Raw genomic sequence first — 225,085 nt, forward strand, 5'->3', positions numbered from 1 at the left:
TCCTACTTCTACAGTCATAAGGTTCTTAGCTATGAACATTATCTATTGTAGTACATATGATTTCTAGTCTACATTTAATTTTTCAGTCATTTTATTATGTTCATTATACAGTAGTATTTGGTATCTTTGAAAATATGTTTAAACAAAAAAACACGGATATGTTGTGTCCAAATAAATGAAATCTGAGCTAAGGGCTTGTGCATCAGTTAAAAAACATAACACATACACATCATGGTTATTCCACGTTGTTACATTTTCTATTCCAAGTCTTAAAGTTACAGTTGTTATGGCTATAGAACACACAAATTCAACAATTCTTGTATTAATGAGTTCATCCTGGATACACTGTAGGCAGCATATTCCCCCATTCTTCCCTCCAAGTATAACAATCAACAGAATAGCCTTCTGAATATGCAGGTCACTGGTCACTTCAGCATGATCTCCCAGCTGACAAGAGTTGCTGGATCACCAGAAAATTAGTAGAAATAGGAAATGGCCAGCATCTCCAATTACTTTGGTGAATTTCTGAGGTCAGCAGCAATAGGTACCAGGAACTGCTGTCCAGTGAAACTGATTGTAGACCGGGCCGGATTAACCTTTTGTGGGCCCGGTGCCAAACATATTTGTGGGCCTCCATGGTGGCAATGGAGCATGGTGCAGGGTGGGGGGGTTGGTCCCCGGAGTGAGGGGACCGGCCAGGAGGCAGAGAGAAGCCGTCGGGTGGGGCCGGGGGGGAGAGGAACCCTCGGCCGGCCAGCAGGCAGGCCAAGAGGAGTAAGTGGTGAGCATGGGGGAGCCAGCGGGCTGGCGCGGTCTCAGGGAACAGTGCAAGCAGAGCAGGATGGGGCCCCTTCTGAGCATGGGCCTGGCTCCATGGCGCCATTGTAAACCCAGCACTGAGCCACCAAATGATATGCAAATACAGCTATAGCATGTTAGACTCTGTAGTTTAGTTTTGGTGCAGACTGGGACCAACACAGAAAATAATTTTAACTGGAGGAAGTTTCAGTTAGCCAAACACAAAGCTTTTGCAATATACACCTCTACCCCGATATAATGCTGTCCTCGGGAGCCAAAAAATCTTACCACGTTGTAGGTGAAACTGCGTTATATCGAACTTGCTTTGATCCGCCGGAGTGCGCAGCCCCGCCCCCCCGGAGCACTGCTTTACCGCGTTATATCCGAATTTGTGTTATATTGGGTCGCGTTATATCGGGGTAGAGGTGTATATCTTTATTGCAACAGGCAAGGCTACTATGCTACCATTGTTGCTACATTCAATACACCTCTATCCCGATATAACGCGACCCGATATAACACGAATTCGTATATAACATGGTAAAGCAGTGCTCCGGGGGGGAGGGGCTGCGCACTCCGGCGGATCAAAGCAAGTTCGATATAACGCAGTTTCACCTATAAAGCGGTAGGATTTTTTGGCTCCCGAGGACAGCATTATATCGGGGTAGAGGTGTATATCTGTATATGCAAATTTCTGTAGAAAATGGGGATGCGGTTGTAGCAGATCTTAACCCGTTTTTTCTTAACTCGTGTATGTTTCTGATTTGTTTCTTCTAATATTATATCCTCTTGGATTAAAATGAAACTCTCAAATTTGAGGGAGAATTTTTATGAATGGATACTAAGAGAATTTAATCATCTCCAATTTTGCAGTGCTCTGTTAACATATAAAGCTGGAATACTGTATAACAGGCTTAGGCAGTTCCTGACCCCTTTAACAGAATGTCACTGCACCAGGCTGTTCTAGCATGGAATCAAAACTTGGCTACTGCATCTTCGGGCTGGTCTACACTGGGGGGGGGGGAATCGATCTAAGATATGCAACTTCAGCTACGCGAATAGCATAGCTGAAGTCGAAGTATCTAATATCGAATTACCTGGGGTCCACACGGCGCGGGATCGACGGCCGCGGCTCCCCCGTCGACTGCGCTACCGCCGCTCGCTCTGGTGGAGTTCCGGAGTCGACGGTGAGCGCGTTCGGGGATTGATATATCGTGTCTTATCGATTCCGGATAAATCGATTTCTACCCGCCTCAGGACCACAAGGATCTGCTAGATCCAATTAATGAAAGAGGAAAAGCTCTTTCTGGGAGAATTTATATTCTGAAACTCTAATATAATTAAACATGCATGGATTGGACTACCGCATTCAGTGCACTGCAGAAAAGGGTGCAGAATTGCTGCAACTAGATTGCAAGAAATGGTACAGAGGTTTTGATATTAATTCATAAGAACAGCCATTCTGGGTCAGACCAATAGTCCATCTAGCCCAGTATGCTGTCTTCCAGTAGTGGCCAATGCCAGGTGCTTCAGAGGGAATGAATAGAACAGGCAATCATTGAGTGATCCATCTCCTGTCATCCACTCACAGTTTCTGGCAATCAGAGACTAGGGATACCCCGTGGCAAATAGCCACTGATGGACCAATGGTCCATTAACTTATCTAATTGTTTCTTTAACCCCGTTATAGTTTTGGCCTTCATAGATTGACTGTGTTGTGTGAAGTACTTCTGTTTGTTTTAAACCTGATACCTATTACTTTAATTGGGTGCTCCTGGTTCTTGTGTTATGTGAAGGGGTAAATAACACTTCCTTATTCACTTTTTCCACACCATTCACAATTTTATAGACCTCTCTCATATCTCCTCTTAGTCATCTCTTTTCCAAGTTGAAAATTGATAGAAAATACCATATTGTGTATATACTATGTGTCACTTAGGTACACGCCCATTATATTTATCCAGTGAGAAACTCACTTGGGAGCATACAGCTACCTGGTTATCCAGACACCATTATTTCTCCATTCCATTCTTTTCCCCTCACCCAAGGCATGCGTTTCTTACTGAGGAGTGCATGCACATGCCATGTGTGAAATCTTAGTCACATTTAAATTATTCCAGAGCAAAAAAAAAAAAAAAAAAGCACCCACCCACCCTTCTTTTGAAAGCCTGCAAAACAATAATTCCGCATCAGCGAAATGTTGTAGAAAAGATGGAGACCAAGGAGAAATTTCAGGCACAAGATGCTTTTCTTCAGAAAGTTAGAAGGGCCGACGAAGAAGGGCTGAGACTGCGGGAGCTGCCTCCTCCACTGTAACTACAGCTCTGCTGCACAACCGCCACCTGCCCGTCCACTCTCTTTTCCCCTTCTGCGTCGTGTGCTGCAATTGAGCCCGCTGTCTGTTTAATCGCCTTGCTTTCTGGGGGCGTGACCTCGGCGTTGGGCGTCGCCGTGTCCCGTTCCCTAAGCGCTCTGCTTTTTGACATTTTGATTCTTGCATTTCCCGTCAGGGGCAGAAACCCCCCCGCGCATTGTCCCCTCTTGGCTTTGCTGCCTGTTCCACCCAGACTCGTCCCCCTTCGCCCCCACCCTCTGTCCTCAGGCCCTGTCAGGGTGTCCCTCTTCTCCCCCCGTCCTATTCGATCTCGTCCCTCTCCATCCCCAGGCTCTCCTTTCCCGCCCACGGCAGCCCACTCCTCCCCGCCCTCTGTGATTCGCTGCTCCAGCGCGTGCACTCTGGTTCCCGTCGCCGCCCGCGCCGGGCTTGAGAGCCGGCCTAGCCTGGTTGCTCGCTGCCTCGGCACTCGATTTTCTCGCTGCTTGTGGTGTCGCCATTTTCTAAGGGAAGTTCGGGCCGGTGGCGAGGCGCATGGCGGGGAGGTACCGGTAAGTTACGTTACCCAGCAACTCCTCGCCCCCGCGGGAGCGCGCTAGCTCCAAAGCAGCGGCGCCGGCGGGGCTGTGGGTCCCGTCTGCGGCGAGGCAGGCGGCGGGGAGCTGCGCAGCGCCGGGGGTTCCTTGTTGGGGGACGGGCGGGTGAGTGTCTGCAGTGCGGGGTCCCCCGGGCGGGGCCTGCATCCACCTTGCCGTGCAGAGCGGTATGGACGAGACCCTGCGCCGGTTGGCCCCGGAGAGGCGGGATGGCTGAGCGTGCTCAAACCCCTCCTGTGTCCCCGGGGAGAATGTAGGGCTGGGCTGAGGCCTTGTCCACACTAGCCGGGGTTTGCCCCATGGCTACACAGCAAGCGAGCGCTTCTGCCAGACTGGTTTCACTCCCTGGCCAGAGTAGCTTTTCGGCAGGTGGCTTCTTTGCCATTGTCACGCCACTAGGGCTTTTGCCGGTATAGAAATGTCGCAAAAAGAAAATCCCACCCCATAAGTGGTGTTATCTAGACAGGCGAGTTACTAGTGTAGATCAAGCCCGAGCTTCTAAGGGTACGTCTATACTTACCTCCGGGTTTGGCGGTAAGCAATCGATCTTCTGGGATTGATTTATCGTGTCTTGTCTAGGCGCGATAAATCGATCCCAGAAGTGCTCGCCGTCGACACCGGTACTCCTGCTCCGCGAGAGGAGTACGTGGAGTCGACGGGGGAGCCTGCCTGACGCGTGTGGACCCGCGGTAAGTACCTTGTAGTTCGAACTAAGATACTTCGACTTCAGCTACGTTATTCACGTAGCTGAAGTTGCGTATCTTAGTTCGAACTGGGGGGTTAGTGTGGACCAGCCCTAACTGCGCTGCCCCACCATTTCTGTGTCCAGAACCGTGTCTCCACGGCAAACTTCTTCTGTTGGCATAGCTAGGCCAGGGGTGTGATCCTTGATTGACATAGGTATGCTGGTATAAGCTCCACGGTAGGTTTATTTTGGAGCGTGTGGGGTCTGGGATGGTTGGCAAAAGCTCAGTTTTGCAAGTTTAAGTTGTGTCTGTGATAGAAGCACTTTGTCATTATAGTTTAGGACCCTTCCAAATTCACTGTCCATTTTGGTCAATTTCACTGCCAGGGATTTTTAAAATTAGTCCATTTCATGTTTTCAGATATTTACATCTGAAATTTCAGTGTTGTAACTATAGGAGTCCTGACCTAAAAGGCTTCAGGATGGGATGGTTGCAAAGCTATTGTGTGTGTGATGTCATGGGATTGGGCGGGTGTCATGGGATTGCTCCCCTTACTTCTGCCCTGCTGCTGACAAGTGTGCTGCCTTCAGTGCTGGGTAGCCAGAGAGGAAGGCTGCTGGCCAGGCGCCCAGCTCTAAAGCTAGTGACTCCACCAGCAGCAGTGCAGAAGTGAGGGTCGCAGGGTCCGGGGTGTATGTATGGGTTTTCCTGGAAGTCTGCTGCCTAAGAGGGAGGCTGACAGCTGGAGGTGTGGCCTCTCCACAGGGTGGGGTGTGTGTGTGTGTCAGGCAGCTGGAGCGGCAGGTGGAAGATGCACTTTGAGTGGGGAGCCCAGCCCTTAGAGGAGAATGGAGAGCTGAGGAAACTGAACTACAGGTCCCATGAGGCACCACAGCAGGAGATCCAAATCAAAATATTTGGATTTTTTTGTATATATGTTTTTTTGACAAAAAAGCGAAAGTTTCTACAGAAAGCAGACACTTCCTGAAAAATGTCATTGGCTTGAAAATCCAACTTTTGACTGAAAAACAATTGTGACCTTAAAATGTTGACCAGTCCTATATGCCATTATTAACTACTGAAAATATCAATGCACTCCTTGGATAATATTGTAATGCTGTTCTAAAGGAATCTTACAGTTTACATTCTAGCTCACCAGAAGAGTGTCATGTTATGTCTCTAATAAAATCCTGTATCACTCTGATCATCAATATTATTGTGAAATGTCTGTACAGAAACTATGTAAGGAGTTATGTGTATATATACTGAAGTTCTTAATGTCTCTATCTATGAACTGGTCACTAGCAAAGGTGAAAAATGGGTTTTCTGTCAGATAAACATTTCTTGTCTATCTGGCTGCTTAAATGTACATTAAGTATTGTACAGTTCACAAGGAGTTGCCACTTACCAGTCAGAACCAAATGCAAATGAAATATTATGGGAACTTCAAAGAAAGAAACCAACAGGATGGAAAAAAAAGTGAGGGTGGGAGGAGGACGGAGATCCCTATCTTGAAGTGCACATCATGGTTTGCTCTATTTGGGGGACAAAGAAGACAGCCTATCACCCTTCATTGAGGAAGAAAATGGACAGCGAGTTTGCTTCATGACAAAGTGTTCTCAACCAGTCTTGATTGAAAATGCTGGATGAGTGAGAGAAACTTTCAGTAAGAGAAACTTCTTTAGACCGGAGGTTACACTTTCTAGAAACCAAACTTAACCAACAGATTATTATGATTTTGTTTTATATTTAACCATTTGTTTCTAATATTTTTATTCACTATCAATTGAATCTCTATTCTTTGATAAGAAATGTATCTTTGTTTTCACTATAAATATACCTAAGTGCTGTGGTGGCAGGCAAAGTGGTGATCCTGAGCTGAATCTTACAAGCTGTTGTATACTGTTCCTTTTGGAACAACAGGTCTGGTATTTCTGGGAGTGTTCAGTGAATAAGGAACTGGCTGCTACAGGGAATGCTTATTGGGCTCGGGTTGGTTTGTATTTATCACTAACCAGTACGGTGGGGACTGGGGCCTAGAAAGTAGTGTTTGTGTTGTTAGAGGCTGGTGGCTTCATGGAGCTGATCCACAGTAGGCCCAGACAAAACTGCTGTACGTAGGTTGTGGTGTGATGTCTCACAACCCTTGGTGCTCCTCAAGAGGATCACAGAGATAAACTGAATATATAATCAGACTACCTTAAGCACCTTGCCAGAGATCAGTCTGGGTGGCGCTCGATTTGCAAGGAATCTGTGTTCCTTTTGGAATTTGCCATCCTGATGATGATGATTTTCCATAGACACTGGACTGGACAACTGTGTTAAAGTTAAACCTGGGTGATGTCTCATTTCCAATTAAGTTATTTTTTTAGTTATAAATATAATATTCACAAAATTGTCTCAATTTGACCAACAGTGTATCTGTGCTACTGTACAACAAACTATTTTGTAGCCCAGAAATATACTTTTACTTATGCAGCACTCAAAGTATACTAGGTGCTTTACAAATGCGTAAGAAACAGTTCTTTCTCCAGGAAACTTGCAATCTGAGCCCTGTGTCCTGCAAAGGAATCTAGTTGATGTCACTTGGACTTCAGGGCGGTGAGGTGGTGGGTAAGGGCCTGGTCAATCAGATGTATATGCAGGATTGGAGCTAAGCACAGCACAAGTTGGAAGGCAAGAAATAGTGGGGTGGGGAAGGTCAGGGAAGGTAGGATGAGGTTAACCATAACTTACTGTATTATTTTGTTGGCCTGCACGTGAATCTCAAAGATTGTGAGATACTTTTTATTTAAATTTTTTACACACATTAAGAGCTAAAATTAGTAAATGATTTCAAAGGATTATGTGGGCTATCTAGGAAGGCTGAAGGGGGCTGGCGAGAGAGTATAAAAAGGTGATGGGAAGAAAATGAGATAAAAGAAGGTGGAAACATGAGATAGAGATGGAAGGGGAGAATATTAGGATGAAGGTGACAAATGAGATGAAAAGTGTGAGATTCATGGTAGGCACCTCGACCAACGTTCCCTCTAATTTTTTATATCCATATGTGGAATGAATTTTGTTATGTGCACCAATATGGAGGTGGGGTGTCGGGGTGGGGCTGAGGGGTTCAGAGTGTGTAGGGGGCTCAGAGCTAGGGCAGAGGGTTGGGGTGTGTGTGGAGGGGATGAGGGCTCTGGTTGGGGGGTACAGGCTCTGGGTTGGGGCTGGGGATGAGGGGTTTGGGGTGTAGATGAGGGGTTTGGAGTGCGGGAGGAGGCTCAGGGCTAGGGCAGAGGGTTAGGGTTTGGGGGGGGGTGAGGGCTCCGGCTGGGCGTGCAGGCTCTGGGGTGGGGCTGGGGATGAGAGGGTTGGGGTGCAGGCTTCCCCGGGGCTGCGGCGGGCAGAGAGGACTCCCCACAGCCCTCTCTTGCCACAGCAGCCCAGGGCCAGTGGAGAGTGCCTCTCCCTGCCCTGGCAGCTCCGGGGCTGGGACTGGGGGAGAGGCGCCTCTCCCTGTCTGCGTGGCCCTTGATAGCCTGCTGCATGGCTGCACAGCTTAGAGGGAACTTAGACCTCGACGTGCGTGGGGTCAGGCTTTGGAAGGGATAAGTAAAGAAGATGGCAGGATGGCTGAAACAAGAAGTGATACTACACTCAAGGTGAAACTTTCAACAGTGAAAGTCTAGATGATGTCTAGATGAGCATAAACATTTTAAATATTGTTTAGAGAAAGGGAAGATGCTGTCATTGTGTGAGGGTCCCAAAGGCCTTGAGATGTGCTCTATGAGCCAAAACAACTGTTAATTAACTACTAGGTACTTATCAGTGTTGATTCAGTCTCTTGCCTTGAAAACACATTTCACTGATTGTAATGTTTCATGGTAAAAATAAACCATGATGATTATTATTAACCATGTTTATTATAGTGGAGCCTAAGGGCCAACCAAGAGTGGGGTCCCGTTGTATTATACAAAGTCTCCACTCTGAAGAGCATACAATCTAAATAGACAAGACAAACCCTAAATAGACAAAGATGGGAGAAGAGGTATAATAAACAAACGGCATGAACTCTGTGTGTGTGTGTGTGTGTGTGTGTGTGTGTATATACATTTAGTATTTACATATACATGTGTGTATATACACACACACATCTTTTGAGTGGATTTACTTAGGAGGGGATAAGCTAAATGGAAAGAAAAGGGAAGTGGTAGACAGGACAGGGGTCAAGAGGGTCAGAAGTCCAGGTGTTGAGTGAAACTGAGGTGACGAAACTAGGAAGGAAGGTGACAGAGAGGGTTGGAGCAAACAGTCAATCAGCACAGGGCAGAGAAAGTCCAGTCAAAACTGCAGAAAATTCTCTGAATGTCTAAAAGTCCATGCTTTGGCTTGACTTCTCCTACTGGCTGGAATCTTGGGCTGGCTGCTCTCTGTATTTTTTGTCCAAGGCCACATGGTGGGGGAAGGCACATGTGGGCCCTAACACCCCCGGAGTTGGGGTCAGGGGTCTCCCCTCCACATTTCTGTGTACTTGGAGGGGTGACCCTGGCTGGACCCTATTTTACCCCTTGCTTCCCTGCTGCAGTGCAGCAGTCCCTGCTTTGGCTACCAGCTGGAGTCTCTGACTAGCTCTTCTCTGCAGCTTTTCCCCCAGGCCACATTAAAATACCTTTTAATAATTGTAATTATTTTCTTCACAGAATATTGAAGCATGTTTGTTCCAAGGTCTCTTAAAGTCAAGAGGAATGCTGATGATGACCTAAGCTGTACAGCAAAAATAAAAAAGTTGTCTTCTGGAGAACCCTCATTAGTGGAGGCCACAGACTTAAGAGATGTTAAGCCAACTATAAAAGATGCGTCTGCTTCAGGATGTAATTTATATAAAGCAGTACAAGAATGCACAGAGCTACAAACTTTTCCAGATTCAGACTTCCCCTTTGCTGATGAATCTTTGGGAAGTGACAACCAAAATGTTGATGAAGACAGCTCCTCTGTAGAACCCATTAAATCTTTCAGCAAATCCCAGCGCTGGGCAGAACCTGGAGAACCTATATGTGTTGTTTGTGGTCGTTATGGTGAATATATTTGTGATAAAACAGATGAAGATGTTTGTAGTTTGGAATGTAAAGCCAAACATCTTTTACAAGCTCAAGAAAAAGAAGGGTTAAACTCTGACAGTCTTGTGAAAGTAGAATCAAAACCAGAAACTCTTTTGCCTGTCACCCTTTATACCTATAAAGAACATTCCTTTATTTTAAGCCTGCAAGATGACCAGATCAAGAACCTTAAATTGCAGTTAGGTATTGTTGTCCAGGGCAAAGGAGTTACAAGACCTATTATAGAGTTTGAACACTGTGGTTTTCCTGAAACTTTAAACTATAATTTAAAGAATTCAGGCTATGAAGTTCCAACCCCTATCCAGATGCAGATGATTCCTGTTGGACTTTTGGGAAGGGATATCGTGGCCAGTGCAGACACAGGCTCAGGAAAAACTGCAGCCTTCCTGCTTCCAGTTATTATTAAAGCTTTGGAAGAGGTAATTAAAGTTTATGTATATATTCAGAAAGAGGTGAGATGCTTAATGAGTCCAGAGTTCTCAATGTAATTAAAAATGGCAGTTATTGTATTGAAGCTCAGTAGTTTATTTTTTTTTAAAGAGTTTTCCCCCCTAATATTGTAAATATTTTTCTAGTTGGGTGGGCAGGAAATATAGTCTGTTCATTGACATTAATGTACTTGCAGTTTACTTTTGTTCACAAAAAGTAACCTATTGAAAGGACACTTTTTTGGTGTTTTTTTCTCCCAATAATTATGTAGTACTCCCAGTAACTTAGGAGTTAGTTGCTAATATCCCAGCATGCATCATTCTGTGACATCACAAATACTATGAGGGCTGTAAAGACATTCCTGGTATTCATGTGATTTCACAGATGAATTCAGGCTGCAGTGTCTTCAGCCAACCAGCAAATATCCAGAGGAGAGGGTAAAATAATTTTTAAAGGTTAGGTAAAACTTATTTCTGTGCTGACTGCTCCCCTCAACCTCATCAAAAGGGGCTCATCAGTGCATACTTGAATACTTAACTCAGTTTTCATTTTTGCTTTGTAGTTTATCTTAATCTTTGACAATACCATCTGAAGTAAGTGCTTACATTTCATATGGCAAGTTTTCAAGCTATGGGTGATCTTGCATACTACACCTCTACCTCGATATAACATGACCCGATATAACACGAATTCGGATATTACGAGGTAAAGCAGTGCTCCGGGGGGATGGGGCTGCGCACTCCGGTGGATCAAAGCAAGTTCAATATAACGCGGTTTCACCTATAATGCGGTAAGATTTTTTGGCTCCCGAGGACAGTGTTGTATCGAGGTAGAGGTGTATTCTGTGCTTCAGTTTCAGGATACAGTGTGGTGACTTTTCAGTCCAGATTGTCATTTGAACGTTGAATTTTTTTTTTGGTGGGTTTAAATCAAAGTGTCTCTATAACTTAGGAGGTTTTCTTTTTTTCCCCCTTTAATACACAATGGCTTATTTATATCCTTTTGATTTTGCTTGTGACATCTGAAAAACTTTAGTTTGTCTCTCTAACTCGTTAATTTTTAGGATAACAATTATTGTCTATTATGGGTGGGAGGGAAATGGCTTTACTTTTTCAAGTAATTGGTGGCAGGTTAGGGTTGGATGATCCAAAGTGCAGCAGAATCACTATAGTTCTTCGAGTAGTATCCCTATGGGTGCTCCACTTCAGCAGCATGTGCCTCTCAAGCAGAGATTTTCAGTTAGTAATGTGCTTTCAGCCTGCACATGTGCCTTATGCCTCCTTATGCTGGACACCAAGTCCATACAGGTGAGTACGAGCAAACTGCCTTCAGTTCCTTCTCAACCGCCTTGGCCTTAGTGTGTCTGCCTCGAGCATGCTTCGTCTTTTCTCTTTTTCTATAGTTGATTGATTAATTAGTATAGTTATAGTTAGCTAGATAAGAAGTGAGAGGATTGTTTTCTCCTCTCCCCCCTTCTGACAGTCACAGGGAAGATTCTTCTCATTATCAAGGGTGATGGAACCAACCCTGCATGCCACTCCAACTTCCATATGGGCCCCCCTAGCAGCCACACTGGGACCCCTGGGATGCTTATTGGCAGCAATTTGTCGGACCACATATACTGTCTCATAGGGAGGCTAGAGTTGCACAGCTCTCCTCCCCAATGAGGCGCCCCCCCTTTCCCCCCCCCACACACAAAGAGACGTTTGAAGACCAGGAATCCAGGGCAGATAAAGAGAACACTCCTCAAACACTTATTTCATCCTCTTCTCTGGATGAGATGGTTATACCTCCACCACCATCCATTGCCAGAGATTTTCAGCAATTTCAAGAAGTCATAAATTTCTAGTTAGCAAATTTCTCTTGAAGTCAAGGATTCACGCACAAATTGTTGGATATCCTTTCGTCCACACAACCTCCAGGGTGGTGTTACCCATTAACGAGATACTCCTAGATCCATCTAAGACTGTATGGCAGACACCTGCCACTGTTCTGACCACATGTAAATAGGTAGATAAGAAGTATTATGTTCACCTTAAGGATTCTGACCTTTTGTTCTCCGATACTCCACCTAACTCCCCGGTGGTGATGTGCAGGGAGTAAATGAGCATGATAGACAGTACTTCTCTAAATCTACCCTGTAAGACAAAGACCTTAGACAAAGGCACTGGATCTCTTTGGACAAAAGAGCAGTGGCAGCAGTGGCGACTTACCCCTGACAAGAAGCGATTATAGTTTTCCCATACCTTGATGACTGATTACTCAAGGGCAGCTCCTACGAAGCAGTGCTGTCTTCCACTCAGACAGCCCTTGCTCTGTCCCATGTTAACCCCTGCAGTTTAGCCTGAAACGGAATGTAAAAAAATCCACTTTAACCCCTGTACAGAAGATCCAGTTTATAGAGGTGTATTTGGACTTGTTGGCAGCCAGGGACTACCTTCCCTTAGACAGATTCGTAACTTTGGCAGTTCTGGTATGGGCAATTCAGTGCAGCCCTTAGACTACAATAAGGATCTGTCTTCAGCTCCTGGGGCACATGACAACTTGTACCTTTGACCAATCATGCAGGGCTACACCTCCACTGCTTCCAGGGTTGGCTCAGAATGATCCATTTTCCAGTCAGACACGTTGGACAGACAGGGGAGGAAGTCCCTACACTGGTGGAAGGATCAACTCAGTGTCTTTTCAGGGATTCCTTTCTGTTGCTCAGCTCCATTGTGACTTTAATAACAGATGGATCACTGTTGGGATGGGGAGCCCACCTCAATATCCTCACAGCCCAGGGAAGATGGGCAACTCAAGAAACCAGTCTCCACATCAATCTGTTGGTGCTTAGGGCTGTCAGGAACGCTTGTCTTCATTTCCTACCCCTCATTGGGGTTGTCAGGGTTCCCTCCCTACTCTGAACTCTGAGGTACAGATGTGGGGACCTGCATGAAAGCCCCTCATAGCTTATATTCCACCAGCTTAGGTTAAAAACTTCCCCAAGGCACAAATTCCTTTCCTTGTCCTTGGACAGTATTGCTGCCACCACCAAGTGATTTAAACAAACATTCAGGGAGGGGCCGCTTGGAGCCCTATCTGCCCCAAAATATCCCCCCAAGCCCCTTCACCCTCTTTCCGGGGGGGGGGGGGGGGGGGGCTAAAGAATAATATACCAACCGATAGGTTAACAAAGTGAGCACAGACCAAATCCCTGGTTTTTAGGACACTGAAAATCAAACAGGTTCTTAAAAGAAGAATTTTATTTAAAAAAAAAAAAAAAAAGTAAAAGAATCACACCTGCAAAATCAGGATGAAAGATAACTTTACAGGGTAAATAAAAAGATTTAAAACACAGAGGATTCCCCTCTAGGCTCAACTTCAAAGTTACAAAAACAGGAATAAACCTCCCTCTAAGCATAGGGACAATTCACAAGCTAAAACAAAAGATAATCTAACGCATTTCCTTGCTATTACTTACAATTTCTGTAATTTTTAGATGTATCAGTTCAGGATCTTTTTAGGAGCTGAGTTACCTGCTTGGTCTCTCTCTTTGTCCCGAGAGGGCACACACAAAGAGAGCACAAACAAAACCTTCCCTGCCCCAGATTTGAAAGTATCTTCTTTCCCCCATTGGTCCTTCTGGTCAGGTGCCAACTAGGTTAATTGAACTAATTAACCCCTTACAGGTAAGTGATTCTATACCTCTGGCCAGGAGGGATTTATGTTACTGCATACATAAAGGTTGTTACCCTTCCCTTTATATTTATGACAGGGGTAAATCAATCAGGGTCATGACGGACAACGTATCCTGCATGTTCTGTTTCAATGAGCAGGAAGGAACAGGATCCTCCTTCTGTGTGCCAAGGCCATGAAACTATGGAACTGGTGCATAGCTCATCAGACCCAAATTTCAGCAGTCTATTTCCCAGGTATTCAGAACAACACAGCTGATGATGTTGGTACTGCTCTCAAGACTATGAATGGGAGCAAAATGCACAAGTTCTCCAAAACATATTCAAAAAATGGGGACTGCTGGGGATCTCTTCGCCACCTCCAGAAACAGGAAGGGTGCCTTCTTCTGTGCTCAAGAGGAGGTCTGGGCCATCAATCCTTGGGGGACACCTCTTTTCTGTCTTGTAAGAAGGGTCTGTTCTATGCCTTTCCCACAACACTGCTGATACTAAGGGTGATGAGCAAAATCAGACAGGAGAGGGCCAAAGTTATCCATATAGTGCTGACATGGCTGAGACAGGCTTGGTACTCTTACCTGCTTCATCTGTGTCCAAATGCAGCTCAAGCTCCTGTCCACTCCTCATCTCCTTTCATTGAGTGTGGGCCATGTGCTTCATCCTAACCTAGCAATTCTCTGACTCAGGGTGTGGTTCCTCAATGGTTCACAGAGTTAGAATCCTTCTGGTCTATGGAAATACAACAGGTACAAGAGGTATAACAGATGTTACGGAACAGTAGAAAGAGGTCAACTTGTACTACTTACCTGCAGAAATGGAAGAGTTTCTTCCATTGGTGGTGATGTTGCTGCTTCCTACCAGAATCTGTGCCATCCTGCATTACCTGTTGCATCTGAAGAAATAGGGGTTATCAGTTAGTTTGATTAAGGTTCATCAGCCTTTCATCCTTTGTTAAAAGTATTCTTCATTTTTGCTCCCTTGATATTGACTAGGTTTATTAAGGTTTTGGGGAATCTCTACCCTCAAATTAGAGACCCCACCCCAACCTGGAACCTCAACTTGGTACTTGGTTACCTTATGAGACCTCTATCTGAATCTATGGCAACCGGCTCTCTGCTCCATTTATCTATGAAGACAGTCTTTTTTTACTAGCCATCATGGTCAGTCCATAGGGTTGGGGAGATTGGCATCTTGATGGCAGATCCCCCTCCCTCCCCCATATATCTTTAAGGACAAAGTGTCTTTAAGTCCACACACTAAATTCTTACCTAAGATTCCATCTGAATTCCACCTTCACCAATCCAGTCATCTAACTGTGTTTTTTCCAGTCTCATAGCGCTCTGTTTTTATACCTTGGATGTTCAAAGGGCATTGGCTTTCTATTTAGATAGGACTAAGCAATTTTGAAAGTCACCTAGACACTTCATCTCCTCCATGGATAGATCCCAGGGGTCCACAATCTCTGCTTAGAGTTTATTGAGATGGATATTTGGATTTAATCATCACTTACTATGCTGCTGCAGGCGTTCATCTCCCCCCCCCCCCCCTCCCAAGAGTGATAGCACATTCGACCAGTTCACAAGCAACATCTACAGCATTACTTAAGAATGTGCCAGTATCTGAGATATGTAGGGTCACTATATGGGCCCCAGTACAAACGTTTTTGAAACATTATGCTTTAATCGATGCCAGCAGATCTGATGAAGCACTTGATACTGCAGTACTATCTTCAGTTCTAGACTCAATTCCAAAGCTTCTTCCTCCCTCTAGGAATACTGCTCAGAAGTCATCTGAAGTGGAGTACCCATAGGGACATCACTTGAAGAAGAAGAGGTTATTCACTTTGTGCCTTAACTGCGGTTCTTCGACTTGTGTCCCCCTATGGTTGCTCCACTACCCACCCTCTTTTTCCCTCTGCTTCAGGCTGTTCTCTATGGGACATCTGGGTGGAAAAGGAACTGAGGATGGTTCACCCGCACACTCCTATGTTGCTTTGGTGTCTGACCTGAGTAGGCATAGTGCATGCATTGTGCAAAAGGACACTGCAAACTGAAAATTTCAGATGGAGGGTTTGAGAGGTGCATGTACACCTGAAGTGGAGAACCCATAGGGATTCACATCTTGAAGAACTGCAGTTACTGCACAAAGTGAGTAACCTTTTCTGCTGCTGTTCAGAAGGGACAAGATGCTGAGAATCTGCACAGTAGGTTTGCACAGCTGTGGAAATTCTTTTTGTGGCTGCCAAGGGGCAGAATTGAGCCTGATAATTCAGTGACTGTGCCAGTTAAGTGTTTTTTTTCCCAGTTACTCCACAGAGAGGGGTAGCCCAGCACACACAATAACTACTGTAGCCCAGAGACTAGTCCAGGCCATAGAATGGCTCCACTTCTGATCTGTCTGTCTTGCGGGGAAGGCAGGGAAGGGATGGATGATCCCTGTACCCTATGTGTAGATAAAACCAGAAATGTTAACTAATTACATCTGAGCCCTGCTGCTCACTTGTAATTCTGGGCTTTAGGGCTTGTCTACATGGCGCGTTAGTCCACACCAATGAGGGTGTAAATTTAGTGTTGTGCACTGACTGGCCTGTGTGGACCCTGCTGGTGCTACAAGTTCCCTCGTGCACGTTAATGTAAAAATGGGAGTGTTTTTGAATACATTAGTACACACTAGGGAACTTTTAGTGCGTGCCAGCATGGTCCCGTTAATGCGTTATTCATTAGTGGGGACTTATGCACCATGTAGACAAAGCCCTATGATTGTAGTAGTGTTAACAGAGTATTTTTTTAACTTATTTATTGAATGTGTCAATATATACAGGCTTTTGGATTCTAGAATTAAGTAGGGCAATATAGTCTTCCAAGGATTTGTAAATCCACTCTTCTTCTTCATCTTTTTTTAAATGAGTAACAACCGTTTGAATAAACAATAGTCTACAAAAAGAGAAATCTATTTTCTTGGTAAACAAGTCCTTGTTATTGTAATGTTGGGGAAAACAAGCTAGATAAATATTATTTTCAGGCCTAGACAGTTGTGATCTTTCTAGTTTCACAGCTGTATAGATGTATTATTTATACAGTAGACTAAATTAAATTACAGTTTCAGCATATTATAATGGATATACAAATTATGATCAAGTTAATTCTACTTCTTGGTTAATTCCCGGTTCAGTTATCTCTTAATGCTGGCAGGGGAATAATGACACATCTAAGAGAATTTTCTATTTTCCTGTTTTAAGGCTTAGCCTGCATCCTGTCTTTAGTATCCAGTTCAGTATTGAGAAAAGTAGTTAAAGGATTCTTTGATTCAGAAAACAGCTAGAAGTGATGCATTTGTTACCTGACAAAAATAAATAAAAGGCATTATAAATCACATAGGTGTCTGCCTGTTTTAGTATTTTCTTTATAAAAAGAAAATGCACTGAATTGCTTTGAAAATTCTGGGCCTGATTCTCATTGACACTAAAGGTCTACTCAGCAAAGAAAAACCCATGGCTGGCCCATGCCAGCCGACTCAGGCTTGTGGGGCTGTTTCATTGCTGTGTAGGCTTCCAGGCTGGAGCCCGAGCTCTGGGACCTCCCCTTCCACACACACACTTTGCTCCAGCCCAAACCCAGAAGTCTACACAGCCATGAAACAACCCTGAAGCCTGAACCCCTCAAGCCTGACATGGACCAGCCGGAGATTATTCTTTGCTGAGTAGACATACCCTAAAGGCCCTTTACACTGCTCTGGCACGTAAAGGAGCTTTGAAGTTGGTATACATTACATTGCACTCACTGCCAGAGCAGTGTAAAGGGACCTAAATGTCAATTAGAATTATTTATCTTTCAGTTGAATATTAGAGTTGGCTTCATGAATGATTTTAGTAGGCTGTTTACTAGCTAATTAGATCAAAATGACTGCACTACATAACTATGTCACTATAGAAAGATTTATGTTAGGTTTTCACCTAAGAATGAAAATTCTATGGTGGATAGAAGTATTTTTTTTTCCTTTTTAGACTAAAACTCCATCTGCACTTATTCTGACACCAACGAGAGAGTTAGCAATTCAGATAGAGAGACAAGCTAAAGAGCTGATGATTGGTCTGCCAAACATGAGAACAGTTCTTCTTGTAGGAGGTTTACCACTGCCACCCCAACTTCATCGTCTGAAACAAACTGTTAAGGTAAGAACTATTGTGTGAAAGAGAGTCCCTTGAAGAAAGATGTTTTTATGGTATGTGTAGAAAATAAAAAATGATGACTTACGCACACATTCAAGTCAAAGGTTTTTACATCATTACACAGGAGGGCCATATAAATCTAAGCCACAACCTTGTGTGGGCCAAACAGATTCTACATATTTTAATCAGATTTATAGTCGCCTGTATTGATTTATATTTTAAGTTCAGCTGGTTTTGTATATATTTAGATGGGTTGTTTCTATGTACAGTATTGTCTATTTAAAAACAAAGAAATCAGTGTATAAAAATGTATCAGAATTACAGAAAATGGTAAAAAAAAAAAAACAGTAAAGAATACAAAACACTAATGAATCGGCTGTTAGTATATTGTGTTGAAGCAGGCTGTTGGCCTTATGAAATGCTCTGGTGGGCTGTAGGTTGGGCACCCTATCTCTACACAGTGAATCTAGACCCTTAGCAGTAAAGATTAGCTCCTGAATTTTTATAGTAACTAGGGCTGTCAATTAATCGCAGTTAACTCACGCTATTAACTCAAAAAAATTAACCACGATTAAAAAAATTGCGATTAATCACACTGTTAAACAATAGAATACCAATTGAAATGTATTAAATATTTTTGGAAGTTTTTCTACATTTTCAAATATATTGATTTCTATTACAACACAGAATACAAATCGTAAAGTGCTCACTTTATATTATTATTTTGATTACAAATATTTGCATTGTAAAATGATAAACAAAATCAGTAGTATTTTTCAATTCACCTCATACAAGTACTGTAGCGCAGTCTTTATCGTGAAAGTGTAATTTACAAATTTAGATTTTTTTTGTTAAATAACTGCACTCAAAAACAAAACAATGTAAAACTTTACACCCTACAAGTACACTCAGTCCTACTTCTTGTTCAGCCAATTGCTAAGACAAACAAGTTTGTTTACATTTACAGGAGATACTGCTGACTGCTTCTTATTTACAATGTCACCTGAAAGTGAGAGCAGGCATTTGCATGGCACTTTTGTAGCTGGCATTGCAAGGTATTTACATGCCAGAAATGCTAAACAGTCATATGTCCCTTCATGCTTCAGCCACCATTCCAGAGGACATGCTTCCATGCTGATGATGCTCATTAAAAAAATAATGCATTAATTAAATTTGTGACTGAACTTCTTGGGGGAGAAGAGTATGTCTCCTTTTCTGTTTTACCCACATTCTGCCATATATTACATGAGTCTCGGATGATGACCCAGCACGTTCGTTTTAAGAACACATTCGCAGCAGAGTTGACAAAACGCAAAGAAGGTACCAATGTGAGATTTATAAGGATAGATATAGCACTCGACACAAAGTTTAAGAATCTGAAGTGCCTTCCAAAATCTGAGAGGGACGAGGTGTGGAGAATGCTTTTAGATGTCTTAAAAGAGCAACACTCAGATGCAGAAACTACAGAACCCGAACTACCAGAAAAAGAAAATCAACCTTCTGTTGGTGGTATCTGACTCAGATGATGAAAATGAACATACGTCGGTCTGCTCTGCTTTGGATCGTTATCAAGCAGACCCCGTGATCAGCATGGATGCATGTCTTCTGGAATGGTGGTTGAAGCATGAAGGGACATATGAATTTTTAGCACACCTGGCACGTAAATATCTTGCGATACCAGATACAACAGTGCTATGCGAACGCCTGTTCTCACTTTCAGGTGACGTAAACAAGATGTGGGCAGCATTATCTCCTGAAAATTGTAACCAAACTTGTTTGTCTGAGTGTTTGTCTGAAGTAGGACTGAGTGGACTTGTAGGTTCTAAAGTTTTACATTAACTGCATTCAAAAATAAAACATTTTTTGTACATAATTCTACATTCGTAAGTTCAACTTTCATTATAAAGAGATTGCACTACAGTACTTGTATTAGGTGAATTGAAATATATTTTTTATTTTTACAGTGCAAATATTTGTAATAAAAATAAATATAAAGTGAGCACTGTATACTTAGTATTTTGTGTTGTAATTGAAATTAATATATTTGAAAATGTAGAAAACATCCAAAATATTTAAATAAATGGTATTCTGTTATTGTAACAGTGCGAGTAATTACGATTAATTTTTTTAATCGCTTGACAGCCCTAGTAGTAATATAAATTTCTTTACAGATATGAAACATTTATATGTATCCTTCTGAATTTTACATATAAAGAATAAGATTTCAAAATGATTTCTCGTCTTTATATTTTTGCTGCTTTCAAAGGGTACAATTTGCCACTTACTTAGGTGAGGAATTATAATTTACAACAGGAAACACATTAGTTCCTTGACTTTAGGATTTAGATTTTTCTGGCACGGAACACACTGCAGACATTCATAAATTCCAGGTATCTTCAGAGGGCTAATTTGTTCCATTTGTTTTCAGATACACACAACTTTGGAGAATCATGTACAGGAATTTCAAGTCTCTTTGCATCTGAGCTTGAATAATTTACACAAATATAGATAATTAGTACAAATGTGCTGTAACTGTAACTTACCCGTGATAGTCACCCACTGTTTTCTGTCTCTACTAAAAACAAAAAACGAAAGCTTGTCCTCCAATGCTTGCAAGTGCTAATGTCAAACATATTATTTTTCAAGGACTGAATACAGTTTTCATATAGCTTTAACTCATATTAGCTTGCTTTTCTAATGTTTTGATTTTTTCTGATAGGTTATAATAGCAACACCCGGAAGACTCTTAGATATTTTAAAACAAAGCGCTGTTCAGCTCCATGATATTAAAATTGTAGTCGTGGATGAAGTAAGTTCATATAAAGTTAAATACTGCAATTAGAAATGAGTGTTATCTAAATATAATGATAATAGCCACTGTTAGAGCTCTCATATTTCTGACTGTTAAATAACAAGTGGCTGCCTAATATAGGTCCTGATCTAGCAAAGCACTTATGCAAGTGCTTAACTTTAAGCTTGTGTGTAGTCCCACTGACTTCCTCGGAATTTTGCATATGCTTTAAAGTTAAGCACGTGATTGAGTGCTTTACTTGATTAGGGCCATAGTGTCTAATAAATGGTTTAATTGGAGTCCCAGGCGAGGTGGTGGATCGTCAACTAAACACACAATGTTCATTAAAATATAGTTTATACTTCTGAGGGTTAAAAAGTGAATGTAGTGTTATGTAAAAGATGCTTGAGTGGCTGTAGTCATCTGTCAGTTTACATGACTGATAGGAGCGCAAGCTCTGCCACAACGACCCACGAGTGTTAACAGAATAACAGTGTCTATTCCTCTTCATAGCTTTTCTTCTGACTACCCAAATCAGAACTGATTTTAATGTGGTGACAATGTCGCTACACTAGTGTTGATTGTCAATTAAAGAATAGTGCATGATCGTCAGAGCTTTCCTGTGTCTTTTTGTATGCTATACTTAAAATTATTAGGAAAAAATCATACTGTCTTAAATTAATATTTTCATTTAGGCTGATACCATGTTAAAGATGGGCTTCCAGCAACAAGTGCTGGATATTTTGGAAAACACCTCCAGTGATCGTCAGACCATATTGGTTTCAGCCACAATACCAGCTGGCATTGAGCAGCTGGCAAATCAACTTCTGCAGAATCCTGTGAGAATAACCATTGGAGAAAAGAATCTGCCATGTTCCAATGTTCGCCAGATTATCTTGTGGGTAGAAGAACCATCTAAAAAGAAAAAACTATTTGAAATATTACATGTTAGTATAGTGTTTTATTTAGCAAATTATGTCTATGCTTGTAGTGAATAAAGTTTAATTAATTGAGTTTAATTTAGCTCTTGCCTATCTAGTTCAAATATGTGTGAGGAAAGCAAGAGCAGTAATGGAAAGTAAGTTTATCTACCCCACCATGTTCAAGAATGTCTACCTGGGGGTTCCCTAATAAAACAAAAAGACATGAGGGTACTTTGTCATTTAAAATGCCATTAAAAAGATTGATGAGGGGGCTAGATTATTCCTTTTGAACTAACTCTACTGAAACTTCCCCAGAAAATAATAAATAAAACACCCCCCTTCATCCCCCCCCCCAAAAAAACCCCCCAAAAACAGTGGGTCTTAATCCTCACAGTAATTCTAGGTTTATTTTATGAGCATTCTGAAGTAATCTTAGCTGCAGTTGTGTAAGAGATTGATATATGCATTTAAGTGAACCTCAGATCTATTTCACATTTTAAAAAGTCACCATTTTTGTATTTAAAACACAACTTCAAAAAGATTATTTTTGAAGTTGTGTCAAGGCAAACTAGGGACCTGATTTTACAAACCCATATGCATGTGTTTAATTTGACTCATGAGTAAAATTACACACGTGTGCAAGTATTTGCAGAATTAGGGCTTAAATCTTGTCCTATTTTATTAGGAGTTTGGGAGGATTTTTTTTTTTTTTAATAAATATGCTTGTTTCAATCTAATGTATAAAATCTACTGAAGAGAAAATGAGCAACTGTAAATAAACAGCTGTGATTGACCAGCAATAAACTATGCTGATACAGTAGGTTTTACACAACTATTTTAATTTTACAGGATAAGAAACTCTTCAAACCTCCAGTGTTGGTATTTGTGGACTGCAAGCTAGGAGCAGATCTTCTGAGTGATGCTGTTCATAAAATCACAGGATTACAATGCATATCCATGCATTCTGATAAATCACAATCTGAAAGAACAAATATATTGCAGGTTTGTACTTACTAAAATAGAGATCTCCATGTCACTATGAAACATTCCATCTTATTTTTAAAAAGATAATTTAGTTTTAATGAGTTAGTAAAGTAGGCATCTTGTCGTGGTCTGTCACTTATATAAAAGCTTCTGACTAATGCAATTCCAGATGCCACTGGATTTAATGTTTGTTTTTTATTAAACTCCAGGCAGAATATTGTTCTTTGGGGTGAAGGAAATGCATAATGATAGTACTTACATCTGTCTTGTATTACTGAGTTTTCACAATGAATGCTAGAGTTTATGGAAAACTGAAATGAAAGCACAGATTGTATTTCTACTAATACTTCAAGAAAGCGGCTATTTTAAATACTCTAGATTACTTTATAGATTATTGTTATTTATTTTAAATGGGAATTGACTTGAACATTAGTCTGTGACTGTTTTTGTGCCTTGCTGAATTGCTGTTTTGTATCATTTTAAGCAGGACTTAGTGAATCACAAAATTTTATTTCTGTGTGTGCTACATAAATCAAGAGTACAGTAGGGCAATGGTTCTCAAACTTGGGCTGCCGCTTGTTCAGGGAAAGCCCCTGGCGGGCCGAGCTGGTTTGTTTACCTGTCAATGGGGGCTGCAGGAAGGGCGGCCAGCACATCCCTCGGCCCGCGCCGCTTCCTGCAGCCCCCATTGGCCTGGAGCAGCGAACCACGGCCAGTGGGAGCTGCGATCTGCCGAACCTGCGGACGTGGCAGGTAAACAAACTGGCTCGGACCGCCAGGGGCTTTCCCTGAACGAGCGGCGGCCCAAGTTTGAGAACCACTGCAGTAGGGCACTATTTATTTTTCTTCTTTTTTCAGCAGCAGAATAGACTGTTGTGCAAATTATGACACTGCCCTTTATTTGAACCAACTGTATCTTGCCCTTCTACAGCAGGTCTCAAAAAGGGAATTGCAAGGAAAAAAAGCATACATAGAAAGTAATTATAATTTATTTTGTTTCCGACCCCTCAGGGATTATTTCAGGAAAAATATGAAGTTGTAGTAAGCACTGGAGTCCTTGGGCGAGGGCTTGATCTTGTCAATGTCAAACTGGTAGTAAATTTTGATATGCCCTCAAGCATGGATGAATACGTACATCAGGTAAAGAGATATGTGTATCTTAAACACTACATGAGTTATTTGCTAAAACATTGTTGGAAAAATAAAACAAGACCATGCATGATCTGAATTGAAAGATGCACGCATAGGGATGGACGTACCTCCGGAAAAGTTCCCTTTAGGAGGGGAGGAAGAAGGGAATCCTGAAGAATCTCTCCTCCATCCTATGCAAGAAACACCAAACCTTCAGTCTGAATTAATGGAGAAACGCTAAAAAATAATGCCTCTTTGCCAATGGTGTTTGTATAGCTCTCCCTCTCCACCTCAGTGTGAAGGAGTATGTCTATTCCTATACCTTTTTGAAGCATATGTGTATATTAAACATCTCCTTTCATTTTTTGTTGGAAAAAAATGAAATGTCAATGAAATAATGAATGGGAACTCTGCTTATCGGTATAGCAATATTTGATGTTTTGCTTAGTTCCAACCTATTAGACTTCACTACTCTAAAGGAACAACTGAGAGCTAGTAGAGCATTCAGAGTACTGACTTGCCTATGACAATACTATGTATTAGGGCTGTCAATTAATTGCAGTTAACTTGTGATTAACTCAAAAAAATTAATTGCGATTAATCACACTGTTAAACAATAAAATACCAACTTCAATATTTTTGATGTTTTTCTACATTTTCAAATATATCTATTTCAGTTACAACACAGAATACAAAGTGTACAGTGCTCACTTTATATTATCTTTATTACAAATATTTGCATTGCAAAAATGATAAACAAAATAAATAGTATTTTTCAATTCACCTCATACAAGGACTGTAGTGCAATCTCTTTATCATGAAAGTGCAAATTACAAATGTAGGTGTTTTTGTTACATAACTACTCAAAAACAAAACAATGTAAAACTTTAGAGTCTATAAGTCCACTCAGTCCTACTTCTTGTTCAACCAATCGCTAAGAGAAATAAGTTTGTTTACATTTACGGGAAATAATGCTGCCCACTTCTTAATTACAATGTCACCTGAAAGTGAGACCAGGCATTCACATGGCACTGTTGTAGCTAGTGTCGCAAGATATTTATGTGCCAGATGCGTTAAAGATTCATATCCCTCTTCATGCTTCGACCATCTTTCCAGAGGACATGCTTCCACGCTGATGATGCTCGTTAAAAAAATAATGCATTAATTAAATTTGTGACTGAACTCCTTGTGGCAGAATTGTATGTTTCCTGCTGTTTTACCCGCATTCTGCCATATATTTCATGTTATAGCAGTCTCGGATGATGACCCAGTACATGTTGTTTGTTTTAAGAACGTTTTCCCTGCAAACTTGACAAAATACAAAGATATCAATGTGAAATTTCTAAAGATAGCTACAGCACTCGACCCAAGATTTAAGAATCTGAAATGCCTTCCAAAATCTGAGAGGGATGAGGTGTGGAGCATGCTTTCAGAAGTCTTAAAAGAGCAACACTCTGATGCGGAAACTACAGAACCCAAACCACCAACAAAATCAACCTTCTGCTGGTGGCATCTGACTCGCGATGATGAAAATGAGCACGCGTTGGTCTACACTGCTATGGATGGTTATCAAGCAGAACCTGTCATCAGCATGGAGGCATGTCCCATGGAATGGTGGTTGAAGCATGAAAGGACATACAAATCTTTAGTGCCTCTGGCATGTAAATACCTTGCGACACTAGTTAGAACAGTGCCATGCAAATGCCTGTTCTCACTTTCAGGTGACATTGTTTACATTTGCAGAAGATAATGCTCCCAGCTTCTTGATTACAAACGTGTTTGTCTGAGCAATTGGCTGAACAAGAAGTAGGACTGATTGGACTTGTAGGCTCTAAAGTTTTACATGGTTTTATTTTTGAATGCAGGTTTTTTTGTACATAATTCTACATTTGTAAGTTCAACTTTCATCATAGAGATTGCACAACAGTACTTGTATTAAATGAATTTAAAAATACTATTTCTTTTGTTTTTTACAGTGCAAATATTTGTAATCAAAAATAAAGTAAGCACTCTGCACTTTGTATTCTGTGTTGTAATTGAAATCAATATATTTGAAAATGTAGAAAATGTCCAAAAATATTTAAAGAAATGGTATTCTGTTTAACAGTGCAATTAATTGTGCGATTAATCGTAATTAAATTTTTTAATCACTTGACAGCCCTACTATATATCCAGTTTCATGTAAGAACACCCAATATACAGTATTGCTGCAGCAAAAAATAATTTTTAAACTATCGCACAATGGAGTTTAAGCAGGCTTCTTTTATTTTGAAGGCTTCTTTTATTTTGAAGGGGGAGAGATTACTAATGCTAATTTAAAATAAACTTTGTTTTCATTTGCAGGTTGGAAGAGCAGGGAGGCTGGGTCATAGTGGAACTGCAATTACTTTTATCAATAACAACAGCAAGAAGCTTTTTTGGGATGTTGTAAAGAGAGTAAAACCAACAGGCACGATTCTTCCTCCACAGTTGCTAAACTCCCCTTATCTTCATGACCAAAAGAGAAAAGAACAACAGAAAGTTAAACAATCACAGAATAGTCTTGTAACAGGTGATAATCTTATGGACATTATTAGAAAACATGACAAAAGTAATTCTCAGAAGTGATTAATGGTATTATTTATAAATGTGTAAATATAATGAAAGCACTGTATTTCAGTAATAATTAAACATGAATTTATATCACTGGTATAAGATCTGTCAAAGTTAGTTTTGAAAACGTGTAAGCTTTTTTCTGGAGAAATCCTGAGTCTGATTTTCATCTCCATCCCCAAATAGTGCTGATCTAAAAGGACATTCTAAATATAAAAATTGCACTTCACTCTAAAAATACAGTAACATCTAAAAGCATTTTTTCAGTTTGTTTACTTTGTGTGGGTGACATCTTCTATATAGTTATTTTCACTGTTCCCATTAAATATGTAGTCTTCTTTCCTTGTTGTTTCTGTGGGGCTTTTGCATCGCAGTGGAAAAGAGAGGAATATTTTTAAAACAGGAAAAGTTGATTATAAAACTAAAAAAATTGGCATGGACATGTTTACTATCTGCAAATATTTTTAACTCTTGTTAAATGAACCATGTTTTAAGTTAAGAATCTCCCTTTAAACCTCAAATCAATATAATTGTCCTCAATACTGGGCACCCACTCAGTTTTCATTTGTGTCACAATGAATTATTAAAAATTATTGCTTTCTTCTTGCCATCTCATGTCTGAAACAGTAATAAAATCCTGCTCCAGTACTCTACAACATCAACAAGATTTATTCCCTGCTGTCATTTGGGCTAGCAAGGACTGTGGTTTCTTCAACTTCATAGTAGAGAAATGAGGAAAATTAGATCTAGTAATTAAAGCATGAAATTGTGATCTCATTCTGTTAATGGGAACATGATTGGGCTGCTAGGGTGGAATGTTATACTATTAAAAAAAATAGGGCTGTCGATTTACCGCAGTTAACTGACATGATTAACTCAAAAAAACTAATCGCGATTAATCGCAGTTTTAATTGCACTGTTAAACAATAAAATACCAATTGACATTTATTTAATATTTTGGATGTTTTTCTACATTTTCATATATATAGTATTCTGTGTTGTAATTGAAATCAAAGTGTATATTTTTTTATTACAAATATTTGCACTGTAAAAATGATAAACAAAAGAAATGGTAGTTTTCAGTTCACCTCATACAAGTACTATAGTGCAATCTCTGTCGTGAAAGTGCAATTTAAACAAATGTAGATTTTTTGTTTGTTTGTTTTGTTTTTGAGTACAGATATGTAACAATGTAAAACTTCAGAGCCTACAAGTCTACTCAGTCCTACTTCTTGTTCAACCAATTGCTAAGACAAATAAGTTTGTTTACATTTACAGGAGATAATGCTGCCCTCTTATTAACAATGTTATTAACAATGTCACCAGAAAGTAAGAACAGGCATTTGCATGGCACTTTTGTAGCTGGCATTGCAATGTATTTACATGCCAGATATGGTAAACATTCGTATGCCTCTTCATGCTTCGGCCACCATTCCAGAGGACATGCTTCCATGCTGATGACACTTGTTAAAAAAATGCGTTAATTAAATCTGTGACTGAACTCCCTGGGGGAGAATTGTATGTACCCTGCTGTTTTACCCACATTCTGCCATATATTTCATGTTATAGTAGTCTCTGATAATGACCCAGCACATGTTAATTTTAAGAACACTTTCACTGCTGATCTGACAAAACGCAAAGAAAGTACAAATATGAGATTTCTAAAGATAGCTATGGCACTGGACCCAAGTTTTAAGAATCTGAAGTGCCTTCCGAAATCTGAGAGGGACGGGGTGTGGAGCATGCTTTCAGTTGTCTTAAAAGAGCAATACTCAGATGCGGAAACTACAGAACTTGAACCACCAAAAAAGAAAATCAACCTTCTGCTGGTGGCATCTGACTCAGAGGATGAAAATGAAGATGCGTTGGTCCACACTGCTTTGGATTGTTATCGAGCAGAACCTGTCATCAGCATGGACATATGTCCCCTGAAATGGTGGTTGAAGCATGTAGGGACATATGAATCTTTAGCGCATCTGGCATGTAAATATCTTGCAATGCCAGCTACAACAGTGCCATGAGAATGCCTGTTCTCACTTTCAGGTGACATTGTAAACAAGAAGTGGGCAGCATTATCTCCTGCAAATGTAAACAAACTTGTTTGTCTGCGCGATTGGCTGAACAAGAACTAGGACTGAGTGGACTTGTAGGTTCTAAAGTTTTACATTTTTATTTTTGAATGCATTTTTTTGTACATAATTCTACACCTGTAAGTTCAACGTTCCTGATAGAGATTGCACTACAGTACTTAGGTGAATTGAAAAATACTATTCTTTTTTACAGTGCAAATATTTGTAATCAAAAATAAATATAAAGTGAGCAGTGTACACTTTGTATTCTGTTTTGTACTTGAAGTCAATATATTTGGAAATGAAGAAAACATTGAAAATATTTAAATAAATGGTATTCTGTTATTGTTTAACAGTGTGATTAATCGTGATTAATTTTTTTAAATGCTTGACAGCCATAAAAAAAAAAACACACACACACCAGAATCAGATAGATCATGCAAGGAAGCAGTTTTCAAATGCTCTTGATCTCAACAGGATTGAATCTTGTGCTCTAGGCTCTGATCCTGCATACTCTTAAAGAAATGCTTACATTTAAGCACAGTATTCTCATTGGCCAAATCCTTAATTTGTGTAAATTTTTGTAGGTGTATTAAAGCAATGGAGTTTGACAGTTTACACCAGCTGGGGATGTTGACTTCAAGAGCACTACATATGTACTTAAAATTTAGCATGTGCATAACTGTTTGACGGCTTGGTGTCCCATATGCTAAAACTATTTCTAGACATTCTATCAACAAAGCCTTTTAATTCCCTTCAATAAAAACCCTATCAATTTAACATTTTAAATTTATGTTCTGTATATTGCCGAAGCCCTGCAGTGTCTTTTAAAAACTAAGCTCATTACAGAATAAAGTACCATCTTCCCATCATTAATGAAATTTCAGGAGAGAAGAGTCCATTTTTATCCATCCTATTTTATAAAAACACAACTCTTATCCAACTCAGGCATTTTTTCTGAGTGAGTCAGACTACAGAATGAATGTTGAATTAGGAAAATTGAAGTCTTATGTAAACTTGTATTGGCATGTGGATGGGTGTGGAATTATACAGTACATGAAAACAGAGGTTTATGGAAATATGCCTTTTTCCTCTGGAAAGACAACACATTTGCTACGTAGGCAGATCTTTATTTAGTAGCTGCATTCCTACTAAAGTAACCCACTGGTGGTAGAAGATAAGTAAAATGTAAGTTGTTTTGTGTTTTTATATATAATAATATATATATTATTTGGTTTGCAAGTGTTATGCAGACAAAACTACACATGATCGTTTCAGGGGGCAAGACAAAGATGCCACATTTATTATGATAACACAGTTTGATTTATGACTAATACCTACACACACACATCCATCAGATGTTCTGCAGCTGCTGTATAGTTACCAGTCCTGAACATAGCTTGAGTCCATGGCTTGATGTTGCAGCTTGGGTTCGTAGCTTGTGGTGGCTAACTGGCCAGGAAAGCCGGGCACAAGGAAGGGCTGGGTCTGCCCTTCCATTGTTGGCAGCCAAACATTACCCTCCCAAAGTCTTCCATCTCACCCATCCTTTTTGTAGGCTTTAGTTTGAATCCACAGTCTATAGGTCTTGCTGTGTCACGCTGCCTCTGGGTTCGGTGTGACTGATCACCCGTCAATTGCAGACGGGACTTTCAGCCTCCGACCTGGCTTTGATCTTCCTTCTATTGTACCTTTGTTCTTTTCTCTTTAGGGTGGGCTCTTCTTACTTTGTTAGGGCTGTTGTCCGCATCTTCAGCTGTTGGTGTTTGAACTCTATTTCATCAGGACAGGCTGGGGCTGGAGGTTGATTCCATCATCCATACATACCTCATTCACACATCTAAACTAATAAGATTTATCAGGGTTTTGCAAAAATGAAGGTTACAGCAAGCTTTTACAAAATGGAGTAAGCATTTTAAAATGGAGTTTGAATTACAATATGGCGAACAGTGTAGTGTAGTGAATGGCAAACAGTGAACAGAAGTTACAATACTGAAACAGTGCAAGTCTGAGTGATTTAAGCAGGAATTGGATTGACAGTGAAACTTACAAGGGCAACTGGCTGAACAGCTATGGCTCTTAACAAGCATCTTAATTGTCAATTAGCCAGTTAGTTGGGTAACCGGTTTTTATGAATGAATGTTGTTTCATTCATAAAACTTTACTTATGAAGTTACATTAATAAAGTGAACAATTAAAAACAATTTCATTCATCAGTTCTACACAAGCCTCTGGACACATGTAAAACACAATTAAAAATAAAGTTGATAAAAGCAAAAAACAAACCTACATAAAACCTGTTTCACACTGACCACAGCTCACTCCATGTCATCCCATCAGCCCACGACCGGAATAAATAGAGCATTGTACTATACCCTGAATCTCAAAAGATTGGCTTTTTCAGACCTATCCTGGAAACAAATTTAGATACAGCCTTCCCTCCAGGCCACTGCAATTCAAATCTAAGATCTGTTAGCAGAAAGTGCTCCCACTGATCTTAATTGAGATGATAAAGAGGGAGAGTGATCTCAGAAATTACCAGCAGCTACATTATATAGTGCTTTATTGAGAACATAGCACCTTAAATTGCGACTGGAGACTAACTGGAAGCCATTGCAGCCTCTGGTGATAAGGTGACCCATGTTCCATGTCCATCCTAACACAGCTATCTAAAACTTCTGGATGGTCTTCAAGGAAATCCCAGACAATAATCCAATATGGAATTCAGAAAGGCATGGGTTCCTTTTTATGTGGTATGCAAAAAAACAGAGGAACATGTCTTCCTCACTCCTGTATCCCCTGAAATACTGTAAAGAACCTTTTCTTAGTGGACCTCTAAAACAGGAGTTACAGAGCAGCATAATGGAGGTAAGGGGTTATTGTCCACATGTTTCACCAGCTGGCCATCTTGACCTGCTATAGATGTTGCTCCTAGGCACTGCTTCTGTGTTATTTATTCCTATTCATATATCAGTAGTTCTCTAATTTATAGTATGAATCGCTTCTTAACATAAGTTGTCTTGCGGACAATCTCCCATTCATAACATAACATCCCTGTGGCAACAAGAGCATCATTAGGAAATAATCATTTATCTCTCTTTAGTGCATTAAATGTTTTGTCCTTTTTGAAGAAAGTTGTCATTCTCTGTTTCTGCTCTATTTCATCTCCCCCACTAATCTATTCCATTCGTCTCATCTCAAAACAAAAACAGCTGTTATATGATCACCAGTGGTCCACGGACCACAGTTTAGGAAATTCAGAAGCGGTGCCCTCTTCAGGTTAACAGCCAGAATACCAATACATTATCAGTACTGCTTTTGTCTTGTATGAGGTTGTTTATATGAGGACATTAATTAATCCAGGAAAATTAATCCAAATTAACTAAAGGTGTGAATTTGAAGTGGATTAGTGAAACCACATTAACCCAGTGTGAACATCCTCATTCAGAATTAAAGTGACCTTAATTCAATTCCAGAGTCAATTAAACTAAACCAAATTAAGGCCACTAATTCTGAACAACAGGGATTTAATGTAGTTTAATTAACCCATTTCAAATTCACATCTTTAGTTAATTCAAATTAACTTTCCTGGATGTTCTCATGTAGACAAGATCTTTGTGAATGTGCATATGCACGTACTGGAAATGACACAGCACTCTCTGCACTTAGCAGAATTTAACCCTTCCAAGTTTGAATGCTATATTTACATTTTAAATTATTTTCCATTTAATCAGTGCCAAATGCTAATATTTATGCTAAAATAATGTATTTAATATTTCATCCTGATTTGTACTATGTTCCAGATACTGCTGGCATTCCTTTGTTAACATAGTTTGATTAAGATGAGGAAAACAGTCATGTCTTGTTTTACTTTGCTGCTGCTTCTGAACTTTATCTTTCCTTTTGTCTCCCTCTGCTGGAATATTTTTACCTTTCCTCATATTTTAGTTTGGCTGATGTACAATATTTCTGAATACCAGCTGTTTTGTTTTACCTGCCCTGTAACAGAGCTGAATGCTTTAAGACCTGCTGGAAAACTACTGAGAACATATAAGATTATGAGACTGATGGATATTCTGATAACCTAAACAGCTAACAGTATTTTTCCAGTAAAGAACGTGGGGTGGGGTGGGGTATTGTACTTGCATGTAGCATGTGTAGAACACAGCTTTACTATCCTGTTTTTAGGGTTATTTTCTGTGGAAAATTTTTGTGAAAATAATTGATAATTTTGCTCAATATATAAAGCAATAACTAAATTTAAAAAAAACCCTGGATTATAACGTTTTCTTAATGTAGAGAAAGAGCAGAGTAGTTGAAGGGTTATTAATCTTAACTGAGATAAATGATATGATTTGTTTTGTCCCCCAATTGTTGGCCAGACATCAGATCAGACAAACGCCATACCCCATCTGGTGGCTTATCCTAAAGCCAAATATTAAACGAAGATCCTTGTGGTCTGAAGGAAGCAGCTCTATTTATCTGAGCCAAAAGAAATCTTTGGACGATTGATTCAGTTTGAGCTGAACTAGGTTTGCCTCAGCTGGAAGTTGCCTCTTCATCTCTTATGGGAAGTAACTGATATATGACAATGACTTTATATTGTCAAAATGATTTCACTGGAGCTCTCTGAAGAAAATGTTATGTAGTCCATCAAGCCTGGCAAAGACTCAGTTTGAATTGTATGGCATTTAAGAAAAGGGAATTTGCAACCAGTAATAGGATTATTGATTAATTGATCAATAGGATTATTTCCCAGATATGGGAAAAAGCAAAAACACACCACTGAGTTCACTTGGAAGGGAAGGATAGAATCTTTCAACAGAGAAGGTATCAGTTAAATTGGTACAGTATATACTATATTAAATGTTAAGGCTATGACATTAACTCAGAAAGTCCTTCCTTTTGTGGATGAATATCTTATCCATAATTTCAATGTATATATTTAATTATTTTGGTTTTTTTTAAAGTATAAGATTCAAATCTGACTACTTTTTATCTTATAGGTAGTGCAAAATCTTAGTAACGTTTATGATATTTTTCTTAAAATCAGCTGGAAGGTAGCAGAAGTAATCTTTGACCACTCAGAAATTATCTATTGCCTAAAAAAACAACAAGGAGTACAGTGGCACCTGAAAGACTAACAGATTTATTTGGGCATAAGCTTTTGTGGGTAAAAAAACCTCACTTCTTCTGACGTATTGCCTAACCATTTGTACATGCTCTGAATGCTCTTGGCCACTGGTTTTAAGGTCTCAGCCATTTGCAATTTTTTTACACACATGGCTTTATGAATCACAGTGGTGCAACAGCACAGGCATTCAGTGGCTAGTTATAAATGAAGTATCAACTATCTTAATCAGCAACTCAACCTAGCAACTAATAATTGATTTCTTATAGGCTTTGTAGCACAGTGAGGGCCTAAGGACAGATCTGAAAGAGAAGGCTCTGGCTTTAGGGGGCCAGCTCAGAGAGGGTATTTAATGTGTACAGGGCAGCATGGAAGAAGGTGCCAACATTTTGTGAGTAGCTGAAAATGGTGCTGAGCAGGGTAGATGGGAGAGGTGATAAGAGCCAAGTAAGGCAAGGACACGTTCAGGAGGGGAACCTTCTCCCAGCTTCCAAAGGGCTCGTTGGAAAAAAAAGTGAGAACAAATATTCAAAGCAAATTCTTAGTTGCTTGAGGGTGCCCTGCCTCTCTTGCGTAAACCTTGCAGGATGCGGAGGAGGGTTTCACCTGCATTCCCTCGGGAGGCCAGTTGCTTCCGCGCGCGAGATCATTTTGTCACGATGCCAGGGTCTCCCCTTGGGAAGAGCAGGAAATTCGGGCAGGAGGATTCCCTGGGGACAGGCATTGGCGCGCTTGGGAGCCTCCCTCATTGGGGCCGGCAATGATCTTCCCGCTCCTCAGACCAGAGCATAAGCGACCAGGCCGCTGCTGCAGGGAAGACTGTTCCCCAGACAACTCCTAGGGCCCGCCCCGGCCGTGCTGCGTATGACGCGACCAGCGCTGTAGCCAATCGTGGGCGGCGCGGCGCATTCGAACAGGGCGCTGGAGGGCGGCGGCCGCTGGTGCGTTTGCCTGGGGGCAGGTAAGTGAGGCCGCTTTGGGGAGCCCGGGGGCGGGCTAGTTCCCCAGTAGAAATGCCCTGCTCGCGTTCTCCCCTCCCCCCCGCATTAGCCCCCGGAAATGGGGTAGCCCGGGGGCTGTTCGCCCTGCTTCCACCCTCCCAAGCCGGGGCCCTTCTCCAGTGATGAGGGGGCTACGAGGTGTTAGTGGAATAGATTCCCCCTGTTGATCAGGGAAAGTACGGTCATTCGTGCCTGCTTTGAATGCCTCGGGGCCCTGCTAACTGTCCCCTGACACACCCGGCCAGGTGCAGGGCAACGGCCTCGAGGTCCTGGTGGGGCCCTGCTTTGCCGAGCCCGCGCTCAGTGCATAGGACACCCCGTTAGCCCCCTGCAGCCGCAGCATCTACAAGTGCCCGGGGTCAGCCCTGGGCTGCTGCCTTGGGACTGCCCTTCCAGAGAGCTCTGCCTTCTAAAAGAGGGCTCCAAACGGACCCACCTGAGATCTCGCCGTGCCTCTCAATACAGCTGGATAATGGGTTACCCTACCCGGAAAAACAGGAATGCAAGAAAGTTGTTTTAATATGGGTGAGAAGCTGTTGACTCCATTGAGACAGCTGTGAAGGGAGAAAGGGGTTGTTGCCTTGCCTTCCCAAGCCAAGTGCACTCAGCCAACAGAGTATTACATCTGTTGCCAGTATTGGGATCTTTATTTTGTTAAAATTACATTTGGGGAAGTATGGTAGTTTTGACATGTCCTGGCCAAACGTATCTTGACAAAATGAGTTCTAATACTGGGGATAGTTCATAGACTTGCACCACTGCATTTGTGCAGGGTTGGGGATGCAGTTGCATTTAGGGCATAAAAGTAAAAGTTTGTGACTTTAAAAAAAATTGTAACAAATTATCTGACAGGCTTTTTCTGAAGAGAATGGATTTGGTGGGTATAGTAATAGCTCATTGATCTCTTTAAGCTTTAACCTAATTTTGAACACTTGGATTTTATATCTAAACAAATAGTTCAGTTATAAATGTATATTTTCTTTATTACTTAACTTTCAAAAATTCATAAAATGAAGGCAGCTATAAACTGAGAGATTAATCTTGCTGCAGAAGTAATATTCCTTAAGTAGTTACATTATCTTTCTTGTTCCTATATAGTTGTAATTTGTATCTTCAATCTTAAGCATTTTTAAAGCCAAATCAAAATGAGATGAGGATAATTTAGAGACCATAGTAGTAAATGACCCAAAAGCATGTAACATAAGTCATTGCTCAAAGGGGACACTCCCGAATCTCTTTGTTGTGCAAACTCCAAATAATGTAGAAGTAGTTTCTTACATCAAGCTGATGGCTGGCTAATAGGTTTTGTTTTGGCATTTTACTCTCTTTCCAGCATTTGAGCTATATAAACTCTGCCCTGTAATTATGAAAAGTGCAGAACTGGAGAGAGAAATTAACTATAGGAAGAAAATTAAGATTTTTCTCACTATCAAATCCAAAACCAAAAAACATAGTTAAAAATGGATAGACTTTAAACTTCTTTTAGTCTCAACTAACACATGGCTCCCTGCTGTCATGTCAACCTTCTGCACTCTCTGTATGCAGCCTATCCATCTCAAAGATATATTAGCAATATATTTAGATGATAAAATACCCTTTGGCCTGTGTTGCTATGTAAAATGTCTGCAATTTTCAAAGGGACCTAAGGGAGTTAGGCATCCAGCTCATATTGACTTTTAATGGCAGTTGGGCACCTAAGATTGTTGGGCCTTTTTGAAATTCCAGGTGATGCATCTGGATGATCGAAGGCACTGTATACTCATATTACACCTAAAATGTTGCATAGTCGGGAGTGATACACATCTGAGTGTGTCTGATCTGTCAAATCTATGTGGGAACTTCTATCATGGATCCCAACACTATAGTGCTTGAGTGCCTCCTGAGTCTTAAAAAATAGAAAGCACAAGAAATGTCTCCCTTTGGCATCCTAGGAGAAATAGCTTGATTAGTTGAAGGTGTTTTTTTTTCTTCTCTGTTGTGTATGTGTGTGGGACATAGGGAGGGGGAAATAAACTATATAGATGAGTTCTGCATTTGATTCTGAACATAGTGTAGTTACTAGTGATTCTTAATTTTCCTGGTTGTCAATTTCAGTCTAGGTATAGTTCCTGTAAAAGATCTGCTTCCTACATTCACAGGCTTCCTCCTTTTGATTGATACTTTCATGGTTCCAGTGGAATTTAGATGTGGGAAATCATCATGATAGCTGGAGAGGCAGTTTCTTAGGTAGCTAGAGATAATTCCATGGAGGACTTTGAATATCAGGACAAGAGCCCTTGAATTGGATTTTCTTCAACTGGGAACTGGTGTAGAGAGTAGAGCAATGGGGTGACATGCCCATGGTGACCAATGTTACTAAGTTGGACTACTGCATTTTGTACCATCTGGAGCTTCTTTGGGATCTGTGCTTAATTTTTAGAATACATCTACACTACTGTTAGAGGTGTGATTGTAGCTCATGTAGTCGTACCCACAGTAGCTTTAATCTAGCTAACATGGCTAAGAACAGCTGTGAAGAAGTATGCCATGGGCTTCATAAGAAGTGGTGCCCTGGGTACCTACTCGTGTTCCTAGCCTGCACTGAAGCCTGCATCACTGCATCTTCCCTGCTATTTTTAGTGAACTAGCTAGTAGCTCTCAACCTTTCCAGACAACTGTGCCACTTTCAGGCATCTGATTTGTTACACCTCACTTAAAACCTACTTGCTTACAAAATCAGACATAAAAATACAAAGTGTAATAGCACACGATTACTGAAAAATTGCTTACTTTCTCCTTTTTACCATATAATTATAAAATAAATAATTTGGAATATAAATATTGTACTTACATTTCAGTGTATAGTATATAGAGCAGTAGAAACAAGTCATTGTATGAAAGTTTAGTTTGTACTGACTTTGCTAGTGGTTTTTATGTAGCCTGTTGTAAAACTAGGCAAATATCTAGATGAGTTGATGTACCCCTTGGAAGACCTCTGCATACCCCCAGGTGTACATGTACCCCTGGCTGAGAACCACTGAGCTAGATTAAAGCTGATGCAGGAATGCCTACATGAGCTTCAAATCATAACTCCGACTGCAGTGTAGACATTCTCTTAGACATGAATTGCAAAAATCACAATTGGTCACGAATGTGTGATTCACTGTGGCCAAACCTGCATCCAATAGGGTGAGGTTCAATATTGTGGCCAGTAGCATTTTAATCAAATGTGTGTGTTGTGTGTGAGGTAGAAGGGGGATATCATTTACTTTAAACATCAGACTGAATATATATTACCCAAGACAGGACTTGAATACATTGTAGTAAAAATAACTTGCATTCTTCAGGATAAAAATAAATGTTTGCTTTACTTTTACAGATTCCATGTAAAAGCTGGATGGTGGCTCACTCGATTGTAGAGAAGATAAAATTAAAAAATCAAGTTAATCTCTCAGGAGAAGCTTGGGTTGTATATTTTAAATCCTAAAATTAGAACGTGCTTGAAGCCAAAATGCCCATATACACAGTTCCTACTAGAAACCACACTGGTGTGCTTGGTGTTTCTTCTTTCCAAAAAAATCCTCCACAAAATATCTTTCCTAAAAGCAACAGGTTTGGACAGCAGCTTAAATCACAGGTACCAGAAAATGAAAAAGATAATTCACTGTCTCTTTCTCTGACTAAGACCAAAGAAATAAATAGGACCTATGTGATTTCTGCCTGTAAAAATGCAGGTGATACTTCAGTTACATTTAAACCCGAAGGTAGGTTAACTCTCCAGAGAAGAACTGGAGCAAGCAAAAATACCCCTTCTATTGATAAACAGTTGGAGGAGAACACAGCACAGGACATTGAAAATACCCAAACAGATGGAAGACTTACCCTGAAGCAACGTTTGGGGACTGGATCAATAGAGAAACATAAAACAAACAAGAACAGTGAACCTGGGATAGAAAATAGTGATTCTGTTGTTGCACAGACAAACAACAAAAATGTATTTCCACCAGGCATTAGTACTAATAACACCCATTACATTAAATCTAGTACTCAGTTAGTTGAAGGTCAGATGAATGAAAAGAGATGCTCTGATCTGAAAAATAAAGATTCCCTTGCTAATCTTAATGGTTCAAGTGGAAATGGGAATAGTAAATGTTTGAAATATAGGACAACTATTGCTGATGCCAAAATTCAAAATGACGTTCCTAGATCAGCACATTTAATAGCAACAAAACTTGTTAACAGGACCCCAGGGGTAAAGCTGAATGAAAAAGATAATTTTAATGAACTGACTGGAAAGGAAAGGATACAAAATTCAGTTGCTAAATATGGCAGTTTGGAAAGACAAAGAACACCTAGGAAAGGTGGTACAACAGAAGGAATAAAGGCTACACCAATGCGTGGCACTCTTCAGGATGCCAAAAGTCCAGCTACGTCTACTCTTAAGAACAGGACACCTTGTCTTCAAGTTATACAGAAAAAGAACACCAATGCATCCAACTCTTTGTCCATAAGTAGAAGTGCCAGGGCAGAAGGGAGTCAGATATTTATGCGACCTGCTGCACTTAAACTAGAAACTGTAGCTCAGAACACTTGCACAGAGGAAAATCCTCTCAAAGTAGAAAACAGTAAAGTGACTGTGGCTGTGCGAGTAAGGCCCTTCAGTGACAGGTTAGTAATCAACTGTTTTCAGAGATTGATTTAAACAGTTTAAAATAGTTTCTACAGTATATGTTCAATAGAATCGTTATTATCTTGGTAGAAGCAATGTAATATAATTTTTAATTTGTTAGTAATGTTTAATTGTTAATGTTTCCTGAATCATTTCAGTTGGTCGTCTAGGCAAAGAGTTACAGTGCATGGTTAGAAAGGATGTAGCAAGTATTTTATTTGACCATATTAAAAATCTTCAGCTTTATTTTAAAGTCAACCTTTCATTTTGGTGTAGGTCTATTTTATACACTGAGCTGAATTATATGTATGGTATCATAAACATTTTTATACATATCAAGTAGGCAGCATGGTCCTTCTATTAAAGATGTTCATTCTCTTGACATATAATGTATGTGAAAAGATCTGATTTCTTTCTAAATAAAGAAAAAAGCTTTAAGAAGCACGTTGATGTAGTTAAGGCTAGGATGGGAAACCACTGGTAGAAAATGTTATAGGTCACTGCTCCATGTAAAAGCCTTAGGTTTATTTTTTTTTCTGCAAAATTAAGCTGTTCTTTATTAGATGATAATGTTCTACATAAATGTAAAACACCTTTGCTCTTAAGAAAATAATTGATCACAAAATGTGATTGAGTTGACCACCATAACATAACTTTGCTTTTAATGTTACATTTATCTGTAAAGTTTGTTTCTGTGTCTTATTCAGAGAGAGAAAAGAAAAAGCATTACAGGTGGTCTCCATGAGTGGCCTGGAGACAGTTGTGCGACATCCAGAAACAAAACAAGTGTACGACTTCATTTATGACTTTTCATTCTGGTCTTTTGACCACTGTCATCCTAACTTTGCTAGCCAGGAGACGGTATATAAGGCATTGGCAGTACCGCTCCTAGAAAGAGCCTTTGAGGGATACAACACCTGTCTTTTTGCTTATGGACAGACTGGTTCTGGAAAATCATATACGTAAGTTACATTGTAAATGTTATAATTTGGAAACGTTTCTGTTGGAGCTGAATTTATAAGTCACCTGGATTTGCTAAAAGAGACGTAATTTAAATTGGCTTGTAAATGATTGACTTGTTAAGCTTTTGAAAATCTGCTTTAAATGTAACACTTTTAATAGAAATTAAGATAATCAGAGCTGGACAAATACTATTAATTGAATACATTATTATGCTATTATATCAAGAGCTATGCTACTTCCATTGTTTGATCTAATGAATTCAAGTCTGAGGCACTGGCTTCAGCTAAAGTATTATTAACATTGTTTGGCTGGGCAATATTGAGAAAACCGTACTGAAAAAAATGTCATCTTAAAAGCAGTAACAAATGTTTGCCAGACGCTGGGAATGAGCGATGGGATGGATCACTTGATGATTACCTGTTCTGTTCATTCCCTCTGGGGCACCTGGCACTGGCTACTGTCGGAAGACAGGATACTGGGCTAGATGAACCTTTGGTCTCACACAGTAGGGCCATACTTATGTTCTTAAATGTATGTCTTCTAAGGATCTTTGATTTGAATTCCAGTGTTGTATATGTGTAATAAAATCAAATACGTATCAATGTGCCTAGAGGATATTAATAGCACTTGGCAGGCAGCTTTATCAAACCCACATAGGCTTTTGTCCAGAAATGCCTCGAACCCCAAAAGATTCTTCTTTACATAGTAACTTGGCTCCTAGTGAAGTTAATGGGAACTTTTAGATTAAGGTTAAGGCTGAGTGCTTCTGAAAATCCCACCCTTTTTGTTTATCGTAGTTTGTCAATTTTTGGTGAAATTGACATCATAGTGAGTATGGTGCTTATTAAAAAAGCCTTATAAGCAGAAATAGTTATGGCTATAGTTTCTCAGGAATGAAAGGAAGGAATGTTTTAAGGTGATCTTAGTCTTTTTAAAAAACAATCCCCCCCCCCCCCCCAATATTTAATCTAAAGAAAGTCAATGGGAATTTTATTTTAAAAAGACATCTTCAACTTGAAATCTAGTCAATTTAAAAAAAAAAAGTTTCACAAATGTATCTCCCACTGACTTCCTCAGCCCATTTTTGTGGTTTTACAGTCAAACGTTAGGCTGTCTTCACTAGAAATGCTGCAACTGCACCCCTATAGTACTTCAGTGTGGACACTTGCTACAGTGACGGGAGGGGTTTTCCTGTCACTGCAGTTAATCGACCTCCCCAAGAGATGATAGCTTGGTGAACAGAAGAATTCTTCTGTTGACCTAGCACTGTCTATAATGGGGGTTAGGTCACCTTAACTTTTAGTGTAGTCCTGGTCTTAGTCTATGCAAAGTTTTGGCAACATAGTTATATTGGCTAGGGACTGTTTTTTGTTTTTCTACACTCTCTTAGCAAAACCCCTGGTGTAGATGCAACTCAGTGTAGATGCAAAAAAATTACTACTGTTGGCGCATGCTGCATCTACAGTAGAGGCTCTGCTGAGATTGCTGATCTGGCTATACTGGCATAGCTAGATCAGCAAAGCATTTGTAGTGTAAACAAGCCTCAAGTTTGCCTAACTATTTTTCTTTTTTTGGAAAGTATTTTTACTGTCTTTAACAACCAATTCTTCTCCCAACACCCACACATCAAGCAAGGGAAATGGACTACAAGGAAAGAGTAAAAGTGACTATATGCAAAGTACACCTCTACCCCGATAGAATACGACCCGATATAACACGAATTTGGATATAACGCGGTAAAGCAGCGGGGAGCCCCGAGCCCTTTAAATCCCCGCCTGAGCCCCGCTGCCAGAGCTCCGGCGGTGATTTAAAGGGCCTGGGGCTCCGAGCAGCAGCTGGAACACCGGGCCCTTTAAATCCCCGCCGGGGCTCTGGCAGCCGGGCTCAGGCGCTGATTTAAAGGGCCAGAGGCTCCAGCCGCTGTGGGGAGCCCCGGGCCCTTTAAATCCCTGCCTGAGCCCCGCTGCTGGAGCTCTGGCAGTGATTTAAAGGGCCCGGGGCTCCCAGCAGCCCTTTAAATCACTGCCGGGGAAGCCGGTCCAGTCCGGCACGGCGTACCGGCCTGAACCCGATATAACACGGTCTCACCTATAAGGAGGTGAGATTTTTTGGCTCCCGAGGACCGCGTTATATCAGGGTAGAGGTGTACTGCCAAATGCACAAAGTAAACAAATGGGGGGGAAAGATAATTTTTCCTCTAAACTTTTCCTGTTATAATTATCTTGAGCTGTTATTTGCAAAAGTTGTAACTGAATATATTTAGAGAGAAGTGTATTTTTTAAATTTTTGTCATTCTTTTGAAATCCTAATTTTGACATGCAGTATTTAGTAAAGGTGGACTAAAACACACATTCAATACTTTCTATAGTATAAAATGGTCATATTTGTAGCATCCTTCTTAAAAGCTTAAAAATGACTTGTTCTCTCCCAACTTTGTCATTTTTCTCTCTGGCAAACATTGATTTGTACCTCTCTGTAATCGGCTTCACAGTTCTCAGACGTTGGCACAACACTTGTGCAGGGTTTTGATTAATTTGATTCCTCTATTGCATAGCTCTTTACTAGAAGTACACAAGACGCTGTACTTTCTACTTGAACAATGGCTATTCTATGTGATTTTTTTTTTTTTAAACAAGTTTTTCAGTAGCTGTGTAGGGGAGGAGAATGAAGAGGATAGTACTCATTTTCATGTTAAACTAGGTCACATTTTACAGCATTTTAATGTTTGACATAAACTAGTACTGTGCTGGGATTATAGTTTCAGCACAGATTTCTTTATACTACTGCAGCTATTAATGTAAACATTTACCAGCTGAGTTAATGTCTATTTTTTTCAAATTGAAACTGAAATTAAATTGAACTAAAGATGCAAAACTCAAATCAAGAGGGGTACGAACTGGAGATAATGACGTGATTAGTATAGGAACAACTATGCCAGATTTATTTTTGAACAAACTGGTGATTTTCAAGTGAATTGGCCTCTATGCATTGCGCTTTTTTTTTTTTTTTTTAAATAAATTTTGGTATGCTTTGAAATGTGTTAAGTATGACTTGTTCATAAAATTAGTAGTATTGAGTTCAAGAAGTTGGACTGGTAGACAGGACTTGAAAGGGAGGCCCATAAACATCAATTTGGAATCTGGGGATAAATTGGTTTGTATACACCAGATCAGGTGAAAGGTCAGGTATTGATAACTTTTTTTTTTTCTGATCCTTAAATGTCTCTGATTTATTTCTATAATTAAGTATTTGTATAATTTAGAAATGCATCTGGGATTTGAACTGTAATATGGTCTTAACTACAACATGATTAATATTTACATTAGGCAGATAAATGTAAACATCTTCTAAAAAACAAGTGTGTGTGTACACATTCTTTTGTAATTACAGGATGATGGGATTTGGTGAAGAACTAGGAATAATTCCAAGATTTTGTGAAGATCTTTTTACTCAGATAGCACAAATGGACACACAGCAGGTATTGTGTCAGAAAGCTTATTTCTATTGTGGCTGTATTGAATTAGAGTATATTGTTATCAAGGATTTTGATATTTATTCCTGTCATTCTACTCTTTAGTGCTATTTTACTTCCTCCTAGTTTCTGTACTCTGCTGCTGCTTTAAATTTTATTTTTGCTAGAACTGACAACCAATGTTCTCTAGACAATCCAAATCATATATTGTGCTATAGTCCCATATCAGGAATAATACAAATAGCAATATGTACATACTGTTGGTGCTGTACCAAAAGGCTATGTGGTTTTTTATATATACTTTTTATATTTAAAAGATAAAAATTTACAGAAAGAAGGGTAAATAAAAATCCTAGCACATCTGGTGGTGATGTATACAAATGAAACTCAAAAATTAAATAAAACCTGCCTAATGGTAGCTATTTTTACTCTATTTAAAAACAAACACTCCTCCTCTCAACTTTTCTGATTCTAAAATTTTGAGAGATTTAAGAGATCCCCAGTGTAAATGGCAGTGGTTATTCTGGGTTTCCCTCTCACTAGTCTTGGCAATGTCTTACTATTGGACAAGTCTGCACTGTATAGCGGCCTTTTTGTTTACTCAGAGCACAGCTTATTTAATGTCAAGACCTCAGTTTTCTTGTTATGGTATGTGCAATCCTTTCCTAACTTAATGAATGTAAGCCCTTCTTCATTAAAATTATTACAACAATTACTTTTGGGATAAACATGGGTGAGTATAATATGAAAAAAGGAAACCATGAAAAAGAACCAAAGTCTGAACAATTAGATGAACTGTCTCTGGTTATATTAAAATTATTGTGAAGTCATCTTTTAGTTCACATAAAGCTCCAGGATTACTTAAGAACAATCTTTTAGACCTGATCGCTACACGATTTTTGTATCAGTGTATGTGACTCTTTTACAAAAATAGTTATACTGACACAACCCCTAGAGTGGATGCAGTTATATCAGTGTAAAGGTGTCTCATACTGGAATATAGCTTATTCCCCTTCCCATATGGGAGTAGCTGTACGATATAATTGCATCCTCACTAATGGGGTTGTACCACTTTAGCTATTTGTATTATCATAGTGCCTAGGGGCCCTAGTTATGGAGCATTGTGCTAGGGCCTGTGCAAATGCAAAACATAAAGACCGAGAGCTTGCAACCTAAATATAAGACATCCGATGGATATAGACATACTAGCAGAGGAGTACAAGGAAACAGTGAGACAAGACTGGTCAGAATGATAGGCTGTGGTCTTGGTACACCAGCATCTTAACTATTGTCAAAATTTGTGTAGGTATCAAGACAAAAGAGCATTTAAAGGGGGTATTTCAAGGAGGATAAGTAAGTAGCTTTGTGGATGGGGGTGGGTTGGTTGTGAAGGGTCTTCAAAGTGAAAACAAGTAGCTTGTGTTTGATGTGATAGACGAGAGGGGAAGACAGTGGAGGGGTGTAAAAAGAGAGGTGACAGCATCAGAGTGCTGAGCTAGGATAGTGATGTTTGCAGCAGAATTCTAAATGGATATCAGTGGGGCAAGACTGCATTTCTCATATCCAGAGAAAAGGATGTTGTACTAATTGAGATGTGAGATGACAGCCTGGATGAGAGTTTTAGCATTGTGGATAGATGAGAGGCTATACTTAGAGATGTTATGCAGAAAGAATTGGCAAGATTGAGACATAGCCTGGTTGTGAAGACCTGAGAGAGGTCCAAGTCGAAGATGACACCCGGGGCATGGGCCTGATTGATAGGACAGGCAGGATGTTGGTGGTGTCTACAGTGATTGAGAATAAGAGCTTTGTTTAGCCATGTTGAACTTGATCTGACAGCTGGATATCCATGAGGAGAGATATCAGAGACAGGCCAAGATTTTAGTTTGGACAGAAGGAGACAGGCCTGTGGTTGAGAGACCTGAGGGTCATCAGCACAAAGATGCTGGTAGAACTTGTATTTACAGATGAGATTATCCAAAGAAAAGGTGTAGAGGGAGCAAAGGGGATGAAGTACAGAGTCCTGTGGGAACACAGAAAGTTGGAAGGGGGGGATGAGGGGCATCCTTCAAAGAACACACAGAAGGAGCAAATAGAGAGGTAGGAGAATAACAGGGAGAGTAAAGTTTCATAGAAGCCAACGCAGGACAAGACTTCAAGAAGAGCCTGGTTGGCTATGTCAAAGTCAGCTGACAGGTCAAGGAGAATGAGGATGGTGTACTGGTTCTGAGATTTGGCTAAGAAGAGGTAACGGGAGACTTTAGCGAGAGCAAGGTCAGCAGAGTATAGAAGGGAGAAGCCGGACTGAAGGTGGTATAGGATGGAATTGGAGAAGAGGAACTCCAGGCAGTGATTGTAGACAGTGTGTTAAATGAATTTACAGATGAAAGGAATGGTAGTTGGAAAGACAAGTGGGATTAAAGGTGTTTGGTTTTTTTAAGAAGGGAAAGACTAAAGCATGCTTGTATTGTGTAACTTTTGTGTTTAGACAAGCACTTACTTTTAGTTGATCTACTGAATCCACAGTTGGAAGAACATTCCATAAAGTCTCTAGGCCCTCAAGCCTGGATTCATTATCCAAAGGAAAAGTGGCAAAAAGTAGGGTCCCAAAGCACAGATAGAAACTTGGAGGACAAAGATAAAATGCAAGTTTTGTCCCAAAGTTTCTTTCAATACTCAAGTACATCAAATATGTTTTGGTACAGTAACTTGCATGGTCAAATGGAGACAGCCTTTCAGTTGTTTGAACTTCAGCGCCTCAAATCTGTCTTATACAGTTTATGGGTGATATCATCCTTCAGTATAATAACCTTCTCGATTTCTCAGGACAACAAATGGTTGTTTGTTTTTTGTTCCTCTGTGATACCTTGTTTGATTCTTTCAGGAAAGGATCACTAAATTATAATTGGAAAGTTCTTTAAATACTCCATATTGGAGCCTATGTTATAAACCCTAGAAGGCAACATTGTTACATTCGTTGCACTGGTGCTATGTAGAGTAACATATCAGGGGGGAGCTGTGTTAGTCTTTAAGGTGCCACCGGACTCCTCCCTGTTTTTGTGGATACAGACTAACAGATTTATTTGGGTATAAGCTTTCATGGGCAAAAACCCCACTTCTTCAGATGCATGGAGTGAAAATTACAGATGCACGTATTATTATACATTTGTAAGGTAACTCCCTTCTCTTCATGTATAATAATGCCTGCATCTGTAATTTTCACTCCATGCATCTGAAGAAGTGGGTTTTTTACCCACGAAAGCTTATGCCCAAATAAATCTGTTAGTCTTTAAGGTGCTACCAGACTCCTCGTTGTTTTTCTAGAGTAACCGTAGGTCATGCCAGCTGAAGAAAGCAGTTGCATATGCTGGAGTTTGTGGAAGAGCAAGACAGTCCCATTACTCCAAGTTAGCATGTTGGAAAGGATGCTGAAACTGAATTGTTTAGTGAGCCAAAAAGCATTTCAAGGAGAAAAATTGTGGTGTTCATGTGGAGAGGAACATTTATCAGATGGAGAGATCAACAAACAAGCTATGATCCAAACTGAAGAATCTGCAATTAGTTGGAAACAAGTATTACGGCTTCTATAATTTTGCTTTGGAATCTTTGTGAGGAAGTCTAGCAGAAGGGTCACCAGGGCTGTTGAGCAGGTTAAGACGCATTCAGACAATGGCTAATCTGTGTGTGGTGCTGAATGGTAATTTGGTATTGTGTATACCTATGCTATCTAGAGAGAAGGATGGATTGGGGTTTTGTTGGGTGATTATTATCACTAGAAGTTCTTCCAGAGATGTGCTTTTCTTGTTTCTATGGTTACTGGGATTCAGGTTTTGCTAAGAGTGAATTCCTAATAATTTGGTAGAGAGCGCTGTTTTTTGGTATTGTACTTCTTTTTTTACCAAGACCAGAGAGCTTGAGAGAGGACTGAGACAGCTAAATCTCACCTTGCTACAAATACAAGATGCAGTCCTTGGTAAGAATGGTATGGATGCTCCCTAGAAAGAACGTTTTGAATCTTTTCTTTAATTTATAAATCTGATTTTTGAGAAGATTATTGAAGGAGATATTAAATGTAAAACAGATGGACATCTGCCTTATTTTTACATCTTATTTGATGCTATTGTCCACATATGTAAAGATAAACTAGAGATCGAGAACATATAATTGTTTTCTTATAGGAAAGAAAAGGCTGCATACAAGTGTTTGATGACTAAATGTTGCTGACTATAAAATAGTGAAGGTAATTTTGAGTGAAGTTTATACAGAAAGGTTTTTGTTTAACTTGCTTAGAATTTCTTTATCTATTGCCAAAGTATTATTCAGCACATCAGCATACATAAATATATTGGTATTCACAGCTACGAAGCTTATAAATCATTTTGCTTTACTGTGAGGCACAGAAATTATAAAAGGTTTGTTAGGCATTGAGGAATCTAAGTAGTATATTACTCTTTATTGCTAAAGTCAGCAAGGGGTGAGTACTTTCATGGAGAAACCTCATTCAATAAATTAAGATAATTGTGGATACTAGTTATAACAATGCATGTCCCTTTTCTGAGACATGGTATAAAATCACCAAAGTGTGCCAGCTCCATCAGTCAGAATCTTTATTTCATGTATTGTATGTATCATACTGTGGAAACTTAGTCCATAAAAGAATATGGGACTCCTGCAGGAGTGAATAAAACATTTTTTTTATGTATTAAAAGCACAATGTTGACATTTCTGAGGGTGTGTTTTTTTTTTTTTTTTTTAAACATGACATTTCACAGCTGCGGAAATCAGTGGATAGACTTGTAATAAGTTTGTATACTTAAGATTTCTTGTCTAGGATCTTGCTGTTGGAAGATGACTTCAAAATGAAAGCTTGCAACGGTGGTGTAGAATACCTGCAGCTTCCATTAAATTTGTTGACTGGAAATGACAAAAAAAAGTCTGGTAGAATATTTGATTCATATAATTTTTTTTAAATTAGATTTTGTACCATCTTGAAATGAGCTATTTTGAAGTCTACAATGAGAAAATTCATGATTTGCTCATCTTTAAAGCTGAAAATGGACAAAAGAAACAACCTGTAAGTTACTACTCATAATATACACTCTTAATATACACCGCTACCTCGATATAACGCGACCCGATATAACATGAATTCAGATATAACGCGGTAAAGCAGTGCTCTGGGGTGGGTGGGGCTGCGCACTCCGGTGGATCAAAGCAAGTTCAATATAACGCGTTTTCACCTATAACGCGGTAAGATTTTTTTGGCTCCCGAGGACAGCGTTATATCGAAGTAGAGGTGTATCTGTCAATATACAAGATGTAGTGGCACCTGCCTTCTAACTGGAAGGATATGGTAAGCTTCCTGTCAGACAAGCTCGGAAGTAGTTGTATAGGTAGATCACGTAGCAACGTTGTTTTGTGATGTGCTCATTGCTTTCTTCTTGCTTGCTCATCTCCTAATATTTTACCTTATTATAAATGTTCCTACTAAATGAGTTACAGAGAAGATGGTACACACGTTGGACTGCTGTGAAGCATCTTTAGCTATGTACTCAGTGCCTAGAACTTATACTGGTATGAATTTTAAAAATACATTGATTTGCCAGTTTCAATAAAATACTGTCAAATTTTAAGATAGTTTTTAGATTCAAGGTTGTTAAATATTAACTGAGTAATATTTTGCAGACTAGATTTTATTTTTCTCCACTACTGCATGACCAAAACGTTTTCAGCGATAAAATGAACAAATATACACTGATTTTGGGGGTCTCTGTTCACCCAAATGCTGTTACTAATCTGTCTACCTTTCTGCTACTGATATTGATGCCACTGCATAGAAGAAGTTAAAAACAGAACCAAGGTTATTTCTAATTAAAGTAACATTGTGAGAAAGCTGGAATCTGCAGCTAGGGCTTTAATTTAATTTTGCCCATCAGTCTTCCAAGTGGAGGAATTTACTTTTTTGAGGATTGCTCTCTGAATATCTTCTTTGTAGGGAGGGTTGCCATCCCCCTAGGATGAGAGAGAAATCCTAGTGGAGAAAAGATACAGGTAATTTTCACCTTCATGTAGCTGGTCAAGATCAATCTTATTTTTCCCTTACCTAGAATTGACTTTGACTAGCTACACTGACGTAAAAACTACAGTGCCTTGCTTCCACTAGAATTTTACATCAAGATAGTTACCTTGATGTAAAAACACACCTCTTTGCAGTGAAGATGTAGCACTATGGAGTGGGGTTGGGGAAATCAGAACAGTGAAAGAACGTTTAGAAGGAAGCATTGGACAAACTGAGATCAAAGGGGAAAAACAAACAAGAGGACAATGCAAGATCTTGTGCTGCCTGTAAAAGCAGAAGATCGTAAACAGATATAAGAGAGAGAGTAAATTAAATGACAGGAGTGGGGAAAAAAACAAAATGAAGAGGAGAGGGAGATTACTAAACCAAGAAATGCTGAAGAGAAGAAAACACCCCCCCCCCCGCTCTCCACAATACACAGCATTTATTAGTGAAATGCATTCATTTATATTTAGCACTTCTTTTTTTTTATTCTAGTTCTCTGCAGAGCACCCTACAGCTCTATTAAATTGGGAGGGTTAGGTTGGACAGTGATTTTGGGAGAATATGTTTGCTGATGGACTCTGGCTAAATTTCTGTTGAGTCTTGGGCATGTAACTGAGTGTGTTGCAGGTATTTTTAAAACTTCAGTGTCAAAGCAGTAAAGAGCATTTATAGCAAATCCCAGTTATGAATTTTCCTCAATTTTGTTTTGTTTATACATTGTTACATCTTCGGTTCTATTTGGTAAGCAACAGTATATTCCAGTTTGTGACCTGTTTTGGCCTGGTTATTGTTGTAATTGAGAATTCTTTATTTTACCAGGATAACTGAAAATGGTTTTATTATTATTCTTGTAATGATGTTATTCTGGAGCATGCATTGAATTTTTTCGTAAGACCTTCCCCTACCCCCCCCAAAAAACCCTTCATACCATGACATGTAGAATAATAATTTTTCACTTCTATTTTCATTAGGTTTTTTTACTTCTAAGAGGTTGTTGCATAATTGTTATGACAAATTCATATATTTGAATAGCTTTTTCTTTTACAATTATTCTCAACAGCTCCGTGTAAGAGAACATCCAGTATTGGGGCCATATGTGGAAGACTTGACAGCGTAAGCCTTAACTATTGTCATTCTAGTAAATACATTGGCCTGATACGGCAATATGCTAGTTATTGTTCTTATGCCCTTGTGCAGTCCCATTGACTTAATAAAGGCTCTGCAGATGTAAAGGTCAACCCTAGCAGGATTGGGCAGGACCCTTTATTCTGCAAAGACTTGCACACGTGCTTAACTTTCTGAACTGTAAATAATCTCAATGAGGCCAGTGGAACTGCTCACAGTGAGTAAAGTTAAGCACATGTGCAAATCTTTGCAGAATCAAGGCCTGAGATCCTGCCCAATCTTGCTGGGGTAGACACTTAGGCTTGCATGGTGCCTTGATGAAGTTAGGCTTTAGTGTATGTATTTGTCTATAACTCAGTAAATTTTTTCAAAAATTAAACCACTAATGACTTTTGTAGAAACAAAATGAACTGGTTTGAACTAGAACTATTTATTTGTTTTATAGGAACATGGTCAGTTCTTATTCTGATATCCAGGTAAGATGATGATGATGAAGTTTTTAACTAATAAAAATCAGTCTTCTAATAGCTGTAAGTAAAAATCTTTCTTTTGCCTCATGACTGCTCCTTTCTTTACTCCTGAATGCTTGTTTTCAGTGATGATAAACATGAGCTTACAAAGCCTAGTCCGTTAGCCTATTACATCTTATCTGATCTTGCAGCTGACTACGTGTGGGCAGACCCTTGTGCCCATGTGAAGTTACTTGCAGGATCGGGGCCTAAACTCATTTTAATTTCTCATTTAAGCTTAGACAAAAGTAGTAGTGGTTCCATTTTTCCTTTTGCTAGCACCAGCGTCTCAAAAAGTTTGCCCCATTTTGGCCCCTGTGATTAGAGGTGGGGAAAAAATGTATCAATAATGCTCAAAACATTGATTAATGTTGGCATCCTACATAACTTACATCCCAAAAGTATTTTGTAGGCTACCAAAATTTTCTTTTTAGTGGCCCACACTACTGCCAATACCAGCATGTAGATACAGTATATTCATTTTGCAGAGCTCTTTAAACTTTTGTTAGCTGCTCACAGAATCCTTTCCTTAATATCCTGTCTCTTATCTCTATTATCAGAGTTGGCTTGAGCTAGGAAATAAACAGAGAGCAACTGCTGCCACAGGCATGAATGACAAGAGCTCTAGATCTCATTCTGTCTTCACCCTCGTGATGACACAGACAAAGGTATAGTGTGACTTTTTTTCTTTTTAATTATTGCAATAATGTAGTGGTGGAAAATTAAATTATCATGTGCTGCCTAGAAAAGAATGAAGTAGGGGAGGGTTGTGTTAAATATACTGGGCTGAATAAAGAAGTAGTAGTCTTGCTTTTTAAGTAGCCAGGTCTGGTTTATTTTCTATACTCGCAGTACTACTGTTTTTTTTTAAAAAGCACATTGTAAACATGTCTGAGTCATACTGTAAACTTTTCAGGACACTGCTTTTCTAATGTTTCTGCACTATATATACTTATTGTACTATACAAATATGTTCATGGTTCAGTTATAGCAAGGGGAGAAAATCCTATAATACACAGTTTTTAATGTTTATGTCCCAGTGATGTCTCCCACTTACCTGACCTGGGTCAGAGATAGGATAATGCAAAGTGTTCCAGGCACTGTTAAACGAGAAGCTACTGAAACACACCTGTGCACTCAGGTCAGTGGCACCTATCCCCAGCAGACATGAGCTCTGCTCTCCCCCCTATAATTTTGTACGTAGGAGACAGGCACCCTCCACAGAGAGACGAGGGTGGAGAAGGAGGCGAAGTAGATAGAGCTCTTCCCAAGTCTATGGGCCTCCAATTTTTTCCTCCCACAGATTTTTTTCCTGATTTTCCTCAGTTGCTGCCATCACCATACTTTGCTCTGTCTTCCCCATCAGGGCATGTATGTCAGTGTCCTTTTCACTCACCAGTGATTTAGTCTTGCACCAATGGAAGTCAAAGACAACTTCTAGTGATTTCAATGGGTGCTGGATTGAAGCCAAGTGAGTAGTAGTCCTGATATGCTCCCGAGCTAAGGTAGCAAAATGTACTGCTAGGCTGTGTTTCACTTTTTACAAATTCTACTTATGCTTATGCAGGTGTGCTACCGGAAATCCTCAGGTGTTTGTCTCTGGATACTATTTACTATCCTCGCCTTACTCTTTTTCTTGTTGAAAGTTATACTATGTCTTAAATGACTATCATTAAAAAAGTAAAATGAGAAAATGTTTAACGTATTGTTTAAAAGTGAATAGCATGGTAGATCTGACTCTTCATGGGGTTTTTATTTTGGTGATGAGTCATAGTCTGCAAAATTAAATATTTTTTCTAAGTGCAGTAATCTCTTTGCTCTAGACAGAGTTTGTGGAAGAAGAAGGGCATGATCATAGGATTACCAGTCGCATAAATCTAATAGATCTAGCAGGCAGCGAACGCTGCTCTCCAACTCAGACCAGTGAAGAGAGGCTGAAGGTAAACTGCATTTACAGTTTTGTGACATATAGTTTGTCTCAAAGAGTACAGTATTGTGAGGCCATGAAATGAAAATGCTTTAGGTCTGCACTTGTAAGAGAAGACCTATTGGTCTCCATGTTGAATGAATCTTGATGTAACGGTGTCTTTTGTATTGCTGCTCTGGTCTTGTCACAAGACGGGAAAAAAGTAATGCATGTAGTGTCTGCTGAATATTCTGTACTATTCATAGAGTTAAATTTAACTTGCTTTAATTGTTTAACAGTTTCACTGGTTTAAAATGTATATGTATGTAAATTATTATTGATCTGAGTCTCACATCACAGGTTCAGTATAAATACTGAATCAATGTGGAAAACATCACATCTGCTTTAACTTGACTTGATTATACCTAAATATAAATAAGCATTAAAAAAAAAAAGACAGGAAAAAATGGTTTTCTTCGGTGGTTTTTGTATAGGAGGCTTGGACATCTGTGGTTTGTATTCTAGTTCTCTTCCAAAAGGCTAGATATTAAATGCTTGCTTTAGCTTTTATCCTGTATGTCACACATTTGTTGTAACTGTACAAAGCTGAATATTCTTTTATGTCTAAAACGGGAGAAAGCACTTGCTTAACTCTGTTTTCATAATGCAAAGAAGCTAAAAAGAATGGGGGGAGGGGGAGTGCTCTATATGTGCAAGTACCTTTCCTAATCTGCTCTAAAACAGTCTATACACTGTGCAGAGTCAGAACTCACCCCTTCCTGGGGTTTGGCTTTATTAACAAAAAATAGTTTACAATAAGATAAAATGTATCCCCAGTCTTCTCCAATGTTGCTCCTTGGAACTGCTTAGTCCAAAACGTAGGTCTTCATTACATCAGATTGAAGATCCTTCTGGGCTGCTCTCGTCTCCATTATATCAGTGGTGGGTTTAATACACTACATCTGCATCAGAGAGTCAGCATGATTCACTTAGCATCTCCCGATAGGACCAACAACACATGTTAACAGGATGGGTTCACAGGAGAATTCTGCTAGCCTGTTAGGCTCTGTTTTAGCAATTTGCCCATTAAAAAAAAAATCGAAGTAGTAATGTTTTATATTCAGAATGAGGCTGTGCATTTATTTTTATTTCTGCTTTATATAGGAGGGCGTGAGTATTAATAAATCACTGCTGACTCTGGGGAAAGTTATTTCTGCGCTTTCTGAGCAATCTCAGAACAGAAAGAGAGCTTTCATTCCTTATCGGGAATCTGTCCTTACGTGGTATGTATATTTCATGAAGAGCTACTATAAAGTAATCTCGGTTCTGTGGAAAACAAAAAGATTAGACTCTTATCAGACGATGGATCTGTAAACTCTCACTTCTACAAATTGAATGAAATAACTATTAGATGAAGTAAAGTAAACTTGAAAAATATGTTTATTTTCATGTTCTGCTAATTGTGGGTACATTTGAGGACCGGTATATTCTTCCTCAGTGTTCTGTACTGTAGATGAAGAAATGTGCTTCTGATGCCTTTTCTTCTCTTAACAGTGCCCTCATCTCTCTGCTGTTCCCTTTCTCCTGGCACAGAAGAGACTGCTTTCACATTTTTAGCATCTGTTGAACACTAAAATTCCCTCCCACAAGAGAGGAAACAATCTCCCTATTCCCTGCCTATGTTCTATTATTTGCTGGCCTTGCCTTTTTGGCTCCATGATGGTTCTTTCTCTCCTAAAGACAGATTTGTCAGCAGGTTGCTGGCCTGATCGAACAAGTTCCAGGGGTGGGCATGTCACATTAGGCACACAGGCATGGGTGGGACTTTATGCTCTTGATCCCATCCCTGCCTCCCAGCAGCCAGAATCCTTCCTCTCTCCTTGGCACAACACTCTCTTAACCTTCATCACTGGCACTGAACTAGTTCCACAGTGTCATGCACCTGGGAATCGGCTAATTTTTTAAAGATTAAGGACAAACCCTAAAACTATGAATTGCTGGTCAGCTGAGTAGTTCTTATAATACCATTCATCTGTCTCCTATAGATCAGCTGGTAGAGGCAAGTGGCCTGGGGCTTATGCATGCCTGACACCTTAGTTTATTTTAGTCAGAATAGGGCTTTCTGTAAATAAAGGACTTTAGTTTCCATTTCTTCATTCTGGCAACTGTCATAAATACTAAATCTGGAGTGGGAAAAATGTAAAAATGCACAGGTAGAGAAGCTTCTTTTAATTCAGGAATGGAAAAGAACTTGGGCAAAGTAAAAACTATTTGTCCTTCCGCATTCCTCTCTCATTGTCCACTCTGTAGCAAGGTGTACTGTCTTGCAAATTGCTCGAAGAGCTAGAAATCGTTGCCAAATTTAGATGAGAAGGCAACAAGGATTGTGTAATTTGGTATGAGATAGAAAGTTATTGCTATTAGAACTTGCTGGGGAATGTCATCTGAATTATAGACTATTTTAATCTATTTTAATGCAGTTTTGTCACTAAGAAATGAAAGCAGTTGTCATGTTGATTGCACCAAAAATTGATTTATGACCTATTCCCTTAAGACATTTTCATCTGAAATCTTCCATGGTGTTGGTGCACCAGTGAAAATATAAACAAAGGCAGGCATGTTTTTTCTGCTATATTTAGGCATTTGGGATCAACGTTTTCCAAAAAGAGGAGAGCATAAGTGGAAAACAAAGAAATGCTTGTGTGTAATAGTTTCTATGGTTTGTAAGAGTCTTAAAGTATAATAGGGTGAAATTATTTAGGTGTATAAGTTGTTGATTGAATTTTCTCTAAGCATAAAAAAACTTGCTGTGTATCTGTAAGCAGGAACAGGCTCATGTTCTGGATTTGGCTATCTGGTTGAAAATCATCTTGAAATATATAGTAAATCACACAGGCTTTTTTGTATTTAATTCCTTATGAACTCTGAGAAGTTAATTTGGTTTCAATGGTGGGAATAATTGTTGTTTCATTTTCTTGTCAATGAAGGTTATTAAAGGAAAGTCTTGGTGGAAATTCAAAAACGACCATGATTGCCACAATAAGCCCTGCTGCCAGCAATGTAGAGGAAACCCTTAGCACTCTTCGATATGCTAAACAAGCTCGATTGATAATCAATATTGCCAAAGTAAATGAAGATGTGAATGCTAAATTAATTAGAGGTAAGGTGGGATTTTTTTATTTGCAAGCATTTTTAAATTAATTGTCCATGATAGATGTTGATATTAATACTCTTGTAATGATTGACAGCATATTTGAGGTTTATTCATTTTAACATTAAGATTTTTCTAAATAACTGGCTTTAAACAGTTTACAGGCCTACTAATACTTCAAAACTGGAGGTACTCTTTTCTTTGATACAGTTTCACAAACTTAGATCTCAGTATTTTTTATAGGTTACATTTTGTTTTTGAGCTTGAACCTATACCCTGTTTGCACTAATTAGGTACTGTATATATGTTTGAATGTACACACTTGTATAGATATCACAGCATCCAGTTAAATGTGTTCATTTCAGTTGTGCATTCAAGCAAACCTAAGTTTTCCTTCCATTTATTTTTGTTTATGAAACAAGGAAATTAACCTCAGTTTTTTTACATGTAATTCAACATTATGGTTGAGATTTTAAATAAGAGTCAGGAAATTCAGTACGATTCCCACAGTGATACACAAAATACTACATGAGTGAAAGGTGGTAAAATTAAAGTTGGATTTCCTAAAGTCTGTACACTTAAAAATCTCAGCTATAATGTTGCTTTTATGTAAAGTCAGATTGTGATATACTCACACATGATAAAGAGCACTGTCCTGCACTAGTAGTCATTGAAATCAGTGGTACTACTAAATTGCTATGCAGTGTGAACAAGGAGATCAAATTCTGGCCCTTAATTCTCCACACAAAATAGTTTTATTGTTCCCTCTGAGTGGGGTCAGTAGCAACCTGCTTAGACACATGCTATTGTACTCTTATTTAGGACATTGTTGTATTTTGTAGACTGTAAGTGTTCATTCCACCCGAAGTTTCCCTTTTGAAGAGAAAATAACTTCTCTGGCATTTAGTCATATAATGCTTACTGAAAATGGAGGAGGAAAGTCTTTTATTGCAGAAAAGTGGAGTCAGACAGACTTACTATTATGATCTTCTCCAGTCAGTCTGAATTATGAAATAATTTACAGCTGCATATATAATCATTGTATTACCTGTGGGGAACATTAGTATTGCAGCCAACAGGCAAGTGCAGACTAACTTGCAGTGGTACTAGAGATGAGTAATATTGTGGTAACTGGGGTGTAAAAACTGGCATTACCCTCATATTGCTACTCTGTCCCCTTCTTGTTAGGTTTACTGAGGGGATTGGGTTACTACCACCTCCAGTGGTGCTTGGTATTCATGCTGATGTGGTTTTATTTAGAGATACAATGGGATTGATTCACAAAGTAGGATTTTATTTTACTTATTAAATTTTAGTACTTGTTTATTTTGTTTACATTTAAAAATAAAAACAAAAATAGGTGAGAGAACTCAGCAGGTGTTGCACAGAGGAAATAAAATAAATGAAAAAGTGCTTAGGTGGAATGGCAAACAAAGAACCAGGATGTAATATGAGAGAGAAAACCAGTTGTTGTGTTTTCTAAATTAGCAGTTTCTTGAAGAACACTGTATGCAGATTGAAAACCTGGCAGTAATTAACTGGAATCTGTCTATGTGCTCTCTAATCAAATGAAATCAGATGTATAGTGTAATAAGCTATCGTCAGCACTCTAGTTGATCAGTTAATTTAGTTAATGCTTCCTTGGGGGACATATCTTCAATTGGTATGACCTGTGTGTTTCAGAGAATAGCATGATATAAAAGTGACCTCTAGACCTTAAACAAAAACAATCGGCTTGCCATATATAAAGGCACTATTCAGTGTGCAGTTTAGCAGATTATTTAATGTCTCACATTTCAGGAGTAGTGACATAAAATTATTTTCTCTCTATTCTTAAAAGTAACAAACAGACTTTTGTAGCTAAATGGGCACGTAACAAACAGACTTTTGTAGCTAAATGGGCATGTTAAAGCTTAGATGGGATACTTTCTATTTAACATAAATTCCACTGGATATTGCCAAAGTGAGGATAAAATCCTCAGACTTACTGTTCAAAAAGAATGAGGTTTTTTTATGTATTAAACACCTGCTTAATGTAGGATCCTATGTTTACTGTAAAAGCTGAGTTATGTTTTTATTTTTCAAATGTAGAACTGAAAGCAGAAATTGAGAAACTGAAAGCAGCTCGCAAAAATACTCTAAATAGAGATCCTGAGAAATTTAGACCGTATCTGCAAGAAATAACATCCCTAAGGGTAAAACTACACCAACAGGAGAGGGATATGGCAGAGATGCAAAGGTGGGGTAGTCATTAATGTCTTCTGAATAGTAAGTAGTAGTCTCATAAATATTGGAATAAAATATCCCTAAAGTAATTATTTTGATTTATTTTTCCTTATATGCTAAGGGCCTGGAAAGAAAAATTTGAACAAGCAGAACAGAGGAAATTTGAAGAAACAAAGGAGTTACAGGTACCCTTTATTCACAAGAATTAAAGAAGTATAGAAAATGCTTAATACCAATAAATCCATTAATGCACAGAATTGGGGTTGTCCTAAGAATCCTCTTTCCTAGTCTACATTCCTCTTTTGCAAGAAGCAGTTAATATTGTTCATTCTCTTCAGGTCAGTGCTTTCAAATAAATTATATATGGCAGTGGTTCTCAAACTTTTTAGCAACCCATGGACTCCCATTTTTATTTTAAATTTTTTGTGGACCCTCAAATTCCCCACTCCACCCCGTCCCTCCTCTTCCCCACCTCTTTCTGCCCCCTCCCCTAAGTGCGCCCCATCCCCGCTCCTCTCCCAGCGGCTCATGCACGCCGGAGAACAGCTGTTCCGCAGCAACTGCAGGGCTGGCCTTAGGGAAAATGGCACCCTTGGCACACTTTCATTTTGGTGCTCCTGGCCCCGTAAGTGTGGTGCATCCCCGCCCCATTAACCCTGTCCAGCATAGGCTCCCCACCCTCACTTCAGCCTTAACCCCTATACTGTGCCCCCTTCACGCCTACCCCTGCACCTCCCTCCTGCACTCCAACCCCTGCACTGTGCCCCCTTCACCCCAAACCCTGCCCCACTCCTGTGCCTCTAACCTCTGCATTCCCCTCCTGCACCCACATGGGAAAACTGACCTGGATGCAGTGACAGAGCAGCTGGCATTGCTGCTTGCTCCCCCACTGGACTGATGCTCCTCTGACCCACGCACCCGCTAGGGGGCTGTGAGGGGCGAGCAAGGAGCAACGTCAGGGCTCCCTACATCCAGGTCACCTTCCCCACCTGGGCTGCGTAAGGAGAGGGCAGGAGAGCAGAAGCTCCTGGTGCTCACCTCACAGCACAGCTCAGGTGTGTGTTGGGGGGACTGTGTGAGGGAGACGTGTGTGTGTGTGTGTGTGTGTGTGTGCTCGCCTGAGAGAGTGTTGAGTGCACTCTCTTTAGTAAAGCATTCAGGGTAAGGGGCCTGAAGGCTTGTTCAGACACAAGTAGCTGCCAGCAGCTTCTGACCCAGAGAGGCAGATTTCGCCCTGTCCTGTCACCCCAGCTCAGTGGAGACTGGGTACATGGGTGGGGACACCCGACATCAGCCGTGCCGCCACCCCCCTGCACAGCAGACAGGAGGGCACTCCCAGTCCAGAGTGGGCGGGGGGGCTAGAAGCAGAGGTGGCTGAACACGGCAATGGAGCAGGGGGCAGGATGGGCACCCCTGCTCCAGAGAAGAGACCTGGCTCAGCTTTTTGTTCATTTGCCCCCCTGCAGCTCGGGTCCCTCTCCCCTCCCCTCCAAATGCTGCTGCTCCGCTTGCCTGCCGCCTCCGCCAGCCCAGCTGGCTCTTGTCAGGTCAGGTGGGAATCAGGCAAACCTTATGCACGGTGCTCCCTTTGGCGAGCCACCCTGGGCCGCCGCCCGTACCACCCACCCGGTGGCATGGGGGAGGAATTGTAGGAGGGAGGGAGAGGAATTGATAAGTGGGGCCCGGGGACCTCCTGAAGTACACTTGTGGAACCCCAGTGGTCCACGGACCCCAATTTGAGAAACTCTGACTTATGGTACAGTCGGCAGACTTTGATGTATTTTTGATATATACATACAAATAAATCACTAATGTTTTCTTTCTGAATCAATCACCTAGAAAGCAGGAATTACATTCAAGATGGACAATCGTTTGCCAAACCTTGTCAATCTCAATGAAGATCCCCAGCTCTCTGAGATGCTTCTGTATATGATAAAAGGAGGACAAACTACAGTTGGAAAGTACAAACCAAATTCTCATCATGATATCCAGCTCTCTGGAGTGCTAATTGCTGATGATCACTGGTATGTGATACCCTAAAATGAAAGATCCTTCATGTGGCTATGTGAGAATGGGCTACCACCCCTCTCTCTCTCCCTCCCCCCCCCCCACTCCCCCCAGAGCAAGTGTCTCTTCTAGGTATGTCTTCACTGTAGAGTTAACCTGGGTTAGCTTAGCAGAGCTGGAGTGTCTTAGCTCTTTGCAGTGGGGACACTCCAGCTATGCTATCTGTGCCAGACCCATGTAACAAACAGAAATTTCCTGTTATGAAATAGGAAGTTCAAAATTAAAATACAGTAATAACTCAAATGAAAGATACTAAATTAGTTTTACACAGAAAAAAATCTGCTAAATTCTTAAAAGCAGAATGAAATATACGCTGTCATGTCAGTTTCAGAATTCCATTCACTGGTGTGCTGTTTGCATGTAATATCAATCTAATTTCTGTTTCAAAACATTTGTTTTTTTTGTCTGTGTACATCAGATAAGCAGTACTTCAGAGAATCTGAACAATGAAAGATTGTAGATGAGTAGCTGCCTCATGATGCCCGCTGGTGGCCTTGGGCAGACCTGCATGTAGCCCCCCACCTCAGTTTCCCTTTTTGGATCCCCAAATAAACTCCACACATGGTTTTTCCAGTCATAAGATCATAGAATCATAAGGTTAGAAGCGACTGCAAGGGTCAGCTAGTCTAATCCCGTGCCAAGATGCAGGATTTTTTGCATCTAAACTATCCAAGACTAATGGCTATCCAGCCTCCTTTTGAAAACCTCCAGTGAAGGACCTTCCATAACCTCCCTAGGCAGTCTGTTCCATTGTCCTACTGTTCTTGCAGTTAAGACGTTTTTCCTGAGATTTCATCTAAATCTGCTCTGCTGTATCTTGAACCCATTGTCTCTTGTCCTGCCCTCTGTGGCAAGAGAGAACAGCTTTTCTCCATCTTTTTAATGACAGCCTTCAAGTATTTGAAAACAGCTATCATGTTCCCATTAATCTCCTCTTTTCTAAACTAAACATGCCCAGTTCTTCTTTGAGTGCTTGCTCATGTCAATTCCATTCTAGGTGTGCGCGTGCCCCCGTTCACAGTTGTCGGAGACATTTGCTTTAGCGATATCTGTAGGGTTGGCTGTGGCGCCCTCTGCAGTGCTGCACCCATGCATCGGAATATCAGGTGCTGCTGGTCATACAACCTCTCAGTTCCTTCTTACTGCCTGTGGTGGCTGGTTCCCGGAGCACCTCTCTTCCTTGCCTCACAAGTGGTCAGTGGTTTCTTTCCCTTTCGACTTCGTATTCCAGCTGTAAATAGTTTTGTTTATTGTAGATTAGTAAGTAGCTATTATGTACTATAGTCAGTCAGTTAGGGTCCCGGTGGGGACTTTGCCCCAGGCGGGGCATGCCCTGGTCACTAGGTTTTAAGCCCTGTGCTGACTGTAATACGCCTATGCCTGTTAGTGACCCACACGGCAGCTGTCTGAAGTGCTTGGGGGAATCCCACGTCAAAATAAGTGTCACATCTGTAAGAACTTTTGTCCCATGACACAGGACGCGACATTCGTTTGAGGGCCTTCCTCATGGAGGCTGCTCTCCACCCAACTTTGGAGCTGGCCTGGCCAGACGCAACACCCAGCACTTTGGCCTCGGTGCATAGCACACCCCAGGCACTGGGCTCTACCCAGGACTGATCTCCTTCGCCGGTGCCCAAGAAGAAGTCTAAGAAGTGGGACCCCGTAGTGAGCAAGACAGACCAAGGGGCATTGGGTCCCTGTTCGGGTCACTGCCCACGCTGGAGCTGCAAGGAGACTTCCTACCCCCCAAAGGATCTGCCACCGACTCTGAGTCGTAGGGGACTCAGACTGATGGTGGAGTCAACGCCTTCCCGGCGCCCAAAGTGCAAAGGACTCTCCCACCGCAGGGACACTCTCCAACATGGTGCTGCTCCCCCTACTCGTGGCACCGGTCTGACTACTCGAGGCACCCACAGTGATGGTTAGCCGCTGGACTCAGACGTCGACGGCCCAACCTGGTCACCAGAGGAGGATTCCTCCTGCACGGAGAGGAAGTTCAGCCCCTCGCCGAGACAGCACCGTCGTGACTGGGCTCCTGAGGTTGTGTCCACCTCAGCGATGCCGTCCTGGCAGCAGGGCCAGTGGCCAGTGCAATGGCCTTACTGGAATGCCTGGGGCGTGCCGGTTATGCCGATGCCCCCATCTCACCAATCATCGGTCACCGCGTCGGACAAGCATCAAATGGCACCAGACTCGTTGTGCGAAGCACAAGCAGATGCTGAGATGGAGGGCCAGATGCCCACCCCGAGACCTCCTTCCTCCACGGGGGATGATGCTCCAGGCCCTGCCCCGGTGGTTCAGTCATCCTCATCCTCTCCAGATGAGGCTATGGTGGGGTCCTCTCGTGCTAGCTCATTGGACGACTTTAAGGAGCACCAAGCCCTGCTTCGAGGGGTGGCCAGTAACCTAGGCCAAGAAGTAGAAGAGATGGCAGAGCAATCAGACGCTTTATTTAATGTGCTCTCCACATCCACCCCCGCATGTGTCGCACTCTCGGTGCACAAAGGGGTCCTAAAGATTGCCAAAACCCTCTGGCAAACCCCATCCTCAATCCTGCCCACTTCCAAGAGGGCTGAGAAAAAGTATTTTGTTCCAGCCAAGGGATTCGAATACTTATATACTCACCCGCCCCCAGGGTCGTTGGTTGTTTTGGCGGCCAACGAAAAGGACAAGCAAGGGCACTCTAGTTCCACACCCAAAAATAAGGTTGGCCGAGACTGGACCTTTTTGGGAGGAAAATGTATTCCACAGCCAGTCTCCAGTTCCTAGTCACGAACCACCAGGCTCTTTTGGGGCAATGTAAGTTTAAGCTGTGTGACTCCCTCCATAAGTTTAAGGACTCCATGCCCCAGGAGAGTTCGGGGCCCTGGTTGAGGAGCGTACAGCAGTGGCTAGGTGTTCCCTCTAGATGGCCTGGGATGCGGCCGATTCGGCGGCCAGGGTAGTCACCTCGGCGGTGGTCATGAGGTGCAGTTCCTGGCTTCAGACCACAGACCTGTTCCAGGAGATGCAGGCCTCGATACAAGATCTCCCATTTGATGGAGTTGGGTTCTTTGCAGAACAAACAGACGTGAGGCTGCACAGTCTGAAGGACACTCGAGCCACCCTCCGCTCCCTGGGGTTCCATGCGCCTCAGTTGGCGAGGAAGCAATTCCGGCCGCCCCTGCCACCAAGGCCTTGGCAACCTCGGCAGGGATCAACAAGGGACACTAGTTTTAGTCTCCGTCGCCCTTCCTCCTCCCGTTCACCTATGCAGCCTGGCCCAGCGAAGCACCACAGGGGCCAGAAGCTTGCATTTCGAGGGTGCGCTAGAGAGCAACACCCCAGTCAACTCCCTGGTTCCGTCCCATCTTTTCCTCAACTGTCTCCGTCCTTACCATTTGGCCTGGTTGCAGGTTACCTCAGTCCACTGGGTGCTAGAGATTGTCACTGGGCTACATTCTCCAGCTTTTGGCCACCTTCCCACCCTACCTACCTTCTTCCCCTCCCTCTTCAGGGACCCTTCTCACTAGCAACTTCTCATTCAGGAGGTAGACAACCTCCTACAACTGGGGGCAGTGGAGGAGGTCCCTCAGGAAATGAGGGGGAAAGGTTTCTACTCCCGCTATTTCCTGATCGCAAAAGCAAAAGGGGGCCTACAACCCATTCTGGACCTGCAACGACTCCGCAGATACCTTAAGAAGTTGAAGTTTCGCATGGCTTCACTGGCCTCCATCATCCCCTACCTGGATCCGGGAGACTGGTACGCCACTCTTGACTTGAAAGATGCTTATTTCCATATCTCTGTCTTCCAAGGACACCACTGTTCCTCCGTTTTATGGTGGGCCAGCGCCCTTTCCAGTTCACAGCACTTCCCTTTGGCCTCTCCTCAGCCCTGTGGTTATTTACAAAATGTATGGCCTCAGTAGCCACTTACTAAAGGCATCGGGGGGGGCGGGGGGATCCAGGTTTATCCTTACCTCGACAATTGGCTCACCAAGGGCAGGTCATAGGATCAAGTGCAGAACAGTCTCGATCTGGTGTGGTCCACCTGTCACGACCTGGGCCTGTTAGTGAACGAAAAGAAATCGACCTTCATACCAGTGCAACGAATAGTTTATTGGAGCAGTTCTCAACTCCATGCGTGCGAGAGCCTTCCTTCCGGAGGCCTGTTTCCAAGCCATGTTAGGGGGCTCCTATGTAAGGGGCCACCTGCTCACCACTGCCCAGGCTTGCCTAAGGTTGCTAGGCCACATGGCTGCCTGTACTTACATGGTCCATCATGCCCAGCTCCACCTTCAGCTGCTGCAGGCGTGGTTGGTGTCGGTCTACATCCCCAACAGATATGGCCTGGACCCAGTAGTCAAGGTGCCGGACCACATCTGGTCATCACTGGCTTAGTGGTTGGACCACTCATTAGTGTTGCAGGGAGTTCCCTTCGTGGCCCCGGCCCCATCACTAACTCTGGTTTCTGATGCCTCAGACCTGGGCTGGGGAGCCCACCTGGGTGAGCTCCGTACACAAGGCCACTGGTCAGGGGTTGACCGCTCTCTCCACATAAATGTCAGAGAGCTCAGGATGGTTCACTTGGCCTGTCAGGTTTTTTGGCCCCACTTACAAGGTCATGTGGTTCAAGTCCTGATGGACAACACCGCCATGATGTTTTATATCAACAAGCAAGGCGGCTCTGGACTTCTGTGTGCAGCATGCCATTCATCTCATGGCAGCGCACTTCCCCAGTACCAGGAATATGTTAGCCGATCACCTCAGCTGAGCCTTCTTGTCTCACCACGAATGGTCACTCCACCCTGAGGTGGTCAACAGGATCTTCCGAAAATGGGGATCTCCCCAGGTGAACTAGTTTGCAACTTGCCAGAACAAGAAATGTCACCTTTTCTGCTCATTTTGGGGGATCAACTGGGGCTACTTGTCAGACACCTTCCTACTCCTGTGGTTGGGGGCTCTGATGTACACTTTCCCACCAGTGCCATTGCTGCACAGAGTCCTCACGAAGGTCAAGCAGGACAAGGTTATCCTGATAGCCCCAGCTTGGCCTCGCCAACATTGGTTCGACACGCTGATGGACCTGTTGGTAACAACCCCGATGCAGCTGCCTCTCTGGCCAAATTTCCCCTCCAAGAATCATGGCAGGCTCCTGCACCCGAATCTAGCAGCGCTGCACCTAACAGCTTGGTTGCTGCATGGTTAACTGCTGAAGAGCAGGAGTGCTCGGCCCACGTCCAGCAGGTCCTACTGGATAGTAGAAAGCCCTCCACTAGAGCAACCTACCTGGCCAAATGGAAACGATTCAGGTGCTGGGTCTTGGCCCAAAGGGTTAGGCCTGAGCAGGCCTCGCTGTAGTCAATCCTGGACTACCTTATGCATCTCAAGCTCTAAGGCTTGCCCCTTTCATCAGTTAAGGTCCACTTGGCTGCCATATCAGCCTTTCACCCTCCGTTCCAGGTCAGGTCAGTCATTGCTCATAACATGACGGTCCGGTTCTTAAAAGGTCTGGAGTGGCTCTACCTCCAAGTCTGGGACCCAGTTCCTCCCTGGCACCTGAATCTGGTGCTTGCGCGGCTCATGAATGCCCCATTCGAGCCCTTGGCGTCCTGTTCCCTTCTTCTGCTCTCCTGGAAAGTGTAATTCCTGGTGGTGGTGACTTCTGTCCGAAGGGTCTCTGAGATTAAGGCACTTACATCGGAGCCGCCCTATATGATGATCTTCAAGGACAAGGTCCAGCTGTGGCCGCATCTGGCTTTCCTGCCCAAGGTGGCTTTGCAATTTCACATGACCCAGGACATGTTCTTGCTAGTCTTCTTCCAAAGCCTCATAAGTCTGAGGAGGAACGTAGGTTGTACTCCTTGGATGTCAGGAGAGCACTAGCCTTCTACATCGAGAGGACCAAGCCATTTCGCAAGTCAACGTAGTTCGTCGCTGTAGCAGATAGGATCAAAGGTCGTACAGTGTCCACCCAGAGGATCTCATCTTGGATCACCTCCTGCATCCGATTTTGCTATGATCAGGTGAAGGTACCTCCACCGGCAATTGTAACTGCCCACTCAACTAGAGCATAAGCCTTGGCAACGGCCTTCCTGGCCCATGTGCCAATTCCAGATATCTGCAGGGCCACTACCTGGTCATCCATTCACATGTTCACGTCTCACTATGCGCTTACCCAGCAAGCCTGAGACAACGCTGACTTCGGTATAGCAGTATTACAAGCCGCACGTCTGTGAAGTGAGCCCACCTCCAAGCATACTGCTTGTGAGTCATTTAGAATGGCATTGACATGAGCAAGCATTCAAAGAAGTAAAAACAGTTACCTACCTTTTGTAACTGTTGTTCTTAGAGATGTGTTGCTCATGTCCATTCCATTAGCCGACCTCCTGCCCCTCTGTTGGAGTGGCTGGCAAGAAGGAACTGAGAGGGCGTAGGGCTAGTGGTGCCTGATATACTGAGGGTGCCTGATATACTCCAGAGGGTGCCACAGCCAACCCTACGGATACTGCTAAGGCAAAAGTCTTCGACAACTGTGCAAGTGGGCGCGCACACACCTAGAATGGAATGGACATGAGCAACACATCTTGAAGAACAACAGTTACGAAAGGTAGGTAATTGTTTTTTCCTTCAGCCTTTGCTCATGTGGTTTGCATTCCATCACTTTGATCATCTTTGTGCACCTCTGGATCCTTTCTAACTGGACACAGTATGCCAGTTGAGGCCTAATCAGCGCTGAGTAGAGCGGTAGTTTCACCTCCCCTGACTTGCATGTGATGCCTCTGTTAATGCAATCTAAAATTGCGTGGTTTTTTTTTTTTTTTAACCCCTGCAACAGCATTGCTTTTCTGATTCATCTTGAGGTTGTGATCTACCACTACTTCCAGATCCTTCTCAGCAGTGCTGTTGCCAACCCACTTATCCCCTATTCTGTATTTGTGCATTTGGGTTTTCTTCCCTAAGTGTAGCATCTTACATTTGTCTTTGTTGAATTTCATTTTGTTGTCTATAGCCCAGTTCTCCAATTAATCAATTCCTAAATCGAAGTAATTAATAACGAACCCAGAACAGATCCCTATGGAACACCACCTTTGAGACCTTCCTCCACTCTGACATCATTCCATTAATAGTTACTCTTTTGTTTGTATTGTTTAACCAATTATGTATCCAGTTAATGGTAGTTCCACCGAGCCTGCATTTCTCCAGTTTAATTATCAGAATGTCATGTGGGACTGTGTCAAAAACCTTGCTGAAGTCCAGGTATATTAAGTTCACTGAATTCCCCCTATCCACCAAACCAGTTATCCTGTCAAAGAAGGAAATCAAGTTGGTTTGGCATGATTTGTTCTTAGTAAATTCATGCTGGCTGCTAGTGATTACCCTTTCATCCTCCAGGTATTCGCAAATTGTATGTTTTATACATTGCTCTAGTAGCTTTCCAGGTATCGAAGACTGGTCTATAGTTCCTCAGCTCATCCTTTTCCCGCTTTTTAAAGATGGGCACTACATTAGCCCTTCTCCAATCTTCTGGGACCTCTCCTGTCATCTATGATTTTGCAACTATTATTACCAGTGGCTCTGAGATTTCTTTGGCTAATTCCTTCAGCATCCTGGGGTGAATAGCATCAGGCCCCGTTGACTTGAATTAATTCAAATTTGTCAGAAGTGTTCTTTACTTATCCCAAGCTGGTTCCCTTCCCCTTTATTGTCTATGGTAGCTTCGCTAATTGTCTGGTCACATTATATATATATAATATAATTTTTTTTTTTTTTAGAAGACTGAAGCAAAGTATGCATTGAGCAGCTCTGCCTTCCTATCCTCTTCTGTTACCAGCTCGCCTTCTCCATTGAGCAGCAGACCCACACCATCCCTGATCTTTCTTTTTTGTCTGACATATTTGAAGAACCCCTTCTTGTTGTCTCTAGTATTCCTTGCCCACTGTAACTCGTTCTATGCCTTGGCTTTCCTGATTTTGTCCCTACACACTCACGCTATTCCCACATATACTTTCTTCGTGACATTCCCTGTATGTATCCCTTTAGCTTTTTAGCTACCTAAAAAGCTCCTTGTACAACCACATTGGCCTCCTGTGACTGTTCCTCTCTTACCTTTGCTCATCAATCCAATCACAACAGCCCTTCTTATGGTCTGATTTATTAACTTAAAGTTCAGAGCTAAACATAAAGCCTTCCCTTCAGCCAGGTGCAGCCCAAACGCTCCTGGTCTGGTCAGAGTCCTTCCTGCCTTAGCAGGCTACTCCCTGCCCTTCTTAGCTGCAGCAATTCCCCTTTACCTGAGGGTCTTCCCTGCAGGAGCCTCTCTCAATCTCTGTAGTCTCACTGCAGCCACCTTCTGCTCTTAATAGATTCCAAGGCCAAAAGAGACCACAGTGATAATCTAGTCCGACCTTCTGTGTGACACGGGCCACAGAACTTCCTCAAACTAATTCCTAGACCATATCTTTAAAAATAAAAAAAAAAAAAAAAAATCCAATCTTGATTTAATCATCGTCAGTGATGGAGACTCCACCATGACCCTTGGTAAATTGTTCCAATGGTTAATTACTCTCACCATTAAAAATTTACACCTTATTTCCAGCCTGAATTTGTCTAATTCAACTTCCAGCCATTGGATCATGTTATATCTTTCTTTGCTAGACTGAAGAGCCTATTTATTAAATATGTGTTCCCCATGTAGATACTGATACTGTAATCAAGTTACCCCTAACCTTCTCTTTGTTCAGCTAAATAGATTGAGGTCCTTGAGTCTATCACTATAAGGCAGGTTTTCTAATCCTTTAATCTTTCTTGTGGCTCTTTCCTGAACCCTCTTCAATTTATCAACATCCTTCTTCAATAGGAAATTGCCTGATTACCCTCAGGTGGGGCTCATTCTGCAATCAGGATTGGCTTGGCCCTGGCTCTCCAGCCCTAGGACAAGCTGCCCTGTTACAAAGATAAAGGAGATACTGAGTGGCAAGTCTTCATGATCTACCACTTCCTCAGTCATTAGTCATCATAAAGCAAAGTGGTGATTTAGCTGAGATGAAAAAGATGACATTGCTATATATACTTAACTATTAAATCTAGCTTGCCTTACCAAACCAAAAGCATCTTATTGGATTTGTTCTGTTGAAGAGAAAATATAAAGCAGAATTCACTGTATAGTAAAATATATACACTCATTAGTAAATCTTTCATGAAACTTTCCATGCCTGAAGAAATTTGCATGAACTGAGAAACACACTGGTAGCCCTTATTAAAATTTTTATTTTTATTTTTTATTTTTTTTTGGTGGTGGTGATTTTGTGTAAACTTTAATATTACCTTCCGTTTATGAATAATCTGACACCTGACAAATGTATTTTGTTTGTTTGAGGAGGAGAGGGTTGACAGAGGAGACTAACACCTGGTGTCGAGCTTTAACTATTAAAAAAAAAATATTCAGTTTTGACTAGACATATATATTGTCTAGACCTATATTCAAAAAATATTCAATTTTGACTAGACATATATATGTCTAGTCAAAATTGAATATTTTTTGAATATATATATATTTGAATATATTGAATATATATATATATATATCTATCTTCCAATATACAAGTAGAAAAATTTGCCTTTTAATATAAGAATATCAGGAGATATATTTGCAGTTTATTTTTAGCTAACAGGTTTCAGTCTCTCCTCTCCTGAGTTATGAATTATATTGGTTGAAACTCCCTAGATGAAATAAATTTTATCTCAGAGATGGAGTTGTACCTTGACCAAATTATAGAAATGTTGTATAATGTGCAGCTCTCATTCTGTCTAGAACCACTTACGTAATACAAGAAATTTAAACAACATTACTACTTAAAAAAAATAAAAATTGAAGAAATGTGGGATAAGGTGAAGTTTTCTTTAATAAAGTTTTCTATAACCTCAAGTACTTGATTCAGCATTTCAGATAGCAGTAAATTACACTAAGTATTTTAGCAGCAGGTGTGTTTAGAACCAAACTTATCTTGTTCCAAAATGAGGATTGACTCTTAAAAAGCAATATAGTTGAGGTGTATGGTGTAATAACAGAATAGTATGAACTATACAGTCAATATTTGGGGGAGCGGGGGAAGAGATTCAAAGTCACATTATCTAAATCATGAATTTCATGGATAGCCAGAGTTAAGTTACATAACTTGTTTTTTTGTTCATGATTAGCTATTGCTGTCACATCTGATGTTTCTCACTTTCAGTGTTATCAAAAATGTTGATGGTAGAGTGAGTATTACGCCACTGGGAGAAGCAAAGACGTATGTTAATGGGAAACACATTTCAGAGCCAACAGTTATGCATCACGTAAGTTATCCATCACTGGTACAGAAATAAATATATTTATGCATGGCTTTGAAAACACCTGGCATGAATGGTAAATTATCTGTTGACTGCAGTTTTTGAGAAGGCTCTTGAATTGTTCATCATGACAGATTACTGGATATTTTTATTTTTCTAATTTTGATGTATTATATATATTTGATTGTAAGATTATAATCGAATGTGTAAGATTATAATAAGTGTGTCTGTATTTTGCAGGGTGATCGTGTGATTCTCGGTGGAGACCATTATTTCAGGTTTAATCATCCAGTAGAGGTTCAGAAAGTAAAAAGGCCATCTTGTGGGACTACTCTTTCATGTGATGGGCCAAAAGATTTTGAATTTGCAAAAAATGAACTGTTGGTTGCACAGAGGTCACAGTAAGTATTGTGGAACCTTCCAGGTTAAAAATAAACTGCTCATCTGCTAATGCAGCATGCTCTCTTCTGGAAATATATAGGCATATAAACTGCATAAGAATAAGTGAAAGTTTAAAAAAACAAACAAACAAAAAAAGTTACTCTACTTCTCGTAAAATCCAAAATTTGAATAAAGTTGAATACACACACAATGCTATTGCAGTGTTTTTATAACCATGAAACATTTATTTTTGTAATCTCTAGCTGTCCACGCTTTTGATTAACTGTTTGGAATTCTAATATGTAATTCTTATGACAAATTTCCATGATAAGCCTGAATTCTACTAAAATTGTCTTCTCACATAGAATCTTCTTGCTTGCCAAAAGATTAAATTGAGAATTTATTCCACTACAAAAATCAGACTTTCATAGAGGGTTATTCCAAATATAGATTGATATGTTTAATGCAGTGCAAAATGGGTGAGTGTGAAGCTGAGAGTCTAGGTCCCTCTGTATCCTATCCCTACCCTCCAGCGTATCTACCACTCCTCCCAGTTTAGTGTCATCTGCAAACTTCAGCCCCTGCCCTAATCGGTCATCGCCCAATAGCCCTTATGAGCCCGTCTGACCCCCCCCAGCAGCCCCACACTGTCTATCTCCCCATGTCTCATGACATGGCCCGACAGGCGCTGTGAAGAAGGCAGGCTCTTTCTCTTCCCTATCCTAGCTGGGGCTGGCCAGGAGCAGCTGCTGTGTTCTAGTGCCACAGCACCCTCTGGTGGGCAAAAGGCAGCACTGCAGCAACTTTTCAGCAGAAGCTATTTTCTGGGGGGGAAAAAATTAAAAATATATGTGGCACATGAAATATGCATGCAGAGTGGTGCAGAATTCCCACAAGAGTAATACTTTTCTGTGCCTGGGCTCTGTCACGGGAAGCTCACAGATGAGGAACGGTGGTGGCTCTTCCAGAATCTGCAGCTAGACAGGAAGGATGCAGGGTAGCTATTCTAAAGGCTCCCTCTACCTAACCGCCAATATAGTTCTGGCTGCAGGCTTTCTCTTCCCACTCTGATTAGATCAGTGTAAGAGCACAGAGTACCTTACCTTTTATAGAGCAGCAACAACACAAAGAGGATGGTGAACAACATTTGTATCCAGCTGTAAGTGGTAGTATGAGGTGCTAAGGTGGGACTAGTGTGTGTGTGTGTGTGTGTGTCATGTGGCACCCTGTTGGTCCACAGAAAGCATGCTATCAGCCCACTAGCTCCACCCATGGCACTTGGAAATCTGCATTCCTCAATGATTTAAAGTTTGGCTCTTCTAATCCATGTGACTGTAGATTTGTGAGTTTCTACAGCAGATACTATTTGTGAAAGATTCTCAATAAAACAGTTCTTGAAACCAAATGCAGTAAAATAGGCATAAAGAACGTAACATAAGAACGGCCATACTGGATCAGACCAAAGGTCCATCAAGCCCAGTATCCTGTCCTCTGACAGTGGCCAATGGCAGGTGCCCCAAAGGGAATGAACAGACAGGTTTTCATCAAGTGATCCATGCCCTGTCACCCAATCCCAGCTTCTGGCAAACAGAGGCTAGGGACACCATTCCTGGCTAATAGGTCCATCAATGGCTATCTTCCATGAATCTATCTAGCTCCCTTTTTGAACCCCGTTATAGTATTGGCCTTTGCAACACCCTCTGGAAAGGGTAGCCCCTTGCTCTTGTATTATGAGAAGGAGTATATAACACTCCCTTATTTACTTTCTCTATACCACTCATGATTTTATAGACCTCTATCATATCCCACCCAGGCGCCTCTTTTGCAAGCTGAAAAGTCAGTCTTATTAATCTCGCCTCATTCGGAAGCCGTTCTATACCCCTAATCATTTTTGTTACCCTTTTCTGAACCTTTTCCAATTCCAATATATCTTTTTTTTGAGATGGGGCGACCACATCTGCACGCAGTATTCAAGGTGTGTGCGTACCATGGATTTATATAGAGGCAATATGATATTTTCTGTCTTATCTATCCCTTTCTTGATGATTCCCAACATTCTGTTCGGTTTTTTGACTGCCGCTGCACATTGAGTCGATGATTTCAGAGAACTATCCACAATGACTCCAAGACCTCTTTCTTGAGTGGTAACAGCTAATTTAGACCCATCATTGTATATGTATAGTTAGGATTATGTTTTCCAATGTGCATTACTTTGCATTTATCAAGATTAAATTTCATCTGCCATTTTGTTGCCCAATCACCCAGTTTTGTGAGATTCTTTTGTAGCTCTTCGCAGCCTGCCTGGGACTTAACTCTCTTGAGTAGTTTTGTATCATCCGCAAATTTTGCCACCTCACCGTTTACCCCTTTTTCCAGATTGTTTATGAATATATTAAATACGACTGGGCCCAGTACAGATCCCTGGGGGACCCCACTCTTTACCTTTCTCCATTCTGAAAACTGACCATTTATTCCTACCCTTTGTTTTCTATCTTTTAACCAGTTACAATCCATGAGAGAACCTTCCCTCTTATCCCATGACTGCTTATTTTGCTTAAGAGCCTTTGGTGAGGGACCTTGTCAAAAGCTTTCTGAAAAACTAAATACACTATATCCACTGGATCTCCTTTGTCTGCATGCTTGTTGACCCCCTTAAAGAATTCTAGTAGATTGGTGAGGCATGATTTCCCTTTACAAAAACCATGTTTACTATTTCCCAACAAATTATGTTCATCTATGTGTCTGACAATTTTGTTCTTTATGATAATTTCAACCGTTTTGCCCGATACCGAAGTGAGGCTTACTGGCCTGTAGTTGCCAGGGTCACCTCTGGAGCCCTTTTTAAAAATTGGCATCACATTAGCTATCCTCCAGTCATTTGGTACAGAAGCTGGTTTAAATGATAGGTTACAGATGACAGTTAGTAGTCCTGCAATTTCACATTTGAGTGCTGGAGACTTATTACTGTTTAGTTTATCAATTTGTTCCAAAACCTCCTCTAATGATCCCTCAATTTGGGACAGTTCCTCAGATCTGTCACCCCCCAAAAAATGGCTCAGGTTTGGGAATCTCCCTCACATCCTCAACAGTGAAGACCGATGCAAAGAATTCATTTAGTTTGTCCGCAATGGCCTTATCATCTTTGAGTGGTCCTTTAGCATCTCGATCGTCCAGTGGCCCCACTAGTTGTTTAGCAGGCTTTCTGCTTCTGATGTATTTAAAAAATTTTTTTACTGTTCCTTTTTGAGTCTTTGGCTAGCTGTTCTTCAAATTTTTTTTTGGTCTTTCTAATTATATTTTTACACTTCATTTGTGTGAGTTTATGCTCTTTTCTATTTTCCTCATTAGGATTTTGTGATGGGTTAGATCACAGAACCCTCCTTGGGAGCTGACACCCCATGTGCCAAGCCTACTTCTACCCCTGCCTTTCCTGCCAGTTCGGGGCCCCAGCACCCTGTCTTGCTGAGCCAGACACTCCCGTCTGCTCCAACACAGGCACACGGTCTGAATTACTTGCCCCAAAGCTGCAGGTTTACCTGAAAGCAGCTAACAGAAGTGTTCCTGTTTTTAGCACTCAGATGCCCAACTCCCAATGGAGTCTAAACCCAAATAAATCCGTTTTACCCTGTATAAAGTGTATACAGGGTAAACTCATAAATGGTTCGCCCTTTATAACACTGATAGAGAGAGATGCACAGTTGTTTGCTCCCCCAGGTATTAATACATACTCTGAGTTAATTAATAAGTAAAAAGTGATTTTATTAAATACAGAAAGTAGGATTTAAGTGGTTTCAAGTAGTAACAGACAGAACAAAGTAAGTTACCAAGCAAAATAAAATAAAACGTGCAAATCTATGTCTAATCAAACTGAATACAGATAATCTTACCCTCAGAGATGCTTCAGTAAGTTTTTTCCTCACACTGGACACCTTCCAGGCCTGGGCACAACTCTTTCCCCTGGTACAGCTCTTGTTCCAGCTCAGGTGGTAGCTAGGGGATTCTTCATGATGGCCGCTCTCCTCCCTTTGTTCTGTTCCACCCCTTTATATATCTTTTGCATAAGGCGGGAACCCTTTGTCCCTCTCTGGGTTCCCACCCCCTCCTTCTCAATGGAAAGACACCAGGTTAAAGATGGATTTCAGTTCAGGTGACATGATCACATGTCACTGCAAGACTTCATTGCCCACTTGCCAGCACACAGGTATACAGGAAGACTTACAGGTAAAGCACACCCATCTGCAGACAATTGTCCTGGTTAATGGGAGTCCTCAAGATTCCAAACCACCATTAATGGCCCACACTTTGCATAATTACAATAGGCCCTCAGAGTTATATTTCATATTTCTAGTTTTAAATACAAAAGTGGTACATTTATACAAATAGGATGATCACACTCAGTAGATTATAAGCTTTGTAATACCTTACAAGAGACCTTTTGCATAAAGCATATTCCAGTTACATTATATTCACTTATTAGCATATTTTTATAAAATTATATAGACTGCAACGTCACAGATTTATCTTCCACTTTTTAAAGGATGCCTTTTTGCCTCTCACTGCTTCTTTTACTTTGTTGTTTAACCACGGTGGCTCTTCTTTGGTTCTCTTATTATGTTTTTTAAATTGGGGTATACATTTAAGTTGAGCCTTTATTATGGTGTCTTTAAAAAGTTTCCACGCAGCTTGCAGGGATTTTACTTTTGGTACTGTACCTTTTTAATTTCTGTTTCACTTACCTCCTCATTTTTGTGTAGTTCCCCTTTCTGAAATTAAATGCTATAGTGTTGGGCCTCTGTGGAGTTTTCCCTGTCACAGGGATGTTAAATTTAATTATATTATGGTCACTATTACCAAGCGGTCCAGCTATATTCACCTCTTGGACCTGATCCTGTGCTCCACTTAGGACTAAATCAAGAATTGCCTCTCCTCTTGTGGGTTCCAGGACTAGCTGCTCCAAGAAGCAGTCATTTAAGGTGTCAAGAAACTTAATCTCAGCATCCCTTCCTGAGGTGATATGTACCCAGTCAATATGGGGATAGTTGAAATTCCCCATTATTATTATTGAGGTTTTTTATTTTAATAGCCTCTCTAATCTCCCTGAGCATTTCAGAGTCACTAATACCATTCTGGTCAGGTGGTCTGTAATATAGCCCTACTGCTATAATTCTTATTTTTCAAGCATGGAATTATTATCCATAGAGATTCTATAGTACAATTTAGTTCATTTAAGATTTTTACTTCATTTGATTCTACGCTTTCTTTCACATATAGTGCCACTCCCCCACCAGCACGGCCTTTTCTGTCCTTCTGATCTATTTTGTACCCTGATATTACTGTGTCCCATTGATTATCCTCATTCCACCAGGTTTCTGTGATGTCTATTATATCAATATCCTCATTTAATATTAGGCACTTTAGTTCACCCATCTTACTATTTAGACTTCTAGCATTGGTATATAAGCATTTTAAAAACTTTTCATTTTTTGGCTGTTCCCTATTGCATGATGTAATTGAATGGGACGTTTTTTCATTTGACTGTTTCTCATCAGATCCTCCCTCTGTTTCATCATTTTCCATCCTCTCCTCCTTATTAGGACATAGGGAAACTCCATTTATAGATCCTCCCCTAAGACATGTCCACACCACATGCTCCTCCGCACCTGTCGGCTTTCCCCCAGCCCCTAGTTTAAAAACTGTTCTACGACTTTTTTTAATTTTAAGCTTCAGCAATCTGGTTCCGTTTTGGTTTAAGTGGAGCCCATCTTTCCTGTATAGGCTCCCCCTCTCCCAAAAGCTTCCCCAGTTCCTAATAAATCTAAACTCCTTCTCCCTACGCCATTGTCTCATCCACGCATTGAGACCCTGCAGTTCTCCCTATCTAACTGGCCCTGCGCGTGGAACTGGAAGCATTTCTGAGAATGCTACCATGGAGGTCCTGGACTTCAATCTCTTACCTAGAAGCCTAAATTTGGCCTCCAGGACCTCTCTCCTATCCTTCCCCATGTTGTTGGTACCTACATGTACCACGACCACTGGCTCCTCCCCAGCTCTACACATAAGCCTATCTAGATGTCTGGAGAGATCCGCAACCTTCGCACCAGGCAGGCAAGTCACCATGCGGTTCTCCTGATCATCGCAAACCCAGCTATCTATGTTTCTAATGATCGAATTGCCCAAAATGTAGCAGCTGTGGCTAAAAAGTCTTTTTCCTTCTTGTGTGATTTTTCTCCCCGGGGGAGGTGAGAACAGATAATCAATAAACTACAAAAACTTAGCACACCCACCACAATTAAAATGAGAGGTTTTTAGATCTAAATTTCACGTTTGACCGAAGTAATAAAGTAATGAATATAGCATTTGTTCTTTTTAACTCATATGCAACATACTAAAAAAGGTTAAAAGCTAACATTTTAATTTAAGTTGCTCACTACTTCCAGACTTGAATCAGAAATTGAAGAGGCACGACTGAAAGCCAAGGAAGAAATGATGCAAGGTATCCAGGTTGCAAAAGAGATGGCTCAACAAGAACTTATTTCTCAACAAAAAGTTTACGAAAGCAAGATAAAATCACTAGAAGCAGAACTGGTAAATTGCTTTGCATAATTAAACAAAAAGGTGGATTGTGTAGCCTTTCATGCTGTCTCGCATGCCTGAACAGCTGAATCCCTGGCTCGCTCTCTCCTCTCCTTTGAAACACTTATAAAAGGCCACCTATTGCACAAAGTATTCCAGCTATAATGCACTCTTTTTGCACGGGGTTTTCATTCTTTCTTGTATTTGCTGTTCTGCTAGTTTGCACGTGCCTTGGGGCAAGGACTATTACAAGCAGGATACAATTTTCAGGGTATGCTGGCTTGATATAATTAATAGAGAATAATATATGGTGGCAAAGTGATACATTTATGATACTTTACTTCTCAGCAAATGTACTATAGCAGGGGTGGGCAAACTTTTTGGCCTGAGGGCCACATTGGGATTCTGAAACTGTATGGAGCGCCGGGTGGGGAAGGCTGTGCCTCCCCAAACAGCCTAGCCCCTGCCCCTTCCCACTTCCTGCCCCCCTCAGAAGCCCCAACCCATCCAACCCCCCCTGCTCCTTGTCCCCTGACTGCCCCCTCCCGGGACCCCCTGCCCCTAACCGCCCCCCCAGTACCCCACCCACTATCCAACCCCCCTGCTCACTGTCCCCTGACTGCCCCCACCCCTATCCACACCCCTGTCCCCTGACTGCCCCCCGGGACTCCCTGCCCCTTATCGAATCCCCCCGCCCCCTTACCATGCTGCTCAGAGCACCAGACTGGCAGCCGCACCGCCTAGCCAGAGCCAGCCACACTGCCGCACAGTCTAGAGCACCGGGGCAGGCCAGCGGCGCTCGCAGCCATGCTGCCCGGCAGGAGCTTGCAGTCCCACCGCCCAGAGTGCTGGCAGCACAGCGAGCTGAGGCTGCGGGGGAAGGGGGACAGCAGGGGAGGCCTGGGGGCTAGCCTCCCCGGCCGGGAGCTTAAGGTCCGGGCAGGACGGTCCCGCGGGCTGTAGTTTGCCCACCTCTGTACTATATGTAAGCGGGGGAATGGTCCCGCTATTGTGGGGAACTTTCCTAGCTTCTGCACTACCCCGGTGAAGTGGGCTAGCGAAAGGATCTGAGTCCTCGCTCCCACTCCCTTTACCCAGAGGCCTCCCTGCCCTTGAGGCCTCCCTCCCCTTCCACTCTCCTGTCTGGCAGAGTCCTCGTAACCCCAACAAGGCTGGGCCCAGGATTCCTGGGGGGCTCAACCCCCAACCCTGCTGTGGTCACCTAGGACAGGGGCTAGGGTGTCCCCACTCCGGGGTACTCTCTCTGCACTGGGCACCTCCCTGACCCACTGATTATTCCATACAATTTAAAACAAATACAAGTTGTTTAATTAACAATCTAAAGAAAAGAATAAGGAAAAATGGGAAAGGTTAAAGGAAAACACATCACCCTGCTTTGTGGCAGGGAACATCACAAACAGTGTCTCTGGACATCAGGGCACTTCACAGTCTGTTCCTTGTAGGTCCCAGATTTCCGTCTCAGGCCCTGGCTGTGCTGCAGGTATGCTGCGGATTGGACACTTGCAATGGTGGTGGCCACACACCTCCGGGCTTTGAGTGGTGGGACCCTTCTTCCCAGCGTCAGCCCCCCGTCAGGTTAAGGTCCCCCTCCCGGTCTGGCCTGCAAGGGCCCTTGTCTGGGGGTGTCTTTCTGTGCTGGGCCCTTTGCTCAAGGTCCCCCCTTGGCTGGCCCCACTTGCTCACCACACCTGGCTCTGTGGCTGCAGCTCTGCTCCCAGCACAGGATCTGCTCTCCCTGGGCTGCGTCTCTGGCTCTGTGGCTGCGGCTCTGCTCCCAGCACAGGATCTGCTCTCCCTGGGCTGCGTCTCTGGCTCTGTGGCTGCAGCTCTGCTCCTAGCACAGGATCTGCTCTCCCTGGGCTGTGTCTCTGGCTCTGTGGCTGCGCCTCTGGCCCCTCTGGATCTGGCACGGTTCTGCTCTCCAGCTCAGCTTGGGCCCCTGCTTTCTCCTTAGCTCGGCCCCACTCAGTCTGACCCAGGCAATTCCAGCTCACACGGAGGACGGGACCTCCCTGGCCTCCTGACCCTCTGATTAGCCTGTCAATCAGGCTGATCTGGAGCATTGGCCTCTCCCCATTGTTCCTGGGGACTGTCAGTCTCAGGCTCCTGATTTGCCATCTACCCTTCCCCTTTTAGTGCTGGGAGCTAGCCAACCAAAACACCCCCGCTGAATGTTAGTAAGGGGGCAACAGTCCCCTTACATATAGGGTATAACAGTTGATGTTCATTGACTGGGATATAACCTTCCATTGCTGAGAAAGTGACTTTATCTCTGTAATGTATAGTGGCCATAAATCTTTCATGGACTGAAAGAAGAACAAACTCTAATATCCATCTTTAGCGAATGGGTTGGATGAGCTGAAGCATGTGATTTTTCCATACCCCATTCATTCTGTCCTTTTGGTTTTTTTTTTTTTTAGAGAGAAGAATCTCATAAGAAACAAATTCAGGAAATGAATAACCAGCAGACTGCTAACAAAATACAAGAACTGGAAAAAGCAAAGCAACATCTTGAGTTGGAAGTACATTTCGGCAAGAAGCGTCTGGAAATGGAGACATTAGCCACCAGACAGGTAATTTTAAAACATGCATTTTGTCTGATCAATCATATATTTAAACAAACCTTTATAGTATTATTTAACTTCATTGGCTCTCTTAAAAATAGTCCTTTCCAAAATGATTTTAAGACAGACGTGTCTCATTTACTGCCCTCTTATTAAATCAGCTGCTATTTGGGGAATCAGAAATAACAAGGTCAGCTATAATTTTATGTAATGGGGGCTGGGTTGCTGATATTCCAAACTTAGGGGAATGTTGAGCTCACCAAAAATGATGGACTCAGGCATAAGTGCAAGCAATGTCTAGAATGTTAAGTATTTGGGGAAATATCTGAGGAAACCAGAATACTTTCAAAACTTGTTTCCTCAGATAAAAACATGAAAGGAGACTTGACAGCACCCCTGAAAATGAGGAATTATTCCTAAATCGTATTAATAGATGTAATACCTTACATTTTGACCCAGGTTAGGTTTCTACATTTGCTGACTGCAGTAGACACCAAAACGTTGTCATTTTCCATGACTGCTAGTGCACGTTTTCTTTCACCTTTAAACTTCTATGATAGATTTTTTCTTTTTAAAATAATTGATAGAAAATTCTGTTCCCTTTTTCTTGAATTCAGTAGTCCCATTTAAATAATAAATGCTCCAACATATACATGTCAGAATTTAAGCAAGCCATGAAAATTGGTAGAATTTGTGTCGTCTTAACTGATGTAGTAGAGGGATCGGATCAAAGAGAAGTTTATTGTAAAGCATGCAGCCTCAAAAGATAAAATAACCTCTCACCCCATTTTATCCTTTGCTTCTTGTAAAAACATTGTCATGGATGGATCTATATGTCTTTTCTTTAGGCTTTAGAAGATCATACTATTCGTCATGCAAAGATTCTTGAAGCTCTGGAGGCTGAGAAGCAGAAAATTGCTAAAGAAATAGAAACTCTCCAGCAGAATCGTGGAAATGGGAATAAAACTATAACTAGTATGTGTGTGTTGGGGGGGGAAGGGGGAGAGAGAGAGATTGTGTATAGCAGGGGTGGCCAACCTGTGGCTCCAAAGCCACATGCGGCTCTTCAGGGGTTAATATGCAGCTCCTTACCACTGATTCCGGGGCTGGAGCTATAGATGCTAACTTTCCAATGTGCTTGGGGGTGCACACTGCTCAACCCCTGCTTTGCCCCAAGGCCCCTTCACCTGAGCCTTGCATGCCCTCGCTCCCCCCTCCCTCCCCCCATAGCCTCCTGCACAGGTGAAACAGCTGATTGTGGTGGGAGGGGGGAGTAGGCGCTGATTTGGTGGGGGCTGCCAGCAGGCAGGAGGCACTGGGTGCTGGGGAGCAGGTGGGGGGGCTGCTGACATATTACTGTGGCTCTTTGGCAATGTATATTGGTAAATTCTGACCCCTTCTCAGGCTCAGGTTGGCCACCCCTGGTGTACAGTGTAACTTTCAATTCTTCATTATTTCCTCTGCTGTCTGGCAATGGAGAGAGAGGCTTTCTCCTCTTCTCTTCCCGCTTGCTGGGAGGTTTACTTTCTGGCAGAGAGACCTCTTTAGTCTCTGTTTTCACTATCCTTCTTGTGAGAAAATTGCTGCATTTCTGGTTGAGATGGGATCCTAGTAGCTTAATCTCTTACCCCAACACGTTATCTCAGTGGTATTGAAGTTATAAGATCTTCATCTTTATTGTTGGGATGCGATCCTTGCCATTATTGAGACATGCACATCAGGCAGCGCTAGAGTGATACTTTGTTCATATTTAGTTGGGCTGGGTGAACAAACAGAAACATGTAGATTAGCGTACTTCCTCAGCAGACCAAAGGTTCTCCCATCATCAGACGGTCTAGGCTTTGTGGGAAAGAGCAGGAAACACAGTTGTGGAGGCTGGAGGACCAGAGCAGAAAGGTAAAATGTATTTGTTTCTGAAACCATGCAAATATGATACCCACAATGATTTAAATGGCATTCCAGTTTTGAAATATCCTTTGAAAGTGTGAGCTGTCTTTTAGTGTTTTCAGTAAATTGGAAGTCCGTGAGACTGCCTTGTCCACCGAACTCCTTTAAAGGTCTCCTTTTTTGGTCTGGAATCATTTCATTATGTTTGATCCAGTCGACCATAATCTTATGTGTTTTTTATTTAGTTAAGCCTAACTGGAATTCTATGAAATTCTCTCTGATGATCCAGGAGGCCAATACCATTAGTAGCAAATTAGGAAAGCACACAGTCTTCGGCAGGTGAGTTACCTAATTCACACACAAGGCACGTGTAAAAAAATAACTAAATTTTTGGTGTTGGATGTGGAATGAGCGTATCTTTTTCTTAGAAGACTTTTGCTTAATACTCTTAACTCAAACCTGTTGGTTTGCAAGCTAATTTGAGTAAACTGATTTATAATAAATACACGACAGAGAAACTTCTATTTAAGGCTTCTCAAGAGCCATGATCTTGTATACTATTTTGGAATTTCTCCCTTGAATCTGACTGTATTACAAGAAAATTTTACAGAACCAACCTGATTACTCCTGTATTAGGAGTGTTGTAAGCAAGACATGAGAAGTAATCCTTCCACTATACTCCGCGCTGATTAGGCCTCAATTGGAGTATTGTGTCTAGTTCTGGGTCCACATTTCAGGAAGGATGTGGACAAATTGGAGAGAGTCCAGAGAGTGACATAAATGATTAAAGGTCTAGAAAACGTGACCTATGAGGGAAGATGGAAAAAATTGGGTTTGTTTAGTCTGGAAAAGAGAAGACTGAGAGGGGACATAACCTTTTACATATTTGAAAACTGTTGTTACAAAGAGGAGGAAGAAAAATTGTTTTTCTTAACCTCTTGAGGATCGGACAAGAAGCAATGGGCTTAAATTGCAGCAAGGGAGGTTTAGGTTGGACATTAGGAAGAACTTCCTAACTGTTAGGGTGGTTAAGCACTAGAATAAATTGCCTAGGGAGGTTGTGGAATCTCTATCATTTGAGATTTTTAAGAGCAGGTTAGACAAACACCTCTCAGGAATGGTCTAGATAATACTTAGTCCTGCCATCTAGTGCAGGGGACTGGACTAGATGACCTCTAGAGGTTCCTTCCAGTTCTATGATTCTATTTTAATTAGCCCCTTGATATTATTTGTTACTTAAGCAAGCCAAATTTTTCAAAAGTAATCTTTGCCTATTGGCAAACTATTAGCCTCATAGTGTTCCACTAGTCCACTCTTTTGTTAATTTTGGTGATCATGGCTTTTGTATTTTTTTTTTTTTTTTTTTTTTAATTAGACATGATATATCAGAACAAGGAGATGGCACTGGACCTTCTGTTAAAGTGCTGGTTCGTAACCTCAAGCTGGGAATTGCAACTTTCTGGAGCCCGGAGAAGTTTGAATATAAGCTAGCAGCAATGAAAGAACTCTATGAGGTCTGTAAGAACTGAAGAAAAACTTCACTAATTGTAAACATTTAATTTAAGATATTGATGAAATCAATTAAAGTTAGATTCAGAATTTGTCAGATTTTAATGAACTAAACATCTGTGCTTTTTATGTAGAGTAGGGGAAATCCTAGTTTTTACTCAGTTTTACGCGTTTTAGTTTTTACTCCATCCTTCCTTAGCTAAAGCTCTCATTTACTTAGTAAAAACTGAGTAATGACTTCTGGACTTGGACCCATGTTTGTAACTGTTGTATGTGCGTGCGTGCTCATACATTCTGAGAAAATATCAATTGTAAAAGGTCTTATGGATTTTTTTTTCAAATTTTCACTAGTTTTTTGATCTTGCTAGTCAAACACATAATTTGACATTCAGGCAGATCCTTGTTTTCATGTGCAATCTTAGATTTTCAAGGGCGGGGGAAGACATTTTTTCAATGTAAAACATCTGTCTCCTAAAAAACTGTTCTTTAAACTATATTAGTTAAATGCAGCAAAAATCTCCATCACTCTAATTACATCTCCTTTAGATAGACTATAGAATTTATACCTTGTTCCCTTTGTATGTGCAGTATTTTGTATTGGGATAGATGATGTTAATGTTAATGCTTTGTACATAAGAGGAGCATGTGCAAAGGAAGAGGAGGGGCAGGAAAAAAGAAGAAAGGTATCTGTATTTGACTCCACGGTTGTACGTATTTAAAAAAACTTTTAGAATTTGAAATTTCATGAAGGCAGACAACACCTTCACAATTATATTGCCCTTTTTATTTAGTCTTGTCTATATGCAACTTCTTTTCCCATTGCATATCAAAGTTAAAATGGTTGGCCTTGGTCTGTGGGGGAGGAAAATGTGTCAGAGTAAATAAACCCATCTTTGTACAATTGTTTATAAACATACAAGCGCAGTGCAAATTGCCCATGTTCTAGGACAATATGTCCTAAAGAGCACCATGGATTTATACATTGTGTAAAGTTTTAGAATGAGTAGCTTAGGAAGTCTAGTAAAAAAAATCCACCCAACCTGCTGGGCCTCTTCAGGTTCCTTCCATTTTTAGGAGGGCAACAAAAGGGGCACAGAGTGTGGTCTTTCTGCTGCATTCCAGTTCATTTCAGGAGCTTTGCAGAGTGCAGTATCTTTCCTTCAGTGTGTGCACTATGTGAGGGTGTAATCTAATTGCATACTGAAACAAACCTAGTAGGTGGTATTCAGAGGTGAGAGCGGGCTGCAGTGCAGGAAGGGTCCAAAGCTATCAAGTGGGACCATAAAACAGTTAGTCTTAGTTTATACGTGGTTCAGTGTGTGATGCTCTGGATATATGCACACTTGTTCTTTTTTCCTTTCAACATTTATTTTCATAGAATAGAATCATAGAATATCAGGGTTGGAAGGGACCTCAGGAGGTCATCTAGTCCAACCCCCTGCTCAAAGCAGGACCAATCCCCAACTAAATCATCCCAGCCAGGGCTTTGTCAAGCCTGACCTTAAAAACCTCTAAGGAAGGAGATTCCACCACCTCCCAAGGTAACCCATTCCAGTGCTTCACCACCCTCCTAGTGACAAAGTTTTTCCTAATATCCAACCTAAACCTCCCCAACTGCAACTTGAGACCATTACTCCTTGTTCTGTCATCAGGTACCACTGAGAACAGTCTAGATCCCTCCTCTTTGGAACCCCCTTTCAGGTAGTTGAAAGCAGCTATCAAATCCCCCCTCATTCTTCTCTTCTGCAGACTAAACAATCCCAGTTCCCTCAGCCTCTCCTCATAAGTCATGTGCTCCAGCCCCCTAATCATTTTTGTTGCCCTCCGCTGGACTCTTTCCAATTTTTCCACATCCTTCTTGTAGTGTGGGGCCCAAAACTGGACACAGTACTCCAGATGAGGCCTCACCAATGTCGAATAGAGGGGAATGATCACGTCCCTCGATCTGCTGGCAATGCCCCTACTTGTGCACAGCCTCATGCATTGTTGACAAATTAGTAGAAAACAATGTGCTATGTCAAGTTTATAATCACATTTTTTTTATTTTTGCTGTTTCTAAATGAAATTTCTTCAAACATTTCAAAAACACTAATTCTGATGGAGCATTCAGGCCATGTCTACACTACAAAGCTTTGCTGACTCAGCATACAGCCACTACGGTTAGTATATCTCCTGTGTATGTGCATACTTGGCTCCTTGTGTCAGTACTGTGTGTACTCACCAGGAGTGCTTGTGTCAATGTGCAGTGCACCATAGGGAGGTATCCCAAAGTGCAACACTCAGTGTGCTCTCTTTTGGGTAGTTTTGGCAAAGCAAGGTGGGGCAGAAACAGCTAGTGCAAAAGTGACTGAGAGCAAAAGGTCAACTTCCCATAATGCAGTGTACTCATCCCATAATATTTGTATCCCATAATTTTTATTGCCCATTTTCAATTTCCATGAACGTGTGTGAGACTTGTCGCTGTCTGTCATCTCTGAGCGAGTATGGGGCTTGCACAGCTCTGCACTGTTGTCCTGGGTGTTGAAAGCACAGGATGCACGATTCTCCAGTATTTGCAGAGCTGCAAAGAAGAACCGTGGGGATGATTTCCTGGCAGTCACTTTGCTGTGGGACATAGCACGAACCAATTCAAGGTTGTTGGTGGCATTCACAGAACCGCTGCAAATGGTGGAGTGCCACTACTGGGACCAAGAAATGAGCACTGAGTGGTGGCATTGCATCATAATGCAGATTTGGGATGATGAGCAGTGGCTGCAGAACTTTTGGATGTATAAGGCCACATTCCTGGATCTGTGTGCTGAGCTCGCCCAAGCCATCCAGTGCAGGGGCACCAAACTGAGAGCTGCACTGACAGTGGAGAAGCAAGTGGTGATCGCACTGTGGAAATTTGCAATGCTGGATTGCTACCAGTCAGTAGGAAAATCCACTGTGGGGGGCCATTGTCATGCAAAAGTGCAGGGCCATTAATCATCTCCTGCTATGTAGGACTGTGATTCTCTGCTATGTGCAGGATATAGTGGATGGCTTTTCAGTTAAGGGGTTCCCAAACTGCGGTGGAGCAATAGACAGCATGCACGTTCCTGTTTTGGCCCTAGTTCACCTTACTACAGAGTACATCAACATAAAGGGCAACTACTTCTTTTAGTGCTTGCTCATGTCCATTCCATATTAGGTGTGTGTGCTTGCCATATGCCAGAAGTTTTTCTCTTAGCAGTATCCGCGGCAGACCGGCTCTGGCGCCCTCTGGAGTGGCGCCCGCATGGCACAGTATAAGGGGCGCCACCGGCTCCCCCCACCACCTATTATGGAATGGATATAAGCAACACATCTCAAAGAACATCAGTTATGGAAAAGGTAACTGTCTTTTTTCCACGCTTATGCAAGTGCTGGTGGATCACTGGGGATGCATCAATGTTGGTTGGTCAGGGAAGGTGCATGACACTTTAAGAACACAGGACTGTTCAGAAAGCTACAAGTATGGACCGTCCTTCCCAACTGGCAGATTACCATTGACAATATTGAAATGCCAGAAGCTGTACACCAGTAACCTTGACAGCACCAAGGAAAGATTCAACTACAGCAGTGCAGAATGACAGTTGAATGTGCTTTTGGTAGATTGAAAAGGCGCTGGGATTGTCAACTCACCAGATTGGATGTCAGTGCAAAAAATATCCCAATGGTTATAGCTGCCTGTTGTCCTGCATAATAATTGTGAAGCTAAGTGGGGAAACTTGCTGCAGGGGCAGGGGTGAAGTGGCTGTAGTCTGAGTTTGAACAGCCAGACTCAAGGGCTTTCAGGTGAGCTCAACGAGGAGCTATATGGCTTAGGGAGCTTTGAAAGAGGAGTTTAACAGCAAGCCACAGCAATGTGCTGTCGTGTACTGTACTCAACTTGGCACTGCAGTTTGGAGGCCTGTTAAGAATTGTGTGGTGCTTGCTGTTTCACCAGCCCCAATCTATTTCTCTTGATTGGAGCAGGCTGAGCAGGGGTAATTAGGTGCTTTTGCACCAGCACCCTGCTACAATCACCTGTTGGTGTGCTTGATGTACACTTATTACGACTACTCTGTTTGAGTCTGATCCTATAGGTTGCGAGTGTATGAGACCACTATTTTCACTGCCAGCAGGCATTACACAACATGTGTTGTTAACTAATAAAGATGAACAACTTTCAAAACAAAGGAGTTTTATTCACTTACAAAAACAGCCCCGTGTACATAAACAAACTGCTCCACATGGCCCCCCTAACTCTACAGGTGAATGAATAGCAGATAGCATCTCTACCTCTTTGTCATCCCGCTACCTCTTGTAGTACAAGTAAATTAATGCAATATGGATAGCTGTGTCCTGCTGTTAGGGATGCCCTCACAGTAATGAGAAATTTATTTACATTCTTACCTGAGGTTCCTTCCCCTACGTCAGGTTTGCCTATGCTCAACTGCAGAGACTGGCTGAACTGCAGTGGAGTCAAAAACAGGTCCCGGCTCGCAACACAGCTGGACCCTCCTGGTCACCTGTCCCCATATGCCACCACCCCTTCCTTGTCGTTGTCGTCGTCGTCCTCACTGTTCATGGCAGGGGCCTGTGACTCAGGCTCCTCAGAGGTATCTAAGGTGGTGTGCTGGGTGGTGGTGGGGTTTAAGCAGGAGGTCTATGACTCGGCACCAGATGGATTGTTACCCTCCCTGGCCTTCTGATTGGCCTGCCACAATTCCTTGGCTTTCATATGACACTGCTGCTGGTCCTTGTCATACCCTCTTCTCTTGCATCCCCTTAACAGTCTGTTCATAGATGTTGACACTTCTACAGCTGGTTCAGAGCTGTGCCTGCACAGCCCTTCTCCCCGCAGCCCCAGGAGATCAAATAGCTCCTCTCTACTCCAGGCAGGAGTGCATCTGGAGTGTGTAGCTGACCTAGTCAGCTGGGAAGTTGCATACAACAAGGGAGAGCAGATAGAGGTGTGCTCACCCAGCTGAACAACTAGGAAAAGGCATTTCAAAATACATGAGGGGTTTTAAAGGTGGGGGGGGGGGGCTTCTGGCATGCATGACCCCTGGAGTTAACAATTGTGACCGGAGCAGTCAGTGTTGGGCATTGTGGGGCAGCTGCTGGAGGACTTTTTGGGTCGACATGGGTAACTCCATGTCTATACTTGAGCTGTGTCGATTTCTGCACGTTGACCATAGCACAATGCTGCTCAGGGAGCTGGTGTTTCTATGTTAGTGTAATGGGGCACATACATCAGTGGCAGAGACATTTAAGTGTACAACCAGGTTGACACGTCGACCTAACTTTGTAGTGTAGAGCAGGCCTAACTCAGTGGCAAGCTTGGAATTTGAAAAAAACGATTTGTGCTACTGGAGCCCCAAAAATACCATCAGAAAATTTTCTCAGAAAAAATACTGGCTTTTCATGTTTGGAAAATGTTGTTCTGTAACTTTTATCAAACCTTTCAAACAAAATTGCCCCTCAAATGGTGAAACCTGAAACCCTTTCATTTGAAAGGGTAATTTCTTCAGACACATGTAGGTATCTGAAATCAGAAATTTAAAAAGAAAGCTCCAGAATTCTTCCTTCAGTATTATCTAGTTCAAATATTGTAAATGGAGGTGTGGGGACGGAGTTGGGGGAAATTCTGTTTCTATGTATTTGTATCAAATAACAAAACTCTGTTTAGGTATATTTATTGTTAGGACCTGCTTTGGTCTTGGCAATACTAGAGAACAGGTGCTATTACATATGGAAAAATATGGCTAGAATGGTTAAGTATTTCTAAATGTTAGAATAATGCAAGAAACTTTAGTGAAATCTAAATGCATTGAGTCTTTATGCTTCTGGCTTAGGGAGTGAACTGTAAAGTAGTTTTGTCCTTGGCTCTCCCAAATCCAGGATGCTGGATAACATTGTCTTTCCTAAACTTTTATCTTGTTTGTAAAGGCTAGTGTGGACACTCCATAAAAGTTTGTAGCCTGGAACAAATCTGTGGAGACCTTTCTGCATTAGCATTTACAAATATGTTAAGTACTTCAAGTTAATTGCAATCAGTTTACATTAAACCTTTGTGTCTCAAGTTGACATAAATGTTTGTTTGCTTGCTTAAGGTTATTTCAAAAGGCAAATGCTAATATTAAAGACCATCCTACTTTTTTACAAACAAATTGTAAATTTTTATTATACCATTCCTCTCTTTAACATAGCTAAAGGAACTGGATTTTCTTCTCCTTTCAGAGTAACGGTAGTAACAAAGCTGATGATGTATTTTATGATCCTGCTGATGAGTGGGAACCTGACCTTACAACTACATCCGTTTCTTCCTTTTCCAAAAGGAGGTAAATAATTTATTATTCTAATTTTTTATATTTAAAAATTACATTTTCAGAAACTTGTTGATTGGTATAATTAAATGTCTGACTAAATCTGCATTATTGATTTTGTTTGCCTTATTATGGTGCTGACACTTACACGTTAAAAATTATTTCCCATTCAACTTGTGTATTTGCGAGGAGGGTGGAATTGCACTGATATAATCTTAGCAATCTCTGAGGCTCTTTTGCACACATTATGCCAATAGTGATAAAATAAATATAATTTCATGTATTTTTGGAATGGCGGAAGTATGCTTTTCATGCACATTAATGACTTTCCTATTGTGAATGTGATGCACTTAGCAGTGACTTTTTTGTATCTTTTTAAAAAAGTAACCTTAAAAAAAAAAAAATATGGATGACTCCCCATCTTGTTACTTTATGATCAGGGCTGGCACCAGCTGAGCAAACTGGTGCTTGGGGCAGCAGATTGTTGGAGGCGGCATTCTGCCCAATCCTAGGGCGGCTCGGCCGCTTTTTTTTTTTTTTTTTTTTTTGTTCCGCTCCGGTTGCCCAGTCCTCTTCCTTCCCTCCCCGCCGACCGGAGCGGAGCCCTTGCGGCAGGCGGCAGGAGGCGGCGCAGCAGGAGGGGCCGCGTGGCAGCACCCCTGCTGTAGCCCTGGCCGCACCCTTCTCTCTCTCTTCCCCCCAGCCAGCCAGTCCCCCTGCACCCGCGCTCCGGCTGCGCTGCAGGTTTTTTTTTTTTTTTTTTTTTTTTGCTTTGCCTTGCCATTCTGGCTGCCCCGTTTTTTGTTTGTTTGTTTTTTTGCTTGGGGCGGCCAAAAAGCCAGAGCCGGCCCTGTTTATGATGTACCTAGGAGGCCTGAAAGGTGTGGGTTTTTCTAATGCTTTTTTTCCTTATGTTTTCCCTTGGAGATATCAAGAATGTTGACTCTTGCACTACTTTTGCTGGAGGTCTATTTTAAGGCTTGTCTGCACTAAAGTTTTTACCTAATTGGTTGACAATTAACTTAAGATAGGTTGGGGAGTGTCCAGACTTACCTTTACAAAGTAGCAATCAATTTAATTCCTGAGATTGAATGTTTGTCTAGAGGTGTGGTGGGGTGTGTGGTTTTTTTTTTTTTTTTTTTTTTTAAGAGGAACCAGTCACATGGACTTGACCATGTCTATACTAGGAGTGGTTTGCCATTATATCTATTAAATGTGCAAAAAAACCTCCACCCCCAAACTTTAATGCAGAGTTAAGGTTGCCTGGTGATAACACCCTACCAGAATATTGAGTTCAGCAAAGCTCAAACTTGTGAAAACCAGGAAATACAGAGTTACAGTAAATGCCTGTGCAGTCTTAAATCTGCCCCAATAAGTCCATAACAGATATTCTTACTTGCCTTTGCTATGTATTGCACAGGAACTCCCTATACTTTCATACTTAGCTTATTCCACAGAAAGAACTCCACATATACTAAATTTTACACCCGTTCAACCCCTTTCACAACCCCTCACCTTAGGCACACTATACCACCAAACATTATCCTTTCACTTACCCTTCCTTAAAATCACAGACCACGCTCATTTCCCACCTAACTGCTGACAATCCCCATGGCAAGAAGATCCCAGGCCCTGCTAGTGACACAGCCTACACAGCGCAGCGATGAAATGAGGCATACTGGGTCTGTCAAGGGACACAGGCTCCCCTTTTTTTTTTCCCTTTCTTGCACCTCTTTCCTGTGATTACACACACGGGCCAGGGAGAGGGGCTCACACCACCCCCAGAGAGCCGCAGTCTCCCAGGACACCTCGTATCACAATCACAGCTCTTCCAAGCTATTACAGCTTCCTCCGCCATTCAGTACAGTTATACCTAATACAGTGAATAAAGCTGGAGTACATGCAGATAATTCCCAGTGGCTATTGCCAGCTCTGAGGGGCAGAGTTAAGGTTGTGGGGGCATGAATTCGTACCTGAACTTAAAAAAAAAAAAAAAAAAAAAAAAAAATTCCCCCCCCCACCACAAGCTCAGGCCACATTCATGCATCATGGAAAAAATAAAAAAGGGTACCTTTAAAGGCAGACTTAGTGTATATAGGTACAATATATTTTTTATGACTTTTTGAGTGGGCATTGTAAAGCTATAATACCTTCAACATTGTGGACTATCAAGTAAGCAGTAAATCTAACTAAAGAGAATAGTTATCTTTCATGCACAGCAGTTACTTTATAATCCTAAATTAGGGCTGTCGATTAATCGCAGTTAACTCACGCAATTCACTCAAAAAATAAATCACTATTAAAAAAATTAATCGCACTGTTAAGCAATAGAATACCAATTGAAATTTATTCAATATTTTTGGATGTTTTTCTTCATTTTAAATGTATCTATTTCAGTTACAACACGGAATACAAAGTGTACAGTGATCACTTTATTATTTTTATTAAATATTTGCACTGTAAAAATGATAAACGAAACAGTATTTTTTCAGTGTACCTCATACAGGTACTGTAGTGCAATCTCTTTATCATGAAAGTGGAACTTACAGATGTAGGGGTTTTTTGTTACATAACTGCACTCAAACATAACAATGTAAAACTTTAGAGCCTATAAGTCCATTCAGTCCTACTTCTTGTTCAGCCAATCACTAAGAGAAACAAGTTTGTTTACGTTTGCGGGAGATAATGCTGCCCACTTCTTAATTACAATGTCACCTGAAACTGAGAACAGGCATTCGGAGCTACTCTTGTAGCTGGCGTCGCAAGATATTTATGTGCCACATGCGCTAAAGATTCATATGCCTCTTCATGCTTCGGCCATCGTTCCAGAGAACATGCTTCCATGCTGATGATGCTCATTTAAAAAAAAATGCATTAATTAAATTAGTGACTGAACTCCTTGGGGAAGAATTGTATGTCTCCTGCTCTGTTTTACCAGCATTCTGCCATATATTTCTTGCTATAGCAGTCTTGAATGATGACCCAGCACATGTTGTTTGTTTTAAGACCACTTTCACTGCAAGATAGTTACAGCAGTTGGCCCAAGGTTTAAGAATCTGAAGTGTCTTCCAAAGTTTGAGGGATGAGGCATGGAGCATGCTTTCAGAAGTCTTAGAAGAGCAACACTTTGATGCGGAAACTACAGAATCCAAACCACCATAAAAGAAAAGCAACCTTCTGCTGGTGGCATCTGACTCAGATGATGAAAATGAACATGCATCGGTCCACACTGCTTTGGATTGTTATTGAGCAGAACCCGTCATCAGCATGGATGCTTGTCCTCTGGAATGGTGGTTAAAGCATCAATGGACATATGAATCTTTAGCGCATCTGGCATGTAAATATCTTGCGATGCCGGCTACGAGAGTGCCATGCAAATACCTGTTCTCACTTTCAAGTGACATTGTAATTAAGAAGTGGGCAGCATTATCTCCTGTAAATGTAAACAAACTTGTTTTTCTTAGTGTTTTGCTGAACAAGAAGTAGGACTGAGTGAACTTGTAGGCTCTAAAGTTTTACATTGTTTTATTTTTTGAATGCAGGTTTCTATTGTACTTCTACATTTGTGAGTTCTCTTTTCATGATAAAGCGATTGCACTACAGTACTTGTAGTAGGTGAATTGAAAAATATTATTTTGTTTTTTACAGTGCAAATATTTGTAATCAAAAATAAATATGAGCACTTTAGACTTTGCATTCTGTGTTGTAATTGAAATCAATATATTTGAAAATATAGAAAACATCAAAAAATATTTAAATTATATTCTATTATTGTTTAATAACGCAATTAATCATGATTCATTTTTTTAATTGATTGACAGCCCTATCCTAAATCTTGAAGCTGTGTGGGGGGTTTTTTTGGGGAAAGGTGAAAAATACCAAAAATATGTTATGTTCTAAAACAATTTTTTTCCCCAAATGTTTTTAGCTATCAGCAGTACAAAATAGCGTCTGGTTCGGAAGGTTTTATTTACACTTCTATAATTTAAAAGCATTATATTTAAAAAAGTAAATTGCAGCTGAGCCAAGACCTTGTACATGAAGTTTTAGCCTTGTAACAGTGTTTACGACTGAATTGCAAACTCCTGCAAATAGTAGCTTATAATGGAAATGCTGACAGATTCTTAATTATGGCTTTGCTACTGGGCACAGATATGATACTGTTATTCTGCAGTAAAGCAGTTTAGTTCAGCTGATTGTAAATCTTTATATGCGTTGTTGACAGCCCAAAGTAAATTCTACCCTGGGGTTAAATAAAAGTTCTTTAAAAGGAAACTGACAGGCAGTTTCTTTATTTCTAGTCTAAATATTGGTTTAACAATAGAATAAAGTTGGAACAGCAACAGCTTTCCTGGTCTGTTGCTTGCTGGGCAGTAATGGAATGCTATTCCTGTGCACTGTCAGAGTCTCAGTTGTGTATTTAATCTGCCTATTTTAAACAATATCCTGTATAAAAGTGAATTGAAAGAAAAAGATTTTGAGCTGTCAACGCCTGAGTTCAAGGTTCTGTGTTTTTTCTTTAACACTTGGTGACATCACTAATGGTGAAGGAAATTGAATTCAATATGCTATGTAGGAGTTTGTGATGTTGCTGATTATAGCAGGGGGAAAAGAAAATACTGAACCTCATGGCATGGAGAGCGAGTAAGAATTCATTTTAAAATGTGTGGATTTGGGTAATTAGCAGTTTCAGTTTTTGAAAAAGCATTCTGTGTCCTTTGATGCCACCCCTGACATGTGGTGTTAAGTTTGTTAAACCAGCAAATAGACACAGAGAAAAGCAAAGCTATTGTCACTTATTCCCTTAAAAAGAAAGGTGGGTGGCTCACTGTATGAAGTTATTTTCTCCTGACAGGGTCGAAAAATCAGCCTTTTCTCTAAAGGGGCAGGTCCAGGTTTCATGTTGCTAAGCCCTATGAACCAGGGAGGAAGCAGTCCTTTGTTTTCTCCAAGCTTTAGAAAGGAAGGATAGTCCAAGGATTAGGACACTAGCCTAGTACTGGGGAGACCTGGGTTGAAGTCCCTGCTCTGCCACAGACCTCTTGTGTGACCTTGGGCAGGTCACAGTCTCTGTGCCTCAGTTCCCCATCTGTAAAATATGGATAATAGTACTACCCTACCTCACAGAAGTGTTGAGAGGATAAATACATTAAAGACTGTTAGATGCTCAGATAGTAAAGTAATGGGGGCCTTATAAGTTATTAAAATTGAGCCTCACTTAGTCTAGTTTCTGCTCAAAAAAGAGAGATCAGACAAGCTCAGTCAGCAGCTTCTACAGAGGAAGAGCTCGGAGTCTGACGACTATTCATCCAGGTATGGCTACTGGGCTTCGTTCTGTTGCAAATCCCCTTAACTTGAGATTTTCAGGTACTGTCTATATCTCAAGTTGACTTAATTGAATTTGCCCCAATCGAAGGTCAGCTAAACTGACCGCCTCCAAGGTATGCAGGTGTTTCCTCATAAACTCTGATAACACTATGGTGTTAGTATATTTGATCTGTCTGGATAGCACCAGGAACCTCACATAGCTAAGGGGGGGCATACTGCTGTTTATATGAATGTAAGGACACCTGCTATCAATAAGTCTGATGCATCTGGAGCCACCAACATTGCTAAGCAGAATGTTTATGATGGGGGGAGTTTTTACTTAGTCAGCAGGGACTCTGACCAAATGAGCATGGTGCTTAGAGTTGCCCTCCCTTAGGGAGCCATGTGGTAGAGGGATAAGTAGAAGAATATGGCATTCCATTTGTGTCCATGCCCCTATGGTCCTAAATCTTTTCAGGGTATGCCCACTGTAGGTAAAAAGGTTGGAGGTTTTTTACTGCGTGTTAGCTAGGAGGTAGTCTAAGGTTTATCTTGCCCAGCAAATGGATGTGAAAATTGGCACTAGGATTTTGCCACATGGTAGATACCATGTGTTAGCTAATATATGGTTTTTAAGGGAAAAAATTTTTTTTTTTTTTTTAGAGAAGACAAGATCTCCGTGGTTAGTCTAGCCTCTTCCCTGGATGCCTGCTGAAGTACTATGTTCAGAACACAGGGTCTGTGCTGTGCAGGCACATAAAGAGAAGTTCTATTCCCATTTTCTGTGGCCGAGTCAAGATAGCCACCCTCTCCTAGAATTCTAGGATTGAGGGTGAGACTTGTAGATAGGGTGGTGTGTAGGCTAATGCAGGGGTTCTCAACCTTTTTCTTTCTGAGGCCCCCCCCAACATGTGATTTTAAAAACTCCATGGCCCACCTGTGCCACAACAACTTATTTTCTGCATATAAAAGCCAGGGCCAGCATTAAGGAGTAGCAAGCAGGGCAATTATCCGGGGGTCCACACGACAGGGAGCCTTGTGAAGCTAAGTTGCTCCGGCTTCTGCTTCAGCCCCGTGTGGTGGGGCCCATGGCCCTGGGATTCAGCCCTGCACGGCAGGGCTTAGGCTTTCTGCCCTGGGCCCCAGTGAGTCCAACACTGGTCCTGCTTGACAGACACCCTGAAACCTGGTGGAGAACCACTGGGCTAATGCATTGTTCATTCATAGTGGAAGGAACTGAACTTGGAGGAAGCAGACTCTTGAGGAGGGTAAATTCTGTTATTTTAATTGATCATCATTCCTGCTTATATAATCAAATTGAAGAGGGTCCAGTGTAATAAGAGTGAGTCACACAGGAGTTCTAGTTGGAGAGTAGGGGCAGATAGTCAGCTCAGGTAAATTGTCATAATTCCATTGACTCAAATGGAAGTATGACACTTTACATTAACTGAGGATCAGCCCTGATCTTTATTTCCTGGCTCATATGTAAGGGGACAGTGATGACTGGTACACCTATAGTCTGTGCTGTTTTGATCCGGTCACTGAAAGATAAGTGGGATTCTCACTAATCTTTCTGAGGGCAAATGTCTGCAATTTTCCACTGACCTTCTGGAATAAATCTAACTAAAGACCTGTCTCTCTTGTGTTTCCCCTCCATGCCCTCATATTCTAGGAGCAGAAGTTTCATGAGGAACAGGAGAATTTCTGGATGTTTGTCTGATATAAAATTGCAGCCAATCCAGACTCTACACACATCGCACTTATCAGGTGCTTTTTTTTTTTTTGTATTGCAGATTACCTTTTATTTCATACTGAGAAGCTGGAAACTTATAGCTTATTATTATTAATAGTAATTTATGCCTGTGTAATAATTTGAGAATTTATTGTAAAGAAAATGAGAAGCCTGACATTTTACAAGTAAAATATTCATATTTGTAGTGGGTGTTCCTGTGCCTGCCTGTAGACCTTACAACATTTCTTTGCCTAAATCTTTGTGTCATCCTTCTTGAGGGTAAAACCCTCATGAGCAAGGCTCCTGCCTATCATGCTGAGAGTTTTGGCTGGAAACTCGCTACCCTTAGCCATTGAAGGTTAACTAGGATGATGCTGTCACCTAGCGCCTAGTGTTGGCTGTACCAGAGACTATTAATTCCAGTACAGTCACTGAGTGATTCTTTGCTTGAGATGTTGCTAGTTACTCAACTTCTCTGACATTGTCTCTGGTTGTGGTTACAAATTTCAGAAATTAAAATTGTAAAACATATGTTTTTCAGATATAAGTTACCTGAGTCTCCCAAATATTTATACTTGTATGTATTCACTCATTTTATATCAGTTGTGCTTTTATTTTATCATAGCTACTGATAAGTGCAATTGGAAAGAATAGTTTTGTGATAGCGTATATTACTATCTATTTCACTTTATTTTCTTTCCATGCTTTTTTCGTTTAACTAATAGAAACTTTTATGGGATTAAATTTTCTCAACAGAAGTATGTCTAATTTATTTTTCATAATTATTTTCATCCTTCAGGTTAGATAGTAGAGAGAAGGAACCAACATGAAACTATCATAAGAGGATACATTTGTCTAACAGACCCGCTACTTTTGTAAGGAACTTTTAATTCATGTTGCTCTTCTATTAATACAGGTTCAGTCAATAAATCCAGCAGCATATGTTCAAGTTCTTCTGAATCATTTCTACCTGGAATTTGCAAAGAATTAATTGGTTCAGCTTTGGATTTACTAGGACAGAATCATGAAGAAGAAATGAGTATAGCAGATAGTCTCCTAACTAATTTGCTTACTATTTATACTGGAGTAACTGGCATTTCAAATGCCTATGAACAACAAGATGAAGAAAGTCAAGATAATTGTAAGCTTAATTCTTACTAACATAAACAAAATATTCTACACTGATATTCTGTCATGGCTTACACATAAGTATAAATGTTCTTGCTTTCATTTGCAGACCTGAGATTCTGATTAATCTTCCTTTTTTTTTTTTTTTGTAGTTTTCTTTCTTGATCGTGCTACTCAGTCCTGCAGCATCAGAATTACCTCTGCTTTTGAACAACTTGTGGTTCTAACCGAGCATTGGCTTAATAGTTTCCAAAAGTGCACTGATTCCCTAAAAATTGATGAATTGAGACAGGGTGTAAAAAACTTGGGAGGTTATTTACAATTACTGTTGCAGGTAAATTATATCCACTATATTTTCATATAAATAATTGAAAGAAAAATAATTAAAACTATACCTAGAGCTGTGTAATGTATATACTCTTATTATATTATTGGCCATAGACTTTGTAACAACAGTCTGGCACACAATGCATATAATCACAAGCTGACTTGGTAAAAGATATGATAAAGATGCCTACAGCCAGTTTTAAATTAATCGTCTTCTCCATGAATGCTTTGCTGGATGAATAAGTATACAGCACTTTCCACAAGTATGCTCGGTTATTATTCTTTTAAATGATTGTCTCTTTAGATATTTTTTAATTTGATAGACTTGTCATTGTCTGTTCAGTGCCATTCTATATAAAGTTATTGATTATGGGTTTTCTAAACCCATTTATTATTTCTTCTATTCTATTCTAACATGTATTTGCAGTCATGATTTTTAATCCTGCTGTGTAATTGTAATAATTTTTCTGTATGTGGTCGCGAGGTTCATTCCATTTTTATTTGAGACAATGACTGAGCCACTTAGTAGTAATATAAGGATATGATATTGGTAATGCTTCAGGATAGTTTAAACACTGTTTTCAATTGCACATATAAAACATTTACACTTTTATTGCAGAAGTTTTCTAACTAAATTATTATTTTCATTTCTCAGGGTTGTTGTTCAGATATATCCTCAATGGTAACGGAAGCACACAACAAAATAATCCAAATAGTGAAACAAGCAGGAAAACATGTAGGACACTTGACAGCACTTATAGGATCTGACCTACACCTTTCTGAAGAGATCAAAGAAGATGCAACTATCTCACAGGTAAAAAACAAAATTTTGTTGGATACAACACCTTTCAAGATTAATATCAGAACATTTTATGGACTGTGACTACTCCACTGGATCAAAATAAAGGTATCTTCTGAATACTATAGAAAGTATATTCTTCACAGTAGTAGTGTGAAGGCAAGATTTAAAATAATTTAAATGTCTACACTCAGATTTTCATAGTTGCACATTTAATACACTAACACAGTGTATCTTTGTCACATAAATGTAATATCCATAGCATAAAATTTGGTTTTACATAGCACCTTTGGAATGCAACAGAGCATTTTTTAAAGTTAATGACTTAAACCCTGTTTATAACCCTAAGTCATTTAAGTGTACTGATATAGTTAAAATGGAACAACCTCCCTAGTGTGGCTGAAATTATACTGATATAAGGCATCTTTATATTTGTATAACTTATTGCCATATGGGACGAGGAATAAACTGTCCCAGTATAAGGCACCTTTATACTGATACAACCCTAGTATGGATAATTATAACTAATGTGGTAAAAATCTTACCTCTAACTAAAATAGATGTACTAATACAAAATGTGTGCATAGACCAGGCTTCAATGCAGTGATATAGCAGCTTTTATGTGTTCACACTGAGTCCTGGATATTAAAAATTGTTTTACCATGGGAAGGATAAAACAGGTCAATAGAGCTAAGTTTATTAAAAAAAAAAAAAGAATCAGGTTGAATCCTGTGCTTGACAGCCTGTATGCAGAGTTTGAAATTAAAATAATTTGTTTTGTGTATGTTTTTTGCCACTAATATTCTCATTGTAAAAGTCGGTTCAAAAAAGAATTCTCAGAAATCTGAATAATAGTTGAAGATGCAGATTTCTCAAAGGGAAAGCATTATCAGAACCCTATTGACAACATTAGGTCTAAGTTGGGCATAAGGGTTGGTCTGTCTGTGTTGGTCAATTTGCCTAATATAACAAAATGTTACAAATTCATTGATGCAAATGTCCGTTTTTTAAACCATTATTTGAATATTAAATATTTTGAATCTTTTTTTAGGAAGATTTTATACTTGCCATTTATGATGGAGTAGGTTCAGGACTGAAGAGTCTCTTGGATTCTGTACAGAAAAAAACAAGAGAGATGCAAAAAGAAGTTTTGAAACAGTATCCACAAAATGAGGTGAGAGAGAAAGTTTGTGGCTTGAAGGTCAGAGTTTTTAGTGACAGCATAAAAGTATTAGCAGATATAACACATATGGGTTGGAAACTTATACCTTGATTTGTGAAATCCTGGAGTTCATACAATAATAGTATAGACTGTATACGCATCTGTATTTATTATAGATAAAATCTCTGCAAGGTGTATCTTTGTTACTATAATTGGACCCTTTAAAGATACAATATCAACTTAAAATCTTGTCTGAAAACGTTTTGCCTACTATTATTATGAACAAAACTTAAAATTACTGTTAACTTGACACAACGGAGGGGAAAAAATATTGACGTAATCCTTCAATCAGTTCTGCACAGTTGGTCCCTTTTGCTCAGATGGATTCCACTGAAGTATTCGGTGTATTTTCAGTGTTTACTTTGCGCATTTGACAGTGCTATTTGTCTGGAGTCTTACTGTATCCCCTGAGTATCCACTCAGCTTCCCTTGTTGTTTGTGGGGGGTCTTTCACACACCAAGAAGGGAGAGAGAAACTTAGTGGAAGGAGAAGGGAAAATATCACAAGACTTCAAAAATTGGCAGGGATACTCAAGGGCTGGTATGATACGTGAAACTATTTTTAACTTGTTTTTTGAAATTGACTACATTTCATAGTACTAATAGCAAGCACATATCTGCTATTACCGCACTTGCTGTTAGTGTTACAAAATCCTGTCTCTAGGCATCTTTAGAAGGTTAAGATGACACTATTTCCTACATTCTGCTGTTATTATTTTAGCTCCTTTCAGCATGTTATTTAAGCTTGTACCTAAAACTGAGTAAGTTTAGTATAGTCCCAGACTACTCACATGTTTAAAGTTAGGCATGCACTTAAGCACTATGCTGAATTGGGGCCTCTAAAAGGATAGTGACTTATTCCAAGCAAGCATCTAACAGCATGAATGCCAGAAATGTTGTTCATTTTCATGGTAGCAACTGGAATCAGGAATAACCTTCAAAAGTTTTCTGGGTTGCTAAGCAGCATTGGTATTTCCATTTTAGCAGCTGCTTTATTAAGTTATAGGAATAAATACAGCAAATATATTTGACATTTTAATGAGTTGACCCTGCCACCTCCCCAGACACACTGTAATGTGAAAAGAAGTGACACCAGTGTTCTGTTTAACTTTACATAAGACCTCTGAATTTAATTATTCTTTATAATATAAGAGGGAATATTCATATTCACTTAGAGCAATAAAGGTAGTATTTTTTTTTTCTGGTGGCAACTGATATTTTAATTATACATTAGGCATTAAAAGTTTTGCATTGAAGCATATGTAACAGTATTCACACAATTTTTTTCAGAGCACTGTTGTTAAAAAGTTGGGGTTTGTATCTTTTTTTAAAAAAATGCAGGCTTTTTGGTTAAGATTTGTAGCAGAAAATCATAGCCTGACAATTTTAATTTAAGATAGACACAGTTGTCTGGGAAATGGTAGAAACAGTATTTTGTCACTTCAGTTAAAATAGTTCAAGCCCTTCTTGCATGCAGAGATTTTTTTTTTTAAAGCAAATTGAAGAGAGCCCACCTAACAAGTTTCTTTAAAATAAGATGCACGGTCTTGGTATTCCCCTATTATATATATTTGTTAGGTACGTCTAATAAGGAGATACATGGTAGGGAGAGTTACATAAAAAGGAAGATAGAAACAAAGGGTATGTCTACACTACGAGAGTAGTTCGATTTTCCTTAAATTGAATATGTGGAATCGATATTGCAAAGTCGAACGTGTGTCCACACTAAGGACAGTAATTCGACTTTGTGAGTCCACACTAACGGGGAAAGCGTCGACATAGGAAGCGGTGCACTGTGGGCAGCTATCCCACAGTTCCCGCAGTCCCCGCTGCCCATTGGAATTCTGGGTCGAGCCGCCAATGCCTTCTGGGTAAAAAAATGTGTCGAGGGTGCTTTTGGGTAACTGTCATCATCCGTCCGTCACTACCGCCCTCCCTCCCTGAAAGCGCCGGCGGGAAATCAGTTCACGCACTTTTCTGGTCAGTGACAGCGCGGACGCCACAGCACTGCGAGCATGGAGCCCGCTGCGACCATCGCTGCAGTTGTGGCCGTTGTCAACACCTCGCAGCTTATCATCCACCTTTCCCAGAGGCAGATGCAGAGAAATCAGGCGAGGAGGCTACGGCACCGCGGTGAGGACCTGAAGTCTGAGAGTAGCACAGAACTGTCAGAAAGCACGGGACCCAGCGCCGAGGACATCACGGTGGCAATGGGTCATGTTGATGTTGTGGAACGGCGATTCTGGGCCCGGGAAACAAGCACGGACTGGTGGGACCGCATAGTGCTGCAGGTCTGGGATCAATCACAGTGGCTGCGAACCTTTCGCATGCGGAAGGGGACTTTCATGGAACTTTGTGAGTTGCTGTCCCCTGCCCTGAAGCGCAATGACACCCAGATGCGAGCAGCCCTGACTGTCCAGAAGCGAGTAGCCATAGCCCTCTGGAAGCTTGCAATGCCAGACAGCTACCGGTCAGTCGCGAACCACTTTGGCGTGGGCAAATCTACCGTGGGGGTTGTTGTGATGCAAGTAGCCAACGCAGTCGTTGAGGTACTGCTCTCAAAGGTAGTGACCCTGGGAAATGCGCAGGTCATCATAGATGGCTTCGCCGAGATGGGATTCCCAAACTGCGGTGGGGCTATAGATGGAACTCGCATCCCTATCCTGGGACCGGACCACCAGGCCAGCCAGTACATCAACCGAAAGGGCTACTTTTCAATGGTGCTGCAAGCACTGGTGGACCATAGGGGACGTTTTACAAACATCAACGTCGGATGGCCGGGCAAGGTTCATGACGCTCGTGTTTTCAGGAACTCAGGTCTGTTTAGACGGCTGCAGGAAGGTATTTACTTCCCGGACCACAAAATAACTCTTGGGGATGTGGAGATGCCTATAGTCATCCTCGGGGACCCAGCCTACCCGCTAATGCCCTGGCTCATGAAGCCCTATACTGGCGCCCTGGACACTGAAAAAGAACTCTTCAACTACTGGCTGAGCAAGTGCAGAATGGTGGTGGAGTGTGCTTTTGGCCGTCTCAAGGGGAGATGGAGAAGCTTACTGACTCGCTGTGATCTCAACGAAACCAATATCCCCATTGTTATTGCAGCTTGCTGTGTGCTCCACAATCTCTGTGAGAGCAAGGGGGAGACCTTTATGGCGGGGTGGGAGGTTGAGGCAAATAGCCTGGCTGCTGATTACGCCCAGCCAGACAGCCGGGCAATTAGAAGAGCCCAGCGGGACGCGCTGTGCATCCGGGAGGCTTTGAAAGCTAGGTTCCTGAGTGAGCAGGGTAACCTGTGACTTTTCAGTTTGTGTACAGAGAAGCTGAACCTGCCCCCGTTTCTTTACCCACTAAATGTTCAGTATCCTCTCCAGTTACATACCCCGTTCCCCCCCTTACAACCCACGTTTAAAAATAAAATCACTTGAATTTTGTTAATGAACACCGTTTTCTTTATTACTGTTTTCGTGGGAAAGTGTTGAAACTGGGACGCAGACTGTGGTGGGGAGCGGGTGTAGTGTAGTGATGCAAATGACGCTTCTAAACTCCAGGAATGACAGGCTCCGCAGTGGTGGACTGGTGGTTTCAACGGAGCCTGCCACCCCTCCTGTTCGGGACTCTGTGTGTGGGGGGGCTATGTGACTTTGTGGCAGGGGGAGGACGGTTACAGATCCCCTGCTGCGTGGCTCTGTGATCCAGGATAAGGACCGCTGCATAAGATCAGTAACTGCCCTCCCCCGCCACAAAGTCACAGAGCACCCCCCACCCACCACAGAACACTAAAACCACCTCCCAGACTGACCAGGGTAACTAGTGACTGCAATGTGTGTGTGCCCTGCTGCTGAACCTGCCCCCGCCTCTGTACCCTGGTAAAGGTGACTGTCCTGTCCAATTACCAACTCCCGTCCCCCCCTTCAGACAGACTCTCCTCTAAAAGAACATGATGGAAACAGTAATTAACAGAAACGTAATTTTTATTAGCAACTACACATGAAACTGGGGGGTGAAACTTGGACGGGGGCTTGGGTGAGGCGGGAAGGAAAGGACTTGTCAAATTTTGGGGAATGAGAGCCTTCTAGTAGTAGAGCAGTCTGCAGGGGTGGAGTGAGAGTTTTCACGGACTCTGCCGCCCCTCCTTCTTTGGACTTTGGGTGAGGGGGGTATGGGACTTGGTGGCGGGGGAGGGCGGTTAGAGAGAGACTGCAGCAGGGCTCTGTCCTCCTGCCTCCGTTCCTGCAGAACATCCACAAGGCGCCGGAGCGTGTCCGTTTGCTCCCTCATTAGTCCAAGCAGCATTTGAGTCGCCTGCTGGTCTTCCTGCCGCCACCTCTCCTCCCGTTCCATGTGTGATCGGTGCATTTGGGACAAGTTCTCCCTCCACTGGGTCTGCTGGGCTGCCTGGGCTCGGGAGCAGCCCATAAGTTCCGAGAACATCTCGTCCCGTGTCCTTCTCTTTCGGCGCCTAATCTGCGCTAGCCTCTGGGAGTGTGATGCCAGGCTGGGTTGGGAGACAGTCGCAGCTGTGGGAATGGGAAAAAGGGAGTGAATTCCTCAGAAAGATAAATTTCGTTATGAACAAAGAACATAGTCTTTCTCTGTGAACAAGACCATGCACAGCACCTATCACATGCACACTCAGGACAAGGACGAATTTTCGGCCTTCGCATTCAGTGCCTGGGGTCTTGCAGTGCACATCAGAGAAGCGGGGCAGGACACCGGAATTTGTGTAGCAGGCCGACATGGTAAGCTGTAGACTTGTGGCTGCTTAAAACTTTAATAGTAGCACTGGCCTCCTTTCACATTGAAAGCAATGCCAGTCTCTGCTGCCAGCAATCCGGCAAGCATGAACTCTGCCCCTGTCCCACCCCCTCGCGGCTGTCCCAAGGAAAGATCCCTGTATGCTGCCCCTCTCCCGCCTCCACCGCGTGGCTGTAAACCGCCGGTTACAGTTCTGTAAAGGAACAGGCAAGCAGTCCCAATACTAACATTCCCCTACCTAATTCAAAGCAGGTCACCATGAGCGACATCACTCTGATGAGGATTTCAGAGACGGAAAAAGAAAGGATGCTTCGGGAAAGCCTGCAAAGACCAGGGCCGTATGCCGCCATGCTCTGCAGGGCAATGATCCCGGAGTACTTGCTTGTCTCCTGGCGCGGAAATGTTTGCTACTACGGAGGACCCAATAAGGCCGCTCTCCCCAGGAACCTGATGCAAAGGCTTTCCAATTACCTCCAGGAGAGCTTCGTGGAGATGTCCATGGAGGATTTCTGCTCTATCCCCGGACATATAGACAGGATTTTACTGTAGCTGCACTGGCAGGGACTAAACAGTAGAGCGGCTTGGGCAGAACAATCATGCTAAACCAGACATTGTTAGATTTTTTTTTAGTAGTTGCACTGCCAGGGACTGAACCGTTAAGCGCCTAGGGCAAAATAATCATGTAAAACCCATCGTTAATATTGTTAATATTCCTGTTCTGTAAAAAATAAATGTTTAGATGTTTTAAACACTTACTGACTGATCCTTCCCCTGATTCCGTGTCCGGGTTAACGGATGGGGACGGTTGGTAAGGGATCTCTGTAAGGGTGATGAAGAGATCCTGGCTGTCGGGGAAATCAGCCTTGTAAGCGCTGTCGACTGCCTCGTCCTCCTCATCTTCTTCCTCATCTTCCCCGTCCGCTAACATGTCCGAGGAAGCGGCCGTCGACAATATCCCATCCTCAGAGTCTACGGTCAGTGGTGGGGTAGTGGTGGCGGCCGCACCTAGGATGGAATGCAGTGCCTCGTAGAAACGGGATGTCTGGGGCTGGGATCCGGAGCGTCCGTTTGCCTCTTTAGTCTTCTGGTAGCCTTGTCTCAGCTCCTTGATTTTCACGCGGCACTGCGTTGCATCCCGGCTGTATCCTCTCTCTGCCATGGCTTTAGAGATCTTCTCATAGATCTTTGCATTCCGTCTTTTGGAGCGCAGCTCGGAAAGCACGGACTCATCCCCCCACACAGCGATCAGATCCAACACTTCCCGATCAGTCCATGCTGGGGCCCTCTTTCTATTCTGAGATTGCACGGCCATCTCTGCTGGAGAGCTCTGCATCGTTGCCAGTGCTGCTGAGCTCGCCACGATGTCCAAACAGGAAATGAGATTCAAACTGGCCAGACAGGAAAAGGAATTCAAATTTTCCCGGGGCTTTTCCTGTATGGCTGGTCAGAGCATCCGAGCTCGGACTGCTGTCCAGAGCGTCAACAGAGTGGTGCACTGTGGGATAGCTCCCGGAGCTATTAGCGTCGATTTCCATCCACACCTAGCCTAATTCGACATGGCCATGTCGAATTTAGCGCTACTCCCCTCGTTGGGGAGGAGTACAGAAGTCGAATTTAAGAGACCTCTATGTCGAACTAAATAGCTTCGTGGTGTGGACGGGTGCAGAGTTAATTCGATGTAACGGCGCTAAATTCGACATAAACTCCTAGTGTAGACCAGGCCAAAGACTAGACTCTGCAGCTAAATTTTTTCCATGAAATATGTATTCAGAAAAGAGTTTGAAAATTCAGGAATGCAAGTTACAGTAGTCCTGGGAAAGATGCCTCTTACACAGTGGGTAATTCATGTTGACAGTGAGTCTGGCAGCCTTACGAGTAATGTTTTAAAAGGATGAAAAGTTCTTTAAAAAAGTATTAGGCTGCACATAGTGTACATCTCTTTTCAGCTTCGGGTACACATGTATTCTTGTTCCACCTCTTTCCTTCTGTGAATAAAAACTTGTATCTTGGACAGATAGTGTGCAAGGCAAATCCTACTCTTCACTTGTTTGAAGCTCTCTTGTCTTCTATTTACTTTGTATGGGTCTTTCCAGAGTACGACAGAGCTTGAATAATCTACTTGCTAGTGGAAAGTAAGAGAACTTCCTTGGCAAGTGGGGGGCATCTAGAGCATACAATTCTGCAAAACTTAAGTTTCCATTTTAAACAAAATGAACTATTCCTTATGCTCGTGCAGTAAACCTTCCAAATGTGACCCAGAGCAGTGCTCAATGGCTTCTTGAGCCACAAGAGAAAGCTCTTGGCTCTTATTAGTTCCACTGCTGCTGTTCTTATCTCTCTGGACAGCAGTGAAACTGGACCAGTGTCTTTTCATCGTTGTTGCTTGAGAAATGTGAGAGGAATGGTAAAAGTAGCCATTGGAGCTATTCCCAGTGGAGGAGAAATCAAAAATGAAGACTAAGGTTGAGAAGTCAAGAAACCCACCCTCGTTTACCTAGGACCAACTCCCAACATCTCATTCACAACATTCTCTCCCCTTATTCTTTCCTCTTTCCTCTTTTTTCACTACTTTTCTGTAATCAATCCCTTTGTCTTCATGTGCCCTACATTCTTTACCCTGCCCTTCTCCTCCTCAAAATTTCACTCATTCATAATCCTCTTCCTAGCTTTACATCCTCTTTCTGAGTGCAGGTGGCACACTCAAGGCACAAGAGGGAATGAAGTGGGGGGCCAAGCCTCTGTTATGCCATAGGACAGGGGTGGGCAAACTACAGCCCGGGGGCCACATCCGGCCCTTCAGATGTTTTAATCCGGCCCTCAAGCTCCCGCCAGGGAGCAGGGTCTGGGGCCCAGGGCTTGCCCCACTCCAGCTGGGGTGCAGGGTTAGGGGCTTGCCCCCCCCCGCCTCCTAGATATAGGGGCAGCCAGGGGGTTCTGCACGCTGCCCCTGCCCCAAGCGCTGCCCCCGCAGCTCCCATTGGCTAGGAAATGCGGCCAATGGGCACTGCAGGGGCGGTGCCTGAGGACCAGGCAGCGTGCAGAGGCGCCTGGCTTTGCCTCCGCCTAGGAGCCGGAGGGGGACATGCCGCTGCTTCCAGGAGCTGCTTGAGGTAAGCGCCACCTGGACCCCTGACCCCCTCCTATGCCCCAACCCCCTGCCCCAGCCCTGATACCCCCTCCTGCCCTCCAAACCCCTTGGTCCCAGCCTGGAGCACCCTCCTGCACCCCCAACCCCTCATTCCCAGCCCCACCCCAGAGCTTGCACCCCCAGTGGGAGCCCTCACCCCCTCCCACACCCTGGCCACCAATTTCATGAGCATTCGTGGCCCATCATACAATTTCCATACCCAGATGTGGCCCTTGGGCCGAAAAGTTTGCCCACCCCTGCCATAGGGAGTCAGTGGCCATGGGTCTAGGGCTGCAATGAGTGCTATACAGCAGACCACACCTGGAGCTAGCGATGCATTTTGAAAACTTCAGTGGTAGCCTTTGTTGAGGGAGCACGGCTATATCGATAAGGAATTGGAGAGTGAAATTGTTTAGCCCATGGCATAACTGGGGCTTGAAAACAAACCGTTTGCACAAAATATTCAAATACTTACAATAATTGAATCTATTTTTACACTAATTGGTGCAATCATGCCTGTGTTTTCCCTCACAACAAGCCACGCTCCCAGTGAGAAGGATTCACTCTGCCTGTCTCTCCCTCTCCACAACCCAGTGTTACACTGGACCTCCCACAACTGGCCCTGTTCCCAGGGAACTCAAATCTCCCTATTCACAGCAAATTAAATTTGAATTTTTAGTTTTTTGCCCAGGGTGGGGATTGAACAGCCAACCTGCTAAATGCTATTGTCTTTGCTTGTAGCAGAGACCTATGGAACCATAAGGGTCTTATATGCACTGCCCTCCAGTGAAACTAACATGAAGCATCAGAGAGAAGCCAAATGGCACTTCCAAAATCCTACCACTGAGAGTTACGATGATGGTGATACAATTAAAGTGGTCACTTCCTTTAGAAAAAGTTTAAAGAATAGTGTCTGCTCACTTGCTCCTAGAATAAAGTCTACTGTAGACTTATTCAAATTTTTGCATATGCAATATGAACACTATAAAGTGTTAACTTTTTTATGGAATGGTTGAGAATTATGATAGAAAATTCACTCTCCGACCATTGCTTGTGTTGTAATTCTCTTCTGAACACTTTCCTCCATAATCACATGTGCTCATTGTCCTGTCTCTGGGATATAGGTTTACACATTTTTTTTCTCAATGCTTTGAATAATGCATGCAAAATAATAATTAAAATTCCCTTTTTATAGGTTCAAAATCAAATAAAGAATAATGCAGTGTCTTTCGCCAGATCCCTTGAAAATACAATATCTGACTGCAAAAAGGTAAGGGAACCCATTCACAAAATTACATTGTTTAAATGTTAACTTCAAAGGGTTTCTTGTTTAAAAGTTTAACAAGAAAGAGGAATAAAAATTACTACCTGTATGCATTGTGGACAAGTTAATCTTGCTGTAAGAACTTTACATTTTGCATTTCTTTATTTAATTATCTTAACTATCTTATGGTTGTATAAATATAATTTTTGTGTTTATTAGAACAGAATTTGGTTCATTCTTCTGCTTTACAATTTTTAAAGTAACCCTCCATGCTACTTGAATTCTTTGTGTGTGTCAACAAAATGGTGAGGAACAAGATATAATTTATTCAGACTTTTTTAAAAGCCTTGACAAAGTCCCTAAGAAGAAGCTAGTAAGGAAACTAGGTGGGTGTGTGGTCAGAAATAAAGTATTATCATGGCTTAGAAGCTGGTTCAATGACAAAAGAAAACTAGGAATAAATTGTCACTTTTCAAAATGGCAAAATTAAGTGAGGTGACCTAAGGTTCTTGGGTTGCCTGTTAATAATCTGATAAAATGGATGATGTAGAGGTGGCGGAATTTGTTGTTGGCAGAATTTTTGAGGCTATTTCCGACTAGAAATGAATGAGCATCTCCAGAGGGACTTAGTTTTCACCGTTTGAGTATTGTGTTGTGGATTGAAATTCAGTGTTGACAAATGAAAGATAATATACGTTAGATGGAATAACTTGAATTGCTCATAGATGGTTTTTGAGTTCTAAATTGACTGTAATGACTCAAGGAAAATACCTGAGGAGACTTTCGAAGGGCAGAAAGGCACCTAACTAGTATATGTGCCTTTGAAAATCATCCCCTCCCCCTATTGCACTCTGGACAGCCCAATGAATGCCTCTGCTTGTTGTTCTGGTTGTCTCACCTCTGAAATCATACAACAGAAATACAAGTGATTCAGAGACCGACAAAACACTGTCAATTATAAATTAAAGATGATATTCCTTTTATTTTCTATTTGGTCTATCTGAAATCATTGATTTACATACAATTTAACTTGTCAAACACATTTTTATTTATTTCAAAGTGTTGTGTTAGATACTAGTAGTACATTCACTGTGTAGGCAATAGCTTACAACCTTGACTATTAGCACCATGATTTACTTTGAATCAAGAATGGAATATTGACCAAGTTATCGGAGTTATCTATCCCTTGAATGTCAAAAAATGTTCTAGGATCTTACAGCTCCAGCTGGTGATTTTAAGACTGGCAGAAATTGCAACTCTTGCCAAAATTGTATTTTGAAACTTCTTCAACAACCCAACATCCCCATAATACATTTGCAACAGTGAAGTGCAAAACTATGAACGCTGGTGTGAAATTTGAACCCATGACCACATTTGCTATCAGAATGCTAACTACTAAGCATTACAGATGTATCTTATAGCTTTCAAATAAATTGCTCTTTATTAATACAGAGAGAAATGGGAACTCGATTAACAAAAGAAGAATCTGCCCACCAGGAACTAAAGAAGGCAACTAATCTTGCTTCTGAATACTTGGAATTAGAGCAGTGCATAGATAAAGTCTGTCAGATCATTACTACTTCATTGCAAGGTATGTGTCTGAGCTGCTGCGTGTGTTGTACCAGAAAATTGTACACTAAAGGAGACCTGCGAAGTGAGAGGTTTGTGCTCTTATTTGCTTCTTTATTTGGTGTATGTTGGAGGACAGAAAGAGTGGTGGTTATTTTTAATCTGCTTGGTTTTTTTAGGTGGTTCTTCGAGTAGATGTAGACATGTATTCCACTTAGGTGTGTGCGTGCCCAACGCACCAGAGCTGGAGAAATTTGCCTAGCAGCAGCCATAGAGGGTTGGCGTTTGTGCCTCGTGGCCATAGCCCCTCCCCTGGCTACATGAGGCAATGCTGCCCCGACCATCCCACTGTTCCTTTTTCCCGCCTCTACCTGGAGTCATAACTCTGTGTGATCTTAACTTCACAACCTCTCAAATAGTTTTGTTTTTCCCCTTGAATATAGTTAGTTAGTACCATTAGTGTTAGAGTAGTGTTCATTGTAGTAGTTTTTCCCCTCGGTGTTGTCCTCCCTGGGGTTTAAACATTATCCTTCGTGTGGGGGGTGATCCCCACCTGTGGTTCTTCCTCTGCCTTGGCATTGCATGACTTGCAGATTGTTTAAGAAATGGACTCAAGTGGCTCACGACCTTCGCCTGAAGCAGCACCTGCTCAAACAGGCCATATGGCCTGCTTCAGTATCGAGGTCTTCATTGGGTCAGAGATCACCTTCAGGTTCCAAAAGTGCTGCTGCTTCACATTCCAGGGCAGGCTCTTCTTCAGAGACACAGATGAGCCATTTCCTGTCGACTGCGCTGAGGAAAAGTTTGCATAAGACCAATCGAAACCACTCCAGGTCTCCGGATGACTCTTCTGCTTCCCCCAGGAAAAGTGTGGCCCGACATGGAGTTGGTGCTGGTGCATGGGATGGAGCAGATACCTCTAATCCTTCCTCGGTACCAAACAGGAAGGTTGGAAGCCATGTACTGTTGACTCCGGTTCTGGCCTCTGGGCATCCATTGAGTACAGTACCAAAGAGGCAGATGCCAGTACTGACCGTTTCCATGTTGGCAGCGTACCAGGCAGTTACAGACTTCCTCCACCTTTTGGTTCCGATCTCTCCTTTGGTCCAGGACTTTGCCAGAACTGTCATCTATAGCTCTGTTGATTGAATGAGCCGCTGAACCCTCTGGTCTGTCTGCACTGCACCCCAATGTTCACCTTTCACAGGTTATATAAGCAGGGCTGGTACCGGCTTCAGTACGGGGGACGTCACTACCAGGAATGCACTGCTGCATTCAGCACTGCAAATGCTTCTGTGGTGCCTTTCACCTCCCTCAACATCAGTACTGTCAGACACTCAGTACTGCTGCTTGCTTCCAGCACTGGCATGCTTGGTATTGATGGCACCACTTCTGTTGGCACTGCCACTTTCTGCCTCATTCTGGGCAATGAACAAATCAGACCAGATACTTGCGCCCTCTGGTCTCACTCTGCCTTGATCTCAAGGCTCCTCTGCATCTGAGTTGGGATCGTTATCCTCCTGCTCTCCATCACCTGACCAGCATTGGGGGTCGTTGATGGACCATTTTGGGTACCAAGATTGGCGTACGTCCCGTGGTTGGGCCGAAGGCATATGGCCCAGCGTCTACTGGCCACCAATGCCTTATCCATATCTGTGGGATGCCCCTCATTTGCGGAGGTCCTGCTCTTTGCCTTGCTTAAAGGTGAGATTGCTGGCCAGGTCTGTGGTGGTGACCGTTGATCCGCCACAGGCCCAGGCACTGGTGGTCCCTCTCCCTGTGGACCCTCCAGAGTTGTCCCATCCAGGGCCTCATCTTCATCTCCGGACAGTTCTGTGCTGCCCAGCTCATCCTTCCCTTCAGTACACTGCGGTCCTTGGGGGTGGCCATGCCAGTAGTAGCAGCAGCAGTATCGTCCATAGCGTACATTTGGCCAGGCTTTCCCTCCTTTGAGGCACCAGCACTACCCCAAAAAGAGGGACAGGAGAAAGCAGCCAGGCTTGGGGTTCAGCCAGTCCACATGCCTTCCTGCCAGTGCTCTCCAAGTACCCATTTTGTCTCCTTGGTGCAGAGCTCTGTTCCTGTTGTTGCCCCTCCCTCCTCATACAGGCTGGCCTGCTTTCACAAAGTTTGGGGCTTGACAGAGCCAGCTCTAGGTTTTTTGCCGCCCCAAGCCAAAACAAAAACAAAAACAAAAAAAAAACCCACTCCTGGAATGTCGCCCCTGGAATTGTGCTGCCCCAAGCACATGCTTGGTTTGCTGGTGCCTAGAGCTGGTCCTGGGGCTCAATCACCACTGACAGCTGAGTCCTAAGCACACTCAGATCAGGTTATGCCATCCAGTTCCTCTCCACACTTCCACCTCACCCACCCTCCCCGTCCCTCTTCAGGGTCCCCCTCACAAGATAGTGCTCCTTGAGCAGGTCTGCTCTCTACTGGCTTTGGGAGTGGTGGAAGAGGTTCAGCCGGAACACCAGCGTCATGGCTTCTACTCCTGGTACTTTCTGGTACCCAAATTCAAGGGAGGGGTAAGACCCAACCTTGACCTTTATGGCCTCAACAGGTATATCGGGTATATGAGGTTCTGAATGTCACTCTTATTGACTATTCTCCCTGTGTAGTCTCAGAATGACTGGTGTGCTGCTCTGGACCTTCAAGACGCCTACTTTCATGTGGCAGTTTTGCCAACCACAGAAAGTTCCTTCAATTTATCGTGGTAGAAGACCATTGTCACTACACAGTGCTTTCATTTGAGCTCTCTTCTGTACGCCAGGTTTTTACCTAGTGCATGGTCATTGTTACAGCATATTTCAGGAAGAAGGGAATTCACATCTTCCCATATGTGAACAACTGGTTACTGAGGTGCAGATCCAGAGAGGAAGTTCTTGCTCACATCAGCACCACACTATGCTTGCTCGACTGTCTGGGTTTCATACTAAACATCTGGAAGTCAACCTCTGTTCTCATTCAGAAAACAAAGTTCACTGGGGCCCTGTTAGATTCTGTGATGTTGAAAGCATTTCTACTGACGACCGTTTTCAGACAGTTTGCTATCTTTGCCTCAGTCTGCAGTCTCAGCCTTCCATGATAATTCAGACGTGTCTGAGGCTTTTGGGCCATATTTCCACTTGCACACAGGTGGTCCAGTTTGCAAGGCTGTGCCTTCATTCCCCTTCAATTGTGGCTAAGAGTGATTTACTGTCCTAATCTTCACCCTCTAGACAGACTGGTCAGTCTTCCTTTACGGTCCTAGACTCCTTGCAGTGGTGGATGTGTCCAGAGAATATTTGCCAAGGTGTTCCCTTTGTTTGGTCCTTGCCAACTGGATCGGTTGTTACTAACACCTCCCTGATGAGTTGTGGGTGGTGCACTTGGGGGTCCCTGGAAGTGCAGGGGCTATGGTCAGAGCAGGAGGCCTCACTCCATATCAAATTGCTGGAGCTTCAGGCCATCTACAATTTATGTCACGCTTTGTGAGACTATATTAGAGACTTAGTGTGCATATTTACATCGTGATGCTATTGTCTTTATTATGTGCTGCAAGCAACAATGCAGGTTGCTCTGCCTAGAGGCAATCAGGCTGTGACTGTTCTGCATCAAGGAGAACATTGCTTCGATAGCTGTTCACTTGCTTGGGTTCAGAATTATCTTGCAGACCATCCCAGCAGGTATTTTTCCCTGAGTCACAACTGGTCCCTGAAGACACATCCTGGGTCATCTTCCTAGCTTGGGACATTCCAATAATTGACCAGTTCGCTACAAGGGACAATAGGAAACATAGTCTGTTCTGCTCTCTAGAGGGCGTCAGTCCAAGCTCCCTGCCAATGCTTTCCACCTCATCTGGCAATTGGCTCTCTTGTAGGCTTTTCTCCTGGTCATCCTTCAGGTCTGCTCAAGATCAGGCCAGGCTCATTCTCAATGCCCCGGCATGCTACCAATGCTGGTTCTTCTTCGAGTGCTTACTCATGTCGATTCCAATTAGGTGTGTGCGTGCCACGTGCACAGAAGTGGAAGGTTTTTCCCCTAGCAGTACCCGTTGGGTCGGTTCAGGCACCCCCTGGAGTCACACCTCCACGGCGCCATATATAGGGTCCTGTCGACCAGCCGCCACTTCGGTTCCTTCTTATCTCCTATGAGGGTTAGCCGGAACACTCGTTTTTCTCTTGGTTCGGCAAGCTTTCTCCCTAGTGGTCCTCAATTGTTCTCTGTAAATAGTTAAATTAGTTAGTAGTTTTAGTTAGTTTAGTCATAGTATAACACTGGTTCTCCACTTGCGAGGTACTCCCTTCTCTTCATGTGTCATTATATAATGTCTGCATCTGTAACTTTCACTCCATGCATCTGAAGAAGTGAGGTTTTTTTTACCCACGAAAGCTTATGCCCAAATAAATCTATTAGTCTTTAAGGTGCCACCGGACTCCTTGTTGTTTTTGTGGATACAGACTAACACGGCTACCCCCTGATACTAGTCATAGTATAGTTAGAATTCCAGTAAGGAATTGTTCTGGCGGTTACCCCCCTTTTTCCCTACCCTCCCCGACCACCATTCCCTGGGGTTTAAACCCTGGGCAGCTTGTAACAAGCCTATGCCCAGGAGTAACCCTCACACTTCCTGCTTGAAGTGTCTGGGGGAATTGCATCAGAAGGACCATTTGCAAGATCTGTAGGGGATTCTGCCCCAGGACTCAAAAAGAAAAAGACCAATGGTTATAAATCCTTCTGATGGAGGCCGTCCTCCATCCTCACTCAGAGCAGAGTTTGGCCGAACCTCAACATTGATGCGCAGTGCCCTGGCATCAACATGGGAGACTTCGGCGCCAAGAAAGGACTCTGATAGAGACGCTCAGCACCAGCAGGGCTCCCTGCACAGGGGCTCCATACGTGGTAGTGCATGGCACCACTTCCTGTCCCCAGTGCTCCGCAAGAAGATGAAGCAGGACAGGGGGCATTCACCCACGCCGAGACCAGGACAGAAAGACTCAAGCGCAGTGAGACCCGCGTTGGGCCTGTGGAAGCAGAGAAAGAACTGACAGGAAGGGGATTGCAATGCATGACAGTTTGTTAGCAAGAGTCAGGCCAACTGTAACCCTAATAACGCGAGATTTGTAGAAGTTCTTTCCCACTCGCCTCACACATTCCTCGTAATGTGTAGATAATATGGAATGTAGACTAAGAGTCTACATTAGTGAGAAAAACAAGATATCAGAATGACCTATGTATAAACAAAATGCAGCTGTTGCTTTTCATTGTCTGTAACAAAAGGTATAAATGCTTGCTGTAATTGTTTACCTGTGGAAAGACCTGTTTAGCTCTCTCCCTCTACGCAATTGCTTGAGAAAATAAAGTATCTGACTTGCTGTACCTAAACAAAAAGTGAGAACTCTGTTATTCTCCAACAGGCCACACCAGTGCAGCACCACCTAGCACAGCATCATTGACTGCTGTCCCAACATGGGGTCAGTCGAGTTCAGCTCCGCAGGACTCCCCTCCCAGGAGAGTCATGAAGAGGCTTTGGAGCTGCCCTCCATGCCGGAGACCTTCGAGGCAGCGAGAGAGCTCGTTGCCTTCACGGCACCACCTTCCACACCCAGGCGAGACTGAGCTCAAAAGCAACGGCACCCCTGAGACCCTCAGTGCCATCCCGAGGCAAACCATGTTGGTCACCATCACCTTAGCACTGATCCCCCGGTACTTGTGGCAGCAGACTGGCAGTGGAGCCATACCAGTGTCCTGGCACTGCTCCCCGGTGGTCCTCTCAGAGCGAGTCCTCCCAATCGGAGGTGGAGTCCTTTTTGTGTCCGGGTGGAGCCAGCACAAATCAGAGCACAGATGCTCGAGGTCGGACAGGGAGAGACAGCAATTTCCCCCGATGCCATGGCTCACTCAATGGCAGGCTCCAGCCCATTGGCCATTTTGGACCCCCTGGCCATTCTATCAAAGCCAAGGGTCCTATTCCAGGAGTTCGGTGTCGGTGGCTTCGGAAACCCACGCATCTTCTCCACTTCCCTCGGTGCAGGACTAGCCGCCCCATGGCGCATTGGAAGACCTGGCACTGCGTGATCCCCTCGGCGCTGTAGGCCAGGAGAAAGAGCCGGTCCCGATTAGAGCCTCATTATCGCCAGACAAAGCAGTGGCTGGAACCTCCGCGGCTCCTGTATTCAAGGACGGTAGGATCCACCAACAGCTGCTGAAGAGAGTGGCCCAGAACCTGAGGCTTCAGGTTGAGGAGGGGTATGAGTCCTTGGACCACATGGTAGACATCCTGGTCCCCTGGGGACGCCTCCCGAGTTGCCTTGCCGCTCATAAGACCATACAGGATACCACCAAAATGTTGTGGCAGATCCTCACCTCCCTGCCCCCAACAGTGAAAAGGACAGAGAGAAAGTACTTTGTACCCTCTAAAGAGTTTGAACATTTTTATTCACACCTGCCACTGCACTCCTTAGTGGTGGCAGCAGCAGCGAACAAATGCGAACGTCAAGGGCACCAAGGACCCTCACCTAAAGCCCGAGACATGAAGAAACGGGATCTTTTTGGGAGGCAAGTCTATTCTACCGGGAGGCATCAGCTTCAGATTTCAAACCACCAGGCGATCCTTAGCAGATATAGCTTCAATTCCTGTGGGGCTATGTCAAAGTTCACGGAGCTTCTGCCAGAGGACTCGATGGCAGAGTTTTGCCTTGGTGGTAGAGAGTAAGCTTGTGGTACGGGCTTCGCTACAGGCAGCCCTGGATGTTGCCGATTCGGCTACTTGGACCATGGGTTCAGCAGTGGCCATGAGAAGGAGCTGCTGGCTGCAGGCATCAGGGCTCTTGAATGAGGTCCAACAGACCATCCAGGACCTCCCATTTGAGGGCTCGACCCTCTTCTCTGAGAAAATGGACTCGTGGCTTCGTAGTCTTAAGGACTCAAGAGCCACTCTCAATTCCCTTGACCTTCATACCTCGGCAACGCAACGGAGGCATTTTAAGTCCCAGCCTCTGCCTTGATTCTACCAACCTCAGAATAGGCAGGACTATTCTAAGATGCATAATGGAAACCACAGGAGGAGGCTTCCTCCTTCATCTCAGGGCTCTGGGCAGGTGAAACAGCCCTCTGGACAAAAACAAACCTTTTGAAGGTGCACCCAAGGGCGACACACCAGTTCAAGCACCGGATCCAACTATCCAATCCTTTTCCTGCTGACTGTCCCACTTCTATCATGCGTGGGCCCAGATGACGACAAATAGCTGGGTGCTCCTCATGTTAGAACTGGGATATTCTCTCCAGTTCAGCTCCCCCCATCCCTCCCACCCTCCTTCTCCGGACCCTCTTCAGGGACCCCTCTCATGATCATCTTCTAATTCAGGAGATGCAGCCGCTCCTAAGAGCAGGAGCGGTGGAGGTGGTTCCTCAGGAGCTAAGGGGCAAGGGATTTTACTCCCATTATTTCCTAATCCCGAAAGCCAAAGGTGGTGTCAGACCTCTCCTAGACCTGCCAAACCTCAACAAGTTCATGAAGAAGCTGAAGTTCCACATGGTTTCTTTGGCCTCCATTATCCCTTCTCTGGATCTGGGGGATTGGTATGCAGCCCTCGACTTGAAGGACGCATACTTTCATATATCCATAACCCTGTCTCCCAGAAGGTTTCTCGGATTTGTGGTGAACCAGAATCACTATCCGTTCACGGTCCTCCCCTTCAGTTTGTCAGCAGCATCTTGGGTGTTGCCCCCGTGCATGGCAGTCGTCGCCACTTTCTTGCAGAAGCGCCAGGTGCAGATGTTTCCATACTTCAATGACTGGCTGATCAAGGGCCACTCCAGAACACAAGTGGAGGTGCATGTAAGCCCAATAAGATCAACTTTCAACGAGCTTGGCCTACTATGGAATGTGCAGAAGTCAACCCTGTCCTCCACACAGAGGATAGAGTTCATAGATGCAGTGTTGGACTCCAGACAGGTGAGAGCGTTCCTACTGGAATCACGATTTCAGACCCTGTGCAACGTCTTACAAGACCTCAGACAGTTTCCTACCACCACAGCAAGGAATTGCCTGAAGCTCCTCAGTCACATGGCCACCTGTACTTATGTAGTGTAGCATGCCAGACGGAGACTCCAATCCCTTCAGGTGTGGCTAGCCATCGGGGTATTGACTAAACCGGGACAGTCTAGACAAGGTAGTCACCCTTTCCGGGCCGGTTCTCAAGTCTCTCCTATGGTGGCTCAACCCGCAAGTTCTGTGTGCGGGGATTCCCTTCTGCAGACCTCAACCATCACTTTCCCTGGTCACGAATGTGACAGTGATGGGGTGGGGAGTGCATCTCGGGGAATTCAGGACTCAGGGCCTCTGAGTGCAGCAATGTCAGAGAGCTGAGGGCAATCCGTCTGGCATGCCAGACCTTCCAAGCAGGCATCTTCGGCAGCATTCCTGGCCCGGGTTCTGACCCAGGAAATCTGTAGGGCTGCAACATGGTCCTCAATCCACACTTTTACCTCTCACTATGACATTACCCAGCAGACTAGGGACAATGCAGCCTTCAGCAGAGCAGTGCTTCAATCAGTGAACCCATGAGCTCTGACACCGCCTCCAAGTTCCTGATTGGGAGTCACCTAATTGGAATCAACATGACCAAGCACTTGAAGAAAAAGTTACCTACCTTTCGTAACTGACATTCCAAGACTCACCCACCTACCCCTCTGTCGGAGCAAGAAGGAACTGAAGAGGCGGCAGGTCGGCAGGACCCCATATATGGTGCCATGGAGGTGCAACTCCAGGGGGCACCTGAACCAACCCCACAGGTACCACTAGGGGAAAAACCTTCTGATTATTGTGCATGCGGCACGCACACACCTAATTGGAATGGACATGAGCAACGTATCTTGAAGAACAACAGTTACAAAAGATAGGTAACCATTTTCTCTCTGGCCTTCTTGCACTGTCTATTCAGTCTCCCTTACTACTTCTTCTTCATCCCAACTTACTCACTCAAAACCAAGGCTGTGCCTTGCATCCTGCACTCGGCTCCCTGCATCACGTGGCATGGCGGAATGAGGAGGAAGAGCGGTGTTAGATGGGTGTTCAAAAAGTCATCCTCAACTGTAGAAAACCCTCCACCAGGATGGCCTATTCACTGAAAATCACTTCCATTTCACTGTGGTCACTAGCCTGAGGATTGCTTGGATTCTATCCAGGACATTTTGGAGTACCTGCTGCACCTTCAGTTGTTGGGGCTTGTGTTTAGTTCATTGAAAGCTCATCTGGTAGCAATTATTGGCATTTTATCCCCCCATTCAGAGAAGATCAGTCTTCTCCAGTGCCATGGTATCAAAATTCTTAAAAGGGCTCCTTCACCTACGGCCCGGGAGCCAGTTCCTCTGTGGGACCTTAACTCAATCCTTGCAGCCCTAATGGGATCTCCATTCGACCCTCTGGCATCTTGTCCCTTTTTGCTGTTGTGTTAGAAAACTGCATTCCTGGTAGCAATAACATCCACATGGAGAGAGAGAGTTGCAGGCTCGGAGAGTGAGAGAGTCGCAGGCTCTGAGAGCAGAGCCTCCTTATACACAGTTCTCCAAAGATAGTGATTTTACAGCCACTTCCAAAATCTTTGTCTAAAGTGGTTTCTCAGTTTCATTTGAACCAGGTGGTCTATTTACCAGTATTCTTTCCTAAGCCGCATTCATCTATAGATAAGCAGCATCTACACACCTTAGATGTCAGGCAATGTCTAGCCTTCTATCTGGACAGGACTAAACTGTTTTGTGCCTTGCCTCATTTGTTTGCGTCATATGTAGATCACATAAAGGGTCAAACAATATCTTCACAGATTACGTCCAAATGGGTAATATCCTGCATCAGGACTGCATATGAAATAGCTTAGTTTATGCCCCCACAGCAGGTGCAAGCAATGCCCATAGCATTCCTCAGTGACGTTTCCATATTGGACTCAGGGCTGCTATGTGGTTGTTACATTCATGAACCATTATGCCACAACCGCATCTTCCAGGGCGGATGTAGGCTTTGGTAAGGTGGTCCTTCAGTCCTTATTTAGGTAGACTCTGAGCCCTACTTCCAGGGCAGTGGGAGGTGTACTGCTTGTGAGTCACCTAAGTAGAATGCATGTCTGCATCTACTCAAAGAAGAAAGTTACTTACCATAACTGGTTCTTTGAGATGTGATGCAGACTTGTATTCCTCAACCCATCCTCCATCCCTTCTGCATTGGAATCTTGTTTCTGGGCATTCGGTGCAAAGGAACTGAGGGAGGTTCGGGACAGTGCTGCTTCATGTAGCCAGGGGAGGGGCTATGGCCATGAAGCATAAGCGCTTCCCCTTTATGGGTGCTGCTAGGCAAACTCCAGCTCCAGTGAGCGGGGTGTGCACACACTTAAGTGGAATACATGTCTGAATCACATCTGAAAGAATCACAGTTACAGTAAGTAACCGTTACCTGTGGCTATCAGTATCTTCCTTGTTTCTCGTGTCTTCTGGAAGTGGTTTGCGGTCTTTCTCAGCCCTTACCTGAAGGAACAGTGTTGAATCTTTAATGAAATCTTCTCTTTCCACTGTTTGTTAGGCATTCAAGTTAAATAAGTTTTAACAATAACAATATTTTAAACAGTCTGATTAATATCCCTCCCTCCCTCCCTTCCCCTCTTGGGAACATTTTTCTTTTAATAACAAGGATGTCCTAAATGTACTAGTTCTCCAGTCACCGATATATTTTTTAGGAAAAGGGTAAACCAGAGCTGAATTTCTAAGGTGATGACAAGCAAGAGAAAAACTTTGTTGAAAAAACACTTTCAGGCATAAAGAAGCAAGTCACCTTTAACAGAATTTAAAGTATTTTTTCCATCACTTCAACATTAATAAGAGAGAGAATTTACAAGTTTTAAGTCATTTACAACCTCTGACATAGTTAATTACTGTGTTTCCACGTTCCTGGTTTCAAGTGAACTGATTATCTTAAGGTAACTTTCCTTTGCAGCCATAGATTCATAGATTCTAGGACTGGAAGGGACCTCGAGAGGTCATCGAGTCCAGTCCCCTGCCCGCATGGCAGGACCAAATACTGTCTAGACCATCCCTGATAGACATTTATCTAACCTACTCTTAAATATCTCCAGAGACGGAGATTCCACAACCTCCCTAGGCAATTTATTCCAGTGTTTAACCACCCTGACAGTTAGGAACTTTTTCCTAATGTCCAACCTAGACCTCCCTTGCTGCAGTTTAAACCCATTGCTTCTTGTTCTATCCTTAGAGGCTAAGGTGAACAAGTTTTCTCCCTCCTCCTTATGACACCCTTTTAAATACCTGAAAACTGCTATCATGTCCCCTCTCAGTCTTCTCTTTTCCAAACTAAACAAACCCAATTCTTTCAGCCTTCCTTCAGAGGTCATGTTCTCAAGACCTTTAATCATTCTTGTTGCTCTTCTCTGGACCCTTTCCAATTTCTCCACATCTTTCTTGAAATGCGGTGCCCAGAACTGGACACAGTACTCCAGCTGAGGCCTAACCAGAGCAGAGTAGAGCGGAAGAATGACTTCTCGTGTCTTGCTCACAACACACCTGTTAATACATCCCAGAATCATGTTTGCTTTTTTTGCAACAGCATCACACTGTTGACTCATATTTAGCTTGTGGTCCACTATAACCCCTAGATCCCTTTCTGCCGTACCCCTTCCTAGACAGTCTCTTCCCATTCTGTATGTGTGAAACTGATTTTTTCTTCCTAAGTGGAGCACTTTGCATTTGTCTTTGTTAAACTTCATCCTGTTTAACTCAGACCATTTCTCCAATTTGTCCAGATCATTTTGAATTATGACCCTGTCCTCCAAAGCAGTTGCAATCCCTCCCAGTTTGGTATCATCTGCAAACTTAATAAGCGTACTTTCTATGCCAATATCTAAGTCGTTGATGAAGATATTGAACAGAGCCGGTCCCAAAACAGACCCCTGCGGTACCCCACTCGTTATGCCTTTCCAGCAGGATTGGGAACCATTAATAACAACTCTGAGTACGGTTATCCAGCCAGTTATGCACCCAGCTTATAGTAGCCCCATCTAAATTGTATTTGCCTAGTTTATCGATAAGAATATCATGCGAGACCGTATCAAATGCCTTACTAAAGTCTAGGTATACCACATCCACAGCTTCACCCTTATCCACAAGGCTCGTTATCCTATCAAAGAAAGCTATCAGATTGGTTTGACATGATTTGTTCTTTACAAATCCATGCTGGCTGTTCCCTATCACCTTACCCCCTTCCAAGTGTTTGCAGATGATTTCCTTAATTACTTGCTCCATTATCTTCCCTGGCACAGAAGTTAAACTAACTGGTCTGTAGTTTCCTGGGTTGTTTTTATTTCCCTTTTTATAGATGGGCACTATATTTGCCCTTTTCCAGTCTTCTGGAATCTCTCCCGTCTCCCATGATTTTCCAAAGATAATAGCTAGAGGCTCAGATACCTCCTCTATTAGCTCCTTGAGTATTCTAGGATGCATTTCATCAGGCCCTGGTGACTTGCAGGCATCTAACTTTTCTAAGTGATTTTTAACTTGTTCTTTTTTTATTTTATCTGCTAAACCTACCCCCTTCCCATTAGCATTCACTATGTTAGGCATTCCTTCAGACTTCTCAGTGAAGTCCGAAACAAAGAAGTCATTAAGCATCTCTGCCATTTCCAAGTTTCCTGTTACTGTTTCTCCCTCTTCACTAAGCAGTTGGCCTACCCTGTCTTTGGTCTTCCTCTTGCTTCTAATGTATTGATAAAAAGTCGTCTTGTTTCCCTTTATTCCTGTAGCTAGTTTGAGCTCATTTTGTGCCTTTGACTTTCTAATCTTGCCCCTGCATTCCTGTGTTGTTTGCCTATATTCAGCCTTTGTAATCTGTCCTAGTTTCCATTTTTTATATGACTCCTTTTTATTTTTTCGATCATGCAAGATCTCGTGGTTAAGCCAAGGTGGTCTTTTGCCACATTTTCTATCTTTCCTAACCAGCGGAATAGCTTGCTTTTGGGCCCTTAATAGTGTCCCTTTGAAAAACTGCCAACTCTCCTCAGTTGTTTTTCCCCTCAGTCTTGATTCCCATGGGACTTTACCTATCAGCTCTCTGAGCTTACCAAAATCCGCCTTCCTGAAATCCATTGTCTCTATTTTGCTGTTCTCCCTTCTACCCTTCCTTAGAATTGCAAAGTCTATGATTTCATGATCACTTTCACCCAAGCTGCCTTCTACTTTCAAATTCTCAACGAGTTCCTCTCTATTTGTTAAAATCAAGTCTAGAACAGCTTCCCACCTAGTAGCTTTTTCAACCTTCTGAAATAAAAAGTTGTCTGAAATGCAGTCCAATAATTTGTTGGATAGTCTGTGCCCCGCTGTGTTATTTTCCCAACATATATCCGGATAGTTGAAGTCCCCCATCACCACCAAATCTTGGGCTTTGGATGATTTTGTTAGTTGCTTAAAAAAAGCCTCATCCACCTCTTCCACCTGGTTAGGTGGCCTGTAGTAGACTCCTAGCATGACATCTCCCTTGTTTTTTATCCCTTTTAGCCTAACCCAGAGACTCTCAACACTTCCATCTCCTATGTCCATCTCTACCTCAGTCCAAGTGTGTACATTTTTAATATATAAGGCAACACCTCCTCCCTTTTTCCCCTGTCTATCCTTCCTGAGCAAGCTGTACCCATCCATACCAACATTCCAATCATGTGTATTATCCCACCAAGTTTCAGTGATGCCAACAATGTCATAGTTGTATTTATTTATTAGCACTTCCAGTTCTTCCTGCTTATTACCCATACTTCTCGCATTTGTATATAGGCATCTAAGATACTGGTTTGATCTTTCCTCCCAGTTTTGTCCTGACCCTCCTTTCTCTCTGCCAATATAGCCCACACTCCCTCTCGTTTCCGACCCATCTCCCAGGTCTCCATGTTCCCCACTTACCTGCGGGCTTTGCTCACCTGTCCCCGTCGAACCTAGTTTAAAGCCCTCCTCACTAGGTTAGCCAGTCTGTGTCCAAATAGGGTCTTTCCCCTCCTCGAAAGGTGAACGCCATCTCTGCCTAGCAGTCCTTCCTCGAATAGCATTCCGTGGTCTAGGAAGCCAAAGCCCTCCTGGCGACACCATCTTCGCAGCCAGGCATTCACCTCCATGATGCAACTGTCTCTGCCCGGGCCCCTACCTTTGACAGGAAGAATCGAAGAGAATACCACCTGCGCTCCAAACTCTTTCACCCGTACTCCCAGAGCCCTGTAGTCACTCTTGATCCACTCAGTGTCACACCGCGCAGTATCATTTGTGCCCACATGGATGAGTAGCATGGGGTAGTAGTCAGAGGGCTGGATAATCCTCGACAATGCCTCCGTAATGTCTCGGATACGGGCTCCCGGCAGGCAGCATACCTCCCGAGATGAAATGTCAGGGCGACAGATGGGTGCCTCCGTCCCCCTCAGCAGAGAGTCTCCGACCACCACTACCCTACGTTTCCTATTCGCAGTGGTGACAGCAGACCTCCCAGCCTTAGGGGTACGAGGCTTCTCCTCCTTTACTGTAGGGGGTGATTCCTTCTTTCCTGTATCAAGAAGAGCATAACGGTTACCTATTACCATGGCAGGAGGGTTCGGAGCAGGGGTGGAGCACTGCCTGCTGCCAGAAGTAACCAGCTCCCAGTGTCCACCCTGAGCCATCTCCTCCACCACCAGTGGTGTATCAGCAGTCCTGTGTACTGGGACAGCTACCTCAGCTGTCTCCACATAGACACTGTCCAGGAATTGCTCGTGGATTCGGATGTTCCTCAACCTAGCCACCTCCTCCTGTAGCTCTCCCACCTGCTGCCTGAGAGATTCCACCAGCAGGCACCTTTCACATTGGATGGTCCCCCCAGCCTGGATATCAGTAAGTGGAAATTGCAAGTTACAGTCTCTGCAAAACCACACCAGGATCTGGGTAGAAGCATCCATGCTCAGGCACTCTGTCTGGCTACAGGCGCAGGTGGAGGAGACAGAAGCAGTGCTGGCACATGTGTTGCGGGTCTTCCTAACCATCGTAAGCCTCCCTCTGTCAAACTCCCGTCTGCAGCCCCCTGTCCGCTGAAAGGGTTGTTTAAGCAAGAAGTTGTAGGTTTTAAGGGGAATACAGGGAAAACAGATAGAACCGGCAAGGGACCCTCGCCCCTTCCCACTCCCCTTCCAAACTCGCTTGCGAAACTCCCTGTTAGCAGCCCCTGTTCGCAAAAGCTCCCTGGTCGCTTGTGCGCTGCTTTATAAAGCCCTGGCCTTCCTTATGTTTAATTTTCTGTTATATAAATTACAGGGACCAGGCACAAATAAGCAAATTAAAGCCATTGTTCCCATGATAATCTAGGTTGATCTGGTTGACTATATCAGCATTTCTTTGGTGGCTCTTGAAGAATTTAAAGATTCATATGAAAAAAAATTAGTTGAGGAAAGAACTTTCCAAATAGTGAACTAATAGGATGCTATCCTACTGAGTCTACAGACAGACTAAAGCAATATCTTTATTCCATTCATATCAATTCATTGTTGATTCTGAAGCCTAATTAAAAAAAACTAAATGTCAAATTTTAACCATTTCACTGCTGATCATGTTATAGAAAACTCCAACTAGCTTCTTTCGGATAGTAGGTATACTTTGTGATTGCGTCAGCCTGGGACTATAGGCAAAGTCTTGAGTCTTTTTTCACCAACTGACTCCTCATGTTAACGTCATAGTCTCACAATAGATTTACTAACATACTTTCAAAATACAGTATTGTTTCTAACGGAAATGAAAGCAAAGATGTGCATGGAAGTAACATGCTACTTAGCAAAGTAGTAGAATTAGTTCTTTTTGCTTTTGTACTCCACAGGATCATACAGAAATACAACTCAACTCAGAAGCTATACAGAAAAGATTTGCATCTTAGCTGGGCATTTTAATAATTACTGCACTTTATTTAGCTTGCCTTCTGCTTCAGCAAACAGTCCTACTTGCAGAACAACCACGTCTTTTATGGTCACTTCTGAATTGGATTCTCTAGCCAAGTCACTCATTATAAGTTTTGAACTTGAACAAGGACATAATTCATTGGCATCTCAGACCATTTGTATGCAAAATACCAAGACTGAAGAAAAACAGCTTGAAACTGGTGAATCTACTTGGAAACAGAAAGGAGTTCCAAAACGCGAATATAAACTTCAGCCTTCAGCTACAAGTTCAGGGAAACTTTCACCCAGTGGGATACAGTGGGTATAAAATTAAGGCATTAAATATAGTAGATTCCTGAATGTAGGAAAAAGTAAACATTATGGGCTATTTTTTTTTAATGAAAGAGAGACAAGGAGGGCATGTCAGTCTTTTTTTTATTTTTAGAAGGAAAAATAATATATCGCAGAAGGTTGAAATGTGTTGGTAATTTTATCATGAGCATGGACAGTGGTGTGTGAAAGTAAAGGACTTGAGGTACAAGAAGATATGGTACACTGAATTGCACAGGAACAAATGTAAATCCAGAAGACTTTACATGAGACTTACACTTAAGAAAATTACAAATGCGTGAGTATTTTTATTCAAACCTATATCTAACTGTAGTAAATTATAGAGCAACATACAAGAAGTAACCAGACAGTGAGTTAAAATCTAGTCCAAGAATAATATGTAAATACAAAAAATTATTGAGAAAAGCTAGGAAATTCAGTGTTAAAAATGGGCACTTTATCCTCCATTCATAATGTTAGCCTCGCTTTAATGCATGATGATTTATTAAGGGTGCAGTGTCATCCTTACCACTATGTTTCCTGGCTTTTTTATTTTTGGTTTGCCAGCTTTAATATTTTTGAGAGGGGTTTTTGGTATCTGTTTTCTTAGGAAAGAATTGAAAGGCTACAAAAATTATTGGGTAAACACACATTTAAGGGGATAATTTGTATAGGTTTATAATCCCTTGGGGTAAGGGGGGGTTACAGACCTAAGATAACATTAATGCGGATTGACTATAATGATTCATGTTGCAAATTTTATATAGCAAAAAACAATTTTCCTTGATTTTAAATAATTTTTAGTGCTATGCATAGAAGTTTAGAGGCATAACACTTTTAAAATATACAAATAAGTCACCATGTGAGGCACTTGAGAATTATGTTAACATGCAGCCTACACTTAATATGTTCATACGGAAATCTTAAGGCCAGGTTGAGCCTAGCTCTTTGCAGGTGCACAAAGGAGAGGGAAGGATACAAGGCATCTTTCCCAGAACCTCATGCTCCTGCGTAGGTACAGGGCAGAATCTGAGACCTCAGGGAAAGCAAGGACTCTGGGTGAAATCCTGGTTCCATTGACTTCAGTGGGGCCAGGGTCTTTCCCTCTCAGTCCAATGCTGGCAATGGGCTTACCAAATTGGGTGAGGACATGGCCATCTTCTCCTCTACACCAGTCACTAGACTAGCCCACTGCATCCCAAGTGATATTGGCTGTTTCTGGGAGCTTTGGCTAGCCACAGTCTGGCCCCAGTTGTACTAATGTTGAAAGATTTATAAGAATATCTTGGTGACTGGTTTACAGAACACTTATTATAATATTTACTTCCGTGTTCCTTTGTGAAATACACTCAGCTGTGATTCTCTGCAAGGATAAAAGCAGATACCTTTGAGACTATTTCATTTTTTCTGTTCCTGTATAATAGCTAGAGTAATAGAAGCAAACATGTGGACCAAATCTAGGCTACAATGTGTCAAATTGATAAGCAGCTTTTCCCCTTTCCACACCCCTTTTGAGTTGGCTGTAGTTTAAAAAGGCTACCATACTTCTAGATAGAGCTAATGATTGCTGTGAAAATTAAGAATAATGGTGCATTTGAGAAGTGTTTGTTCTTGAACACTGGGAACTGAGAGATCATAACACATGTTCTAATCAGAGCACCTGATTTGCTCAGTGGTGTTGTCCATCCTAGTAACGAGTGACATTTAGTGCCTATTATCAAACCTTTCAACCAAGTATTTAGGGATAGCATGTTTCTTGATAGTGTGTTTTTTGTCCCCTCCCTCCTCCTTTTGGAATGTAAAACTTCCTCTCAAAGATAAAGTTACCTCTCTCGATTAAATTCAGTCACCAGATCAGTGCCATTTTTGTTTTGTTCCTTTCTCAGCATTTCACTTGGTCTTGTTAGTCAAGTAATAAAGTCTGAGTACACCAGAAATGATCCCCATTGAAGTGATAGTGAACAAAAGGAGACAATAACAATATAAAAGTTTTCTCCTGTGACTTTAGTAATTGGATGTTAAGAATTATTATAGGATGAGGTTTTTGTATTTGGGAAGCTGTAGTTATATAATAAGCAAGTAAATATACAATATGCCAAAGACTATTTATTCCAGTAAAAGGAAAAAATAGTCCTTTTGCAGTCATTTCTTGAAGTCCTCTTAAATGCAGTAAAAGATCTGCAAAATGTGATTTGTACTGTATACTACAGCAACTAGAACACTAAGTGACCTGAAAAATTGGTTGTAAGTAAAGTGAGTAGAAAATCTGTTTTGTCAACTAGAAATTTTTGTTTTCCACAAATATATTAAATATTGTCCAAATATTTTGTGAACAGTAATTCAGTGATTTTGGCAAATACTGTATAAACTATATTTCTCTATTCTTTGCTATTGGGGAAATAAAAGCTTTGCTTCAGTTTGTAATGCACATACAGTACTCTCCTTAAAATTAATATAATTTAATATCTTTTCCAGAAATGTTTTGCAGTGCAGTTATGTTTTGTCAGTTTTTTTCAGAAACGTTGACAGAATATTTTTATTGCTAGTAGCATTTGTCATTGTATCACATAAAATGTGATATTGACTGAGTTAATCACTTGCCATTTTCATTGAGAAGAAATGTAAAAGTTTATTCATAGCTTGACATCATAATCTACTGTTAGGAACCTTTGTGTGGCTTTTAAAAATAATTAAAAAGTGGAATCCAACATATGTTTACACGTTCTGAAAAAGTGCTATTTTGTATTTGACTGAACTTTAAAAAATGTAATTTGCTGTTCAGAATCATGTACTGTGTATATAACTAAACTATTGTAAAGAGTAGAATCAGATTGTGTAACTGAGATAAAAATTGCCATAATTTAAGACACTTGTAAACATTGTATTAGTTTCCATTTTTATGGTTGCTTTGAGACCTACCTATGGTACACCTGCTGAGAACACAATAGTGTGTGTTACAAAAATCTGATAAAATATTTCACAGAAAGCTAAACAAATCAAATGTGTCGGGTGGTTTTTTTTGGGGGGGGGGAGAGGGTCTTTCACACTGAAACAAGTTTCTTTTAGTTTCTTTAGATTTAGAAATCAGATCTCAGTTCAATGTAACAATACACAAGCTTTCTACTTCCTGAGCCGAGATTGGTGGCTTTACTGTAGTCTCAAGTTCACATGGCAAAACCTTCCTGGAAGGTTTTCTATGGCACGTCTGGGAAGCTAATTAAATCCTTGTTTGTTTGACATCTCGATAATAGACTCCTTTATCCAGGAAAAGTTTCTTATCTTGTAAGAAATTCTATAGCTAGGACATGGCATTATGAGCACCCACAATTCCCACTAAAGTCAAGGGGAGCTACAAGTGCTTAGCATCTCTGAAAATCAGGTCCAGTATATCTGTACTGGAGTTATCCTTTTGCAGACCTTAGGGTATGTCTACACTACGGGATTAATCCGAATTTATATAATTCGAATTTAGGAAACCGATTTTATAAATTTGAATGTATTCGGCCACACTAGGCACCATTAATTCGGTGGTGTGCGTCCAAGCTACTGTAGTAGCATCGATTTCCAGAGCGTTGCATTGTGGGTAGCTTTCCCATAGCTATCCCATAGTTCCCGCAGTCTCCACCCCCCTTGGAATTCTGGGTTGAGACCCCAGTGCATGATGGGGCAAAAAACATTGTCGCAGGTGGTTCTGGGTACAGCCTCCCCCCTCCCTCCCTGAAAGCAACGGCAGACAACCATTTCGCGCCTTTTTTCCTGAGTGAACTCTGCAGACTCCATACCGCAGCAAGCATGGATCCCGCTCAGCTCCAGAACGCAGTCATGAACATTGTAAACACCTCGCGCGTTCTTGTGGAGTTTATGCTTACCCAGGACCAGAAAAAAGAGGCGAGGAGGAGGAGGCGGCGACTGCAGCGCAGCGACAAGCGTGATGAGGACATGGACATGGACCGTGAATTCTCTCAGACCGCGGGCCCCGGTGCTTTGGAGATTATGATGTTAATGGGCCAGGTTATAGGCTTGGAACGCCGATTCTGGGCCCGGGAAACAAGCACAGACTGGTGGGACCGCATAGTGTTGCAGGTGTGGGACGATTCCCAGTGGCTGAGAAACTTTCGCATGCGTAAGGGCACTTTCCTGGAACTTTGTGACTTGCTTTCCCCTGCCCTGAAGCGCCAGAATACCAAGATGAGAGCAGCCCTCACAGTTGAGAAGCGAGTGGCGATAGCCCTGTGGAAGCTTGCAACGCCAGACAGCTACCGGTCAGTCGGGAATCAATTTGGAGTGGGCAAATCTACTGTGGGGGCTGCTGTGATGCAAGTAGCCAAAGCAATCACGGAGGTGCTGCTACGAAAGGTAGTGACTCTGGGAAATGTGCAGGTCATAGTGGATGGCTTTGCTGCAATGGGATTCCCTAACTGTGGTGGGGCGATAGATGGAACCCATATTCCTATCTTGGCACCGGAGCACCAGGGTACCCACTACATAAACCGCAAGGGGTACTTTTCAATGGTGCTGCAAGCACTTGTGGATCACAAGGGACGTTTCACCAACATCCATGTGGGCTGGCCGGGAAGGGTTCATGACGCTCGCGTCTTCAGGAACACCAATCTGTTTAAACGGCTGCAGCAAGGGACTTACTTCCCGGACCAGAAAATAACCGTTGGGGATGTTGAAATGCCAATTGTTATTCTTGGGGACCCAGCCTACCCCTTAATGCCATGGCTCATGAAGCCATACACAGGCAGCCTGGACAGGAGTCAGGAGTTGTTCAACTACAGGCTGAGCAAGTGCAGAATGGTGGTACAATGTGCATTTGGCCGTTTAAAAGGTCGCTGGCGATCCTTACTGACTCGCTCAGACCTCAGCCAAACCAATATCCCCATTGTTATTACTGCTTGCTGTGTGCTTCACAATCTCTGTGAGAGCAAGGGGGAGACCTTTATGGCAGGGTGGGAGGCTGAGGCAAATCGCCTGGCTGCTGATTACGCGCAGCCAGACACCAGGGCGATTAGAAGAGCACACCAGGAAGCGCTGCGCATTAGGGAAGCTTTGAAAACCAGTTTCATGACTGGCCAGGCTACAGTGTGAAATTTCTGTTTGTTTATCCTTCATGAAAACCCGCCCCCTTTATTGACTCATTCTCTGTAAGGAACCCACCCTCCCCCTTCCCCCAGCTTGCTTTCAAAGGAAATAGTCACTATTGTTTAAAAATCATTTTTTCTTTATTAATTGATTATAAAAAGAGGGAGAGAACCTGAGTGGGGTTTGGGAGGAGGATCAGCGGGAAGGAAAAGCCCACTAAAAAAAGGTTAAAAAAATGGCAGCCTTTTGCTTGGGCTGTCCACTGGGGTGGAATGGGAGGGTGTACGGCGCCTCCCCCCCCGTGTTCTTACACGTCTGGGTGAGGAGGCTATGGAACATGGTGAGGAGGTAGGGGGGTTATACAGGGGCTGTAGCGGCACTCTGTTCTCCAGCAGCCGTTCCTGAAGCTCCACCAGACGCCGGAGCATGTCTGTTTGCTCGCGCAGCAGCCCCAGCGTTGCATCCTGCCTCATCTTATCTTCCTGACGCCACCTCTCATCTCGAGCGTCTCTCCTCTCCTCACGTTGGTCCCTTCTGTCCTCACGTTGGTCCCTCCTGTCCTCACGTTCACTGGCTTCTTTCCTATACTTGCAAACCGTCTCCTTCCACTCATTCAGATGAGCTCTTTCACTCCTGGTGGATTGCATGATTTCTGCAAACATCTCGTCTCGCGTCTTCTTTTTACGACGCCTTATCTGGGATAGCCTTCGGGAAGGAGGAGGGAGGCTTGAAACATTTGCAGCTGCTGGAGGGAGTGAAAAAAGGAGAGAATTTTTTTAAAAGATACATTTTTCAGAACAATGCTTATACTCTTTCACGGTGACAAATACTATTCACATTACATAGCACATGTGATTTCTGTGCAAGGTCGCATTTTGCCTCTTAATATTGAGTGCCTGTGGCTTTGCTGCTAGAGATCACAGACGCAGGTCCGGGCAACAGAATTCAGCTTGCATGCTGCCATGGTAAGCCACTGTCTTTAGGCTTCTGCGCCCTGCTTTCCCACATACCAAGCAAAGCCCGTTGTGCTGCAGTTTTCCTGTTAGCTTGTTTTCTGCTGCTGAAGGTTAACACCCCCCCACCATCCAATTGTCTGGGATGAGTGCTTTATCCCTCCCCCCACCGCGTGGCTGGTATCAGGGAAGATCCCTGCTAGCAAAACGCGAAAAGCTCTGGGCCAATCCTCCCCCCCCCCCTTTGCACTTGGCTAAATGCGGGGAAGGATTTCTTTTCAGCCACAGGCAAACAGCCCAGTAGGAACGGCCACCTCTGTCCCCTTAATTAAATTCCCTTATTTCAACCAGGTTACCCTAAGCGATATCACTCTCCTGAGGATTACACAGCAAGATAAAGAACGGATGTTGCTTGAATGCCAGCAAACACCGGGACCATACGCTGCCAGGCTTTGTCATGCAATGATACCAGATTACTTGCTACTAGCATGGTGTGGTCAAGTGTCCTACCATGGAGGACGGAATAAGGCTGCACTGCCCAGAAACCTTGTGGCAAGGCTTTTGGAGTACCTCCAGGAGAGCTTCATGGAGATGTCCCTGGAGGATTTCCGCTCCATCCCCAGACATGTTAACAGACTTTTCCAGTAGCTGTACTGGATGCGAATGCATCCCAAGTGCTCAGGGCAAATTAATCATTAAAAATGCTTGCTTTTAAACCATGTTTTATATTTTAAAAGGTAAACTCACCTGAGGTCCCTTCCATGGGGTCATGGTCTTGGGTACTGGCTTGGGAGGGTACTTCAGTCAGGGTGAGAAACAGATCCTGGCTGTTGGGGAGAACGGAGAGCTGGGTGCTCTCTGCCAGCTCGTCGTCCTCCTCCTCCTCCTCTTCCCCTTCCACGGAATCATCAGGTGTACCTGATGAGATTATCCCCATCTCGGAATCCACAGTCAGAGGTGGGGTAGTGGTGGCGGCCCCCCCTAGAAATGCATTTAGCTCGGCGTAGAAGCGGCATGTCCGCGGCTCTGACCCGGAGCGACCGTTTGCCTCCTTTGCTTTTTGATAGGCTTGTCTGAGCTCCTTGACTTTCACGCGGCACTGATCTGAGTCCCTATTGTGGCCTCTCTCCATCATGCCCTTGGAAATTTTTTCAAAAGTTTTGGCATTTCGTCTTTTCGAACGCAGTTCTGCTAGCACTGAATCCTCTCCCCATATAGCGATCAAATCCAGTACCTCCTGTACGGTCCATGCTGGTGCTCTTTTTCGATTATCAGCCTGCATGGTTACCTGTGCTGATGAGCTCTCTGTGGTCACCTGTGCTCTCCACGCTGTGCAAACAGGAAATGAAATTCAAATGTTCCCGGGGCTTTTCCTGTCCACCTGGCCAGTGCATGCGAGTTCAGATTGCTGTCCAGAGCGGTCACAATGGTGCACTGTGGGATAGCTCCTGGAGGCCAATAACATCGAATTGCGGCCACACTAACCTTAATTCGGATTAACAATACCGATTTTGACGCTACTCCTCTCGTCGAGGAGGAGTACAGAAATCGAATTAAAGGGCTCTTTAATTCAAATTAAATGGCTTCGTTGTGTGGACGGGTCAAGCGTTAATTCGAATTAAAGCAGCTAAATCCGAATTAAAGTCGTAGTGTAGACCAGGCCTCATATGCATCATTACTAAAATGCAGCCACCAATGGTATGAGAGGGCAGCAGCTATGTAGACAACTGACACAGCAAACTTTGCTATGGAGGGGAAAGTGAAACTTTGGCCAATATGCTGATACCAGGCCAAAAAAAAAGTACATTAGTGCTGTGTTCAGTTTTAGCCCATTATCTTAACTAAATCTCTTGTTACAGTTATACATCACCAAAGTGCTTTACTTTTAGGGTATATACTGCAATTATACTGTATGTCATCAGGGTGAACTAGTGTTCTCAGGACCTATTGCATTTATACATCAACAAGCTAGCTGTGACTCTAGTAATGTATTGGTGTAATATATCATCAGGGAGAGGAGTTTATGGTCAATCTATGGATGTTGAGGAGTTTGGATCCTGGCAGGCAGATTATGGGATGTACTGATATAGCTATCAATGGTGTCTTATTAAACGGCAGTAAACCTGGGGGTGGGTAAGGTTCAGGTCAAGAGAGATGTCGACATGGTGGATATGGGTATAGCCTGCCTGATATATCGCAGGAATGAAGTAGAGACTGATATTTTCTCCTGGGTTTCTGTGGTGCAGAAGGTAACGTAATGCACCAGGCCTTTGTAAGATCAGCTACATGTAAAGCAAAATAGGCATAGTTAGTCTTGTTTTTGTGATGTGCTGTACTGTGAGATCCCTGGCTGGGTTGGGCCTTGAATCTACCTGGCTAATCTTCTGTTTTTCTCTCAGCTCTGGGGGAGAGGGCAGAGGGACAGGGTAGTATATGAGAGAGAGTAAAATGAACAACTGTATCATCAGCTGGGAATATTGTTTGCAGTCTAGTGATACGGCTGCTTACATCTGCATCCTTATTGTCTTAACGTTCCCTGCTGGATGCATGTAGATCACAAAACCACCATACAGTTTAATGGAGTTGCTTTTCTCTAGGTAGGCTCAATACTATGGGTGATGCAGATGAAGACAAAGAGGCACTATCAGAGCTGTGTGAGCAATCCTGCACCATGCTAATAGCCTGGTTCTAATGTGTACTGGTAGGTTCTCATTTTAAATATCACCAAATCCACATAGGCATGGGGTGAGGTTGACCACTCTGCAGTAGGCCCCTACAAGGCCCTGTGCATCACTTTTAAGGGTGTGTGGCATAAGTGGTGTAATAAGGTCTTGTGTAGGCTGTTTGCTCAAGGGTGAATTTCACCCTTAATTTTTTTTTTTAAATTATACATGTCTATAGTACCCGGCCTAGCTGCAGATTATAAGACCATTGTTAATCAAGACTCACTCCTCCTCTTCCACCAAACACTATACGACTACGAAGGGCTTACTAGACTCACCCACGTGACACTGCACAGGGTATAATCGGGGAACTTAGTATCTCATATGTCCATGCATTAATAGTTTGAGTCCATTGTGGCAGAAAAAGGACAGGATGTGGCTGTAATGAATACGAAGATTATTTATTCCTGGTCCTATAGTTCTCCTTTAGGTTTGGAAATACAAAAGCAAAGTCTGTGCTGCCACATATTGGCACATACAGTGCCTTCCTAAATCATGGCCCGCACTCCACAGTCAGGGAAGACACTGCTATGTTCCTTGGATGCTAGCTAAAGAACCGCTAATATAAACAAAGGGGAGTTTTGTTTGTTTTTTGAATTTTGCACAGAAATGAGAAGCGGAGTATTATTTTTGCAGGATTGTTTAGATTGCAATTTCTCTCAGCTTGAGACTGTAACTTTGCTCTTTTTATAATTCCGCTAGTGGTAGTACTAGTACTTTCCCTTTAACTGCAAGAAAACCTTATTAAAATTACAGACCCTGACATCTTAGCTGGCAATAACATGACCCGAGCTGAGCTACAGCAAAAAGACATCAAGGGACAAGTTCATCTCTGGTGTAACTTCAAAGAAATCAGGGGAGTTAAACCAATCATGATTATGGCCTACTGTACCTGAAAAGTCCACTTAAAATTTTTTGACATGTGGACTGTATTTCTGATGTAGAGTGTTGTGATCTCTCAGATGATTCATTTTAGCTGGAAGAGAAATCAGAGCATGAACATCAGATTGGTTTCAAGTGCCTCAGTATTGTAAAATATTTTGCCTTTTCTCTGTAAAAGTACAACACGCAAACACATTTATAAAAAGACAGGTTATAATCACACCTTTTATAGGACACTCAGCAAAGTTTTCAAATTAGGGCAAACTATTAATGCACTCAGAATATTGAAGATGAGGTGAATCAGCAAGTTGCAGCTTTCCTTTCCTTTGGTTCAGTAATGGCACCCACAGGTAACAGAGGAGATTACAGCTACTTCATCTCACCAAATACAACAGTAAGCTTTTGTGGACTGGGCTCTGCCTCTTTTTCACTTCATAATATACTGTAAATAGAAATGGTCTATTACTTTTAAAGGCTCTTTCTGTCTTTCTTTCTTTCTCAGCAATTCATTGTACCAGCAGCTTCCAGTAAGGGCTGTAAGATTATGATGCTAGGAGTGGTTGTGTGTGGGTTTTTTAAACAATAGATTGTTCTTGTCACAATGTGTTTGGCACAAAAGGTACATATTGTGTGCAGTCTCTCTTGTTTCTGTTATTTTTAGCCTTGTCCTCAGAATCAATTCAGTTTTGTTGTTGTTACTGTCAGCCATTTTTAGAAAATGTTATTCTGCGCTGTGTTATACATATTCTCATGAGAGTATTGGAAGCTAGAATGGGAAATGGCATAAAATCCAGTCCACGTTCACGTCAATTTGACTGTTGCAATGAAAAGAGAAGAGAGCCGAAAAGGTGTCCATTCTCCTGAGAGGCTGGCATTTAATGAGCAGAGAGTACCATAGAAAGTGAATCCATTCCTGTGACAAGATAAAGATTGAAATATCACAAATATCTTTGAATGTGATGCATTAATTCTGAATTACCTGTAATGATTAGATAAGCCCAGGTAAATCCCAATCAGACTGATGTGCAGGTAGAGGGGAAGAGATGAAATGGGGAACATCTGAAAAAAGAAATATTGCTTTTAGAGGGCAGCATGAATTTTGTGGCATTTACCTGTAATAAGAAAAGTATTTTATATTGCAGTATAGTGTGTCCCTTCCAAATATCTCAAGCATGTAAAAAATATTACCTATGAATCTTTATATGGCTTCTGTGAGGTATCTATGGTAAATGATAGGCAACCACCGTGAGTAAATTGAGTTTAATTCTAATATATCGGGGTGGCCAAACTTACTGACCCTCTGAACTGCACACAACAATTTTCAGAAGTTTGAGAGCTGGGGCACACCTGCCAGGGCTCGGGGCTTCAGCCCCACTCCTCCTGAAGCCCCAAGCCCCGGCAGGTGCACCCCACAGAAGCCCCGGGACCTTCCTCCCCGCTGGGCAGAATCCCCTACCCCACCACCTTGCTGCAAGGCAGAGGTCCTGAGCTCCCCCCACCCAGTCTGGTAGGTGGACAATGAGGTGGGTTGTGGGGGGGCTCCATGAGCTGTACTTTAATGGTAAGAGCCCCATGTGGCTCGGGAGTCAGTTTGGCCACCCCTGTAATGTATAATGTATGGATACCATTTTAAGAAGAACCTAAGTGAATTGGACTTGTGAGACCCATTTTAAAAATGACAGGTATTTAGGATCCTAAGGGCTTGTCTACACAAGAAAATTGTGAAATTGTGCTGCTTCCAACTATACCGGTACTGTTAAAGTGGTACAATTCACCCCCCCCCCCCCCGTGTTGACATTGTTATAGTAGTATAAAGCTGCTTTATATTGATATGATTATCCCTGTAGGAGAAGGGGAGTAAGTTATATCAGTGTAAAGCACCCTTATACCATTATTATTGTGTCCACAATAGGGGTTAGAGTGAAATATCTATTTTGTTAAATAAATCACTCCTATCAGACCCAGTTATACCAGTATTAAATCTGTGTAGACCAGGCCTAAATTTGACAAACTAAACAATTTAAGCCAAGTTTAAACTGAATTGGAGTGTTCACACACAAAGTTGCCGGAGTTCCATGAATTTAGTTTAACATCACACCTTTAGTTAAATTGGTGCAACTTTGTGTGTAGACCAGGCCATAGTTATAAAGTAGAATTTCTTTTGCTTCCTTAAAGCTCAAGAAATATTCTTCTGCCTCGTCCTTTGGACCTCCTAAAAAGAAATGCAGTAACAACAAATGTATCAAACATCTCTGACATTCATGTTCTTGTATCTTCAAATCAGCTAGTCCATTACTGTTACGTACCAGGCCTATGGGACAGATTTGGCTTGCTGTAAGGTATTTACCCACTATCTGGGATGGGTTCTACAGATTGAAGCTTCCCTTAAAAAAATACATTTTCCCCACTAAGCTCTGTTCAGTTTTTAGCCTCATCTCCCCCCCCCCCCCTTCTACCTTCTTATCTACCTGTCATGTCCTAAGACCTAGGCTGTAAAACTCCCTGGACAGGAACAGTTTCTTTTATTTGTCTGTATGCTGCCTAGCACAATGGGAGTTTGATCCTTGTTTAGGGATCCTAACTGCTACAATAACAGCCCTGAAGTCAGTAAAGAAGTGAGAGTAGCAATCCTGCCACCCCCCTAAACAGCTTTACGACACCCTTTTGGTTTGGGACCACCACAGTTACAACACTGTGAACTTTCAGATCTAAACATCTGAAAAGGTTAAATTGACCAATTTTAAAAACCCCTGGCTGTGAAATTGATAAAAATGGACCGTGAATTTGGTAGGGCCCCATATATACAATAAATGATGCGAAGATGAAATGTGAGGCTGTGAGACTACAACCACATAGAGGCTTTGACTCCAACCACAGGTGGTGAGAACAGAGGGGGTTGGGGTAGTGCTGCCTCATATAGCCAAGGAAGGGGCCACAGCCACAAGGCGCAAGCACTGCCCCTCTACAGATACTGCTAGGCAAAAGTGTCTGGCTCCAGTGCTCTGGGTGTGCACACACCCAAGTGGAATACACCTGTGCATCACTTCTCAAAGAACCACAGTTAGAGTAAGTAACCTTTTCTTCATAGTGCTTAAGACCCTGTACTGTAATGAGATTGGCCAGAGTGAAATCCAGAATGGACTTTAGGGAGCCTCTGGCTCTTTTCCCATACGAGGTTAAAGAAAGCTCTGCTGGGTAGGCTGGGGTTTTTTGGGAGGGCAGAGAAAGTGTGGCTGCTGATGTGGCTATTCATGTTATGGTTGTGGTGGTGGAAAAGCTTGATCAAATAGCAAACACTCTAGTAAGTCAATATGATGGACTGAAATCTTGGCCATCTGTACCCTCTCAATTTCAATAGTGTGTAGTTTTCATATTAGCCACTAGATGGAAGTGTTTCACAATTCTATGCTAATTACAAGGCCTTTAAGAAGTGTCTGTATTAACCTCACTCATGGAAGGGAATCTAACCACAACTAAAACTTAACATTTGTAACATATCTGAAAGCAGCTTCTGTAAAATCCTGTATTTTTATATTTTATTAGGACGGGTCCTATTCTGTATATAGTTTTCCAAGCAATTACATGTAACACATAATAGTAATTACATGGAATAGCAAGATATACATGCAACAGTCATAACTATTAGATGGAAAAATATACTGTATAGAATTTAGAAACTCTGACTGCAACAATATGAAAAAAATCCTAGTGCTCTTGTTTTCTATTTTGTTTGTGATCTAACATAATTGACTGTGTATGTCTAATAATTATAAGAAAAGACTGTTCACCAATATCACATCTTTTATCAGATTTCAAAATATTAAGCCTCACTAAACATACAGCCTTAAGTAATGACTTTCCTTGTGATACTTACATAGTCAGTGTGGTAGGAAAATATTATTACTAGTTCTGTTTTACAGTTGGGGAAAGTGAACCATGGAGAGATGAAGTACTCAATTTAGTAAATTATTTAAGCACATGCTTAGCTTTAAGCTCTTGCTTAAGTCATCCCTATTCAATAAAGTGCTTAAATATGTCCTTCAGTAGTTTGCTGTACTGGGGATCTAGATTTTACCCGCTCACACAGTAAATCAGTGACAGCTGGGAATAGAACCCATGAATTCTGGTGACAAATCCCTGTTCTAACCATTAGATAACATCCCCCCTGTTAAGAAATAATGTAGAGGAGTTTGTGTACTGTCTTGAACACTATTGTAAACAAAGAACTTGTTCTAAATGTGTTTTTCCTGGTGAAATAAACATTTATAAATGATTGAGTAACACAAGAATATTATGAGCAGAGACAACTGTGTATACGTCTCACAAGGAAGATTATTACATAGATCTGTATCTTTAGTAACCTTTCCTTTATTCTCTACTTAAACATAAATTAAGACATCGGTTAATTTAACTTTGCATCATAATTAAATAGTGTATCCTTTGGAGCTACAAAGGTTTGAAATAAGCTGTATAGATCTCTTCCCAGCCTCAGCTATTCTCCTCAGGAGATTGAGACTATAAACCAGAGGCAGTCTGCGTAGTTGAAGAGAGCGAGATTCCTCGATTAGTGAGCAATCTGCATTTATCCACATCCTGCCCCTTGAATAAAAGTGGGCCAGAAGTAATCCAACCTGTCAATTACTATGCTTGCAAAAATTTAGACCAGAGGTTCAGAACCTGATTTGTTAATTGTATTGTGGTGGTATGGGATTGTTCAAGTATTGTTTTGTCTGCATTTAACATCAGTCCTATGAGATGAAAAGGTTAACCAAAGACACAGAAATGAAATGAGATGGACATTAGAAGGTGAACGGTGGTGTGGAATTTTTCTTCTTGAAGGGTCCATTTGCCACTTAATTTGCAGAGTATGTTTTGCAGACAGATCAGTAACCATGCACAAGTAGATACATGTGTGCACATCTGGCCCACAAGAACTTTGTCCTGTATTTGTCAGCAAATCAAGAGCAGGCACGCTTTTTGGTGCTGATGGTGTAGGGAGAGAATTTCCCACAATTTTTACAGATTATCAATATACTCTGGTCATTCTTCTCAACAGACAGAATGACCTAACCATACTTTAAGTGGTGAGGGCAGTTGTCTGGCTTGTAGGAAAAGAACCCCCCCCTAAAGAGCTAGATGGCCAGAGAGTGCCTTGCTGAAGTGACTTCAGACCAGGTGAGCGTGGGGATGCTGACCCATCTTCCTCCTGGAAGAAAGCGGAGACTATTTAGGTCCACGCTGGCCCTGGAAAAGCCCTCTTTTACCTGGACCAGGCAGAGCAGCACCCACCTCCTGCTCATGGGTGTAGTTAAATACTGTACCAGGTTTTGTCATGATCTGCTGGTCGTTACCCTAGTTTCTCCTTAGGGGGCTGGGAAGGACTTTTCCCATTACTGACAGACTGGCCAAGGTGAAATTTTCTGCCTTCCCTGCAAAGAGTTAGAGGCTTAGTCGTGGCAGACGTGAAACAGGGTTTAGGCTATGATTGTCACAACTCTGTGTAAATGTGGGGCAGATGTCCAGTGCAGGTACACTGTAGGGAAGGAATATGTGATCAGATAAAATGGATTGGCAAAGGATTTAAAGAAGGTATTCTTTAAAGTAGTGGAAATGGGGTTGGGGGAGGGCTTGGGGCTACTATAACTGGTTTGGCAGTATAAAGCCCCCTTAACCTTCATTTAAGGGGGGGTGAGGTCCCAGCAGTTGGTTGGCTGGGGATGAGGATGGGTGAAGGGCAGCAGCCTCCCCATTCTTGCTGTATGTACATGATTATGAAATTACCTAGGCTGTATGCTTTTTTCTGCTGGGTACTCCTAGACATTTAGGAATAAGGTTGCGGCCTAATTAAACCACATCTAGTGTCTCTGGTCCTCCTTCCAGCATAGCCAGACAACGCTCCAACTTCGTGTCCCTGAGTCAGCATCAGGCAGTCTCCCTTTCTCCACAACAGGGTGGGAAGTTGCTACGGTGGGAATCAGACCAAAAAAAAAAGTGTGTAGCATTTTTCATCTGTAGATCTCAAAGTGCTATACAAAGGTGTGTAAATATCATTATCTCCATTTTATAGATGGAGACACTGAGACAGAGAAGTTAACTGACTTGTGCACAGTTACACAGTGAATCAGTGGAAGAACTGGGAATAGAATCCAGGTCTAATGACATCTTTATGAACAGCCCCTGCTACAGGCACAGGTTCTTTAGTTCACTTTAACTCTACAATGTGTTCTGATCTTCACTAGGACAATTACCTTATGTTGTATTTAGTCATCAGGCTGGTCTACATGTGGTTTTTGTACCAATTTAACAACATCCATTAAGAAACTGATATAAGTTAAACTATTGCAATCTCCCTTGTTTAGACACGATTATATTGGTACAAAGGTACTTAAATCAGTATAGCTTATTTCCAGAAACTGTGTATAGAACAGCCCTTAGATACTATGGTGATGGGTGAAGTAGAAATTATTATTGTATATTACTATACTGCCTATGAATCCTGCACATAGATTAGCCCTGCAGTTTAGTTGGAGAGCAGTCTAGTAGCAAGAACAGCACTGTTCCTGGAATTCTGCTATTACAGTACCAGGAACCCCAACAGACACTATTGTCAACTTTTTCTTTTTGATGGCCCTTTTTTCACTGTATCTGAGACTAGACTTTATTCCATACTATTAGCTTACGGCAATGGTCCAGGAAAGATGAGACTTCAGTGAGATATACAATACATAAAACACATTTATGACACATTGCAGTGGCAATACTGTGTTGGTAGGTTATGATGTCCAGAGAATAAAGATAGTTCTGTGCTACGTGCTATAGGCAACCAATGCTGTATCCTCAAGGAGCATCTACGTCCACAGGAGCCATCCACATCCAGAAGTCTAGACATCAATGATCCACTTTTCTCAAATGCGCACAAACGTATGCAAAACAGAGCTCTTTAGAATGCTTTTCTTCTTCCTTCTAATTTCTTTTCAGTCAGATAACTGAGGCTTTCAGAGGGAAAAATCCTCTGGCCTTTTAATATTCATAAAGAAATCCTTAAACATTTTATATTGTTCTCATTAAGGTAAAATGTATTAGCAGACAATAATGAAAGTTCACAGCATTAGATAAGTATTAAATAATATTAAAATAGTTGCTTGGGGGACAGGATCTTGTAGATACACTAAATAACAAAGGAAGTTGGTTAGGACATCAGGGAATAATGTGATTTTTTTTTTCCTTTTCTTTTGAAAGGCTTCTCTTGTGTCTAGGCTACTGGATATGAAACCTATGTAATACCAGTATTCTGGTAGTTGGTACTGTAACACAATAATGACCCTAAATATGGATAACAGAAATTCCCGTTGTGGAAGGTCTGCATTTTCTTTTATCTGCTGGGGGAAGGACTCAGTTGCAAGGAATATTCAATGGGAACTTAACAATTTTGTTGATGACGCGTGAGTCAGATAAGAATCCATTGCTTTCCCACAGCTGCATTGGCTCTGCAGTCACAGCAGGAGTAAGAAGTAGTAAAACTTATTTTTGCCACTAAAAATGCAAGATAGACTGAATACGAACAGGGAGCTGACGTGTTGAGTAAAAGTGCCATTTTTACAGTCACTTTTCTGTTCATAACAGCACTTGAACAGGTCTGCGTTTCTGTAAATCAAAATGTATCAATGTTTCCCTTGGGAGCATAGTGCTGTTCTTTTTATAGCCAAAAATGAGGTCAATAAAAGCCATATTCATACTGCATAGTAGTTTATGACTGAGTTATTAGACTCTTGTTAGATTCATCCAATCCTGGAATGCAATGGATCCCCAGTGGCATTATGTTTCTTTGTAAATAAAAAGTAAAAAGCATATATTATTTTGTGTTTGTGTGTGCGCGCACATTTGTACATCTGATCTCCTTTCTATGACTTCTATATTTCCAAATGTCGCAATGTTCAGAGCATATTGTTGTACACTATATTCCCAAGAAGCAAATATCTAGATTCACGTTATCTCTTGTTTTTAGTCTGTGGTTCATCTGCTGGAAGCAATATTCTTTGAGTTTTTTTCATTTTTTTTAATATCATAAATGTATAACAATTCCTATTTTAGCCAAAAAGCAAGATCAGCTCTTATATTTGGGTCGGGAGGAGGTGTCCTTTAGTGTGCTAAGGAATGTCACATGCCACTGCGACAGCTGTGTTAACACAATTCCTTCAGTCTAAGGATATTTTTATTTATTATTTAAATTGCATTAGTGCCCACCGTGTGCTATGTATTTTCCAAATACAGAGGAAGACATCATCTCTGCCTTAGAGTGCACAAATTTAAAAAAATGGGGAAGTGGTGTTAGAGCAGAGTTGAAACTCCTTGGCTTTTCTTCCCGATCTGCTTCTGATATTTCATTCCTAGAAATACCAGCCTCAGGAATGATGATAACCTGAATCGCACCAGCTACCAGTTTGGAGGTGGGTCAAGGAGGCAAAACCTCCCAAATAGTTTGCAGTTTGCTTCTGGAATGTTACTTGCCTATCTGCTCACCACAGCTGTTCATTTCATTTTTAACTTCTTTTTCAGAATCTTCAGACACCATATTATCATCATTTGTTGTTTTTATTATGGTAGCACCCAGAGGCCTCAACTGAGATCAGGGCCCTATTGTACTAGTTGGTGTGTGCCCATAGTAAAAGACAGTCCCTGGTCCAAAGAATTTATAATCTAAGTAGACTAAGGAGGAGGAAATGGAAGTATTATTATCCCCATTTTACAGAGCGGGAACTGAGGCACAGATTAATTCAGAATTGATTTCAGGTTTCCTGATCCAAGTGCAGTGCCTTAATTTCAAGATCATCTTTCCTCTTCGTATTGCTATGACAATGTTTCCTAGGTAGTCAGATGGAGATGCAGAAATTACTTCTCATTCAAAATTTATAGCTAAAGAGGTTGCCTAAAATTTATTGTACTCATAGTTAGCCCAACTCTTAACCTCCCCTCTGTAACACGTACTTTCTAGACCCTTGTCAGCAATTACTCTGAGATATTCACAAGCGTAATTCTCTTCAAAGATATTGGTTAAATGCCAAAATTGAGATCAGATACTTGAGTGCATCTTGAGAGCAGTAATACTATTTAAAGAGTGCCAGAAGCGTGCTGTACATGACATGGAAGAAGACACAAAGGGATAAATGCATTAGAACGATACTTAAAGTTGCACCTATGGCTTATTACAACACATACCCAATTCTATTTTTAGTTTGAATATGGGTGCAACTCCGATTCTGGGCTCTGTCTTGAGCAACTGGGTCTGAATAGATGGCTGCAGCTCTCACCTTGGCTAGGAGAGGAAACTAGTGAGTTAGAGGTGATTAGGGTGACCAGATGTCCCGATTTTATAGGGACAGTCCCGATTTTTGGGTCTTTTTCTTATATAGGCTCCTATTACCCCCCACCCCCGTCCTGATTTTTCACATTTGCTGTCTGGTCACCCTAGAGGTGATCACTGGTTGTTCCTGGTCACCCTTGCCATCATACATATGCTCTCTAATGGTTCCTCTCTCTGTGCTTTAAGTGCTTCACAGCAGGGAGAGGAAGATGCAACCTCAGTTCCTGTCCCAAAAACTGGCATTCTAACCAGAGCACAGAGGTAAAGCAAGTCATGACAGAGGTGGCTTTTAACAGGATAAACTTGAAACGGAGATGGCCTGCAAAGATGCCAGATGGGAGGAGCAGAGCCACCATCCATACCCTGGAGACAGACACTAAAGGGAGGAAGAAAGTGTATTGTCTAGTTCCTGCCCCACGTGGATGAGCAGAACAGGCCATAGAGCTGAGAGCATGACAAAAGGTAAGTCAGTGCCAATGCTTTTTGTGGTGATGGTTGTGCTACCTGATGAGTCTTCAACAGGACCCATAGAAGTGCCTGCAAATATTATACTGTGTATTTGAGTAGATCCCAAACTCTGAAATTTGGGGGTTCTCCTTGTAATGTGTACCATGTAATGTGTATCTTCACAATGCAGAAGCACAAACTGTGTGTGCCTCTGATATATTTTTTGCCACTATTATTGTTGTGATAAATCAACATTGCATATTGAGATGACCTCACATATTGCATGTTGGATCTTGTGGAGTTTTGCCTGGTCGGAGAGATAATTTAAGATTAGCCTGAAAATTGGATCTGTTCTGAGGTCCCGATAATTTGAGACATTCGTATTAATAAAAACAAAAAACAACCTAAAATTCACCAGGATGCATACACAACTCCCCAGTGCCTAGCTCTTATATGGAGTATTGATCCTGTGTAAATGGTACAAATGTTGCTGACCCTGATCTGTGCTATTTTACAGTAATTATTTCACCATCTTCAATTTGCTGGTGTATCAGTACACGCTGTATATAGTGCTAGTGTTGATGCTATGAATAATAGGAATTATCAGCTAAAGCATGTGTTGAAGTCCTATAAATTGCAGGAATATTGGAAAGTACCCATGCAATTCTGTGGAAACCAGAGCAATCCTCCAAATACTGCCACAGGACTCTAGCACCATTATAACATATGTACTCGTTTACTCAAATAAGGAATGATAGCTGAATAAAGGAGGACATGGTAAGTTACAGACTTACTATAGATGGGGGAGATTTTTAAAAGTAGCAAAGGTATTTAGGACCACAAGTCGCATCAAAAGTTAACGGGACATGTGCTTCAAAATCCCTTTAGCGCTTTTGGAAAATCTCCCTCTGTGTTATAAACATAACACTTCAGAGATATTCATAAAGGGCATTTAATCCTTCCACGTGTGGTCTCAAGCATCTAGGCTTCTGCCTAAGCACTTTCCTTGATACTTGGCATCAAGCTTGTCAACACAGGGCTGAAATCTGCTCCATGCAGCACAGCAGCAGAGGGCACGGGGGCCCAGAGTTTATAACAGTCTCTATTCCTTACTCTGAGTTCTGAGCCCATTCTGACTCTTATTAAAGTTCATGGAAGTCTTTACTTTATTGTCCTTGAACTATGTGTAGAACTTACGTGCTCATTGCATCAGTGTATGGCCCAATGGTTGCAAGAGAGAAATACGTATACAATTATTTTCTTTTGGGTCTCTGATTTATAACATTAGAACCTCATTAAGGTCCTGATCCTGCAATTGGCCTGGTGTGGGCGGACCCAGGTTCAGCACAGGAAGGGCCTAAATCACATTAATGATGGGGAAATTAGGGAGCAAGCAAACAAAAGATGGGGCTGCTTGCATGAGTGGTACTTAAAGTGAACAAGTGTGACATAATTGGGTACTGAGTAAACATCAGGAGGTCAGTTCAAAACCTGTTTATGAATCAGTGTTGAGCCTAGTATGTGTATGGTCACTGGGGACGGGTGTCCTTTTAAATCCTTGGTGCAGAATGTAACTCCCGTTCATATCAGCATTAACATTAATGGGATGTGTACACACATGTTAAGGAGTAAACAGAGCCACCATTATCTAACACATTCAGTTATGATTTGGTTGATATTGTTTGGTTGATATTGTTTGGTAGGTAATTCTGTATATTTTGTGGCATAATTTTCATAGCAAAATTCTAGTGTGCTAATGTTTTACGTAGTTCTAGGACGATGGATTTTTTTCAATGACACTGTCAGACCTTAACCATTGCATTGGCTACACTAAAGGTTAGCTTGCATTTCAATAGCAATAAACAGATGGGAATTTTGGTTGTCTAAAATGAGTATCTGTAGCATGGCCTACAACAGAAGGCAGAGGTAGAATGTGATCCTTTCATTTAGAATGATACAACATATTTTAGTAAGTGAAATTTTGACGGAAAATAAGATATCCAAGAAGCAAAGCCTGTGCCTGTTTTAACTGTTGCTTCTGTTATTTTTACATTCCCAAACTAATTTTAATTTTAATAAAGTAAACAACACACTGTCCCTCTGCCATTTTCCTCAGATGAACAATTTTTCAAGAGGATTACAAGGCTGAGTAGTCAGTTTTTGAGAGGTGGAGTGTGGTTTAGTTGGTGGGCCTGCTGTGATTGGAATTGATTAATGGGTGTTGTGATAAGCATGGAAACAGATCAGTGGCAGCTTATCCTGCTTTCAGCTGTCACAGCTGTGCCTCTTCACTCTTCTTCTAGCCCTATAACACTGCCTGGCAGCCTTTAAAGTACCTCCTTCCCTGTGGAATTTCTGCAAATCATTTACTCAGATGCCAAGATACCACAGAAGCAGCTGGTTCTGAGAAAAATGTGTTCAGGCTTACATATTTGTTGTGGATAAGAATATTACTTAGGAGAATCTCTTCCAATGGAAATAGAAAACATGAAGTGTTATACCCTTCAGAGCAGGTCAAACTATATTTCTAGCGGGCTGATGCACTCCTAGTCCAAAAATTTTCAACCTTGCCACACTGAGTTTACAAGCAAGTTTACTAAATAATGTCACTGTTCCTGCTTGACAGGCACTGTAAAAATCACCGAAAGTTAATTTTACTGCTAATGGCTTGATAGAAATAACATTACAACCTTATTAAATCCTTCTAGCTGCCATTTCTGAAGCAATGTTCAGTAAGTTTTATAACTTATTCATAAATTCACATTTCGAATGTAGTGGGACAATATTTGCTTGATTTATTTGTTGTGAACTTTGGCCAGTAAAACCATCATATCAGCTCTGGTAGATGGCTAAGTTTATTGCGGCTTAAGAAAAAGGCAGAATTAGGTGAGTGAGAGCTACAAATCAGGATAAGAACCTGAGTCTGCCAATATGCAAATGCTTATCTTTACTCATGTGAGAAGTCCCATTGACTTCACTGGGACTACTTAGGCCCCATTCCTGCAAACACTTATGCATGCTTTAGTCACCTAAGAGTCTCAGTGAGCCTTTCTTATATACCTTACAAATACCCCCAAAATGAGTGAGGAGCATGAATCAAATACGTAACTGAATAAGCATAAAATATGAGAGTAATTGTAGCATTGTTCTGTATTCCTTACACTTCAGCCTTGTTAGTATTTACAGAATACATACTAAATAGTTTGCATGTGAAATACTTGGGAGTGATGCAATAACTTGATTTAATATTTTAAATTGCTGAGCTCTTGTGATCCTTCCCTTGTGGATTCAACGTTACCAAGAAACACAAACTTTTTATAAAGGAATGCTTTTGCATAAATCTGGGTAGGTTGAAATTTGATTTAAAAGCAAATGATGCAAAATAAAAAGGCCCTAATGTTTGAATGAATGGATTTTGATATCCAGTCTGTAACTAATTTATCTACTAAGAGTTTGGGATAGTCATGTACATGAGTACATATAAGGAACTTCTTGCAAATCTATTTATTTCAGAGAGATTTGTTAATTTTCCATTGCATGTGCATGTTCTGGTTGTACTTGGATTGGTTGTTTATAAATGACCAAGACACATTTAGTGGAAAACTATTTCTCCAACAAATACATTTTGTTAACTTTTTCATTTAAAAAAATTACTGAGAGGAACATATTTAAGGATCTTTTATTTTAAAATCATGCTATTTATTTATTCTGCAATTTTACCGTGTGTTAGCTATATCTTGTAATGCTTTGTGTCATATAAAAGCAAACAAAGTCGTGTTACATTAATGACTTGTCTGAGATCATATGACTGACTGGCTATAATTCCATGCCCCTTTGCTATAAAAAACATGACCCTGAATCTTAAACAGCTTTTGAATAAAAGCACCTACAATTATGATATGGTAACAAAGTTCACAGTATTTATAAATTTGCTATTTCAGTTATTTTCATTTATTAGTTTGAACTTCAATTGTCATTTGAATTTTACCTGATTTTTTTTTTTTTTAATACACGGTTAAAGTCACACACAATTTTTTTTTTGGAGTTTACACATAATTAAAATAGCAGACAGAATGATTTTTGTAGCTTAAATATAAACAGCAATAATTTATTTTACCGTAAAAGCAATTCAATATTTGTAAAGAATTGCTCGATTTATTAGGTACTCAATTTCAGGTCCATTCAGGAACACCTTGTTTGCACGACAACTTAGTGTTGCTAAAGAATGTGTTAAATGAAGATTTTAGTCAAAATGTGACACAAGTGATAGTGAATTTGATCAAATATTATTCACATGAAATGTGGATGTGTGGTTTTCTACATTTTGATCCCTTGATGGGGGACAGGTTCTTCATGGCTTCAGCATGCACTTTTGTACTTCCTGTGATTTCTTATTTCAGGCTTGATAGAGAGAGCCTCCACTGTTGTATCATTTCCTTCAGTGCTAACAGCTTTTATTCTCTTCAGCAAGTGTTTACAGAAAAGTGTTGATGCTTATTAATCTGTTTCTTGTCTTACAAATGTGCTTATGCATGATTTGTTGTAAAATTGGCATTTCTGACAGCTCTCAATGTAATCTGCATAGCACTACAAGATTGTTACATTGAACAGATGTGGCTTGGAGTTGTTATTCTTTGTAATTACCATCATTAAGTGAAAGTATGTGCCAATCAACTTTGTACTTTAAACACACCAAGCATTTGCAAGAGTCTTGCATCTTATTTCAAATATAAATATAAAATATTTGTTCTGAGGTATTTTATTTTCTGTTGGTTTTAATTTTAATGTGATATTGTATTAAACATACAAATACTCCAAATAATGCACAGTAACAAATCAACAGGTTCAATAAAAGGTCTCATCTTGGGGTCATTTGATTCTCATTATTATATAGAAATGTCCTCCCTTTGCTGCAGTAGAAGTGGGTATTTGCATCTAATTTTAACTGCTGCTGTTTACTCTCTGCTACATATCCTCAAATTTACTATGCTTTTCCAACTATAGAATTTGACTGCTCGTTTTTTTTTTCCAGGGTCCTCTAAGTGAGTCTCTCACCCAATATCTTCTAGATTTTTTTTTCAAAGTCTGATTGGGGGTGGGAGGAGAAGTAGTAGTATCAGTAGATTTAAGATACTGTATTTTGGGCACTAATGCCTGATTCATTACCGTTGCTCAGTGCCCTCTCTCAGCTTTTTAGGTGCGATCTTTCTCCCACTGAACTCAATAGGAAAGCCTTGTTTGTAAGCCGGATCAAGGCATGAAACTACAATTTGAGTGGGCTGAAAGCAAACATATCTTTTATTGTGATGACACAACAAATGACATTAAAGGTTTGACTTAAACTCACAAAAGCAAAGAGTTTTAAGATTTTCTCTTGTCCTTTTCCCTTACCACATTCTACCCAGTATATGTATGGCAAGGGCCTGAGGTCAGTACATAATGGTATCCACCATGGCCTTATCCTGTGCTGAGCACCTTTAGCTCAGGACCAAGCAGGATCAAGATCTAGCTTAACATGAAGTGGGATGGTGCTAAATTTGTAAGGGACACTTTAGCCTGTAGGTTTCTAATAGAATAGTTATTCTGCATTTGTATTTTAATATCACTCAAAATACTGATTTCATTAATGTGTGTTCCATATACTGTAAGGTATAAAATAACAACACATTACATAACATCTTACAGCAGAGTATGTCACCCACTATGGAACCTTAGTTTTATTACCGGTATTTATTTGTTGAAAAGTTATCCTGTTGCAGAAAGAAAGAAGACTAATACTGTACTAAGGCAAACAGCTTTTCTTTCATCTCCGAGAGAGAGATCAATAACCTTTCAATAGAGAGAGAATATACTGTGGCTCTGCAAAGGAGGATATATCCACAGGATAAAAGGTATCCTACAGTGACTGGTCCATATTAGGCTGAAATTCAAGGGATATAATAGCTAAGCCAAAGAAGTTTAGTCGGAGAATTGTGGACAAAATATTCTGTATGAATAGATTTTTAAGGTCATAAGAGACCATTATGATCAGCCAGTCTGACTTTCTGCTTAACACAGGCCATAACTTCTGCTTGAATTAGAGCATATCTTTTAAAAAAGACATCTAATTTTGATTTAAAGACTTCAAGTGAGAGAGAATCTTACTAACGGATGTGGTGGTTGTTCTAGTGGTTAACTCCCCTTACAGTTAAAACTTTGAGTTTTATTTCCAGTTTGAATTTGTCTAGCTTCAACTTTTGCCCCTTAGATCTTGTTATGCCTTTATCTGCTAGGTTAAAGAGCCCTCTAGTATCAGCCCTTCTCTGCTTTATCTGTATCTGTCTTATTACCACTGTTGAACATTATGTAACTTCTGTCTTGGGTCCTTCAGTGAATAATGTTACATATGTTTAGCCATTAGGAGTCTGGAGCTTCATCTGAACATTGATTGTTCATTGGATATTGATATTCTAAATCTTAGGGAGTGAAGAGCCAGGGCCGTTGCAGCTGAAATAATTGACTAGGAAGTCCATTCAGAATATGAAAGCTAGAATGAGGCACATTGGAAGAACAAATGCTTAAGAGCTAGAAAATGACTATTTGGTTTCTCAAGGAAAACCTGCCCTTCACCCAATCTACTGGCACAAACTCTCTAAGAAGCAGTCAGAAAACCCCAGAGCTGACCTATGGAGAAAGTACTGATGTGTGTGGCTGCAGGCTTCCTGATTTGGTGGACATAGAAATGTATGTGCTAGCCACAGCTATCCCTCCTTCTGATGGAGAAAGCCTAAAATAAATTGAACGATAGATTCTGAATTATTCCTGCTGGGATGCATGAAAGCCATATCCAAAGGTCACTTGATCTTCATTCCGGATCAATTTGTGGCTGTGGGGGAGCAATGGTAGTAGGGCTGTGGAGCGCTTTCAGCCAGCTACTGACTGACTGAGCCAGGCCTTCTGCTTAGCAGACACTGTGATCTCTGATCCCTAGGATGGGCATCGTAACAGAGGTGAGCATGGACTGAGTAGAGGGCTCCTGTGTCCTAATTCTGGCTCTGACCTCCTCAGTGACTTGAAATTTAACCTTGCTGCCTTAATTTCCCCATCTGTGAATGGGGATAATACTTATCTGCCTCACTTGGGGGTTATGACAGTGTTTGAAAAGTGCCTTAGAAGTGCTGAAATTCACCAAAATGCACATTACAACTTTGGTGACAGGGGACCTAGCAGCCCTAATGTATCTGGTTTATTTGGATAACTGTCCCTTGCACAAGCTATTTTTCAACTCTGCACAGACCCCAACATGAACAGCTAGGCTCCCTTTCTTCTGCAGCAAAGGACAGTGAGGGGAGGTGGTGGTAGGAGTAAAGTTTGGCTGTACCCCAATGAATTATCTTCCTAAACCATCCCCAAATTCTATGGCCAGTTCATCACACAGTGGTGTGATCATGGTGCAGAATAAATGGTTATGTTGATAAGTGAATTTTTTTTCCACCGGCCAACCCAAAAGTCCTAACACGAACACCAAATACTGCCCTCGTGCCAAATGGATATCTGAAGAATTTAACGCCTAGGTATTAAGTTATATCTAATGAGCAAACGGCAATGGTGCACATTAGGGACATGCACATTCACATTTTAAAACTGAAGCTGCTTTTTCACTTTTTGAGCTATGCCAGGGCTGAATTTGGTCCTGTTTCAAATTAATTTAAATCCGATTTAGTGAAAATTCTCCTTCATTCTTGAACTCAGACCATCTTCTGGCTGCATTTTAAGTCCTTGTAAGCAAGCTTCTTTAGTGGAAATGCTGGTGACTCTTTAACCATAGAGGAAACAGTACAGTAGCTGGTGTAAGTAGGGAAAGGAACTCTTCTCTCTCTCTTCCCCTCCCCCCCCCCCCCACACACAAACTGCACACAAATTGGGATGTGGAGATGTCCAACTTGTAGAATCAGTGTGTCACTTCATTTGATACTTTAAAATTTTCCAACATCAGAATCTAATTTGGGTGAAGTACAGCAAGGAAAAATGTCATTCCTAAATTGCTTTATATAGTGCCATAGAAATTGGAATCTGAAAACACCTATTGAGCTAGATTTTCTAAGCAGGGTACACCTGTTGGGCCTACAAAACCCTAAAAAACAAAAATCACTTAGATGTGTGGAAAGGTTCTTGCCCACGCAGCTCGGGTACTTGGGCTCATTGTTATTTATTTATTAGTATTGTAGTAGTGCTTAGGAAGCCCAGTCAACGGCCAGGGACTCCATTGTGTTAGGTGCACAGATCAAAAAAAGATCCCTGCTCCAAAGCGCTTATAAGCTAAGTACCAGTTTGGCAGGCAGACATGCCTGCTTGGACATTTGCATTTTTGTAGTGGCCTGCTTTGAGAAGGTAGCCCATTTATCTATCATACCCATTCCAAGGAGGCTAGTTTCAGATGTGTTTTTAACTAGTCCAGTTTTAAGTGATATAGATATGGGGTTTCCAGTCTGTAGGAGATTACAAATAGGGAGCGGTATGATTGAATGAGTTGGGCAACAGTCCTGTACTTGCAAGACCTGGATTCTATTCCTGGCACTTGCATTGACTTGTTCTGTTCTATTAAGCAAATCATTTCAAGTATGCTGTGCCTCAGTTTCCCCATATGTAAGATGTGAATAATGAGTTATCCATTTTTCTCTCAAGTTCTTTGTGATCTACAGATGAAAAGTGCTATTTAAATTTCAAGTGCCTATTTATTGATTTATTTATTACTCTCCAGTAAGGAAATCTCATTTAACTTTCAAAAGTTTCTAAACATGTACTATTCCAGATCAGTAACTTTTTTATTTATTTTAGCAGGAAGATACGTTTTTAAAAATTTGGGGGGTTTGAATATTTCTTAAATGCATTTTTGTAAACTCTTTTGTTGGATTTAGTTTAGTTCCATGTTGGGCAAGGAGCTGTGCCCACATGGAACTATTCCTGATGCCAATATGGCTCCAGGCAGGCCCAGCTGTCCACCCGCATGTAATCAATTTTAGTATTGGGGCCTTAAAACAATTCAACATCTGGTCTCTTGTAAGGGAGATGGTAACTTCATGTTAGTCATTTCTAGTCAGTGCTTTCTAGCAAGAGACACTGAGTCCTCTGTCTGTGTTATTTGAGAACTTTATAAAAGTTGCTGAAAGTAAATGAAAATGATGCTTAGCTTTGAGCAGTGGTACCCATACAAGTACATTGGTTATTTTTTGTTTTGATGGTGTATGTGTTCTCAGAAGTTGGTTTACTTTGTTTTAGACTCTGCTTTATATTTGGATGTCTTGCTTTTTAAAACTGTTATTAAAACTGAAAAAAAATTGAACAGAGGTTTTTCCTCTTAAAGTAACCCTATTTTCAAATTGCTGAATCTGAAGGATCGACAGAAGAAAAGAAATTGAGTTACATGCTAATACAGCAGATGACTGTTTTAATATACAATATTACTTTTTTTTTAATGTTGGAGACTTTGACAACATTAAAGAACATGTTATTTCCTAAAATGACTGAAATAAAAAACTAAATTTATTTTCATGTAGAAGAAGGCAGGTAAATTGCTGACCATTTGGTCACTGAGTCCCTTTTGAAGTAGAAGCAGCAGCATGGAAAAGCCTTTTCTTTTTACAAATGTTCCAAAAATTAAAAGACCTACAAACCTATATTGTTTATGGTTGCTTAAATCAAGCAGAGGGCCAGTTTAAAAGAGACTGAAAACAAGGTTGGCTTTTAGTTCATAAGAAGTGATGTAACACAAAGCTTTATTTGACAATGATTTATATCTTGTTAAACTTTGTAAATTGCCTTGAGATATGGAAAGGACGTGTATCATTAACTTGGGCTTGACAAGTTAGAACTCATGGGAGTGAGTTTGGAAGGGAAAAAGAGACACATACTCCATCCTTGAGTTTGCATAGACCAGAGGAATAATATGATCATTCCACACTGATTATTTGCAATTTTCCTGGGAGAGAGTCCTAATAGATTCCATAGTAAAGGTTTTGGTTTCATGTGCTTCTCCTCATTTTGCATTCATGGTATTACTTCCGGAATGCAAGTGAAAATATTGTTTTCAAAGACCTCATACAGAAGCTTTTTTAAATATATATAAATACAATTAGGGTAATTTATTGAACTCCTCTACCTCCACTGGAAGTGATTTAAAAAAAAAAAAGTTGTGGACACTTGGGGTTTTTTTGTTTTTATTTTGCTTTTCAAAAATATTTGGGAGTCCCCAAGGTTAGCAACACTTCAGCTTTGCTGTATAAGAAAGTGGTGCCATTTAACTTCTTTTCAATAAAACACACAGATAATTGACAGAAAGGAAATGATTTACTCTGCTCCCCTCCCCAAATATGTACATTTCTTGGGTTCTACTCCAGTGTAAGAAAACGTTGTTAGTAAAAGATGTTGCTGTTCTCTATTCTTTGTTGTATTCAAAGATGGGATGATGTGTGGCATCACTTTTTCTTGTTCACATTTAATTTATTCTATTTTTAATGTAGAACCACAGACAAATTTAGCTACAACCATATAGAACTGTTGTATGCCCTAAAAAGGGGTGTGCTGGAAATGTGGACCAGAAGAGTGTTTATGTTGTTAAAATCAACACGGGGGCATTTTCTCCTCCTGAGGTACATATATAACTTCCATTAACATTAATGAGAATTATGGAAATGTAGCTAAAGAAGGCTATAGCCCAATGTATATACTGCATGCAGGATATTAACATCCCTTAGGACCTATGCACATTCCTCTACACATTAGAGTCCAGAGATGCACAAAAGACTATCCAGGACCATGACATTTATTTTGTTAAATCTGACAGAACTCTCCTTCGACTGTACTTAGATTCTTTTGACAAGCCAGTCTTTGTGCCCTTGTTGTCCCTTAGATGCTTGTTGATAGGAGTACATATAATCCACCATAATTGCTAAACATTAATTGAAAGTTTAAAAAAATTAAGTTTCCTGATGTAATGTTTTACCTTCTATGTTAAATTTAATATTAGCAAGTATTTTAACTTTGGGGTGGAATTTCCTTTTTTATGTTTTTCCAGGATCTGAATTTTAGCCTCATTTTGCTTGTACGCTGAAATTATCTTCAGAAAATCAATTGAGTGCTCTGAATTCTTTATTCGGAGCTATCACTTAGACAGCTACTTTGTTTAAGATATATTCCAAAATGTGAAGGAAGTATTTTAGCTGGAGATAATGATACTTGACAATATCTGTGCTGCAGGAGGAGATGAAATCACTATATTTAGAAAATAATATTTTTGCTACATATTCAGGTTAAATGTGTGCACATCCTGGTAGCTGGAACATCTGTTTCTATAGCTTGTTGTTCCTCTTGGCTGCTTTTCAATTGGATTTCCTCAAGCAGGTCCAAAGCTTGTCACTTTAGCCAGGGTCTGTTAACTATCACCACTGGCCCCACATTAAGTAGGAGGTTCAGGGCTAAGCTAATAACTCTCCTGCCTTTCTGACTGATCACAGTGATTCTCACTGTGGCTACTTATCATGCTGGGCTCCTTTGGGAGGGTTATCTTCTTTGTCTATACTTCTGGGTGGAATTATTTTTGTTTTCCCTCATTCCTAGGGTTACATATGAAAATATTGAGAGCATTGTTGCTTTTATGAAGCAGCTGTTTGATCGTTGTCCATTGTTTTCCCCATCACGAGGATCTAAAATAACACTATATATTACATCTACATTGCTTATTTCTTTTTCTCCTGGACACAGGTATAGCTGCTTATTCCCAGAGGAGAGACTGTAACCAGAAGCAGATTGCAGGGTGGCATCATGAGCAGTACTTTGTAACTCTCATTTCATAGAAACCCTGACTCCAATTTCATGGTAAGTTTACAGGTGAACTGACTCTGATGGTCTTGGCTTAAGTAGGCAGTGGCACACATTATTTTAATAAGTCTTGCATAATTTGGCAGGCTTGACTTTGTCAATGCTCCCTGTTTAACTAGTTAACAGAGCTCAAATCTGAAGGCGGAGGAAGGAAAACTGATGCATGAAAAAATCGAGACTTTTCACCAATGTGTGAAGGAAGACCATCATTCAGGTGCCCTGGTCCCTCCAAGCTATAGGCCTGATCCAAAGACCATTGAAGTCAATGGAACAACTCCATTGGAACAGGTCCAAAGTGAATAGGTTACTCTTGTCGTTCCCTAAGTGACTTTTCAGAAGCTGCTCTTTCCACTATTGCAGCACTGCTCTGTGGAGCGACCAATCCTGGTGGTGCTGGTTAGTCCATGCGTCTTCTAGAGCAGATGTGCATCATCAGGAAAGAACAAAACACACGAGGAACAAATCTTATGTAGTTCCTCTCTCTGTCTTGTTTGTTTATTTTTTGTTAAGACTTATCCATGTGTTTGAAAATACTGATCATATATGTTGGGGTAGGGACTTGTCTTTTTTTTTTAAAAATGTGTTTGCAAAGTTCTATGCACACCTATGGCACCAGAGAAATAATAAATCTGACATTCACCCAGACAAGAGTAGACTATGTCAATTAGCGAGTTTTCAAACAGAATAAACAAAGACTTTTTTTTTTTTTTAAATCCCAGATCCCACAAAACTTGTTTCTGCTTAAAGATTATAACAAGTTACAAACAAAAGAGCTAATTAGTGTTGTGGTCTGTCAAGCAATTTGTTGACTATATTACTCATTTTGGTAACTCTGCCTTGTGTTAATTTACAATGTTAATTATATCCCTCCATCTTATGAGTTTGGTAGAGAAGTAGTTCTACCAGAGGGGTTGAAGGGTACTGTGCATCGGCTTGCAGCAGATTGTAACTTGTGCTTGAAGGTAGTGAGTGTGCCATCTCACTGTTACCAGCTTCAAGGGGAGGAGATTCTGTGTCTGAGCAGGGCAAATGAAACAGGCTTTTAAGTCAACGTTCAGAGTGAAGTGGAAAATATCCTAATGTGAAATTGCTCTGGAGAAGATTGGGTGTATGAGGGAAGAAATGTGGGAGACATTAATTTGATGCTACAGTTGAAGGTTTGAGGTCTGCAACAGAAGCATGCTGGGTTATGAATTGAGCTGTGCGGAGGACAGAAGTTCTGTTTTGCAAAAGATTTCAAAATGTGGCTTAGTTCTGAATTGCAATGAAAACTGAACGTTTTTAAATTCTCCATTGTTTCAGGTTGGTTGAACATTTCGTTTTGATTTTGACCGTATCTTGTATTATAATACAAAATTTAAAAATTCAAAATGAAAAGTCATTTCAAAACAAAAACTCAAAATGTTTTGTTCCAAAAATATGGAAATGGACATTTTGACATTTTCAGAACTTTTACCCAGTTTTCTTCAAAAATGAAATTCTGGAAAAATCTGCCTAATTTCACAATGTGTTTTAGATTTCAATGGAACTGCACATTCTGATGGAATTTATTCCGTTGAAGTTTCTCCAACCAGAACATTACAATTGCAATCAGTGTCTCTAAACATATTTGGGGTTTATTGCACTAAGAGCTGTAGGAAGACATGGTCCCGGCCCCAATCCTGCAACCGCTTAAGCATATGTGTAACTTCCCACATGGGAGTAGCCCCGTTGACTTCAATTGGAGATGAGACAGCATCTTCCACATGTTTGTACAGCCCTTGGCACAATGGAACTACTTCCTTGAGTAATGTTGCTCACAGGCTTAAGTATTTACAGGACTGGGGCCTAAGAAATGCAGTAGTGCCCATGAGAGTTTACAGAAGCACTTTCCTCCCCCTCTTCTTTCAGTTTTACTCTCCTAACATGTTACTTTGGGATGAGGCCCTAAATGTAACCCAAAACTCAGTATAAACAATGACACTGAAATGTGGCAGCTAAGTGGATAGTGCTAGGGCTCAGTCCGGCCTGCTGCTGAGTGCCTCCTATCTCTCTCTCTCCAATAGGCCTCAGCATTGAGGAATTTTGTGCTCTGAGGGCTTCTGTAAGATTTAAAGCTGGGAGCATTACCATCTCCTAAGTGACAATCACAACTTTGGACCAAGAAACCAACCCTGCTGACTTCCCTCAACTCCCATTGGCTTCAATAAGAGGCAAAGTTGTTTGGCACCTTGCAGGATTGTTTCCCTGGTGCACAGCTATGGAGAGAATGGAAATTTTGGCCAAGGACTCTGGGGCAAACCCAGCTTCTGAACAAAATACCATGGGATATTTAATGTATGTGCAAAGGAGACAGGCCCACAGTATTTTGAGGATTTCTCTGAGAGCCACCCATAGAAAACTCAGTTTATCTGTCTTGGGGAAAACAAAGAGCTGAGGGGACCTTCTGGGGTTTGACCTCTGGCTCTTGGGCAGGCACTCCCAACCTGTAGGGCACACCTGCTTCTCTGTGCCGTCCCAAGCCCTGTGTCCTCTCCCCTCCACTACATGGTGCTATGTGGCTGAACACACTATGGCTATTTCTGGGAAGGAGAGGGACAAGAGGCTGTACAGCAGCTTGCCAGAAGCTGGGAATGAGCGACAGGGCATGGATCACTTGATCATTACCTGTTCTGTTCATTCCCTCTGGGTCACCTGGCATTGGCCACTGTTGGAAGACAAGATGCTGGGCTAGATGGACCTTTGGTCTGACCCAGTATGGCCATTCTTATGTAACAGCTACGCCTCTAAAAGGGGAGCTGCAGGAGAGAAGAGCATCCCCATTGGAGTGGGCGGATGTTGATGGGGACAATAGCCAAATTCTGAGTGGGGGAGTGGCCCGGCAAAGAAATATCTCTGAAGCTGGGAGCTGTGTGTGTGTGGGGTGGGGGGGGGATACAGCAGGGGCAATAGAAGATAGCTAGGACAGCACTGGACATTGAGTGAGAGAAGGGGTGGGAATAATGGAGAGAAGAGTGCTCAGGGAAAGAGACTATTGGAGAGAAAGCAAGAATAGAATACGGAGAGCAACATTCGATAAATGAGACGGGTAGAAAGAAAAATGAGAGCGGGGGGAAAAAACTGTGAAAAATGGGGTAGGGGGTGGAGAAGAGGGAAATCCTATTTAATTTTTTCCTTTTAAATTAGAAGACTAAAAATGAAGAAATATTATGCAGAGTATAAAAACTTCCAACCCATACCGGAAAAGAATCCCAGTTCTATTTTAACTCCCTCTGAGCCTGATCTGAATCCTTTTGAATCAGGACAACAATCTATTTGGATCAGGCCCTTTAAGCACTGCACAGAAATTGAATTGTTTTGTTTTTTTCTTTTAGAAACTTGCTGGAGAGTTGGGGCCAAACTCAGACTTGGTATAATGGGTGCATCTCCATTTAAATCACTGGGATTTCACCCTCTAATACTGGGTTTGGATTTGGATGTTTGAGGCTGGGAAGCTTATATTTCTTTTGCATTCTCTTAGGTGATCTATGGACTTAAAATAAATCCAGTTTAGTGGGCTGGATAGTACATTTAAAAACTAATAATAATGAAAACTAAGTTAGGGTGCCCAGATGTTCCGATTTTATAGGGACAGTCCCAATATTTGGGGCTTTTTCTTATGTAGGCTCCTATTACCCCCCACCCTCTGTCCCGATTTTTCACACTTGCTATCTGGTCACCCTAAACTAAGTGAATGGAATATGCTCTCTTACTGATGCTATTTCCTCTGTGCAATTGTTTGTCTTTTAGTTTAAACATACAAAATGCTGAAAATATGTTCAGAATAAAATAGTAGGTTTATTTGTACCTACTCTATAGATGTCTATGCATTTATGTGCCTCTGATCATGTAGAGGAAAGAAAGGAAGGGGAACAGGGATGAAAAGAAAAAAGAGAGAACGAGAAAAGTTATTAATAGGTCTGTAATGGTATGAAGTTTATTCTAGGGGTGAGGTAAAACTTAATGGTTCATAAATAGCAAATTCATTATGTTTTTAATACTCAGGTTATATTAACACCATATAACATCTTTATGGTACCATTAGTACCGTTTAATCCCAACCTCAATTTGGAAATAAACATTTCCAAATCTTTTTCATGGAACAATTGGCCAAATAAATTTTTTTTAAAAAATATTATTTGATTAGTTCATGGCTGGTTAGATCATAAACAGACTTATAAATGTTTTATGTCAGCTGTTACACAGAGTTCTTAAATGTTAACAAATTAATTTATTTTAAAGGCCATATCAAGGTGAAAACACCCAGGGCCCTAGGCAGCAGGACAATACATCACACAGCCATTTCTCATTCAGTCACAGTAATGGCAGAGGATATGTTAAGACATAAAACGTGATATGGTTTGTTAAATATTCATTTATAATTTGCATTCATTATTAAATCATGTGTTAGAACTAATCTTTAATCTTAAATACATAATATGTCGTAAAGCTTATTTGAAAACATAACTATAAATATTTAATGTTGTTCGTGTTGCTTTTTAAAGGTTGACTAGAATACACCAAAATACTTGTTTGTTAATGCTATTTAATTATTCCAAAGAGATTTGATCTGCACTGATGTTGATTTCAATAATTCATTTCTGCCTTTAGGTCAATATAAAATAAATACCTGTTTGGGGAGACAGCCTATTCTATGATTAATGGTAATTTAGCTTCCCAAACACTCCATAGCATTACTGTCACTCATGCAGTACACTGAGAAGGCTTCAGATGATATCTCCAAGGCTCATTTCATACTGGTCCATAATAGTTTGCATGATGACAACAAGCAAGCGTGCTTTTCTAAACATATTGTTGCATTACTTGTGGATGTTGGAGGTTTTCGGTTTAAATTGTTAGAATTGTGCAGTTGAGATGCGGTGGATTACAAAGTCATTTTCCCTATTAGGAAGTACACCTCCTGTGTAACCTAATACTTGCTGAGGTCTCATAGAACTGCTATTCAATTTGCATTTTGTAAACTGAAAAGTAAAGGCTGCATGAGAAAACTGACTGTGAAGGAGGAGTGATTTGTATTATAGGAGATTGGGAGCTACCCAATGAACCACGTAAAAACAGTTCATTAAAATGTTTATGTGCTTGGCTGGTTAATGCAAAGAAAGCTTTATTGCAGTCTTATAAAACCTTGGTAACTTCAGATTGAAGTCAGATCAATGCATTTGTAATAATTCAGAGACATGCTCAATCCAGGGTAAGAATTTTTGAGAAAGGTACAAGAGACCGTGCATCATATTTGCTTTGTGTCATTTTTCTTTTACCAAATTAAAATGCACAAGTATTTTGTTTCTCACAAATAGCTGTTTTCAGCTCTTCACCAGAGCTTCAAATTATGATGAACAAGCCCCCGAAGTTCACTGTTGTTTGTCCAACAGGTCGATCCCAAAGAGTGAGTTGAAAGTCACATCAATGAGCTATTCAACCAACTGAAAGTATCATACCTGCTTCTGGCAAAGGAGCTGCTAAAACCATAAGATAACCTCACCCCACCCTACAATTTATTTATTGTGACAACAGGTTCAAATCCAACAGGGGAAAGGAACAACAGCACAGAATGGTTACATTCTGCCAAAATAAGCTAAATAGATACTGCAGCAATCCATCCTGGATTACAAAGGCACCAGCCATGCAAAAATGTCAAATGCCCAGTTCCAGAATGGATCATATTAACTCTACTGCCCAAGTTACAGTACACAAACAAAAGTCAGGCCTGGGATTTCAAGTACAATAGTAAGAGAGGTTTCTAGCTTGCAGTCAAAACAATTCTGGTGAAGGAAGGTGGGGGGTCTGATTTCAGTGCTGGCCCCCAAAATTTGACACTTGGGCTGATTTCTACAATTTGCGATCATTTGCTATGCGGCATGAGCTAAAATTGAGGTTGCATGGAATAGAGGAAATAGGACATCCTCTCTGAAATACCTCAGCAAAATAGCAGTGAAATTTAAATTTATCAGTAATCTCCAAGGAATTTGGTATAATAAGTGAGAAAAGAGACCTCTAAAAAGGTCTTTGGTTAGCAAAAACATAGTTTCTAACTGGCCGCAATCTCTCCTCATCATTCTGAAGAACATGGACTATCAATTTCCCTATAAGATGAAGGGGATGTAAAGAAGTGGTTTAGCATCCTATACATTATCTCATTTTTATGATTACAAATAGAGCACTTATGTGTATTGACCCGTATCTCATACCAGCCATCAGTAGCCAGATCCAGACTTAGCCCATTGTTCCAGCATTGGATTAGGCCCTAAAGTGAGATCAGGACCAAATTTATCTAACATGATCACTTGATTGTGACATTTTTGTTATTGGCACTTGTATGTATGCACGGGCAAGCTTTGAATATCTGAGAGAGTGGGAGACAACAGTGGAGTATCTTGGAGCCTCAATGCTTTTTCATAAGTGTTAGCTGAGGGAACTCTCTCTATTTAATTTAATTAAGTCTCCCCTTTGCTTGCAAGCTTTAAAAAAAAAACACTAGTTTGCTCCCCATATGGGTTTCCCCAACTTTCAGCTATAATTAAGTTTAAATGACCCTCAGTTCTGCAGCATATCAACTTGATGTGTATAATTGATAGCCAAACATTTTTTACAGCCTGTTAAATGGTGAGGCTAAAATATAATATATATAATGTTGATTAAAGTGCTTTTGTACAAAGGGGTCAGAGACATTAGCTAGTTAAAAGAAAGTGTGAGCTCTGTTGGTGTACTTTTAACCTGTATGCTTTTAGTTTCCATAATTGATACCACATGTCCACTCTAAGCACTTCTTGTCAAGTTTCAGGCTGCAAATGTTAAATACATTTGGAATACAACACACTTATGGTGAGGACACTATGCAGCGTGCTCAGCAATGTAGATTGCTGGTATTATAATAGCAGTGACTATGAAAAAATAATTTAAATGACCACAGTAGTTTGTAATTGTATGGTAAAATATAAAAATTTTAGGTGTAAAACAGTGCAGAGTAACAGCAAATCTGAAATGGATTAAAACAGACATTCAAATTATAATTGCCATGTAATTTTGTTTTGGTTATAATTTGTGGTGTTATTTTTATAACTGACATGATACATAATATGTTTTTCAGGGTTCTGCGATAGCTAACCAACAAATGGAATCTGTCACAAAGTATTTGCAACTCCCCTTAGTGAAGAAGGTTGTAATGTTGTTAAAGTACAAGCACAGACTGAAAAATTTTCAGCATATACATTGATGAAATATTTTCCTAACAATGTAATGACTATGAACATCTGCAGTATAACAACTTCTTTTGCCCTCTTCTAAAAAAAAATCCTTTTGTTCTCATAACTAGTGTATGCAGTGCTCAAGGATTTCTTCAGTAAATCTTTTTTTAATGTGCTGAAAAGTGCTAAAGGCTCTTTTTTTTTTTTTTTTTAAATCTATAGAACTCATACAACATGGGCTCTAACAGTGCCAGCCTCCCCATGGTACCCTGTGAATGTAACTCAGCCCTAACCTAGAGGGGCCAACTAAAATAATAGTTAAGCCACTGGTCTTCCTGGGTCCAGTTAATGCCAGTTAAGAAGGATGGTTACTGTGATGTGTAAACATGTCTGTTGGGAACTGGACATAGACCAACAAATTATTTAATGTAGACTACTGAAGAGTCATCAGATTAGTAACAACTTTCAGTCACTGCCAGTCTGGACTGAATTTGAAATAGTGGTGTAGGGGTGAAAAGGTCCATATTTCATTTACGAATTCCCTGATGCATCCAGTTCCTCTGTTAGACCACTCAAGAGTAAGAATCCCAAACAGAAAAGCTTTAAGACCTTGAATGCCAGGATAAGAGTTTACTAGTTTATATAGCAGCATTATTGTGTTGGGTCGCTAAAAATGCATTGTTTCTTAAAGCCTATTTTTCCTTTAAAATTGCACATTTGCATACGATTTTTTTTTAATTGGAGAAATACTGATTCAATTTATATTTCCATGTACCTATACAATTTTGAGTACAGATTTTTTTATTTCCATATGTAAATTGTTGTAAACAGGATTAGAATATTTTTGGTGAGAGGAGTTTTGTGATTAGTATGACTGGTTGGCCATTTTTTAATTGATAAAGTCATCTAACAAAGATATATACCTTGGACCTACTATCACATATTTAGATAGTCAATACTAGATTAGAACTATTGATTTAAAACTTTAACAGGAAAGATTTAAGTTCACTTTTGTAATGCTAGATAACTTATTTTTCATGTAGAGGAAATTAAAACTCATATTACTTAATGTGGTTCCAGTGTTTTCTCCCCATATCTGCATCTTTAACACAGTATGGAAAACAATTTTTATAGATAGATAAACTGGTGTAATTCAAAATAAAACATTCACTATTCATCTATTAATTACTATAGAGAGAGTGCCATAGGTGTGCCTGGCACTTTACAGATGTATAAAAAGGAAAAATTAGATAAATAACCCAGCAAATAATTCCCATTGTGATAAGAATATGGCAGGAAGTCTGACAACAGTAAATGATAGTAAGTGACTACTTCTCTTGGAGGGGTGTCTTTTTTATTTTTTATTTTTTTTTAATTTCACAGAAAACTGATCATATAGGTCCCAGATCACTTTTCTCCTTTGTTTATTCTGTGTTATTTTGCCACTCTCACTCACTGGAAATTAGCTGTGATTCTGTCTAAATAATTTTCAACTCAGAAGCTTATTAACTCAGAAATGTTTCTGAGAGAAGTTTTATTTAAGAAGGCACAACAACGCTGAAGTTAGAAATGGTTTGTGTCTTTTTTTCTCTTCATGACTAGCCCATGTCTATTCTCTATGAAATTGATGTCAAAAAAGTATTATATATTTTCAGTGGGAAATAGAAGGCTGCCCTCTACTATCCTTGTCAGGACGTCGTATCCCTTTAATCATACTTTTCATTTCAGTACATTGAAATTTCCGTTACCAAGGACAACATCATAAATAAAAGTGTTTGTGAAATTTTTACCTGCAGCTTCCTAACTTTGTGCATTAAGCATGAGACTAGCAGAGAGGTGGTCAAATGTGAAAATTTATAATCATTTATTACGTACGGCTGAAGCGAGAAGGGAATAAAAGCGTGAAGGCATACATCTATAAACTGGAGCAGAAAAGCTTAAATGAAAAGTAAAGTGAATTTCTGTGTCTTGTCATAAAGTAATGAGAAGCTAGAGCTTTTATTCATAGCAACCCAAGATGCATTTACTCTCAATCTAGCTTTAGCAGTAAATGCTTCCCTGATGTATTGCTTTGGATTTACAAAGAAATATTTGTGCTCTACATAATAGTATAGTTAGGAGAATTACTGCATGGTTGAGAAGATTCTATAAAGGTTTATAGCTGGTGGTGTTACTGTAATTTAATCACAATGTAGCTAATGTAGTACTTCAATATCACAGGTTACTTTTTTATTTACCATTTATTAGTTACTGACAGAGTCAATCATCACAACATCATAAACAAATCACAGAGAATTCCATAGGACCTCTAAAATTCCAGAACAGATGTATTGTAGCCCTTTTATACAACATGTCCCATAATGAGTTAGCCATCAAATTATTATTTAACTGGGTAATCATACAAGTCAGGGTTCTTGTTCTCAGTCCATCAGCCAAAGAAGATGCTGTGGACATTTCATGTCATGAATACAATTAGTATTGCATACTGTGTACACATACAAGAAATAAGTCATCAATCCATTACCAGTAATACTGGGAGATGAGTTCCCAAAAATATTCAGAGCACTCAGGTAAAGATTGCTATGTACACTACAGTCCCACTGTATCCTATTTACCTATACAGGCAATAATTATGCTTCCTAACTCCCAGCCTACTTTCTTTCAACACTACGCTGGGTTTATATCTCAAGGAGGGTAAATGTAGCTATAAGTACACAGCATCCATCTTTGATGTTCCAAAGGGAATATAATTTTGTGCCTGCAAATGCTAGAATTTGGATATCTAATAATAAAATGCTGCATGTACCCATAGATCAGGCAATTAAATGTCTAAATTCAAATGTAGGCAGAAATGATGGGTCACATATTGTATCTACAGTTGATCAGGGATCCAAAACCAGAAGCTGGTTTGAAGACCCTTTAAAAATGTTGCCCTTTTTGTGTAAATATTGCATGAGAAAGGAAGGATTGCGACTCTATCACAACCCCAAAAGGTTAAATTTTATTCCTCTCAGACAATCGGATTATTTAATTTTAAATTTTTTTCATTAGCTTTTCAATACTTTCTAGCTGTAGCAGAATGACTAATGATCACCACCAGAATGCCTTATTGCTTAACATACAGTAGCAGTAAGCCACACAAAGACCCACAGGTTGTTGGCATATATCCTGGCTTCATTGTCAAGAAAAAACCTGAAGACCAAGTGGCTTCAACTGCCTGAAAGGTTTACCAATATGTCTATTGGTACACACCCTGGGCTAATATATCTAATAATTGCTATTAGAGTATGTCTCTTCAAATTAAAATTTCATGCAGTGTACCCTTCCACAATGAAAAATAGTTCATAGAAGAAAGATTAGAGAAAATAGTAGTGGAAAGGATATGAACACTATTTGCCTACTGTTTTGAATATATATTTTTCTCTAACCACTCTTTCTTTAGAGGTTCTCTGGCCTACTTGGACCCTTTTTTGATTAAATCAAATTTGGCCTTAAAGGGATACTGTTAACTTTTTTTTTTAATTGACTAGTTTTAAAAAAAATCCAGTTTTAGATAGAGGACCTTTTAGATACTATTCCCGAAAACTATTTTTTTTAAAAAACCCTACTTTAAAAAACGCATAAGGGTTTTTCTGCTTCCTTGATGTTTGTAGGGGCCTGTCAGCATGAGAGAACTGGAATCACTAATATTTGGATCCTGTACCTACTCCACTCCGGTGCCCATGTGGATCCCAATGGGAAAAGGGCTAGAGATACTTTAAAATACAGTAACAAATAATAACTTGAATTATGATACCGAAAGAAGTCAGTGGGAAACAATGTTGGTCTTTTTTAGTTTTACTTTGTACATTTCACAACGCTTTGTTTATAGTCAGTTTCAGTGTTCCCCTCAATAGTCAGCTAAGCCCCAGTCCTGCAAGTCATACTGCATGGGTTGACTTCTATGCCTGTGTGGAGCTCCACTTACCTTTAGAGAGAAGTGTGATTTCTTTTTTCAAGCTGTCATTGCCCTTTTAAAGTATATTTTTCTCTTTTAGTTAGGCTAACAATGGCAGAGCTGCAATCACAAACCACTACCTCAAGCTGAGGGTTTAATATTTACCACATGAAGTCAACTGATACCTTACTTGTTCAAATTTCCTATTGATAGCTAATGCTTCCTCTTGGACAGTGTAGAATCATTTTCTTTTCATGATCAGCCTTTTAACATTCATCTTGTTGTCTAGGTCTAAGACTGATAACATTTCTGACATCTTAACCCAGCTGTGATCTATCCCTTTTATACTGCGCTCATCTGAGCACCCTGATGTAGTCCCCTACTTCACCACCATCACCTTTCTTCCCCTCTTGTTGTCTGACCATCTTCTTTCCCTTTGTCTCCTCCTTTCTCCTTCCATCTTCTGAGCTCTCCCTTGTACTCCTTAGTATATGAGGACTCTTAATGTTGCCCCCGCTATAAGGCACCCATGGAGTGATTATTTTTGCCTCTTGCTAACAGTGAGCAGACTATTTTCGGTGGTGTCCTTGTACCAGGGGATGGGATAGACTTTTGGAAACAATGTTCCATGACTGTTGTCCAGGGATCAGGATATTTAGTTGTGGTGATAAGAGGCCAACGGGGAGAAGAAAAATAGAGAGAGGATCCCAGCAGAGAAATAGGCAGAATGTGAAAACCACTGAACTCCAGCTTTCTCTCTCTCATTCTGCACTGAGCATGACATGCTACCCGACTTGTCTGTTATTTAAATATAAAAAGAGTAATGAGGTCTCCAACTTGTACTTTTTTTAATCTCCAGATAATTTTGGTACCTTTCTCCAGCATCCAAATGCAGCAGATTCCTGTCCACTTTCATGCATGGGACCAACATAAGGATTTTCAGGAGAGTTAGTGAGATGATTCTTTAGCATATGCCTGAAACTTAGCTGACAGATTTTACATAAAAACCATGGTGGATCTGGGGAGTTTTAGGTCTCTTCCACCCCCAACCCCACAACTTTCTGCTGTGCTGGCACTTATAAGAACTTTATTTGTAAACTGAATACATTTGTATGGAAGAGACTTCGAGAACATAAACATGGAACCCCAGAAAAGCATTTTCAGATTAGAATCTCATTTTAAGACTAAAGTGAACACATCAAATATCTGTTTAAGAACTTTGTAGTGTACATTTTACCCTTAGAGAAAGCTTTGGGATCATCACAGTTCTTTCATGTGCTACTGGAATTGTTGTCCTTTACAAAATATAAATGCCAAGTCTCTACAGAAGTGTAATATTGGGGATTGTAACTCTGACTTTACAGTAGTTATGAAAAATAGGGCCCAGTCTTGTAAGGAGAATTCTGTTCACACTGCCGGTCACAGTCGCAAGTGGTGAGTGCAGCTTTTCAAAGCTCAGGCTCCTTAAAACACACCTTCAGTCGATGATGGCCAGTGAGAGACTGACATCATTTGTTATTTTATTGCCTGAAAATGCCATTGGCCAGTCTTTGGCTCTCTCTTCAGTGAGATTGCTCATGTCAGTAAGTGTTGGAGAACTGGCCCAATAATGTAATAGAAGAAAATTACTGAAAAGTTTTTAGGGATTTGATGAAAATAGTATACCAATGTAGGCCTGCCAAACATTAGGAAAAGTGTCCTTCAGCTCTGCATCATGAATGAACTGGAGCACTTGGAGTGGAGAGTCCTTCCCATGTTGCAAAATGTGATGGATGTTGTCCAATTCGATGCAGAGGTCTTTATCATTGATGTCCAAACATTCCCCATGAGTCAGTGTCTGGTGAAGGTCCATACAATTATTCAAGAGTGTTTTTCTGTCTGCTGGCAGCTTACTAAAGTCATACAAAAAAAAACCCAGTTTTTTTTCATGGTGCTTCATTTGTCCAAACCTTTCTTCGATGGACACTCGAGTACAGTGTCAACGAGCAAGCAAAAAAACTCCCTCTTGAATTTTTCTTCTGAGCTTCCCATCACCTCATCTCTGCCCTTGAAACCAAACTCTCTCTTCTACCGATGCATATGAGTTTCCTTGAAGACAGGCTCAACTCCTAAGTTTTCCAGCATTTCTTTGGCAGCAATGATGGCATCGTCAAATCCTTTGTCTCTGGAGGCCACAATGAAATCAAGGCAGCTTCTCATTAGGTAGTAGTGGTCGCAATGTCCATCAACTGAGTGTGTAATGCCTTGATTACAATGTTTACTTGGAACAGGATATTGTGCCAAACCATAACTGAGACCAGAAATTTGAAGTCCGTGATCTGGTTTGCCAGGCTTTGCGACTTGTGTAGGATTCTGGCCTCAGCTTTACTTGATTGCGCCAGTTCCATCAGAGTGTCGTAAACCTCAGTCACTTGGTACCTCACTGGCCTTTTGGTGTCAATGCAGATCTCCCAGTGAGTGTCACTTAGCGGCTTCATGGTCAGATTTGTAACACTGTTCGTGAGGATCTTCCATCTGATAGTTGATGCTAAAAACAGGACTTCCATCCTTTCCCATACTCCGAAGAGATACTGAATCTAAAGAAGATGATGCTGCATCTGACACAACGAGGTTGAGAGAGTGGCAGCCAAAAGGCACGAAAAAAGCTCTTGGATTCAGTGCAAGGATCCTTGCCTGGATGCCACTGTTTCAACGTTTATGTCATTGTTGTAGCCTTGGCAGTCCTGAAGCTTTCTCATTTGAATTCTCATTCAAAACTTCATAAAGAGTTCTGTTAGGCCTTTTCCAGTAGAGTTATCCACAGACCGGAAACAGATAAAGTGTTCCTTTACTTGGATACAGCCATCTTCGTTGTCAACAAATCTTACTGTAAATGACATCTTTTCACTGTGACTAATGTTGGGAGTGCAGTCCATTATTACGGTGTAGTACTTCACTTTGCCAAGCCGCATCAATATGTTATCAAGCACCTTCCTTGCCATAAAGTCTATCAATTTGTTTTGAATTGTTTTGCTGCAGTAACGGTCCATAGCTTCTTTACGAACTACTCGATGTAGGTGCTAACACATGATATTGTCTGTTTCCCAAGGAGCTCTACCAAACCAAGGAAAGCACAGTTACGTTGAGTGAACAACTTATCCGACGAGCCCTGGGAAGCCAAATTGTTTGCAAGGAAGAGGGTAATTGAGATCAGACGCTTGAGCACATTCTTCCAATGCTGGGTTTCTACATTAATAATGTGCTGGTTTTCTGCATCTATGCATTTATTCATCTTGAGCCTGGACTCAACCTCCATCCATTTGGAGTAGGCCATAAAATGGCTGGGTGACTTTTCATGTTGCTTCAGAGCATCAGCTAAGTTATGCCAGTAACTGTACCCAGAAAGCGCAAGCAACGATTTGGCATCCTTGTTAAATATTTTGCAACAAAAACAGAACACTTTGTCACTTAATTTCAAGGAAACTAGCCAACACTGAGTCAGTTTCTCACCATTCTTGAGCACTCTTTTGCAGCGTGACTTTGAAAAGTGTCACTTCTGCTTATTTACTGGAAAGTCATATCCCCAATTTTCCCAAGGCTGTTCAAAATTATACTATCAATATCAGCAGAGTTTAGGACTGCCCACCATAAAGCAGGATACGATGTATCGATTTGTGATATGTAATTTTTTTCACTGCTGTTTCTGTCATCATGCAAGGCTGATTCTTCTTTATCATTTATCTCCTTTTCATGTAAACCAGATTTTTCTTTGTTGTTACTCTCCTTTTCATGTGAGCCACATTCTTCATCATCACTATCCTTTACGCTGCCAGGAAAACTGGACAATTCTCCATCACTTTCCTCAAGTTTCCATTCCTTATGTTCAGGTAAGTCTGCTAATTCCTCAGTAGGATATCCATCATTTACACTTCTTCACTCCTCAATTTCTTCTGCACTGGGACAATTGCAACTGCCTAAAGCCCAGTCTGTTTTTCTGTTTCAGATATTTTCCCATCAAATTTGCCTCTTCCTTCAACCTAGATTGCAATTGAGCTTTTGACTTCCTATACTGAGGTCCTGAAGGGTACTTCGGGGGCATCTTTTGTTTTCTAAGGGAGAAAACAAACAGTAATAGGAAGAGCAAAAGTGTATGTTTTGCAGTCTTAGGAAGTCATCAAATATTACGTGTTAAGCCTGGGAAAAGAAGTAACTATCTCTTTTATATTGTTGCATAAATAGGCATTCGATAGATATCTCTGGTGTCTCATTAAATATGTCCGTTATTAGTTGCCACTTACACCCTTCAAGTCTTAAAACACAAGTACACTTTCACAATTACATAATAAAACAAAGGTTCACAATATCCTAGCTGGGCTCTCACTTCACTTCATTCTTGTATCTCACTGACTGACTGGCGATGCCCTGCCCCTTACCTGCAAGGGCATGGCTGACAACATTCTAGGAAGTTCAAGGCAAATGTAATTCCCAGAAAGTCTGGAAGGTTCCATGAGATTCTATAACGGTCCAGAACATTCTAGGAGGTTAGTGAAAAATGCATCCACATATGGAATATTGGAAACATTTTACTGCACACATTCTATTTTCCCTTTTGTTGCTAACAACAAAAACAGCACCCTGAGCCTGCCCCCCCCCCCCCCGCCTGCTAGCCCAGACAGTCTTCTGGGTCGCCTGCCCCTAAATCCAGTGCTGACTGCTTCTAATCCAAAGAGAGTTGGTCTGATTTGTGAAAAATGAGGGAAAGAATGTGGCAGAACTGTTGAATCACATGACATTAGCTCTACAGGAAACATCTAGCATGAATTCAATGACTGGGTAGAATTTAGATGGAAAGCTTTCATAAGTTATATCTATACCTCACTAATGAAACATAAGATGGATAACACTGTCTGATTTGTTAGAAAGTAAATTCATATTTCTCAATCTTCAAGAGATGTTTTAAATGGTCTGAATTCTGACCAAAATCACTAAATTATATTTCAGACAATGTAGCTATACAATTTGCACTAGATCCAATTTACTATTTTATCAGTACTCTAACCCTTTAATTAGTCTTTGTAACATTTTTGTTACAGTAGAATGAAAGTTATATTAAATTAGTTTAATCCAACCTTTAGAGATTAAGGACCTAATCCAAAAAACATTCAAATCAATGGAAAAACTCCCATTGACTTGACTTGGCCCTGGATCAAGCCCTAAATTATTAGGCAACAAAAGGAAGGGCAATATGATACATAAAACTACACTAAAGATCATGGTAAATGTACACGCAGACATTTTGAAATGGCTGCTGCACCTTGATATATTGTCAGAACCTTTTGCAGAAAATAAATTTATCTGTAGATCCAAGGTAAATAAATACCTGAAAATGTAGAATTGTACCTGACAGAAACACTTGGATCACATTTTGATTGCATCCCTGTTTGTTTACAATGTTACATCTGTATCTCTAGGTAATAATTGTAAACCTTCCATTTCCCATGAGCCAAAGTTTGTCTCCCTTACTCACATTAAGCAGTACCTTACTCCATGAATTGTCTCATTGAAATTAATGGCATTAATTGTGCTGTAAGGTACTACTAAACATGAGCAAGGATAGCAGAATTTGGCTGTATGTGGTATTTGTTAATAGCCTGGCAAAGGTGCTTACCCCTCATTTATAAATATCTCATTTATTTCTACTGGAATTTCCATGAGGCCTCTTAGCAGCACTTGTTCCTGAGGAAGATGTTTGCTACAGCCGTCTAGATAATTGTTTTTGTTTAACTTTGTGAGGTATAGTAGTAGATCACTCCCTTGGTTATAACTCATGTCTCTTCAACAGTTGCTACCTCTTTTCCTTTGGATGGGTTCAATCAACCTTTAGTGAATAGTCATGGACTGAAGTTGTCCTCTGATGTAGGCAATGCTATTTAAAGTTATTTGTTCTGCTTTAGATCTTCTCGAGTACCAGGTAGATTTGTCCCCTCAGCAATATGCATAGGACAGAGTTTGGGGGAAAAAGTGGCCTTGTTCTTGCAGTGGGAGAATGAGCCAGAATGCCATTTTACCTCGATATTAAATCTTTAATCATTTTAAAAAGTTTCTAGTATTTATAGTTATGAAGAAAACCTTCTGAATATGAACCGAAGCCATGCTATCTCCCTGCATTTTCACAGAATGCAGACAGATTTGAACAATAGCTAAGAGATGTGAACCGTTCCTATGTATGTGTGAGGTGCTAACTTTGAAGCTTTTTAATGTAATTTTAAATGGCAACATGGTTCTGTCAAAACAAATACTTTGGACAAGCTAATGGAAGTACTTCTTTAATTTGAGTGATTAAAAGCCTGTACTTTTGGAGTTGAGGGTACTTAGTTCTTTCCCTGATGATGCAAGGCCATGCACAAGTTGGTGACTATGAAGCCTGGCCCTGGAATGGTAAAAATTTTCTATATCCTTGTCAAGGACAAGGGTTGATGTAATTCATCTATGATTTTAGGGAGATTGCTCAGTCTCACCATGTAATTTTTGCAATCCATACATGCCTACTGCCACAAAACATGCACCATTTCTTACACATGGAATAAATAAGCATAATTAATTCAGTGTGTCTGCAGGTGAAGTGTTCTCTTTGTTTCCTCACTGTATGTATATTACAGAATGTATTTTACAACACAGAGACTTATTTCTGTAAAGAAAGGTTTTAATAAGTTAATACTAGATGCATGTGTTAAAATATTTGTGGTCATGTCAGGAATTTACATAGTAAAACTACAATTCAGGTATTTTAATTCCTTTACATTGCATCAAAGTGATAAACTTAGATTTACAATTTATTTTCTAATATATTTAATTGATCCACTGAAGTATCTCAGGCTGTGTTTTTAGTATTTGGGAATTGTTAGTTGTTCATTTTTATTTTTTTGTTAAGCAAATGAAAGTGCAAGAGCCTCAAAAATGTAACTATTAAAGGTAAACAGGGTTAAATAATGCCATACACTCTGAAGGATGATATGATCCAAAAAGAAAAGTCCTGATACAGGGAATAATTAAAACAATGTTGACATAAACATACTTTATATTCATTTTTTGATGTTCTGCAATGTTTAACAGATGTTGACACATTGCATATTTTACGTCTTTCAAATCTTACAAATATATTGTCAATAAAAAAAGCTTTTAGCAAATTTCAAATAGCAGCAGATTGAAGGAACAAATGATAAATCATGGGGTGAATGTTCTGATAAAAGAACTGGGCCTCGGGACTTTCTTGCCCTAAATCCAAATGGACTTTTAATACAACAGTCAACTATTACTAACCAAGGTAGAACAGATTTTGAGGAATAGTTAAATGTTAAAACTGTCTATGGACTATCTTATCAAAGGTAGGAAGGACAATTTTGATGAGAACAGTTGAGGTTTAAAGATGAACAACTGATTTACACCCAAGAGAGAGCCCCAGTTAAAGAGGTTTTCTGAGTAAATACTAGAGCAACAATGGTTGTGTTTTTTTCAAAGTCCAAAAAGCAGAGTAGTAGACCCTAGCTGATCTGAAGGACTGGTGGGAACTTCTAGGTAAAACAACAGAGGAGAGGTGTCAAACGTTTCTGTTGAACTCTTGGAAAATGAGACTCAACTCTGCTTGTATGTTCTATCCTTTCCCCTACCCTTTGTCTGTCTTGTCCATTTAGATTGTAAACTTTTCAAGGCAGGAACTCTTATTCTGTATTTGTATCATACTTAGCACAATGGGATCCCAACCTCACTCGGGGTCATTAGGTGCTATTGTAATACAAATAATAAAATAAGTGTCTTCTATGCCTATTAGTGAAGGGATTTTTTAGATCAGAATATCTGTACTAAGAGAGGCACAATTCCTTCCCTGCTCCCATAGAGTAGTAATCTATTTGTTCTTACCAATAACAGCTTACTGCTTCCCCTGTGTCAACTCATCTTTCCTGCCCCTCCCCACTCACTCGCTGTCTACCTATGTAGAAAGAGAAGTACCAAGAGTTCAGCTCCTGCTTTTACACCTGCAACAGAGATGTGAGGAGGCCATACAGATGTGTATCTTACTCCTACTCTTAGTCCTGTGCAGCTGCATATGTTCGGTCCATATGTGACCATTAAATAGTAATCAAATAATTTAAATGTATAACTATTGCAGGGGTAGGCAACCTATGGCACTTGTGCCGAAGGCGGCACGCGAGCTGATTTTCAGCGGCACTCACACTGCCCGGGTCCTGGCCACCGCTCTGGGGGGTTCTGCATTTTAATTTAATTTTAAATGAAGCTTCTTAAGCATTTTAAAAACCTTATTTACTTTACACACAACAATAGTTTAGTTATATATTATAGACTTATAGAAAGAGACCTTCTAAAAATGTTAAAATGTATTACTGGCACGCGAAACCTTAAATCAGAGTGAATAATTGAAGACTCGGCACACCACTTCTGAAAGGTTGCCGACCCCTGAACTATTGTCTTAATGTTAATTGTCAATGACCGTCTTCAGTACTAATTGGCATGAGCTTGACTGACCTTCAGGTCTGTATAAAGGATCCATGTTTATACAATAATTCTCTGTGCAGAATATTAGAAAAAAGTTATAGTATTTCAGCTTTGTAATAACAATTGTGATACTGCTTCGATTACTGTGTATCACATTAACTTCATTTAATTATTGGTTAGTCAAGTTTGAACATTCAATTTAAATTTCATACATTATTATTATTTTTGTTACGACCTATCATACAACCATAATTATTTAATTTTTGTATCTATATTTCATTCATCTTTGAATTTTATTTCAGTTAATGAAATATGTAAATTCAGGCTAATCTACTCCTTTAGTCTAAGCAACATGGATTTCAAATTCTTCTCTGAGAGAAGCCAGTGGTATACTAAAATTTATTAATCCTTGTGTTTTACACTATATGTTCCACATAAAGAAGTTTATGCTCACCCTCATTTGAAAGCAAAATTAGGACCCAATTTTGCAAACACTTATGCTTGTAAGTAACTTCACTTACACGAATTGCTGTGTTTGCAGAATCTGGCGCTTATTTTGCAAACAAGAAGCACAATATAAAAGTGCAGAATGTTCAATACTGAGTGTACAGAACTAGGTGTCTGTCCTTTGTATCAGTCTATATGTATCATTAAATAAACTGCTTTCATCATGATAAGAAACACTCCAGAAAGGTGTACTGGAGTTTAATAGGTTTCAGAGTAGCAGCCGTGTTAGTCTGTATCCGCAAAAAGAACAGGAGTACTTGTGGCACCTTAGAGACTAACAAATTTATTAGAGCATAAGCTTTCGTGGGCTACAACCCACTTCTGCATCCGAATGCAACTTATGCAACCCCATATGCATCCGAAGAAGTGGGTTGTAGCCCAAGAAAGCTTATGCTCTAATAAATTTGTTAGTCTCTAAGGTGCCACAAGTACTCCTGGTTTTTTTTGAGTTTAATATTTCTTTAATTATTTATTTTATTATAAATTAGTTAAGCAATCTTATTCTCCCCCTCAAGAGTTTAACTTCCATGCTGTGTAACCTGGGGAAATACTAAATGTGCATAATCTCCCTTATAGTTCAATATCTCTTGATACAGTAATTCTGATGATGTAACAACTTCAGAAATATTCTAGCTGTGTTTAAATAATTTTTATATAGAACTTAAAACCAGTAACTTCTTTTGTTACCTTATCTTCTATTCTGCTTCAGAAAACCTCATGTGTAATAGTGTTACAGGCAGCTTGTATATGCCAATGGAAAAAACAAAACAAAGTTCTTATTATAACGTAGGGTAGGCCCACATATGAATTCAAAATTCTGTTGTGCAAATATGAGACTCCCTTTTTATTTCTTCAGGGTAATTATACCAGAGATGTTGAACTCAAGTTACTGAAAAGTTTCCCTAAGAAAGTACTTCTACAACTTTAAAACATTTTTCTGATTTACTGTGTTCCTAATTGATGTATTTTGCTCATATTTTTAAGGATTTTGCCTGTGGTTAGTCTTTGAAAGAATTAACAGTATATTAACTCAGCCCCTGATCTTGCAAATAGATCCCTGTGAAAAGACCACACAGAGCCCCACAGAAGTCCAGAATGTCTTTTTGCTTGTTTATTGTCTGATGCTAGTCAGATTTGAAGAAGCTCATAAAATATATTGGCTTTTATAAATCATGATTAGTATCTACTGTTCTGTAATATTTTGTATTGTCTAAGTCTGCCTTGAGAGTTCACTACTCCCTACTGTTGAGACAGAGATCTCTGATTAATGAAATATTGAACAATTTAGCTATTTCATTTAATTTTTGTTACCTTTCTCTATATTTTTCCTATAATGGTACATCTCTCATTTTATTGCTATTTTAGTTTCATTTTAAAAGTTGAATATTTGTGTTTTTAGGTGTGTATGTATCTATATATCAAACACAAACAAGTGTATGCATGCATACATATATTTTTATTATGGAACATGGTAATAAACTATAATAAAGTTTTTACTGATTGCATTTTAAAAGATGTTTAGAAATATAAATATTTGCTCTTTTCTTAGTTTGTTTTAATAGCATTTTTGATGTTTTTTTATTTCATGTTCAAGAGACCATTCAGGTGTGACATAATTTTTTCTAATTAACATTTTAGATTCTTTGGTCCTGAATATTTTATTGCCAAACAGTTGAATAGCACAAATATTGTAAGCAATGTACTCCCACGTTATCAAATAAATGCTCAAGGTACAGCTTATAATGTTGAAAAATAGAAAAATAAATTGACCTTGATGAAGTGTGTCTTCTTTTGTCTGTTCCCAGGAAAGTTTATTTCAGGTATTTCTACTGCTGAAATGATTAGAGTTAACAGCTTTTTCCCTCCATTTTATTTTACAGGGTCTCTTCATCTTCCTGATATATGGGGTGTACAACACAGAGGTAAGTCTGCTTGGAGTATCTCAAGGCTGACAGAGTGAATGAGAGAAATGACAGGTTTCTTATCTTGATAACTGAGGGACAAAGTTGGCTTTCCATATGAGTGTCCTACTGCCCTTCATGCTTGGACTAGCTTATATGCATCCCATCTTACCATTAAACATAGACACCCTGAATAAAGGGACAGACTCATTTCTCATAGGCATTGACTAATATTTTACTGCTGCTTTAAGTTTTTGAATTCCTAGTCTTTCTTTTAACACTTAGCTACACTTGACAGTCTTAAACTTTCACAATTCAAGTTGGTTTTTATATATAACTAAGTTTTAGTTTGCATGCAGTTTAAATGGAACTGCATTTATAGTTACATGAAATGTAGCAAGAACTAGTCTTACTTAATAACTGACTTTAGAATTCTGTATAGAAACTTCTTATATCCTAGGTTTAATATTTACATCTTTTACATATTTTGGAAGACTTTTAAAATCTACTGCAAGGCATCCTAATAGCTGCAAACAGGCCTATGGAAATTACTTGATGGTCTTTATAGGTGATAGATATAGCAAATGGAATGTAAACAAATCATAATTTTGTTATCATAGCTTGTGCCCTTACAGTTCCATTCATGATAAAAAAAAAAGTTTTAATCAGTTCAGTAAGAAGTTACTAATACACCTGGGTGCATATTATATTTGGGATGCCATATTCAAAACCCACAGAAATAAAGAAAAAGCTTTGGGAATCAACTGTTGGAAATTAAACAGAATTTTATTCAAAAGGTATTAGTAGTCAAGGCTGCATATCTAGTTTAACAACACTAGTGAAAATGAAGAAAATGTCAGCTGCAATCTTTCATGGAGAGGTTATTTTTTTAATTAAAGTGGTCTGATTGTGAATGTGTCTCTGGAGTTGCATCAGTCCATTATAAATTACATTTGGAAGGATTAGATTTTTACCAGTAAAAGTCAGTCAACGTTGATTTCACCAAATACACACAAACTGACCAAAAAAAAAAAAAAATCTCCATCAATAATAATAGAAATTTACAGATAGGCAAAGAGAAATGCTGCTTGACAACTTATTAGAGTTTAGTTTATTGATATTTACTTTGTAGATGCTGACGTGATGTTGACAATTTGTGTGTTAATAGTTATAAGGCTTTAACTTTTTATACCTGGGTTTACTGTCATTAAGTAATGGTCAAACTCCCCCAACCCCTTAATTTTCTGCAACTGTGAAAATTTAAATAGACAAAAATTGAAAAAATGCTTAAAATATATATATTTATAGCTGTCAAAATTACAAAAACAAAAAAACAGTCAAAATCAAATTCTGCTAAGCCTAATAATAGTGAAGGGATTTTCATATATGCAACTAAAATGGCAAGCAGCACCATTAATCAGGCATGTGCATATTTGTTACAACTGTGTGCCAAACTGTGTTTCAATTGGGCTGTACTGATATGAGAGTAATTATGTAGCAGTCTTCAGGTACATTAACTATCAATTCTCTAAATGTACAATTAATTTGCTTGCAGTTTTCTTTAACTGAGGTGTCTTTTACTCAGTTCATCCTTTCTTCTGAAAAGAAATAGCAAGCTGGAAGTGCTTTCCAATTTGCACTTCTCACAAATTTCAGATGAAGTGCTCACAAGCAAATATGCATATGTTATGAATGTATACATATATACAATCAACAGGCCAAATTTGGATATCCTTACTCTTAAGTAATGTTTCAGGAATGGGTTCTATTAATGTCAATGGAGCCAGTGCACTAAGATGCTAACTCAATAAGGGTATCAGAATCTGGCTCCATATAAATACATAAAATATTAATTTTTGTGTGTAGAAGGGGCTTAATAAATGCATCTGTGTCAAAGTAATTATTTTTGAGTCTGGCAACAAAAACAATCTATAGATTTATTTATATATCTATAATTTCCTAATCCTGCAGGAGTGAAGATGTACACATGCTTTTACTTGTTAGGCCCAGTCTTGGGGGGGGGGTGGCCGAAACGGTATGTTGTTTTTTTCCCCTTCCCTTTATATTAGTTCATTTATCTTTTCATGCTTGAAAAGCCGTTATACTGCAGGCTAAAGAGGGAGACCTGTAACAAGCAGCCCCAAGTGCGTTACCCTAACAGGTCTGAAACACCGTTAGGCTGTGTTGTACCCTGGGCTAGTTAACAGGGCACTTAGGCCACAACCCACCGAGCTAACGTCACACATGCTCGCCTGTGTCTTCACGGGGCTTTTCTATCCGGCTCTGTTAACCAAACTGCGCTCAGAGATTGCGAAACACAGCCTGAGTGCTGGTGCTAGGACTAGTGCCTGAGGCGCTGTGGCTATGGTGCGCGCACAGTCCGTTACCCAGCCTGGCTGCAGAGCAATCCCTGCCCCTCTGTGTCACGCCGGGAGCACAGGGAGGGTAGCTGCACCTGGGCCTCCTCCAGGAATAAGGTGCACTGCACTACACTCCCCTCCGGCCTCTGGCCCCGGGCGCAGCCCAGGCGGCGGCGTGAGTGGCTGCAGGGCAGAGATGGCTGATGGCTGAGAAGGGGGGGGGGGGAGCGGTTCTGTTACGCCTGCGCGCTGCTTGCCGAGCGCTGCCCGCCCAGCGCGGCCCTCCTGCCTGGGTCGTTCCCAGCATGCCGCGCGCCGCGCATGTGCAGTGCCGCGCTCGGGGGCTGCTAATTCCATTGTGGAGCGGACGCGGCGTTATTTTTGACTGGAGGCGGCGGCGGGAGCCGTAAGTGCAGCCAGGGCCGGGTGCTGCCCGACGGCGCGGGTGGGGCGGTGACGATGCGCCCGGGCGGGGCCGGTTCGGTGAACGGGCGCTGAGCGGCACCCTGAGCGAGCGGCGTCTGGCTGCGGGCGAGCGGCGGGTCCCGCAGCCCCTCTGGGCCGCGCCTCCTCCCCGGCCCGGCTTCCTGGGGGATGAAACTCGGCAGCGGCTTCCTCGGCGGCGGCGGCAGCAGCAAGAGGGCGGCGGCCATGGAGCCCACCTTCCCCCCCAGCATGGTCATGTTCAACCACCGCCTCCCGCCGGTCACCAGCTTCACTCGGGCGGCCGCGCCCCCGCCGGCGGCCCAGCACCCCTCGCAGTGCGTCTTGCCGCCGCCCCCCTCCGCCGCCGCCTCTTCCTCCTCTGCGGCGGCCGAGACTCCCGCGCCGCCCCCCCCTCAGGACGTGACTTTCAAGAAGGAGCCGGCTGGGGCTTTCCCTTCCTCTTCCTCGCAAAGGAGCCCCTGGGGCTTCCTCCAGTCGCTGGTGAGCATCAAGCAGGAGAAACCCAGCGAGGAGGAACAGCAACAGCACTATGGGGGGTTATTCGGAGGGGCTGGGGAGGAGAGGCACCCAGCCCTGGGCAGTGGCAGTGGGGAAGGAGCCAGCCAGAGTGTGATTCAGGACCTCAGCCTTCTCCACCACCTGCACCACCATCCCCACCGGGACCTGTTACTGAGCGGCAGGAGCGAGGGCACCCCTGGGGGCTCCGATGAGCCAAAGCACGACGCCCACGGCAAGAAGGCGAAGAGGCCAAAGCCAGAATCTCAGGGAATCAAAGCCAAGCGCAAGCAGAGCGCCTCATCCAAACCCCCGCTGGTGGGAGACACAGAAGCTGCCCTCTTGTCCTCAAGTCAGAAACCTCATGTCTGTGAACACTGCAGCGCTGCCTTCAGGAGCTCCTATCACTTGCGCAGACATGTGCTCATTCACACTGGGGAAAGGCCTTTCCAGTGCAGCCAGTGCAGCATGGGTTTCATCCAGAAGTACTTGCTCCAGAGACACGAGAAGATCCACAGTAGGGAGAAGCCATTTGGATGTGACCAGTGCAGCATGAAATTCATCCAGAAGTACCATATGGAGAGACACAAGAGAACACATAGTGGAGAAAAGCCATACAAATGTGACACTTGTCAGCAGTATTTTTCAAGGACTGATAGACTGTTGAAGCACAGACGAACATGCGGTGAAGCCATAGGTAAAGCAGGTGCAGGAATGGAACCTGGATCATCAAATCACAACATGGGGAGCCTGGCTGTATTGTCTCAGGGAAATACAAGTTCTTCAAGGAGAAAAAGTAAAACAAAAAGTATATCCATTGAAAACAAAGGACATAAGTCTAGTAATAAAGTAACTGAATCACAAGTTCCAAGTAATATGACCATGCAGAATTATGCAGTAGAAATTCCTGTTGTGTCTTCCAGTGGTGGCTTAGTTGGTGCTGGCATGGAAGAATTACAAAAAAAGGTGCCAAAGTTGGTCTTCAAAAAAGGAAACAGAAAAAATGCAGACAAAAGTTACCTTAATTTTGTGTCACCGTTACCAGATATTATTGGGCAAAAACCATTGCCTGGGAAACAAAGTGGCTCTCTTGGTATAGTAACCAATACTGGTGTAGAAGCTATTGGCCTTCTCCAAAATGCAGGTGGAAAACCAGGTCAAATAAGTAGCAATTATGATGATGCCATGCAGTTTTCAAAGAAAAGAAGATATTTGCAAACTGCCAGCAGTAACAGTGCCTTTTCTATAAATGTTGGACATATGGCCTCCCAACAGTCTGTCATCCAGTCTGCAGGTGTCAGTGTTATGGATAATGAAGCCCCATTATCTCTTATTGATTCAACATCTCTAAATACTGAAATGAAGTCTTGCCATGACAAGTCTGGAATTCCTGATGAAGTCTTGCAGAGTCTCTTGGACCAGTACTCTCACAAATCAGAAGGCCAGAAGGAAGATCCTTTCAGTATAACTGAACAACGTGTAGACTTGCACACCTCGGGAGAACATTCAGAGATGGTTCAAGAAGAAAATTTGAGCCCAAACTCTCAAACAGCTTCAAATGATAAGGCAAGCATGTTGCAAGAATACTCCAAATACCTCCAACAGGCTTTTGAAAGAACGACCAATAGCACTGGTTTTGCTTTTGGGCCCAGTTTCCAATTTGTTAGTTTGTCTTCAACTCTCCATAACCACAGTTTGTTTCAAGACAAACAGATATACACTACATCTCCTCTTGAGTGTGGCTTCAGCCAGTCTGTTACCTCAGTGTTGCCAACTGCATTGCCAAAGCCTCCTTTTGGGATGTTGCTTGGATCTCAACCAGGTTTTTATTTATCTGCTTTGGAGGCTACACATCAACAGTTGACTCCTTCTCAAGAGCTGGATGATCTGATAGATTCACAGAAAAATTTAGAGACTTCATCAAACTACCAGTCTACATCTCAGAAATTGAGTAGCCAGAAGGAACAGAAAAATTTAGAATCTTCAACAAGCTTTCAGATTCCACCTCAGGAGTTAGCTAGCCAGATAGATCCCCAGAAGGATGTAGAGCCTAGAGCAACATACCAGATTGAGAACTTTGCACAAGCGTTTGGTTCTCAATTTAAGTTGGGCAGCAGGGTGCCAATGACTTTTATCACTAACTCTAATGGAGAAGTGGACCATAGAATAAGGACTTCAGTGTCAGATTTCTCAGGGTATACAAATATGATGTCTGATGTAAATGAGCCATGTAGTACAAGAGTAAAGACCCCTACCAGCCAAAGTTACAGGTAAGGTCCCAAGTGTGACCAGGCTGTGGGGTCTTTTTAATGGAATTTTGTTTTATTTTCATAACACTGCCATTGGAATGTTTCTACATGGTCCTGTTAAGAATAATGTAACATGCCCTTTCAATGCAACTTTTCATATTTAGTTTATTTTGTTAGTGTGATTTTTTTTTTTTAAGGTCTGTTTATTATGGGTTTTAATAAAAAATCAATAGATTAAAATAGTTTTTTGTTCAAATGACAATGTTTAGCAATCAAATTTACATATATAGAGTGTCAGGGAATAGCCCAAAAGTTTAAAATGCAAAAAATTAACTTTGTTCCTAGGATTAAGGTTTATTCTAATTGCTTTACTCTCAGGAAAGTGTAACGAAGCATGGAAATTCTATGCACCATTTGTGTACTGGAACTTCCAATTTACAGATAGTGGCAAATATATTTCAACATTTAAGGAAGGGATCTAAAACATTTTCAGACTGCTGTCTTTTATATCTAGGATGATCCAAAATTCTGAGAATTTCGCTACCTACATCTTGCTGTAGCTTTTAATGTACTCCTCTTCTTCCAGGTGACTCATTCCAGATTGGTGGGGCAAATATTCTTGGATCCATGGTAAATGCCTAGAATGGTAGCTTTAATATAAACAATAATGTCCCCTGAACTCCTGTACAAGGCTGTAATTCCATAAAGAGATTCTAGTGACATAAGCCCTGAGAACAAAACTTAAGTGGCTCGTTCATGTCATTAGAACCCCAACTTGAAGCTACAGTCATAACTTATATACCCTTTTGGGATACATTATTTATTATACATGGTTTAAAACAAATCAGTGTTTTTCCCTTCTCCTCCATCCCTTCCTGTTAGTATGCTAGGTCCCCTTTCTGCATATTTTGTTGTCCCCCCTGGTTCAATCCTACATGGTTTGTGGTCCTTCCCTGGTTACTTCCCATCTTAACAGTTGGAATTTGAAAAGATTTACATTCCGGAAAGTGCATAATTTATTATGTACTTACTGGTGTCGTCTTATGACATCAAGTACAGAAAAATAAAAATGTAAACACCCATGTATTTTATAATTCTATTAAGGTTTCCATGTACAATAAGAAATAATATACTCCCAATTGTACATAGTAAGGCCCTGATGCTCCCTTGGGATTTGCTAACATGGACATCTGTGTCCAACAGATCCCAGTAACTTCAGTGGGTCTCCATATAGGTGCCCTGGTCCACAACATATCTCACTGCAGGCTTGGGGCCTAAGGCTGCAATTCCATCAAAGGTTTCTGGTGATGACATACATCACAAGGGTGGAGCTTGAGTGGTTTGTTAATGTCACCATAACCCCTTAATGGAATTATTGCCATACTTTATGTATATTTTGTGGTACATTATTTATTATATGTGAATCCTGATTAATGCCTGTGGAGCCACGGAAACCCAGAATTGCTAGTGGCCATTTGAAGCTGCTGAAAGGCAGCGGCACTGCTCTAAACCACTTTTTTGAAAATGTTTTTTTCTGCTTAGTTTTTTTATGTAATTTTTGGTGATGTTTATGCTGATTGTTTTTTATGTACTCTTGGTGATGTTTCAGTCTTACGTACTTTTCTGGTGTCAGAAAAGTACCAGTGGTTGTTTGCAGTCTTCTTGTGTAATCAGCCTATTACAGGCTTCCATGTATAATAAAGTAATTAACATTGTGCAAGTGTAAAACACTTCTGATATGAAAGTGGTGTTTTGAAAACTATGGAATTATTAAACAAATTGTTACAAAAAATTGGGTAATTTATCTCCCATTATCCTCCACCCTCCCCAAACAAAACAAACCTAAACCCTGTTTCTCTAAGTGAACTATCACCTTTTTACTATTAGTAGGCCTGCTTCCACAGAATTAATCTAATCTCATTAACTTTTTCTCTAAACTTGATTATGTATTTCATCCTTATTTCGACTGAGTGAGGTAAGCTTCCTCTGATCGCCAGACACGGAGCCCAATCTGTCATCAAGGGATGGAGTAGACCATAACTTTTGTAGGCCTCGTGCTTTTTATCATCTCTTGTTTTGCAGAGGTTATGATTTACTTTCTTTATATTGTGTGTACTGGAGATTGCATATGTATTCTGATTGTTTGCTTTAGCTTAATAATAAAAACCTATTATTCACAAAATCATAAAGAACGAAGATATCACTTATATTATCCAGTCACACTTCTGAGACATTTTTATTAAGAAAATTCCATAAAATGTTTTAAATAGCATCGCAGAAGCAACATTATAGCTTGATGGCATGTTTTAAGGTATTTTTATTGTAAATTTTTGTTTTTTTTAGATGATCAATAAAAATACTCTTGGTATTTTAAGCATGCAGACTTAAATACTTTAATGCTTTTAGATTCTTTTTTGGTTTGGAAATTATTTGAATACGCTGTTAAAAAAAATTGAGCTACATCATACCATTAATATTTAGCTTTCCATTGAGATTAGTTAGATTTTTCTTAAACTAGTTGACCAACATGATCCTCTGTGTTGCGTATGGCTTTGTACAGTAGTAGTGCACATACTATAATTTGAATGTTTTGTAATTTGTTAAAAGTTGAGAGCTAGAGTTTCTGTAGATATTATGCAGAGATAAGTTTGTTCTAAGATTTTAAACAAAACATTTTCTGTTAACTGGTTTTTGCTTTGAACCCATTGCTCTTTTTTTTTTTTTTTTTTTTTTTTTGCCTTTAAAGAACGACCTACCAAAAGTAAGGTTGTATCAATACCATTATTCAAACAAGCAGTAGGTAGCATAAGGGTATGTCTACACTTAAACTCCCTCAGCGGCACAGCTGCGCCGCTGTAGCGCCTCAGTGTAGACACTCCCAATGCTGATGGGAGGGGTTCTCCTGTCAGCGAAGGTAATCCGTCTCTCAGGGAGGTGGTAGCTTTTTTTCCATCGACCTAATGCTGTCTACACTCGGGGTTAGGTTGGCATAGCTACCTCTCTGGGGTGTGGATTTTTCACACTCCGGAGAGACATAGCTATGCCGATTTAAGTTCCTAGTGTAGACCCAGCCCTAAGTATATGTTCTGTGCTTCCTTAATAGGTTTATCTTCTATTTCGTAAACCTGCTTGTAGAAAATAAATGCAATAGTGCTAAAAGTCCCCAAAACAGTTTGAAAAGGGAAGTAGGGAAGTTGAGTAGATTTAAGCACAGAATATAGTTCCATTTGCCATGAAGTTTCCTGAAACTCAAGGAAGAAGATATCTGTATTCCAGAAAGAAACAGAATGGTAACTATGGGCAAAAAACAAACAATTATATTAACACTAAGTACTTAAGCAAGTAATATAGGTAGTATCCAGGGGGATTGACAGGAACCCTTGTGGAAGATTGGGAGATGCAAACTGTTACACTTCACACTCTGGTAATTGTGCAATCAATTGAAAATGTGTTTCTAAGTAGAACACAAACAGATATTTTTTCCAGCTAACCACTGAGTTCGAATCATTTGTATCCAGGACAGTACTCAGTGTGCCACATCTATTTGTTTTGGGTGCTTAATGTTGAGCACTTGGTAAATATAGGAAGCTGGTCTTTCTGCTAGCTGCTGGAAAGAACTACATACTGCAAATATAGATTTTTCCTTAATGTGTGTGAAGCAGTAGTATAAATATAGCAAACTAACAATCCTATGGGTGATTTGGGGATATAGAGAGAGAAAGGAACATAGTTCGCAAGGTTAAATTAACTTTCTCATGTGTCATAACTTTTAGTGCCTGGAAGTATATTTTAAAAAGGGATGTAAGGGAGTTAAATCCTGTTTCCCAACCCCAAATGTAGAGACTAAGTTGAAGGTTCTGAGGGGGAATTATTTACAAGGAAGTGGCCATTAAGAAGTAATATACATGATAATAAGAAATGGTACATACGTAAATTGAAGCATTTATACTTACCACTATATGTAGCTCACATCTCAGAACTGATGCTGAGACAGACAAAGCAATGTGGTTCTCCTTCCTCCAGATTATGGGTGGGTGAGTGTAAACCAGCAAAAACTCTGTGTGTACTCCAGAGCTGTTTGAAAAGTGGAAATTAACACAGCTGAAAATGGTAATATTTGAATGTAAATTAAAGCAGGAGCAGCAAATTGAGGGGGGGAGGGGTCTTAAGAAAATGAAAATATAAGCATTTCAGGCTTTTATGGAATCCTGAAGCAAGCTTGTACTTTCCAAAAGAGTTCCCCCACTGTGCTAGAGCAAATTCATTGGATTAGCTGCCTATAGTTCTCAGCCCCTGGTAAGTAAAATCATCATCTAATTCTAGGTGAAGTGATGAAGTGCTTAATGTTAAGTATCCCATCACACACAATTTAAATCAAGAGCAGACAAGTTGGCACAAAAGGCACAATTTTGTGCCACCTTGAGGATTTTGTCTTTTCTGGCACTTAAACAGAGAACCCCTGCTACAAACATAGTACCTCTTAATTAGGCTGGAGGGAGGGTTCCCTTATAATAATTCTAGTCTCAGGATATTTGATAATGTAAAATAGAAATTCAGTTACTGCTTAGATCAACTTAGTATACGTTTACATGTTTACTGTTGTAATAATGCGTTGGTTTTTAAAAATCTATCTGATAACGCTATAATGGGGCACTCTAGCATGTCAAAAAGTCTTTTAATATTTTTGTTATAGACTATCCCTTGGTATTATAAAAGTGAAATATGGCAACTCACCAATTTGCTTTTGCTCCCATGAGATGATAAAAAGCTGATGATGCCTCATGAAAACCTTGAAAAGATTTTGAAAGAATTCAGCTTGTCGTATTTTCTCTAGTCTTATCTCTCTTTTTATGACTAACAACATTTGCATGAAAACAATCTTTGTTTGGTTGCACTTTGCTTCCCACTAGAAATGAGTCTTCTAATTGTAATGTTACAGTTGATGATTGTGGAAATGTGTTTTGTGACTAGAAAGCATACTTTTAATAGTGTAAAATGTATTGTAGCCTTTACTTCCTGCATTCTCTACATTTTATTATAGGCATGCAGTTAGCCAGATACTTTTCATTATAAGACATTTTTATGGCTGGAGGTCCAGGGGCAGAAGGAGCCACACTTCGGGGGTCAGGGAGGCATGACAGAAGCAGAAGTCTGAATCCACTAGCGTATGCTCTCCTCGGAACCTGGAATAGAACCCAGCATTCCTGAGTCTCAACATTCTTCAGCTGTCAGGAAATAAGCTGTGAAACCCTCTGGCAATGTGTATGCTTCATCTTCCTCTAATGGCTGGCCCACATAGAGCATAGTAACGTACTACTGCTATCCGTTCTTAGCTCAGGTGACAGAAGTCTGTGCTGTTCTTCCTGCTGAAGAATCATGGGATAGTCAGCATGGTATGATGTGATGGAATTTATGTTTTTCAGTCAGGGACCCTGTCTTTCAGTGCACAGAATAGATGATGCTGAATGAGCAACTACTCAGTATTTTGTTTTATCCTCATTGTTCAGTGTGTGGTTTCATGCCTTATTTATTGCACACCATTCAAATCCTGCTCTGAATACAGAGTTCTTAATTTCATCGCGGGCTTTTCTGTGGTGTTCATCACTGTAGCATCTGTGTACTTCACAACCATTAATGTATCTTTACAGCACCCTTGTGAGGTAGAGTAGTAGTAGTCCCATTTTACAGGTGGGGAACTGAGGCACAGGGAGACTCAAAGGTGTAGACTAATTTTGAGGTCCATTTTGATATACTTATGGCCTGATTTTTTTTAGACAATATAGTATTATATAGTACTTCATATGTTCACAGCACAGCTCTTACTGAGTTGTAGGTCCAACTTCTCAACACTTATCAGATCCTAGAAGTTGGGTACCCAGAAAATGAGGAAACATGAGGAATATGGCTGCCTGTGAAAAGTTTAGTTCATGTGACTTGTCTCTCTAATATCCTGGGACCAACATGGCTACAACAACACTACAAACAAAGTTCCTGGGTGATTATGGACAAGGTGGGTGAGGTAATATCTTTTATTGGACCAACTTCTGTTGGTGAAAGAGACAAGTTTTCGAGCTCCACAGAGTTCTTCTTCAAGGTGGCAAAACCAGGGATAGAATCCAATTCTCCAATGTGACATTCAGCTGCCTAAACCGCAAAATGATCCTTTCTCTTCCTACACCCCTTCCAACTTCTGCAACAAATGAGGTAGGGGTCCTACAGACAACCTGGATTAATTCCCTGAGCATTGTACATCCTGTGCATTAACGGACAGGGGTCCTATGGAAAAAAATAGCATGTGATTGCATAACTAGAGACTGTCATAATGCACAAGGCAGCTGAATGAAGGTTCTACAGGCAATTTAATTCTGGCATTTTCTAACGTCCGAGTACTTTGCAATATTATGTTCTTTCAATGTAACTCTCTCTATGTAATATAATGCTTAGATATCTAATTTTTGGTGTCTGTAGATTGGGAGTTTATTTTTTTATTACATTTACTACAAGTTTGTTTAATGTACACCGTCCTTAGTCTGTCTTCCATAGTAAATGTTTTTCTAAAGGTATGTTAGAGGGCTGCCTACTTATATAGTAATTAGGTTTTAAATTTGATCGGCTATCCAGTATGTAATCAAACGGACAGGGATCAGGATAGAATTGGGGAAATATAACTTTGGAATATCTTTCTTTGTGTGATCCATAGAACTTTTGTCTTTACAATTAAGTTTTTTGTAGCCCCTCACTTAGTCCTAGCTATCTCAAAACACTTTGTGAACTAATGAGCTAAGTAGGGGTAGTATAGTTACTGTTAAGGCAATTTCAGCAGCCGTTAAGTTCACACACAGCCTTTGACATTAAAGCATGTTTTACAGAGAGCTGTATTAGCATTTAGGGTTATCTTTGGTGCTTTTGAAAAGTTCCCTGAGATCTTTAATTTCTGTGTAGACCATCACCAGCAATTGGCAAAAGGATCCTCATTTTGAAGTCTCCTCTAAGGCCAAAGGATAGTCTGTCTAGGTTAGCATTCTCAAAATTTCTCCCTGCCACATGCACTTTTCTGCCCACCTATGTTACATTTTGTTTCAGTTGGATCTGGGTCTGGAGCTAAGTACCCTGTAAGCTGTGTGGCCACACAGCAGCCTATCGAGCGCTATGCAGGCGCTCAGGGAACCCGCCCGGCCAGGAGAGGGGTGCCTCGGCCCCAACTCAGCCCCGCACCTGCTGCGGCCGGGGGAGGGGCGCCCTGCCCCCAGCCTGAACCCAGCCCTGGCCTGGACCTGCCATGGCCGGGGGGCCCCTCCACCAGCCCAAACCCAGCACCAACTCAGCCCTGACCTGGACCTGCTGTGGCTGGGGCACCTCTCAGTGGTTTCAGTGTCAGAGAGGATGTTCCCAGATGTTGCTTCAAAATTTGCCATCGATGAGTTGATGCAGAGAAAAATACATAGATGCTTTGAATTACATTAAAAAATTCAGCAGCCTCACTAGAAGCTGATGCTGCATCACTGACCACCAAGTTCAATGAATGAGAACTGCATGGGACAAAAAAAGCTCGAGGGTTTAACTCTCGGATCCGTGTCTGCACTCCTCTGTTCTTTCCTCTCCTGTTGGCACCATTATCGTAGCCCTGACCTCTCATGTTAGCTATCGCAATTCCCGTATCTTCCAGCTTTTTAAGAAGCACATTTGTCATACCAGCTCCTGTAGTGTCATCAGTGTCAATAAATTCTAGGAAATGCTCTCTGACAGTCACCATTGCAGGGACATTTTCACTAGGTTCTGTTGTTGTTACAAAACGCACCATTAAAGTTAGTTATTCCGTATGGCTGATGTCAGGTGTGCAGTCCAGAATCAGATCTGCCACAATCTTCTGTTTGACTTTTGTTGCCAATAACTGTATGATCTCATTTTAAATTGTTTTTCCAAGGTAGTGGTGTGTGTACATTTCTTGGGTGGTTCCTCTTCTTAGATGCTTTTGGAGTACAGCATCAAACTCAGCCATCAGCTCCACAATTATAAGGAAGTTTCCATTGTTTGGCACATACAGCTGATCTGAAGTGCCATGCAGTGCTAAGTTTTGGGTAGCAAGCATTCTCACAATGGCAATGAGCCTTTTCAGAACATTTTGCCAGTAAAGAGACTCTGATGCAATCTTTTCTTGACGCTGATCATCTATAGTGGCCTTTAACCTTAGTCTCATCTCAAGCTCTTTCCACCTATGGAATGCTCTCTGGTGATTTGCTGCCTTCTCATGGCATGCCAGATTTTTCCAGTCCTTTGTTCCTGTAGAACCCAATGTGGCTGGAACATTAGACTAGAAGAGTTTGCAACAAAAACAGTATGTAGCATTCTGGGTTTTTGAGTACATAAGCCATGGCCTCTCCACTTTGTCACCATTGGGGATTTCACGCCAGTAATGTGTTGGATGGAAACTTCTATTTTCATTGTTTTTGGGGAACATGAAGTTTTTCGCTTGCTATTGCCCATGCAGTACAAGGAAGTCCCTCAGGCTACTGCTCAAGTGGGTCCACAGTCCTGGATCATCTAGACTTAAGGAACTAAACTCAGCAGCAGCTGTTTCTTGCACCTCCACTACACTCTTCTCTGATCTACACTTTTCTTCAGGAATGTGCATGGTTACATCCATTTGAGATGGAGATATGGATGCTACAGTAGCTGCCAGGTCACCTGCACTCTGACTAACTGGAAGATTGAGCATCTCCTCACCACTCTCATCCTCACTGGGGCCGGAAGGCTCACTGTGAACATTTGTGTCTATGTATCTCAGGAGAGCGCCTTCCTGCTTAGATAGAAAAGCTTCCTTTGCTTGCTTGCTTTTTCTGAATGCTGCCCCAGAGGGCGTTTTCTTCTTTCACTCATGACTGCTGTTCTGTGCCAGCTGTAGTGGCTCTCAACACTCAGTTGAAGGGGACAAATAAGCAGGCTGGTAGCAGGGCCTGAGTGAGGGAAGATATCAGTGTCTTAAGGGCCTAACTGGCTCCTACTACTTCAGTTGAGTGCCTGTTCTCCTCAAGTGGGTTCAGGGAAGCAGCAGGAAACAGGAAGCTCTCTGAGAAGCTGGTGTTAATCAGTCCAGGCTCTTGGGGGTGCTATAGAGGTACGTAAGAGGCTCCTCCTTCTCTCTCCCAGTAGCAACTGCTGCTGTCTGTTATTCCCTCTCACCTTTTCTCCTGCCTGCCTGTTATGTCTCTTGTGCCCTCCTTCCTCCAGCAAAGCAGTCCACCATCTCTGTGCAGCTAGAGCAGCGAGAATACATATGCACCAGCAGCAGACATAATTTTCTACACTCTGGGTCCTAGTGGCACCCCCCACCCCCTAGTCTGGCACCTGCGGGGGCCGCCTCAGTTCGCCTCATGGTAAGGCCAGCCCTGGACCTCTATCATTACAGTAGTACTGGCAAAAACAAAGATCAATTTCTTATTTCACAGCCAAAAAAAGGGCACAAGCACAACTCAGAATGTTTTTTGGAATGCTAGAGTAAAATATTAAAAAGTGTATTGTTGTCCTCTTACAAAATCTAGAAGTCATCTACTAGACTTGCATCTGTAAATACAGATGTTTCTAAATTAATTGTAATACCCTGACCTTCCCACTATGCAAGGAGACAAATGATTGCTAAACTTTCAAAAGGATTTTTTTTTTTTTTTTTTTTTTTTGCGCTTTATATACAATATGTAAAACCTGTGGCCTTGGGATGAGCAAGTTTTTCCTCTGTCGTTTCATTTAATGGATTTCTTTCCCCTTTCTAACTTTTCTTTTATTATAATAGAAAGTGGCTTAGTGGCACATATCAATAAAATAACTAGAAAGTATAAAATATATACAGTCAAGGACGGACATAAGAACGGCCATGCTGGGTCAAACTAATGGTTCATCTAGACCAGGGGCTGGCAAACTTTTTGGCCTGAGGGCCGCATCAGGTTTCCGAAATTGTATGGAGGGCCGGTTAGGGGAGGCTGTGCCTCCCCAAACAGCCAGGCGTGGCCCGGCCCCCTATCCGACTCCCCCTGCTTCTCGCCCCCTGACAGCCCCCCTGGGACTTCTGCCCCATCCAACACCCCCTGTTCACTGATGGCCCCCCTGGAAATCCTGCCCCATCCAACCACCCCTTCTCCCTGTCCCCTGACCGCCCCGGAACCCTTGCCCCTGACTGCCCCCTGCCACCCTATCCAACCCCCCTCCTTCCTGACTGCCCCCCCCGGGACCCCGACCCCCATTCTACCCCCCTGTTCCCCACCCTCTGACTGTCCCGCCTCCTAGCCACAACCCTCCCCCCTGACCACTACCACCCCAAACTCCCCTGCCCCCTTACCGTGCTGCCTGGAGCACCGGTGGCTGGTGGCGCTACAGCCATGCTGCCCAGAGCAACAGGATAGGCAGCTGTGCCACCCGGCGGGCGCCAGCCACTCCACTGCGCAGCACAGAGCACGGGGTCAGGCCAGGCTCTGCAGCTGCACTGCCCCAGGAGCACGCAGCCCCACCGCCTAGAGCATTGCACTGGTGGCGCAGTGAGCTGCGGGGAATGGGGGGCAGCGGGGGAGGGGCCGGGAGCTAGCTTCCCGGGCCAGGAGCTCAGGGGCTGGGCAGGAGGATCCCGCGAACCGGATGTTGCCCATGGGCCATAGTTTGCCCACCTCTGATGTAGACCATTATTCTGTCTTCCAGCAGTGGCCAGTGCTGATGCTTCAGAGAGGATGAACAGAACAAGGCAATTATCAAGTGATCTGTCCAGACCCAGTTTCTGGCAGTCAAAGACAGATGCACACACTAAATCCAGATTTTTCAAAAGTGGCCAGTGATATTTTGCGTGCCCAACCTGAGATACCTTTTAAGGGTACTGATTTTTCAGGGGTGCTGAGCAATCTTTTAAGTATCTCAAGTTGCATACCCAAAAAGTGAGACCCCTGGAATTACTAGTCATGTCTGAAAATCTGGGCTCTAGCAATTGATATCACAGATCTTAATCAAACATTTCCCATTTACTGTTGTGTAGAACAATAGCTTGCTGGTATGCACTTCCTTGCAATGGAAAAGAGGCTTCTATCTTTAAAGTTAGTTTCATACTACCTGTTGCTGAGGGCAAAGATACAGTAAGGGGCAAAAGTTTTTAAGGTGAACAAAGACTGTGACTTTATAAAACTCAGATCTCACAGTAGAAGGCACAGAGTCTCTGCCAGTCTAAACCAATAACCTGATGAAATGCCATGGCGGCCCCCCTGCCAGGTGACACCTTGTTGCCTCATCCACTTTGCGCTGTGGTTTTCAAACTGCAGTCTTTTCACTCTCTTTCATAATGGAGAAGGATCTGTCAGTCTTAAATAGTGGCTCTTCCTGCTAGTTAAGACTTAGTTTGCTGCAGCTTTATTTATTTAAAGTGTGTCTTTCTTGTGGAGAGGAAACGCATAGAATTGCAAGGTGAGTTGTGGAAATTAGTGCAGTGGGGATTGTTTACAATGAATAAAGATTTGGTCTACAGCTGGGGAGAGGAAATAAATAGCAAGTGGACCAAATAGAGGATGTAACGAACCAGCTGTATCTATCTTATTAAAGCACTTTATTTTGATCTTCTCTGCTTGATATTGTTGTAATATTCCTTATTTCATGTAACCAGTGTCTATAGTTGTTAAGAAGGATGGTGGTTCAAGAAAGAACTGGCATAGAAGATGATCAGGCAGCATCAGTGGTTTAAAAAAACAAACAAACCAACAAAAAACTTACTTCCAGCTGCAGTTGCCCCTTTCTCCTGGATGAGGATCTGACCACAGTCATCCACCTGGGTGTTGCCTCCAGAGTGGATTTATTGTAACTTTCTTTGGCCACGTCTACACTACCTGCCGGATCGGCAGGTAGTAATCGATCTATCGGGGATCGATTTATTGCGTCTCGTCTAGACACGATAAATCGATCCCCGAATCGATGCCCGTACTCCACCTCGGCAGGAGGAGTAAGCGGAGTCGACAGGGGAGCCGCGGCGGTCGACTTGCTGCCGTGAGGACGGCCAGGTAAGTCGAACTAAGATACTTCGACTTCAGCTATGCAAATAGTGTAGCTGAAGTTGCGTATCTTAGATCGATCCCCCCCCCAGTGTAGACCAGCCCATTTGTGGTAGCCTGAAGGTGAATGCCATGCAGAGGCATCAGTTTGTGTGGAATTATAGTTCATTTGCCTTCTCAGTGGGATGAGTCGTGAGCACATCATCCCTGTGCTCAGATTCCTCCCCTGGCTCTCAGGCAGTTTGTGTTTTCAGTTCAAGGGGTTCTTTGGTTGGTCCTGCCCCCCGTAATGGACCAGCCATGCCATCTTCTTGCCCAGGCTTGTACAAAACTAGGTCATCCTGCAAGTGATCCCACTCCTATCCATTTAGGAGAGCAAAGCATTACCTTGTTCATGGTGCATGCTATTCCCATAAGCCCTCAGGCTGTGGGTAGATGGATCACACACTTGAGCTGATTTTTTTTTTTTTTAATTATGCTGCATCAGAAAAAAGGTACCTACTACCAATAAAAGCCCCCCCAAACAAACAAAGAAACCCCAGCAGTAAGTGGAGGTTAAATTTAAATTCAGAACAAGCTCATGATGTTACAAAGCCATGAAACACAGGCTTTGTCTTCACTACCCGCCGATCCGGCGGGTAGCAATCGGTTTATCGGGGATCGGCTTACCGCGTCTAGTGAAGACGCGGTAAAATCGATCCCTGATCGCTCTGCCGTCGACTCCGGAAATCCACCTCGGCAGGAGGCGGCAGCGGAGTCGGCGGCAGCGCGGCAGCGGTCGACTTTCCCGCGTCCTCACCGCTAGGTAAGCCGACCTAAAATACGCAACTTCAGCTACGGTATTCACGTAGCTGAAGTTGCGTATCTTAGGTCGGACCCCCGCTGTAGTGTAGACCTAGCCTAAGAAAGATGAAGAACAGCAGCTAGTGTTAAATATTCCGAGTAATTAACATACATGCCAGGAAAACAATACAGCAGTAACACATGGGCATATCTAATACACAGTGAGAAGTGACCTGGAAATCACTGGCAATAAACACTCCCTTCTCTAAAGCATGGCAGGTCAGAAGGTATGTGGAATGGTAGCAATACACTAAATTATTAAGTTTTGGAAGAATTTGCAGCTAGGATCTGTAAATGAGAAAACTGTTGAGTTAGCCAGCCACCAAGATGTGGTAACCTGTTTGCACTTTATGTAAAATTTGATATCAGTTAGGGTCTTTTCTTTATTATTCTCTTGGCAACTGTAAACCAAATGCATTGTGGGATGGAGATGGGAAAACAAATTTGGCAGGACAAGATGCATTAAGGGAAAGAAGGATATTTTATAATGAACAAAGGCTTTCAAGTGTATTAATAGCGAAATCCCACACCAGGCAGACAGCCCTGGTGACAGAAGTAGGATGAAATTCAATAGTACAAAGTGCAAGATCATGCACTGAGGCCTGGTCTACACTAACCCCCAAATTCGAACTAAGGTACGCAACTTCAGCTACGTGAATAACGTAGCTGAAGTCGACATACCTTAGTTCGAACTTACCGCGGTTCAGACGCGGTCCACACGCGGCAGGCAGGCTCCCCGTCGACTCCGCGGTACTCCTCTCGCCGAGCTGGAGTACCGCAGTCGACAGCGAGCGCTTCCGGGATCGATTTATTGCGTCCAGACTAGACGCGATAAATCGAACCCGGAACTTCGATTGCCAGCTGTCGAACTACCGCGGTAGTGTAGACCTGGCCTGAGAGTCTAATAATAAGCTGGGGGCTCATCAGTTGGAAGTGAAAAAGGCAAAGTGCGATCTTAGGATGTATGATGAGGCATTTCCAGTATAGATGGAAAAGTATTAATGCCAATGTACAAGGCACTGGGAAGACCTAATTTGGACTCCTGTGTACAATTTTGGTCACCTGTGTTCCAGAAAGATGAATTCAAACTGTAACAGGTGCAGAGAAGAGCTACTAGGATGTGATCAGAGGAACAGAGAGCCTATCTTCTGAGGGGAGACTGGAAGATCTTGGCTTGTTTAGCCTAGCAAAAAGAAAGCTGAGAGGGGATATGATTGTTTTCTATAAATATATTGGGGGTGGGGTGTCAATAAACACCTGGGAGGCTGAAGAGTTATTTAAGATACAGGACAATGCTGTCCCAAGAACAAATGGATATAAACTGACTATGACCAAATTCAGGCTAGAAATTAGAAGAAAGTTTCTAAACATCAGAGGACTGAGGTTCTGGAACAGCCTCCCAATAGGAGTTGTGAAGTGGCACTGAGCATTTTTCCTTTCAGGTGCTTTGCTTGCTGATTCTTGTTCACATGTTCCAGGTTTAACCGATCACCATACGTGGAGTTGGGAAGGAATTTCTCCCCACATCAGATCAGCAGTGACCTTTAGTTTATTTCACCTTCCTCTGTAGTGTGTGGGTGTGGGTCAATTGCAAAGATCATCTGGGTACATCTCACTTAATCATTTTCCTGCCATTGTAGGGGCCTCAGGCATTTGTGCACCTTGGTCCCTCCTATTTTCTTACTGTGGCAGATAATTGTCTTGTCTCCTGTGGCTTGTAATACTTTGGTCTAATTTTGGTGGTTGGGTTTAGTGTGTGGCTTTGGCTGGTGGTAGTGGCCTGTGATACACAGGTCAGACTAAGTGATCTGGTGGTGCCTTCTGGCCTTAAATTCTGTGACTACAGAGGAAGGCAAAAAACCACCAAGGTCACTGCCAATCTGATCTGGGGGGAAATTCTTTCCTGACCCCACATATGGTGATCAGTTAGAACATGAGCATGTGAGCAAAAGCTTCACCAAATGAGGAAATTGAATTGATATAATTGCCATTAATAACCAAAAGGAGAGAAGAGAGACAATATTTAGAAAACAACAGATAAGGGAATAACTGTTCAAATTTATTTTTAGATCTGATAGTCTACTGGCATCTAAGTGATAAACTGTAGATGTACATTACAAGAGAAAGTGAAAAATATTTGGAGGGATAATCGCTTATTTGGTTAATAAGGTACTCCAGTGCTTGTGTATGTGTGTGTGTTACATCAGAACACTTGATGGTTCAGAAAGTCATTATCCAAGATTGGAGGTTCCAGATCCAGCTCGTGAGGGCCGCTGTTTGCTAAAAATGTAAGTATCATAAAACAGGAAACAGAAAAATAAACAACCCCCTCCCCAATAAATAGATTTGCTTGTACAAAGTGAAAAGGATAATAGGTTATAAGCATTTTGGGGGAAAGACTATATTCTCTAGAAATAAAAGTGTGTTTTAAGTAACTTGAGGTAAAAGTCTAGAGAAGACATGTTAGTTACCAGGGCCCAGGTCCACAAAGGAACCTAGACGTTGCTCAGGTGGCCTTAATTCTGGGATATCCTGACTTTTGAATGCCTGACTTTGCAGTTTTAATGTTCTTTTAACATATGTTTTTTTTTATGTAATTTTCTAGGTTTTTGACAAAATTGAAAAAAAAGAAATTTCATCATACTGACACCCTCTTGGGCTATCACCAGGGTTGGAATCTTTAGATCCACTGCCACTTGAACTAAAAGAATAACTGATAACAGTAGTAGGCTATCATACTCTATGTGGTCCAGCACTATAGGGGGATGAGGCACATTTTGCCAGTGGATTTCACAGATATTTGCTGACAGCAGAGAAATGGTGAGACTCAGGAATCTGGGGGGGGGGGGGGGGGAGTGTGCTCCAGTGGACACAGACTCTTCTGCCTGTTTTTCCCAAGTTTGACATTTTCTGCCCCATCACCTCCAATCTATCACTGTCCCAGTCCTGTCTCTTACCTCCCCCGGTTCCTTGTCCCAGCGCTATTGTCCTTGGCTACTCAGTCCCAGTCTCCACTTTTCATGTTCTCATCTCAGTCCCAGTCTTCTTGGCCAGCCAATCCCACTCTCCCTGTCTTTCCTCCCTCCCCATACCTAGTTGCTGTCTCCTAGCCCAGCCAGTACCAGTCCACCCATCCCAACTCCTGGCCCCAATCTCTTTGGCCAGCTAGTTCCAGTTTTCCTCTTCTGTTTTCTCATCCAATTTCTCTCTGCTCTCCCACTGGCTCCCAGTCCATGTCTCCATCTCCAGACTCCTCATCCAATCTCAATCTTTCCCACTCTTTTTGCCTAACCAGTCCCAGTTCTTTCCCTACACCCAGCTCCTTGCCAGAAGTCTCTCTCCCTACCACCCCTATTGCCCCCCATACTGGTTCTTAGTCTCTTTAATCAGCCAGTCCCCCCTCGACTCCCCGTCATCATCCAAACTCAGTGTTAGTCATCCTCCCCTGCCAACTGGCTTCCTGTTCCCCCTCTGTTTCCATTAGTGGCTCCCAGTCTCCTTGCCAAACCTGTACCAGCCCCTTGCTTCCTCCAACTCCTAGTCTTCATCCCTCATTCCCAGTCATGGTTTCTCTCCAGTCCCAGTCTCACTAGATTCCTTGTCCCAGTCAACTCCTTTCCTCCCGTCACGTCTGGGTTTTGTCCCCTCAGCATTCAAATCAGTTGGCTTCTTGCTTCAGGCTGCCTAAGTACCAACAGTGGGGACATTGAGAGGCATGAGAGCACAGGAGAGACAGGCTGGGAGCAGCCATTATTGGGTAAGTCTGGCTTTGTCCCTGCATCCCTGGGCTTGCAGGGAGCGTTTTCCCTCATTCTGTAGGGGCACTGCATGTGCAGCCTGGTCAGTGCAGGGAGCTGTGAGGGGCTAGAGTCAGAGCACAGAGGGGATGAAATCTTTGGAGATTTAACTGCTAAAATCTAAGAACTGAGTGTTCATAGAATATCCGTGTTGGAAGGGACCTCAGGAGATCATCTAGTCCAACCCCTGCTCAAAGCAGGACAAATTCCCAGACAGTTTTTTTTTTTTTTTTAACCCCAGTTCCCTAAATGGCCCCCTCAAGGATTGAGCTCACAACCCTGGGTTTAGCAGGCCAATGCTCAAACCTCTGAGCTATCCCTCCCCCCCGTAGTGTATATGAACTAAGCTCTTTCAAAGATTTAAACTGGGCCAAATTTGGGCAGTTTTTTACAGTGACCGCAAAAGGCAGATTCGTGGCCATCTGCCAATTTTAAAGTCCCTGCACCAAAGCATGGGAGTAGTAGAGTTGCTGAAAGAAAAGGTCTCAAGTATTTTTAACATGGGCAGAACAAGATATTTTTCTCTTGTCTTGTTCTCATAAATAACAGAACAGTTTTGACTGAAATTTTCCAAAAACATTCAGCCTGAGGCAGCCATCTGACATGGAAAAAATTAGCACAAATGATTAAAGTTTGGCACAGTGATAAGCAACTGAAAATAGGGTCTTATAATGGGGAAATGACAGGCAATCCTACGATAGGTGCGGCTGCCAGCCTGGCCTACAATACACAGTACATTACCTAATGTAGTACTAGATAGGTTTGTTGGTTTTTTTCAGTTCTTTGAAGCATCTGGAATTCCATTGCCAGAGGCAAGTGATGTGCCTAAAAGGACCATTCATTTTATCTGGTGTGGCAGGTGCTATATTCCTTTAGATGAGCTATTACTACAAATTATCTATGTACAATATAATAATCCCTCAGACATCTGCTCTTAGTGAAGGTTGTTACTAAATAGAATGAGATTCAGCATAAAATAATTGTATAGTTGCAATATATATACGTCATGCGGAGGACTAGCCTTGGAAATTTCTGGTGAGACTATATCTCAGGCCTGGTCTACACTAGGAGGTTATGTTGAATTTAGCAGCGTTAAATCGAATTAACCCTGCACCCGTCCACACAACGAAGCTATTTAGTTCGACATAGACGTCTCTTTAAATCAATTTCTGTACTCCTCCCCGACGAGGGAAGTAGCGCTGAATTCGACATGGCCATGTCGAATTAGGGTAGGTGTGGATGGAATTCAACCCTAATAGCTCCGGGAGCTATCCCACAGTGCACCACTCTGTTGACGCTCTGGACAGCAGTCCGAGCTCGGATGCTCTGACCAGCCACACAGGAAAAGCCCCGGGAAAATTTGAATTCCTTTTCCCTGTCTGGCCAGTTTGAATCTCATTTCCTGTTTGGACATCGTGGCGAGCTCAGCAGCACTGGCAATGATGCAGAGCTCTCCAGCACAGGTGACCATGCAATCGCAGAATAGAAAGAGGGCCCCAGCATGGACTGATCGGGAAGTCTTGGATCTGATTGCTGTGTGGGGCGATGAGTCCGTGCTTTCGGAGCTGCGATCGAAAAAACGGAATGCGAAGATCGACGAGAAGATCTCCAAAGCCATGACGGAGAGAGGATACAGCCGGGATGCAACGCAGCGCCACGTGAAAATCAAGGACCTGAGACAAGGCTACCAGAAGACCAAAGCGGCAAACGGATGCTCCGGATCCCAGCCCCAGACATGCCGTTTCTACGAGGCACTGCATTCCATTCTAGGTGCAGCCGCCACCACTATCCCGCCACTGACCGTGGACTCTGAGGATGGGATATTGTCGACGGCCGGTTCCTTGGAGATGTTCGCGGATGGGGAAGATGAGGAGGGAGATGAGGAGGACGAGGCAGTCGACAGCGCATACAACGCTGATTTCCCCGACAGCCAGGATCTCTTCATCACCCTCATGGAGATCCCTTACCAACCCTCCCAAGGCGTTAACCCTGACCCTGAATCAGGGGAAGGATCATTCGGTAAGTGTTTTAAACATGTAAACATTTATTTTGATCAGAACAGGAATGGAATATTAACAATGGGTTTTTCATGATTACTTTGCCCTAGGCGCTCTACTTTTTAGTCCTTGCCAGTGCAGCTACTGGAAAATTCTGTCAATATGTCCGGGGATAGAGCAGAAATCCTTCTGGGACATCTCCACGAAGCTCTCGTGGAGGGAATTTGAAAGCCTTTGCATTAGGTTCCTGGGGAGAGCGGCCTTATTGCGTCCTCCATGGTAGGAAACTTTTCCGCGCCAGGCTTGCAGCAAGTACTCCGGGATCAGTGCCTCGCACAGCATGGCCGCATATGGCCCTGGTTTTTGCTGGCATTCACGCAGCATGCGGTCTTTCTCTGTGTCCGAAATCCTCATCAGAGTGATATCACTCATGGTGACCTGCTTTAAATTAGGGGAATGTTAGTATTGGGACTGATTGCCTGTTCCTTTACATAACTGTAACCGGCGGTTTACAGCCACGCGGTGGAGGCGGGACAGGGGCAGCATACAGGGATCTTACCCGGGGACAGCCGCGAGGGGGGTGGGACAGAGGCAGAGTTCATGCTGGCCGGATTGCCGGCAGCAGGAACTGGCCAACGCTAGGGGCATTGCTTTGAACGTGAAAGGAGGGCACTGCTATAAATTAAGCTTTCAGCAGCCAAAAGTCTCCGGCTTACCATGTCCGCCTGCTACCCGAATTCCGCTGTCCTGCCCCGCTTGTGTGATCTGTACTCCAAGACCCCAGGCACTGAATGGGAAGGCCGAAAATTCGACCTTGTCCTGAGTGCGCATGTGATAGGTGCTGTGCATGGTCTTGTTCACAGAGAAAGACTATGTTCATTGTTCACAAAAATGTATCTTTGTGAGGAATTCACTCCCTTTTTCCCATCCCACAGCTGCGAGTGTCTCCCGAGCTACCCCAGCATCCCCCTCCGAGAGGCTGGCGCAGATTAGGCGCCGAAAGAGAAGGACACGGGACGAGATGTTCTCTGAACTTATGGGCTGCTCCCGAGCCCAGGCAGCCCAGCAGACCCAGTGGAGGGAGAACTTGTCCCAAATGCACCGATCACACATGGAACGGGAGGAGAGGTGGTGGCAGGAAGACCAGCAGGCGACTCAAACGCTGCTTGGACTAATGAGGGAGCAAACGGACACGCTCCGGCGCCTTGTAGATGTTCTGCAGGACCGGAGGCAGGAGGACAGAGCCCTGCTGCATTCTATCTCTAACTGCCCTCCCCTGCCACAAAGTCCCATCCCCCCCTCACCCAAAGTCCCAAGAAGGAGGGGCGGCAGGGGCCGTGAAAACAGTCACTCCACCCCTGCAGACTGCTCAAGTACCAGACGGCTCTCATTCCCAAAGTTTTGATAAGTCCTTTCCTTCACTCCAAAAGCACCTCACCCAAGGTCCCAGTGTCATCCCCTAACTGTGTAGTTGTTAATAAAAAATACGTTTCTGTTAATTACTGTTTCCGTCAGGTTCTTTTAGAGGAGAGTGTGTTTGAAGGGGGGAATGGGGGTTGGTAATTGGAGAGGACAGTCACTTTACCAGGGTACAGAGATGGGGGCAGGTTCAGCAGCAGGTCACACACACATTGCAGTCACTAGGCACCCTGGTCAGTCTGGGAGGTGGTTTTCATGTTCTGTGGGGGGGGGGGGCTATGAGTTTGTGGTGGGGGAGGGTGGTTACAGATCTTATGCAGCGGTCCTTAGCCTGGATGACAGAGCCACGCAGCAGGGGATCTGTAACCGTCCTCCCCCGCCACAAAGTCACATAGCCCCCACACACAGAGTCCCGAAAAGGAGGGGTGGCAGGCTCCGTTGAAACAACCAGTCCACCACTGCGGACCGCTCTAGGAGCAGGAGCCTGTCATTCCTCGAGTTTAGAAGCGTCCTTTCCATCACTACACCCGCTCCCCACCACAGTCTGCGTCCCAGTTTCAACCCTTTACCACGAAACCCTTAATAAAGAAAACAGTGTTAATGAACAAAGTTCCATTTATTTTATTTTTAAAGGTGTGTTGGAAGGGGGGCAACGGGGTGAAGGGGGTATGTAACTGGAGAGGATAGTCAACATTAAGTGGGTAAAGAAACGGGGTCAGGTTCAGCTTCTCTTTAAACAAACTTAATAGTCACAGGTTACCCTGCTCACTGTGGAACCTAGCTTTCAAAGCCTCCCGGATGCACAGCGCGTCCCGCTGGGCTCTTCTAATCGCCCGGCTGTCTGTCTGGGCATAATCAGCAGCCAGGCGATGTGCCTCAACCTCCCACCCCGCCATAAACGTCTCCCCCTTGCTCTCACAGAGATTGTGGAGCACACAGCAAGCTGCAATAACAATGGGGATATTGGTTTCGTTGAGATCAGAGCGAGTCAGTAAGCTTCTCCATCTCCCCTTGAGACGTCCAAAAGCACACTCCACCACCATTCTGCACTTGCTCAGCCGGTAGTTGAAGAGTTCTTTTTCACTGTCCAGGGCGCCTGTATAGGGCTTCATGAGCCAGGGCATTAGCGGGTAGGCTGGGTCCCCGAGGATCACTATAGGCATCTCCACATCCCCAAGAGTTATTTTGTGGTCTGGGAAGTAAACACCTTCCTCCAGCCATCTAAACAGACCAGAGTTCCTGAAAACACGAGCGTCATGAACCTTGCCCGGCCATCCGACGTTGATGTTGGTAAAACGTCCCCTATGGTCCACCAGTGCTTGCAGCACCATTGAAAAGTAGCCCTTTCTGTTAATGTACTGGCTGGCCTGGTGCTCCGGTCCCAGGATAGGGATGTGAGTTCCATCTATAGCCCCACTGCAGTTTGGGAATCCCATCGCGGCGAAGCCATCTATGATGACCTGCATGTTTCCCAGGGTCACTACCTTTGAGAGCAGTAGCTCAACGATTGCGTTGGCTACTTGCATCACAGCAACCCCCACGGTAGATTTGCCCACGCCAAAGTGGTTCGCGACTGACCGGTAGCTGTCTGGCGTTGCAAGCTTCCAGAGGGCTATGGCCACTCGCTTCTGGACAGTCAGGGCTGCTCGCATCCGGGTGTCCTTGCGCTTCAGGGCAGGGGACAGCAACTCACAAAGTTCCAGGAAAGTTCCCTTACGCATGCGAAAGTTTCGCAGCCACTGTGATTCATCCCAGACCTGCAGCACTATGCGGTCCCACCAGTCCGTGCTTGTTTCCCGGGCCCAGAATCGCCGTTCCACAGCATCAACATGACCCATTGCCACCATGATGTCCACGGCCCGGGGTCCCATGCTTTGCGAGAGGTCTGTGCCACTCTCAGACTTAATGTCCTCACCGCGCTGCCGTAGCCTCCTCGCCCGATTTCTCAGTATCTGCCTCTGAAAAAGGTGGATGATAAGGTGCGAGGTGTTGACAACAGCCATAACTGCAGCGATGGTCGCAGTGGGCTCCATGCTCGCAGTGCTGTGGCGTCCGCGCTGTCACTCACCAGAAAAGTGCGCGAACTGATTGCCCGCCGGCGCTTTCAGGGAGGGAGGGTGGGAGTGACGGTTGAATGACGACAGTTACCCAAAACCACCCTCGACACATTTTTTTCCCCAGCAGGCATTGGGGGCTCGACCCAGAATTCCAATGGGCAGCGGGGACTGCGGGAACTGTGGGATAGCTGCCCACAGTGCACCGCTTCCAATGTCGACGCTTGCCCCGTTAGTGTGGACTCACAAAGTCGAATTACTGTTCTCAGTGTGGATACACACGTTCGACTTTGTAATATCGGTTCCACTAATTAGATTTAAGTAAAATCGAACTACTCTCGTAGTGTAGACATACCCTCAGTGCTATAGATGGGTTGCCATATACAAAGATGGGAGAGTTTTTAGCAGAAAGCTTCATTCTAGGAGCCATTTGACTCTTCTAGATTCATTTAATTTCTATTAAATAAAGAGCTAAAATCTGTTTTTTGCCCACTTGTGATGGGTGGGAAAGGTCATCTTCCCCCTTAGCATTAAATGGACAAGGGGAGCCAGAATTTAGTGCTAATTGTAGTTTTACTCTTTTTTTTAAATCTTCATTGATGTCCTTATTCAACAGGGCTCAGATTGGGTTGGTACTAGAGAAAAAAAATTTCTTATTAGGAGTCAGATCCTCTGTTGGTGTAAATTTGTGTAACTACATTGATTTAAATGGAATCACATCGATCATGTCCAATATGATAAGTGCTTACTTTGTACTCCAGCAGCTTAGTGAATTTCATAAAGAACAAAGGAGGTTGTTCTAAATCTTCACATGCCTCTGTAAATGGAGACCTCACCAGAGGTTTCTCTTACACATTTGTGGATCACATGGCACAGACTCTGTCTCTACAAAAGCCATCCATTTCTTTTCATGGGGAGACCTGTAGGGCCTTATCCTGCAAATCCTTCTTTGCAGATGCATAAGTGTTTGCAGGAAAGGGCCTTGTACTGAAAGGGTTTGTACTCCTAAAATTCTGAAATATCTGTAGTTAATATAGTGATGGAAGAGTAGTGAATAAATAAATACTACTCTTTTCAAAATCAAACTATCCCTATTGTTTTCAGTGAATGTTTTGTTGTCTAAAAGTCTAATTGCCTTTATTAGAACACAAAGATTTTTAATTGTTTTAAGTATGATCCAATTTAAAATCCAATTTAAAATCACATATGTAAACCGGATATAAAAACCAAATATCCTTACCTGTCTTACAAATAACACCTTAAATTACTAAACTGAAAGATTATTTAATGTGCTTTACACTGTTAATTCTATTAGCTAACTTTGCACAATACATTGCCCTTTGGCTTATCACAGTTGATTAATAAGTTTCACTTTCTTTTAACGTTCAGTTTCATTTTCTGGTTGTCATGCACTAGCACACTGCTAGGGGATTTGGGGTTGCAAACATGTGAATATTTAAATTCAAACAAACTGTTTACACTAAAATTAAGAAAAGAAACATTTTTAATATTAGGTTTTGTAAAAAAAAATATTTTTTTTTGTTTAAACAAAAACTAATTTTGGGGCCTAAAGAATCTCTTTAATCCTAAAATTATAAATGGCAGTAATGAATTGTTTTCCTATCAGATTTTTTGTAATTTGCAATATTTTTCACCAAAAGATTGTTTCTTGTTAGATACTGAACTCTCTTGGCCATTAGTATTCTTTTCTTTGTATGAAAGTATCACATCCTCTCTCTGACTGATTGTGTAGTCATAGCTGAGGTGAAGATCCAACTTTAAACATTGCAAGATAAATCATTTCCACATTCTTGCTTAAGAGGCTATTTTAGTGTAGAGTAGTGTAGGAAAGCACATTTTCTGTTGAGAGCTAATGCCACTGTCTCCTTGACCCAAGGTCTTAACAATTTTTGAGTAAGGTAGGTATGGTGATTAGTCTAGGAAATTGTTTTGTAAACAAAACAAAATTGTTCTGTAGAAATTTCTTTACCTTGCAGGGTTGTTGAGTGACAAAAGCTTTGACTAGGTATAGTGTTTTATGCATGGTATTAACAAACTTGTGTTCTTGCCCTTTCTTATTTATAGAAATACTGGCTCAATATCCAGGCTTCACACAAAGGATCTGGCAAAAGGAAACCTGTTTCTCAACCCTGTATTGTGCACAACTGCTTTACTACCATTGTAGCCACTAGGGCCTTATTCACTAGGGAAAAAGGATATATTATTAACCCTGTGTTGCAATCCTAGTGGAGACAAGGCCATTTTGGTTTTAAGATGTTATCTGGTTGAGGTAAGCCCTAGGGATTCACCTGTTATGACCACCAAAATGTTTACCTGAGCCAGTGAACACAGGTTAAAACTTTAACAGTCTCCTCTAGGATCATAACATGGGATTAGCTAAAATGAGTTAGTTTAGCATGGGTTAAAGCTATGTGTTTTCCCAGTTGAAGACACAGCATCATGGGCCTTCTATGCTAGGACTTGAACCCTCTGGATATTGCAGTACATCCCTTGCCTCTCCCTAGCTTGCCCCATAATGCTCCCAAATACTTCTCCACATTGTCACTATTCTACTCCAGAGCATATGAGGTTTGCTGAATCCCCCTGAGAGGCCTCTCCTTGGTCTTCTCGCTTATGCAGCAGGGCCATGACAGTTCCACTGTATTTAGAGTCTTCTGGTCGGTCCACAGAGAAGTGACAGCATTTCCTCTTATTACTGTTTTTTATTTAAAAAAAGCATAAGGAGGCCTTGAACACCTGAAAATCCCCTTAAAAACACAAGGAATTAATGTATATTTTAAAAGAGAGAAAAATTATACATACCGTATATACTCGTTCATAAGCCGAATATTTTTGGTAAAAAAGTGATGCATCAAAGAGCGGGGGTCATCTTATAAATGGGTCTACACCAAAATTTGATGATTTTAAACTCTATGGCAGGAGTTGGCAATCTATGGCACGCGTGCCAAAGGTGGCACGCGAGCTGATTTACTGTGGCATGCTTCTGCCAGCCTGGTGTCCCCACCGCCGGCCTTGCTCAGCCTGCTGCCAGCCTAGATGGATGGAACCCCGGGCTGGCAGCGGGCTGAGTGGGGCCGGCGGCCAAGACCCCGGCTGGCAGAGACCGGCAGACAGAACCCTAGACCGGCAGCGGGCTGAGCGGCTCCCACCTCCTATCTGCCCCCCCAAGACTCCTGCCCCATCCAACCCCCCATGTTCCCTGACGGCCCTCCCCGGGACCCCTGCCCCATCCACACCCGCCTGCTCCCTGTCCCCTGACTGCCCCCAGACTCCCGCCGCCCCATCCAATCTCTCCTCTCATTCCTGACGGCCCCCCCAGGACCCCTGCCCCATCCAACCACCCCTTCTCCCTGTCCCCTGACTGCCCCCTGCCACCCCATCCAACCCCCCTTCCTTCCTGACTGCCCCCCGGGACCCCTGCCCCCATTCAACCCCCTGTTCCCCCCGGACCACCAACCACCCCCCTGCCCCCTGACCACCACCGCGAACTCCCCTGCCCTCTATCCAACCCCCCCTGCTCCCTGCCCCCTTACCGCGCTGCCTGGAGCACCAGTGGCTGGCAGCGCTACAGCCGCGCCACCTGGCCAGAGCCGAGCGGTAAGGGGGCAGGGAGCCGAGGTGGTCATGACACAGAGACCGGGTCAGGCCCGGTTCTGCAGCTGCGCTGCCCCAGGAGTTCACAGCCCCACGGCCCAGAGCATTGCGCCGGCAGCGGAGCGAGCGAGCTGAGGCTGCAGGGGAGGGGCTGGGGACTAGCCTCCCGGGCCAGGAGCTCGGGGGCCGGGCAGGACGGTCCCATGGGCCGGATGTGGCCCACGGGCTGTAGTTTGCCCACCTCTGATTTATGAGAAAAATTCCATTAGTAACACTTAGGACAACATACTGATGGGTTTTGAAATTAGCTGGTTGAAAAATGGGGAGAAATTCCACCAAAAATATTGATTTGTTTCTCTTTTTCTCATAGAAACTTGAAAATTTTCAGCCAACTTTATTTATAACCTGGTTTGAATCAATTCCTGTATATTTTATAATACAATTATATGTTACTCAGGAAAGATTAACCCAGTGAAGTCCTGCTGTTACACCTCTACCCCAATATAACGTGACGCAATATAACATGAATTCGGATATAACGCGGTAAAGTAGCGCTCCGGGAGGGCAGGGGGGGTCTGCGCGCTCTGGTGGATCAAAGCAAGTTCGATATAACGCGGTTTCACCTATAACACGATAAGATTTTTTGGCTCCCGAGGACAGCGTTATATCGGGGTAGAGCTGTACTTGGCTCTACAGTTGGGATGACAAACACAAGGAGATAAAGTATCAAGTTTTATTCATTCTATGTTGGATGTTAGCTTGTTAATGTTAACTTGCCTTTTGTTGTTCAGTGGTGTATGTTATCACTGCTTTTAGGGCTTATTGACATTGTTTGCTTTTCCCCCCCTCTGAAGTAGCTATATTCCCACTAACCTTATTGTAGATGTATTGCAGCATATGCTAGTTGAGTAAGCTTTACTGATGCAAGACAAATATCTGTGTGTAGCAAGAAGCGGGTTCTCTGGGATTCTGAACTCTTGGGAGAAGACTAAAAAGGATATGCAGGATAAAGAGATTCTTGCCTGATTATTGGCTTGCTTTTGGAATGTATGTATCACTCATTTTAATAACTGTAAGTTAATTCTAAAGACTAAGGCATTTAGGCACAATCCTGGGACGTGGGGAGTGTGGAGCTACACTACCGTAGGGGAAGAATCGGAGGCATCCTGCCTCGGTGAAGCAGAATGCCTCCCATTGTGCAGTCAGAGTGCGCACACTGCTGCATCCCTTTATGGTGTGCAGTAGCTTCTCTCTCTCCTCCCCCATGAGGCTGCCTGGCTCTGCTGACCAGAATGCAGTGAGGGTCAAAGGAGGTCTCTGCCTACTCTGTGCCCCATCTCACCTCTGGGAGAGTACTGGGGGAGCAGTCCCTTCAAATCCTGGAATGCAGGACCTGCAGTTCTGCTCAGCCCTTGGAGTTATGCAGGGAGTGAGAGAAGCATCTTATTCCCTCCCGCTCCGTGTTGTGCACCCATTTTTAAGAGTTAGGCAGAATTCAGCCCTAAGTGAATTCCACCTTCTTACCTCAAGCATCAGCTTTAAGGAATGCTTGTTAGAAACACCATCTTGCTGCTGGCTCCTTAAGGGACTGTCAAAGTGTCGGACATAAAGACATTTAAAATGAGGCAATGAACAAACATAACGTACAAAGAGCACACCTACAGGAAAACCTGTTAATAAAGATAGGTAAGAAATAACATGGGGATGAGTGTGTATGCCACTTGGACTCAAGTATTCCTAAGTAAAAGAGTTACAATTGAACTGGAAGGCTGGAAAATTAGTTCCTTATGTTGGAAGAAGCTGGTGTACCTCTAAGTATAATGGAGCCTAGTTACTGTTGTTATAGTTATTTTAGTACTGTTAATAGCAATATGTGCAGCAATGACAATGATTGGCAAGCCCAGCAACATTTTCCAGCTGTGGGAACTGAAGGACAAACAAACTGTGGAATAACCATAAAGTATTGTTCGTGAATCCTTATCTCTTACTTCCTTCAAGCTGTCTGTCAATCAGTTACCTGTACAACCTGATCTTTGATGCCTACAGTTATGAGATTTATTTTCAAAGCAACACCCTGGGCACACAGCCACATAAGATTCCACCAGTGTTAATATAGATAAATACCCATGCATTGGTTTCAAGAATCATCAGAGTGAACCAAATTCCTTATGTGGATGTTGGACTAGGTATGCTGTACAGCAGCAGAAAACATGAGGGCATTGTGATACTTGGTTGTTGATCCCCAGCCCTAAAGTAAAAGCAGGTATTGCACATATCATATGCACAATATAATTGAGTATTACTTCGGGCGGAGGATCTGTAGCAGAATTACCCAAGGCTTTTTTTTTTCTTTTTGCATGAATTGCAGTTCAATGGTAGGGGAGGAAAAAATAATGAATTATTACTTGGAAACATGTTCAGTGACAACTGCATATTTAATTGTTTCATGTTTCTATTCCTCCTTTCTTTCCCTGAATGGCAAATCTTTACAAAACATCTATTCATACTAAATGAAACAAATTCAGAATATCAGGTACTGGCCTTGATGAGCACAGAGCACTAAATCCAGTGATTGATATGTACATAACTGGAAAATGTTTTTAAATTTTGTATGACAACATAAGAGTCTGATTGCATTTGACAAGAAATGAAGGTTTACAAATTCTACAGACTAATAGGTAAAGATCTGACATTATTTGTATTACCTATTTTTTTCTAAATCAGAAAAGCTGCTTTTTATAGTTGATAGACAAAGCAAGACTGTCTAATACTTAAAATAATTTTTGTGTACTAAGGTACTTATTAATTAGATTTTTTTTTTAAAAGGTGATCAAATACAATGCACTACAGTACTTTTCTAATGACATGAATTATATTAGTGAAAACAAAATGTACGTGGTTGGCTCATGTCCTTAAAAGATTTAAGCTTTGATTTCTACAAGTGATTCATAGCAATTAAATATTTTTTCACACTGGACATACAGTACTATTGACTCACATCAGACAAATATATCCAAATTCAGTGTTAGTGAAAATTAGGTTATTAAATTGAAAGTAAATGTGTAAGCCAAAGGTTTTTTGTTTTTGTTTTTGGTATGAAGAGATCATTGAGGATAGTATAGTGCAGTGGCTCCTAATCTGTGAGCTGTGGAGCATTTACTGGCATGTAATATGATGCTGTAATCTTATTGTTTCTTTAGGTATCTGGATGCTTCTTTGCACAGGGGCCCGGTACTGTTTTTGCCAGTATTTCAGCTAAACATGCTGAAAGTAATTCTAAGTGAAATGATGGTAAAAACAGGTCTAGTTGCAGGAGGAGTTTACATTAAGGCTTTCAACATTGCTGGACAGGGTCTCAGATGGATAGGGGTCAGTACCAGTGGGAATATTTTTGTAAATGTTCTCAGTGTAGAGAAGACTTAATAGGGGAACAACAAAACTAACTATCCACAAAGTGCTGTTGAATGCACAAAGAAAAACTGAAAAAATAGAGAATTACTTTTTCCTAACACTTTACGCTAGAGTAATTTTAAGTGTTAACTTGCAACTCGAGTAGGTACCGAATTTTCAGATACAAGTGTGATATTTAAAAAAGTGGACGGTGTTGTTTAACCAGTGCTTAAAAAAAGGGTATTTCTTTGAACTAAACTGGAAACATTAAAATCTGACTTAGGATACGTCTACACTGCAATTAGACATCTGCGGCTGGCCCAAGCCAGCTGACTCGGGCTTGCGGGGCTTGGCCGGAGGGGCTGTTTAACTGTGATGTAAATGTTTGGGCAAGCTCTGGGACCCGTTGTCACGGACTCACAGATCGTGCCCACTCTTGGCCCCGTGCGGTCCGTGGGGGGTGCCCCTTTTAGTGAGACAGCCCTTCTCGGGGGTCCACTCTCTCTCGGGGTCAGGCCCCTCCACCTCCTGGATCCGCACCTCTCGGAGCCCTAGCACACCTGTTTCTCACCGTGGGCCCCCTCGGGGAGTCCACTTGCTCTGGACACCCCGGGCCTCCACCCCCAAAGGGGTTGATGCCACCCTGTTCTCTAGACCGGAGTGACTCTCAGCCAGCATGAAACAGGAGGGTTTATTGAGAGTTGAACACAGCACAGGAAACTCTCAGGGCCTCAGGCCTGGCCTCCCTCAGCCCAGCACATCCCAGTCTCTCTGCATCCAGGTGGGCTCTGCCTGATCCCCCTCTCCAGCCCAGAGCCCCCCTGCTCCCAGCTGGGCATCTGAGATCACCGGCCCCAGGCCCCGCCTCTGTCCATTGTCTTCTCTCCAGGTAAACAGGGTTGTAAACCGGGGCCTCCTCTCCTCGCTTCTGTCCTCTGGCTGGAACCGGCTGGTTAGGTCACTGGGTCCTCACTCTGCAGCCCATTGTCCGCCCACTGGCCAGAACTGGCTGCGTCTCCTCAGCTGGGCCTCCGGGTCACCAGGTCGCCAGGTCACCGGTCGCTGGGGTATCCATCCTCCCGGCCATCGGCTGGGTCCCCAAGTCCTCTCTCCGGTCCTCTGCAAAACACACTCCCTCTCCCCTCACCTCGTTAAACCAGTAACACCCAGGGAAACTGAGTCCCACCCCCTCCACATGCAAACCATTGAAACTCCACAGAAAACAAGAAAACCCCCCACTTCGTCACACCCTCCCACCTCATAGGGTCCTTTTAATTGCAGTGCAGATATAGAACTCAGCAATCTTTAGCAGCAGTAGTTACTTAGCCCTCAGGAGCACAGATAGTTCTAGTAATAATTAGTGGTAGCAAAATACAAAATGTTTTCTGTCAAACTTCTATCTTACTATGACACAAGATTTTGGTCTATTTAAAGATTAAGCATGGGATTTACAAAAGGCAAACATCCTCCAAAATACGAAGTAAAGAACAAAATATAGACCCTTTGCTAATTAGAATATTATGAAAGATATTTTGCATCTTTAAGAACCCCTGAGACTGTCTGTCCATGTCCTTATTCAGTTTAAAAAAACTTCTGTGCAGTATATTCTACAGTTTCCTGGCAGAATTTTATTACAGATTCAGGTGTCATGCAATGATCTTCATACAAATCTAGAAGTTGAGATTTTCCCCTTGGCCTTCTCCCTATTTAACTTTTTGCCTCCTTACCATGCTTTTGCTATCTCCTCCACCCCATCTCTCCTCTTTCTTTCCCTAAACCCTTCCCTGTTAATAGCCTCAGCTCTGCTTTGATTCCTTTGCTGGTCCAACAGATCACTTGTATGATGACTTTTAGTGTGTACAGTATAAGGGCCATCTTTTCTCCTGTTTTTACCTGTGGGTCTAGGCATTTCATTCCATTTATTTTGGGAGAGGCGCAGGATTTTCTCTTTGCTGGCTTTAGTCATTAAGAGCTATGTATTGTTTTTAAACATTGCAGATAAGCTCTGAGTCTTCTGTAATTAAACATCTTAATAAATAAAATAATAAATAACCACTAACATTGCTAAACCTTACTGCCAGCTGCTGACACAGCTGTCTCATTTTGCCCGCACCACAGAAATCTTATATTCTGTAAAGCTTTCACTGTTGGAGGTGACTCTGATTACATTGCATGCCAAAGGGGGAAGCATTATGGAGCATAGCATCTCTTCGCTGCTGATAGGTTTTAAAGCAAAATCAACTGTAGTGGACTACAGCAGCTGGCATTGGTGACTATTAATATTTTATTAGAGGTAAGAAACGTTAGAGGAGGATCTGGGGAGGAGATGGTAATTGGTGAGGGGAATATCTTATCTGAAGTGATCTGGAGACATAGTTGAATGACTAAAGTAGATATTTGTTTAATAAGTCATGGAGCCAGTATGACCCCCACCTTAATTAAGGGAAAAATGCAGATAGTTTACCAGAAATGAAATAAAAGTGCTTGGATGGACTGAAGATCTAGAAGTGCATTCAGCTTCTCTTATTTTAAAAAAGTATTTTAAAAAATCAGAGTAATTCTGTCTGGCTCTTGATTGTTGGGCTGGCCTAGAATGTATCATTCAATGGGGGTAACTGATATCAGAAACGGGACAAGTGGAGCTGGCTTCTTATTTCAGTAGGCAGTTTTGAAACATTTATTATTTTACAGAGCCTAATATATCTCAGTACTGATGGACCAGCTCCATTGGAATTGCTCCTATATGTGATATCACAGAGTTCTGGTCTGTCAGCACATTTGGGAGCTGAATGGAATGATTGTTTAAAATAAAGGTTACAGTTAAATTAGTTTTGTGTTGAATGCACCTATGCACCTTACTATTGGGGAAATCAACATGTAGTTTGAGCTTCTAGCTACAGTTCACCACTGAAGTCCAAATACTGTATAGAAATTAGTTTAGATTTTGATTTAGATGTATTTAAGGACCGAGAGCTTGTGTACACACTGGGTTAACTTGGGTGTGATTTTAAACTGATTTAATTACACCAGTGCAAAAGGCTGTGTTGCTATTCGTATTTCAGCTTTAATGAGTTTGTCAGGTAGAAAGAGGTTAGAGCCAAACTGAAAAAAGCAATTCAAACAGAAATAAGGGTACCCACCCAGGGGTTTCTACTGATTTAACTGACACAGTTTAATTAAATCAGTGCAGGTTTGTGTATAGACAAGGCCTTAGGATAAGGTTACAAACAAAGGATGTTGGAAAATGGCTGCTGAGTATAAGAAAATTAGCCCCTTTCTAATTTCAGGATTTTTCTGAAGAACCTTTTTCTGACAGCTTATTTGCTTTTCCCATTGTGACAACAGACTTTACAATGCAAACCTTGTTTAAGCTTCAGTGTTGCTTTTGTTTAACCAGCTCTGCTGAAAAGCCAAACAATAGTTACAGCAAAAGTGTAAACTATTCATTCAGGCTGGACCGATTCTGATCTAATTTACACCACTGTAAATCAGGAGTAATACTATGGGTTTCGGTGGAAATTCTCCTGATTTACACAGCAGTATGTGAGATCAGAATCTGGACCCTTACATGCCTCTGGGAAGTGTTAAGTGAAGCGATTTAGTGAACAAGCACTCCTATTAGAATACAACCCCCCTCCCCCTCCCCCGCACACTCTGAAGAGTTTAGTGAGAATACTCTCCTTGAAGTAACAGGGAGTTTTTCCTGATTGGGACATTTTCCCTCCACGTTTTTCCATGTATAGTCTCTATTCGTGTCACGTGTGTTTTCCAAGAGATTGGAAACAATTCAGTCACATTCATTCTTTCACAATTCTGTAAGGATTGCAAGAGAGAACACAAACCCTTTTATCTCTACAAGCTGCTGCATCAACCACATAGGAGTTTGTGTATTACAGATTACCTCTGAAAGTTACCTCTGGTGATTCAGCAGATAATTCTGCAATGACCAGTCTCATTAGAGATCAGCAACGTTGAAAAAAAAATAGGCTTGTTCTTCCACTTTGCTGCCTGCTGTTGCATCATTTGAATTGCTTCAGGAATGATTAGGTGTACTTATTAATGAAGCAACATTGCTAGAGCCACCTTCGTGTCATTTTCCACTTATCTTCATTTAGAAGCATACCTGCAAGAGAGGTTGAAAATTGGTCCATTCTTTGAAGTTAATCATCTGCAGAATTTCGCAGATTTTGAATGAGAATCTCAAGGTAATTTCCCAAAGTGTTCAACAGATAAGTTGTCCCTACAGTAAGACACAAATGTGTTTAATAATTTAATACAAAATCAAATATATATTAGATGAGAGATGCCCCCAGAAATGTCTTGGGGAAAAGGGAGAAATTCCTTGCAGTCCTTCCCCCTCCCTCACCCCCCACAAAAGAGGACTATAGGGGCTTGTCTACATTTAAAACTCTACAGAGCTGCAGCTACAGCACTTCAGTGAAGACACTACCTATGCTGACAGGAGGGGTTCCCTTGTCAGCATAGGTAATCCATCTCCCTGAGAGACAGTAGCTAGGTTAATAGGAAAGTTCTCCTGTGGACCTAGCACTGTCTATACTGGGGGTTAGTTCGGTTTAACAATGTTGCTCAGGGGTATGGATTTTTCACACCCCTGAGCAATGTAGTTATACCAACCTAATTTCCTAGTGTAGACCAGGCCTAAATAGTAAAATATTGCTAAAGTGAGTCTTATTAGCTCCAGTCATTTCTTCAAAGTGCTTTCCCCTGCCAACCAGCTTGACTTCTGATTGAAACTTGTGCCAGCTACTTTTCATCCAGGTCCTCACTTTATTTGGACACACTGTCATCAGGGAGACTGCGCCAGCCCCATTTGTTAAAGAGGCATATGGCTTGGTGATACAGTGTTACATATTGGTGATGCTGAATGCATTAGCATCACATAATCTCTCACTGCGTGCTATATAAAAAAAAGCTGAAAAGATGGAGCCCCAAGAGATGTAATAAGTGACAGTCTTCATGGAAGATGCAGGGAAATTCCTACAATAGAGTTTATTATTTAGTGGAATTGTAGTTCATTGTTTCAGATTATCATCATCATCCCTATATTCACACACATCATATCTGATGAAATTCTTACTAATTTAGATCATAGTGTCATCAGTTCAAGGATTTCTTGGGGTTTTTTGCGTCTTCTGATTGCTTCAGTGATTTCCTCCATATGAGCAATGACATAATGGTATCTGTAGGACAAACGAATCATTAGATCCAAATAAGGTAAAAATGTAGTTTGTTTTTCTTATCACATTAAGCATTACTCATTTATACTATTAATATGTTACAACAGCAGAATAAAAAAACAAAACTTGCAACTTTTAGGGGGTGTGGTGATGGTTTGTGAGGATTCCAGGCTTTGTAATTAAACTGAAATAATTAATGAAATTTTACAAGTTTTATAAAAAAGAATAGATTACTACAAATTCTGCCCCTTTTTACCAATATTTATAATAATTTCTCGAAAACATGTAGGGAATTATATCCATAATTACTTGCTAAAATATATGGATGATAGGATATTTTGTAGGAGGAACTGGGGGAGCAGCTGAGTAAGTATCAGAGCCTTACACTTTCCGGCTCATTGGTAGGAGAGAGGAAACCAAGCCACAGGCCTTGGCTACACTTGTGAGTTGGAGCGCATTAAATCAGCCCTGGGCGCCCTAACTCCTGAGGTGTCCACATTGGCAAGGCACATAGAGCGCCCGGACTCCATGGCTGGAGCGACCCTGGTAATCCACCTCCACGAAAAGCATAAAGCTTGCTGCACTCCGACAAACTGCAAAAGGCATCTCTTCCATCCTCTTTGGTCAAAAGGATGATGGATGCTATGCAAGGCCACAGCAAAGGGGGAGTACAAGGTGTGTAAATTTGGGGAGTCCTTTAGTCTACCCTGAGGGCCAGGAGGGAAAAAAAGAGGATGTCTTAGGCATTTGTAGACTGAACCCAGAATGTGGTTTTAAAACTCAATTTGTGTTCTATCTGTGCATGTTTGGATTTGATTGAATGTTAGAAAATGGTCTGCATTGCTTTCACATTCATAAAATATTTGTAGATGCCAGTATTCATGAATCTCCTCTAATAGTGTTTTTTTATCTTTATCATGTTGCTATCAGTTATTACATATCTAAAATACCTGGAGAGACAGGGTGGGTGAGGTAATATCTTCTGCTGGATCAACTTCTGTCGGTGAGAGAGACCTGAAGAAGAGGGTTGTGTGTGTGTGTGTGTGTGTGTGTGTGTGTAAGCTCGAAAACTTGTCTCTCTCAGCAACTGAAGTTGATCCAATAAAAGATATTACCTCACTTTACCTCATCTCTCTAACAACCTGGGACTGACATGACTATGACAACACTGCATATAAATAATCTGGAATCATTTAACCGTTTTAGCTGCTAAAACATTAATGTAAACATCTGTGATTCATATGTAGATGCCGTGAATAATTTTGTAGCCCATCTTTCTGCTTTTTCCATTGTTTGCCTGTAAGCAGCATACTTAACTTTGTAAGATATAGAAAATGCTTGCATTATACCATTATTTACTGAGTTGCACTGATTACCTAGCTGTAGGTTTAAACGATTATTTATTCATAGCGGTACCCACTATGTACTAGGTGATTTCCAAACACTAAAAAGATTGTATCAGCTCCAAGGAGCTTACAATCTATGGATGTTATAACTATAGCTCCATTATTATAGGAGGGGCTGGTAGTACCATCTACTATTAAGGTTGCCCACCACTTCCCATTATAAGACCCTGTTTTCAGTTAATTATAATTTGTCAAACTACAATCACTTAGGTTGAAATTTTCCATGCTAGGCGTTTACTTCAGGCTGAATATTTCTGGAAAAGCTCAGGCAAAATGGTTCAGCCATTTTTGAGACTAAATATAGGGAAATATGCACTGTTTTGCCTACATTAAAAAATCCGGACCTTTTGTCTGAGAAGCTCTAGCACCTCCATGCTTTCGAATAGAGACTTGACTTTTGGCAGGCCTTTTTGTCTTTTACCATCCCTGTGAAAATCTGCCCAAATATGGCTAGGTTAGAAGCCTTTGAAAAAATCAGTTTGCACATGTTCAGTAGAGACTTCTTAGATTCTAACAGCTGAATTCCCCAAAGATTCCATCTGCACTGACATGCTGCAGTCTAGGACTGAGCAGGACTCTCCCTACAACTGAAGCACTGGGTTGCTGCATGCCATGCCAGGTATAGGTTTGGGCAACCATCTGAGCTAAGAGCGGGGAGACTGTCTCTCCTGTGCTCTCAGTGACCCCTCTGCTGGGCCCAGGCATCAGTGGAGGAAGCTACCTGATTTGAATGTGGAGGGAATAAGAACCAGAGCTGTGAGGAGAGTAGATTGGGACAGGAAGCTTTGGGGATGGTGGAAACTGAGGCTGGAGGCTGGCAAAGAGACAAGGGAGACCAGGGTGAGACAGTCTGGTTGGGCAAGAGGACTTGGACTTGGAAGCAGGGAGGGACAGGCCACGACTATGATTATTTATTGATATTGGTAATGACTCTGGGAAATGTGCAGGTCATAGTGGATGGCTTTGCTGCAATGGGTTTCCCTAACTGGTGGGGCGATAGATGGAATGCATATCCCTATCTTGGCACTGGACCACCTTGCCAACCAGTACATAAACTGCAAGGGGTACTTCTCAATGGTGCTGCAAGCACTGGTGGATCTCAAGGGATGTTTCACTGACATCAACATGGGATGGCTGGGAAAGGTGCATGATGCTTGCATCTTTAGGAACTCCGGGCTGTTTGAGCAGCTGCAAGAAGGGACTTACTTCCCAGACCAGAAAATTACTGTTGGGGATGTTGAAATGCCAATAGTTATCCTTGGAGACCCAGCCTACCCCTTGCTCCCATGGCTCATGAAGCCATACACAGGCAGCCTGGACAGTAGTAAGGAGCAGTTCAACTATAGGCTGAGCACATGCAGAATGGCGGTAGAAAGTGCCTTTGGATGTTTAAAAGCTCGCTGGCACTGTTTGCTGACTAGGTTAGATCTCAGCGCAACCAATATTCCCATTGTTATTACTGCTTGCTGTGTACTCCATAATATCTGTGAGAGTAAGGGGGAGATGTTTATGGCAGGGTGGGAGGTTGAGGCAAATTGCCTGGCTGCCAATTTTGAACAGCCAGACACTAGGGCGATTAGAAGAGCACAGGTAGGCACGCTGCGCATCAGAGAGGCTTTGAAAACCAGTTTCATGACTGCCCAGGCTACGGTGTGACAGTTGTGTGTGTTTCTCCTTGATGCAAACCTGCCCCCTTTGTTGATTTTAATTCCCTGTAAGCCAACCACCCTCCCCCATTCGATCACAGCTGGCAAAGGAAATAGTCACTATTGTTTTGAAACCATGCATTCTTTCTTTGTTAATTAAAAAAAAAAAGGGGGAGATAACTGATAAGGTAGCCCGTGTGGGGTAGGGTGGGCTGGGGGAGGAGGGGAGAAGGGAAGGGCAAGGCCACATTGCTTATTGTAGCCACACTACAAATCAAAACTGTTTGAATGACCGCCTTCTGTTGCTTGGGCCATCCTCTGGAGTGGATTGGCTGGGTGCCCGGAGCCTCCCCTCCGGCGTTCTTGGGCATCTGCGTGAGGAGGATATGGAACTTGGGGAGGAGGGCAGGCAGTAGTACAGTGGATGCAGCGGTGGTCTGTGCTCTTGTTGGCTTTCCTGCAGCTCCACCAGACGCCTGAGCATGTCCGTTTGCTCCCCCCATTAGCCTCAGCATTGCATCCTGCCTCTTCTCATCGCGCTCACTTAATGCTTCCCGGGACTCTGCCACTGAATGCCTCCATGCATTCAGCTGTGCCCTATCAGTGGGGGAGGACTGCATGAGCTCGGAAAACATGTCATCGCAAGTGTGGTTTTTTTGCCTTCTAATCTGCGATAACCTCAGGGACAGAGATGATAGGGTGAACATAGAAACATTTGCACCTGCGGGGGGATAAAAAGGGAGAGTTAAAATTTAAGATGATACATTTCTGAGAACAAAAGGGAGACTCTTTCACAGTGAATCAAGCAATTCACAGCAGATAGCACATGTGCTTTAGGTACAAGGATGCATTTTACCTTTTATATTGAACGCCTTCCAGTATGGTGACACATCACACACGGCTGTGCAACAGAATTCGGTTTCCAGGCAGCCATGGTAAACCAAAGGGTACACGGGTTTGGCTTCTAACGCCTACATAACATGTGGGAATGTTTTCAAACTGCAGTGCCCTCCTTTCCCATAGCAAGCAATGCCGATTGGATTTGCCATTTAAAAGGAGGGGCTGCGGTTTTCGGGTGGATGTGCAGCACACACCACCCCCAACCCCTCCGCGTGGCTATTTGGGATGATCCCTTCACCCCTCCCCCCGCCGCGTGGCTATTCTCTGGGATGATCCCTTTTAGCCAAGCGTAAACAGCCCAGCATGAACGGGATCCTT

At 41.9% G+C, this 225,085-nt stretch overlaps 3 protein-coding genes across 6 annotated transcripts; all 3 read left to right on the forward strand.

Annotated features, from left to right (window-relative positions):
- The first annotated feature begins 3,580 nt into the window (after positions 1-3,580).
- On the forward strand, positions 3,581-26,337 carry DDX59 (DEAD-box helicase 59). Of its 4 annotated transcripts, none has more exons than XM_065409176.1 (8): positions 3,581-3,684; positions 9,098-9,933; positions 17,621-17,788; positions 20,505-20,594; positions 21,272-21,523; positions 22,349-22,501; positions 23,495-23,623; positions 25,958-26,337. In XM_065409176.1, exons 2-8 carry the CDS (start codon positions 9,109-9,111, stop codon positions 26,219-26,221), a joined length of 1,881 nt encoding a protein of 626 aa, XP_065265248.1. In that variant the 5' UTR covers positions 3,581-3,684; positions 9,098-9,108; the 3' UTR covers positions 26,222-26,337. The 4 variants fall into 4 exon arrangements, with proteins under 4 accessions (XP_065265248.1, XP_065265250.1, XP_065265251.1 ...); XM_065409177.1 differs by lacking the exon at positions 3,581-3,684 and adding an exon at positions 4,349-4,418; XM_065409178.1 differs by lacking the exon at positions 23,495-23,623.
- An 11,560-nt stretch (positions 26,338-37,897) lies between these two features.
- Positions 37,898-127,573, forward strand: KIF14 (kinesin family member 14). Its single transcript, XM_065409804.1, has 29 exons — positions 37,898-39,054; positions 39,763-40,017; positions 43,409-43,496; positions 48,466-48,564; positions 50,615-50,667; positions 51,125-51,155; positions 51,749-51,856; positions 53,012-53,128; positions 54,259-54,377; positions 56,082-56,254; positions 58,337-58,484; positions 58,593-58,656; positions 60,311-60,495; positions 70,753-70,855; positions 71,090-71,250; positions 77,668-77,815; positions 80,245-80,397; positions 81,237-81,363; positions 82,521-82,614; positions 83,651-83,789; positions 90,013-90,113; positions 97,078-97,172; positions 98,054-98,278; positions 98,418-98,599; positions 99,248-99,406; positions 100,443-100,565; positions 109,694-109,768; positions 111,215-111,353; positions 127,188-127,573. Exons 1-29 carry the CDS (start codon positions 37,898-37,900, stop codon positions 127,571-127,573), a joined length of 5,007 nt encoding a protein of 1,668 aa, XP_065265876.1.
- A 56,321-nt stretch (positions 127,574-183,894) lies between these two features.
- On the forward strand, positions 183,895-186,516 carry ZNF281 (zinc finger protein 281). Its single transcript, XM_065409841.1, has one exon. It carries the CDS (start codon positions 183,895-183,897, stop codon positions 186,514-186,516), a length of 2,622 nt encoding a protein of 873 aa, XP_065265913.1.
- Positions 186,517-225,085: the final 38,569 nt, after the last annotated feature.

This window comes from Emys orbicularis, chromosome 8 (genome assembly GCF_028017835.1).
Source record: "Emys orbicularis isolate rEmyOrb1 chromosome 8, rEmyOrb1.hap1, whole genome shotgun sequence".
In the NCBI taxonomy this organism is placed as follows: domain Eukaryota; kingdom Metazoa; phylum Chordata; order Testudines; family Emydidae; genus Emys; species Emys orbicularis.

Coding starts and splice junctions, on each gene's coding strand:
- ZNF281 (XM_065409841.1), top strand. CDS start 183,895: ATGAAACTCGGCAGCGGCTTCCTCGGCGGCGGCGGCAGCAGCAAGAGG.
- KIF14 (XM_065409804.1), top strand. CDS start 37,898: ATGCCCATATACACAGTTCCTACTAGAAACCACACTGGTGTGCTTGGT. Junction 53,129..54,258: donor CCAGTGAAGAGAGGCTGAAG/GTAAACTGCATT, acceptor TGCTTTATATAG/GAGGGCGTGAGTATTAATAA. Junction 58,657..60,310: donor AAGAAACAAAGGAGTTACAG/GTACCCTTTATT, acceptor TCAATCACCTAG/AAAGCAGGAATTACATTCAA.
- DDX59 (XM_065409176.1), top strand. CDS start 9,109: ATGTTTGTTCCAAGGTCTCTTAAAGTCAAGAGGAATGCTGATGATGAC. Junction 17,789..20,504: donor GTCTGAAACAAACTGTTAAG/GTAAGAACTATT, acceptor TTTTTCTGATAG/GTTATAATAGCAACACCCGG. Junction 23,624..25,957: donor TGGATGAATACGTACATCAG/GTAAAGAGATAT, acceptor TTTCATTTGCAG/GTTGGAAGAGCAGGGAGGCT.